This window comes from Cibotium barometz, chromosome 45 (assembly GCF_041138505.1).
Source record: "Cibotium barometz isolate CiBa-2024 chromosome 45, ASM4113850v1, whole genome shotgun sequence".
In the NCBI taxonomy this organism is placed as follows: domain Eukaryota; kingdom Viridiplantae; phylum Streptophyta; class Polypodiopsida; order Cyatheales; family Cibotiaceae; genus Cibotium; species Cibotium barometz.
Window position 1 is genome coordinate 18,165,270 of NC_141090.1, and position 288,358 is coordinate 18,453,627.

Consider the following 288,358-nt stretch of genomic DNA (forward strand, 5'->3'; position numbering starts at 1 on the left):
TTAATAAAACCATAGTATCATTGATCACCATCTTCCAATTTATCCAATTGATTCTTAATTTCCCATCATTCCTTCATCAGAGTATCTATGGCATCATTGGCAACTAGAACGCTCAGGAGCCGTTTCGATAGTTCCTAGCCCATAATACTTGGCAATATAATCACTTAACATGATGGACTCTCGTTGAAGATCAGCAAGATCAACCAACAGATCCATATAAGGAGCCATGGACTCATCCATTGAAGACCAGCAAGGTCAATCAACCAGATCCATGCTCGATTTTAGAAAGCAACTCCAACTCTGTTCCAATATCTTCCTCGACGCACGCGTGGGTATCCTAGGCAACCCAGAGCCCGAGCACCGTATGGTCAGCACCCTCTAGGATCCTTCGCAGGTAACCTAGCGCTTCACGCATAGGCCGCTTCCTTGGCCCCTCATCCACCGTACCGGAAGCTCACCATTTTAATCGCACCGAGGCTGGTCAAGACCTCGGCCGACCTTGCTACGCGAGACGTCCTTCATTGACTCCCCGTCAGCAGTTGCAACTTTACCATCACGGCTTTAATCACAAGACGGTCAAAATGCTCCCCCCAGCATTCTTGACATAAAACAATCATTTACAAACAGCATTTACAAACAGTATTTACAAACAGTTTACAACACAATTTCTATTTTAACTTTCATTTTTCCACATTATCCTTCATCAATCTACATTACTTATTCCATATTCCATTTAAATGTATACTCATCCCATCACATCATTTCTATCTCATCACTTCAGATTCCCTCACATCGCATATCGTATATTCACATCCATACATCCACATCTATATGCGTACATTCACATCTACATGCATACATCTACATCTCTATGCATACATCCACATCCACATTCACATTCACCTCCATACATCTACATCTACATGCATACATCCACATCTCCATTCACATCTATATCTATACATCTACATCTACATGCATCCATCCACCTCCACATCCACATCTACATCTATACATCTACATCTACATGCATACATCCATATCTCCATTCCCATCTACATCTATACATCTACATCTATACATCTACATCTACATGCATCCATCCACCTCCACATCCACATCTACATCTATACATCTACATCTACATGCATACATCCATATCTCCATTCCCATCTACATCTATACATCTACATCTACATGCATTCATCTACCTCCACATCCACATCTACATCTATACATCTACATCTACATGTATACATCCACCTCCACATCCACATCCGTATCTACACATCTACATCTACATGTATACATCCACATCCACATCTATACATCTACATCTACATGCATACATCCACATCTCCATTCACATCTATATCTATACATCTACATCTACATGCATCCATCCACCTCCACATCCACATCTACATCTATACATCTACATCTACATGCAAACATCCACATCTCCATGCATAATAAAATTCTTTTAATTAATCTAGGATGATAGTTCCTAGAATATGGTAGGAAGTCCTCTTTTTATGCTTTGAATGAATTTATTTTATGCGTAATTTCTATAAAAATTTTGCCATAGCTCCGCTACTATGACTGATAAATCTCAATTTTTTTCTAAGGGATAAAGCTCATTATTAAAGAAATAATTAGAATGGTCTCTAATTGGATCATCAATCCATAATGGTCTCTAATTGGATCATTAAGAAAGCAATTAGAATGGTCTCTAATTGGGTCATCAATCCATAATGGTCTCTAATTGGATCATTAAGAAAACAATTAGAATGGTCTCTAATTGGATCATCAATCCATAATGGTCTCTAATTGGATCATCAATCCATAATGGTCTCTAATTGGATCATTAAGAAAACAATTAGAATGGTCTCTAATTGGATCATCAATCCATAATGGTCTCTAATTGGATCATCAATCCATAATGGTCTCTAATTGGATCATTAAGAAAACAATTAGAATGGTCTCTAATTGGATCATCAATCCATAATGGATTGAATCATCAATGTGCATAAACTAAAAGCATAGCAAAAAGCCATTAATTTGGCCTCAAGCATAGCTTAATCTTGGATTAAGGAAAAGCTTTATGAAAAGCTTCATTTGGATTGAGAATGGTCATGAGTATGACCATTTCTTGAGTGAGAGAGAGAAATTATGAAAACCATTAGAATTTAAATATAAGTGAAAATTAACTTCTATAGCATTTATTAAATTATGTAACTCTTCACTACTATTCACCAATTAACTTCAATAGCATTTAAAAAAAACCATACCAATTAAACTTCTCAAGCTTGAGAGGGGTTGAGAAGAGAGAATGATTGAGAAATCATAGAAAAGATCAAAATTCAATATACTTACCTTATGATTTGCTTGATTCTTTATTCACGGTAGAGGCCCCCAACCAATCAATTGGTTTAGTATGTTGATGGAGCCACCAATGGGGATTGAAGAAAGAGAGAAGTATCAAAAACTAGTGAATTATTAAAGAATTCACAGTTCTTGGCTTAGGTAGAGTAGAGTAACAAGGCATAAGACACTATATATTTTAGCTTAGGTGGAGTAGAGTAACAAAGCATAAGACACTATCTAATTTGGCTTAGGTGGAGTAGAGTAACAAAGCATAAGACTCTATCTAATTTGGCTTAGGTGGAGTAGAGTAACAAGCATAAGAGACTATATATTTTGGCTTAGGTGGAGTAGAGTAACAAAGCATAAGAGACTATATTTTGGCTTAGGTGGAGTAGAGTAACAAAGCATAAGAGACTATATTTTGGCTTAGGTGGAGTAGAGTAACAATGCATAAGACATTATATTTTTTTCAACAAGGGGAGGCTTCTATTTATAGGAAAATTTGAGCTCCTAACCAAACAAACTGATTCTAGAATTTTCTAAGTCAGTTTGGTCACTTTTTGACCATTTTTAGGTCAGTTAAGCTATCTTTCTGGAACTAGACTTGAATGAGGAGAGAGGAGAGATGAAATATCTCAATTTTTATGAGTTTAAAACTCATTCAAGCATGTGAAATATGCACCTCCTTTAAAGAATTCCCCTTCCTTACATATGTGTCAAAATTGTATTGCTCATAGTTTTTTACTAATAAACCTTGTACATTTTCAACTCTTCATCTTATGTGAAATATGCACCTCCTTTAAAGAACTCCTCTTCCTTACATATGTGTCATAGTTTTTTTACTAATAAGCCTTGTACATTTTCAACTCTTCATCTTATGTGAAATATGCACCTCCTTTAAAGAACTCCTCTTCCTTACATATGTGTCATAGTTTTTTTTTTTTTTTTACTAATAAGCCTTGTACATTTTCAACTCTTCATCTTATGTGAAATATGCACCTCCTTTAAAGAACTCCCCTTCCTTACATATGTGTTTATTTACTAATAAACCTTGTACATTTTCAACTCTTCGTCTTATGTGAGCATTTACTCATTTTTGGGTATCTTCTTTTACAATTTGGATTTATCTCCTCCCTACACATGGATTGATGCTATTGGCCCATAGGAACCTTAATTGGACCATAATCCAAAGATTTATGAAAATCTAGATCCTAAGACTAAGGTTCTTTATACCTATTTCCAATTAATTCCAATTGCACATTTGGAAAATTCTTTTTAAATTTCTGTTTCAGGGGAACTCATCTTAATTATATGAGATATTTTTCTATCAAAAAATATTCAAAATTTGAATATTCTCTCTCTAGAATATTTTCTCTCTCTAGGTTAAAATAGTTAGAAACAAGATCTCTTATATTTCAGAAAAGGAATTGATTACAGGGGAATATACTAGACATCAAAAAGGGGTTGGGGGAGGAATCTTACAAGCGTCCTCTACCACGGGGGTTACCTCTACCTCTCTGAGGTGCATATCCACGACCACCTCTAGCACCATATGAAGGCTGAAAACTCTGCTGTGGTGACCTGTCCTGCCATCCATGACCATTACCACCACGACCACGTGATGTGAATCTCCCCCTACCTCTAAAGCCTCTCTGAGAATAAAAGGCCTGATTTCTGCCATTATCATCATGGCTAGTAGATGCATCCAGAAATGAATCACTGAGTTTGATTTTCTCAACCAGCAAGAGTGAAACCAACTCATCAAAGTCTGGTAAACCTGTACTCCTCACTGAGATAGATGTATCAAAAGATTTGTATTCCTTGCCAAGACCACGCAAGGTAATATCCACCAAACCATCATCAGGCATGGGGGCATTTATTGTGGCCAATGCATCTGCAAACTTCTTGATTTCTTGCACATAATCATGGATGCTCCTCTTATTCCTTTTCACATTATGTATCTGCTATCGCAACTGAGACTTGCGAGCACTCGTATCTGTATCAAACATCTTGACCAAAGTATCCCATGCATCTTTGGGACTCTCAGCATCCTGTATGTGTATGAGCATAGCATCAGAAATACATATAGACAGATAATGCAGCACTTTGAATGCTCTCTCTGACCATTGCTTTTATGAGCAATAAGCTGCTGCTGTGTAGGTTGCCGAGGTAGCTCAGGCTCTGGCTCAGCACCTGTAATGAGATTCCAAAATCCTTTTCCTTTCAAGAAACTTTTTATCCTGTACTTCCATGCCTGGAAGTTCTTCTTATCCAGCTTTTCACCAACAATCTGTACTGGATTATCCGACATGTTTGCTTAATGTGCACCTTCTGCACTCATCCAAATCTGTAACCGAGCCTTCCTCAACTCAACCACACTCCAATGAGTGTTCCAGATACTCCAAAGTAATCACAAATCTTCAAATTTGATGTAGAAAATCAACCTGTATGCATCCAAGATGAACTGACTCATGCAGTCCGAGATACCCTGTTTTGATGCGCTTCCACGGCTCCAAATCACAATTTAGTGGTGCAATCAAGTATGGACAACTTGTATTGACACCTAAACAACCTCAATGTAGAGTATCAACACCATTTGACATGTGTACATTCAATTTTTGAAAACCCCTTTCTCTGTTTGGGAAAAAACCAGAAAAACCAGAAAAACCAGTAGTAAAATGGCTCTAATTTCTTCAATATTTGTCCAAATTGAGCAACCAGGCATTCATTAGCTTAGCAATAGTGTCCATCAACTCCATGTAAGAGGAATTTGTCCAATTGTTTAAGACCAAAGATTAATTGCTCAATTAAAAATGCTTAGTTTCTCTGCAAACAACAGCCTGTTTAATCAGCTCATTCCCAGCTCAATTGATGATAATTGATCAATCCAATCACATAGCCCTCTTCTCTAGTGTGTGTAGCAACCAATTGCTAAATCAATTGTGGAATATATTAAGCACCAAGGTGAAATTTGATCCTCCACTTTGCAAAATAGTCAAGATTTGCTCTATTTCTGCTCTCCAGTCAGCGCCGCCTGCATTTGAGGGATTTGGGAGTTATTTAAGTGTTAATTGAAGATGGATATAGGTGCCCAACACACTTCGGTATGTGTGCAACCAATCAATGGTTGGATTTTGGCCAAAACCACGCTCCAAATGCATCAATTTTTGACTTGCTTTTCTTTGTTTTGTGAGAGCTCAAAAACCAGAGTTTTTCACACATCCAAATGCTTCCAAAATGCTCCAAAATCATAGTAGGGCTTGCATAGGAGTTGTCAATACATCCCTCATTGTCAGATACATGTTTGTTTTGCCAGATTTGCATGTATTTCCACCATACATCAATGCTTTCAAGCTTTAATGGAAAGCTTCCAAAAACCAGAAATTTGCTTTGCTTTGATTTGCTCTAACTTGCTTTGTTTTTGCCTGTATCACCTGCAATCCGCTCAAGGATGTTTAGAAGACCTTACCCGGTAGGCCAAGCTCTCAGATCTGATAGTAGTTGGTGTGCTCCAAGCTTCACAGCTCCAATGGCAAGCTTCACAGCTTCTTCTCCCTCTTCACTCACTCACTCATAAACCCTAATAAACAGCACAAGGCTCTGATACCATGTTGAAAGAACGGTAGAGGGGGAGGAGACACACACACAGGAGAAAACCCTAATGTATATTGCAAACCCTAACCATAGAGGGAAGCCATCTCACATCTCACACAAAGCATAATGCCATAATCCATAATACACACAACACTCTATGAGTTGTGTCCACACTCAACTAACCCTAGCTAATGTCCACACACTATGACCAGCTGGACACGCGGTCATTTATGTCTCACACATGTTCCTACCTAACATACCAGCACATAGCATAGCTAGCTCACACTGACATCGAGCTTGAATCTCAACAGACCCACGGGTTCGGTCAGAATACAAAGGTTAGTTAAGGCCCTTGACTACGTTAGAAGATTTTTCTTGGAGGAATCATCTATGCTTTCTTGGCGAGGGATTTCTTTTCTGGGTTGTTCGGTTTGGAAGAGCCGCCAGATTAGTCTCTTATCCAGACATTTGTGGGCGAGGCCCCAAGTGGGAAGCTCTGCCCTGCGCTATAATAAAAAATTTTATCTTTTATGCATACTTCTATGCATGAAAATCAATTATAATGAAAGTAATACTTTTATAATAAAACTAAATTTCTTTTATACAAATAATCAAAATGCATCTTCTATGCATGAAAATGACACTTTAGAATATAGAAATCATAAGGATTACTCTTTTAGAATAATGAAAGATAATACTTATTTCCAAATTTTTGAAAAATTTTACCATAACCTTCTTTGTATGGCTGACCATTTTTTAATTTTAAGTCTCTAAATTTAATTAGAAATGCATCAAGAGTATTTAAATAATTCTGAAGTAACATTTTTCTATTTATTTATTAATAGAAACATTATGAATAAACTTGATTTTTCATTAATCATTCACCTAGGATAGAGAATGGTTGGATTTACTAGAGAAGAGAGGGGAATGCCTTTTGCAATGAGGCATAACATTATTTGTTGCAATTTTAGAGAAGACATAAAGCATAAAAAACCATAAAAACCATAAAATAAATGGAAAAGAGAAGAATCACCAACTTACTAATGAAATTGAGAGCTTTCCTTTGGCTTGCTGGTTTGAGGGTTCAACTCTTGTTTAAGACAAGAGTGGCCACCAATCTTTTGGAAGAGGGAAGGTCAAAAACTAATGAATTATGAGTAAAATTCATTGTTTTTGGCACTTGGGAGAGGCAAGGTAACACTGCAAAAACACTATTAAGTTTCAACAAAGGGGAGGGCTTCTATTTATAGGAAAAAGTGAGCCTCTAACCAAGCAAACTGATTCTAGAATTTTCCAGATTAGTTTGGTCAATAGGACTTTCCACATGCTCCCCACCACTATTAAAGAAGCCAAAGGAAACTCCTCTTTTACTAGAGAAGGATAGTGAGAAGATCGAGGGCTCCCCCTCCACTATAAGCTCCTACTCGTCCCGACTACTCCTAACTTGACATAAGTAGCATTCTAGATGGCATATAACAATGCCCCATATTGCTATGCATAAGTCCATTTCCTAAACCCGGCACCCAAGGGTGAAATAAACATGAGGTTGAGTAAATAAGGCCACTTACCTCGACAATGTCAAGCCAACCAAGAGAAAACAACAACACAAGATTAGACAAAAAATACAACTTGTGATATTAGAACATTGTTACGACCTCCTACAATATTGCTTAGACAAGCAGGGAGGATAGTGCCCCTTTCGGATGATAGCTTCTAAGGACTTTCCACATGCTCCCCACTATTAAATCCAAAGGAGCCTCCTCTTTTTTATAGTGAGAAGATTGAGGGATCCCATCCACTATAACCACCTACTACTTGCCGCAGATAACCACTCCTAGCTTGAGATAAGCAGAATTCTAGATGGCATATAACAATGCCACGTATCTCTATGCATAAACCATAGCATATGCATAGTCTAAACCATACTCCATGCATAGCCTATGCATATCGTCTGCATAGGCCTTATGCATAGGCCGTATGCATAGGGCTTATGCATAAGCCATATGCATAGGCCATATATGCAATATGCATAGGCTGTATGCATACGGCCTATAGGCTCTTGACCTAAACCTAATCCACGGCACACCCAAGGGTGAAAAAACACAAAGAGAATAAGCATACACAAAGAGGGCTTACCTCTACTAGTCGAATCCGTATGAACCGCTGCATGGCCTATGCCCTTGGTGGTTGTTTGCTTGAATAGACCTACAAACGATTATCATAATAAATCAAAACATTAGTTCATTAGTTCATAAGGCCTATGCATAAGCCCTATGCATAGACCCTTTGAATAATAGGGCTATGCATAGGGCCTATACATAAGGGTATGCATAAGGCCTATGCATAAGGCTATGCATAAGCCCTATTCATAAGGCCTATGCTTAAGAGGGCTATGCATAGGGCTTATGCATACCCTATGAATAGCCTATGCATAGCCATATACATAGGCTATGCCTAAGCCCTATTGCATATGGCCTATGTGTAAGGCCTATGCATAAGCCCATGCATAAGCCCTATTTCATAAGGCGACCTATGCATAAGAGGGCTATCCATAGGGCTTATGCATAGCCTAGCCCTATTGCATAAGAGGTCTATGCATAGGGCTTATGCATACCCTATGCATAGCATATACATAAGGCTATGCATAAGCCCTATTGCATAAGGCCTATGAATAAGCCCTATACATAAGGCTATGCATAAGCCCTATTGCATAAGGCCTATGAATAAGCCCTATGCATAAGCCCTATGCATAAGGCTATTCATAATCCCTATTGCATAAGGCCTATGCATAACCTATTGCATAAGAGGGAAATGCATAGGGCCTATGCATAAGGCCCTATTGTATAAGAGGTCGGGCTACAAGCGTAGTTGTGCATGCACAGGATAGGGAAAGTAGATAGGTATTGACACCCGTCTAGGGTGATTTAGGCAAGAGTCAGAGTTCGTAGGTTGGTGCTAAGTAGTGAAAGTTTGTTGCTAGCTTCGCTAGTAAGCAAGAAAATTTCGTTGTTAAGCAACATAATTTTGCTACTGCGCAGCGAAAAAATGCTACTGTGGGTCACTATTTAGCAGCGAAATCTTGGGTAATTCTTAATTTGTAGTACTAGACATTGTTGTATGTTTTGTACGAACCCTAAATCAGTTTTGGTTAGGCTAAAGATGTCTGAGAGTGATCATCAACAAGGGACGGAAGTTAGATCTGAGACATGGTTGACAGAAAAACTTTGATATTGTGAGATCCTTGTCCTCTCTACGCATCGAATTCTAGAGTGCTAGCAACGGAAGTAGCTAGCACTATGCAGTATTGTAAGAGTTCTTAACAATGTTCTAATATCACTTGTTGTATTCTTTATGTAAGCTTTAATTATGGCTTGAGTTATAGCAATCGTGTTTTGTTTCCTATGCGCATATGTAGCAGCAATGTCGACCGACCCGTCACAAGATCCTGATGTGGCCAATATGCTGTCCATTATAAATGAATGATATGGATAGAAAGCTTGTTGGTCACATTTTACACAGACAGAGGGATGGTTCCATCAAACCTTTTCACATACACAAAGTTAATCTTTTATGTATTCTATAAGTCTTATATTTTAATCTTATACGCAAGCAGGAGGGCTTACAGTCGGGCTAGTCAACACCATGGGGGCAAACTACCCTACTTGGCCAGTCGATGTCGTGTGGAAAATCTACCCCACTTACTCAGTCGGGGCAGACCATGCCTTTGATAGGCATGGGGCAAAGTGTTGCAGGCCCATCACGATATGGTTATGATTAGCCTACACCACCTTCCTCTACTAGACCCACCCCTACTCCCTCACATTTGTCTTCACCCATGATGATGACGTAGTAGGGAGTTTGGAGGGGAGTAGAAATGCTAGTGGGGGGGAGCAGGCTCCTTTTGCTTTGGCAAAAGTAGCGCTAGGTCTCCTGATGCATCTCCCCAATAGGATTGCCCTCTTGTTTGGAGCTGCAAGACTAGTACAAATTCTTGCTTCTCTTGAGCCTTTCATCTTTCCTTCCATGAATTATGATCTCACCTTTGATGTGTTTATCTCTATCTTAACCTAGGAGAGAGGGAGGTGAGGAGTGTTGAAAGTGTGATAAGATAATAGCCAAGTCTAAGTGGCATGTAGGTGGAGATCCCACTTACACATGGCAGAATTCTCCTCTTCCATGTAGGCATTCTAGAAGAATCTTTCCCAATTATGCACCTACACACACTCCTCCACATGCCTTCCACACTCCCCAACTTGTAGCCTTATGGTGAATACTATATTAATAATACAATTAAAATCCATGTGAAGGCCCACTTTTATTTTCCACATCACTAGCCTATCTACCATACTAAAGTATTTATCAAGCATACTTGTGGCATTTACAATGTGTGCATCCTAAATCAAGTAAAACCATTATATTTGAAGATAGAATGCTGTTATCAGGGTAGCCGCCAAGACGCCGCATCACCACGCCATTATTCCATTGTGGGCGCCGCAATCTTTTTGGACAAGCTTCCACCTTATTACCATTGAGAAACCATTAAAATATGTACAAAATAAAAAATGAAAGATATCAATTTTTTATGTCACATCTTTCCCCCCCAGGAGATCCTCCATGCTTGTCTTGGGGGTCTGCTGGCCATGGTGCTCGAGGGTAAAATATCTTTAGTCGATACTCATTGGCACGTCCAGGAACCTCCTGGCCACTTGCATCCTCTAGAGATAGGTGTTATTTTTGAGCTTTTGCTTTATCCTGAAGGGGCCTTCCCAGTGTCGAAGAAGCTTCTTATCTAGCCGTTTCTCCACATGGCCATCATACCTCATGGACTACGCTTCTTTGCTTGAGTTCTGGCTTCTTCTTCTTCTTTGTGAGAGTGTCATGCCTTGCCTTGCGCCGTTGTTGTGCAGCCTCCAAATTTTGAAGTACTTGAAGTCGCCTCTCATCCAAGGTCTCTAGTTGTACTAGGCTTTGGGCATGTGTTTCTTCTTCATTATTCAAGCGTGCAAAAGATGTGCGAAGGCTTGTGATTTCCAATTTTATTGGCAAAATAACCTCCATTCCATAAACTAACTGAAAAGGTGTGAAACCAAGAGAGAGTTTGTGAGTTGTCCTATAGGTCCATAGGACCTCTAGCTAATGCACATCCCACTTTCTCTTCATAGTATCCACTAGCTTAGACAAAGATCCACAAAGCAGTCCATTAGTTTTTTCTACTAAACCATTACATTGGGGATAATAGGGAGTTGACATAGCATGCTTTATTTTTAATTTCTGCACCAAAGCTTCATTCAAGTCATTCGTGAAAGACCTCCCCCCATCATAAGGATTTATAATGGGCACCCAAATCGGGCACATATGTATTTCCTGAGAAAGGATGCCACAGCCACTGCTTTATTATTGACCATGGCCTTTGCTTCTGCCCACCTTGTTGCATAATCTGTGGCCACCAATATGTAATACTTCCCATGTGAGGAACGAGGAAGTGGGCCCACAAAATCTAATCCCCACCTTTCAAATGGACTATATGCTGGGATAGGATTTAAGGGTCCGTGAACCAATTGCTTATGCCCATATGCCTGGCATACTTCACAGCTTCTACACCACTCATAGACATCTTTGCTGAGTCGAGGCCAATAATAACTTGTGTTAAGGATTCTCTGAGTTGTGCTGACTGAGGCAAAGTGACCTGAACATTCATGACATAATTCCATAATCCTTTTAGATTCTTCCAGGCTCACTACCCTCCTAAGAATCTTATCCTTACCTTGCTTGTAAAGAACATCCCCTAGAATTGTGTAAGGACGAGCTTTCCTTTGTAAGCCTTTGCTTTTGTTGAGGATTCAATCTAGGAGGGAAGTATCCTGTATCTAAATAGTGTTGAAACATCTTGGAGCTCAGGCCACTCAGGCCAACTTGTATCCATTAATGCAAGAATAGCTACTTTGAAAAGAAGCCAAAGTTTTAGTAGAGCCAATTCATCAGCCTCTTGATTATCATTCCTGTTAACATGCAAAATTTTACAAAACTCAAAAGCTTCTTTTAACTCCATTGCCATTTTATACAATTCTTGGAGATTAGGACTCCTTGCCTTATATTCTCCTTTCATTTGTCGGATGACCTATTGCAAATCCCCTTTAACCTCTACCTCTTTAATTCCATCTTTTATGCAATCTTCTAATCCCCAAGTTAATGCATTGTACTCAGCCAAATTATTTGATATAGCCGTTGGAAATTTCCTACCCTTGGTCCATACCTCTTTTCCTTCTGAATCAAATAGAACTATCCCCTCAGCCCCACATTGCCTGGAAGGGCTAAAAGGCTCCATCAAAATGCATAGTGAAAGCAGTTGGTGGTGTCTCCAATTCTTCATATACTTGTTTCTTTGTTCCTGTTCCTTCTTCCTCTTCCTTCCTTGTAAGCAAATCTGCAAGAGAGACCCTAGTGGTGTTTTTAGTAATAAAAGTGAAAGAGAATTCTTGAAGCTCACAAATGCACTTTGCAATTTTCCCTCCTACAGGATTGGGTTTGTAAGAAATGTAACGAAGGTTGAGATGTGAGGAAGAAAAAAGGGCGAGGTAACAAGTATGACCTGAACTTCTTTACTGAAAAAACAAGAGACAAACCACCTTTCTCCATTTCACCATACCTCTCCTCGGCATCAGTGAGTTGTAAGCTTGCATAATACACTGGTTGCATACGCCCTTGCTCTCCCTTTTGCAAGAGTATAGCACCCACTGAATGTGATGAGACACTTGGGTTTACATAAAAATCCTCCCCCCACCTAGGAGGCTGCACAATTGGATTTTTACTCATGCATTCCTTGAGCAAACAAAAAGATTGAATTTGATCGGGCCCCCATTGGAAAGAAACATTCTTCTTTGTCAACAGATTTATAGGATACATCTTCTCGAAGAACATGTCAAAGCGTTGGTAATTAATACTTTGTTTTACCCAAAATCCTCCTTACCTCCCTTACATTGGTAGGTGGTGGGAGGGCTACAATTGCCTGCACCTTCTCAGGATCCATCTCTATGCCTTCTTCTGAGATAACATGTCCCAAGAGAACCACCTTCCTTTGTGCTAAGCGGCATTTTCTAGGATTAAGACACCCCTTTGCATCATCAATACTTTGCAAGGCCAACCTCAACTTTTCCAAGTGATCCATGCGGCTTGAATAAATGCAAAAATCATCCAAAAAGACCCTTATAAACTTTCCCAAGTAAGGTGCAAATACCTGACTCATGAAGCGTTGAAAAGTTACTGGTGCATTGGTGAAGCCAAATGGCATCACCCTATAGGCATACACTCCCCAAGGGGTGATAAATGAGGTTTTCCTCTGATCTTCTTCACAAATCCGGATTTGAAAGTATCCAGAGTATCCATCACACACTAAAATACAACTCATGACTTGCAACTTGATCCAAAATCTCATCCCCTGAAAGGGTAAAGGATAATAATCCCTCTTTGTGCATGCATGCAGAGGGTGAAAGTCCACTCACACATGCCATTTTCCATCCTTTTTGGGAGTGACTATAACTGGAAAAATCTACTCTGAATTCTCTACTGGAAAAATAAATCCAGCTTCAAGCAAATTATTTATCTCATTCTTAAGCACCTCCGCTTGCAATACTCCCAAACGCCTTAGCCGGCTGTACCACTAGCTTACTTTGGGGCTTGAGATCAATCTTGTGCTCTACTAGGGTAACTTGGCGTACTTGTGTGAGTAGTTGTTTGCAAAAAGGTTAGGAAATCTATCCAACATTTTTAAGTAATTCTCCCTTTTCAGTACCTATGGACTCATCAAGAAGAAGTTCATTCTGTTGGTGAAGATTAGTGAGGTCCACATCTCCTTTCTTGAACATGGTTGAAGAAGCTTCCCCTTCCAAGGCTCCATTCTCTTCAGCATCCCCTCGATCCCTTCCCAGGGAAAGACCAAATGCAACTCCCTCCACCCCCCTTCTGAGATGGAATCCTCGGAGCTACCACTTGTCTCCTCTTCATCGGATGACTCTGACTCCGAACTTTTGAAAGTTGGAGGTTCACCTCTTACCACTTTCTTACGAGACGACTCTTGATGTTGTAGTGGACCTTCTTATTCTCACCTTGTACAATGAGATCACCTGTCTCCCACTTTTGAATTGCCTTCACTTGGCAAAGCCATGGCCTACCCAATATCAATGGGTAAGCCCTAGCATCAAGCTTTGTAGGAATGACCTGGAAAGTTGTATAGGCACAGAAATATCACATACATCCACTCCCAAATTCCTAAGGTTTTCACCCTAGTATTATCAACAAGTTTGATGCGATAGAGAGAGTTAGTAGAAGACAACTTTAAATCGGCATCTTTCATTGTGTTTTCACTCATGACATTGATTGACGCACCTCCATCAATGTATGCATTAGAAATTGTTTGCCCCTCAATGATGACATCACACAGGCACATCATCTCCTACATCAATATCCACCTTTTGAGCCATAGGAGTCCCATTATCCCTCTTCTTCTTTTTCTTAGATTCGCTTGTGCTAGCCAGCTTACCCCATTCCTTTTTGAGCTTTGGAGAGAGTGCCAAAAGCTGCCCAAATGTGATTTGTGCCGTTTTCTTCCTAAGATCTGTTAAGAGGTCATAACTAAGAGATCCTTGTCCAAGAGGAAAGTCAGATTATCCAATTTTTCTCCTAGATGACTTCTTCTTCTCTTATTTTTCTCCTCTTCTTTAGATTTATCTTCTTGTTCTTCTTCTTCTTTGCTCTCCTAGTTTTATGACCCCTTTTTGCCATTAATGGCATCAATGTTTCCTCTTCTTCTTCTGAGCATGTTTCCTGTAAAAGTGCTAAACTTTTATCCTCTATTTTTCTCAATTTTGGACACTCAATGCGATAGTTCCCCTTCTCTTGACATTCATAGCATGTGACATTACTTCTATTCCTAGGTTTATCCTCAACTCGTGGAATTGTAGGTGGCCTTGGGTTGACTAAGTGTAACTTCAAATCAGCAAATTCTGCCATAAGTTGTGCAATGTTATGATCCAAGGATGGAGCTTGTACCTGAGATGAGGTTATCTCTACTCGTGGTGGTGTCGACACACTCCGAGAAATTGGAATGTGGACTCAATATGAAGAGTGGCCTCCTTCTTTAAAGCAATACGAAGAGCCTCTTTAAAATTAGTGGGATCTTTGCTAAGAACTTTTCCATGCAAGCGGGGATCCAAAGCCATGATAAACTTGCTCATCTTAAGGTGCTCCATTGCTCAAGAACTCTTTGAATCTCCCATATAGAAGGTGAAAAAGAAGAAGCAACAACATGTAAAGCATCTTGTTGATATTTGATGAAGAAGGATTCATACCTCACTCAAAAGGTAGAAATTGACTCTCCTTCCTTTTGGAAAATCTGATCCAATTGCAATAGTAAAGCATTTCGTGACTCCACTGTCCCAAATCTCTCCTTCATCGCTTTGGTCAACCTTTCCCAATCATTCTTGGACTCCTCTGGCAAAGCCTCATGCCAAGTTAAGGCCACACTCTCCAAGAAATCTAGAAGTATTTCTACCCTCTCCATAGACCAACCCGTCAAGAGGCATGCTCGGTTAAACTCTCGGAGATAACTCCCCGGGTCTTCTCTTTCCGATCCTTGGAAGACCGGAATGTTGAACATCTCACACCAAAAGATGAGTAGCAACAAGGAAAGTTTACTTATTTCAAAATAGCTTTTCTTTAATTATGCGGGACCTTGAGGTTAAAATAAAATAATTCTAGGTAAAACCTGCTCGTCCTCGCCTCCGCCAACAGATGTGACACAAAGTTGGGGTTTTGACTTCGGTCACTTAGTAGAATCAAAACACACTTGTATGAAACCTCATAGCCTCCTCACCTCCCTTTCTCTCCCTAGGTTAAGATAAAGATAAAGATAAACACATCACAGGTGAGATCATAATTCATGGAAGGAAAGATAAAAGGCTGAGGAGAAGCAAGAATTTCTGCCAATCTTGCAGCTCCAAACAAGAGGGCAATTCTTTGTTGGAAGAAAATCTTTCGACTCAGGATTATGTGAACCGAAACATACGAGGAATGTTGGTAAGGTTCATCATCATTCAAATTGAGCAATTTGGAGAGAACATCTTAAAGTAAAAGAGAATTTCTGCCAATCTTGCAGCTCCAAACAAGAGAGCAATTCTTTGTTGGAAGAAAATCTTTTGACTCAGGATTATATTGTGAATGGAAACATATGGGGAATGTTGGTAAGGTTCATCATCGTTTGAATTGGGTGATTTGGACCGAACATCTTAAAGTAAAAGAATATAGCAATCACTAACAAGAGGATAAGATACATGGGATTTGCTTTTTGATAAGAGATTAAGAGGAATTAATCATTATTAAGAGATTAAGAGGAATTAATCATTATTAAGAAGAAATAAGGCCAAAAGTCTATAAAAATAGAGATATATAGAAAATTACAGTTTCAAATCCATATAGACCATACAAAAGAGGATTAGAAAGTTACATAGAGATTGAAGAGAGCTTCGTGCCTATATAAAAACTTTTAAAAATGGACAACCGAGCAAAACGTTATGAGCATTTTACTATAAGACTATAAAACTGTCAAAATTCGCCTAAAAGTTAGCAACTTTGGGAGAAATTCTGATCATCAATGAAGTAAAGGATTAAGAAATTAGTTACATGAGTGGAAAGAACATATAAAGAGCTTCTTGACCATATGATCAATTTTAGAAACCAATACCCGAGTGATGAGTAATTACCAGTTGAAATTTGGGTATTAGATCACAAAAACTGCACTTCCCTCTCTTTGTAGCATGAAACCTCAATTTTCACATAGCCTCTTGCCTTTCATCTCCTTCATGATTCAAGCTAGAGGGTAAGGGTTAACATTGCTCAGCAGACAATCGTAAAGACTTACCTATGGTCCCCAAAGTCTTTCCACGTGCTCATTACCGCAAAAACCATTGGTACCTCCAAAGGAGGGCGGCAATAAGGCAAGGGCTACCTTGAGAAGTCACAGGCCCACTAAGATAATAACTCCTTATCTAGCTTATCACAAAGAGGTCCAAATTGGGTTAAGCATGAGGAGTTAATCCTAAATGAGACATTCACATGTAAAGAGAGTGTTTTAATAACGGTTTGAAGATAAGAGAATGGTAATGACACAAAATTCTCAATTGAGGAGGCTTCATTAATTTTTTTGAAAGGGAGAGTAGGGCTCCTTTTATAGGTGGAGAATCATCCTCTCTTCCATTGTTAAAAATTACAACATAAAAATCTTCAACCCTTTAATGACATAAGGGTAGATGTCACCATCAATTGTCCTCTTAGGCTAAGTCTTCTATTGATTATTAAATTGAAGACTTTTTGACTTGAAAGTGTAATGAGATAATAGCCAAGTCTAAGTGGCATGTAGGTGGAGATCCCACTTACACATGGCGGAATTCTCCTCTTCCATGTAGGCATTCTAGAAGAATCTTTCCCAATTATGCACCTACACACACTTCTCCACATGCCTTCCACACTCCTCAACTTGTAGCCTTATGGTAAATACTATATTAATAATACAATTAAAATCTGTATTTTCCTTCTCTTTTTTCTCTTTTAATTTTTTCTTTTCTTCTTTTTTCCTTCTCATTGAAGCTTAACCCTAACCATGGCTTCTATATAGAAACCGTAATGAAGAGATTTGATTGAGAGCTCTCCATCAAAGCTCTCTATTATGTTTTCTATTTAGAAGCTAGGGTTAGGGTCAAGCTTCAATGAGAAGGGAAAAAGAAAGATTCAATAAGTTACGGCAAAATCTTTCATTAAGATTTCTATTAAGATTAGGGTTTTGTATATGCTTTCTATTAGGGTTAAGATAAGGGTTACTAATACTTTTTTTCTTTATTTGGTTTGATTTTGTAGGTTATCCACACATGCAAGCCCCATAAGGTAAGAGATCTCTCCCTTTTATGTTTCTTCTCTTATGCTTTTACATGTTATAGGGTTTGTAAGTTTTAGGATTTGTTATTTTTTCTCCCCTACATAGATAGCATAGCTCCTCTCTAGAGGTGGCCATATGCCTTAGCCTCATATGTGAGACTAGTGCATAAAGCTTATGCATTAGCCTTATGCATAATCCTCATACATAAGGGTAGTGCATAAACCTCATGCATAAGAGTTATGCATTACCAAATATACAAGCCTCATGCATGAGGCTTATACATAAGGTTTATGCATGAGACTTTTGCGTAAAGCCTCATGCATAAGCCTCATATAGTAAAGCTTATGCATTAGCGATAAGCCTCTATGTAAAGCCTTATACATAAGCTTATCCATGAGACTTATGTATTAGCCGTATGCATAAGTACCATGTATAAAGCCATATCCATAAGCTATGTATAAAGCCATATGCACAAGTATTATGTATAAAGCTTATGCATATGGCTAATGCGTAAGACGGATACATAAGCTTTATGCATCAAGTTTTATGCATAACCCTCATGCATAAGCCGCATACATGAGGCTTATGTATAAGCTCATGTATAAGCCGCATACATGAGGCGTATGTATTAAGCTTATCCATATGGCTAATACATAAGCCTCATGTATGCGGCGGCTTATGCATAAGGTTTATGCATGAGGCTTATGCATAGCTTTATGCAGGCTATGAATGCATAGCCTCGTGCAAGCTATGAATGCTATGCATGAGCCTATGCATAAGGCTTATGCATTAGGCGGGTGCTACCTAGGCATGCACGTAGCTACCGGAATGCACGAGAAGCTCCTATGCATGCTGGTAGCTTCCTATGCATGCCGGTAGCTTCCTACGCATGTCGATAGCAACCAACACATGCCAGTAGCATCCAACGCATGATGCCGGTAGCAACCAACGCATGACAGTAGCTTCCTACGTATGTCGGTAGCAACCTATGCATGCCAGTTGTAGCAACTTACGCATGTTGATAGCAAAACCAATGCATGCCGGGTGCTTCCTATGCATGCCGATAGTAACCAACACATGCGGATAGCTTCCAACACATGTCGGTAGCTTCCAACACATACCGGTAGCAACCTACACATGTCGGTAGCTTCCAACTCATGCCGGTAGCAACCAATGCATGCCGATAGCATCCAAGGCATGCGGGAAGAAACCAACGCATGTCGGTAGCTTCCTATACATGTTGGTAGCAACCTATGCATGCTGGTAGAAACCTACGCATGCCGGTGTCAGGTGAAAATCTGAGAAGTGTTTTGAGTCTGTGTACATATGGGATGCATGGTTTGCGAATAAGCTTTGCCTTGAAGGCCCATGTACAGACTGAATGGCTTTGCAGTGAGCTAGTACATGTGTGTTATTTTTTTTGGGGAGCAGATGCTGGAGATTTGGAAGCTTTTTTATTGCAGCAGCAGTGTGGTGTGCGAGTGGTTGCCAAATGCAGGGCACCGACCGATTCGAAGAAGAGGCCGCCTTTGGAGCATGGGAAAATGGTCGTATTTTGGTAATTATGATGCAGTTGAAGACGTGTGGACAGATATTGCATGAGTTTTGGAAAGTGTGGGCGCAGCATGTTGAAGTAAGGAGAAGGAGGGGCCATTGTAGCATTGTGTGGCCATCTAATTGAAGTTTTGAAATAAAGAAAATAATGATATAACATGGCCAATAATTTTGGAGCCACATGGAGGCTTTGTACGCGCTGCCAGCGTGACCTCTGGAAGGCTGGCGAAGACGCGAAGAGAAGTGAAGGTTGCCGCCTTGTGGAATGGAGACCTGTGGTGTGAGCGTGGCTGGAGCGCAGAGATAGGCTGGCTGTGGAAGCGCCTGTATGAAAAGAAGGACTAGATGCGTGTCACTGCTTGAGAGGAGAGGATAGCAAGACTAGAGCAGGGGAGTAGTAGGGACAACTGGCTGGCGAGGGACTGTGAGGAAGCCGTCTCGAGTGTTGATGGCACGTAAAGCAGCTGCAGAGGTGGCTGGTAGTGCTGAAGACATGTGCGAACGACCGGTACCATAAGAGCCTACGAAGGCTGATGGCAGTGAAGCAAGGAAGAGGGGATAAGTTGGAAGTTGAGGGTTGCTGGTGGGGCGCCCTTTGAAGTGAAACAGAGACCGGGAGACAGAGGCTTGGTTGTCAGACGTAAGGGTGAATTCCCTTGGTAGTAAATCCTGGTCAGAGTCCTGGTTTTTGGTGTAATTGCTGAGTTTGTACAGTGTGTATGGTGCTGTGTGTTTTTGCTGAATGATCACTGTCTATCGTGGTTTTGAGCTATCTTTCTGGTGTGGGTGGGTGGTGAATCGTGAGAAGTGTTCCAGCCAGTGGGCTGGTGGTGCCTCCGTTTGTGTTAGTATTTCCAAAGTTTGGGAGGTGAAGGGCTATAGAGGCGTGGTCTTTTTTTTTTTTCACCTCACATTCTTCTGGCGCCCCCACAGAGGAGAGCTTAGGTATATTTCTCTTGCGTACGAGGGTGTATGCCCCAGAGTAAGAGATTGAAGGAAGGTGTTTCCAGTTTTTTTCTTTGGTTTGAAGGTGAAGCTTGGGGATAAAAATGATGTCGTATCCAGAGTTTTTTGGTGGTTCTAATGAAGATGTAGCAGATTTTCTTGAGAGGTTCGAGGTTGTGTGCATTAGCAACCTTGTTGATAATGAAGAGCAGCTGTTGAAACTTTTGAGGATCTTTTTGAAGAGTGATGCTAGAGATTGGCTCAAAGGTTTTGAAGCAAAGGAAGCTAAGGCTGTACCACTTAGTGTTTTGACATTAGACAGGTCGACAGGCTCTTTTGGAGCGGCTTTAGCAAGTTGAAGACTCGAGTGTGCTATGGCAAGAACTCAATGATTTGCGACAGGGACAAGGACAAAACGTGGATGATTTTTTGCATGTGTTCACAAGGTTTTGGGATCGATGGTGCTTTTCTTTGCGAAGTGAGGCTCCCCCGATGTTTGTGAAGAAAGGATTGTTTGTAAGTGGTTTGCTTCCTGCGTTGAAGCTCAAGGTCGAAGGGAAGAAACCCAAAACGTTTGAGGATGCTATGCAGATTGCAAGGGACAAGGAGTGGAAGATGAAGAAGATGGCAGAGCTCAGTATGCATTCAGAGGGTGTGCATGAGGATCTCTTTAATGCTGGAAAGGATGCCAAATGTTTTTTGCTAGAAAGAATGCCTTCAAGGCCAAAGCAGGTGAATAAATGTATGCTTGATAAGCCGTCAGGGTTCTTTTCATGGTTGAAAGGGTGTCCGAATGAGGATTCCATACAGGTTAAGAAGCCAAAGCAAAAGGAGTGCTTGAGAGGTCTTGAAGAGAAGCCATCGTTTTTGGAAAGCGGGGTTGTCGACAAAGACGTTATTATGCCGAATGAAGAGATGGAGGTGCCAATTTGTGTAGAGGAAGAGATGTCCTTGCAATCATATGTCGATGCTATTGTCGAAAGTGATTTGGAATGCTCTTTTGGTGATGACTTGATTGTGGTTGCGGATGTTGAACATATGTGTGATGACACACCCATGTGGGAGGATAAGCAGGTTCTTTTGGCCAACGAAAAAGATGCTTTTTATAATGATATTTGTTTTGATGATTCTTGTATACAAACCATTACCAAGGAGGATAGGGTAGAGAGCTTTTCACTTGAGGATGATGATGTGAGTGCTTATATGTGTGGACAAGATGTGGACCATGAGCTGATTGCTTTGAAGAATGAAGAGGAGCAGGTCATTGCGGACTTCTTGGATGAGCATGTTTATGATTGTAAGAATGTGATTGATGTTGTGGATGTTTCCTTGTCTGATGAGCCAAGTGATATGGATCTTATGCATGAAGATGAAACCTGGATGGGCATAGACAAGAATGTTATGGATGATTGCTTTGATATGACTTTGGACAGGAAAGATGATGCTCCCTTGTATGCTTTGGTTAGAGGATGGTGTTCACAAGTGGTCTTGAATTTGATGATGAGTGCTGCCATACAACAGGTTAGACAGATGAGTCTATGCATTGTGGGTTATCACTTATGTGATGCTTTGAAGCAGGAATCGACCAAAGTTTTGGATAAAGAGGACAGGATGTGTGATGAGGATTTTACAAAGGGGTTTTTAGCTGCTATGGGTGAGAATGGTGTGGTGATAAAGGAGAAGCTTTCAATGAAAAAGATGGATATATGGTCAAAACAGGTACTCTTGGATGTTAAAGTTGAATGGTGGTCTATGCATTTTGGACATGGTTTGCATGCAGATGTTGAGGGTGCTTATCTTCTCAAGTGGTGGCAGTGTATTGATCAGTCCTTGTTCTTTCAAGAGCCTTTATGCTAGCATGGTGAATTTAAAAGGATGCTCTTTGACCCGGGTGGGTGGATGTGGTATGCTATGATGTTAAGTTGGGTGATACAACTTTGGCCATTTGATCCAGGAATATGAATGCAAGTTCTTGTTTTCTGCTGAGCATGAATGCTCTAGCAGGCTGGGGGGTTGGCAAAGTATGTCAGGTGAAAATCTGAGATGAGTAGCAGGGACAGCTGGCTGGCGAGGGACTGTGAGGAAGCCGTCTCGAGTGTTGATGGCACATAAAGCAGCTTCAGAGGTGGCGGGTAGTGCTGAAGACAGGTGCGAACGGCCGGTACCATAAGAGCCTACGAGGGCTGATGGTAGTGAAGCAGGGAAGAGGGGATAAGTTGGAAGCTAAGGGTTGCTGGTGGGGCATCCTCTGAAGAGAGAAGTGGCTGGTTTTTGTGTGTGTTGGCTGCAGTAGAGGTGCTGATCTGTGGGCTTGAGACAGGTGGGACTCGCCTATGACACCTGGCAGGCAGCAGCTAGACAAAGAGTAGCCGGGTTGCAGAGGAAGCTGAGGGTTGCTGGTGGGGCGCCCTCTGAAGTGAAATAGAGACCCGGAGACAGAGGCTTGGTTGTTAGACACAAGGGTGAATTCCCTTGGCAGTAAATCCTGGCCAGAGTCCTGGTTTTTAGTGTAATTGCTGAGTTTGTACAGTGTGTATGGTGCTGTGTGTTTTTGTTGAATGATCAGTGTCTATCGTGGTTTTGAGCTATCTTTCTGGTGTGGGTGGGTGGTGAATCATGAGAAGTGTTCCAGCCCAGTTGGTGGCTGGTGGTGCCTCTGTTTGTGTTAGTATTTCCAAAGTTTGGGAGGTGAAGGGATATAGAGGCGTGGTCTTTTTTCTTTTTTTAGCAACCAACGCATGCCGGTAGCTTCCTATGCATAAGAGTTTTAAGTACTTATGTTTGGATAGATGGCAAATAACTTTAGGCGTGATGTTACACATGAAGGAGGAGTCCATATCCCGACAATATTTGTAAGTGTATATTAGCCTCACATTGTATCTTATCTTTTAATTAAAGAAGGTTATCTTAAATAACAACTTTCTAAAATGTTCACTTGTTTGTACAACCGTAGCTTGAAGCAGTGGACCACCCCCCTACGTAAGAGGAATATGATTTTGCATTACAATGAGGTTTGCAAGCTTTATTTGATAGGGTGCAAGATGAAGGATGGATTGTTATTACTGGAGGAGATTCTTGGCAAGCATGGCAAGTAAGTACATTCCTAAATTTAAACCTCTTTGTTTCTGCAAAACTGATTCTCACTTGTGCTAGTTTTATTGTGTTTTAGGATCATATAACTCGAAAGGGTGGTGCAAATGTAGCTACTGATAGCAATGGAAATGTGAGAAGCAAAGGGGCTGGTGCCACAAGGAACAATACCAATCGCACAACATGAGATCCAGATATCCCCTAGCTCCACCCACTCCAGGGAAGCCCAAATTCCCTTGAATCTTCGCTTCTTCCATGGGCCATAAGACTTGTTGATGAAAAGATTACTATCTATAACATTTGGAATCGAATGTCAAAAGAAGTTATTCCTCACCAAATAGCAACACAATTATGTGTGTATCTGACTCCAAGTTGAAGGTTGCGAAGGCCAAAATGTGCCAAGGGCATAAGAGTTGAGCGTCAGGTGGTGAAAGGCTAAAATGGGATGAGGCATAAATCCTAGTACCTTACATCTTCTCTTTGGTGCACTTTTGAGGTCTTGTCGCTTGTGATGGAGGGGCAAGCACAAAGGTCACGTCAAGCCAGTTAGGCAGGACACAACCTAGGCATAAGAGTCAAGTCCAAGTCAAGTCAAAGAAGGAATGGGATGGAGTGGTCCTCAACCATGCACTATTCAAAGGAGAAGCATCCACTGAGGTACATCTCTCATTGATTGGGGGACCCCGGTGAGTCACTAAAAGGGATAATCTCAAAGTGTCTTGGCCTAGTGTATGACCGAGCATAGTATCCCTTCTTGCACCGCATGATATTTAATTGCTGAATCTCATGAAATATTTTAGGGTGACAAATTACTTAACAATTGTGTTAGGCGCACTTTTATTGTTTGAACCCATGCACGTGCATGATGACACATCATGCATGCACAAAACACTTAGGATAGAGGCCTCCTCATCAAAAGCCCATAGATCCGCCCCACTGAGTGTCTTGCACAACATGACATACTTGCATTATGATGCTTGATTAGGGCACTGACATTACGAGATGCAACATTAGGCACGAGAATTTATGTAATGGAGTAGCAACTTTAATAGTTAGCTTAGGTTTATATTATTTGAAAAATAGAATCATTAAAAAGTACTATTTTATCCTCCCACCATTTAAAATGCTCAATTTGCATGGATATGGTGATAGATTGGATTCGGATCTAAGGGAAAATTATAAATCTATAACGGTTGGATTTTTGTAGATGTAATTTGCCTTGAAAGGCCAAAGTGAACAGATGCCTATAGGAATCTCGAGTAAGGGAGAAGGTAAAAAGTCGGTGGATGAGGGCCAAGGGCCATACACACTTCTGGAACTCTACGAAACTAGGGAAATCTATCGAGTGTCATAAAGCCTAAAGCTTGTAGGTGGGACTGTTGTCAAATTCTATTTCTAGGAGCCCCTCACTTTCTCAGAAAATTTGCACCCTCCTGACTCTCTACAAAAATATTTATATAAAAAAACTCGTTAACACTGAGATTTATGAAATCTTGTCTCTCTAAACAGTCATGGTTACACATAAATTGAAGTCTGCCATAGAGTTATGTTGTAACAAAGTTCTCAACTATAGCCATGAACAACATGGTGAATGTAATTTGGAGTGCTTCTGTTTCCAAGTAAAGAAGTGGAAGGGTGTGACCGGAGAAAGGAAAGGGTAGCTAGCGCCGTGGTGGAGTACATATGTGGTGTAGAAAAAGCAAGCTGTGAATTAGGCATGCTAAAAGTAACCATTTATTCATGTAGATATGTGGTGTAGAAAAAGCTGTGAATTAGGCATGCTACTAACAATAACCATTAGAAGCCCAAATTAGAGAGAGACGCAGATGCTGGTGCCCAGCTGGAGTATTCCAGAGAGAAGGGACGCTACGTAGACATCGACGGCTCCGGTGATCTCGGCGTCCACGATGACCACCAGGTTGTCGTCTGGAAAGGTCACGGGCCCGAGCTCGTGTCCGGACGCCGCATTCTTGAGCATGCACTGCTGCTGGCTCGGGGGCACCTCTACCGTCTCCCCCGCCGCAATAGTTATGGTAATGCTCACGCTCACGGACACAGGAACTATGATAATGTCTTGCCCAGAGTTGTTCGTCACCGTGCAGTCGGCGTCGGCGCCCTTCATGCAGCCGCAACTCAACAGGATTACGCCCACTAGGGCCATCATGACGAAAACCATGCATACATCCCTAAAACCATGCATACATTGGGGCCGTTCTTTTTGCAAACCCTAAAAGTTATGCCATGTGACCTCGATCAAGATTATAAAATCTATAAGTTTTTTTATCGCTCATTCTTTACATCGTTTTCACTGTTTCACTATCTGTTTCTTTGTGTTCTCTCTTGAGCTGAAGCGCAAATAGTGGGCTTTTAATCCAACATCAGTGGTGTTTTAGAGTCTCATTAGTGCTAGATAGATTAGTATTTTCTTAGTACTAGTCATTGGACCTTTCACATTGGCGACCCCATTTGTGTTTGCCTTAGGGTCTAGCATGAAGTCACGTAAGGAGGGCCGCTCTTCTATTGTGGACCTTATTGTTGTAAAGATAGACTGTGAGTAAATGGCTATCCACCATAGGAGTACTAGAGACACACCATCTACTTTACATATCATGTCAGACTTGGAGGCAATAATGTCATCCCTTCATAGCATTCACGATGTTGTTTATGTAGATGAGAGGATAGCACATCATCGTATTTCTCCAATATCACATAAATTGACATATCATCAGGTATGTGAGCTTGGACCTATTAGAGATGGAGCATGATACTTGGACCTTTTTCTTGATAGCTGTTGTGAGATGCAGCCTGGTAGTTATGCATAAACATGCATAAACACAACAAGACAAAGCACCTACAGATGAGCACACAGACGCGTTTACTCAACTAAAAAAAAAAACTTACGGGCGTGTCTATTTCCACGTCTATTAGTGCGTCTCCAGACCCGCGTCTAAAGGCGCATTTAAAAGGTAGCAAACAGACGCGCCTGTATACACGCTTATATATGCGCATATAGACACGCATATAGACGTGCAAATAGACGGTCAGGGAGAAATTTAAAAAACAAACAGACACATATATAGACGTGCTTGTATACGCGCTTATATATGCGCATATAGATGCATTTATAGACGCTCAAATAGACGTATCTTGAACAGACAAACGCATATATAGACGCATCTATAGACACGCTACAGAATATTTTTTAAATTTTGTGTGCTTTAACAGAATGCTGTGTATGTTGTATATGCTATGTAGTTATAGGAATCCCATTTCCACATTGTGTAATTCAATTCTTACAGCCAATCGCATTTTAATTAGCACTCTTGCAAGCACATCTATAGCCGACATTAATTACAATTCCAAATAAAACATTACAACTCCAAAACGTTTAGTTACAAGGCATTAATTGATAGCTCAAAAAGTGCTTGTATGTACATATAGCATGAAGCTAAGCCAGGTCCTGTGGCTTGAAGTACCAAAAATAAGAGGAGTGTATATACAAGAGGCACGAAGCCAAGCTAGTGGCTAAGTACAAAAAAGAGTAGCTAGCACTACTTCTCGCTCCCTTCTGTGCTCCCTTCTCCGCCTCCTTCTTCCTCATCTTCTTCCTCATCTTCTTGTGTAGGGTCCTATAAATAAGGGACAACATATATCAATGTTTGAAAAATCAAATCTTTATTTATAATATTGACATTATTTATTACTATCAAATACCTCGGGGGACTCTCCAGTAGCTCGGATATACTGCTCCTCAGTAATCAACCCGTCATTATAGAAGTGCCTCCATGTATCTCCTCTACGATAATGGTGGTGGTGGCAGTGTGACACGAAGTTGGGGTTTGGACTTCGGTCACTTCTTAGAATCAAAACACACTTGTATGAAACCTCACAGCCTCCTCACCTCCCTTTCTCTCCCTAGGATAAGATAAAGATATACACATCAAAGGTGAGATCATAATTCATGGAAGGAAAGATAAAAGGCTCCGGAGAAGCAAGAATTTTTGCCAGTCTTGCAGCTCCAAACAAGAGGGCAATTCTTTGTTGGAAAAAAATCTTCCGACTCAGGATTATGTGAACGAAAACATATGGGGAATATTGGTAAGGTTCATCCGTTCGAATTGGGCAATTTGGTCGAAACATATTAAAGCAAATGAATATAGCAACAATCACTTACAAGAGGATAAGACACATGGGATTGGCCTTTTGATAAGAGATTAAGAGGAATTAATCATTATTAAGAAGAAAGAATGGCCAAAATTTTATAAAAACAGAGATACACAGAGAATTACAGTTTTAAATCCATATAGACTGTGCAAAAGTGGATTACATACATGCGTAGAGCTTAAAGAGAGCTTCGCACCTATATAAAAACTTTCAAAAACGGGCAACCGAGCGAAAAGTTATGAGCATTTTACTACAAGACTATAAAACTGCCAAAATTCGCCTAAAAGTTAGCAACTTTGGGAGAAGTTCTGATCATCAATGAAGTAAGGGATTAAGAAATTAGTTACATGAGTGGAAAGAGCATATAAAGAGATTCCTAGCCATATGATCAATTTTAGAAACCAATACCCGAGTGATGATGAGTAATTATCGGTTGAAATTTGGGTATTGGACCACAAAACTACACTTCTCTCTCTTTGCATGAAACCTCAAGTCTCACATAGCCTCTTGCCTTTCATCTCCTTCATGATTCAAGCTAGAGGGTAAGGGTTAACATTGCTCAGCGGACAATCTACCTATGGTCCCCAAAGTCTTTCTGCATGCTCATTACTGCTAAAACCATTGGTACCTCCAAAAGGAGGGCGGAAATAAGGCAAGGGCTACCTTGAGAAGTCACAGGCCCACCAAGATAATAACTCCTTATCCCACTTATCATGAATCATAAAAGAGGTCCAAAATTGGGTTAAGCATAAGGATCTAATGCTGCTAAATGAGATATTCACATGTAAAGAGAGTGTTTGAATAAGGGTTTGAAAGATAAGAGAATGGCAATGACACAAAATGCTCAATTGAGGAGGCTTCATTCATTGATTTGAAAGGGAGAGGAGGGCTCCTTTTATGGGTGGAGAATCACCCTCTCTTTCATTGTTACAAATTACAACATAAAAATCTTCAACCCTTTAGTGACATAAGGGTAGATGTCACCATCAATTGTCCTCTTAGGCTAAGTCTTCTATTGATTATTAAATTGAAGACTTTTTGACTTTGAAAGTGTGATGAGATAATAGCCAAGTCTAAGTGGCATGTAGGTGGAGATCCCACTTACACATGGCGGAATTCTCCTCTTCCATGTAGGCATTCTAGAAGAATCTTTCCCAATTATGCACCTACACACACTCCTCCACATGCCTTCCACACTCCCCAACTTGTAGCCTTATGATGAATACCATATTAATAATACAATAAAAATCCATGTGAGCATGAAGGCCCACTTTTATTTTCCACATCACTAGCCTATCTACCATACCAAAGTATTTATCAAGCATACTTGTGGCATTTACAATGTGTGCATCCTAAATCAAGTAAAACCGTTATATTTGAAGATAGAATGTTGTTATCAGGGTAGCCGCCAAGCTGTCGCATCACCACGCCGTTATTCCATTGTGGGCACCGCAATCTTCTTGGACAAGCTTCCACCTTATTACCATTGAGAAACCATCAAAATATGCACAAAATTAAAAATAAAAGATATCAATTTTTCATGTCACATCTTTCCCCCCAGCAGATCCTCCATGCTTGTCTTGGGGGTCGGCTGGCCATGGTGCTCGAGGGTAGAATATCTTTAGCCGCGGTACTCATTGGCACGTCCGGGAACCTCCTGGCCACTTGCATCCTCTAGAAGATAGGTGTTATTTTTGAACTTTTGCTTTATCCTGAAGGGGCCTTCCCAGCGTCGAAGAAGCTTCTTATCTAACCGTTTCTCCACACGGCCATCATACCTCATGACTAAGCTTCCTTGCTTGAGTTCTGGCTTCTTCTTCTTCTTCGTGAGAGTGTCATGCCTTGCCTTCGCCGTTGCACAACCTTCAAATTTTGAAGTGCCTGAAGTCGCCTCTCATCCAAGATCTCGAGTTGTGCTAGGCATTGGGCATGTGTTTCTTCTTCACTATTCAAGCATGCAAAAGATGTGCGAAGGCTTGTGATTTCCAATTCTATTGGCAAAATAGCTTCCATTCCATAAACTAACTGAAAAGGTATGAAACCAAGAGAGAGTTTGTGAGTTTTCCTATAGGCCCATAGGACCTCTGGCAAATGCACATCCCACTTTCTCTTCATAGTATCCACTAGCTTAGACAAAGATCCACAAAGCAGTCCATTAGTTTTTTCTACTAAACTATTACATTGGGGATAATAGGGAGTTGACATAGCATGCTTTATTTTTAATTTCTGAACCAAAGCTCCAATCAAGTAATTCCTGAAAGACCTCCCCCCATCTGTAAGGATCTCCACCAATGGACACCCAAATCGGGCAGATACGTATTCCCTGAGAAAGGATGCCATAGCCATTGCTTTATTATTGACCATTGCCTTTGCTTCTGCCCACCTTGTTGCATAATCTGTGGCCACCAATATGTAATACTTCCCATGTGAGAAATGAGGAATTGGGCCCACAAAATCTAATCTCCACCTTTCAAATGGACCATATGTTGGGATAGGGTTTAAGGGTCTGGGAACCAATTGCTTATGCCCATATGCCTGGCATACTTCACAGCTTCTGCACCACTCATAGACATCTTTACTGAGTTGAGGCCAATAATACCCTGTGTTAAGGATCCTTCAAGTTGTGCTGGCTGAGGCAAAGTGACCTGAACATTCATGACATAATTCCATAATCCTTTTAGATTCTTCCAAGCTCACTACCCTCCTAAGAATCTTATCCTTACCTTGCTTGTAAAGAACATCCCCTAGAATTGTGTAAGGTTGAGCTTTCCTAGAAGCCTTTGCTTCTATTGAGGATTCAATCCAGGAGGGAAGTATCCTGTATCTAAATAGTGTTGAACATCTTGGAGCTCAGGCCAACCTGTATCCATTAATGCAAGAATAGCTACTTTGAAAGAAGCCAAAGTTTTAGTAGCCAATTCATCAGCCTTTTGATTATCCTTCCTGTTAACATGCACAAACTTACAAAACTCAAAAGCTTCTTTTAACTCCATTGCCCTTTTATACAATTCTTGGAGATTAGGACTCCTTGCCTTATATTCTCCTTTCATTTGACGGATGACCAATTGCGAATCCCCTTTAATCTCTACCTCTTTAATTCCATCTTTTATGCAATCTTCTAATCCCCAAGTTACTGCATTGTACTCAGCCACATTATTTGATATAGCGTTTGGAAATTCCCTACCCTTGGTCCATACCTCTTTTCCTTCTGGATCAAATAAAACTATCCCCCCAGCCCCACATTGCCTGGAAGGGCTAAAGGCTCCATCAAAATGCATAGTGAAAGCAGTTGGTGGTGTCTCCAAATCTTCATATACTTCTTCCTTTGCTCCTATTCCTTCTTCCTCTTCCTTCCTGGTAGGCAAATCTGCAAGAGAGACCCTAGTGGTGTTTTCTGTAATAAAAGGGAAAGAGAATTCTTGAAGCTCACAAATCCACTTTGCAAACTTCCCTCCTACTGGATTGGATTTGCGGACCAAGAATTGTAAAGAAGGTTGAGATGTGGGGAAGAAAAAAGGGCGAGATAACAAGTATGACCTAAACTTCTTTACTGGGAAAATAAGAGACAAACCACCTTTCTCCATTTCACCATACCTCTCCTCGGCATCAGTGAGTTGTCGGCTTGCATAATACACTGGTTGCATACGCCCTTGCTCTCCCTTTTGCAAGAGTATAGCACCCACTGAATGTGATGAGACACTTGGATTCACATAAAAGTCCTCCCCCCACCTAGGAGGCTACACAATTGGACTTTGACTCATGCATTCCTTGAGCAAACAAAAATATTGAATTTAATCGGGCCCCCATTGGAAAGAAACATTCTTCTTTGTCAACAGATTTATAGGATACATCTTCTCAGAGAACATGTCAACAAAGCGTTGGTAATACCTTGTTTTACCCAAAATCCTTCTTACCTCCCGTACATTGGTAGGTGGTGGGAGGGCCACAATCGCCTGCACCTTCTCAGGATCCATCTCTATGCCTTCTTCTGAGATAACATGTCCCAAGAGAACCACCTTCCTTCGTACCAAGCGGCATTTTCCAGGATTAAGACACCCTTTTGCATCATCAATACTTTGCAAGGCCAACCTCAACTTTTCCAAGTGATCCATGCGGCTTGAATAAATGCAAAAATCATCCAGAAAGACCCTTATAAACTTTCCCAAGTAAGGTGCAAATACCTGACTCATGAAGCGTTGTAAAGTTGCTAGTGCATTGGTCAAGCCAAATGGCATCACCCTATAGCCATACACTCCCCAAGGTGTGATAAATGAGGTTTTCCTTTGATCTTCTTCACAAATCCAGATTTTAAAGTATCCAGAGTATCCATCACACACTGAATACAACTCACGACCTGCAGCTTGATCCAAAATCTCATCCTGAAAGGGTAGAGGATAATAATCTCTCTTTATGCATGCATGCAAAGGGCGAAAGTCCACACACACACGCCATTTTCCACCCTTTTTGGGAGTGACTACAATTGGGAAAATCCACTCTGAATTCTCTACTGGAAAAATAAATCCAGCTTTAAGCAAATTAGTTACCTCCTTCTTAAGCACCTCCGCTTGCACTACTCCCAAACGCCTTAGCCGCTGTACCACTCGCTTACTTTGGGGCTTGAGAGCAATCTTGTGCTCTACTAGGGTAACTTGGCGTACTTGTGAGTAGCTGTTTGCAAAAAGGTTAGGAAATCCATCCAACATTTTTAAGTAATCCTCCCTTTCAGTACCTGCTATGGACTCATCAAGAAGAAGTTCATTTTGTTGGTGAAGACTAGTGAGATCCACATCTCCTTTCTTGCACATGGTTGAAGAAGCTTCCCCTTCCAAGGCTCCATTATCTTCAACATCCCCTCGATCTCTTCCCAAGGAAAGACCAAATGTAACTCCCTCCACCTCCCCTTCTGAGATGGAATCCTCGGAGCTACCACTTGTCTCTTCTTCATCGGATGACTCTGAATCTGAACTTTCGGAAGTTGAAGGTTCACCTCTTACCACTTTCTTGCGACGACTCTTGATGTTGTAGTGGACCTTCTTATTCTCACCTTGTAGAATAAGATCACTTGTCTCCCACTTTTGAATCGCCTTCAGTTGGCGAAGCCATGGCCTACCCAATATCAATGGGTAAGCCCTAAGATCAGGCTTTGTAGGAATGACCTGGAAAGTTGCAGGCACATAAATACCACATACATTTTCTCCCAAATTCCTGACCATTCCTAAGGTTTTCACCCTAGTATTATCAGCAAGTTTGATGCGATAGGGAGAGTTAGTAGAAGATAACTTTAAATCAGCATCTTTCATTATTTTTTCACTCATGACATTGATTGACGCACCTCCATCAATGTATGCATTAGAAATTGTCTGCCCCTCAATGATGACATCAATCAACAGGCACATCATCTCCTACATCAATATCCACCTTTTGAGCCATAGGAGTCCCATTATCCCTCTTCTTCTTTTTCTTAGATTCCCTTGTGATAGCCAGCTTACCCCATTCCTTTCTGAGCTTGGGAGAGAGTGCCAAAAGCCGACCAAATGTGATTTGTGCCGTTTTCTCCCTAAGATCTGTTAAGAGGTCATAACTAAGAGATCCTTGTCCAAGAGGAAAGTCAGATTGTCCAATTTTTCTCCTAGACGACTTCTTCTTCTTCTTCTTATTTTTCTCCTATTCTTCAGATTTATCTTCTTCTTCTTCTTATTTTTCTCCTCTTCTTCAGATTTATCTTCTTGTTCTTCCTCTTCCTGGCTTCTAGTTTTACGACCCTTTTTTGCCATTAATGGCATCAATGTTTCCTCTTCTTCTTCTGAGCATGTTTCCTAAAAGTGCTAAACTTTTATCCTCTCTTTTCCTCAATTTTGGACACTCAGTGCGATAGTGCCCCTTCTCTTGACATTCATAGCATGTGACACTACTTGTATCCCTAGGTTTATCCTCAGCTCGTGGAACCCTAGGTGGCCTTGCATTGACTAAGTGTAACTTCAAATCAGCAAATTCTGCCATAAGTTGTGCAATGTTATGATCCAAGGATGGAGCTTGTACCTGAGATGTTGAGGCTATCTCTACTCGTGATTGGGTTGGCACACTTGGAGAAGATTGAAATGTGGACTCAATATGAAGAGTGGCCTCCTTCTTCAAAGCAATACGAAGAGCCTCTTTAAAATTAGTGGGATCTTTGCTAAGAATTTTTCCATGCAAGCGGGGATCCAAAGCCCTGATAAACTTGCTCATCTTAAGGTGCTCCATTGCTAAAGAACTCTTTGAATCTTCCATAGAAGGTGAAGAAGAAGAAGCAACAACATGTAAAGCAGCTTGTTGATATTTGATGAATAAGGCTTCATACCTCACTGAAAAGGCAAAAACTGACTCTCCTTTCTTTTGGAAAATTTGATCCAATTGCAATAGTAAAGCATTTGGTGACTCCACTGTCCCAAATCTCTCCTTCATTGCTTTGGTCAACCTTTCCCAATCATTCTTGGACTCCTCTGGCAAAGCCTCATGCCAAGTTAAGGCTACACCCTCCAAGAAATCTGGAAGTATTTCTGCCCTCTCCTTCATAGACCAACCCGTCAAGCGGCATACTCGGTTAAACTCTCTGAGATAACTCCGTGGGTCTTCTCCTTCCGATCCTTGGAACACCGGAATGTTGAATATCTTGCACCAAAAGATGAGTAGCAACAAGGAAAATTTACTTTTTTCAAAATAACATTTCTTTAATCATGCGGGACCTTGAGATTAAAATAGAATAATTCTAAGTAAAACATGCCCGCCGTCTCCACCAAAAGATGTGACACGAAGTTGGGGTTTGGACTTCGGTCACTTCTTAGAATCAAAACACACTTGTATGAAACCTCACAGCCTCCTCACCTCCCTTTCTCTCCCTAGGTTAAGATAAAGATATACACATCAAAGGTGAGATCAGAATTCATGGAACCAGAGAAGCAAGAATTTCTGCCAGTCTTGCAGCTCCAAACAAGAGGGCGATTGTTTGTTGGAAAAAAATCTTGCGACTCAGGATTGTGTGAACGGAAACATACGGGGAATATTGGTAAGGTTCATCTGTTTGAATTGGACGATTTGGTCGGAACATATTAAAGCAAATGAATATAGCAATCACTTACAAGACGATAAGACACATGGGATTAGCTTTTTGATAAGAGATTAAGAGAAATTAATCATTATTAATAAGAAAGAATGGTCAAAAGTCTATAAAAATAGAGATACGCAGAGAATTGCAGTTTTAAATCCATATAGACTGTGCAAAAGAGGTATACATACATGCGTAGAGCTTGAAGAGAGCTTTGCGCCTATATAAAAACTTTTAAAAGCGGGCAACCGAGCGAAAAGTTATGAGCATTTTACTACAAGACTATAAAACTGCCAAAAGTTAGCAACTTTGGGAGAAGTTCTGATCATCAATGAAGTAAGGGATTAAGAAATTAGTTACATGAGTGGATCGAGCATATAAAGAGCTTCCTAGCCTCAATTTTAGAAACCAATACCCGAGTGATAATTACCGATTGAAATTTAGGTATTGGACCACAAAACTGCACTTCTCTCTCTTTGCATGAAACCTCAATTTTCACATAGCCTCTTGCCTTTCATCTCCTTCATGATTCAAGCTAGAGGGTAAGGGTTAATATTGCTCAACGAAAATTCATTGGTCCCCAAAGTCTTTCCGCGTGCTCATTACCGCTAAAACCATTGGTATCTCGAAAGGAGGGTGGCAATAAGGCAAGGGCTACCTTGAGAAGTCACAGGCCCACCAAGATCATTAGGAAGTGAATGGGGTCTTCTTGGGCCCTTTAATTTGCCCAAGCCTAATCAAGGTGATTAAGGAATAGCCAAATGGGGGGTTGCCATGTGGACTGAAATGTTGGGTTTTTAAGAGAGGTGTAAGAGTGGTCAAAGGGTGCATTTTTTTCCCAAAAAGGGGGGAGGGGGCAATTTTACAATTTTCGAACCTCCATAACTTCTACATACAAGCTCCGATTTGAGCGGAGATTACATATCCGTGATCTACGCATCAAGAGCTTTCCATAGATATGTTACATGATATGGTTTTATCCGCTAGATTTTAAATTCTATTTCCCCCCCAAAATTCAAATTTGAATAAAGTAGCCGTTTTGAAGTTTCTAATTAGAAAACGTTTCTTCTTAAGAGAAAAGGTTTGACTCCCTTAAACTGCCAAATAAAAGGGCCCAAGAAGCCTTCCATTGAGGTCCTAATTAATAACTCCTTATCCCACTTATTATGAATCATCAAAGAGGTCCAAAATTGGGTTAAGCATGAGGATCTAATGCTAAATGAGATATTCACATGTAAAGAGAGTGTTTGAATAAGGGTTTGAAAGATAAGAGAATGGCAATGACACAAAATGCTGAATTGAGGAGGCTTCATTCATTGATTTGAAAGGGAGAGGAGGGCTCCTTTTATAGGTGGAGAATCACCCTCTCTTCCATTGTTACAAATTACAACATAAAAATCTTCAACCCTTCAGTGACATAAGGGTAGATGTCACCATCAATTGTCCTCTTAGGCTAAGTCTTGTATTGATTATTAAATTGAAGACTTTTTGACTTTGAAAGTGTGATGAGATAATAGCCAAGTCTAAGTGGCATGTAGGTGGAGATCCCACTTACACATGGCAAAATTCTCCTCTTCCATGTAGGCATTCTAGAAGAATCTTTCCCAATTATGCACCTACACACACTCCTCCACATGCCTTCCACACTCCCCAACTTGTAGCCTTATGGTGAATACCATATTAATAATACAATAAAAATCCATGTGAGCATAAAGACCCACTTTTATTTTGCACATCACTAGCCTATCTACCATACCAAAGTATTTATCAAGCATACTTGTGGCATTTACAATGTGTGCATCCTAAATCAAGTAAAACCATTATATTTGAAGATAGAATGTTGTTATCAGGGTAGCCGCCAAGCTGCTGCATCACCACGCCGTTATTCCATTGTGGGCACTGCAATCTTCTTGGACAAGCTTCCACCTTATTACCATTGAGAAACCATCAAATATGCACAAAATTGAAAATGAAAGATATCAATTTTTCATGTCACAGTAGGCTGTCTCGACAAGAGTAGGGTACCTGCCCACGATATCAAGCTGCAAGATGACACAATTTGCAGAGGGGTTAGTACAAAGAAACAACCTCCTAATAAACTACATAAACAATATAATTTGAGATCGTTACTTACAAACTGGGCCTCCCATGATTCAACACCCCCTGCTCCAAAATGCATGCTTCCATATCGCTCCATTTGGATCCTTCGTGCCTCCACGTGCTTTAGACTGGGTTTCTCCTTCGCTGACTTCATTGCTTTCTTCCACTCACGCTTGTGAGCGGTGTGGGACGGGCTCCTTGGTGGTTGACCTCCCTGAAGCCTGGCAAGCTCCACTAGTGCATGCCTCTTAAGCGAAGATCTTTTATTGATAAGTATCCAAACAATCTTCGACTTGGCCCATTTATTTGTGAACTCAACATTGGGGGGGTTAGGATACCTAGAGCGAACAGCAGCGAGGGTCTCATCAGCTAACCTCTTTGGTTGATCTTTGTAGTGAATAAAGCAATCTCTGTAATTGTTAGCAATTACAAAGCGCATGAAGGCCATGATGTCCTTCCCCTGTGCATCCATCAAGATGCCTCCTGTCTGATGATTGATGTCATAGTAGATCGTACCATCACTCGGAGGCACGTCTTGATCATCTGAATCATTCTCGTTCCCACCACCACCCCCCAAAGCACTATGCCATGCATCCCCCACCGCTCTTCCTGCTACTACTGTGTCGTGTTGAGCTACTACGCTGGCCACCTGTAGTAGCTGCTGGTGGAGAACCAAGTCGCGACGGCTCTGCAAGGCAGAAGGGCCTCCTAATGGCATGGGGGAAGGGACATAGGACGGCATGGGGAAAGGGTCTCGGCTATGTAGCCGGCTGGGCTGTGTTGACTCCACTCTCAAAAGGTGTGGGGTTGGGGTTGTTTAGAGTCTGTAGTGCCGACTTCTGGGAGGTGTTTAGAGTACCCGTCATGTAGCCGTATAACTCCGCAGGACTGGGAGGTGTCCCAAAAGGTTATATAAGTCCCAAAAGGTTATATAAGTCCCAAAAGATGGATTCCCAAGGATCAAGTGAGCCTGAAGCGCTTCCTGGCCACATGATGAACTAGAACAAAGAAAAAAAGAAGATTACTGATGAAGTGAGAAGAGAAAAAGATAGAAAAAGAGAGAAGGAAAGAGAGTAGAAAAGGCATGCACAGTGGGGATAAAAGAAAGGAGAAAGGAGAGGAAAAGAGAGGAGAAAAAGAGGGGATAAAAGAGAGAAAAAGAGAGGAGAATAGAGGAAAAAAGAGGGGGATAAAAGAGAGAAAAAGAGAGGAGAATAGAGGAAAAGAGAGGAGAAAAAAGAGAGGAGAAAAGAAGAGGAGAATAGAGGAAAAGAGAGGAGAAAAAAAGAGAGAAAAACAGAAGAGATAAGAGAGAAAAAGAGAGACGAAAAAGAGAAGGAAAGAGAGGATAAAAGAGAGAAGGAAAAAGAGAGAAAAATATAGAGTGCAATCTATTTTTTCAATCATGCTTTCCCTTACCATCATCAGTGCAATCCCCTTCTTCAATCATGCAATCCCTTTCCATCATTCATGCAATCCCTTTCTTCATTCATGCAATCACTTATTTCCATGAAATGAGAGGAAAAGAGAGGAGAAAAAGTGGGGATAAAAGAGAGGAGAAAGGAGAGGAAAAGAGAGGAGAAAGGAGAGTAAAAGAGAGTAGAAAAAGTGGGGATAAAAGAGAGGAGAAAGGAGAGGAAAAGAAGGAAAAGAGGAGAAAAAAAGAGAATAAGAGAGGAGGGGAAAAAAAAGAGTAAAAAAACACAGCATCTATCTGCGCGTTTAACAGCGCGTCTATAGACGCGGTTACCTATTTTCAACACAGAGTAGACGCATCTATAGACGCGCTTTTAGACGCTCTCTTAGATGCGTCTATAGACGCGCTCTGACAGACATACTATTCCAAAAAGATGAAAAGGACATGCGTTGCGCCCGACGTGCCCGACACAAACTGTGAGATCCCTGTCCCCACCATGCGACGGATTCGGGGTACTAGCAGCGGAAGTAGCACATCATGCGTGGGTAGGGGTCTCACACTCGGGGCCTCGCCCACGGATATCCGGACAAGAGACTAATCCGTCGGTTTGTCCAAAACCGAAACCGGAAAAACTTCCTTTACCCGGAAAGCATGGGCGATTCCACCAGGATAACTCTTTACTCTAACGTAGTCAAGATCATTACGGATCAACTGATCTGACTGCACCTTTAACGGTACTTGGTCAAATCAAGGAAGAAACTTGCACTTGGATCATTGGGATCAACGCTTTTTTCCCCATCAAGAGGCACAGCCGTTGATTCCTATCCATAGAACAATTTCTATCTGGGATTTACTTCATCTATCGTAATAATAGAAATTAAATCTCGATTTACGGATCCATCAGTCCAGCCTAACCCCATCCGATCCCATGGGTTAGCCAACCGCCCAACCACTGTAGTGATGGGATCCAATTTGGAATTTGGTTAGGTTTTATCCCGGGTACCAAGGAAAAGAGTTCCAAGGCCCCCTAGCCGGAAGTTCATGCAAACATAAAACTAGCCACACCACTTACACACCCAATATGAAATTGCTTTTTTCTTAGCATCGGCTAACTTTAAAACAATCCTTTAATGAAACCATAGTACCACTGATCACAATCTTCCAATTTATCCGGTTGATTCATAATTTCCCATCATTCCTTCATCAGAGTATCTATGGCATCATTGGCAACTAGAACGCTCACCACCTGTCCACACAGGGGCCTTTTCAATAGTTCCTAGCCCATAATACTCGGTAATATAATTACTTATAAAAATCAAGATGGACTCTCGTTGAAGATCAGCAAGATCAACCAACAGATCCATATAAAGAGCCATGGACTCATCCATTGAAGACCAGCAAGGTCAATCAACCAGATCCATGCCCGGTTTCACAAAACAACTCTTACTCCTTGTTTCAATATCTTCCTCGACGCACGCGTGGGTATCCTGGGCGACCCAGAGCCCGAGCACCGTATGGTCAGCACCCTCTAGGATCCTTCGCAGGTGACCTAGCGCTTCACTCATAGGCCGCTTCCTTGGTCCCTCATCCACCGTACCGGAAGCTCACCATTTTAATCGAACCGAGGCTGGTCAAGACCTCGGCCGACCTTGCTACGCGAGACGTCCTCCATTGACTCTCCGTCAGCAGTTGCAACTTTATCAGTTAGGTCTCCACGACCTTAATCACAAGACGGTCAAAATGCTTTCCCAGCATTCTTGACATAAAACAGCCATTTACAAACAGTTTACAAATACAATTTCTATATTAACTCTAATTTTTCCACATTATCCCTCATATAATCCACATTACTTATTCCTCATTCCATTTATATGTGTACTCATCCAATCACATCATTTTCCATCTCTTCACTTCAGATTCCTTCACATCACATATCATATATTCACATCCACATCCACATCCACATTCACATCCATACATCCACATCTACATGTTTACCTCCATTTTCACATCCTCATTTATACATCCACATCCCATATCCACATTCATACATACACATCCATATCCACGTCCATACATCCACATCCACATGCATACATCCACTATCACGTCCTCATTCATACATCCACATCCACATGCATACATCCACTATCACGTCCTCATTCATACATCCATATCCACATACATACATACACTATCACGTCCTCATTCATACATCCATATCCACGTACATACATACATCCACATCCACATTCCCATTCACATCTATACATCCACATCTACATCCACATACATACATACATCCACATCCACATCCACATTCCACATTCACATCTATACATCCACATCTACATCCATATACATACATACATCCACATCCACATTCCACATTCACATCTATACATCCACATCTACATCCACATTCACATATATCCACATCCACATTCCCATTCACATCTATACATACACATCTACATCCACATACATACATACATCCACATCCACGTTCCACATTCACATCTATACAACCACATCTACATCCACATTCACATACATCCACATCTACATTCACATTCACATCTATATCCACATCTATATTCCCATTCACATCTATACATCCACATCTACATCCACATACATTCATACATCCATATCCACATTCCACATTCACTTCTATACAACCACGTCTACATCCACATTCACATCTATGCATATACATCTTCATGCATACATCCATTTTCACATGCATACATCCACACTACCATCTCCACATCCACACATCCACATACATACATCCATTTTCACATTCCCATTCACTTCTATACAACCACGTCTACATCCACATTCACATCTATGCATATACATCTTCATGCATACATCCATTTTCACATGCATACATCCACACTACCATCTCCACATCCACACATCCACATACATACATCCATTTTCACATTCCCATTCATATAACCCCATATGCCTTCATATCTAATCTTTTATATCACATCCATTCTCACCCTATCACAACCCATATACATCTTATCTCATCTCATACACTTCTTATCTCATCCCATACACATCTTATCACCTCTTATCACATCTTATACACCTCTTATCACATCCTATCACATCTCATATCTATTTATAGAATACAAGAGAATTCTTATATTTGATATAAGATTTCTTTACACATTTATTTATGCATAAATTCTATTTAAGGAGATTAATACTTTCGAAGTAAAAATCAATCTTTTATGTATCTTCTTATGCATAAATTCAATTTGGTAGGAATTACACTTTTAGAATAAAAGAATTTCTCTTATGCATCTAAGTTATGCATAAAATCCATTTATGATGAAAATCACACTTTTAGTATAAAAGAATATCTTTTATGCATACCTCTATGCATGAATTCTAATTATTGTAAAAGTAACACTTTTATAATAAAATATTCATCTATTATGCATACCTCTATGCATGAATTTCAATTATTGTAAAAGTAACACTTTTATAATAAAATATTCATCTCTTATGCATACCTCTATGCATGAAATTCAATTATGCTAAAAGTAACACTTTTGATATAAAAATTTATCCATTATGCATACTTCTATGCATGAAAATAAAAATGATAAAAGTAACACTTTTGATATAAAAATTTATCCATTATGCATACTTCTATGCATGTAAATAAAAATGATAAAAGTAACACTTTTGATATAAAAATTTATCCATTATGCATACTTCTATGCATGTAAATAAAAATGATAAAAGTAGCACTTTTGATATAAAAATTTATCCATTATGCATACTTCTATGCATGTAAATAAAAATGATAAAAGTAACACTTTTGATATAAAAATTTATCCATTATGCATACTTCTATGCAAGTAAATAAAAATGATAAAAGTAACACTTTTGATATAAAAACTTATTCTTTATGCATAATATAAAAATTCAATTTCTCCATGATTATAATGAAATTCTTTCAATTAGTCTAGGATGATAATTCCTAGAATATGGTAGGAAGTCTTCTTTTTATGCTTTGAATGAAATTATTTTATGCATAATTTTTATAAAAATTTTGCCATAGCTCCGCTACTATGACTGATAAATCTCAATTTTTCTAAGGGATAAAGCTTATCATTAAGGAAATAATTAAAATGATCTCTAATTGGATCATTAATCCAATGGATTGAATCATCAATATGCATAAACTAAAAGCATAGAAAAAAAAAACCATTAATTTGGCCTCAAGCATAGCTTAATCTTGGATTAAGGAAAAGCTTTATGAAAAGCTTCTTTTGGATTGAGAATGGGTCATGAGTATGACCATTTCTTGAGTGAGAGAGAGAAATTACATAAAAACCATTAGAATTTAAACATAAATGGGAATTAACTTCAATAGCATTTATTAAATTATGTAACTCTTCACTACTATTCACCAATTAACTTCAATAGCATTTAAAAAACCATACCAATTAAGCTTCTCAAGCTTGAGAGGGGTTGAGAAGAGAGAAACATTGAGAAATTATAGAAAAGAGCAATATTCACTAATTACCTTACAAATTGCTTGATTCTTTGTTCACGGTAGAGGCCCCCAACCAATCAATTGGTTAAGTATGTTGATGGAGCCACTAATGGGGATTGAAGAAAGAGGGAAGCTCCAAAAACTAGTGAATTATTAAATGAATTCATAGTTCTTGGCTTAGGTGGAGTAGAGTAACGATGCATAAACATTATCTATTTTTCAACAAGGGGGAGGCTTCTATTTATAGGAAAATTTGAGCTCCTAACCAAACAAACTGATTCTAGAATTTTCCAAATCAGTTTGGTCAATTTTTGATCATTTTTAGGTCAGTTAAGCTAATTTTTTGGAACTAGACTTGAATGAGGAGAGAGGAGAGATGAAATATCTCAATTTTTATGAGTTTAAAACTCATTCAAGCATGTGAAATATGCACCTCCTTTAAAGAACTCCCCTTCCTTACATATGTCATATTTTTAATATTGCTCATAGTTTTTTACTAATAAACCTTGTACATTTTCAACTCTTCATCTTATGTGAAATATGCACCTCCTTTAAAGAACTCCCCTTCCTTACATATGTCATACTTTTAATATTGCTCATAATTTTTTACTAATAAACCTTGTACATTTTCAACTCTTCATCTTATGTGAAATATGCACCTCCTTTAAAGAACTCCCCTTCCTTACATATGTCATACTTTTAATATTGCTCATAATTTTTTACTAATAAACCTTGTACATTTTCAACTCTTCATCTTATGTGAAATATGCACCTCCTTTAAAGAACTCCTCTTCCTTACATATGTCATACTTTTAATATTGCTCATAATTTTTTACTAATAAACCTTGTATATTTTCAACTCTTCATCTTATGTGAGCATTTACTCATTTTTGGGTATCTTCTTTTACAAATAGGATTTATCTCCTCCCTACACATGGATTGATGCTATTGGCCCATAGGAACCTTAATTGGACCATAATCCAAAAATTTCTGAAAATCTAGACCCTTAGGCTAAGGTCCTTTATACCCATTTCCAATTAATTCCAATTGCACATTGGAAAGTTCTTTTTGAATTTCTGTTTTGGGGGAACTTATTTTAATAAGATGAGTTATTTTTCTATCCAAAAATATTCATAATCTGAATATTCTCTCTCTAGAATAATTTTCTCTCTCTAGGCTAAAACAGTTAGAAACAAGGTCTTTATATTTGTGAAGAGGGATTGATTACAGGGGAAGATACTAGACATCAAAAAGGGGGTTGGGGGAGGAATCTTACATTCTACCCCACTTAAAAAACGCGAGATGTCCTCATCTCGCAACTTGTGATAATTTCGCAAGATTCACGAATATGAGACTTAGAGAAAAATTTTAATCAAGATTAACCACCAAGATAAGTCTTAAAGAGAGCAAGATTCAAAATACGAACAAGATTTAAACTTTATTCATTCTCAGAACTTATACAGTAAAGATAGAGGAACTCTTTACACTTCCATAAGCCCGTCCATCATATGGTCACAAAAGCAGTCCTCACAAGCTACACAAGTATAAGGTAACTCATCTATGGGAATGATTCTGTTGGTTATTGCTGCACCTATCTCAGTGGTATGAGGTGTTCTAACAAAAGGACCTCTGAGAGGCAAGCCAAAAACGGGGTAAAGGCATATCTTCTCATGAGGAAGAAAACACGCCAGTAAGAAGACCCGCTCAGAAAACCCAAGATGTCTTGATCTCATGACGCAGTAGTATCGAGGACCCAAACCCAAGGCTTCGATAACCATGGCCAAGCGGACATTGTTACGAAAGTGCTGCTGACCCCAGGGTGTTACCCTAGTTATGTCTTGATAGGTCCGCCATTTGGTCTGCGCTACAGAAGTTCCTAGGTGAGGAAAAAGTGAGCGCTCATACTGTTCTATAAAATCCTTCTTCACAGACTCACTTGTGTCTTGAAGGTGAGGAATCATTATGGATAAAACTAATTCTTGTTGCCAAGCCATGAAAGAGATTAAGAAAGAAAGGAGATCGATGGGAGTAAGATTACTGTGAACGACAAGTAAAAGTTACGACTTATATAAAGGAAGGAGCTAGCGTAACTTAGAAGCCAACGGTAACTTGCCACTGAAGTTTTACCGTCTTTCCATGATTTGGGTTTGGCATATTTTTCTATAGAAGGCATTTAGAACTTTGAGATGAGGAGATAAAAGAAGTTCGTAAGCTAAATCACCTACTTTCTTTGGTCCACAATATCTGGGAGATAACTTCTTATACTTCCCAAGAGATAAAGAACTTCTTTTGGGCCGTACTCGAATGAAGACCAAAACCTTGATATCCAAAACATCGATTCTCACTTCTGAACTCATTGTTCTGAATCTTAAAATAGGTGGGACTCTTGAGAAGTATTCAGGGAAAAGGTTCTTCCTTTTTTAAACAGAATCTTTCTTTTATTTTAGAGAGAGAATAATTATAAGATCAGAAAGGGAGATTCTTACTCCTGTATACCTCGAAGGCTGGGGGAGAATCTTACATTCTACCCCACTTGAAAAGTGCGAGATGTCCTCATCTCGCAAGGTAGAGGACAACTCTTTTTCTTAAGATCCAATTTATTCTGGGGTTCCTTATATTCTGGTCAACCCAACAGAATACGGGGATAATTATCCCTTATATAGAACTCATCATTAAATAACAATTCATTCAGATCATATCATTCATATCTTTAACACGATAATGGTCCATTAGACTGAAAATTTTCCTTCTGAACATTCCTCCACAGGAATTTTAGTTAAGCAAGTTCTCAATTTGTCATCCCTTAACTTAATCTACCGTCTCAAGTGTTAACAGTAGCAATCTGACAGCACAATCCACTAATCTCATAGTGATTTGCTGAAATCATTATCATCATTCCAGTTATGAATATCATCACTGGGACTCGTCCCATTCATCCTCATTGTGGTTTCGCTCAGCTTATTACATTTCAACTAAATTTCGAAAATCATCATTTTTCAATCAGAATCCAATTCAATTCATCGATTCTCAAACAGAATTAAAAATCATATCAACCACATTCGAATTCATCATCTAGATAGAATTAACGCTTATAATTTCAAGTCTTAGATTTACTCGTATATACTGTCAGTAAAGAGCTGCAGTATACTCTCGGTATATACGGGTAGTCACGGCCCTTGGAATTATAAGGTAAATACCATCATGTCTAGGCCTGAAGCAAGTCACGGATTCTATATAATTGCGGTACTTCCATCTGAAGACCCAATTACCAAATTACGAATTTCAGTTTGAATATCAAATTGTATGAATTATATCACACAATTACAACCTTTTTGATTCTTGAAAATTTTTTGATATATTTGGCTTCTCGGTTGATCCTCATTTAACCAAAAGGCTCTGATACCAACTGTGAGATCCCTGTCCCCACCATGCGACGGATTCGGGGTACTAGCAGCGGAAGTAGCACATCATGCGTGGGTAGGGGTCTCACACTCGGGGCCTCGCCCACGGATATCCGGACAAGAGACTAATCCGTCGGTTTGTCCAAAACCGAAACCGGAAAAACTTCCTTTACCCGGAAAGCATGGGCGATTCCACCAGGATAACTCTTTACTCTAACGTAGTCAAGATCATTACGGATCAACTGATCTGACTGCACCTTTAACGGTACTTGGTCAAATCAAGGAAGAAACTTGCACTTGGATCATTGGGATCAACGCTTTTTTCCCCATCAAGAGGCACAGCCGTTGATTCCTATCCATAGAACAATTTCTATCCGAGATGTACTTCATCTATCGTAATAATAGAAATTAAATCTCGATTTACGGATCCATCAGTCCAGCCTAACCCCATCCGATCCCATGGGTTAGCCAACCGCCCAACCACTGTAGTGATGGGATCCAATTTGGAATTTGGTTAGGTTTTGTCCCGGGTACCAAGGAAAAGAGTTCCAAGGCCCCCTAGCCGGAAGTTCATGCAAACATAAAACTAGCCACACCACTTACACACCCAATATGAAATTGCCTTTTTCTTAGCATCGGCTAACTTTAAAACAATCCTTTAATGAAACCATAGTACCACTGATCACAATCTTCCAATTTATCCGGTTGATTCATAATTTCCCATCATTCCTTCATCAGAGTATCTATGGCATCATTGGCAACTAGAACGCTCACCACCTGTCCACACAGGGGCCTTTTCAATAGTTCCTAGCCCATAATACTCGGTAATATAATTACTTATAAAAATCAAGATGGACTCTCGTTGAAGATCAGCAAGATCAACCAACAGATCCATATAAAGAGCCATGGACTCATCCATTGAAGACCAGCAAGGTCAATCAACCAGATCCATGCCCGGTTTCACAAAACAACTCTTACTCCTTGTTCCAATATCTTCCTCGACGCACGCGTGGGTATCCTGGGCGACCCAGAGCCCGAGCACCGTATGGTCAGCACCCTCTAGGATCCTTCGCAGGTGACCTAGCGCTTCACTCATAGGCCGCTTCCTTGGTCCCTCATCCACCATACCGGAAGCTCACCATTTTAATCGAACCGAGGCTGGTCAAGACCTCGGCCGACCTTGCTACGCGAGACGTCCTCCATTGACTCTCCGTCAGCAGTTGCAACTTTATCAGTTAGGTCTCCACGACCTTAATCACAAGACGGTCAAAATGCTTTCCCAGCATTCTTGACATAAAATAGCCATTTACAAACAGTTTACAAATACAATTTCTATATTAACTCTAATTTTTCCACATTATCCCTCATATAATCCACATTACTTATTCCTCATTCCATTTATATGTGTACTCATCCAATCACATCATTTTCCATCTCTTCACTTCAGATTCCTTCACATCACATATCATATATTGACATCCACATCCACATCCACATTCACATCCATACATCCACATCTACATGTTTACCTCCATTTTCACATCCTCATTTATACATCCACATCCCATATCCACATTCATACATACACATCCATATCCACGTCCATACATCCACATCCACATGCATACATCCACTATCACGTCCTCATTCATACATCCACATCCACATGCATACATCCACTATCACGTCCTCATTCATACATCCATATCCACATACATACATACACTATCACGTCCTCATTCATACATCCATATCCACGTACATACATACATCCACATCCACATTCCCATTCACATCTATACATCCACATACATACATACATCCACATCCACATTCCACATTCACATCTATACATCCACATCTACATCCATATACATACATACATCCACATCCACATTCCACATTCACATCTATACATCCACATTCACATATATCCACATCCACATTCCCATTCACATCTATACATACACATCTACATCCACATACATACATACATCCACATCCACGTTCCACATTCACATCTATACAACCACATCTACATCCACATTCACATACATCCACATCTACATTCACATTCACATCTATATCCACATCTATATTCCCATTCACATCTATACATCCACATCTACATCCACATACATTCATACATCCATATCCACATTCCACATTCACTTCTATACAACCACGTCTACATCCACATTCACATCTATGCATATACATCTTCATGCATACATCCATTTTCACATGCATACATCCACACTACCATCTCCACATCCACACATCCACATACATACATCCATTTTCACATTCCCATTCACTTCTATACAACCACGTCTACATCCACATTCACATCTATGCATATACATCTTCATGCATACATCCATTTTCACATGCATACATCCACACTACCATCTCCACATCCACACATCCACATACATACATCCATTTTCACATTCCCATTCATATAACCCCATATGCCTTCATATCTAATCTTTTATATCACATCCATTCTCACCCTATCACAACCCATATACATCTTATCTCATCTCATACACTTTTTATCTCATCCCATACACATCTTATCACCTCTTATCACATCTTATACACCTCTTATCACATCCTATCACATCTCATATCTATTTATAGAATACAAGAGAATTCTTATATTTGATATAAGATTTCTTTACACATTTATTTATGCATAAATTCTATTTAAGGAGATTAATACTTTCGAAGTAAAAATCAATCTTTTATGTATCTTCTTATGCATAAATTCAATTTGGTAGGAATTACACTTTTAGAATAAAAGAATTTCTCTTATGCATCTAAGTTATGCATAAAATCCATTTATGATGAAAATCACACTTTTAGTATAAAAGAATATCTTTTATGCATACCTCTATGCATGAATTTTAATTATTGTAAAAGTAACACTTTTATAATAAAATATTCATCTATTATGCATACCTCTATGCATGAATTTCAATTATTGTAAAAGTAACACTTTTATAATAAAATATTCATCTCTTATGCATACCTCTATGCATGAAATTCAATTATGCTAAAAGTAACACTTTTGATATAAAAATTTATCCATTATGCATACTTCTATGCATGAAAATAAAAATGATAAAAGTAACACTTTTGATATAAAAATTTATCCATTATGCATACTTCTATGCATGTAAATAAAAATGATAAAAGTAACACTTTTGATATAAAAATTTATCCATTATGCATACTTCTATGCATGTAAATAAAAATGATAAAAGTAGCACTTTTGATATAAAAATTTATCCATTATGCATACTTCTATGCATGTAAATAAAAATGATAAAAGTAACACTTTTGATATAAAAATTTATCCATTATGCATACTTCTATGCAAGTAAATAAAAATGATAAAAGTAACACTTTTGATATAAAAACTTATTCTTTATGCATAATATAAAAATTCAATTTCTCCATGATTATAATGAAATTCTTTCAATTAGTCTAGGATGATAATTCCTAGAATATGGTAGGAAGTCTTCTTTTTATGCTTTGAATGAAATTATTTTATGCATAATTTTTATAAAAATTTTGCCATAGCTCCGCTACTATGTGACTGATAAATCTCAATTTTTCTCAGGGATAAAGCTTATCATTAAGGAAATAATTAAAATGATCTCTAATTGGATCATTAATCCAATGGATTGAATCATCAATATGCATAAACTAAAAGCATAGAAAAAAAAAACCATTAATTTGGCCTCAAGCATAGCTTAATCTTGGATTAAGGAAAAGCTTTATGAAAAGCTTTTTTTGGATTGAGAATGGGTCATGAGTATGACCATTTCTTGAGTGAGAGAGAGAAATTACATAAAAACCATTAGAATTTAAACATAAATGGGAATTAACTTCAATAGCATTTATTAAATTATATAACTCTTCACTACTATTCACCAATTAACTTCAATAGCATTTAAAAAACCATACCAATTAAGCTTCTCAAGCTTGAGAGGAGTTGAGAAGAGAGAAACATTGAGAAATTATAGAAAAGAGCAATATTCACTAATTACCTTACAAATTGCTTGATTCTTTGTTCACGGTAGAGGCCCCCAACCAATCAATTGGTTAAGTATGTTGATGGAGCCACTAATGGGGATTGAAGAAAGAGGGAAGCTCCAAAAACTAGTGAATTATTAAATGAATTCACAGTTCTTGGCTTAGGTGGAGTAGAGTAACGATGCATAAACACTATCTATTTTTCAACAAGGGGGAGGCTTCTATTTATAGGAAAATTTAAGCTCCTAACCAAACAAACTGATTCTAGAATTTTCCAAATCAGTTTGGTCAATTTTTGATCATTTTTAGGTCAGTTAAGCTAATTTTTTGGAACTAGACTTGAATGAGGAGAGAGGAGAGATGAAATATCTCAATTTTTATGAGTTTAAAACTCATTCAAGCATGTGAAATATGCACCTCCTTTAAAGAACTCCCCTTCCTTACATATGTCATATTTTTAATATTGCTCATAGTTTTTTACTAATAAACCTTGTACATTTTCAACCCTTCATCTTATGTGAAATATGCACCTCCTTTAAAGAACTCCCCTTCCTTACATATGTCATACTTTTAATATTACTCATAATTTTTTACTAATAAACCTTGTACATTTTCAACTCTTCATCTTATGTGAAATATGCACCTCCTTTAAAGAACTCCCCTTCCTTACATATGTCATACTTTTAATATTGCTCATAATTTTTTACTAATAAACCTTGTACATTTTCAACTCTTCATCTTATGTGAAATATGCACCTCCTTTAAAGAACTCCCCTTCCTTACATATGTCATACTTTTAATATTGCTCATAATTTTTTACTAATAAACCTTGTACATTTTCAACTCTTCATCTTATGTGAGCATTTACTCATTTTTGGGTATCTTCTTTTACAAATAGGATTTATCTCCTCCCTACACATGGATTGATGCTATTGGCCCATAGGAACCTTAATTGGACCATAATCCAAAAATTTCTGAAAATCTAGACCCTTAGGCTAAGGTCCTTTATACCCATTTCCAATTAATTCCAATTGCACATTGGAAAGTTCTTTTTGAATTTCTGTTTCGGGGGAACTTATTTTAATAAGATGAGTTATTTTTCTATCCAAAAATATTCATAATCTGAATATTCTCTCTCTAGGCTAAAACAGTTAGAAACAAGGTCTTTATATTTCTGAAGAGGGATTGATTACAGGGGAAGATACTAGACATCAAAAAGGGGGTTGGGGGAGGAATCTTACACAAAAACACAGTTGTTGTACCAAAAAGAGAGCAAAGGATGAATCAAACGAGAGCAACTTTCAAAGAAGATCAACCCTAAAGAGACTTACCTTGGATAGAGGTATGGAAGCTTCTTGTCCTTCTTCAAAGCTGCTTCTCTTTCTTCTCTTCCTTGTTCACCCTTTGCTTTTCTTTCTTCTCCTCCTTATTCACCCTCTTCTCTTGTGTGCTTGGAGATGATCTTGTAAGCATGTAGATAAGTGTGGGTGCTTGAAGATAAGTGTGGATGCTAGGCTGTGGATCTGTTAATAGCAAAGCAAACCCGTTAAAAGTATGTGAAGAAAAGCAAGCACGCTAAAAGTATGTGAAGAAAAGCAAGCACGCTAAAAGTAGGTTTGAAAATGAAAATTGCATCTACAGGAGCGTCTAATATTGCGTCTAAAACCACGTTTAATTATGCATTTACAGCAATTTAGACGTGCCTATAGATGCGTACCACATAGAACAGACGCGGTTTTAGACGCGGTATTAGATGCGCCACAGAGGTTTTTAGATTAATATTTGATACAAGAGTAATTGTTTTGGGTTGTTTATTTGTAGGATGTCTTCATCTTCAACAAGTAGCTCTAGTGAGGATGAATCCCTCCGTATCCACCATCGCGAAATGTGGTTGGAGAAAAAAATCAAATGTATGTGTGATCGATGTCGAGGAAACATGTATCGTGCACATTAAAGAGTTAAGGTTGATTGAGATACCTATGGGTGTTCATATGTTTGAGTTATGATCCCGTTTTAATTTGATATAGGATGCAGTGCCACACCTGCATATGTTGCCCTATGCTCATCTCGTGAGGAGGCAAAGCATCAGCGATATGAGCTGAGATCTTCAGGAGGGACCGTTCGGATGCATGGAGTGATGGTGATAGTAGCCCTCTGCCATTACCTCATGAAGCCGTGGAGGAGGAGGTATTTGATGATATGGTGCGGGATTTATATGTCCATCAATCCGAAGGGAGGGATGATAGCATGGAGCAGGACGATCTTTTTACCGCAGCATCGACTCCACTGTTTGAGGGGTGCACATTCTCTATTCTACGTGCCTCCCTTGAGTTACTAAACTTGCAAACCATCTATGGATGGAGTAATGCAAGATTGAATGCATTACTCAAGTAAGCTTTAAAGTCTATTTTGCAAACATGGTGAATTATGCTAGTGGGTTAATTGCTCGAATGCTTTTCCTCATTTATGGTCTTCACGTGCAGGCTATTGTGTAAAATGCTTCCAAGGGAGAATAAATTACCGACCTCAAGAGATATGGCAAGGCAACATGTGACCTCTCTTGGAGGATTAGATTACAAGCGCATCCATGCATGCGTCAACGATTGCGTTTTGTTTCGTGGACTACATAAGGATGCAAGAGAGTGTCCTACTTGTGGAGAGGCAAGATATAGAGCAGATCTCAAAACTTTGGACGTGCCTCGTAAGGTTCTGCGACATTTTCCCATAATCCCTCACATCCAACATATGTTTAAGTGCAAATCCATTGCAGAGCTCATGTCATGGCATTCCTCCCATCGATCAACCGATGGCAAGTGGGAGAACTCCTGCAGACACTCTTGCGTGGAAGCATATTGAAGACACATGGCCAAGCTTCAAGAAAGAACCTAGGAGCTTGAGACTTGGATTGGGTATGGACGGTGTGAACCCATTTGGTCTCAAAAGCACCTCTTATAGTGTATGGCCAGTGATATTGGTGAATTACAATCTTCCACCCTCTATGGCGATTAAGAAAGGACATGTTATGTTATCCCTTCTAATTCCAGGGAAACATAAAGTCAAAAATCGTGATGTTTATTTGGAGCCTTTGATTGACGAGCTAGAGATACTTTGGAGAGGTATCGAGGTGCATGATGTGAGCAGGCCTCCCTCGTCTCACGAGACTTCAACTGCAAAGCAATCTTGATGTGGACGATGCATGACTTCCCAGGCTATGGCGAGTGTTCAGGTAAGCATTGCACTTCTAATTATGAGTAGGAAAAGGATGTGGCACCCTAAACCCACCTTCAACTCTTAACTGCGTCTATTGTTCAGGTCTCACCACATCGGGTTACCATGCATGTCCTGTTTGTGGTCCTTCGCTTGTTGCCTCACGGGCAGACGCATTGAATAAGGTCATCTATGGGAATCACCATCGATTTCTCCCACCTGATCATCCTAGATATGTTGCCCCTTGGAATGAAGTCCTCCCACAATCACTCACAGTGGGAGATTGGATGAGAATTTGGGACGGTTCCACGACTCCTCCACCACTTGGCATGAGCCGGTAAGGGTTTGTAACTATTGTGTGCTATATTGGCAAGAAATAAAGATTGCCCGCTAACACCAGCTTTTGTTTAGATACTCCATCTTTTATCGTTTACCATATTGGTCCCACCTCAACATCAATCACCTGCTTGATCCCATACATATCTTCAAGAATGTGGCATCTACCATTTGGGAACATTTGAATGGGACACGAGATTCCATAGGCATAAGGGAGGATCTACGTACCACAGGGAGGATGCGTGAAGCTTGGCCACAAGAGAGACCAAATGGGCATGGTTTTTTACCTCGTGCACCATGGAGGTTATCAAAGCTAGAGATGGTCATCGCGGCGGTGAAGCGTGCTATTTCTACAATTCGTACTCCCACTGGATGCATGAGGTGTTTGAAGGGAGCCTTTACAAAGAGCAAGAAAAGAGCTGTAGAGCAATTATATGGCTTGAAATCTCATGATTGGCACAAGATGCTCCAAGTAAGTATTTTATGTGCATAATATCTTTTTCCTTTCAAATTTGTGAGTGAATTAGAAGCAACTAATCAACCATTCCTCGTGTGTTTAGTTCATACTACCTACTAGCATTTCTCGTAGTGCATCGAAGGACGTGAAAGATTGTATTTACAAGATGGGCGAGCTTGTGAGGTACTTTACATGATACAAAATGTGATGCGTATCAATGCTCCATGCAAGGTGTTCATATTGCTAATATGGTGTACTTTTTCATTTCTAGGTATGTGAGCTCAAAGGAAATATATCCCACCACGCTTGAGAATGCTCGAGTTATGTCAGTGGAGGTGGTTTGTTTAGTGGAAGGGACATTTCCACGTTCTATTCTCACAAGCCAACTACATCTCATAGTGCATTTGGTGGATGAGATTGCTATATGCGGTACTATACATGCACGATGGTTGTTCTTCCTCGAGTACTTCATGAAGACCTTGAAGGGTTTCGTGAGACAAAATGCAAGACCCAAAGGTAGCATGGCCGAGGGTTGGTTGATACAAGAGTCGCTTGTATATATTTATGAGTTTCTTGTTGATGTGGATAGCTCTCTCCCACGACTATGGAGAGATGATGAAGACCTAAGGATGACCTCTATTGTGCCTCAAGGGAAAGGACGCAACAAAGTAATAGACACGGAGTTGCTTAATAATATCAACCTCTATTGCGTGCTTAATAGCGATGTGATGAAAAGATGGGTGACAAGATACGAGGATGCGAAGGCAAGAAGACAAGAAGAAAGGGCCCTCTTTCGTACACACCACGGATCTCGTGTGCCATACCCTCCGTATCTAAGAGCACTTCCAAAGGATATTCATGTGGATTGGCTACTTGACGAAATGGAGAAAGCAAAGAAAGACGAGGGGATGCATATCACAATGGAAGAATGGGAGTATGCTAGGGGATGCATGAGCAAGGTCGGTATATAGAATGTTATGCATAAGTTAGGAGCTTTCAATAATTTAGATTGCTTATTTAATTGATTTTGTCTTGGTGTAGTGCACTATGTTCAATGCTATATGGTGTCAGGGCAAGCATTTTTGAACACAACGGATTGATGATAAGAGAAACACACAAGATTGCGACATCATTGCTAGCTTTGAGGGAGCCAATGGAGCCATGGATGATTATTATGGCATAATCCAAGATATTATTAAGCTTGACTTTCGACGCTTCTTTGTGTATGTTTTGGATGTAAAGTGGTTTAAGGACATGGTGGAAAGAGGCCCAAATGCAACAATCAACAAACACCATGCAAGTGGCTTTGTAACTATTGACTCCACAAAGTTTTGGCAAAGTAAGAAGGACACACTAGTACTACCGTAACAATGTGAACAGGTACTGTACACACATATAAAAGTACTCACTTTTAAATATTTGATACCTTCGATGCAAGAAAAATAACATGATTGTATTTGTGTTTGAATTAGGTTGTCTATCAACCAATGGTGAATAATAACAGATGGTGGCATGTCATACCTATTATGCCACGTTCCAAAGTGATGTATAGTACATTTATGAATATGGAGCGTATGGAAGATGATCATGGCCATGGAGGTGATGATGACCGTGATACGAGAGAGGAGGATGATCATGAGATAGGAGATACAGATATTGAGGCCATTACCCGTGAGGACGAGCCTACCATTGGTGATGCTGATGTCGATGAGCACATGAGTAGCACAAGTAGTAGTGGATTGAATGTATTTGTAGATCTAAACACTTGTTTGGAACCTAATTTTAACCTCAGGGATTAGTCAATTACAAAGTTTTCTTTCCTTGAATTCAAGTACCTTATCAGGTTCATGTGGAACATAGAATAATTCTTGGATTTCAACGAGTTCTTGAGGAGTAATTGTGTTAGATCCTCACCTCTCAGTTTCCCTTTTAATCTATTGATATAAAAGATTGGATGAACTCTAACATGTGGAGGTAGTTTAAGTTCATACGCAACCATGCCAATCTGATGTATAAATCAAAATGGACAACCATATCTAGGAGATAAATTCGAGCATTTTCCTTTTGACAAAGTCTGAGAATCTTTAGGAACTTTTAAATAAACCAACGCTCCTGGTTCAAGACCAAGTTGAGCATCCTCTATTAGAAAAACTGTGCCCTATCTTGAGCACTCTTGATAGAATCCCGAGTTTCGGTCAGCATTTCCTGCATATCACGTAAGAAATCCCTCAATGCATCAAGCTCGATGTCCTAGACTGACATCAATAGGTGCCATGGGTTGATACCCATACATAAGTATGCACGGACTAAAAACAATAGCCGTATGTTTAAAACTGTTATAGGTAAATTCCATCATTGGAAGATATTTTTTCCAATTTGATGATTTTCCAGAGACATATACACGAAGCATATCCTCTACAATCTGATTCATACGCTCTGTTTTCCCATCAGTCTCTACGGCGGATGATCAAAGGAACTCATAATCAAAGTAGTTTCCTCAATGTAAACTATTCGGAATAAAGTAGGAAAACATGACATTATAACAGTAGGAACCAGGTATCCATCGACAGCCTGATGTACCCCACATCTGCTCATGGAATTATTGGCGTCGCGAGTTACCCATATCAACATAGAGAGTCATCAACATCTCGATGAGTCACATATGTCCATCCGTAAACCATCAGGTTGAATGTATAAATCACCTAAAGTACGAAACTAGAGAAAGAAATGCCAACAAAGGAAAAATCCAAATTTCCTTAATCAGAACACAACAAGATAAACTCGTTGAACTCTAAAGAAAGAGATTTCAACAAGTGAAAATGCTGACGAGATTACACTCATCAATACATGCAGGCTATAGATAAAAGAAGTTTATTTAGAGAATGCCCACACAACAACTTTAAATGAATTCAGAAAATGAGATTGTCTTTGAATGTTGAGGTCAACATGCTAAGTGATGTAAGCAAAGCAACAATCTTGAGCCCAAGTTATCCCATAAGATAATATATGTGAGGGATCGCTAGCATCCCATACCACCATGATACCACCCATACATACCTTACCAATTTGAAACTCCCTTGTATGCCGTCTAGAAAATATGAATAAAATCCTGTATAAAAAAAATAAAATGGCCTTATTCTAGACTTTCAAGTACTAAAACCCGTCTCTATATACCTGAGAATACATCAAGGAATAACTCTTTCCAAGTACATCATTAAAAAAGAATTTGAATTATTGGCGCCTTTCTAATGATAACTACCCAAAACACAATAAAGTTAGGGTAGAAAAATAACTCACCTAGATACATAAGTAACTAGGTATCCGAGTTGGAATATGTACAAGAGTACAAGGAACATAGTCTAAAATTACGTGCAAAAAATGAAGGCAAATGCTATCTTCAAAGCACATGAAATTATCCAAAAGATCAAATGATCCTTATAAAACCATGGATAAAAGCATAGAAGCTTCTCGAATCCATGAAAACCATAGTTGATCATAAAAATTAATGCATGACATCTAATATAGTCATTAATCATACGAGAAGAAGCATTAAAATTGGTGGCCAACTCATCAATCCGGAGTATATGAACGTAGTGTCATTCAAACAAAACTCCAAAGTAAGCAAGTGAAATACATGTGTGTAGCACTCAATAAAAAACCCCTAGACACAAGTGATCTAGGCAGAACCTGATGAGTTCATATAAAACTTGGAAAACATTCAATAAATCCACCAAAACAAACACATCAACTAACCCATGATAGAATTTGTCTTAGGCTTAGGAAATTAAGTATAGACCACACTTAAACAAGTGCAAAATAAATTATCATGAAAAAGTGTCAAAGGTGAGACACACTTTGAACGCAAATACTAGTCCATCATTGTAGAAAGTAAGGAACGTGTCCAGAAATAATGGCTAAACAATGGTAAAAAACCATGAAAATATCGTTCAAAATTAATCCAAAAAGAAATAACTACTAATACAAAATTAATCCAAACAGAAATAACTACTAATACAAGGTACAATCGTATTAATAGTATGTGAATAACCTGCATCTCTCCAATGTCAGCATGAGAAAACATACTTCAACATTAAATAACCCTTGAAAACATTAAATTCTCGAGAAAAAGAATTCTCATGATTTTTCCCTAAAAATATGATAATTTTGAATTCCACCAAACCTATCTTATGGTATTTCAAACCTATATTTTTTCAGAAAATTTTTAGCAAAAAAATTTACCAAAATACCATTGATATTTTAAAAATATCAATTTTTAGGATTTCAAAAAATAATTTCTAGAATATTCCTAATTTCTCCTAAGAATCCCATCATTCACGAAATTTCTAGTTTCGCCCAAGAGTTCTCAAATCTAATGAAAATTTATAATTTTAATGGATTTTCTAATTTTGTGGGCTTTCCGGAATACGGAAAGCCAACAGTTTCGGGAAAATGAAAAGACAAAAAAAAAAAATCAGAATGTGAAAGGTCAAAAGTTTTCAGAATCTGAAAGGTCAAAAGATTTCTCGGAATTTGGAAAGCCAAAAGGTTTCCCGGGAATGCGGAAAGCCAAGAGTTTTCAAGAAAATAATTTTTAGAAATATACAGAGAATTTTTTTTCTAAATTTTGTATTTTCTCCACTTTTTTTCAAACTTTGAAAAGCTTTTTTTTGGAATTAAAAAAACCACTTTTTTTTAATAAATAAAAGCTTTAAGTAAAAAATTTAAAACATATTTTTAAAGGGGGGGAGGGGGGGCGATTTTCGCCCGCCGCAGGCTGCAACGCCCCCCCCCCCCCCCCCCCCGCGCGCGCGATTTGAAAAACATGAGGGAGACCTCTCTCCTCACACCAATCTCCTCTCCTTGCTACTCCAAACCATTCTATCCTTCTCTCTCCACCCCCTCCTTCTCTGTTAAGAGAGGAGAATTAAGCAAAAATTAATTTGCTTAATCATAATTAAATATTAATTATGATTAATGTTCAATAAAAATGTCCTTATTAAGAGACGGTCACACGCGCATGAGAAAAATAGAAGGAAAATTCAGAATTGAGAGGAGAAGAGAAATCCACGCACATAGGAGAGCACTCCATGCATCAATTGACTATCCCACCCTGCATTTCAGCAGAAATTTGGCAAAAATTTGAAAGAATATCCAAACCCGCAAAAAATGCATTAAAAATATATTTTTAACCCATGAAAATGCTCTAAACATTTCTAAAAAATTAGGAAAAAAATCCTAAAAATTAAAGAAATTCAAGGAATTCATTCTACCAAAAATATCCGCACTAAAATATGTGGTATTTTGGTAAAAAATTCCATAAATGCTTTTTTTAAACCACAAAAAATAGAAAAAAATAGCAATAACCTCACGAAATTCGCCTGTAGAGGTAACGTCCATTCGTCCATTGAATAGAAGAAACATGCTTTCCAATTGCCATATTGACAATCCACATGCAAATCATCAACATAAATTAACAAAATAATTTTTTTTTAGTAAATATTAAAATTTACTTCAAAAAATATCAAAAATTGCAATAAGAAAGAAAAAATAACAACAATTAACTAGAGATTGCTCTGATACCATTGTTAAAACAATAAGATCTCTCTAGATAATTATTATGCATAAACATGCATAAATCAGGCATAAAGTCATCCACCCGACTAAATGGTAGCATGAGGAGATTTAGGAGGTGTGGAGATATTATGGGAAGAGGTGGAAAGAATCAAGCAAAAGAGGTGGAGTGAATCAGGGAGAAATCAATGGGATTAGATGCTTGGATGTAAACCCTATAAATTGAGGCATTGGCCTAATGAGAACTTGTTGGTTTTTTATTTAATCCATGCCTACATTAAGCTATCAGTTAATTGCTCACTAGTCACGTCTTAATTATCATCTAATCTCTTTTCTAATGATGTTGATTCTAGCATTTGATCCACCATAGCTCATCACATTGCTGCAAATTTAACATGGTATCACAGTCTAGCCTAGAATCCATCAAGTTTATGAGCCCATTATCTTGCTAATCACTTAGCTATTTAGGATTAGTAGATAACTAAGTTTTTACCTCTTTTTCAAAGAGCTCTCTGCACCCCGAGCTAGTGGAGGAGCTCTCTCTCCCTTCATACATAAAATTGGCCCAAACCACTTTAGCCACACATAGCCACAAGCCTTGTGCTTCAGCCCATTCAAACAAATCATCAAACCGCCGCTGCGGCGGCAGCCAATTTTTGCTAATTTTCCAACGCCTTTTTCTGAGGAGAATTGCAAATCTTGTCTACACCAAATGGAATGGCTCTATTTCCTCTTGGCCCTAGGGGTTTTCAAGGGTGCTCTACAAGTTAGTGAAGATAATTTTTTATTTGATCAAGTCTACAGTGAGATCCAAGCTCTTCATCAAATCTGCAGGTGACTTTGGTAAAACAGAGATTAAGCATTCAATGTTGGGTCAAATCTTGTGTTTCTTGGCTTAATTCTCTACTAGACTAATTGCTACTAATGGCCTTGAAAGGATTTGAGCTCATTTGAACTCTAAGGCCTCAGATTTGGACTCTTCGATACTCTGTTTTCTGTACACAAAATAGAGGATTAATTTTTTAATTAGTGATTAATCAGTACTAATCACTGTATTTTGGTGCAATTGAGGGTTCAAATTAATCACTGTATTTTGGTGCAATTGAGAGTTCAAATTAACCATTGGGTATCTAATACAGATCCCTATAATTTCAGAATGCTGACCTAGTAAAGCAACTACACATGGGCATGGCCATCAACCTGCACGCGGCATCGAGACAAAGCCAACATAAGATTTGGTGGTCGAGGAGTTGAAGTTTCCCCTCGACAACCTGACAGAGATCCCCCCCCCAGCCAAGCATGAGTACATGGTTTGCCATTTTGGCAACAACAACCGCTTTAGTGGAGAACATAAGCCAAGATAACCACAAGAACACCAGCACCATTTTGGCAACTGCTTTAGTGGAGAACATAAGCCAAGATAACCACAAGAACGCCACCACCATTCTCTGCTATAGGATGTTCCTAGAACCCTTTTGGGCTACAGAACCAAATGTAGCACATTTCGGCGGCCATGGGATGAATCCGGAAGGTGGATGAAGGCAAGGATATTACTTTTGGTCACCATCTCCTTTTCCAAACTGTAAAAGGAAGCCACTCGCCTCGCAGACCCATATTAAGATGGGCCAGTTGCTCACAATGCTCTTTTCGTTCCGGTGACAAGCCAGTGCAGAATTCGCCTCAGCCAGCCGAAGTGCCAAATTCTCTAGAACCACAATTGGAGGCACAAACTGTGCAAAACCTGGTCGAGGTGGCCGATTCAGAGAGAACCATCAGCCTGAACACCGAAATGGGATGCACCCAATCCACGACCATGGTGTCCCAGGTCAAGCGCAAGCTAGTGCTAGCCTCTCCCAACTCTCCAAACAAAACAACCAGCATGTCCTAGTGAAGCTACCATCTACGAAGCCGCTGACAGACCCCCAACAACCCCAGTCACCCCGACACAGTTGGTGGTGCTCTCCATCCTAGCGGGTCCCTCCACCCAATGCTCACCCATCACCATCCCCAAATGCTTTAACGGGGATGATCTGTTCACCACCCACCAATTTGAGGCCTAGACGCTCTGGCTGCAAGACACCGTCAAGTGACTCTAGAAAGAGAACAGCACCCTGAGAGAGGAGGTGGCGGGATGCATAGAGGGAGGTGACCATGGCTAGGGAACCAAAAATCTGAGTTGTCGCCTACTTCATTGGCTTCCTAGATTCGCTCAAAGACCAAGTCCTTAAGGAAAAAAACACAAATCAACTTTCTGGACACAAAGAGCAGAATGCCAAACTAACCGCCCTGGGCCTATCTAGGAACTCGATCGGAAGGACATGCAGAACCTACCAACTCGCCATGGTGCCATATGTTGGGGAGCCACATCAAGGGAAGTCTCATCCATGGCCCTCCTAAAAGACCATGTGGTGGGCCCTCCATAAGAACTATGACGAGATACAGGACAAGATGGCAACCATGAAGATGGCCTACAACCACCAACATCAGCAGAGCGGGCCATGGAGGACAAGGGGAAAATGCAAGCTCACGTTGATGATATCAAATCCAAGGTCACAAGGAAGAGGCCCGTAACTCGGCAAAAGAAGCCCAACAAAACACACGAGGAAATCCAGTTGGCCATTTCCAGCAGCTAAGAGGCCAAGAATGTGACCCTCCGCATCGAACTTGCCTCTACCCAAACATAGATCACAAAGCTGCACCCATCAGCAATCCGGCAATAGGGTAACCTCATGCAAACAATCCGGTAGGGTTGTTATTACATGCATATTCTAACTGCCATTGTGGCAGCCAACCAACCCAAACCCTGAGCGTGGAGGAGGATGGACACCTTTCTGTAGCAACAACATCCCCTGAACCATCAACCCCTCCCCAACCTCACCCCAGCTCCGAACAATCCAAACCCACCTGCTCCTCCTGACAATGATGATCAAAGACTAGATCTTTTAGACCTATGGAATCAAGAATGTGCCTAAGCCTGTCAGGGTTAGGATTGCTCAAAAGCGCAATGTTGAGAAGAGAATGCCCAAGAGGATCTGTACTCCTATGTCTCTATCAGGGATGTGCATGCCTCACTGGGTTCAAGAGTTTGGGCACTAAGGTTGTATAGTAGGATTAAATGGTATTGTTATATGTAGTCTGAAATCAGGAATGTGCCCAGGCTAAGGAGGATGCTAAGGATCATCTAACATGGTCCCTATCTCCGAGTGATTAACTCTACTGTACTAACAACATCGGGGAAGACTGAAGGTTCGAGTCATCAGATTGGAAATCTGACCCACCGAGAATGCGAGGTGTTGATCCGGACAATCTTGAGGCCGGACAACCACTGAGGTGGAATATCGTCGGAATGTCAAAGCCATGGCCCACTCTGACGCACTTAACACTATGGTCCATCTAGTTAATTGGGTGATTATTGATGTAAATGAACTATGCTTAGACACTACGACACATCGGGAGCGTAGCAACGTTTTTGGAAGGAAAATATCAAGGGTTTTACAGATGCTCAGGCGATCTTTCACTGCTAAGCAGTGCTTTTTTGCTGCTCAACAGTGCAATATTGCTGCCCAGTAATGCGCTGCTCTCAGCTACATCTATAATAGCGAAAAAATGTTGCTATACTGTAAAAATATCCTCTCTTTTTTTCGCTTCTTTTCGACTGCATAATTTTATTTTTGAATACTATAAACTTGTACGCTGAGTTTGTTTTTACAGAATTTTGCCTTGTTTTTCACTTTACCTCTCCTACCCTATCCTCCTTAAGCTCAAGCAAGGTATGTATATTGTTTTCCTTCATTTCCTAAACAAGCTTTCCATTAAAGCTTTCGTGTGAGTATATTCCTTCTCTTTCTTCTCTTTTAAGTTTTTCTTTTCTTCTTTTTTCCTTCTCATTGAAGCTTAACCCTAACCCTAGCTTCTACATAGAAACCCTAATAAAGAGATTTGATCTAGAGCTCCATCAAAGCTCTCTATTATGTTTTCTATTTAGAAGCTAGGGTTAGGGTCAAGCTTCGATGAGAAGGGAAAAAGAAAGATTCAGTAAATTAGGGTAAAATCTTTCATTAAGATTTCTATTAAGATTAGGGTTTTGTATATGCTTTCTATTAGGGTTAAGATTAGGGTTACTAATACTTTTTTTCTTTATTTGGTTTGATTTTGTAGGTTATCCACACATACAAGCCCCATAAGGTAAGAGATTTCTCCCTTTTATGTTTCCTCTCTTATACTTTTACATGTTATAGGGTTTGTAAGTTTTAGGATTTATTATTGTTTCTCCCCTACATGGATAGCATAGCTCCTCTCTAGAGGTGGCCATATGCCTTAGCCTCATATATGAGGCTAATGCATAAAGCGTATCCATTAGCCTTATGCATAAGTTCATACATAAGGGTAGTGCATAAACCTCATGCATGACTTATGCATTACCAAATGTATAAGCCTCATGCATGAGGCTTATACATAAGGTTCATGCATGAGACTTTTGCATAAAGCGTCATGAATAAGTCTCATATAGTAAGCTTATGCATTAGCGATAAGCCTTTATGTATAGCCTTATACATAAGCTTATCCATGAGGCTTATGTATTAGCCGTATGCATAAGTACCATGTATAAAGCCATATACATAAGCCATATGCACAAGTCTTATATATAAAGCTTATGTATATGGCTAATGTATAAGATGGATACATAAGCTTTATCCACAAGTCTTATGTATAAAGCTTATGTATATATGGCTGATGTATAAGATGGATACATCAAGTTTTATGCATAAGCCTCACACATAAGCCGCATACACGAGGCTTATGTATAAGCTGCATACATGAGGTGTATGTATTAAGCTTATCCATATGGCTAATACATAAGCCTCATGTATGCGACAACTTATGCATAAGGTTTATGCATGAGGCTTATACAGCTTTATGCAAGGGCTATGAATGCATAGCCTCATGCAATCTAGGAATGCTATGCATGAGCCTTATGCATAAGGATTGTGTAGTAGGTGAGTGCTACCTAGGCATGCATGTAGCTATCGGAATGCACCAGAAGCTCCCATTACATGTAGGGTACGCTACCTATGCACGCCGGTAGCTACCTAAGCATTGCTAGTAGCTTCTTATGCATGCTGGTAGCTTCCTATGCATGTCGGTAGCAAGCAACACTAGCAACCAATGCATATCGGTAGCAAAACCAACGCATGCTAGTAGCTTCCAGCGCATGCCGGTAGCAACCTATGCATGCCGTAGGCAACCTACGCATGACGGTAGCAACCGATGCATGCCGGGTGCTACCGATGCATGTTGGGTTCTTCATACGCATGCCGGTAGCAACCAACGCATGCTGGTAGCTTCCAATGCATGTTGGTAGCAACCAACCCATGCTAGGAGCTTCCAACGTATGTCGATAGCCTCCTATGCATGCTGGTAGCAACAACCAACACATGCCGGTAGCTTCCTACACATGTTGGTAGCAACCAACGTATGCTGGTAGTAACCAACGCATGCCAACCAACACATGCCGGTAGCAGCCTATGCATGCCGGTAGCAACCTATGCATGCGAGTAGCTTCCTATGCATGCCGATAGCAACCAAGGCATGCCGGGAGCTTCCTATGCATAAGAGTTTTAAGTATTTATGCTTTTTCTTGGATAGATGACAAATAACTTGAGGCATGATGTTACACGTGAAGGAAGAGTCCATATCCCGACAATATTTGTAAGTGTATATTAGCCTCACATTGTATCTTATCTTTTAGTTAAAGAAGGTTATCTTAAATAACAACTTTCTAAAATGTTCACGTGTTTGTACAACTGTAGCTTAAAGCAGTGGACCGCCCCCCTACGCAAGAGAAATATGATTTTGCATTACAAAGAGGTTTGCAAGCTCTATTTGATAGGGTGCAAGATGAACGATGGATTGTTATTACTAGAGGAGATGCTTGGTAAGCATGGCAAGTAAGTTCATTCCTAAACCCTAAACCTCTTTGTTTCTGTAAAACTAATTATCACTTGTGTTAGTTTTATTGTGTTTTAAGATCATATAACTTGAAACCGTGGTGCAAACATAGCTATAGATAGCAATGGAAATGTGAGAAGTGAAGGGGCTAGAGCCACAAGGAACAATACCAATCGCACAGAGCATAAGATCAAGATATCCCCTACCTCCATAGGTTTTTATTATGCTTTATCTTGTATATGAGTTTTTTGGAAACATACACTTATGTAATTCGCTAAGTATTATAATTGAATTTTGACATTCCTAAAACCATGGTTTGTAAATTTCTTTTCTTTTTGGTATTTGTAAGTTTTACATTACACTTGTCCATGATGATGTGAAGTTATGTTAGTTATATTGTGTCTACATTAGGAAAAAAAGAGCTGGGGCAGACTAGGGAGTCCTATGCGCAAACTCCCCAGTCTGCCCCAACTTTTTTTAATTATGCAATATGTTTGCTGCTTAGCATCAAACTAGCAGCGCAATATCGCTGTCGAGTAGTGAAAAAGTGCTGCTAGTTTCGATGCTTAGTAGTAGCGAACCCATTATATAATGAAAATAGCAACGTGTTTAACAACGATATAGGCCTGACATCTCTGCACCCTTCTAAATATGAAAGCGCTGTAATTTTTGCTGATAAACCCTCATTTTGTTGTAGTAAGAGTAGGAGGGAATCTTTATACCACTCTATAATTGTGCATTGAACAGTATAAAGATGTAATCAAATTCTATACATAGGCTACTTTTAGCCGGGGTGGTGCTAATCAATTTTTGCTGCTAAACCCTCATTCTGTTGTAGTGAGAGCAGGAGGGAATCTTTATACCACTCTATAACTGTGCATTAAACAATATAAAGATGTAATCAAATTCTATACACAGGCTACTTTTAGCCGGGGTGGTGCTAATCAAATTGGGATCATTTTGAACTATTTTCATATATCCTTCTCGTCTACCATTCTCTAAATCCGTCTTTAAAGTCTTCTTTGTTTATGTTGGCAGATAATTTACACAAGTCATTCTGTCTTGTATCATTTCTTTTGCGCAATCTCTTCTAAAATGATACGTTGTTTTTTGTGTTTTCCTATGCATGTTTGTGTATGCAATTGGTGTATTGTTGTGTGCATAACTAGAGACACTTAGTAGGTTGATCGGGTAGCAGTCACCCGCCACCAACACACATGCACACACACACAATCTCTTGTAAATCGGTACGCTATTTTTTGTGTATGTTTGTGTATCCAACTACTGTATTGATGTGTGCATAACTAGAGACACTTTTAGGTTGATAGGGTAGCAGTCACCCACCAACACAGATACACACACACACACACACACACACACACATGTACACACACACACACACACACACACAAACACATGTATGTGTGTGTGCTAATCAAACTAGGATCGTTTTGAATCATTTCTTTATATCCTTCTCATCTACCATTCTCTAAATCCGCCTTTAAAGTCTTCTTTGTTTATGTTGGCAATCATATAATATACACAAGTCGATCTATCTTGTATAACCGTTTCTTTTGCGGAATCTCTTGTAAATTGATATGTTGTTTTCTATGTTTTCCTATGCATGTTTACGTATCCAACTGGTGCATTGTTGTGTGCATAACTAGCGACACTTAGTAGGTTCATCGGGTAGCAGTCACACATGCACACACACACAATCTCTTGTAAATCGATATGCTATTTTTTGTGTATGTTTGTGTATCCAACTGGTGTATTGATGTGTGCATAACCCAGAGACACTTTTAGGTTGATCGAGTAGCAGTCACCCACCAACACAAATGCACACACACACATGCACACACACACACACACAAACGCGTGCGCGCTGTCGTGACGTGGACGATGTCGCTGGGAAAGTACGAGACTTCTAGCTATGAGAGTAGCTTCTGATTCCCACAAGGAAACTCAAACACATAACTCTTCATGGATCACAAGGCACCTCCATTTTTGATATCATAAACATGTACAAATTCACCTCAATACATCCATGAATTCAACCTGATGATTGCACATAATTTGTGTATCAAGTGACTATCCCTCTCCAAGCGTAGATTTACTGGCTCCTTTTTCCAAATCCCTCAAACCAATCACATGTAGGCATAACATAACCTTCAAATATTTCCCACATACATGTGACCATTTACATTCCATACATCCAGTCTCATCAATTCCATCATTTCAAGATGTTCTTTATCACCTGAAAACCTGCTTTAAATTCTAACATCTCACAAACAAAAGATCGCATACGGCATAACCATAACATGCTCATGAGATTTAGAAAATTCCATAACTTGAATTCCAAAATCCGATCGAGTAGGAAGTAAAACCAACTTTCAGGAGCCTTAATGTATTTTTGATGCTTTATTTCCACAATTCTCCAAGTCCCAAGAACTTCCCATTCTCCAAAACCTTTAAAGGTTTATAAAACATACGATTTTCTAAATCGTTGATTATAGTATTCAAAATAAAAAAAAACCCACTTAACTGTAAGTAGAGCAAGGTGAGATTTTCATTGATTTTTCTCTATTCCTTCTATGGCGGCTTCGCTGCAGACTGTGCATGGATGAATACATGTGTAAAATGAAAATCGTATCATTAGATAGCACTCAAATTGCTCTCCAATTCTAACTCCAACAAGCCATGAACAGTAGCAGCCCCATTGTTTTAAAATTCTCTGGTAAATTCACTCTCCTGGTTCTCCTTTTCTACACGCGCTGAACTCTGATATCCCCTCCCCTTCGTTTTCTCTGGTTTTTCCTCTTTTTCCTGCAAGGAAATCGGGCGCCCCACCACCTTTTGCCGCAATATTTTCGTATTTCCCCGTTTGAAAAACAAGAGCGCCCTCTTTTTTTTTCATTATTTTCGGATATGCCTTTTTTCGTTGCTGCCACGCAAGCTCCCCTTCTCGTATATCTTAAAAAAAATCAACTCCAGTTTTGCAGCATTTATCCACCACTATGACATTTCTTGGATCATAGAGTCCTTGCATCCAAATATGTAAATTGATTGCCATGCATTGCATTTGCTTATAACCAAGCTCTTGTTCCTAACTTGATTCTTTACAACCCGCCCATGCTACTCTTCTATTTTTGTCATGGCCACGCAAGCTGCCGTCTTTACTACATTCTATACACATGATATATCTACTCATATGTATATGCTTGCACTCCCATAAGAGGTAATCATTGACTCGGCTCTTCGATACCATTGAGAAGCTACTACACATCATGCACATGGGTAGCCATTCACATTATTTTCATATCCCTTTGATGAGCCACTCATACCATCATTTACATAGCCACGCAGACCATGTATATAACTGAGTGTTTCCAACTTACCCATGAGGTCTGAGTGTGAACAGAATCACCACCACCATACTCACAAGAGTCATTTTGAAATAGCTCTCACTAGCATAGCTGCCACTAGGTTCACCATCCATGGGCATAAGGATATTATTGAAGGGATCATTCTGCCTATGAGGATACACAAGAACTTTGAATGTGTGCAGTATCTTAATAAAGTTCTTCTTGTTTTGCTCATTCCACGATACCTCCAAAGGGTATTCTTTAAAACCATTCCTCATATCATACATGCTCTCACATCTCCATACATCTTGAGAAGGGTGTTCCCTACTGCAAGGCTTACCATAAGCATAAGGCTCCATATTTCACACCACACTCATATACAAAAGCTCCGAGACCTGACTCAGCCTCAGCTCGTCTTATTGAACCTCATTTACAATATGAACATATGTACATGGCATCATATAATGACTCGTCGTAGCACTTAATCCCATGCATCTAGATTTGCATTTGATAGTCTCATATGCATGGTTTCACACCATAGACGTGCCATGGCACGACATCCACCCCCTCTAAACCTGCACATCCTCTGGTATGTGCCGAATCATCATCAAGATCCACATATAACTGGATGTCGTCTTCATCTTCTACATTGTTAGGAAAATCATCCTCTTCCTCTTCGGCCATGTCCATGTTTTCACTATCAAGCCTCTCATCCTGAGTTCCCTGTGAATCAAAAGGATTTCTGTCAAGCCTTCTTTTAAACATCTTGATCCTTTTGCCTGCTACAAGATTCTTTATCTCTGTTCCATCAAGCTCACACAGGGTATACGTGGCATTTCCATGCACATGCTTGACAATGTAAGGGCCAAACCATCTTTTTGCAAATTTTCTTTGAACAGTGAACTGGTTGTCAAGGCTACTATCATACATTAGGACCCAATCACCTTCTTCAATAGGTTTTGGCCGGAGTCTGTGTCTTCTATCAAAACTTTCTTTATTTTTCAACCTTGCATCTTTCAAGCGAGCTTTAGCAAGCTCTACATCTTCAGGCCTCCTCTCCAACTGCCTTATTCGCAATGCAAGGAGGTCTTCCCTGCTCAATCCTTCCACCCAGGGCAATACATTCCAAGTTAGAACTACTTCTTCAACTGGCATCACTGGCTTCTGACCATACATTAATTCTGCAGGCATGTATCCTGTCACTGAGCTATGAGTTGTACGGTCAGCCCACAAAGCATATGGTAGCAGCCTTGGCCACTCTCGCATTCTTTCTCTGCATGCCTTAGCTAAAGCTTTAATGATTGTCCTCGCTCACTTTTACCATTGCCCTCAGGATTGTAAGCACATGTTAGGGACAGTTTAATGCCAATTCTAGAGAAGAATTCCCTTGCTTCTTCAACATCTAGCTCACCCCTATCAGCTGTTATTTTCCCAACACAACCATACCGACAAATCACATCTTCCAAGAGAAATTTGCATACTGTTTCCGTACTCTTTGTTCTAAGAGCACGCCCCTCTACCTGATTTGTCAAATCTTCTCTTGCAAGTGCTATGTACCGCATCTGCCAAATTCCCAAAGGCATTGTAACTAGATCCACTACCCATTTGTAGTGCATGGCAGGTGGGTAGGTTGGTTGCAAGCCATCACGATGTCGCACATTTGAGTACATTTGACATACTATGCATGTTTCCACATATTGGGAAATATCCTTGTACATTCCTTTCCACCAATATTTTTCCTTTATTTTGGTAAAGGTGGCCCACACACTTCGATGTCCAGCCCAGAGACTCTCATGGAATTCTTTTACAAGCTTCCCTTGAGTCTCTTTATCACATATGACTCTCTGTGGCATAGCATTTCTCTGCTTAGGATGCTTCCAGAGGTACCCAACCTTTAGAAAATAACCATATGCTTTTCTGGGGATCCTCTTAAATTCTGAGTCAAACCAATTTTCCTGTCTTGTCAGAGTACTGACCAATAAGCAACCAATCTCCTTCATACATTTCCTCAGTAAAAGACTCAAGTGCATTTGATAGGCAAGTATGGTCCCCCTTTGCATATGCAGTAGTGTAGAACTTTGTACCCACATCATCAATGTCACTAATCATCTCTTTTTCATCTTCATACCTGGCTCTTGATAGCATATCTACAACTGGATTATCTTTTCCTGCAATATGCTCAAACTCAAGATTTAGTGACTTGATATAGGCAATCCACCTAAGCATAGCAATATCTGGAGTGGTACAGCTTGCTATCATCCCAAGAAGTGGCAAGCAATCAGTTTTGACAAGTACAGATGTTCCAATAAGATATTCTTTTTCACATTTTAGAGCAGTGACTATTCTCCATAACTCTCTCTTGATCTGTGGATATTTTCGTTGTCGAATGCTTAATACCTTTGCTCCAAATCTGATTACATACGTGTGATCATCCTCATCATCTTGCCCTACTGCCCATCCTATCCCAGTAGGACTAGTGTCAACTGTAACAATCACAAGCCTGCCACACTCATAATCTGCCTTCCTCAGAGTAGGTGATGATTGGAGCAAACATTTCAGCTTTCGCATAGCTTTAATATGTACTGCACTCCACAGAAATTTTTGATTTTTCCTCAAAAGTTGATAAAGAGGATTTGCTACATGTGCATAATGTGGGATCCAAATAACATAAAAGACACATGCGCCAAGAAATCTCCTCAGCTCTGTAACATTAATGCATATCTCTTTCATTCTTTGTATTGCATCTATCTTGGCTGGACAAGGTCGGCGTCCACTAGTACTACAAAGATGTCCCACTATTAGCACTTCACCAACCCCAAACACTGATTTCAGTCGAGACAAAGTAAGATTCACTTCTTCAAGTTTGGATAGAATCATATCACAATCCTTTATATGATTTGCCACAAACTTGCGGCACCCCTTTGAATCCAAATCCCCATCTTTGTCTTTCTCATCACAGCCTTTTATTGGCACATCATCTAGAAATGGCATAGTTATTTGTGGTATGAAGTCTCGTAAGACTTTATTCATTCCATTCATCATATGTGCCACTGAGTTGGTGGCTCCCTGTGGTAAGGTACACATCCTTACTAATCCCAAAGGAGTTCTCATTGTGGTCAAGTCCCTGCTTTGTATATCCAGCTGGAACTGATCATATCCCGAATACAGATCACCCATAGAGTATATAGCTTTCCCTGCAAATGCTTCTGCAAACTCATCCACAATCGGACCTGCTCCCACATTCCTGATTGTGACTTTGTTTACAGGTTGCATGTCTTGAATGAAGCGCAATGTTCCATTTTTCTTTGGCACAGTAAACCATCTGTTGGAATATGGAGCGCATGATGGCTCCAAAATTCCCATCCTGATCTTTTCTTTTAGTAATTCCATCAGCTTTAGCAAGAGAGCCTTTGGAACTGGAATCGGCCGCAGGTTCCAGGGCACATGTGGTACAGTGAAGATCACCATTGGCGCTGTTACACTTGGATCAACACAGCCTATCTCATGCGGCTGAAAGGCAAAGGCTTTCCCATGTTTTACAAGCATCTCCTCAAAGCATTCCCTTTCAACTGGCAACAGAAAATCCCTTTCACCAATCTTCAGCTCTTTTAGGGTTTCCTGTGTAAACTTATGCCCAATTTTCTTCGGATCTCTGAGATTTGGTTGCATAGAGGCTTCATCTATCTTCTCCTTGCTTCCTGGTGGCAAAGGCAAGGCAACTGGTTTCACCTTCTTTGCAACTGTTTTGTACTTTGTATCAACATGAGCATCCATCTCGCAATTCATGTTTTTACATTCCACCCCTTCAAATTCCCGGATTATATCATACATCTCCACAGATGACACCTCTATCATTTCATTTCCACCCTGTAAGCATGCACTTGCCATATCAAAAAGCACATCCATAGTATCCACAAATGACACCTCATCAAGCACCCCTGAAATAAACTCATTCCTCTCCAAAAGACCACACTGCTCAAGACTTTTTTGTTCATTTTGTACATGTCTACGCATGCCACACTTCAAATCCTTTCTTTTTACAAAGACCAGTGACCCATAGCTAGAAAGTCCCTGAAAATTTGCTGAAAAGTTATTTACATTGATTGAGTCCTGCGAGAACTCATTCTCCTTTGTACCATTGGAATCCCGCTTTACAATGGCACCTGGCCAAAATCCCTCATCTCCCTGTAGTTCATGAATTCTCTATTTATCTTTGGGAGTGACTGTGCTCGAAGAGATTCACGGTTCCTTTCATGGTTAATGCAAACTGTCAAGAACTGAACAGCTTTCTTCCATCTTTACTGCTTATTCTTGCATATGCCGAGCCATCATCCAAAACTTTTGTTTCCATCCTCACAGCTGTAATGTAGGGTTGCCCAAGGATGAGGGGATACGATGACATCTCTTGAACAAAGAAGTTCTGATCATCTTTCACATCCCCTATACTTACCCTTACATTTGGACATGCTGCATAGAGCTCTCCAGATGAGTTATTAGCTGCTTTAATCATCCACCCATGATCTACATCCATTGGCCACTTACATTTGTTGTAGAGATTTTTAGCCATAAGATTTATTTCAGACCCATGGTCGATTAGAGCGACATACGGCTCTTCCAAGTCACCTATCTTGACAAGGGTTTCAATGGTGGCCCTTGCCCAATGGCTCCTGGAGTAATGACTCTTTGTAAGAACTTCTTTTTCATCATCCTCTTCCACAAAGCGCACTTGTCGTGTCCCATCAGCAGAGTGATTACATTCCACCACATTTTCTCTCTCTTCCTTTGGTGTACCTGTACTCCATGAGTCTTGGAAGTGCTTGCATCCCCTTGTGATGGAATAGATTCAATTATGGACTGCCTTTTCCTTCGTATAATATCAATTATCTCATCATGGAATTCTTTCTTTGCAATCCCCAAGACTTCCCCTAGTGTAAATTCCACCCTGCTGTTTAGAATCCTCTCTTCAAGCACCTTTTTGAGATCTGTTGCGGCTTCAATATCAGATTGAAGCTTATAGAGTGGACTTTTCCCTTTACCCTTCTCCTTCTCATGCTTCATTTTTGCTGGCACTTCTTCCATTGATACTTCCTATGGAGGTCTGCTATGCTGTGGAGGCATATGTGATGGCCCAGGATCCTTCTTTTCACTACCACGAGTGACCCTTTTTGATGGCCCTCCTTCCTCATTTTCCCTTTTACACTTCTCCTCTACCTGTGCCTCATTATTCTGGCATTTAGCAATGTAGGCATGAACAGATAAAGAATCCATAGGCTCCTCCCAGCCAGTCTCAAGACGTATACACTCACCTGCCTCATGCAAAGCTTGCTTAGACACCTTCTTTGATGCAATCAATTCCATTGTTGATGGCCAAAAATCTTTATTCTCATAATCTTCATCATTCTCAGATCCCTGCTTTGATTGACCAGCCTTTAACCCATAGGTTGCTGCTTCAACCATAGAGATGGCATGACTAGCAGCCATATCCTCAACCAACTTTTTCATCCCTCCTTTCCCAAAGTTTGTGCTTAATGGAAGACCAGTCTCTGTAAGGTGGATTTTCCCATCTTTGAAAAACACAAGTTGATTTCTGAGGGCTTCTTTATAGCTAGCACAGTCTTTCTTTGCATGTTCTGGGTCATCACACCATATACATCTGTATGTAAACCCTTCTTTGCTTTGAGGCCTTTGCATAGAAGCCTGCCCTAATGGTAGCCCTTTTTCCTCAATCCTGGACATCTTCAATTTTAGGTCTCGCATACCCTTAATAAGCTCATCCATCGGCCCTTCTACCTTTGGGATTGTAGCAGCTGGTTTTGGTAGATTCTCAGGGGTAACAGCAGTTATAGGAGTTGCCGATCTCATCACCATTTTATCCCTCCGTTGCCGCTTTGCTAACATGGTGACTGCATCCTCAACATCATTCCAATCACTCTTTAGTCCCTGCTCTGTATCCTTATCCTCGAGGAGAATTTCCAGTTTTTCTTGGAGATATTTTCCAGCTGCTTGTAAGAAGAGTTCTGTTTTTTCTCTGTCCAAAGTTGTGCGCTCTATCCTTGAAAGCTGGGCATAGCGCTTCTCAAACTCTCTTAGCAACTCTGTTGGCAGAAATTCCCATTTTAGGTTTTGTGACCCATTCCAAAAAAGTTCGTTTGGTCACTCGCTCGGAATCCTCCATGAAATATTCATCCTTTAAAGCAAGCTTGAACTCCTCCCAATTTCTACCACCATGTGCTGTCTGCAATCCTCTTATGCGCTCTCTTATTTCAGGAACACATACCAGCTCAAAGCTTCGAAGCATATCCTCCTCAGTCACCCTGTTTAGCTCCATTTCCTTTGTGTAATTGCGTAGGTACTTTGTGATATCCTTACCATCAAATTGATCCACCTTTTTCACAATTGATTGCAGTGCTTTGGTCGTGGAAATTTGTCCCCTCTCAGCAGCTTACTGCTGTTGCATATACATAGTAAACATCTGAAACATTTGCATAACTCCGGGGTCAAAATGAACCCCCTCTGACCCTAAGAATTCTCAGCCATAGCTTCCCTGTATGTTTCACCACACTCTCATCCCAGCAATTTCACGTCGGGTTCACCAAAGATGTCGTGACGTGGGCGGTGTCGCTGGGAAAGTTCGAGACTTCTAGCTGTGAGAGTAACCCCTAAGAGCATCAATGAAGCAACTGCAAAACTGTTGATACATATGTTTATTGGGTAGCATCATACTTGATTAACAACTTTAATCCATCAATGCATCATAGATCCTACTCATTAAGTCCCACAAGTAGTATCCTCAAGGAGTGTCCATCTTCCCCTTTATACATTGATATTATAGGTTATGTACATTCGAAGATAGAACAAATTTACTTTGTATTTGTATTGATGGATAAGGACGGTATCCCAGCTAGCATGCATCAGCGTTCACCATATCCATAGCACCTGCACTTCTAAAGTAAATCTCCAAACCAGTCTAGAATTTTCTGATGTGCCTCTCCCGCCTTTTTAACTGCCTTCTCATCATTCACATCATAACGAGTAGTCCATTCATAGACTGCACTTGGATATATTCACAAAATTCTTTACCTCTTTTTTGCACTCTAGATTCTTTGAAATGTTTTCCCCAAGCAGGCGAAATTCTTTGTCTATTTCTGCCACCTGAATTGCTAAAGGAATCTATGCCTCTTTGATATCATTAACAGTGACAAAAGAAGGATGGCGAAAAACTGCAACTTACAGACAATCACCCTTTTTTAACTCCACGACCATTTTAGCTCCTCAAGTTGATGCAATCGATTCCTCAGCTTCAGTCGACGCCAGCAGCAGCTTATTATCATAAGCGGCAACCTCAGCTTCTACACAATTACCCAAGCATCTCTCCAAGGCTTCAGCCAGTCGTCCTTGCATGAATTCGGCAGCACATCACCTTCATTTTTTGAAAGTTTCAAAAAGCATATCATTCAATGCAGCTTAATTTCCTCCGTAATTTGAAATCCTACATGGCATGAACAGAAGAAATTCTCAGCCTTTTTGAATCTTTGGTTCCTCTACTCTCTGGTTTTTTATTTTTCTCCAACACTCCTCTCCGTTTTCTGCATATACACCCTTTGACGATAAGTGCCGCTTTCTGGTTATTTCTCCTTTTTCCCGCAAGAGAGTCGGAGCTCCCTCACCTTTTGCAGCCCAAAAATCGCCATTTTCCAATTTGAAATACTGCGCCTGCTTATTTTCTGCATAATATCCGAAAATTTCCAAAAAAAATATTCTTTCGCATACCACGCAAGCCGCCACCCACCACCTTGCGTATACGTTTCCAGCTGGCGCTTTTACTGAAAACTTTACTTTGACTAGTCTGTTGACACCACAGTTGGTATGCGTAATCTCTAGTTTCTGAGGGAGGTGAGGATGATTGCTTTTGTCATTCGGCATCGCTGAGCGAGGGCACCCGGTTCAGCTGTGAGTAAATAAGCTTGTTAAGAGGAATGCTTGATCTGCATGCTTGTAGCCCAAACATACGAAAGGCTGAGCAGCACCAAACTGAAAAATGCAATAGAATGTCGTGACTGCTCTCCATTCTCCAGTGAAAGCAAGCATCGACAAAATGATTGCGCATGTTTAAAATGTGATTTCCTGGGAGAGATGCTAGGTCGAAGTCATGGCCACAAGTACTCCTGCTGGATCTTGGCCAAAAAGTGGTGCTCCTTTCCTTCCTTCCCCTTTTTTGCGACGGAAAACGCGGCTTGAATGAAGCAAGGCATGAAGTTCCAGCTTTTCCAATAAACCCGCAATGTCCTTATTAATAAAACATGACGATTTGTACCAGCTCGCTAATGAAGCACCTTCATAGAATTTAGAAGAGACCATGGACATGACATAATGCCTACACTCAAAAAGGACAAGAGACCTCAATAATTGTAAGACTTCTTTGGCCCCTGATCCGTTTCTGGATACTTCAAATTCCTCAAGCAGAGCAGCAGATGCAGCAACTAGTAGAGGTACTAAGTTTGAACTCCCTCCTAACTTAAAGTCTTCTGGCATCAAACCTTCCAGTAGCATCAGTTGAAAAAAATCCAAAGTATTCTGATTATATCGATTCTGAGCAAGCACAAAAGTCATGGCATTCCAAGACACGATATCTCAAAAGGGCATTCTTTCAAAACCAATCCTCACATCATACATACTTTCGCATTTCCATACATGTTAAGAAGGGTGTTCCCTACTACAAGGTCTACCATATGCATAAAACTCCATAATTCACACCACACTCATGTACAGAGGCTTCGAGACCTGGCTCAGCCTCAGCTCGTCTTATTGAACCTCATTTACAATATGAACATATGTACTCAGGCATCATATAATGACTCATCATGGCACTTAACCCCATGCATCTGGATTTGCATTTGATGGCCTCACATGCATGGTCTCACACCATAGACGTGCCATGGCACGACAACGTACACATATGCACGCACACACACACACACAAACACATGTATGTGTGTTTGCATGTGTGTGTGTGTGTGCATGTGTGTGTGTGTGTGTACATAGAGAGAGAGAGAGAGAGAGAGAGAGGGAGGGAGGGAGGGAGAGAGTTTAAGAGGATTTAAAATGTTATGATATTATAGAAGAAAATGTATGTGCATTAATTGAAGCCTAGGAAGAACTAAAGTAACATCAAAAAACCACATTAGGCTTGCAAAAATTTAGAACAATGTAGACAAGAGTCTACTTTCATGCTCGTATAGAAGGGGCGACCAAACATCATAGAGATATAATTCTAAGAGTTGAAAAACATGAAACATTAATTGGATATGTAGACCCCAAGTCATGAATAAGATAAGATATATTAAGTCTTTTTACTTGACAAGAGAGAGTGTGAGAGTTATGAAGAAACAGAGAAATAGATTTTTAAGTGAAGAGGAAAAACTAATGACTACTAAAGAGTCATGAAATTAAAACTTCTTATATAGCTCTCTACTTGACTTAGTTTATATGACTTTAATGTTATTATATATTATTTTATTATTTGATTAGCATGGGAGTGTAGTGTAAAAACATGAATATGAGACACTGGCTTTAATTATTTAGTGTGATATTGAGTTATGATGTTATTGGAAGTTGTTGTAGCTTCTTCTCGAAAGGAAATAAGTTTTCTATGTAGAATATTAGAGAGTATAATTAGCAAGGTATATGGCATGTATAGAAATTCATGTAAGTAAACCATATATTATAAAGATATCTTATAGTTGGAATGGAAGGATAGCCCAAAATCTTCTTATATTTCCTACCCCTCTCACTTCCACTTTGCCTATCCCTCTCCCTTCCACTTTTCCTACTCCTCATCATTTGGCTCCTACCACAACATGGCCTACTCCTAGGGGGGAGACGATGGAGAGGGCTATGCATATGAGTATTGGAGTGAGGCAAGGGAGGGTCGGTTGCGCAATCCAAAATAAGTGCTCATGCTAAAGCTTGCTCACTCTCCACCTCCACTCTACGTGTTTCTCCATCACAATCATGACCAACTTACTTGGGGTTCTATTGAAATGGCTTGTAAAGTACATTGGGTTCTACCCTAAAGGACTCCCCAATAGGAAACATCATAGTCTCTATTTTGATGGGATATATTTGAAGTGCACTAGCCTAAACATAATCCAAAATTTATGTAATATTTCTCTTTCAATTGAGCCATTCACATATAAAATTAAAGTATTTGACAAATAATTCACATACATGAATACATCCATATGTCAAGAGTATTATTCTTAACATGCATATAGTTGATTTTAAATCCTTCTATTAGCCAACTTGCAACATCTACATTCCCTTTTGAACCCAACTATAACAAATGAACAAGGCACAAGCTCCCCCTTGCTAGAGATATGTTACGACATTTAGCACATTGATTTGCAACACTCCCCCCCTCAATTTGATGAGAGTCTATCACCTAACACTCTACATTAACCTACACTCCTTAGGATGTGCTAGAGTGATGAGTCTTAACTTGCCCTGCACTCCTTGTCATGTCCCAAGTCCACAATAGAATCCAAAGGATGGATTGATGTGGATTCTAAAATAGGGAAGGAGAAGAAGCTCAAGAAATGGTCAAACCCCACAAGGATAGAAAACTATAGAAAACTCACAAATAGCCCAAAGATACTACTGAGAACAAAGCCGAAATTGAGTACCCAAAAGCAAGCAATCCAAAAGGTGCCGTCTTTTGTTTAGGAGAAAAGAGTGGTTTCAAAAATCATCATCATGCTCAAAGAATATCCACTAACATGCCACACCAAATCTGATATGGGTACCTAGAAAGATCGACAAAGGCAATTCCAAGGTAGAAGAGCCATGTATTAAGGAGGACAAGGAACATTTTAAAACGAAATCCAAGAACTCCCATCGACTTCAAGTTTACCATACCTATAGTTAGAAAACATCCTAAAGGTTCCTACTCCCATGCGGAAAGACGCAAAAAATATAGTTGGCAAGGAAGCCCCACTCCAAGGAAGCCCAAAGTCCCTTAAATCTTCACTTCTTACATGGGCCATAAGCCTTGTTGATGAAAAGATTACTATCTATAACATTTGGAAACAAATGTCAAAAGAAGTCGTTGTTCATCAAATAGCAACACAATTATGTGTGTATCGGACTCCAAGTTGAAGGTTCCAAAGGCCAAAATGTGCCAAGGGCATAAGAGCTGAGCCTTAGGTGGTGAAAGGCTAAAATGGGCCATAGCGTAAATCCTAAGCACCTTACATCTTCTCTTTGGTGCACTTTCAAGGTCTTGTCGCTTGTGATGGGGGGGCAAGAATAAAGATCACGTCAAGACACTTAGGTAGGACACAATCTACATAAGAGTCAACAAGTCAAAGAAGGTATGGGGTGGAGTGGTCCTCAATCATGCACTATACAAAAAAGGAGAAGCATCCACTGAGGTACATCTCATTGATTGGGGGACCCCAGCGAGTCACTAAAAGGGAGAACCTCAAAGTGTCTTGGCCTAGTGTATGACCCATCATAGTATCCATTCTTGCACCGCATGCTATTTAATTGCTTAATCTCATGAAACATTTTAGAGTAACAAACTACTTAACAATTGTATTAGGCACATTTTAACCCATGCACGTGCATGATGAAACATCATGCATGCACAAAACACTTAGGATAGAGGCCTCCTCATCAAAAGCCCATAGACCCCCCCCCACCGAGTGTCTTGCACAACATGACATACTTGCATTATGATGCATGATTAGGGCACTAACATTACCAGATGCAACAGTAGGCACGAGAATTTATGTAATGGAGTAGCAGCTTTAGTAGTAAGCTTAGGTTTACATTATTTAAAAAATAGAATCATTAAAAAAGTACTATTTTATTATTCCACCATTTAAAATGTGCAATTTGCATGGATATGGTGATGATTGGATTCAGATCTAAGAGAAAATTATAAATCTATAACGGTTGGATTTTTGTAGATGTAATTTGCCTTGAAAGGCCAAAATGAAAAGATGCCTGTAGAAACCTTGAGTAAGGGAAAAGGAAAAAAGTCGGTGGATGAGGGCCAAGGGCCATATACACTTCTGCAACTCTACGAAACTAGGGAAATCTATCGAGTGTCATAAAGCCTAAAGAATTCTATTTCTAAGAGCCCCTCACTTTCTCAAAAAATATGCACCCCAAATCCTCGAACATGACTAATGTGGATACCAAAGGCTAGAGACGGAGCCCTAGTAGCTATACCGATCTCGTTTCTTAAGACCACAAAACTTAAAAGAGGTCTAGATTATTAAGGCCAATATCCCAAGTCCACAACAGAATCCAAATGATAAATTCATGTGGATTCTAAAATAGGGAAGGAGAAGAAGCTCAAGAAATGGTCCAACCCCACAAGGATGGATAACTATAGAAAGCTCACAAATAGCCCAAGGATACTACCGAGAACAAAGCCATAATTGAGTACCAAAAAGTAAGCAATCCAAAAGGTGTCGTCTTTTGTTTAGGAGAAAAGAGTGGTTTCAAAAATCATCATCATGATCAAAGAATATCCACTAACATGCCACACCAAAGCTGATATGGATACCTAAAAAAGATCTACAAAGGCAAGTCCAACGTAGAAGAGCCATGTATTAAGGAGGACAAGGAACAATTCAAAAAGCAATCTAAGAACTCCCATCAACTTCAAGTCTACAATAGACATAGTTAGAAAACATCCCAAAGGTTCCTACTCCCATACCCAAAGACGCGGAAAAGATAGTTGGCAAGGAAGCCCCACTCCAGGGAAGCCCAAATTCCCTTGAATCTTTGCTTCTTCCATGGGCCATAAGCCTTGTTGATGAAAAGATTACTATGTATAACATTTGGAATCGAATGTCAAAAGAAGTTATTCCTCACCAAATAGCAACACAATTATGTGTGTATCTGACTCCAAGTTGAAGGTTGCGAAGGCCAAAATGTGCCAAGGGCATAAGAGTTGAGCGTCAGGTGGTGAAAGGCTAAAATGGGACGAGGCATAAATCCTAAGTACCTTACATCTTCTCTTTGGTGCACTTTCAAGGTCTTGTCGCTTGTGATGGAGGGGCAAGCACAAAGGTCATGTCAAGCCAGTTAGGAAGGACACAACCTAGGCATAAGAGTCAAGTCCAAGTCAAGTCAAAGAAGGAATGGGGCGGAGTGGTCCTCAACCATGCACTATTCAAAGGAGAAGCATCCACTGAGGTACATCTCTCATTGATTGGGGGACCCCGGTGAGTCACTAAAAGGGATAATCTCAAAGTGTCTTGGCCTAGTGTATGACCGAGCATAGTATCCCTTCTTGCACCGCATGATATTTAATTGCTGAATCTCATGAAATATTTTAGGGTGACAAATTACTTAACAATTGTGTTAGGCGCACTTTTATTGTTTGAACCCATGCACATGCATGATGACACATCATGCATGCACTTTTATTGTTTGAACCCATACACGTGCATGATGACACATCATGCATGCACAAAACACTTAGGATAGAGGCCTCCTCATCAAAAGCCCATAGATCCGCCCCACTGAGTGTCTTGCACAACATGACATACTTGCATTATGATGCTTGATTAGGGCACTGACATTACGAGATGCAACATTAGGCACGAGAATTTATGTAATGGAGTAGCAACTTTAATAGTTAGCTTAGGTTTATATTATTTGAAAAATAGAATCGTTAAAAAAGTACTATTTTATCCTCCCACCATTTAAAATGCTCAATTTGCATGGATATGGTGATGATTGGATTGGGATCTAAGGGAAAATTATAAATCTATAACGGTTGGATTTTTGTAGATATAATTTGCCTTGAAAGGCCAAAGTGAAAAGATGCCTGTAGGAATCTCGAGTAAGGGAGAAGGTAAAAAGTCGGTGGATGAGGGCCAAGGGCCATACACACTTCTGGAACTCTACGAAACTAGGGAAATCTATCGAGTGTCATAAAGCCTAAAGTTTGTAGGTGGGACTGTCGTCAAATTCTATTTCTAGGAGCCCCTCACTTTCTCAGAAAATCTGCACCCTCCTGACTCTCTACAAAAATATTTATATAAAAAAACTCGTTAACACTGAGATTTATGAAATCTTGTCTCTCTAAACAGTCATGGTTACACATAAATTGAAGTATGCCATAGAGTTATGTTGTAACAAAGTTCTCAACTGTAGCCATGAACAACATGGTGAATGTAATTTGGAGTGCTTCTGTTTCCAAGTAAAGAAGTGGAAGGGTGTGACCGGAGAAAGGAAAGGCCTTGGTGGAGTACATATGTGGTGTAGAAAAAGCTGTGAATTAGGCATGCTACTAACAGTAACCATTAGAAGCCCAAATTAGAGAGAGACGCAGATGCTGGCGCCCAGCTGGAGTATTCCGGAGAGAAGGGACGCTACGTAGACATCGACGGCTCCGGTGATCTCGGCGTCCACGATGACCACCAGGTTGTCGTCTGGAAGGGTCACGGGCCCGAGCTCGTGTCCGGACGCCGCATTCTTGAGCATGCACTGCTGCTGGCTCGGGGGCACCTCTACCGTCTCCCCCGCCGCAACAGTTATGGTAATGCTCACGCTCACGGACACAGGAACTATGATAATGTCTTGCCCAGAGTTGTTCGTCACCGTGCAGTCGGCGTCAGCGCCCTTCATGCAGCCGCAACTCAACAGGATTACGCCCACTAGGGCCATCATGATGAAGGGCTTCTTCATATTGCTACCGAGACCCATGGTATTATTTACTAAGGCTGTGATTTTGGTAAGAAGTGAGGTATGCACGCTTACTGGAATCGGTGCTCTTTATATAATCACACATTTAAGTCAAATTCACCCTTTCGGCGACGTGATCAATAACAACTCTTTGCATTCTAGTTTCCTACCTTTTCTAAAACTCGAATATTAATACTATAGATAATATAGTATGCATGCACCTCCAAACAAACAGACCCAACATGTATTTTCCTTTTCTCTCTCTCTCTCTCTCTCTCTCTCTCTCATTCACACATTTAGAAGGGCCCATTTGTCTGCTACCTTGATTGACAAAATATTCCAAAAGTATAATTGGACTACTACTCAATAACATGGATCACAAATGTGACTATACACCTACGCTAAAGTTCCCATCTCAAGTTGAGCGTGTAGAATGTTTGGTACATAACTATTTTATTGTAATTTAGGCATAAAGCCGCAACAATCTCTTCAACTCAAATTTGAGCCACAGATCTATTCAAACTCGAAATCGAACAATCATTGATTTAGGACTTTTATTTAAGGATTTTTAGTTGTGTGAAGAAAATATATTTGACATAAAGCTAAAGGATGATTCTCTCACCTCTTCTAAATATTTATGACTTCAACATAAGTAGTTGCCTTGTACCTTTTCAATTGTTTATGGGGCTAGTCTCACATAAACTTGCCTAGTGCTTTCAATGGTAAATATTTAGAAAGGGCTAAATACATTTTATAGCCTAGTAGCATAGAGGATTTGAGTTTATACACCCAATCCAACCTCTCCATATCAAGTTGAGATTCGTAGATTGTTTGCTACATAAATGCTCTATCGTTTAGGGACAAAATATGCCATAAACTCAAAGTTGAGCAATTAGTATTTTAGATATTTTAAAGCCTTTTTTAACGAGGAGCTTATACTGGCAATGCTAACAAAAGAGAAAGATGTAAGAACAAAAGAACAGACAAGGCAACAAAAAGATATAAAACTTGTGGTGCAACAAAACCATGCCACCAGTGTAACTTCTAAATGATAATTATAAGCACATGTGTGCAAGCACGTGCACTAAGAGATGCAAGAATATTCTCCAATTCATATATTTTTTCTCTCACCTTCTGAATATTTATGACTCCCATAGCTTGCATAGTACCTTTTCAATCATTTTTTATAGGGCTAGTCTCACATAAATTGTCTAATGCTTTCCACTGTAAGATTCCTCCCCCAACCCCTTTTTGATGTCTAGTATATTCCCCTGTAATCAATTCCTTTTCTGAAATATAAGAGATCTTGTTTGTGGCTGTTTTAACCTAGAGAGAGAAAATATGCTAGAGAGAGAATATTCAGATTATGAATATTTTTGGATAGAAAATTAACTCATCTTATTAAAATAAGTTCCCCTGAAATAGAAATTCAAAAAGAATTTTCCAATGTGCAATTGGAATTAAATGGAAATAAGTATAAAGAACCTTAGTCTAAGGGTCTAGATTTTCAGAAATTTTTAGATTATGGTCCAATTAAGGTTCCTATGGGCCAATAGCATCAATCCATGTGTAGGGAGATAAATCCAATTTGTAAAAGAAGATACCCAAAAATGAGTAAATGCTCACATAAGATGAAGAGTTGAAAATGTACAAGGTTTATTAGTAAATAAACACATATGTAAGGAAGGGGAGTTCTTTAAAGGAGGTGCATATTTCACATAAGATGAAGAGTTGAAAATGTACAAGGTTTATTAGTAAATAAACACATATGTAAGGAAGGGGAGTTCTTTAAAGGAGGTGCATATTTCACATAAGATGAAGAGTTGAAAATGTACAAGGCTTATTAGTAAAAAAACTATGACACATATGTAAGGAAGAGGAGTTCTTTAAAGGAGGTGCATATTTCACATAAGATGAAGAGTTGAAAATGTACAAGGTTTATTAGTAAAAAACTATGAGCAATAAAATTTTGACACATATGTAAGGAAGGGGAATTCTTTAAAGGAGGTGCATATTTCACATGCTTGAATGAGTTTTAAACTCAAAAATAATGTGATATTTTTATCTCTCATCTCTCTTGAACCAAACCAAATCAAAATGGAACCAAACCGAATCAAAAAGTAACCAAACTAGGTCCAAATCTAGTCCAAATTCAACCAAACTGACTTGGAAAATTCTAGAATCAGTTTGTTTGGTTAGGAGCTCAAATTTTCCTATAAATAGAAGCCTCCCCTTGTTGAAAAAAATATAGTGTCTTATACTTTGTTACTCTACTCCACCTAAGCCAAAAAACATAGTCTCTTATGCTTTGTTACTCTACTCCACCTAAGCCAAAAATAGATAGTCTCTTATGCTTTGTTACTCTACTCTACCTAAGCCAAGAGTTGTGAATTCTTTAATAATTCACTAGTTTTGATACTTCTCTCTTTCTTCAATCCCCATTGGTGGCTCCATCAACATACTAAACCAATTGATTGGTTGGGGGCCTCTACCGTGAATAAAGAATCAAGCAAATTATAAGGTAAGTATATTGAATTTTGATCTTTCTATAATTTCTCAATGATTCTCTCTTCTCAACCCCTCTCAAGCTTGAGAAGTTTAATTGGTATGGTTTTTTAAATGCTATTGAAGTTAATTGGTGAATAGTAGTGAAGAGTTACATAACTTAATAAATGCTATAGAAGTTAAATTCCATTTATGTTTAAATTCTGTAAGATTCCTCCCCCAACCCCTTTTTGATGTCTAGTATCTTCCCCTGTAATCAACCCTCTTCATAAATATAAAGATCCTGTTGCTAACTATTTTAGCCTAGAGAGAGAAAAATTATTCTAGAAAGAGAATATTCAGATTTTGAATATTTTTGGATAGAAAAATATCTCTTATAATTCAGATGAGTTTCCCTGAAACAGAAATTCAAAAAGAATTTTCCAATGTGCAATTGGAATTAATTGGAAATAGGTATAAAGAACCTTAGTCTAAGGGTTTAGATTTTCAGAAATCTTTAGACTATGGTCCAATTAAGGTTCCTATGGGCCAATAGCATCAATCCATGTGTAGGGAAGAGATAAATCCAAATTTGTAAAAAGAAGATACCCAAAAATGAGTAAATGCTCACATAAGGTGAAGAGTTGAAAATGTACAAGGTTTATTAGTAAAAAACTATGAGCAATATTAAAAATATGAGATATTTTGGGTATCCAAAAATGAGTAAATGCTCACATAAGATGAAGAGTTGAAAATGTACAAGGTTTATTAGTAAAAAACTATGAGCAATATTAAAATGATTCCATTATGACACATATGTAAGGAAGGGGAATTCTTTAAAGGAGGTGCATATTTCACATAAGATGAAGAGTTGAAAATGTACAAGGTTTATTAGTAAAAAAAACTATGAGCAATATTAAAATGATTCCATTATGACACATATGTAAGGAAGGGGAGTTCTTTAAAGGAGGTGCATATTTCACATGCTTGAATGAGTTTTAAACTCATAAAAATTGAGATATTTCATCTCTCCTCTCTCCTCATTCAAGTCTAGTTCCAAAAAGTTAGCTTAACTGACCTAAAAATGGTCAAATATTGACCAAACTGATTTAGAAAATTCTAGAATCAGTTTGTTTGGTTAGGAGCTCAATTTTTCCTATAAATAGAAGCCTCCCCCTTGTTGAAAAATAGATAGTGTTTATGCATCGTTACTCTACTCCACCTAAGCCAAGAACTGTGAATTCATTTAATAATTCACTAGTTTTTGGAGCTTCCCTCTTTCTTCAATCCCCATTAGTGGCTCCATCAACATACTTAACCAATTGATTGGTTGGGGGCCTCTACCGTGAACAAAGAATCAAGCAATTTGTAAGGTAATTAGTGAATATTGATCTTTCTATAATTTCTCAATGTTTCTCTCTTCTCAACCCCTCTCAAGCTTGAGAAGTTTAATTGGTATGGTTTTTTTTGTAAATGCTAATGAAGTTTGAATAGTAGTGAAGAGTTACATAATGCTATTGAAGTTAATTTTCATTTATGTTTAAATTCTAATGATTTTTATGTAAATTCCCTCTCTCACTCAAGAAATGGTCATACTCATGACCCATTCTCAATCCAAATCAAGCTTTTCATAAAGCTTTTCCTTAACCCAAGATTAAGCTATGCTTGAGGCCAAATTATTGGCTTTTTTCTATGCTTTTAGTTTATGTATATTAATGATTCAATCCATTATGGATTAATAATCCAATTAGAGATTATTTTAATTATTCCTTAATGATAAGCATTATCCCTTAGAAAATTTGAGATTTATCAGTCATAGCAGCGGAGCTATGGCAAAATTTTTATAAAAATTATGCATAAAATAATCTCATTCAAAGCATAAAAAGAGGACTTCCTACCATATTCTAGGAATTATCATCCTAGATTAATTGAAAGAATTTCATTACAATCATGGAGAAATTGAATTTTAATATCATGCATAAAGGATAAGTTTTTATATCAAAAGTGTTATTTTTACCATTTTTATTTCATGCATAGAAGTATGCATAATGGATAAATTTTTATATCAAAAGTGTTATTTTTATCATTTTTAATTTTCATACATAGAAGTATGCATAATGGATAAATTTTTATATCAAAAGTGTTATTTTTATCATTTTTAATTTTCATGCATAGAAGTATGCATAAAGGAAAAATTTTTATGTCAAAAGTGTTACTTTTATCATTTTTAATTTTCATGCATAGAAGTATGCATAAAGGAAAAAATTTTATATCAAAAGTGTTACTTTTATCATTTTTAATTTTCATGCATAGAAGTATGCATAAAGGAAAATTTTTTTTATATCAAAAGTGTTACTTTTATCATTTTTAATTTTCATGCATAGAAGTATGCATAAAGGAAAAATTTTTATATCAAAAGTGTTACTTTTATCATATTGGATTTCATGCATATAGGTATGCATAAAAGATATTCTTTTTATACTAAAAGTGTGATTTTCCTCATAAATGGATTTTATGCTTAACTTAGTTGCATAAGAGAAATTCTTTTATTCTAAAAGTGTAATTTCCTACCAAACTGAATTTATGCATAAGAAGATGCATAAAAGATTGATTTTAATTTCGAAAGTGTTAGTCTCCTTAAATGGAATTTTTGTATAAATAAATGTGTAGAGAAATCTTATATTAAATATAAGAATTCTCTTTTACAAAAAAAAGATATGAAATGTGATAAGATGTGATAAGAGGTGTATGAGATGTGATAAGAATTGATAAGATGCGTATGGAAAGTGATAGGATGTGATAAGATGTGTATGGGATGAGGTAAGAAGTGTATGTGATAGAATAGGATGTATATGGTTGTGATAGGGTGAGAATGGATGTGATGTAAAAGATTAGATGTGAAGACATATGGGGTTACATGAATGGGAATGTGGAAATGGATGTATGTATGTGGATGTGTGGATGTGGAGATGGGAGTATGGATGTATGAATGTGAAAGTGGATGTATGAATGTGAAAATGGATGTATGCATGAAGATGTATATGCATAGATGTGAATGTGGATGTAGATGTGGATGTATAAATGTGAATGGGAATGTGGATGTGGATGTATGTATGTGGATGTGTGGATGTGGAGATGGGAGTATGGATGTATGAATGTGAAAGTGGATGTATGAATGTGAAAATGGATGTATGCATGAAGATGTATATGCATAGATGTGAATGTGGATGTAGATGTGGATGTATAGATGTGAATGGGAATGTGGATGTGGATGTATGTATGTGGATGTGTGGATGTGGAGATAGGAGTATGGATGTATGAATGTGGATGTAGATGTGGATGTATAGATGTGAATGGGAATGTGGATGTGGATGTATGTATGTATGTGGATGTAGATGTGGATGTATAGATGTGAATGGGAATGTGGATGTGGATGTATGTATGTATGTGGATGTGGATGTATGTATGTATGTGGATGTGGATGTATGAATGAGGACGTGATAATGGATGTATGCATGTAGATGTGGATATATGGATGTGAATATGAATGTGGATGTGGATGTGGATGTATGGATGTGGATATGGATGTGTATGTATGAATGTAGATAAGGGATGTGGATGTATAAATGAGGATGTGAAAATGGAGGTATGCATGTAGATGTGGATGTATGGATGTGAATATGGATGTGGATGTGGATGTATAAATGAGGATGTGAAAATGGATGTATCCATGTAAATGTGGATGTATGAATGTGAATGTGAATTAATGTGTCGTCGATATGAGGAAATGGATGAGAATGAGTACACATTGAATGGAATGTGGAATAAGTAATGTGAACTAAGGAGGGATAATGTGGAAAGACGAGAGTTTGATTTAGAAACTGTATTTTGTGACTGTTTGTAAATGACTGTTTTATGTCAAGAATGCTGGGGAAGCATTTTGACCATCTTGTGGATTAAGGTCATGAAGACCTAACTGTTAAAGTTGCAACTGCTGACGGAGAGTCAATGGAGGACGTCTCGCGTAGCAAGGTCGACCGAGGTCTTGACCAGCCTCGGTTCGATTTAAATGGTGAGCTTCCGGTACGGTGGATGAGGGACCAAGGAAGCGGCCTATGAGTGAAGCGCTAGGTCACCTGCGAAGGATCCTAGAGGGTGCTGACCATACGGTGCTCGGGCTCTGGGTCGCCCAGGATACCCACGCGTGCGTCGAGGAAGATATTGGAACAAGGAGTAAGAGTTGTTTTGTGAAACCGGGCATGGATCTGGTTGATTGACCTTGCTGGTCTTCAATGGATGAGTCCATGGCTCTTTATATGGATCTGTTGGTTGATCTTGCTGATCTTCAACGAGAGTCCATCTTGATTTTTATAAGTGATTATATTGCCGAGTATTATGGGTTAGGAACTATTGAAAAGGCCCCCTGTGTGGACAGGTGGTGAGCGTTCTAGTTGCCAATGATGCCATAGATACTCTGATGAAGGAATGATGGGAAATTATGAATCAACCGGATAAATTGGAAGATTATGATCAGTAGTACTATGGTTTCATTAAAGGATTGTTTTAAAGTTAGTTGATGCTAAGAAAAAGGCAATTTCATATTGGGTGTGTAAGTGGTGTGGCTAGTTCTATGTTTGCATGAACTTCCGGCTAGGGGGCCTTGGAACTCTTTTCCTTGGTACCCGGGACAAAACCTAACCAAATTCCAAAATTGGATCCCATCACTATAGTGGTTGGGCGGTTGGCTAACCCATGGGATCGGATGGGGTTAGGCTGGACTGATGGATCCGTAAATCGAGATTTAATTTCTATTATTACGATAGATGAAGTAAATCCCGGATAGAAATTGTTCTATGGATAGGAATCAACGGCTGTGCCTCTTGATGGGGAAAAAAGCGTTGATCCCAATGATCCAAGTGCAAGTTCTTCCTTGATTTGACCAAGTACCGTTAAAGGTGCAGTCAGATCAGTTTGATCAGTAATGATCTTGACTACGTTAGAGTAAAGAGTTATCCTGGTGGAATCGCCCGTGCTTTCCGGGTAAAGGAAGTTTTTCCGGTTTCGGTTTTGGACAAACCGACGGATTAGTCTCTTGTCCGGATATCCGTGGGCGAGGCCCCGAGTGTTGGACCCCTGTCCCGCGCGAGAAGTGCTACTTCCGCTGCTAGTACCCCGAATCCGTTGCTCGGTGGGAATAGGGATCTTACAGTTGGTATCAGAGCGAAATTGAAAGCTAATAAAGATAATTAAATTCTTATCTGAAATTGGTAAAAAGAATTCAGAAATAGCATTTTCATAATGTATTTTCATTCCGTAAGCTTCTTTAATGAAGAAATTTTAATCAAAAAGAAAATTTGTTTTTATAGATGGAAGTTCCCCATTTATCTGGTATTCCCGACCTCACCCAGTCTCAAGATATGATTGCGTTTGCCTTCGAGCATCTCATCTCTTCCGCTTCAACTCAATCAAGCCGAGCAAGACTCGCACGCCATTTCGCAGATTTATGTTTTCCTACCCCAGCGGAGAGAATACAACATAAGTGGTTTGCAGGGCAATATGTCCACGCCCATTGCAACCGCCATACAATGCTGTGGCAGAATCTTTCATTGACTATGATCCTGTTAAAGCTAAAAATGGTGCGTGGTGTCATTCTATATCATTCGACACCTCGAAATTTCAGACTTTCATGTCGAATTTATAGACTCCTTAGTCGATTTATCCCTAAGGAGAAAATAATAACTCCCTTCGCAGTTAGAGAACTTATGTAACAGGGCATGACTATGGCCCAGTACCGTCGTCTTATGCGTCTCTCGAAGAGATTTTGAATTTTGGAGCCGAGCCACTCTATGTAATTATTGCAACTTGTATATAAATATACAAATGTTTTTTTTCGGACGATCGGATAAAGAAAAATCTATTTATCAAACTTAAGTCATAGATCTCCAATAAGATCAACTGAGGAGCCAATTATGTCAAAAATTTATCAAGACGCACAAAAAGGTTGTAATTGTTTGATATAATTCATACAAATTGTTAATTCAAATTGAAATTCGTAAATTAGTAATTGGGTCTTCAATTGGAAGTACCGCAATTGTATGGAACCCTGACTTGCTTGAGACCTAGACATGATGGTATTTACCTTATAGTTTCGAGTATCATGACTATCCGTATATACCGAGGGTATAACTGCAGCTCTTTACCGACAGTATATACGAGTAAATCTAAGACTTGAAATTATAAGCGTTAATGCTATCCAGATGATGATTTTGAATGTGGTTGATATGATTTTTAATTCTGTTTGGGAACTGATGAATTGATTTGGATTCTGATTGAAAAATGATGATCCTTGAAAATGGGTTGAAATGTAATAAGCTGAGCGAAACCACAATGTGGATGATTGGGACGAGTCCCTGTAATGATAAATGATGAAAATGATTCAGCAAATCACTATGAGATTAGTGGATTATGTTGTCAAATTGCTACTGTTAATACTTGAGACGGTAGATCAAGTTAAGGGATGACAAATTGAGAACTTGCTTAACTTAAATTCCGTGGAGGAATGTTCAGAAGGAAATTTTTGGTCTAATGGACCATTATCGTGTTAAAGATATGAATGATATGATCTGAATGAATTGTTATTTAATGATGAATTCTATATAAGGGATATTTATCACCATATTCTGTTGGGTTGACCGGAATATAAGGAACCCCAGAATAAATTGGATATTAAGCAAAAAAGTTGTCATCTACTTGCGAGATGAGGACATCTTGCACCTTTTAAGTGGGGTAGAATGTAAGATTCCTCCCCCAGCCTTAGAGGTATACAGGAGTAAGAATCTCCCTTTCTGATCTCATAATTATTCTCTCTCTAAAATAAAAGAAAGATTCTGTTTAAAAAAGGAAGAACCTTTTCTTGAATACTTCTCAAGAGTCCCACTTGTTTTAAGGATTCAGAACAACGAGTTCAGAAGTGAGAATCGATGTTTTGGATATCAAGGTTTTGGTCTCGAGTACGGCCCAAAAGAAGTTCTTTATCTCTTGGAGAGTATAAGAAGTTATCTCCTAGATATTGTGGACCAAAGAAAGTAGGTGATTTAGCTTACGAACTTCTTTTATCTCCTCATCTCAAAGTTCTGAATGCCTTCTATAGAAAAATGTGCCAAACCCAAATCATAGAAAGACGGTAAAACTTCAGTGGCAAGTTACCGTTGGCTTCTAAGTTACGCTAGCTCCTTCCTTTATATAAATCGTAACTTTTACTTGTCGTTCACAGTAATCTTACTTCCATTGATCTTCTTTCTTTCTTAATCTCCTTCATGGCTTGGCAACAAGAATTAGTTTTATCCATAATGATTCCTCACCTTCAAGACGCAAGTGAGTCTGTGAAAAAGGATTTTATAGAACAGTATGAGCGCTCACTTTTCCCTCACTTGGGAACTTCTGTAGCGCAAACAAAATGGCGGACCTATCAAGACATAACTAGGGTAACACCCTGGGGACAGCAGCACTTTCGTAACAATGTCCGCTTGGCCATGGTTATTGAAGCTTTGGGTTTGGGTCCCCGATACTACTGCGTCATGAGATCAAGGCATCCTGGGTTTTCTGAGCGGGTCTTCTTACTGGCGTGTTTTCTTCCTCATGAGAAGATATGCCTTTACCCCGTTTTTGGCTTACCTCTCAGAGGTCCTTTTGTTAGAACACCTCATACCACTGAGATAGGCGCAGCAATAACCCACAGAATCATTCCCATAGATGAGTTACCTTATACTTGTGCAGCTTGTGAGGACTGCTTTTGTGACCATATGATGGACGGGCTTATGGAAGTGTAAAGAGTTCCTCTATCTTTACTGTATAAGTTCCGAGAATGAATAAAGTTTAAATCTTGTTCGTATTTTGAATCTTGCTCTCTTTAAGACTTATCTTGGTGGTTAATCTTGATTAAAATTTTTCTATAAGTCTTATATTCGTGAATCTTGCGAAATTATTACAAGTTGCGAGATGAGGACATCTCGCGTTTTTTAAGTGGGGTAGAATGTAAGATTCCTCCCCCAACCCCTTTTTGATGTCTAGTATCTTCCCCTGTAATCAACCCTCTTCATAAATATAAAGATCCTGTTGCTAACTATTTTAGCCTAGAGAGAGAAAAATTATTCTAGAAAGAGAATATTCAGATTTTGAATATTTTTGGATAGAAAAATATCTCTTATAATTCAGATGAGTTTCCCTGAAACAGAAATTCAAAAAGAATTTTCCAATGTGCAATTGGAATTAATTGGAAATAGGTATAAAGAACCTTAGTCTAAGGGTTTAGATTTTCAGAAATCTTTAGACTATGGTCCAATTAAGGTTCCTATGGGCCAATAGCATCAATCCATGTGTAGGGAAGAGATAAATCCAAATTTGTAAAAAGAAGATACCCAAAAATGAGTAAATGCTCACATAAGGTGAAGAGTTGAAAATGTACAAGGTTTATTAGTAAAAAACTATGAGCAATATTAAAAATATGAGATATTTTGGGTATCCAAAAATGAGTAAATGCTCACATAAGATGAAGAGTTGAAAATGTACAAGGTTTATTAGTAAAAAACTATGAGCAATATTAAAATGATTCCATTATGACACATATGTAAGGAAGGGGAATTCTTTAAAGGAGGTGCATATTTCACATAAGATGAAGAGTTGAAAATGTACAAGGTTTATTAGTAAAAAAAACTATGAGCAATATTAAAATGATTCCATTATGACACATATGTAAGGAAGGGGAGTTCTTTAAAGGAGGTGCATATTTCACATGCTTGAATGAGTTTTAAACTCATAAAAATTGAGATATTTCATCTCTCCTCTCTCCTCATTCAAGTCTAGTTCCAAAAAGTTAGCTTAACTGACCTAAAAATGGTCAAATATTGACCAAACTGATTTAGAAAATTCTAGAATCAGTTTGTTTGGTTAGGAGCTCAATTTTTCCTATAAATAGAAGCCTCCCCCTTGTTGAAAAATAGATAGTGTTTATGCATCGTTACTCTACTCCACCTAAGCCAAGAACTGTGAATTCATTTAATAATTCACTAGTTTTTGGAGCTTCCCTCTTTCTTCAATCCCCATTAGTGGCTCCATCAACATACTTAACCAATTGATTGGTTGGGGGCCTCTACCGTGAACAAAGAATCAAGCAATTTGTAAGGTAATTAGTGAATATTGATCTTTCTATAATTTCTCAATGTTTCTCTCTTCTCAACCCCTCTCAAGCTTGAGAAGTTTAATTGGTATGGTTTTTTTTTAAATGCTAATGAAGTTTGAATAGTAGTGAAGAGTTACATAATGCTATTGAAGTTAATTTTCATTTATGTTTAAATTCTAATGATTTTTATGTAAATTCCCTCTCTCACTCAAGAAATGGTCATACTCATGACCCATTCTCAATCCAAATCAAGCTTTTCATAAAGCTTTTCCTTAACCCAAGATTAAGCTATGCTTGAGGCCAAATTATTGGCTTTTTTCTATGCTTTTAGTTTATGTATATTAATGATTCAATCCATTATGGATTAATAATCCAATTAGAGATTATTTTAATTATTCCTTAATGATAAGCATTATCCCTTAGAAAAATTGAGATTTATCAGTCATAGCAGCGGAGCTATGGCAAAATTTTTATAAAAATTATGCATAAAATAATCTCATTCAAAGCATAAAAAGAGGACTTCCTACCATATTCTAGGAATTATCATCCTAGATTAATTGAAAGAATTTCATTACAATCATGGAGAAATTGAATTTTAATATCATGCATAAAGGATAAGTTTTTATATCAAAAGTGTTATTTTTACCATTTTTATTTCATGCATAGAAGTATGCATAATGGATAAATTTTTATATCAAAAGTGTTATTTTTATCATTTTTAATTTTCATACATAGAAGTATGCATAATGGATAAATTTTTATATCAAAAGTGTTATTTTTATCATTTTTAATTTTCATGCATAGAAGTATGCATAAAGGAAAAATTTTTATGTCAAAAGTGTTACTTTTATCATTTTTAATTTTCATGCATAGAAGTATGCATAAAGGAAAAAATTTTATATCAAAAGTGTTACTTTTATCATTTTTAATTTTCATGCATAGAAGTATGCATAAAGGAAAATTTTTTTTATATCAAAAGTGTTACTTTTATCATTTTTAATTTTCATGCATAGAAGTATGCATAAAGGAAAAATTTTTATATCAAAAGTGTTACTTTTATCATATTGGATTTCATGCATATAGGTATGCATAAAAGATATTCTTTTTATACTAAAAGTGTGATTTTCCTCATAAATGGATTTTATGCTTAACTTAGTTGCATAAGAGAAATTCTTTTATTCTAAAAGTGTAATTTCCTACCAAACTGAATTTATGCATAAGAAGATGCATAAAAGATTGATTTTAATTTCGAAAGTGTTAGTCTCCTTAAATGGAATTTTTGTATAAATAAATGTGTAGAGAAATCTTATATTAAATATAAGAATTCTCTTTTACAAAAAAAAGATATGAAATGTGATAAGATGTGATAAGAGGTGTATGAGATGTGATAAGAATTGATAAGATGCGTATGGAAAGTGATAGGATGTGATAAGATGTGTATGGGATGAGGTAAGAAGTGTATGTGATAGAATAGGATGTATATGGTTGTGATAGGGTGAGAATGGATGTGATGTAAAAGATTAGATGTGAAGACATATGGGGTTACATGAATGGGAATGTGGAAATGGATGTATGTATGTGGATGTGTGGATGTGGAGATGGGAGTATGGATGTATGAATGTGAAAGTGGATGTATGAATGTGAAAATGGATGTATGCATGAAGATGTATATGCATAGATGTGAATGTGGATGTAGATGTGGATGTATAAATGTGAATGGGAATGTGGATGTGGATGTATGTATGTGGATGTGTGGATGTGGAGATGGGAGTATGGATGTATGAATGTGAAAGTGGATGTATGAATGTGAAAATGGATGTATGCATGAAGATGTATATGCATAGATGTGAATGTGGATGTAGATGTGGATGTATAGATGTGAATGGGAATGTGGATGTGGATGTATGTATGTGGATGTGTGGATGTGGAGATAGGAGTATGGATGTATGAATGTGGATGTAGATGTGGATGTATAGATGTGAATGGGAATGTGGATGTGGATGTATGTATGTATGTGGATGTAGATGTGGATGTATAGATGTGAATGGGAATGTGGATGTGGATGTATGTATGTATGTGGATGTGGATGTATGTATGTATGTGGATGTGGATGTATGAATGAGGACGTGATAATGGATGTATGCATGTAGATGTGGATATATGGATGTGAATATGAATGTGGATGTGGATGTGGATGTATGGATGTGGATATGGATGTGTATGTATGAATGTAGATAAGGGATGTGGATGTATAAATGAGGATGTGAAAATGGAGGTATGCATGTAGATGTGGATGTATGGATGTGAATATGGATGTGGATGTGGATGTATAAATGAGGATGTGAAAATGGATGTATCCATGTAAATGTGGATGTATGAATGTGAATGTGAATTAATGTGTCGTCGATATGAGGAAATGGATGAGAATGAGTACACATTGAATGGAATGTGGAATAAGTAATGTGAACTAAGGAGGGATAATGTGGAAAGACGAGAGTTTGATTTAGAAACTGTATTTTGTGACTGTTTGTAAATGACTGTTTTATGTCAAGAATGCTGGGGAAGCATTTTGACCATCTTGTGGATTAAGGTCATGAAGACCTAACTGTTAAAGTTGCAACTGCTGACGGAGAGTCAATGGAGGACGTCTCGCGTAGCAAGGTCGACCGAGGTCTTGACCAGCCTCGGTTCGATTTAAATGGTGAGCTTCTGGTACGGTGGATGAGGGACCAAGGAAGCGGCCTATGAGTGAAGCGCTAGGTCACCTGCGAAGGATCCTAGAGGGTGCTGACCATACGGTGCTCGGGCTCTGGGTTGCCCAGGATACCCACGTGTGCGTCGAGGAAGATATTGGAACAAGGAGTAAGAGTTGTTTTGTGAAACCGGGCATGGATCTGGTTGATTGACCTTGCTGGTCTTCAATGGATGAGTCCATGGCTCTTTATATGGATCTGTTGGTTGATCTTGCTGATCTTCAACGAGAGTCCATCTTGATTTTTATAAGTGATTATATTGCCGAGTATTATGGGTTAGGAACTATTGAAAAGGCCCCCTGTGTGGACAGGTGGTGAGCGTTCTAGTTGCCAATGATGCCATAGATACTCTGATGAAGGAATGATGGGAAATTATGAATCAACCGGATAAATTGGAAGATTATGATCAGTAGTACTATGGTTTCATTAAAGGATTGTTTTAAAGTTAGTTGATGCTAAGAAAAAGGCAATTTCATATTGGGTGTGTAAGTGGTGTGGCTAGTTCTATGTTTGCATGAACTTCCGGCTAGGGGGCCTTGGAACTCTTTTCCTTGGTACCCGGGACAAAACCTAACCAAATTCCAAAATTGGATCCCATCACTATAGTGGTTGGGCGGTTGGCTAACCCATGGGATCGGATGGGGTTAGGCTGGACTGATGGATCCGTAAATCGAGATTTAATTTCTATTATTACGATAGATGAAGTAAATCCCGGATAGAAATTGTTCTATGGATAGGAATCAACGGCTGTGCCTCTTGATGGGGAAAAAAGCGTTGATCCCAATGATCCAAGTGCAAGTTCTTCCTTGATTTGACCAAGTACCGTTAAAGGTGCAGTCAGATCAGTTTGAGCAGTAATGATCTTGACTACGTTAGAGTAAAGAGTTATCCTGGTGGAATCGCCCGTGCTTTCCGGGTAAAGGAAGTTTTTCCGGTTTCGGTTTTGGACAAACCGACGGATTAGTCTCTTGTCCGGATATCCGTGGGCGAGGCCCCGAGTGTTGGACCCCTGTCCCGCGCGAGAAGTGCTACTTCCGCTGCTAGTACCCCGAATCCGTTGCTCGGTGGGAATAGGGATCTTACAAATTCTAATGGTTTTTATGTAGTTTCTCTCTCTCACTCAAGAAATGGTCATACTCATGAACCATTCTCAATCCAAATGAAGCTTTTCATAAAGCCTTTCCTTAATCCAAGATTAAGCTATGCTTGAGGCCAAATTAATGGCTTTTTGCTATGCTTTTAGTTTATGCACATTGATGATTCAATCCATTATGGATTGATGACCCAATTAGAGACCATTCTAATTGTTTTCTTAATGATCCAATTAGAGACCATTATGGATTGATGATCCAATTAGAGACCATTATGGATTGATGATCCAATTAGAGACCATTCTAATTATTTCTTTAATAATGAGCTTTATCCCTTAGAAAAAAATTGAGATTTATCAGTCATAGTAGCGGAGCTATGGCAAAATTTTTATAGAAATTACGCATAAAATAAATTCATTCAAAGTATAAAAAGAGGAATTCCTACCATATTCTAGGAACTATCATCCTAGATTAATTAAAAGAATTTTATTATGCATGGAGATGTAGATGTTGCATGTATGGATGTGAGTGTGAATGTGGAGGTGGATGTATGCATGGGACGTGGATGTATGCATGTAGAAATAGATGTGTAGATGAGGATGTAAATGGAGATGTGGATGGATGCATGTAGATGTAGAGGTATAGATGTAGATGTGAATGGAGATGTGGATGTATACATGTAGATGTAGATGTATAGATGTAGATGTGGATGTGGAGGTGGATGGATGCATGTAGATGTAGATGTATAGATGTAGATGGGAATGGAGATATGGATGTATGCATGTAGATGTAGTTGTGAATGGAGATGTATATGTATACATGTAGATGTAGATGTATAGATGTAGATGTGGATGTGGATGGGGATGTATGCATGTAGATGTAGGTGTATAGACGTAGATGTGGATGTAGAGGTGGATGTATGCATGTAGATGTAGATGTATAGAGGTGAATGTGAATGTGGATGTGGATGTATGCATAGGGATGTAGATGTATGCATGTAGATGTGAATGTACGCATATAGTTGTGGATGTATGGATGTGAATATACGATTGTGATGTGAGGGAATCTGAAGTGATGAGATGGAAATGATGTGATGGGATGAGTATACATATAAATGGAATATGGAATAAGTAATGTAGATTGAGGAGGGATAATGTGGAAAAATGAAAGTTAAAATAGAAATTGTATTGTAAACTGTTTGTAAATGCTGTTTGTAAATGCTGTCTGTAAATGATTGTTTTATGTCAAGAATGCTGGGGGGAGCATTTTGACCGTCTTGTGATTAAGGTCGTGATGAGAAAGTTGCAACTGCTGACGGGGAGTCAATGAAGGACGTCTCGCGTAGCAAGGTCGGCCGAGGTCTTGACCAGCCTCGGTGCGATTAAAATGGTGAGCTTCCGGTACGGTGGATGAGGGGCCAAGGAAGCGGCCTATGCGTGAAGCGCTAGGTTACCTGCGAAGGATCCTAGAGGGTGCTGACCATACGGTGCTCGGGCTCTGGGTCGCCTAGGATACCCACGCGTGCGTCGAGGAAGATATTGGAACAGAGTTGGAGTTGTTTTCTGAAATCGAGCATGGATCTGGTTGATTGACCTTGCTGGTCTTCAATGGATGAGTCCATGGCTCCTTATATGGATCTGTTGGTTGATCTTGCTGATCTTCAACGAGAGTCCATCATGTTAAGTGATTATATTGCCAAGTATTATGGGCTAGGAACTATCGAAACGGCTCCTGAGCGTTCTAGTTGCCAATGATGCCATAGATACTCTGATGAAGGAATGATGGGAAATTAAGAATCAATTGGATAAATTGGAAGATGGTGATCAATGATACTATGGTTTTATTAAAGGATTGTTTTAAACTGGTTGAATCTGGTTGAAAATGGCAATTTCATATTGGGTGTGTGAGTGGTGTGACTAGTTTTATTTTGCATGAACATCCGGCTAGGGGGCCTTGGAACTCTTTTCCTTGGTACCCGGGACAAAACCTAACCAAATTTTTAATTGGATCCCATCACTACAGTGGTTGGGCGGTTGGCTAACCCATGGGATTGGATGGGGTTAGGCTGGACTGATGGATCCGTAAATCGAGACTCAAACTTTTGTTTTTACGATAAAAAAAAATAAAAAATCCCGGACAGTAACTGTTCTATGGATAGGAATCAACGGCTGTGCCTCTTGAATGGGGAAAAAAGCGTTGATCCCAATGATTCAAGTGCAAGTTTCTTCCTTGAACTGACTAAGTATCTTATAGATGTAATTGGATCATCTCGATCAGAAATGATCTTGACTACGTTAGAGTAAAAAGTTATCCTGGTGGAATCGCCCGTGCTTCCGGTTAAGAAAGTTTTTCCGGGTTCGGTTTTGGAACAACCGACGGATTAGTCTCTTATCCGGATATCCGTGGGCGAGGCCCCGAGTGTGGGACCCCTGTCCCGCGCGAGAAGCGCTACTTCCGCTGCCAGTACCCCGAATCCGTTGCTCGGTGGGAACAGGGATCTTACAGTTGGTATCAGAGCATTTGGTTAATAAAGATCAACTGAGAAGACAAATATATCAAAAATTTATCAAGAGACACAAAAAGATTATAATTGTGTGAGATAATTCATACAATTTGATATTCAAACTGAAACTCGTAATTTGGTAATTGGGTCTTCAGATGGAAGTACCACAATTATATAGAATCCCTGACTTGCTTGAGGCCTAGACATGATAGTATTTACCTTATAATTCCAAGGGCCGTGATTACCCGTATATACCGAGAGTATACTGCAGCTCTTTACTGACAGTATATACGAGTAAATCTAAGACTTGAAATTATAAGCGTTAATGCTATCTAGGTGATGATTTCGAATGTGATTGATATGATTTTTAATTCTGTTTGAGAATGGATGAATTGATTTGGATTCTGAATGAAAATGCTGATTGAAAAATGTTGATTTTTAAAAAATTAGTTGAAATATAATGAAACCACAATGAGGGGGAATGGGACGAGTCCCTGTGATGATATTCATAACTAGAATGATGATAACGAATTCAGCAAATCACTATGAGATTAGTGGATTGTGCTGTCAGATTGCTACTGTTAATACTTGACCGGTAGATCGAGTTAAGGGATGTCAAATTGAGAACTTACTTGACTGAAATTTCCGTGGAGGAATGTTCCGAAGGAAACTTTTCGGTCTAATGGACCATTATCATGTTAAAGATATGAATGATATAATCTGAATGAATTGTTATTTAATGATGAGTTCTATATAAGGGATATTTATCCCAGTGTTCTGTTGGGTTGACTAGAATATAAGGAACCCCAGAATAAAATTGGATCTTAAGAAAAAGAGCTGTCCTCTACCTTGCGAGATGAGGATATCTCGCACTTTTTAAGTGGGGTAGAATGTAAGATTCCTCCCCAACATTCGAAGCATACAGGGGTAAGAATCTTCCTTTCTGATCTTATAATTATTCCCTCTCTAAAATAAAAGAAAGTTTCTGTTTAAAAAAGGAATACCCTTTTCCTAAAATACTTCTCAGGAGTCACGCCTATTTTAAGGATTTAAAACAATGAGTTTAGAAGTGAGAATCGGTGTTTTGGATACCAAGGTTTTGGTTTTCATTCGAGTATGGCCCAAAAGGAAGTTCTTTATCTCTTGGGGAGTATAAGAAGTTATCCCCCAGATATTGTGATCATTATATCTGAATTCAATGAAAGTAGGTGACTTAGCCTACAAGTTTCTTTTATCTCCTCATCTCAAAATTCTTAATGCCTTCTATAGAAAAATGTGTCAAACACAAATCATGGAAAGACGGTAAAACTTCAGTGGCAAGTTACCGATGGCTTCTAGGTTACGCTAGCTCCTTCCTCTATATAAGTCGTAACTTTTACTTGTCGCTCACAGTAATCTTACTCCCATCAATCTCCTTTCTTTCTTAATCTCCTTCATGGCTTGGCAACAAGAACTAGTTTTATCCATGATGATTTCTCACCTTCAAGACGCAAGAGAGTCTGTGAAGAAAGACTTTATAGAACAGTATGAGCGCTCACTTTTTCCTCACCTAGGAACTTCTGTAGCGCAGACCAAATGGCGGACCTATCAAAACATAACTAGGGTAACACCCTGGGGTCAGCAGCACTTTCGTAACAATGTCCGCTTGGCCATGGTTATCGAAGCCTTGGGTTTGGGTCCCCGATACTACTGCGTCATGAGATCAAGGCATCTTGGGTTTTCTGAGCGGGTCTTCTTACTGGCGTGTTTTCTTCCTCATGAGAAGATATGCCTTTACCCCGTTTTTGGCTTGCCTCTCAGAGGTCCTTTTGTTAGATCACCTCATACCACTGAGATAGGTGCGGCAATAACCAGCAGAATCATTCCCATAGATGAGTTACCCTATACTTGTGCAGCTTGTGAGGACTGCTTTTGTGACCATATGATGGACGGGCTTATGGAAGTGTAAAGAGTTTCTCTATCTTTACTGTATAAGTTCCGAGAATGAATAAAGTTTAAATCTTGTTCTTATTTTGAATCTTGCTCTCTTTAAGACTTTTCTTGGTGGTTAATCGTGATTAAAATTTTTCTCTAAGTCTCAGATTCCTGCACCTTGCGAAATTATCCCAAGTTGCGAGATGAGGACATCTCGCGTTTTTTAAGTGGGGTAGAATGTAAGATTCCTCCCCCAACCCCTTTTTGATATCTAGTATATTCCCCTGTAATCAATTCCTTTTCTGAAATATAAGAGATCTTGTTTGTGGCTGTTTTAACCTAGAGAGAGAAAATATGCTAGAGAGAGAATATTCAGATTATGAATATTTTTGGATAGAAAATTAACTCATCTTATTAAAATAAGTTCCCCTGAAATAGAAATTCAAAAAGAATTTTCCAATGTGCAATTGGAATTAAATGGAAATAAGTATAAAGAACCTTAGTCTAAGGGTCTAGATTTTCAGAAATTTTTAGATTATGGTCCAATTAAGGTTCCTATGGGCCAATAGCATCAATCCATGTGTAGGGAGATAAATCCAATTTGTAAAAGAAGATACCCAAAAATGAGTAAATGCTCACATAAGATGAAGAGTTGAAAATGTACAAGGTTTATTAGTAAATAAACACATATGTAAGGAAGGGGAGTTCTTTAAAGGAGGTGCATATTTCACATAAGATGAAGAGTTGAAAATGTACAAGGTTTATTAGTAAATAAACACATATGTAAGGAAGGGGAGTTCTTTAAAGGAGGTGCATATTTCACATAAGATGAAGAGTTGAAAATGTACAAGGCTTATTAGTAAAAAAACTATGACACATATGTAAGGAAGAGGAGTTCTTTAAAGGAGGTGCATATTTCACATAAGATGAAGAGTTGAAAATGTACAAGGTTTATTAGTAAAAAACTATGAGCAATAAAATTTTGACACATATGTAAGGAAGGGGAATTCTTTAAAGGAGGTGCATATTTCACATGCTTGAATGAGTTTTAAACTCAAAAATAATGTGATATTTTTATCTCTCATCTCTCTTGAACCAAACCAAATCAAAATGGAACCAAACCGAATCAAAAAGTAACCAAACTAGGTCCAAATCTAGTCCAAATTCAACCAAACTGACTTGGAAAATTCTAGAATCAGTTTGTTTGGTTAGGAGCTCAAATTTTCCTATAAATAGAAGCCTCCCCTTGTTGAAAAAAATATAGTGTCTTATACTTTGTTACTCTACTCCACCTAAGCCAAAAAACATAGTCTCTTATGCTTTGTTACTCTACTCCACCTAAGCCAAAAATAGATAGTCTCTTATGCTTTGTTACTCTACTCTACCTAAGCCAAGAGTTGTGAATTCTTTAATAATTCACTAGTTTTGATACTTCTCTCTTTCTTCAATCCCCATTGGTGGCTCCATCAACATACTAAACCAATTGATTGGTTGGGGGCCTCTACCGTGAATAAAGAATCAAGCAAATTATAAGGTAAGTATATTGAATTTTGATCTTTCTATAATTTCTCAATGATTCTCTCTTCTCAACCCCTCTCAAGCTTGAGAAGTTTAATTGGTATGGTTTTTTAAATGCTATTGAAGTTAATTGGTGAATAGTAGTGAAGAGTTACATAACTTAATAAATGCTATAGAAGTTAAATTCCATTTATGTTTAAATTCTAATGGTTTTTATGTAGTTTCTCTCTCTCACTCAAGAAATGGTCATACTCATGAACCATTCTCAATCCAAATGAAGCTTTTCATAAAGCCTTTCCTTAATCCAAGATTAAGCTATGCTTGAGGCCAAATTAATGGCTTTTTGCTATGCTTTTAGTTTATGCACATTGATGATTCAATCCATTATGGATTGATGACCCAATTAGAGACCATTCTAATTGTTTTCTTAATGATCCAATTAGAGACCATTATGGATTGATGATCCAATTAGAGACCATTATGGATTGATGATCCAATTAGAGACCATTCTAATTATTTCTTTAATAATGAGCTTTATCCCTTAGAAAAAAATTGAGATTTATCAGTCATAGTAGCGGAGCTATGGCAAAATTTTTATAGAAATTACGCATAAAATAAATTCATTCAAAGTATAAAAAGAGGAATTCCTACCATATTCTAGGAACTATCATCCTAGATTAATTAAAAGAATTTTATTATGCATGGAGATGTAGATGTTGCATGTATGGATGTGAGTGTGAATGTGGAGGTGGATGTATGCATGGGACGTGGATGTATGCATGTAGAAATAGATGTGTAGATGAGGATGTAAATGGAGATGTGGATGGATGCATGTAGATGTAGAGGTATAGATGTAGATGTGAATGGAGATGTGGATGTATACATGTAGATGTAGATGTATAGATGTAGATGTGGATGTGGAGGTGGATGGATGCATGTAGATGTAGATGTATAGATGTAGATGGGAATGGAGATATGGATGTATGCATGTAGATGTAGTTGTGAATGGAGATGTATATGTATACATGTAGATGTAGATGTATAGATGTAGATGTGGATGTGGATGGGGATGTATGCATGTAGATGTAGGTGTATAGACGTAGATGTGGATGTAGAGGTGGATGTATGCATGTAGATGTAGATGTATAGAGGTGAATGTGAATGTGGATGTGGATGTATGCATAGGGATGTAGATGTATGCATGTAGATGTGAATGTACGCATATAGTTGTGGATGTATAGATGTGAATATACGATTGTGATGTGAGGGAATCTGAAGTGATGAGATGGAAATGATGTGATGGGATGAGTATACATATAAATGGAATATGGAATAAGTAATGTAGATTGAGGAGGGATAATGTGGAAAAATGAAAGTTAAAATAGAAATTGTATTGTAAACTGTTTGTAAATGCTGTTTGTAAATGCTGTCTGTAAATGATTGTTTTATGTCAAGAATGCTGGGGGGAGCATTTTGACCGTCTTGTGATTAAGGTCGTGATGAGAAAGTTGCAACTGCTGACGGGGAGTCAATGAAGGACGTCTCGCGTAGCAAGGTCGGCCGAGGTCTTGACCAGCCTCAGTGCGATTAAAATGGTGAGCTTCCGGTACGGTGGATGAGGGGCCAAGGAAGCGGTCTATGCGTGAAGCGCTAGGTTACCTGCGAAGGATCCTAGAGGGTGCTGACCATACGGTGCTCGGGCTCTGGGTCGCCTAGGATACCCACGCGTGCGTCGAGGAAGATATTGGAACAGAGTTGGAGTTGTTTTCTGAAATCGAGCATGGATCTGGTTGATTGACCTTGCTAGTCTTCAATGGATGAGTCCATGGCTCCTTATATGGATCTGTTGGTTGATCTTGCTGATCTTCAACGAGAGTCCATCATGTTAAGTGATTATATTGCCAAGTATTATGGGCTAGGAACTATCGAAACGGCTCCTGAGCGTTCTAGTTGCCAATGATGCCATAGATACTCTGATGAAGGAATGATGGGAAATTAAGAATCAATTGGATAAATTGGAAGATGGTGATCAATGATACTATGGTTTTATTAAAGGATTGTTTTAAACTGGTTGAATCTGGTTGAAAATGGCAATTTCATATTGGGTGTGTGAGTGGTGTGACTAGTTTTATTTTGCATGAACATCCGGCTAGGGGGCCTTGGAACTCTTTTCCTTGGTACCCGGGACAAAACCTAACCAAATTTTTAATTGGATCCCATCACTACAGTGGTTGGGCGGTTGGCTAACCCATGGGATTGGATGGGGTTAGGCTGGACTGATGGATCCGTAAATCGAGACTCAAACTTTTGTTTTTACGATAAAAAAAAATAAAAAATCCCGGACAGTAACTGTTCTATGGATAGGAATCAACGGCTGTGCCTCTTGAATGGGGAAAAAAGCGTTGATCCCAATGATTCAAGTGCAAGTTTCTTCCTTGAACTGACTAAGTATCTTATAGATGTAATTGGATCATCTCGATCAGAAATGATCTTGACTACGTTAGAGTAAAAAGTTATCCTGGTGGAATCGCCCGTGCTTCCGGTTAAGAAAGTTTTTCCGGGTTCGGTTTTGGAACAACCGACGGATTAGTCTCTTATCCGGATATCCGTGGGCGAGGCCCCGAGTGTGGGACCCCTGTCCCGCGCGAGAAGCGCTACTTCCGCTGCCAGTACCCCGAATCCGTTGCTCGGTGGGAACAGGGATCTTACAGTTGGTATCAGAGCATTTGGTTAATAAAGATCAACTGAGAAGACAAATATATCAAAAATTTATCAAGAGACACAAAAAGATTATAATTGTGTGAGATAATTCATACAATTTGATATTCAAACTGAAACTCGTAATTTGGTAATTGGGTCTTCAGATGGAAGTACCACAATTATATAGAATCCCTGACTTGCTTGAGGCCTAGACATGATAGTATTTACCTTATAATTCCAAGGGCCGTGATTACCCGTATATACCGAGAGTATACTGCAGCTCTTTACTGACAGTATATACGAGTAAATCTAAGACTTGAAATTATAAGCGTTAATGCTATCTAGGTGATGATTTCGAATGTGATTGATATGATTTTTAATTCTGTTTGAGAATGGATGAATTGATTTGGATTCTGAATGAAAATGCTGATTGAAAAATGTTGATTTTTAAAAAATTAGTTGAAATATAATGAAACCACAATGAGGGGGAATGGGACGAGTCCCTGTGATGATATTCATAACTAGAATGATGATAACGAATTCAGCAAATCACTATGAGATTAGTGGATTGTGCTGTCAGATTGCTACTGTTAATACTTGACCGGTAGATCGAGTTAAGGGATGTCAAATTGAGAACTTACTTGACTGAAATTTCCGTGGAGGAATGTTCCGAAGGAAACTTTTCGGTCTAATGGACCATTATCATGTTAAAGATATGAATGATATAATCTGAATGAATTGTTATTTAATGATGAGTTCTATATAAGGGATATTTATCCCAGTGTTCTGTTGGGTTGACTAGAATATAAGGAACCCCAGAATAAAATTGGATCTTAAGAAAAAGAGCTGTCCTCTACCTTGCGAGATGAGGACATCTCGCACTTTTTAAGTGGGGTAGAATGTAAGATTCCTCCCCAACATTCGAAGCATACAGGGGTAAGAATCTTCCTTTCTGATCTTATAATTATTCCCTCTCTAAAATAAAAGAAAGTTTCTGTTTAAAAAAGGAATACCCTTTTCCTAAAATACTTCTCAGGAGTCACGCCTATTTTAAGGATTTAAAACAATGAGTTTAGAAGTGAGAATCGGTGTTTTGGATACCAAGGTTTTGGTTTTCATTCGAGTATGGCCCAAAAGGAAGTTCTTTATCTCTTGGGGAGTATAAGAAGTTATCCCCCAGATATTGTGATCATTATATCTGAATTCAATGAAAGTAGGTGACTTAGCCTACAAGTTTCTTTTATCTCCTCATCTCAAAATTCTTAATGCCTTCTATAGAAAAATGTGTCAAACACAAATCATGGAAAGACGGTAAAACTTCAGTGGCAAGTTACCGATGGCTTCTAGGTTACGCTAGCTCCTTCCTCTATATAAGTCGTAACTTTTACTTGTCGCTCACAGTAATCTTACTCCCATCAATCTCCTTTCTTTCTTAATCTCCTTCATGGCTTGGCAACAAGAACTAGTTTTATCCATGATGATTTCTCACCTTCAAGACGCAAGAGAGTCTGTGAAGAAAGACTTTATAGAACAGTATGAGCGCTCACTTTTTCCTCACCTAGGAACTTCTATAGCGCAGACCAAATGGCGGACCTATCAAAACATAACTAGGGTAACACCCTGGGGTCAGCAGCACTTTCGTAACAATGTCCGCTTGGCCATGGTTATCGAAGCCTTGGGTTTGGGTCCCCGATACTACTGCGTCATGAGATCAAGGCATCTTGGGTTTTCTGAGCGGGTCTTCTTACTGGCGTGTTTTCTTCCTCATGAGAAGATATGCCTTTACCCCGTTTTTGGCTTGCCTCTCAGAGGTCCTTTTGTTAGATCACCTCATACCACTGAGATAGGTGCGGCAATAACCAGCAGAATCATTCCCATAGATGAGTTACCCTATACTTGTGCAGCTTGTGAGGACTGCTTTTGTGACCATATGATGGACGGGCTTATGGAAGTGTAAAGAGTTTCTCTATCTTTACTGTATAAGTTCCGAGAATGAATAAAGTTTAAATCTTGTTCTTATTTTGAATCTTGCTCTCTTTAAGACTTTTCTTGGTGGTTAATCGTGATTAAAATTTTTCTCTAAGTCTCATATTCGTGCACCTTGCGAAATTATCCCAAGTTGCGAGATGAGGACATCTCGCGTTTTTTAAGTGGGGTAGAATGTAAGATTCCTCCCCCAACCCCTTTTTGATATCTAGTATATTCCCCTGTAATCAATTCCTTTTCTGAAATATAAGAGATCTTGTTTGTGGCTGTTTTAACCTAGAGAGAGAAAATATGCTAGAGAGAGAATATTCAGATTATGAATATTTTTGGATAGAAAATTAACTCATCTTATTAAAATAAGTTCCCCTGAAATAGAAATTCAAAAAGAATTTTCCAATGTGCAATTGGAATTAAATGGAAATAAGTATAAAGAACCTTAGTCTAAGGGTCTAGATTTTCAGAAATTTTTAGATTATGGTCCAATTAAGGTTCCTATGGGCCAATAGCATCAATCCATGTGTAGGGAGATAAATCCAATTTGTAAAAGAAGATACCCAAAAATGAGTAAATGCTCACATAAGATGAAGAGTTGAAAATGTACAAGGTTTATTAGTAAATAAACACATATGTAAGGAAGGGGAGTTCTTTAAAGGAGGTGCATATTTCACATAAGATGAAGAGTTGAAAATGTACAAGGTTTATTAGTAAATAAACACATATGTAAGGAAGGGGAGTTCTTTAAAGGAGGTGCATATTTCACATAAGATGAAGAGTTGAAAATGTACAAGGCTTATTAGTAAAAAAACTATGACACATATGTAAGGAAGAGGAGTTCTTTAAAGGAGGTGCATATTTCACATAAGATGAAGAGTTGAAAATGTACAAGGTTTATTAGTAAAAAACTATGAGCAATAAAATTTTGACACATATGTAAGGAAGGGGAATTCTTTAAAGGAGGTGCATATTTCACATGCTTGAATGAGTTTTAAACTCAAAAATAATGTGATATTTTTATCTCTCATCTCTCTTGAACCAAACCAAATCAAAATGGAACCAAACCGAATCAAAAAGTAACCAAACTAGGTCCAAATCTAGTCCAAATTCAACCAAACTGACTTGGAAAATTCTAGAATCAGTTTGTTTGGTTAGGAGCTCAAATTTTCCTATAAATAGAAGCCTCCCCTTGTTGAAAAAAATATAGTGTCTTATACTTTGTTACTCTACTCCACCTAAGCCAAAAAACATAGTCTCTTATGCTTTGTTACTCTACTCCACCTAAGCCAAAAATAGATAGTCTCTTATGCTTTGTTACTCTACTCTACCTAAGCCAAGAGTTGTGAATTCTTTAATAATTCACTAGTTTTGATACTTCTCTCTTTCTTCAATCCCCATTGGTGGCTCCATCAACATACTAAACCAATTGATTGGTTGGGGGCCTCTACCGTGAATAAAGAATCAAGCAAATTATAAGGTAAGTATATTGAATTTTGATCTTTCTATAATTTCTCAATGATTCTCTCTTCTCAACCCCTCTCAAGCTTGAGAAGTTTAATTGGTATGGGAACAGGGATCTTACATCCACGGTAAATATTTAGAAACGACTAAATACATTTTATAGCCTAATAACATAGAGGATATCACTATACACCTAATCCAACCTCTCCATCACAAGTTGAGATTGGTAGCATGTCGGCTACAAAACTCCTTGATTGTTTAGGGACAAAAGATGTCATAAAAATTCAAACTAGAAATTGAGAAATTATTATTTTGGATATTTTAAAGCTTTTTTTGTGTGTGAAGGAGACACATTTTTTATGTAAAGAGATATTTTATCTACCTTGTTGCACCACATATGGAGAACAAAGCAATCCATGCCTAGAACACATTCAGATTAAGCAGTATTGTACACTCATTCTTTATAATTCTACATACAATGGCCAAAATGTAGTCTAGTGATAAGTTTTCTCACATCACAAAACAATCCAAAATTATCCAAGATACAACATTCAAGTTGTCCAAACAGGAGTTACCGGGTGATTGCAAGGCAAGGGTAGTCATTTTCCTTCATTCTCAAGGAAAAAAGGGCAACAATATGCAAGAAGCAAAACTCACTAGCACGATATCTTGATTGAGATATGAACATCACAAATAGCTTGACAATAGCCCAACATCTCGATGGAGATACCAAGAACCACCATGCCAACAACCTCAAAAGAGCTCTCATATCTCGATCACAGTCCATGTCACTAAAACACATCCCTGCCACCTAGATATCTCGATCAAATTACTAAGGCCACTTGTTATGGGAATATATTTTAAGCCCTCTTAAAAATATTATTCTACCCTCTTAGATAATTTCGGGATGCTTGGATTATCTTTGCGTCAAGACAAATTTTGTTAATATCATGGGTGATACCATTATAAATATTAATACGTTTGGTGGATATTGGCTTATGTTTAGGGCCTCCAATGTTTGTTTCAGTTGGTTTGTGTGTGAAGGGGTGATTGTTTGGTTACTTACACCTGGCAAACATGTGTGGTTTGTTTCAGTTGGTTTGTGTGTGAAGGGGTGATTCTTTGGTTACTTACGCCTGGCAAACATGTGTGGTTTGTTTCAGTTGGTTTGTGTGTGAAGGGGTGATTCTTTGGTTACTTACGCCTGGCAAACATGTGTGTGGTTATGGTTTGTATACTTATGGAATATTTGTTTCACCAATTTATTGTTGGGTGATTTTAAAGGTGAAGAGGATTCCAAAGATTGAGGAGGAATTGCACAAATTTATTACTTGGCACACCATTTTTGTAAACAAGCTTTGTATATACATGTACTAGCTTGTGCACATTTTGATTTATTTGGAAAGCCTTAATTTATTAAGCATAGACTTGATCTTTAATAATATTTTGTAAAGTGTGATATGCTTTAAACCCTAGCCTCAATTTATGGACACTCTATTTTGAGCATAAGAGAGTGTCATACAAGAAAAACACCTTTTTGTATTTTTGGAGGCTATGGCCTAATTTGGAATAAAGTATCTCATAAATACTCATGTGTGGGGAATAGGCCACATACATGAGGGGGGATGATTGTACCCAATCTTGGAGTCATGCTTTGTGAGCTAAGTATTTTTATATTCTTTCTCTCAATTATTGAATATATTGAGCATGTGGTATTTGATGAGTTATTTGAATTAAATCAGTTCTTGCAAAGTTTCTTTAAGACTCTATCTTCCTAGAAAATTAGATCCATGCCACAAAACGTATAAGTACTAATACGTTTGGTGGATATTGACATATGTTTGGGACCTCCAATGTTTGTTTTAGTTGGTTTTTGTGGAGGGGTGATTTCCGGGTTACTTATGCCTAGCAAACATCTGTGTGGTTATGGTTTGTATACTTATGGAATATTTGTTTCACCAATTTATTGTTGGTTATTTTATAGGTGGAGGATTCCGAAGATTGAAGAAGAATTACACAAATTTCTTACTTGGCACACTATTTTTGTAAACATGCTTTGTATATACATGTACGAGCTTGAGCACATGTTGATTTATTTGCAAAGCCTTAGTCTATAAAGCATAGACTTGATCTTTAATAATATTTTGTAAAGCATGATATGCTTTAAACCCTAGCCTCAATTTATGGGCACTCTATTTTGAGCATAAGAGAGTCCTACAAAAAAATACCTTTTAATATTTTTGGAGGCTATGGCCTAATTTGGAATAAAGTATCTCGTAAATACTCATGTGTGGGGAATAGACCACATACATGAGGGGGGATGATTGCACCCAATCTTGGAGTCGTGCTTTTTGAGCTAAGTATTTTTATTTGCTTTCTCTCAATTATTGAATATGTTGAGCATGTGGTATTTGAATTAAATCAATGCTTGAAAGTTTCTTTAAGACTCTCTCTTCCTAGAAAATTAGATCCGTGACACCATTAGGATCCGTATTGATGCCACAAGGAATCTTAATTGACATATGCATAGTACCTGCCTACTCGGATATATAATCAGCATGCACAATGATGCCATCTCGACTATCCATGTATCTCGAACGAGATATGAAAATGTGATCTCGACCGTTGACATATCTCAATTGAGATACTGAGATGTGATCTCAGACATTCATGTATCTCGATCGAGATACTGATAAGTTATCTTAGTCATAAATTTATGTAGATCTCGAGATACTTGGTTCTAATCAGAGCCGTCCATGTACCTTGATCGCGAGATACTCTCAACAAGTCAAAGCCGTTCATTTTACCATCCCTAAAACCATGCATACATTGGGCCGTTCATTTTGCAAACCCTAAAAGTTATGCCATGTGACCTCGATCAAGATTATAAAATCTATAAGTTTTTTTATCGCTCATTCTTTACATCGTTTTCACTGTTTTACTGTTTGTTTCTTTGTGTTCTCTCTTGATCTGAAGCGCAAATAGTGGGCTTTTAATCCAACATCAGTGGTGTTTTAGAGCCTCATTAGTGCTAGATAGATTAGTATTTTCTTAGTACTAGTCATTGGACCTTTCGCATTGGCCACCCCATTTGCGTTTGCCTTAGGGTCTAGCATGAAGTCATGTAAGGAGGGCCGCTCTTCTATTGTGGACCTTATTGTTGTAAAGATAGACTGTGAGTAAATGGCTATCCACCATAGGAGTACTAGAGACACACCATCTACTTTACATATCATGTCAGACTTGGAGGCAATAATGTCATCCCTTCATAGCATTCACGATGTTGTTTATGTAGATGAGAGGATAGCACATCATCGTATTTCTCCAATATCACATAAATTGACATATCATCAAGTATGTGAGCTTGGACCTATTAGAGATGGAGCATGATACTTGGACCTTTTTCTTGATAGCTGTTGTGAGATGCAGCCTGGTAGATAATTGTTATGCATAAACATGCATAAACATAACAAGACAAAAGCACCTACAGACGAGCACACAGACGCGTTTACTCAACTAAAAAAAAACCTTACGGGCACGTCTATTAGTGCGTCTCCAGACCCGCGTCTAAAGGCGCGTTTAAAAGGTAGCAAACAGGCGCGCCTATATACGCGCTTATATATGCGCATATAGACACGCATATAGACGTGCAAATAGACGGTGGGAGAGAAATTTAAAAAACAAACAGACACATATATAGACGTGCCTGTATACGCGCTTATATATGCGCATATAGACGCGTTTATAGACGCTTGAATAGACGTATCTTGAACAGACAAACGCGTATATAGACGCGTTTATAGACGCGCTACAGAATATTTTTTAAATTTTGTGTGCTTTAACAGAATGCTGTGTATGTTGTGTATGCTATGTAGTTACAGGAATCCCATTTTCACATTGTGTAATTCAATTCTTACAGCCAATCGCATTTTAATTAGCACTCTTGCAAGCACATCTATAGCCGACATTAATTACAATTCCAAATAAAACATTACAACTCCGAAACGTTTAGTTACAAGGCATTAATTGATAGCTCAAAAAGTGCTTGTATGTACATATAGCACGAAGCTAAGCCACGTCCTATGGCTTGAAGTACCAAAAATAAGAGGAGTGTATATACAAGAGGCACGAAGCCAAGCTAGTGGCTAAGTACAAAAAAGAGTAGCTAGCACTACTCCTCGCTCCCTTCTGTGCTCCCTTCTCCGCCTCCTTCTTCCTCGTCTTCTTCCTCATCTTCTTGTGCAGGGTCCTATAAACAAGGAACAACACATATCAATGTATGAAAAATCAAATCTTTATTTATAATATTGACATTATTTAATTACTATCCTCGGGGGACTCTCTAGTAGCCTGGATATACTGCTCCTCATTAATCAACCCGTCATTATAGAAGTGCCTCCATGTATCTCCTCTGCGATGATGGTGGCGGTGGCAGTGTGACACGAAGTTGGGGTTTGGACTTTGGTCACTTCTTAGAATCAAAACACACTTGTATGAAACCTCACAGCCTCCTCACCTCCCTTTCTCTCCCTAGGATAAGATAAAGATATACACATCAAAGGTGAGATCATAATTCATGGAAGGAAAAAAGGCTCCGGAGAAGCAAGAATTTCTGCTAGTCTTGCAGCTCCAAACAAGAGGGCAATTCTTTGTTGGAAAAAAATCTTCCGACTCAGGATTATGTGAACGAAAACATATGGGGAATATTGGTAAGCCACTAGTGTAACTTCTAAATGATAATTATAAGCACATGTGTGCAGGCACGTGCACTAAGAGATGCAAGAATATTCTCCAATTCATATATTTTTTCTCTCACCTTCTGAATATTTATGACTCCCATAGCTTTGCATAGTACCTTTTCAATCGTTTTTTATAGGGCTAGTCTCACATAAATTGTCTAATGCTTTCAATGGTAAAAATTTAGAAACGTTTAAATACATTTTATAGCCTAATAACATAAAGGATATCACTATACACCTAATCCAACCTCTCCATCACAAGTTGAGATTAATAGCATGTCGGCTACAAAACTCGTTGATCATTTAGGGACAAAAGATGTAATAAAAATTCAAACTGGAAATTGAGAAATTACTATTTTGGATATTTTAAAGCTTTTTTGTGTGTGAAGGAGACATATTTTTGATGTAAAGAGATATATCTACCTTGTTGCACCACATATGGAGAACAAAGCAGTATTGTACACTCATTCTTTATAATTCTACATACAATGGCCAAAATGTAGTCTACATACAATGGCAAATTCTGTTAATATCATGGGTGATACCATTATAAGTATTAATACATTTGGAGGATATTGATGTATATTTAGGGCCTCCAATGTTTGTTTTAGTTGGTTTGTGTGGAGGGGTGATTCTCGAGCTACTTACGCCTGGCAAACATCTGTCGGGTTATGTTTTGTATACTTCTCGAATATTTGTTTCACCAATTTATTGTTGGGTGATTTTAAAGGTGAAGAGGATTTTGAAGATTCAGCAGGAATTGCACAAATTTATTACTTGGCACACCATTTTTGTAAACAAGCTTTGTATATACATATACTAGCTTGTGCACATTTTGATTTATTTGGAAAGCCTTAATTTATCAAGCATAGACTTGATCTTTAATAATATTTTGTAAAGCGTGATATGCTTTAAACCCTAGCCTCAATTTATGGGCACTCTATTTTGAGCATAAGAGAGTGTCATGCAAGAAAAACACCTTTTTGTATTTTTGGAGGCTATGGCCTAATTTGTAATAAAGTATCTCGTGAATACTCATGTATGGGGAATAAGCCACATACATGAGGGGGAATGATTGCACCCAATCTTGGAGTGGTGCTTTTTGTAAGCTAGGTATTTTTATTTGCTTTCTCTCAATTACTGAATATGTTGAGCATGTGGTATTTGATGAGTTATTTGAATTAAATCAATTCTTGCAAAGTTTCTTTAAGACTCTATCTTCCTAGAAAATTAGATCCATGCCACCAAACATATAAATATTAATATGTTTAGTGGATATTGACGTACGTTTGGGGCTTGCAATGTTTGTTTTAGTTGGTTTTTGTGGAGGGGTGATTCCCGAGTTACTTATGCCTAGCAAACATCTATGTGGTTATGGTTTGTATACTTATGGAATATTTGTTTCACCAATTTATTATTTGTTATTTTATAGGTGAAGAGGATTCCGAAGATTGAGGAGGAATTGCACAAATTTATTACTTGGCATACCATTTTTGTAAACAAGCTTTGTATATACATGTACTAGCTTGTGCACATGTTGATTTATTTGGAAAGCCTTAGTTTATAAAGCATAGACTTGATCTCTCAAAGTTTTCAATCCCTTTTTTTGTTCCCGTATGTGAAGAATGAGAGGCATTAATGATTTGGTCATTTTTTATAGGTCCTATCTTAAAATCTCTTGAAAAATGAACTAAGTACATTTCAAAAGTAGTTCGACTTGCACGTTTTTACATTTTGTTGTTTTGGCACCTTTCCATTTTTTGCTACTTAGCTTGATATAGAGGAAGCTTCCTTTCCATTTTGTGCTACTAGGAGGTCTAGAGCAAGGAGGTGCACCAAAGAAGCTTAAGACGATGGAAGAGGATTAGGAGCAAGAAGGTTCACAAAGAATATAAAGAGCAAGGAGGAGAAGAGAGAGGTGAGAGGTGGGGAACTTACCACCTATACATCAAGCTCGAATGTTAATATGAACCCCTCAGTAAGAGAAATAAACCTAATACACTATCTATTGCTTCTTCCAAAGATATGTTAAGGATGCAAAGGCATAAAAATTTAGACTTATGAAATGATGTGAAGCTTGATCCCAAAGACCCATTTACAAACTCCACATCTCTGCTTAACTTTCTTGGAGATAACTCTTGGAGATAAGTCTTGGGTTATGCACATCATTTAGAAACATAAAACAATGTTTGAAAGCTAGAAAGAGATTTGTTTGAGAGGGAGAACATTCAATTGAGGCAGCAGACCATGGAGCAACGTGTGCAAAAGTTACTAAGCAATAAAAAAACCATTTTAAGGCTTGACAATCAAATATTTGAGTGGATAATGAAGAAGACCTCCTTAGGTCTCTGCAGGCCACAAAAAAAACTTAGAGATATTCAGGAGATGAAGCTAAGACGTGGTGGCATAAAAAACATAATACATACAATCAAGTAAGCTCTCATGTATATATTGATTGATAGTTGTTATACTGTAATAATTTATGAACTTTAATTAGTATTACAAATTATCATATATATCAATTATTACATTTCAATTAGATGTCACATCACTATTGCACCCTAACAAAGAATCAAAGATAGAACCTTTTGGCACACATTTAAGTCTTCTTTGAGATCGCGAATGTGTAGAAGCAATGATGAAGTAGAAGAAGTATAAGAAGATCTCACAAAGGCAAATAGAAGATTTAATCAAAGAGAATCAACTCAATCTAGAGGACATCTAAGCAATGTTTGATGACGCAAATAGGTTCTCACATTCGTGATCCTTTCTCACAAGTCAATACAACGCTACTAGGTTTTTTTTAATTATGGATGGTGCAGCCTCCTTGCATTAGCCTCCTTGCATTGTAATGATTGATACCTTAACGGTATACACATAAATCAATACAACGTGTGAGGGTGCTATGATTCCTTTCTCACAAGTTAATACAACGTGAATAGGTTCTCATGTTTTTGATGGTGTAGCCTCCTCACGTTGTAATGATTGATACCTTAATAGTATACACATAAATCAATACAATGTGATGAGGGTGCTATGATTCCATTGGATTGGTCTCCTCACATTGTACAGATTCATACCTTAACGATATACACACCAATCGGTACAACACGATGAGGGTGCTTTGATTCCATTAGAGTTGGCTCCTCACGTTGTTGTAATTCATGTCGTAATGGTAAAGGCACAAATTAATACAACGCAATGACGGTGCTATGATTCCATTGGACTTGTCTCCTCGCATTGTACACCTTAATGGTGTACGCACCAATCAATACATCCTGATGGGGGTGCTTTGATTCCATTGGAATTGGCTCCTCGTGTTGTTGTAATTCATGCCTTAATGGTAAAGGCACAAATTAATACAACACGAGAATTTATCTTTATCCTTATGCCTTAATATTAGTTAAAGACTTAGCATCTTGTTGTCATGTTATTTTATCATATGGCACGTACAAAGAAGAGCACAAGGAGATCAACTTCGAATGATCCTCAAATTGTTAAGAAGGTGGCCGAAAAAAGCATGTGGAGATTACAGATAATAAGAACTCAAAGGTACCAGCAGCATTGATGCATCTTCCAAGAGCTCGAAAGGGTGCATAGTGCAATTCCAAAGCTACCATTACAGCATGTACTAAGATTGATATGTGACAGGTATAACATCAGTATGTGGTAGCCTCTGCCCTCGAGTGTTTATAGGAGGCTTTAGAAGATTTTATGACTGAGTTTTTCAAGATAGTTATATTCTTGTTGCGCATGCCCACAGAGTCTCATTGATGCAGAGGGACGTGAACTTCCTTTGGTTGTTCAGGCTCAGATATGATAAGACACATGAGCCACCAGTGCAGCTTACCAACACAAGAATGCAGGGTATACTTGAAGTGCAGAGGGACGTGAACTTCCTTTGGTTGTTCAGGTTCAGATATGATAAGACACATGAGCCAGTGCAGCTTACCAACACAAGAATGCAGGGTATACTTGAAGTGCTTGCTTCGAAGGGAAAGGTCAAGATAACAGATGTCACAGAGGTCTCACATTCTCATGATACACACCTCAACACCCAAAGGATGCAAAATGAGGATTTGCATTTAGTCATTCAAGAAAGGCTAGTTCTTGAAGGTGTTTGCAAGCAAAATTCAAGATTCCAATGTTAGGGTGCTTAGGTATTTGTCGCCCAGATTTGATGTCCATATTACTGTTCATGATAGTCTACAATACTTCCCTTTCATGGGAGAAGGAGATTCAAAATTTTTCCAATGAGCTCAAGGAGGTCAATAATAGAGTTATTATAACAGTTCTCGAGTTTGCTACATCCTTTTTATCATCTTGATTGTAAGGTGTTTTTCTTTCCCAACTAAGTAATTTAATGTTATCTCGTCTATTGCAACCTGATATTATCAAATCTCCCATGGGACATGCAAAATCATGTATATCTACTGAACTCCCTCGCCTCCTTGGTTCTTATTTTAGAGGAGACTTCTCTCATGGATGTATGTCCATGGTTTTCACATGTAGATTTAGACCTAGTGGAGGTCATTATAATGGCATACCATCAAAAGTAAGTGTCATGCATTTTTCTCTATACTTCAGGATTGTGTTATAATTTGATTGATTGTCTTCTTCAACATTTCACTCTCTTAACTAACTATTTTAGTTCACACTGGAGTTTGATATCTCACGATATAGAAAGAAGGCAATGTTACTTGGCCAATTCAAGCCCAGGCTTTCATGACACCATCAAGACAGTAAGTCTACATAGTAGAGAGAGAGAGAGAGTGAGTGAGAGAGAAAGAGAGAGAGAGAGAGAGAGGACTTGCAATATTGATAACCTTATTGTGATTTGTAGGTCAGTAAGGAAGTTAATAACTAGTCTTGAGGCCATCAACCAAGAAGACTTGTCTGTTGACAGATGCATTTTGAGATGCAAAGTCCCAAAACAATAAGATGGTCATAGTTGTGGTTGGAGAGTTTCCTACAACACAAGGTTGTTGTTGCTAGAGACTATTTTTGAATTATCATCAAGAAATCTAAGAATGCAATTTTTAAAATGATATGTTCGTTTCCTTTTTCATGTTCTCATGTCACAAATCTAACTATTCACTTTTGTACAGGATACTAGATTAGCAGAGTACAGTGATTTGGATCTACGACTGTTTAGATTTGAGAGAATTGAGCATCTACTTAACAATGTTCACAATCAGCCTATTGACATGCCACTTTCATTTGTGCCCATGACCACCACCAGAGCCAATGCCTCGTTAGTACCCCAAACACCCCAACAATCCTCATGAGTGTGGGTCAAAATCGATGAAGATGGGCAACCTACATCTCCCCAAGAGGACGCTTCAACAACCCAACCTACATCTATGCAATGCCCTAAGAAAATGCTTCAGCAGCCCAACCTGCATCTACCCCCTCCCCCCCATGAGGAACCTACATCCCCCCAAGCGGACGGTTCAACAGCCATATAGATTTCTCTTTTAATGTAAGTCAATGTAAAAAGATAAAATTTTGAATAATGTATAAAATCTTGATGTCTTCAATATGGCTGGTACATTATGTTGCAATGCTTCCTATTACATAGTCGATTACACTATGTTCCAATGCTTCGTATTACATAGTCGATTACACTATGTTCCAATGCTTTGTATTACATAGTCCCGCTGCACCAAGAAGACTTGCTTGTTGGTGAAATGGTCCTTTCTTTTCTCCTTGGAACCTACTTACAAAAATCACAATAATGTAACAATTATGATTAGGGCATAGCGATGAAATACTTTTGCATGTATTAATAATGTGTTAATATTTTGGCATGGCTAGTGTGATTGACATACTTTATAGTCATTTCACTTAAACACATGATTATCAGGAGCTTGTAGGTCATCCTCATTTTTGCCAAGTCGGTTCTCACTTGACGTAGGGAAATGTTTGACCTTATATTAAGTACTGTCAGAAGCTCGTGCTCAAACGATACCTCTAATATAATCAATAGATTTTCAATGTCATTCTCCAAGTCTTAATGAATGACTATAAGCTTACCATTCACGTAATGCCATCTCATGTAATGAAAGGTTAAAATAAAATTATGAGAGCCAATCATATATTTTCAGATAATAGGCTTTTGCTAGATTTTACAGGTAACCCCATTTTGATCTTTCACATCCCAATTTTGATCCAAGAAATCCAAACATTTCTATGATTTACACATAAACATTGACACTGTTTTTCTAACCTCCTCATTATAAAAGAAGTCAGCAAACACATGCAAGGGCATAAACACATTTATTTTCTTGCCACATTTGGTCGCATACATCTTTGCATGTCTTGATATATCTTTAACCTAGAGCACTCGCTTGTTTTTGCAGTTGGTATCAGCCATTTTGGACTGTCAAATGAAGGAAGAGTTGATGCTTTTAGAGATCCATAATATGCAACACTATGAGGTGCCATATAACACATGTCATGAAAGAAAACTCCTCTATCTACTACAGAACACTGCTCACCAATAGAAGCATGAAACACATCGATGGTTCCCACTATACCATCTATTGGTTGCCAATCTATCAGGTTTGAAGGATATACATCTATACACACAAATACAAGACAACTGATAATACAGAAAAGAAACTCTTTGCATAGACATTATATAAAATCATTTCAAAAAACACCCACTTACAATTTGGTCTATAGATTGGGATGCCATTAGATAAACGTTGAAATGCAACTTTGAGTGCACGTAAGAATTTGTATAAGGACTTCTTTGATGGTGCTATATGTGTCAGAGAACTTGAAATCTTTAACTATGCCTTTGTATGTGCTAATGAACTCATTTGTTATCCTTTTTCTCTTCCTTGTCTGCCAACTGCCAATAGAGATGGTGGTAGGAATCCACCTTTGATTATCCACATCAAAACTTGTTGAAATGAGTGATGCTAGAGTGCCAAGTCACCTAGCCAAGATTATCCCACATGAGCTATCATAGCTTTATTGTATTTTCCTCATATAAAAGGAGGATATTTAAAGCATTGAAATACAAGCACAACATCTCAAGTCTTTCTATGAGTACAAGTTTCCATCTTATAACCTAACTGAGCTTGAGTCCAAACTTAATTAGCTCACACTCATCACCATGAGTATTGTTCATTTTTATCCACCTTAGATTAGTGTTGTCATTAGTGTAGGATTAGAATAGGATTAGGATCTAATTAGGCTTGATTAGGTAGATGTTTTGCTAGTAAGAGAGCTTGATCCATGGATTTCAACATGGTATCAGAGCCATCACTCTCTCCTTGAACTTCTCATTAGCTAATTTCTTCATAATTAGTACTAATCTCATCATTAAGTTCACTAAGCATCATCTTATCTTCACTACTTTCTTGTGGCCAAAAATTCATTTTCTTGATTCTCCTTGTACTCACAAACATTGGAGAAATCCTCCTAGCCACACACTATCCACCTCTATAGGAAGCCACAGTTCAAAGAATTCTTAGTACATCGCATGATGCTACACCTGGAATTTGGCGCCTTTTCGCTGACTGGTTTTTCGCTTCATTCTCCTTGATCACTACAAATTGATCCAAGATCTCTTAGGGGCTTGTTAGTCATCATGTAAGGCGCCTACAGTTTAAATCTTGTGTGATTTGGTGCAACAAGTGAGGCACACGAACCGACGTTTTGTAGCAGATTTGCGCGAGTTGGTGGGTATTTGAGCTGAATCTTCCACATAGGACTTTGATCCTAATCAAGGGATATACGATTTGGTAAAAAGGCCCTTCAATGGTAGCTTCCACAAGCTCAATTGAAGTCTCCAAAAATTTGGCCTGCTAATCACCCAGATTAAGCATTAATCAGTAGCATTAGCGTAGCATTAGCAGAAATTGGGCCAACCAAAATTCAAAATTGAAAAGTAGAGTGTTATTCCATTGTGTAAAACTCTCTTTTTAGACACTGCCTGAGCACTAAAATCAAGGCTCGAGGTAAGACCCCCTTCCAAATCATGGAGCATGTAGAAGTCCTCTCAAGATTTTATGGCGATGGTTTCTTCACATGGCAAAGCAAGACCATGTACTTGCTTATGCGTAAGGGTCTTTGGCACCTTATTGAGGATGAAGAAGTGGAGGTTGAGCCACTTCAAAACAACAAAGCATTGGGCCTCATCGCTCAAAATCTTGGTGATGATATGATTAGTCACATTGCTGGCATCAAGGCTGCCAAGTTGGCATGTACCCAATCTAGCATCTAGGGGGGGTGTTGAAATGAGTGATGCTAGAGTGCCAAGTCACCTAGCCAAGATTATCCCACATGAGCTATCATAGATTTGTTGTACTTTCCTCATATAAAAGAGATAAACTTTACTTTTTCTTAAAAATTTACTTTTGAATTTTTCTCAAAAAGCCTTCTTATTGAGTGGTCCCAAAAGCTTCGATACCACTTTCAAGATCTTAATGACACTTGGAGAAGACGTTGAGGATAAAAATTAGCTTATAGCATACTAGACTTGCACAAATTGAAAATATAAGGGTTTTTTAAATACCCTTTGCACACACATGATGATACATAGGGTTTCTTAGTAGTCCACCCCCTGAGGGAAGCCCAAAGGCCACAAAAGTAGGCACCCCATTCTAGAGGTGGTTCAGGAATCACTTAGGCCTATATAACCATGTGATTAGTGTCCATTTTGGATATGGTTGGGTGGAGAATCAAAGTTCTAGTCTTACAAGTCTAGTTTTGCAAGGTAGCTTTACATGAAGGATGTAGAGTGCATCTTGTGTTTCATGTTAGTAGACTGAAATGCAAGATGGGAACAATGACAACATAACAGGAAAAGAAGTAATAGTTGATTTTATGGAACCACCTATTCTTCCACATGATCCTGAAAAGAAATCTATGTTTAAAGAATGTTTCGTAAAGTGGAAAGATAGACTAAAAGAAAGATCAACTTGGAAAAGAGAGGTTACACTCAAGAAAAGGTTTCCTGAGTTTGTTTTCGAGGACGAAAACTTTTCTTTCAAGGGGGAGGAAATGTTATGAGACTAATAGGAAACACTATAAGGTAAGACTAGAAAAGATTATTTGTATGCAAGAGGTTTGCATATAAATAAGGTTTAGGGGATTTCAAAGTGGAAATACCTAAATCAATGGTTAATAGGAATTAAGGTTAAAGTAAAAGTATTTTGACAGTGGTGCTACAAAGCACATTACCTTGTAGAGACAGGTGTGAGCTCACGGGATGTATTTGATACGTTGTTGCCTCTATTTGCAGGTGGGAATTCAAATGTAAGTCCTAATGAGGTAAATATTCAGCCTATGCAAATTTCAAATGAAATCATAGATCAGCCTATTTCTGATGCAGATTTACAGGATGTAATTTATGAGGATAGGGCTGAAAATGAGCAGGCTAGAGGTATGCCTAAATGGCTGGTGCAAACATTGCGTGATAGTAAAATTGATGCACCTATGTCTAGTCATACTCGTTCAGGTTTTCAGCATGCCTCTTATGCATCAGATTGTTATGCTTTGGCTGTGTCTAGTGTGAAGAGAAAGAACCTCTTTCATTTGATGAGGCACAAAAATCAGAAAATTGGTTGGATGCAATGCAAAGTGAATATCTATAATCAGGGATTTCACTGACGTAAACGAGAACATGTGAACATGTTAATAACATATGTTAATAACACAAAAAATATTGTGATCACATGTCATATTCACAAAGCTTTCACAAGGGCCTAAAAGAATTATCTTTGTCGGGCATAAAAAATCTTCTTAGGTGGCCACTGACCTGCTATTATGTGAAGATGGTAACATGAGAAAATGTGAATAGCTTATTCCCATGTGTAGCCAAGCTTTTAAGGGGTTCCCAAATGGCAAGTGACCTCTGATTTTGTGAACGGTAACATGAGAACATGTGAATAACTTGTTCACATGTGTTATTATCACAAAAAATCTTGTGATCATGTGAATATTAAATCCCTGGCTATAATGAAGAATGGTACATGGACTTTGTGTGATTTGCCTATTGGTAAAAAGGTCATTGGATGTAAATGGGTTTTTAAGTTGAAACGAAAGCCAGATGGCAGTGTTGATCGCTATAAGGCTAGACTTGTTGCAAAGGGTTATGCTCAAGAAAAGGGCATTGATTTTGATGAGACCTTTACTCCCACTTGTCGTATGACTACCAGTCATAGCATTTGTGTATTGACAGCTCATAATGGTTAGAATGTACATTAGTTGGACATAAAGACTACGTTCTTGAATAGAGATTTGCATGAGGAGGTGTATGTATCGCAGCCTCGTGGTTTTGTTCAAAGAGGGCAGTAAAACAAAGTGTGCAGGTTGAAAAAGGCTTTATATGGTTTAAAGCAAGCTCCACGAGCTTGGTATGAAAAGATACATGCATATTTGACTGCACATGGTTGTCAAAATAGTCCAACAGAACGCACTTTGTATGTTAAACGTGTGGATGATGTACATCTAATCATTGCTCTCTACGTCGATGACATGCAGCTCACAGGACCAAATGAGAGTCATATTGCTGATTTTAAGGCTGATTTGAATGCCTCTTTTGAGATGTCAAATTTGGGGCATTTGCATCATTATCTGGGGATTCAATTTAAGCAGTGTGATGGAGGTACTGCTTTGTGTCAGACAAAGTATATTGAGACATTATTGCGGAGATTTGATCTTGAAGACTGCAAGCCTATTGCTACTCCAATGGAGACAAGTTTGAAGTTGAGTCTTCATGATGCTGGAGATCATTTTGATGTCACACTCTATCAGACAATTGTTGGTTGCCTCATTTATGTATGCATTACGAGGCCAGACATTCAGTTTGCAGTCTCACAGGTGAGCAGGTTTATGCATAGCCCAGGGTCTCAGCATTGGAAGGTAGCTAAACGCATCTTTCGCTACTTGAGTGGCATCATACATCTTGGGTTATTTTATCCCAAGGGGGGGATCATTTTGCCGCCAGATTTACATGCTTTTTCGGACTCAGATTGGGCTGGTTGCTATGACACAAGAGTGTCCACAAGTGGTTTTTGTTTCATGCTTGGTAGCTCATGCATATCTTGGTTGAGCAAGAAGCAACCTACTGTGGCCACTTCTAGTTGTGAAGCTGAGTACAGGGCAGCTTTCATAGCTACGGTTGAGTGTGTGTGGCTCAGACGGCTGACTTGGGTGTTGGCTGCCACCTCTATCTACGCTGATAGTCAGAGCGCATTAGCAGTTGTGAGAAACCCAGTTTTTCATGCTCGCACAAAGCACATTGAGGTGCATTATCATTATGTCAAGGAGAGACTCTCAGCAGGAGAGATCAACAAGGCCTATGTGCCAACACAGGACAACCTCGCCAATCTTTTCACAAAGCCGCTTCCTCGTGAGAAGTTTGAAGCTTTCTGCAAAGTTTAGGCTTGCTCCCCTTTGTGGACTGATCTACTTTGGGCATGGCACTTCCCCATGAGTGCCAGCTCTCATTCACACCATCACTCCTAGGGGGGATTTGTTGCCATATATATAGGCAGTGATGTGCGTGAACACACTTAGGACCTCGGGGGTACTTTTTCCCTCTATAGGAGGTTTTTTCCCCCGGCTTGTATATACGCCCATTATTCTAGGGCTAACTTATCTTTGTACATTGGCACAATCTAATACACTTTGTGTTGTGTGCATTCTTGCTTCTTCTTCTCCAAGCTTTGTGTGCTTTCCTGCAACCCTAATTCCAACAAATGGTGCACAAGAGAATCCCAAAGGCTAGAGAAGTTGGCACCCCCTTCTAAGGGTAGTTGAGGAGGCTTTTGAGAGTGAAAAGGCCATGCCTAGCCAATAAAAGGCCAAGGGACTGAAGTTGGAAGGTCATGCATCACTTAGGCCTATATAACCATGTGTTCAGGGTCCATTTGGAATATGGTTTGGTGGAAAATCAAAGTTCTAGTCTTACAAGTTCTCAAGCTTATTATGCAAGAAGCACTACAATCAGACCTCATTCATAGTTCCATGTTGGATGCAATAAGATGTATTCATTTTTGGATGGCTTCCATGACTACAATTAGGTCCAAATGGCACCAAAATATTTCAAAAAGATGGCCTTCATCAGTGAATGGTGTGCCTTTGTATTCAATGTAATGACCTTGGGGCTCAAGAATTCTCCCCACCAGTAACATTTCAATGAATGGTTCAAGAATTATTTTCTCAGCATTTGACAAGCTGAAATTACTGCACCACCCATACGGAAGTGATCGATCGACATGATCTACTTAAATGACAAGTTTCACCACTATCTACTATGCAACAAGTTCACATTCCATGTGGATCATTTTGCCTTAATTTATCTTGGCAAGCAAGATGGCACGATGGATGCTAATCATTTAGGAGTTCGAGTTTAGCATCATGCACGCCCCAAGAACTAGCCACTATCTACTTAAATGACAAGTTTCACCACTATCTACTATGCAACAAGTTTCACCACTATCTACTATGCAACAAGTTCACATTCCATGTGGATCATTTTGCCTTAATTTATCTTGGCAAGCAAGATGGCACGATGGATGCTAATCATTTAGGAGTTCGAGTTTAGCATCATGCACGCCCCAAGAACTAGCCATACAATGGCAAACTACCTACCTCGACCGGAGTCTGGTGAAACCCCGATGGAAGTAGCGAATGCTCTACCCGATGCGGAGCTATTTACAGCAAAAGTAGTCACGCTAATACCTTATACCTGGTATGATAAAATGTTGGCATTTGTGACCACCAGTCTAATGGAGGATAATTCCAAAATCAAAAGTATAAGAGATTTTGAGTTTTTGAGCGTAAAAAATCTTACCAAAATATAGCAAGCTACAAATATAAAGTCTTGGGCCTACCAAAAGTATAAAATACTAATTGGTATGTATAAAGATTTGAGGCCTTAATCTTACAAAAAATACTAATACCAAAATATGAAACCATAATATGTGTTCACATGTCTTCCAAAGTATCTCATAGTGGTCCAACAAATGTTCCACCCGAATTAACACATAATCACCTACATCCAAACTGGTAGGAACCAGTGTGGTTTTCAGTGGTTATGAACACTAGGTTGACCCTAAAGTCTACTTGATTGAATTTCATGAAGAAAATTTTTAACGATTCCCTTTCAAACCACCATTCTATTATCTATCATTCTTATGTTGAATTGAACACTAGGTTGACCCTAAAGTCTACTTGCTTGACTTTCATGAAGGAACCTCTTCTTAAGTATAGAAATGGTTGTCTTGGTATCTTGATAGCCACTCCGTGGATCTGTCTTTGAAGGTGTTCATGAAAGCATCTCTGTGGATTTCACTCAACTCTGGCTTTTCCACATCCCTAGGTCTAGCTACTTTCCAGTATTTCTCAAAGATCCTTACATGCAAATCTACATCTTCCCCTTTCTCTCCTAAGAACACCGCAAAATTCTTGGCTAATGATGCCATGGCTCCCTTGAACCTTTTTTGGGTGTTTTGTTGTTGTGGTTGTTCTTTCAGATTTTGTTGCTCCACCCTTCTTAGGCTTCCTGGACTCAGACTTTGCACAACTTCTAGCTCTTGGCACTCCTTTTCTTGGTCCAAATTATTCTTGAACCCTAGTACTCCGTCTTGCTCGTGTGGTGTTGTGGAAGTTTTTGCACTATCTTCTTGGTTAGAACAGTGCGAGACACTCCAACCTGCGAGCTTCCTAGAGGGTTTCTTGGAAGGCATTACTTTTTCTCCATTCTTAGGTTCACCATCATGCAGAAGCATGCGTGAATCGATTCTTGCTGGTTGGGTAGTGTGGTGAAAGTTTCTCCGTGTAGTACTGACCTTCCCATAAAAATCCCTCCATGTTATGGCTTTGCCATAGGCTTGATATAGAGTTAGTTGTGCAAAACCAGAGTTCTCCTTTTTTAGAGTTACCTTTTCTTGAAGGTGCAAAATGCAACTTAGCGGAGATTTTTTTTGCTTCATCAAGGTATCCCACAAGGAAGAGTAAAGATCTTTCAACATGAAGTTTCCAAGTGGTTTTGTGGTAGTAAATCCCCAGCAAGATTGACAAGTGTTTCTCATTGTTTCCCTATGGCAAGGTAGCAGTCCAGTGTAATGGACCAGTCAGACAATGCCGTGGGAGACGTGTAGCCACCCACCAGAGCTTTTGGATTCAAACACAACCACTAGTATGGTCATGGTGGGGACAGTGAGAACACCGCTCGGTTTTGTAACTTTGCACACTCACGCTCTGCTCTCACAGTACCACATAACTCTCTCACTCTCTCTCTCAAGTATAGAACATGTTTCTTAACACTAGTTCTTTAATTGGACACTACAGTGTCCTCAGGACACTTTAGTGTCCTGTTTCTCACCAGAACTTTGGAATTTTTTGGGGAACCTAGAAACAATATTTCTACACCTTGTTTCAACCATAGCTTGGTTAAAAGTCAAAAAATAAAGGGGATTTTTCATGATGTCAAAACACAAGCTATATTAGAAATTTGACAAAAAAAACTCTAACTTGAAATTTTAATTGAAATTTGAAGCTGTTTTGTCAAAATTCCCATAAAATGCCTATAACTTCTTGAATAAATCATGTTTTTCATGTTTGTAAAAGTCAATTCGTAGAACTTGGGGTTTCAAAACAACACAATCTCCTTTAGGTCCTAGTTCCTAAGCTACTTGTGAACTATAACAAAAATCTCATAATTACCAAGATGCTAAAAAAGAGAAAAATTTTGGCCTTCCAAAGGTACTTCCATAAAACTAGGGTTATGTTAGTGCAAATTGGCAATCAAAAATGATTATATGGTTCAAAACCAAGTTAATACATATTTTTTGGGGTTCCAAGCTCAAGTAAATCTTGCTACTTGAGTGCTATCTTAGTTTTTCAATCGTGCTACATTTTTCAAATTTTCTAAATTCTCTCTCAACAACCCTGAAACAAAGGTTTTAGGTGCCCAAATTATGTTTGTACAATGTACCTTAGCAAAATTATTCTATACAGACAAAACGTTGCAAGTTTACTAAGGAATGTAATGCGTATGACTCAAGAATCTAAATCCAAAATTTTTGTTGTGTGCAGTTTTGACATTTTGAAACAATTAATATTTGTAGCTTACACAGGGGCTTTTACATAAAACTTTAAGATCTCAATGGATAGAGTACGCATTGTATCACCTTAAAAAGCTTGCAAACACATTAAAACCATGTATTGGTTTGGATACAAATGAATGCTAAAAAGTGGTGTATCAAACACACACAACTTCCTACTATTTTAGACACTCTCAATTGAATTTTATTTCATGTGAAACTTGGCAAAATATTTGACACAAATATGAAATAATTACTTGGAATTTTTCACGGGGCTTAGTGATTTTTTTCTCTAAGCTTATAAGGTGGTTTTCTCAAACCTGAGTTGCAGTCTCATGCAAGTCCTATTTATGGGTGTAATTTCTTATCGTGCCAGCATCCAAATTGCAAGGTTACATTTTTTAAAGACACACTAGGTCACATATTCAAACTCCTCGAGGGATTTTGAATATGTCTTTCCTAGCGCAAGTAGCATTTTATTTGCATCGTCCGAAAAAGGACACTTAAGTGTCCTTTTTTGGTACCAAACTAGTGTTAAGATAGAGTTATAGCATTCGTATATCCAACACATTGCAGATATTTACATAGAGATGAAGGGAAAAGCAACATTTCTCTTGTATTTTTTCTAGAACCAGTACAAGTTTACAACTGAGAAACTACTCGACACAAGACTAAAAACATGCTCTTCTACAATCTTCAGCTGACACTCTCTCCTCTCTCGTGCGATGCTTGCCTTGTGCCATCCTTTTAAGCTTAGTCTGCTTGATCTTAGCACGGCTACTTTGATGGCTACATTTTGCCATTTTCACATGTACAGTACTGAGGTGGTGCTTATGACATGGAAGGTAGTCAGACTGCTCAGACTACTGAGCACTCTACTGCCACTAAGCTATTGGGCACAACAAGGACATAAAATGTGCCTACGCGATATGTTACTAGGAAGACCATGGTTGACAAAGGCATGGATTATGTAGGATTGGGATGCGAATATAATAATCATCCAGAGAGGAAAGAACAAAATCAAGCTTTTCAATGTGCCAGTCGTCGTCGTAGAAAAGTGGAGAATCCTTCTCGGCCGAAAGTAGCTGAAGGAGTAAACATGATGGAATGATTGGACTCGGATAGAGAGAAAAAAAATGTCTCTAACAAAATGCAAATATGATCAATGTGTTTGAGGTTGATGTGATCCATATCATAGAGAGATATCGACCAGCCCGTCATCACGAGAATGAAGCTTGCAGGGATTAGCAAGATCCTGAGTAAAGGGAAATTTCTTGATGAGGCTAAAGAGTTTTATGAAGTCTTAGCCAATGGCAGGAGTGTATGGAGTCTCTAGAAAATCATTACGGTAGAGAAAGCCTTTAAAGGGGACCTGAAGCAATCCAAACGGGTTAGGAACGATGGACTGATCAAGATGAATTTGAGTATAGTTGCCGATCCAAAGTTTATCTGAATCAGTGCTAAATTGGATGCTCTGCAATCTAGGAAATGATCTAGGTATTGCTCACGTCCTTCAAGGATGTTTTTCCATGGAGCTATACTAAGGTAAAAGGGATTGACCCCTGATTCTACTAGCCTTAGATCAATTTGAGGGAGGATGGAGTCCCCATCTGGCGACAAAGAGAAAGAATAACATCACCAAGACAAGATTGGGTGCAATCTCCCCCCCGACATGTGTGGCTCCACTCCCACATGCAGTATTTAAATCATATTAATAAATTTAGCCCTTGGAGCCATAAATAGTATAGTTTTTCCAAAATTGGGCTTTTATTTTAGAAAATTAAACCTTAGTCCAATGCTCTTAAAGCATTTCATCAAAAATAAACCTTGCCCAATATATAATTGCTAGTGGGCCTTGTTACATAAATGACTATGTGCACATTTACACCTATGCATTAATCTTGTGCCCATTTACATATTCCATTAAACTAAATCCTGCACAAATTAAACTAAACATACTTTTGTAAGATTATTAATTCATCAAAAATATGATAAAATATATACCTATAACAGTCCTCCCATTTGAGGAAGCAATTGTTGTCAATTGCGTAAAAGAAAATGCTACAACAACAACAAACAACAAATCTCGTGCGACAGTACCTAAATTGGTGATGCTCGCACTATCATCAAATCACAAATAATAAAGAATAATATGATATAGACAAGACCCCTTATGTGTGAAACACACACACACATTACTCTTCACCACAAACACAACATATATTCACCACTTGTTTCACTATGATGAGAGTATCGCTATGTACACATCATCTAGCATGGTGTGAATTGCCACTTGTTACACTCCAATGAGCGTGGCACATTAATTGCATAAACCACTTGTCAACCATGTGCGATTATAAAGTATAGTCCACTTGTTTCACTTGACCACAATACAATTGTCAAGCATGGCACTACTTGTTAAACTTTAACAACATACACCCCTCGAGCATGGTCTCAAGCTATGCCAATACCACTAGGTAATCAGTATTTAATGTGGAGTCACCCCGATACCAATTCACTAGCATGGCACACTAGTGTCCGGGCGTCCCCGTACAACTAAAAGATGGAAACTATGTAACATCCCTCCTGCTTGGATAAGCAACTGACCTCAAATGCTTGTTTGCTTATGCAAGCAAAGGAGATCAATTGTCATACACTATATAAATTCAAGTATGTTCCCTAACAAAATACATTATATCAAGGACTTCTGTGTAATAAATTCTAGTGTCCCATACCACCAAAAATTATCCCACATAGATGTAGAGATAAGTATGCATCAGAATCCTTCACACAGGATTAATCCCGTGTCCCATAGATAAGTATGCATCAGAATCCTTCACACAGGATTAATCCCGTGTCCCATACCACAAGATTAATACATAGTAAAAAACTCATAAAGTATAATTCAAGATGGAAGGGCCAGTTCCTTCAAGAAGTTCTACTTTTGATGCATAAAAACTCTCCTTGAGTTCACCAAAAAGTGTTAAATAATTAACTGCAAAAAATATGTTACCTCAAGAGTCTTGAAGTTTTATCAATGAATATTTAAGCATGATCACTTTTGTTTTAATAGGGATGAGAAACCTACTTGTAAATGTCGAACAAACTTGCTACAAAATACATCATTAAAAGGTCACAAATATTGCAAGTATATATATGTTTTAATTATGGAAAATAGAGTGACTTACTTGGGAGTGATGGAATCATTCTAAAAAAGAAATGCTATATGGTACCAAACAATTTAAATGTAGTTCCAAGATAGGGAAGCAGAAGAAGCTCAAGAAATGGTCCAATCCCACAAGGATGGATAACTATAGAAAGCTCACAAATAGCCCAAGGATACTACCGAGAACAAAGCAATAATTGAGTACCAAAAAGTAAGCAATCCAAAAGGTGTCATATTTTGTTTTTGGAGAAAAGAGTGGTTTCAAAAATCATCATCATGCTCAAAGAATATCCACTAACATGCCACACCAACGCTAATATGGGTACCTAGAAAGATCGACAAAGGCAAGTCCAAGATAGAAGATACATGTATTAAGGAGGACAAGGAACATTTAAAAAGCAATCCAAGAACTTCCATCGACTTCAAGTCTACCATACCTATAGTTAGAAAACTACCTAAAGGTTCCTACTCCCACACCCAAAGAAGCAAAAAAGATAGTTTGGCAAGGAAGATACACTCCACAAAAGCCCATATTCCCTTAATTCTTCACTTCTTCCATGGGCCATAAGCCTTGTTGATGAAAAGATTACTATCTATAACATTTGGCATCAACTGTTAAAAGAAGGCATTGCTCGCCAAATAGCAACACAATTATGTGTGTATGTGACTCCAAGTTGACAGTGCCAAAGCCAAAAGGGTGCCAAGGGCATAAGAGTTGAGCGTCAAGTGATGAAAGGCTAAAATGGGCCCAGGCGTAAATCCAAAGCACCTTACATCTTCTCTTATGTGATTTTTCAAGGTCTTATCGCTTGTGATGGAGGGGCAAGCATAAAGGTCACGTCAAGCCACTTAGGCAAGACACAATCCAGGCATAAGAGTCAAATCCAACTCCAAGTCAAAGAAGGAATGGGGTGAAGTGGTCCACAACCATGCACTATTCCCAAAAGGAGAAGCATCCACTTAGGTACATCTCTCATTGATTGGGGGACCTCGGCAAGTCACTAAAAGGAAGAATCTCAAAGTGTCTTGGCCTAGTGTATGACCGAGCATAGTATCCTTTCTTGCACCGCATGATATTTAATTGTTGAATCTCATGAAACATTTTAGGGTGACAAATTACTTAACAGTTGTGTTAGGCACCCTTTTATTGTTTGAACCCGTGCATGTGCATGATGACACATCATGCATGCATAAAACACTTAGGATAGAGGCCTCCTCATCAAAAGCCCATAGATCCCCCCGTGTCTTTCACAACATGACCTACTTGCATTATGATGCTTGATTAGGGCACTGACATTACCAGATGCAACATTAGGCACGAGAATTTATGTAATGGAGTAGCAACTTTAATAGTTAGCTTAGGTTTATATTATTTGAAAAATAAAATCATTAATAAAGTACTGTTTTATCCTCCCACCATTTAAAATGCTCAATTTGCATGGATATGGTGATGATTGGATTGGGATCTAAGGAAAAATTATAAATCTATAACGGTTGGATTTCTGTAGACGTAATTTGCCTTGAAAGGCCAAAGTGAAAAGATGCCTGTACGAACCTCGAGTAAAGAAGAAGGTAAAAAGTCGGTGGATGAGGGCCAAGGGCCATATACTTCTAGAACTCTACGAAACTACAGAAATATTCAAGTCTACCATACCTATAGTTAGAAAACATCCTAAAGATTTCTACTCCCACACCCAAAGACGTGAAAAAGATAGTTTGCAAGGAAGACCCACTCGAGGGAAGCCCATATTCCCTTAAATCTTCACTTCTTCCATGGGCCATAAGCCTTGTTGATGAAAAGATTACTATCTATAACATTTGGAATCAAATGTTATAGATTACTATCTATAACATTTGGAATCAAATGTCAAAAGAAGTCGTTGCTCACCAAATAGCAACACAATTATGTGTGTATGTGACTCCAAGTTGAAGGTGCCCAAGGCAAAAATGTGCCAAGGGCATAAGAGTTGAGCGTCAGGTGGTGAAAGGCTAAAATTGGCCCAGGTGTAAATCCTAAACACCTTACATATTCTCTTTGGTGCACTTTCTAGGTCTTATCGCTTGTGATGGAGGGGCAAGCATAAAGGTCACATCAAGCCACTTAGGCAGGACACAATCTAGGCATCAAAGTAAAGTCCAAGTCCAAGTCAAAGAAGGAATGGGGTGGAGTGGTCCTCAACCATGAACTATTCGCAAAAGGAGAAGCATCCACTTAGGTACATCTCTCATTGATTGGGGGACCCCGGCGAGTCACTAAAAGGGAGAATCTCAAAGTGTCTTGGCCTAGTGTATGACTGAGCATAGCATCCCTTCTTGCACCGCATGTTTAATTGCTAAATCTCATGAAACATTTTAGGGGGGGTGACAAATTACTTAACAATTGTGTTAGGCACACTTTTATTGTTTGAACCCGTGCACGTGCATGATGACACATCATGCATGCACAAAACACTCAGGATAGAGTCCTAACCCCCCACTGAGTGTCTTGCACAAAATGACATACTTGCGTTATGATGCTTGATTAGGGCACTGACATTACCAAATGCAACATTAGGCACGAGAATTTATGTAATGGAGTAGCAACTTTAATAGTTAGCTTAGGTTTATATTATTTGAAAAATAAATTCGTTAAAAAAGTACTATTTTATCGTCCCACCATTTAAAATGCTCAATTTGCATGGATATTATTGGATTGGGAATGTTACTTGTATGCATGTAAATGTGGATGTATGGATGTGAATGTGAATGTGGATGTGGATGTATGCATGGAGATGTGGATGTATGCATGTAGATGTAGATGTATGAATGTGGATGTGAATGTATGCATGTAGATGTGAATGCACGCATATAGATGTGGATGTATGGATGTGAATGTGCGTGTAGATGTGGATGTGAAAATAGATGCATGGATGTAGATGTGGATGTATGGATGTGAATGTGGATGTGGATGTGGATGTGGATGTGGATATATGTATGGATGTGAATATATGATATGTGATGTGAAGGAATCTGAAGTGATGAGATGGAAAATGATGTGATGGGATGAGTACACATATAAATGGAATGTGGAATAAGTAATGTGGATTGATGAGGGATAATGTGGAAAAATGAGAGTTAATATAGAAACTGTATTTGTAAACTGTTTGTAAATGCTGTTTGTAAATGCTGTTTGTAAATGGCTGTTTTATGTCAAGAATGCTGGGGAAGCATTTTGACCGTCTTGTGATTAAGGTCCTGGAGACCTAAAACTGATAAAGTTGCAACTGCTGATGGAGAGTCAATGGAGGACGTCTCGCGTAGCAAAGTCGGCCGAGGTCTTGACCAGCCTCGGTTCGATTTAAATGGTGAGCTTCCGGTACAGTGAATGAGGGACCAAGGAAGCGGCCTATGAGTGAAGCGCTAGGTCACCTGTGAAGGATCCTAGAGGGTGCTGACCATACGGTGCTCGGGCTCTGGGTCGCCTAGGATACCCACGCGTGCGTCGAGGAAGATATTGGAACAAAGAGTAAGGGTTGTTTTGTGAAACCGGGCATGGATCTGGTTGATTGACCTTGCTGGTCTTCAATGGATGAGTCCATGGCTCTTTATATGAATGTGTTGGTTGATCTTGCTGATCTTCAACGAGAGTCCATCTTGATTTTTATAAGTGATTATATTGCCAAGTATTATGGGCTAGGAACCATTGAAAAGACCCCTGAGTGGACAGGTGGTGAGCGTTCTGGTTGCCAAATGATGCCATAGATACTCTGATGAAAGAATGATGGGAAATTTTAAAGAATCAACCGGATAAATTGGAAGATTGTGATGAGTGATACTATGGTTTCATTAAAGGATTGTTTTAAAACTGGTTGAATCTGTTTAAAAAAGGCAATTTCATATTGGGTGTGTAAGTGGTGTGACTAGTTTTATTTTTGCATGAACATCCGGCTAGGGAGCCTGGGAACTCTTTTCCCTGGTACCCGGGATAAAAAAAATTGTGAGATCGTTGTTCCCACCGTGCAACGGATTCGGGGTGCTAGCAGCGGAAGTAACACATCTTGCGCAGGTCAGGGTCTCACACTCAGGGCCTCGCCCACGGATATCGGGACAAGAGACTAATCTGTCGGTTTTTCCAAAACCGAACCCGGAAAAACTTCCCTTATCCGGAAAGCACAGGCGATTCCACCAGGATAACTCTTTACTCTAACGTAGTCAAGATCATTATTGATCAAACTGATCCGACTGCACCTCTAACGGTACTTGGTCAGATCAAGGAAGAAACTTGCACTTGGATCATTGGGATCAATGCTTTTTTCCCCATCAAGAGGCACAGCCGTTGATTCCTATCCATAGAAAAATTACTATCCGGGATTTACTTCATCTATCGTAGTAATAGAAATTAAATCTCGATTTACGGATCCATCAGTCCAGCCTAACCCCATCCAGTCCCATGGGGTAGCCAACCTCCCAACCACTGTAGTGATGGGATCCAATTAGGAATTTGATTAGGTTTTGTCCCGGGGGTACCAGGGAAAAGAGTTCCTAGGCCCCCTAGCCAGAAGTTCATGCAAACATAAAACTAGTCACACGACTTACACACCCAATATGAAATTGCCTTTTTCTCAGTATCAACTATTGATAGCCATTTTTTCGGCTATCCACATTACCACAAGGAGCTACCTCGGCCAAGGAAAATCACATAAACTCTTTGTCATAAATACCTTTTCACTGTAAATAGGCATGCGTGCGTTAGGGACTTTACCCATATCTTCTATATATTTTTTTTGCTAGCTACTCATCAAAAATAAATAAAATTATTACGGCCCATTTTGTGTAAATATTTCATTTCATATAAGGGCCTAAATATGGGGGTCTCTATTTTCTCAAATATGTAAATACTTCATTAGGTGTGTGTATTACGAAACCTAAGTATATTTTATTTATTATTATTATTATTATTATTTCTTCATAATACTTTTGGACCATCATTGTACATATGCTTCAACTTCACCATGCATAAGTAACTCCTATGCTCTCATATTTCCACCCACACCATGTAGAAAGCCTACTGCCCAAATCACTTTTTCCCTTAGACTATTTCATCTTTTATTCTCTCATCTACCCTAAAATAATGAGGGTCTCCCTCCCTTTTGACTTCCATAGTTTAGTATTTTTGTATATATTTTTTACTATTAAATATTTTATATATTTTTATCAAATACTTTTTTATATATCAATTATTTTTGTATATTTTATTCACAAATAGATCTCTTCGTTTATTTTATTTTCCTATCATAATAACCATATTGTCATATATATTGACTAGTTAAATACTAGCTTGTTTTTTCTTATTATGTAAATCCTTTATAAAATAGAAAAAATCTCCTCCATGCAAGTGTCCACATACACTTGAGTCTCTAAGGTCAGGGTATGATGTATTGGGGGGCTCACTCTTAGAGCTATCAAGAAATTCCACTAATGGGGACCCACACAAAGATTTTTAAAATTCAGAAAATACATGATTCTGCTGAATTTTTTACGCCCACCTCCACTCCGAATTTGGACTGGTCATTAAAAAACAAAAGTTAGCTCGGGAGCTCAAGAATATGCTCAATTTTTTTGAGAATTTTTGGAGCTAATGGCGGTGAGATATGAATTTTTTATTGGACCCCAGTCTTCCCACTTTTTGGCAAGGTACACCTAGTCTCTTCTCATCTCCCTTACACATTCATCACGTACATACTTACTCATTCCTTTCTCACTCCATCAAACCTGCAAACTTCATGTCCTCTCTCACCCTCTCCACCTTTTCCCTCTCCTTCCATCTCCATTTGCTCTCATATCTACTCTACACCCATACCTCATCTCCATTTCTCTCCCTACTACTCCCATATTACTAACTTATTTTCCCAATCTCAAAAAATACATAAAAATTCAGCATGAATGTATCATATTAACCTCTACAAATATGGGGTTTCCATCCACAAAAACCCCCATGTTCTTCACCTCAATCAACTTTTGTGGCGTCAAATGCAAGAAGGAGATCGGCGGTTAACTTAAAGATCTACACATGGGAGAATCCAAGCTTCTTCGAGCTTTCAACCACACAAAGGATCTTTCCAAATGTTTACTCCTCTTACTCAACCTCTCAGCCCTTCTCACCCATTTTGTACATTGTATTACTAACCTTTTATAGTGATTACTAACTACTAACCACTAACATTTGTAAATAAGCACCCACTCTACTACTTTTGGAGTAGGCATTACTACAAGTTATTTGCTCAAACCTCTACATCATACTCTCCTCTCATCTTCAATAATTCTCTCACCTTGAGCCCACATCCATGTGACTCAAGGGATAAGAAGAGGCCCACTCTCATTTCAAAATAAAAAATCCATAATCTATGATTTTCCATAATAAGATTGATTAGGTTTAATCCTAATTGGGGCTTCTCAAACCTATAAATAGAGCCCCCTCCATTCCTTGTAGAGAAGGAGATTACACACATTGTACACCACTCCTAACTCTAGTGTGTAAGGAGATAGTGAAGCTTGAAGCTTGAAGCTAGCTATGTCATTGTGAGGACTTGAGTGATGCCATACTCCCTATCATAATTGTATCTTGCCTTTGTGCATCAATAAGATTAGTAGTTTGGGTGCAATGGTGTACAAAATCTTGGACTCCTACATCTCCAAAGTTTATTTATGCGAAGCGGTCCGATTTTTTATTTAAGGTAAAATTGATCCTTGTATTTTGTGGTGTAATTTATGCTTGGAGGCTTGAGGGCTTGTTTTTGATTTGTTGCCTTTCAATTCATGGTAAGAGGGTTGTATGGTGAGAGTGCTCCCGTAACCTTAAGACCAAGTGCATAGCGACAACAAAATCAAGCTTATATTGTCTCTCTAAGTTCTTCTCCAAGTTTGGTGTGCATCTATTTGTGTTATGCTAGTCTCCTCCACACATAATACCATATTTTATGAGTGTTTGTTGAGTGTGTGTGTGTCTTTTGATTGATGTATATGGTTAGCATGTATTGATTGGCTACAAGGAAAGATCTTTGGTGTCCTAGTTCACACACATAACTAGGTGGTGCCCCTTTTCTTGTTGGGTGTGTGGTTTTGGGGTTCTTATGTTTGTGTTGCGTTGTGCCCCAAGCCCATTGAGCAACACGAGAGCCTTGAGGAGTGCTTAGAGGCCGCTCTTCTTGTTGCCCGCCCCGGACTGCCTCAATTTTGGTGCCCCTTTTCTTGTTGGGTGTGTGGTTTTGGGGTTCTTATGTTTGTGTTGCGTTGTGCCCCAAGCCCATTGAGCAACACGGGAGCCTTGAGGAGTGCTTAGAGGCCGCTCTTCTTGTTGCCCGCCTCGGACTGCCTCAATTTTGGTGTCCCCACTGAGGAATGAGCAGTTTTTTAATGGGTATTTAAGGTAGATCGATCTCTTTAACACATAAATTTCCTTGTTTGCTTATTGGGTATCATATTTTAAGAAGGAAAGTGGTACTTTTGTGTGATCTTTCATGAACAATCCACCTCCTCCTAATCCTCTTGGGATTCAATTCAACCAGTTTCATTGGGTGCACTCCATTAGAGTGAATGTTTACATTGATAGAAAGATTTTCTACCAACAACGCATGGTTCTTCTTTTTGGTCCAGAAAGACTAAGTGAGATTTTAGCATCACCTAATCCTGTCATACTTCCCATTGTAGATTACACCATTTCCTTTGATGTGCATATTTTCATCTTGTTTTAACTTAGTTTTATGAATCAAGAAGACTTATACCGTAGGCCAATCTCTTATGCTAGGCAAGAAATACACATAGTTGTTGGTAGTAAGTTACAATTTCAGCGTGTCATTCGTCGTATGTTTGGACCTAGGCAAGTAGCAGCCATTAATGCCTCAGTTAATCCATTTATTTTGCCTTTGATTCGTTATGACATAAGCTTTGACGTCTACATTTTCATTCTACTTTGAAAAAGAAAAAAAGAAAAAAAAAAGAAAAAAGAAAAAAAGGAGTGAGAGAGAAAGAGAGTGAAGGAAGACCTTTGTGCAATCATATTTGTGCTTCCTTCTTCTCAACCATGGATACCACTAGGCAAATGAGTGGCTACCCCTTATTCTTTGGAGAGCCCGGTGAGGATGCCGAGTTGTTCTTATCAAACTTTAGAATGGCACTCCACATAAAGAGAGTGGTAGGAGACCAAGAATGCTTAGACATGTTTGAGTTGGTCCTACGAAGAGATGCTTCCACTTGGTTTCAATCTCTACCTGCACCCGCACGAGTAGATTACAAGGGGGTCATGCAACTTTTTAGAGACAATTACTTCACTCCTTTGAACACACAAAAGCTATGGCAAGAAATAGTTGCTCATAAGCAAAAGGATCTAGAGGACTACTTGAGTTATAAGCAAGAATTCTTACGTCTTTGGACTCTTTGGTTGCGTAGTCTTCCTAACCCTGGAGATGGTGCAGAATTCTTGAAGAAGGAGAGATTTATTGCAGGGATGTACCCATCACTAAAATTGCAAGTAGAGTCAGGAGAGCCCACAACATTTGATGCTGCTGAGGCTAGGGCTACCAAGAAACTCCGAAAGATGAGGTGTATGCTTGGGGGGGGGCTTTATCTTTGATGACTCAAAGCCTAGGGAAGAGGTACAGTCTTGCACTCGTAGAGAATTACCTGAGGTCACAGTCGAGGTGATAGAAAAGTTAAATGAGTCTTTAAATAACTTGTCTATCCACTTTGCACAAGCTGTGGAACAGAAGGGCCAAGCTAAAAGGGTTGAAGAACGAGAGCAACGACCTAGGCGACTCTTGCAATGTTGGAATTGCGGAGAGTCAGGGCATGGGATGTATAATTGTCCTTGGCCTCGTGGGGAGCCAGGGAAGCCTAACATGAATTATCCAATGATGAATGCAAGTGAAGGCACTAGTCAACAACAACCGTTGATTTTGCAGAGGCCCAATGCAACAAGACCACCTCCACGAGGAGTGGAAGGAATGCCACCTTTGCCGGACCCAAATGTACATGTGGTAGAGGTAACAAAGGCCAAGGAGGTAGACATTGAAGCAAATGGTGTCAAACGAGGGCGTGGAAAAGAGAAGGAAAAGGAGGGTGTGGCATCACAAAGTGACCATGGACGAGGAAAGAAAGTGAAGGAAAACAAGGAAGTCAAGAGGAGACGACGTCGTATAAACCTCCAAGATTTCCCCCTTGGACATGGTATGGCTCCATACAACCTTTTGGAAGACATGAGAGGTAAGGGTCCTGATATCTCGTGGCCTCAATTTCTAGCCTTATGTCCACAAGTTAGGAGGGAATTAACAAAGGCCGTGAGCACTAGGAGAAAAACAAAAGAGAATGTGCCTGTTGTAAAAATTTCACAAGCCGAGATGGATGAGGACATTACACCTATATTAGATTGCTACATCAAGGGAAGGCTAGTTAAGAAGGGTCTAGTAGATGGGTTGCACAAATTTGCATCATGACAGAGGACCTTATGCAAAAACTAGGCATGCATATTCATGAAACACGTGAAATTAAGGTGAAAATGGCAAGCAATAGCAAAGCAAAGTGTCTTGGGATTTGTAAGAATGTTTCTGTGGAAGTTTTTGGCATTAAGAAGGTTGTTGATTTTTATGTTATGTCTACCAAGGGAAGTGGTTATCCATTTATCCTAGGTAGACCATGGCTAATGAGAATGCGAGCTTTGCAGGATTGGGAAAATGGAAAGTTAATTTGCAGGAATGAAAATCGTAAGAAGATTATCTTTGACATGAAGGAGCAACGACAAGAGGAGATAAATGAAGAATCTTCTCAAGGCGAAACAGAGGAGGATTGGACCGATGATGCCTCAGAGGAAGAAAGCAGCAGTAGCACTATGGACGAGGAGTCTTCCATTGAAGTCATGGGGGTAAGATTCAGAGCAAAAGACAAAGAGACACCCTATCAAGGTTTGGAGGAGGTAGGCTCTCAAGAAGACCAAATTGTGCATGATGAAGAAATGTTTGATGCTATGCTCTCAAAAACGCTTACATCGGAGGAAGGAGAGGAGTTTAAATGTGTACTAAGGAAATTTCCTAGGTTTTTTGCTAAAGATTACACAGATGTGCGTGGCGTAGAGGCCATTCAACACAAGATCGAGCTAAAGCCAGAAGCCAAACCTAAGGCACAAAAGCTACAAAGACTAGGAGTCATCAAGGAGCAAGCACTACTCAAAGAGGTGAGGAAGCTTCTAGCAGCGCTGTAGAAAATTCAGAGTGGGTATCTCCCGTCGTGGTCACTCCCAAGAAGAACGGCAAGTGGAGGGTGTGTGTGGACTATCGTCCACTCAACGAGGCGACAAAAAGGGACCACTTTCCTCTTCCATTTCAAGATGAGATCCTAAATGAGGTAGCAGGTCATGAGAAGTATACAATATGTGATGGCTACTCGGGTTACTTTCAAATTGGGATTGCATTGGAGGATCAATTGAAAACAACCTTCATCACTCCTTGGGGTTGTTATGCTTTCAGAGTCATGCCGTTTGGTTTAACCAATGCTCCAGCGACATTTCAACGTTTCATGAACATGGTGTTTCAAGCATTCTTTGGGAAATCCATTAGAGTGTTCATAGATGATTTTTGCATCTATAGCTCTAAGTCATTGCATGTGCAGAGGGTCGAAGAAGGCTTGAAGAAACTCTACGACATGGGGGGCCAACTCAATCCCGACAAATGTCATATTGGTGAGGATGAAGTAATCTTGCTGGGTCATAAGGTTTCTTCCAAAGGCATTGAGGTGGATCCTACAAAGGCAAAGGCTCTTATCGACCTACCATCTCCAAAGAGTCTCAAGGAGGCCATCTCATTCATTCAAAAGGTGAAGTATATGTCACGCTTCATTCACTTAGCCTCAGAGTTACTTCACCCCTTGCAAAAAATTGACTCAACAAGTAGAGTTTGCATGGTTTGATGAGCTTGAGGAGTACTTTTGTAACATTAAAGTCATTTTGTCAGAGCTACCAACACTCATGCCTCCTTGTTGGGAGTACACTTTCTTTGTTAGCTCTAGTGTTGGAAAGGAAACAGTGGGTGCAGTTTTGTTACAGCAAGATCTCCACAGTACTAGGATGCGGCCCATCTACTTTGTTAGTAGGGTCATGAATGTCTTGGAGAAAGGCTACACGGAAGCGGAACTCATGATGCTTGCTCTCATCTTTGCGGTGAGAAAATTTAGATCCTACTTGTTACCAAAACCTTTTGTAATTCTCACTACAGAAAATTTGTTTCCTTGGGTATCTTCTCAAATGACTATCAGTGCTAGAATCACAAAGTGGGTTATGGAATTGCAAGAATTTCAATACTCTTTCAAGGTAGAAGATAGTGTGCGTGCACAATTGGCAGGGATTCTCACTTATAGAGTGCATGAAAAGGAGATTAAGGTGCCTGAAGTAAAGACCCTACCATTGCCACCACCCAAAACTATACCTAATGCATTCAACTTGTTCTTTGATGGAGCTTTTAGAAAAGCCACAGGTAAAGCAGGGGGAGGGCTGGTGCTGCTCAACCCAAGTGGAGAGGTGGTTATGAAGGAGAAGGTCAACTTGCCAAGTTCTACTAGCAACAATGAAGCAGAGTACGACATACTACTTCATGGTTTGAAGGTGTGCATCAATCAAGGGATACAACGTCTCTTGGTAAAAGGGGATGCACTTCTTATTGTAAGGCAAATTTTAGGCATTTGGGCATGCAAGAATGAAAGATTAAGGCAAAAGGTTCATGCTATCCGTAGGCTGTTTAATCAATTTGAGGAGGTGCAATTGTATCATATTCCTAGGAAACAAAATGAGGATGCTGATCTACTTGCACAACAAGCTGTTGCATGTGTTAAGAAGGAAATGCAAGTAGTAGTCTTGGCTGCAGCAGCTATTAAGCAACCACGGTACCAAGGAATGGAGGCACTGGCTCCCATAGTGAGCTACATCTTGGAAGGTGAATTCCCACAAGACTTCACAAGGGCACAAAAAAGGAGGCTCATGAAGAGGGCAAGTTCTTTCTTGTTCTTAGAAGGTGCACTCTACCAAAAAGGAAAAGATCAAGTGTGCAGAAGAGTACCAACAACCAAGGAGATTCCAGCCATTTTAGAGGGTTTGCATGAAGAAGCATGTGGTGGCCATTTTGCTCAAGAACTAACCGTGAAAAAGATTTTGCTTGCTGGGTATGTTTGGCCAAGCTTACATGTGGATGTCCAACATTGGTGCAGGAGCTGTCATAATTGCCAAGTCAATGGTAATAAGAGGTTGCTACATGGTCCACGCCAATTAGTCATTGCAAGTGGTCCATTTGAAAAATGGGGCATTGATGCTATGGGTCCACTACCTAGAACTAAAAATGGAAAATTGTACGTCTTAGTGGCCATAGACTACATGACTAGGTGGGTGGAGGCTCAAAGTGTGGAAAGGGTGAATGGAAAGACTGTAAGCAAGTTTGTTTACACTCATATATGTTGCAGATTTGGCACCCCCTTGGAGATTGTTTTTGATAATGGTCCAGGTTTTAGAAAAGGTTTGCTCACCAAAGTTTGTGAAGAGCTTCATATTTCACATTGTCATAGCACACCCTACTATCCCCAATCAAATGGGTTAGTAGAGAAGGCTAATGGTGTCATTGCAGGAATCATAAGGAAGATGGTGGAGAACAAGACGAAGCTTTGGGATGAGTTCCTTGATGGAGCACTATGGGCATACCGGACTTCCTACCGAGAAGCAACGGGGTTTACACCCTTTCACTTGGTTTATGGTCAAGAAGCATTGCAGCCTATTGAGCTCAACATTCCAACAATGCGGCTACATGGAAAAGGTGGACTAGGAGATCAAGATGCATGGGTAGATCAACTTCTCACTTTAGTTGAGCTAGAGTGGAAAAGAGAAGCTGCATACGAGTGTTATAGAAGAAAAGCCATGCAAGCAGCAGAGAAGTTCAATGCAACTTTGAAAGACAAGGGCATCAAAGAAGGAGATCTTGTGCTAAGGTATGACAATCGACTTGATAATCGGTTTGATGCCAAGTTTGAAACTAGATGGCAGGGACCATACATTGTCAAGAAGGTTTTCAACTCTAGCTATTATCAGCTCATGGATTTGGATGGCAAAGAACATTCTAAGAGGGTTAATGGCTACAGACTCAAGTCATACTTGAGTCGCATTCTACCGACAGACTTACAGAAGCAAACACAAAAAGGAGATAAAAGGGCATGTAAGTTATGTGGTTTGAGTGATGGATGTGGTGCAAAACACAAGGAACGGAAGAAAGATGGGCAAGAGAACCACATTACACCATTTGCTTTAGAAGGCCTACATTATGATGGTACATGAATATACCATCATCTAGGGGGAGGGCTAAATGATAGCCATTTTTTCGGCTATCCACATTACCACAAGGAGCTACCTCGGCCAAGGAAAATCACATAAACTCTTTGTCATAAATACCTTTTCACTGTAAATAGGCGTGCGTGCGTTAGGGACTTTACCCATATCTTCTATATATTTTTTTTGCTAGCTACTCATCAAAAATAAATAAAATTATTACGGCCCATTTTGTGTAAATATTTCATTTCATATAAGGGCCTAAATATGGGGGTCTCTATTTTCTCAAATATGTAAATACTTCATTAGGTGTGTGTATTACGAAACCTAAGTATATTTTATTTATTATTATTATTATTATTATTTCTTCATAATACTTTTGGACCATCATTGTACATATGCTTCAACTTCACCATGCATAAGTAACTCCTATGCTCTCACATTTCCACCCACACCATGTAGAAAGCCTACTATCCAAATCACTTTTTCCCTTAGACTATTTCATCTTTTATTCTCTCATCTACCCTAAAATAATGAGGGTCTCCCTCCCTTTTGACTTCCATAGTTTAGTATTTTTGTATATATTTTTTACTATTAAATATTTTATATATTTTTATCAAATACTTTTTCATATATCAATTATTTTTGTATATTTTATTCACAAATAGATCTCTTTGTTTATTTTATTTTCCTATCATAATAACCATATTGTCATATATATTGACTAGTTAAATACTAGCTTGTTTTTTCTTATTATGTAAATCCTTTATAAAATAGAAAAAATCTCCTCCATGCAAGTGTCCACATACACTTGAGTCTCTAAGGTCAGGGTATGATGTATTGGGGGGCTCACTCTTGGAGCTATCAAGAAATTCCACTAATGGGGACCCACACAAAGATTTTTAAAATTTAGAAAATACATGATTCTGCTGAATTTTTTGCGCCCGCCTCCACTCCGAATTTGGACTGGTCATTAATAGACAAAAGTAAACTCGGGAGCTCAAGAATATGCTCAATTTTTTTGAGAATTTTTGGAGCTAATGGCGGTGAGATATGAATTTTTTATTGGACCCCAGTCTGCCCACTTTTTGGCAAGGTACACCTAGTCTCTTCTCATCTCCCTTACACATTCATCACGTACATACTTACTCATTCCTTTCTCACTCCATCAAACCTGCAAACTTCATGTCCTCTCTCACCCTCTCCACCTTTTCCCTCTCCTTCCATCTCCATTTGCTCTCATATCTACTCTACACCTATACCTCATCTCCATTTCTCTCCCTACTACTCCCATATTACTAACGTATTTTCCCAATCTCAAAAAATACATAAAAATTCAGCATGAATGTATCATATTAACCTCTACAAATATGGGGTTTCCATCCACAAAAACCCCCTTGTTCTTCACCTCAATCAACTTTTATGGCGTCAAATGCAAGAAGGAGATCGGCGGTTAACTTAAAGATCTACACATGGGAGAATCCAAGCTTCTTCGAGCTTTCAACCACACAAAGGATCTTTCCAAATGTTTACTCCTCTTACTCAACCTCTCAACCCTTCTCACCCATTTTGTACATTGTATTACTAACCTTTTATAGTGATTACTAACTACTAACCACTAACATTTGTAAATAAGCACCCACTCTACTACTTTTGGAGTAGGCATTACTACAAGTTATTTGCTCAAACCTCTACATCACACTCTCCTCTCATCTTCAATAATTCTCTCACCTTGAGCCCACATCCATGTGACTCAAGGGATAAGAAGAGGCCCACTCTCATTTCAAAATAAAAAATCCATAATCTATGATTTTCCATAATAAGATTGATTAGGCTTAATCCTAATTGGGGTTCTCAAACCTATAAATAGAGCCCCCTCCATTCCTTGTAGAGAAGGAGATTACACACATTGTACACCACTCCTAGCTCTAGTGTGTAAGGAGATAGTGAAGCTTGAATCTTGAAGCTAGCTATGTCATTGTGAGGACTTGAGTGATGCCATACTCCCTATCATAATTGTATCTTGCCTTTGTGCATCAATAAGATTAGTAGTTTGGGTGCAATGGTGTACAAAATCTTGGACTCCTACATCTCCAAAGTTTATTTATGCGAAGCGGTCCGATTTTTTATTTAAGGTAAAATTGATCCTTGTATTTTGTGGTGTGATTTATGCTTGGAGGCTTGAGGGCTTGTTTTTGATTTGTTGCCTTTCAATTCATGGTAAGAGGGTTGTATGGTGAGAGTGCTCCCGTAACCTTAAGACCAAGTGCATACCGACAACAAAATCAAGCTTATATTGTCTCTCTAAGTTCTTCTCCAAGTTTTGTGTGCATCTATTTGTGTTATGCTAGTCCCCTCCACACATAATACCATATTTTATGAGTGTTTGTTGAGTGTGTGTGTGTCTTTTGATTGATGTATATGGTTAGCATGTATTGATTGGCTACAAGGAAAGATCTTTGGTGTCCTAGTTCACACACATAACTAGGTGGTGCTCCTTTTCTTGTTGGGTGTGTGGTTTTGGGGTTCTTATGTTTGTGTTGCGTTGTGCCCCAAGCCCATTGAGCAACACGGGAGCCTTGAGGAGTGCTTAGAGGCCGCTCTTCTTATTGCCCGCCCCGGACTGCCTCAATTTTGGTGCCCCTTTTCTTGTTGGGTGTGTGGTTTTGGGGTTCTTATGTTTGTGTTGCGTTGTGCCCCAAGCCCATTGAGCAACACGGGAGCCTTGAGGAGTGCTTAGAGGCCGCTCTTCTTGTTGCCCACCCCGGACTGCCTCACTATCTTTCAAACAATCCTTTAATGAAACCATTATGTCGCTCTGATGACAATCCTCAAAGTCTCTGGTTGAATCCTTATTTCCCGTCATTCATTCATCGGTGTACTTATGGCATCATTGGCAACAAAAACGCTCACCACCTGTTCACTCAGGGGCCTTTTCCATAGTTCCTAGCTCATAGTAACCGGCAATATATTCATATAACAGAATGGAATCTCCGTGGAAGATCAGCAAGATCAACCCATAGATCCATATAAAAGAGCCATGGACTCATCCGTTGAGGACCAGCAAGGTCAATCAACCAGATCCATGCCCGGTTTCAGAAAACAACTCTTATTCTTTGCTCCAATATCTTCCACAATGCACGTGTGGGTATCTTCGGCGACCCAGAGCCCGAGCACCGTACGGTCAACACCCTCTAGGATCCTTCGCTCGCAGGTGACCTAGCCCTTCACTCATAGGCCGCTTCCTTGGTCCCTCATCCACCGTACCGGAAGCTCACCATTTAAATCGAACCGAGGCTGGTCAAGACCTCGGCCGACCTTGCTACGCGAGACGTCCTCCATTGACTCTCCGTCAGCAGTTGCAACTTTAACAGTTAGGTCTCCATGACCTTAATCCACAAGATGGTCAAAATGCTTCCCCAACATTCTTGACATAAAACAGTCATTTACAAATAGGTCACAAAATACAGTTTCTATATCGACTCTCGTCTTTCCACATTATCCCTCCTCAGTCCACATTACTTATTCCATTTTCCATTCATATGTGTACTCATTCTCATCCATTCACTCATATCGACAACACAATATTTCACAATACTCATTCACATTTAGTATTCTACATACATCTCCATGTTCGTACATCCACATCATACCTCCAATCCCACATCCACATACATACATCCACATCCGTATTCACACATCTACATCTACATGCATACATCCATATCTCCATGCATACATCCACATCCCCCTTCACATTCACATCCATGCATTCACATCCACATCCACATCTCATCCATACATTCACATCTCCATGCATACATCCACATCCACATTCACATTCATATCCATACATCTACATCTACATGCATACATCCACATCTCCATGTATACATCCATATTCACGTTCTCATTCACATTCTCATTCACATCCATACATCTACATCTACATGCATACATCCACATTTCCATGTATACATCCACATCTACATTCTCATTCACATCCATACATCTACATCTACATGCATACATCCACATCTCCATGTATACATCCATATCCACATTCACATTCACATCCATACATCTACATCTACATACATACATCCACATTTCCATGTATACATCCACATCTACATTCTCATTCACATCCATACCTCTACATCTACATGCATACATCTATTTTCACATTCATACATCCACATCCACATACATACATCCATTTCCACATTCCCATTCATATAACCTCATATGCCTTCACATCTAATCTTTTACATCGCTTCCATTCTTGCCCTATCACAACCCATATACATCTTATCCTATCACATACACTTCTTACCTCATCTCATACACATCTTATCACGTCTTAATTCATCTTATCACCTGCTAACTTATTTCATAAGCATCTTATCACCTCTTATCACATCTTATACACCTCTTATCACATCTCATATCTATTTATAGAATACAAGAGATTCTTATATTTGATATAAGATTTCTTTACACATTTATTTATGCATAAATTTCATTTGAGATTAATACTTTCAAAGTAAAAATCAATCTTTTATGCATTTTCCTTTGCATAAATTCATTTTAAATGAAAATGACACTTTTAAATTAAAATTCAATCTTTTATGCATCTTCCTATGCATAAATTCAATTTAGATGAGAATGACACTTTTGAATCAATCTTTTATGCATCTTCCTATGCATAAATTCAATTTGGTAAGAATTAAACTTTTAGAATAAAGGAATTTCTCTTATGCATCTAAGTTATGCATAAAATCCATTTATGATGAAAATCACACTTTTAGTATTAAAAAAATATCTTTTATGCATACTTCTATGCATGAAATCCAAATATGATAAAAGTAACACTTTTATAATAAAATAATCAACTCATGCATACTTCTACGCATGAAATTCAATTGTGATAAAAGTAACACTTTTATAATAAAATAATCAACTTTTATGCATACCTCTATGCATGAAATCCAAATATGATAAAAGTAACACTTTTATAATAAAAAAATAACTATTATGCATACTTCTATGCATGAAATTCAATTGTGATAAAAGTAACACTTTTATAAAAAAAAATCAACTTTTATGCATACCTCTATGCATGAAATCCAAATATGATAAAAGTAACACTTTTATAATAAAATAATCAACTCTTATGCATACTTCTATGCATGAAATTCAATTGTGATAAAAGTAACGCTTTTATAATAAAATAATCATCTTTTATGCATACTTCTATGCATGAAATTCAATTGTGATAAAAGTAACACTTTTATAATAAAATAATCAACGTTTATGCATACTTCTATGCATGAAATTTAAATATGATAAAAGTAACACTTTTACATTAAAATAATAATCTTTTATGCATACCTCTGCATGAAATCTAATTATGATAAAAGTAATACTTTTATATTAAAATAATAATCTTTTATGCATACCTCTATGCATGAAAATCAATTATGCATAATATAAAAATCAATTTCTCTATGATTACAATGAATATCTTCAATTAATCTAGGATGATAATTCCTAGAATATGGGAGGAAGTCCTCTTTTCATGCTTTGAATGAAATTATTTTATGCGTAATTTTTATAAAAATTTTGCCATAGCTCCGCTGCTATGACTGATAAATCTCAATTTTTCTAAGGGATAAAGCTTATCATTAAGGAAATAATTAGAATGATCCCTAATTGGATGAATAATCCATAATGAATTGAATCATCAATATTCATGAAATACATAAACTAAAAGCATAGAAAAAAGCCATTAGTTTGGCCTCAAGTATAGATTAATCTTGGATTAAGGAAAAGCTTTATGAAAAGCTTCATTTGGATTGAGAATGGGTCATGAGTATGACCATTTCTTGAGTGAGAGAGAGAAATTACATAAAAACCATTAGAATTAAGCATAAATGGAAATTTATGTAATTCTTTACTATCATTAATCAATTAACTTCAATAGCATTCATCAAATTATGTAATTCTTCACTACCATTCATCAATTAACTTCAATAGCATTCAAAAACCATTCCAATTAAGCTTCTCAATCTTGAGAGGGGCTGAGAAGAGAGAAGCATTGAGAAATTATAGAAAAGATCAAAATTCACCATTTACCTTACAATTTGCTTGATTCTTTGTTCACGGTAGAGGCCCCCAACCAATCAATTGGTTAAGTATGTTGATGGAGCCATCAATGGGGATTGAAGAAAGAGGGAAGCTCCAATTTCTTCAATTTGGAGAGAATTTTAGAGAATAGTAGAAACTAGCATTATTTCAGCATAACTCTAGTATAGTAAAATTCTTCTATTTTTTTCAAAGGACTCATGTTCTATTTATAGGAGAGGGAAGCTCTAACCAAAGCTAACTGAATTCTAGAATTTTTCAGATTTAGTTTGGTTGAATTTGGACTAGATTTGGATCTAGTTTGGTTCCTTTTTGATTCGGTTTGGTTCCATTTTGATTTGGTTTGATTCAAGAGAGAGGAGAGATAAAAATATCACATTATTTTTGAGTTTAAAACTCATTCAAGCATGTGAAATATGCACCTCCTTTAATGGACTCCCCTTCCTTACATATGTGTCAAAATAGAATTATTATACCCAAAATATCTCATATTTTTAATATTGCTCATAGTTTTTTACTAATAAACCTTGTACATTTTCAACTCTTCATCTTATGTGAGCATTTACTCATTTTTGGATATCAAAAATATCTCATATTTTTGATATTACTCATAGTTTCTTACTAATAAACCTTGTATATAGTCAACTCTTCATCTTATGTGAGCATTTACTCATTTTTGGGTATCTTTTTTTACAAATTGGATTTATCTCCTCCCTACACATGGATTGATGCTATTGGCCCATAGGAACCTTAATTGGACCATAATCCAAAAATTTCTAAAACTAGACCCTTAGGCTAAGGTCCTTTATACCCATTTCCAATAAATTCCAATTGCACATTGGAAAGTTCTTTTTGAATTTCTGTTTCACGGGAACTTATTTTAATAAGATGAGTTATTTTTCTATCCAAAAATATTCATAATCTGAATATTCTCTCTCTAGAATATTTTCTCGCTCTATGTCAAAACAGGTAGAGACAAGATCTCTTATATTTCAGAAAAGGGGTTGATTACAGGGGAATATGCTGGACATTTTGAGAGGCTGGGGAGGAATCTTACATTCACTCCCACTTGAAAAACGCGAGATGTCCTCATCTCCCAAACTTGGGATAATTTTGCAAGATGCACGAATATGAGACTTGGAGAAAATTTAATTAAGATTAACCACAAAAAAAAGTCTCAAAGAGAGTAAGATTCAAGAAAGAACAAAATTTAAACTTTATTCATTCTTGAAACATATACAGTAAAGATAGAAGAACTCTTTACACTTCCATAAGCCCGTCCATCAAATGATCACAAAAGCAGCACTCACAAGCTGCGCACGTATAAGGTAACTCATCTATGGGAATAATTCTGTTGGTTATTGCCGCACCTATCTCAGTGGTATGAGGTGATCTAACAAAAGGACCTCTGAGAGGCAAGCCAAAAACGGGGTAAAGGTATATCTTCTAATGAGGAAGAAAACATTCCAGTAAGAAGACTCGCTCAAAAAACCCAAGATGTCTTGATCTCATGACGCAGTAGTATCGGGGACCCAAACCCAAAGCTTCAATAACCATGGCCGAGGGGACATTGTTACGAAAGTGCTGCTGACCCCAGGGTGTTACCCTAGTTATATCTTGATAAGTCCGCCATTTAGCCTGAGCTACAGAAGTTCCTAAGTGAGGAAAAAGTGAGCGCTCATACTCTTCTATAAAATCCTTCTTCACAGATTCGCTTGCGTCTTGAAGGTGAGAAATCATCATGGATAAAACTAATTCCTGTTGCCAAGCCATGAAGGAGATTAAGAAAGAAAGGAGATCGATGGAAGCAAGATTACTGTGAGCGACAAGTAAAAGTTACGACTTATATAAAGGAAGGAGTTAGCGTAACTTAGAAGCCAACGGTATCTTGCCACTGAAGTTTTACCGTCTTTCCCTGATTTGGGTTTGGCACATTTTTCTATAGAAGGCATTAAGAACTTTGAGATGAAGAGATAAAAGAAGTTCATAGGCTAAGTCACCTACTTTCTTTTGTCCGCAATATCTGGGGGATAACAACTTATACTCCCTTAGAGATAAAGAAATTCTTTTGGTCCGTATTCAAATGAAGACTACTGCTTCTTTGAATTCTCTGATTGTCCTCTTCTTATCTGTATATTGTCTCTGTCGATCCTGGGCAGCATTTATATCTTTATGAATTGCCTGCATCTGTTGCTCTATGTCGCCAAGCATTTGACTGGTCATCTCGACCCTAATCAATGGGTCGGAACTAGTTAATGGAGTTAAGCAATCTTGTCCGAGACGGACCCTGATTAGATTGGTATGAAGGAATTGGTCTCTGAATTTGGATTCTAGACTTCCCCTGTGCCCTTTTCATGGTAGGAGTCGGGCAGTCTTTTAACTGATGACCAAAACCTTGGCATCCAAAACACCGGCTCTCACTTCTGAACTCATCGTTCTGAATCCTTAAAATAGGTGGGCTCCTAAGAAGTATTCTGGGGAAAGTGTCTTCCCTTTTTAAACAAAATCTTTCTTTTATTTTAGAGAGGGAAGGGAGATTCTTACTCTTGCATACCTCGAAGGCTGGGGGAGGAATCTTACATTCTACCCCACTTAAAAAGTGCAAGATGTCCTTATCTCGCAAAGTAGAGGACAACTCTTTTTCTGAAGATCCAATTTATTCTGGGGTTCCTTATATTCTGGTCAACCCAACAGAATACGGGGATAATTATCCCTTAAATAGAACTCATCATTAACTAACAATTCATTCAAATCATATCATTCATATCTTTAACACGATAATGGTCCATTAGACCGAAAAAATTTCCTTCTGAACATTCCTCCACGGGAAATTTTTGTTAAGCAAGTTCTCAATTTGTCATCCCTTAACTTGATCTACCGTCTCAAGTATTAATAGTAGCAATTTGACAGCACAATCCACTAGTCTCATAGTGATTTGCTGAAGTCATTATCATTATTATTACAGGGACTCGTCCCAATCATCCACTTTGTGGTTTCGCTCAGGTTATTATATTTCAACTAAATTTTAGAAATCATCATTTTTCAATCAGAATCCAAATCAATTCATCAATTCTCAACAGAATTAAAAATCATATCAACCACATTCGAATTCATCATCTGGATAGCATTAACGCTTATAATTTCAAGTCTTAGATTTACTCGTATATACTATTAGTAAAGAGCTACAGTTATACTCTCGGTATATACGGGTAGTCATGGTACTTGGGACTATAAGGTAAATACCATCATGCCTAGGCCTCAAGCAAGTCAGGGTTCCATACAATTGCGGCACTCCCATCCGAAGACCCAATTACTAATTTACGAATTATCAGCTTGAATATCAAATTGTATGAATCATATCACACAATTACAACCTTTTTGTGCTTCTTGATAAATTTTTGACATAATTGGCTTCTTAGTTGATCTTTATTAGCTAAATGCTCTGATACCAACTGTGAGATCCCTGTTCCCACCGCGCAACGGATTCAGGGTGCTAGCAGAGCGGAAGTAACACATCTTGCGCGGGTCAGGGTCTCACACTCGGGGCCTCGCCCAAACCACGGATATCCGGACAAGAGACTAATCCGTCGGTTTTTCCAAAACCGAACTCGGAAAAACTTCCCTTATCCCATCATTACAGTGGTTGGGCGGTTGGCTAACCCATGGGATCAGATGGGGTTAGGCTGGACTGATGGATCCGTAAATCGAGACTCAATTTTTGTTATTACGATAGATAAAGTAAATCCCGGATAGTAATTGTTCTATGGATAGGAATCAACGGCTGTGCCTCTTGATGGGAAAAAAAGCGTCCCACGCTAGATGTGCTACTTCCGCTGCTAGTACCCCGAATCCATTGCGCGGTGGGAACAGGGATCTCACATTGATTAAGATTTTGGTTAAGGTTTTGATAAAATCCTAGTTAAAATTTGATTAATATATATATAATCCCATATTTTTTTCTTTTAAGCGCATCCCTACGGCCAGATTTTAGGAGAGAAACACCATAGTTTCTCTTAAAGCCAATTTCTACAATTAAACTTGCTAATAGGCTTTAAAATTTTACAAAGCCTATCCTCATTATTTATTTTTTTAAAAACATTAATTCAGATTTTAGTTAAACTTTAATTTTCTTCAATCTCTATTATTTTCTTCAATCTCTATTATTTTCATAAAGCTTTTTGTTTTCTTTTAAAAGTGCATATTTTATTTTTAACAATCCCCTTGAAGATGTTTTTTAAATGGCCAGTTCATTGGAGAAATGACGGGAAACATTGCTTCATCACCATCGAGACTCGGCATGAGCTAAGTCTTCATTACAATTACTCTTTACTAGTTGTAATTAAATTATTGCATGCATATTTTGTGTTGTCCAATCAACTATTTTGCAACCAACTGTCATGATATCTAAGGTAAGTATTTACTATACTCTCTCTATTTATATTTTTATTTCAAATATTCAAGCATTTTGAGAGTGTTTACAGTTAAACTGTAAATTATTCTTCCTCAATCCTTTTTAAATTTGTTTAAAATGTTCAAACAATATCCTTTTTAAATCCAAATAAATTTCATAAGTCATTGTTAAGATTATGACTTTTTTTACGGATGATTACTTCATTTTCATGTGTAAAATTAATTATTTCAACTTTTATTTCCTAGTTTTTAATTAAAAAGTATCTGAAAAATATAGTTAGCATGCTAGAAAAATCCATAAAAAGGAAACAAAAGCTTTGTTGAAAGCTTTAACTTTTGGGAGTAAGACCTTATCTCAAGGCTTGGAAGAGACCCTAAATCCTTTGTTCCAGTCTAATTAATTTTATAAATGCAGAGATTACAATATTTTTAGGATAGCCACAACAATGTGCGAAAGTTCAAGAGTTTTCATATTTTGTGATATTTGAACACCACTTTTATTGTTTATTGTAAACTCATCACACCTTGAGGTAATTTGTCTTATCTATGATTATTAATTGCATCACATATATATATATATTTGTTTATCTAACATTTTACCATGTAGATGTGCTTCCCCAACATCATGTGAGTATGTATTCAACCCATCCATTAGTTGCTTTGTGTGTTTAAAATTGACACTAATTAATTCGAGATGTATGAATCAGAATATTGAATCAATATATTTATAAATAATCCAGAGCTTAAGTGCATAGTTATCATTTGATCATTTGTTTGTATATTTATAAATGATCTAGAGCTTAAGTTCATATATATAAATGATTAAGAGCTTAACTGCATATTTACTAATATGAAGTGCATATATATAAACAATCTAGAGCTTAAGTGCATATCATTTGTCTATATATTTATAACGATGTAGAGTTCAAGTGCATATGTATAAAAAATATAGAGCTTAAGTGCAGAGTCATCATTTTTTAGTTTTCATTTAGATCAGTGGGTCCTTTCCCCCACTCCCTTACCTAGTCCCATATGGGGATTTCACTTAGCTACACACACACCCCTAGTGAGACACCTCATTCAGTACCCTCACACTAGTGCTAACCTTACACACACTTGAGTACTACAATGGGGTACTATCCTTCTAAACATTGGCTACTTTTAAGGTAATCCACATGAATTTGTCATTTGGATTCTGTTGTGGCTTGGGATATTGGCCTTAATAATCTAGACCTCTTTTGTTGAAGTTTGGTGGTCTTAAGAGATGAGATCGGTATAGCTCTACTAGGGCTCCAGCTGTAGCCTTTTGTATCCACATTAGTCGTGTTTGAGGATTTGGGGTATATAATTTTTGAGAAAGTGAGGGGTTCCTAGAAATAGAATTTGACAACAGTCCCACCCACAAACTTTAGGCTTTATGACACTCGATAGATTTCCCTAGTTTCGTAGAGCTTCAGAAGTGTATATGGCCTACATCCAGCAGCATTTTACCTTCTCGCTTACTCGAGGTTCCTACAGGCATCTTTTCGCTTTGGCCTTTCAAGGCAAATTACATCTACAAAAATCCAACCGTTATAGATTTATAATTTTCCCTTAGATCCCAATCCAATAATCACCATATCCATGCAAATTGAGCATTTTAAATGGTGGGAGGATAAAACAGTACTTTTTTAACGATTCTATTTTTCAAATAATATAAACCTAAGCTAACTATTAAGGTTGCTACTCCATTACATAAATTCTTGTGCCTAATGTTGCATTTGGTAATGTCAGTGCCCTAATCAAGCATCATAACGCAAGTATGTCATTTTGTGCAAGACACTTAGTGAGGGGGATCTATGGGCTTTTGATGAGGAGGCCTCTATCCTAAGTGTTTTTTGCATGCATGATGTGTCATCATGCACGTGCACGGGTTCAAACAATAAAAGTGTGCCTAACACAATTGTTAAGTAATTTGTCACCCCCCTAAAATGTTTCATGAGATTTAGCAACATGCGGTGCAAGAAGGGATGCTATGCTCGTTTATACACTAGGCTAAGACACTTTGAGATTCTCCCTTTTAGTGACTCCCCGGGGTGTCCCCCAATCAATGAGAGATGTACCTCAGTGGATGCTTCTCCTTTTGCGAATAGTGCATGGTTGAGGACCACTCCGCCCCATTCCTTCTTTGACTTGACTTGGTTTTGACTCTTATGCCTAGGTTGTGTCTTGTCTAACTGGCTTGACGTGACCTTTGTGCTTGCCCCTCCATCACAAGCGACAAGACCTCGAAAAGGACAAGCTACTAAAACATCGGATTCATATATCCAATCGATTGGACGATGTGGTTGTCCCAGATCATGATCGTCCCCAATAAAAATTCAAAGCTCAGGATCTATGTGGACTATAGGAAGCTAAATGTTGCTACAATCTTAGTGTTATATGAGATTGACAGGAAACATTATAAGGTCAGACTAGAAAAGATTATTTATATGTAAAAGTTTTGCACAATAAGGTTTAGGGGATTTTAAATTGGAAATACCTAAAGTAATGGTTAATAGGCATTAAGATTAAAGTAAAAGGAATGTAGATGGTGCACAAGGGAAGCCCCTCGGGGGGTTCACCTAGGAATATGTAAGCCCACCACATGAGTTTAAATGAAGAGGTTTTTTAATTAAAAAAAGTTAAGGTAAATTTACATAAATACATTTATAAAAGGAAATTTTTAAATCAATTTTGAAAAAAATCCCGTAATTCCATAAAGAAAAAGGGATCATTTTGTTAATTAAAATTCAGAGCTAATGGGGTTTTTTAAATACCACTTGAATGCACATGATACATAGGATTTCTTAGTACTGCAGCCCTTGAGGGAAGCCCAAAGGCCACAGAAGTAGGCACCACATTCTAGAGATAGTTCAAGAGGCATTGGAGAGTGAAAAGACCATGCCTAGCAAATGAAAGGTCAAGGTACTTAAGTTGGAAGGTCATGCATCACTTAGGCTTATATAACCATGTGTTTAGTGTCCATTTGGGATATGGTTGGGTGGAGAATCAAAGTTCTAGTCTTATAACTCTAGTCTTACAAGAGGTAGCTTTACCTAAAGGATCTAGAGTAGTGCATCGTGTGTTTCATGTTAGTAGACTGAAATGCAAGATAGGAAACAATGACAATATAACTCGAAAAGAAGCAATAGTTGATTTCATACAACCACCTATTCTTCCACATGATCTTGAAAAGATTTTCAAATATCAAGAAAAGAAATTTGTGTTTAAAGAATGTTTGGTAAAGTGTAAAGATAGAGTGGCTACACTGACGAAAAGGTTTCCCTGAATTTGTTTTCGAGGACGAAAACTTTTCTTTCAAGGGGGGGAGGAAATGTTATGAAACTAGTAAGAAACACTATAAGGTAAGACTAGAAAAGATTATTTGTATGTACAAGGTTTGCATATAAATAAGGTTTAGGGGATTTCAAAGTGGAAATACCTCAAGCAATAGTTAATAGGAATTAAGGTTAAAGTAAAAGGGATGTAGATGGTGCACAAGGAAATCCCAAAGGCCAGAGAAGTAGGCGCCCCCTTCTAGGGGTAGTTGAGGTGACATTGGAGACTGAAAAGACCATGCCTAGCCAATGAAAGGTCAAGGGGCTGAAGTTGGAAGGTAGTGCATAACTTAGGCCATGTGTTTAGGGTCCATTTGGGATATGGTTTGGTGGACAATCAAAGTTCTAGTCTTACAAGTCTTCAAGCTTATAATGCAAGAAGCATTACAATCAGACCTCGTTCACAGACTCCATGCTGTGGATGTAATCGCTGGCCATAAGACGTATTCATTTTTGGATGGCTTCCATGACTACAATTAAGTCCAAATGGCACCAAAAGATTTTAAAAAGATGGCCTTTCATCACCGAATGGAGTTCCTTTGTATTCAATGTATTGACCTTGGGGCTCACGAATTCTCGAGTAGCATTTCAGACTGGTTCAAGAAAGTTTTACCAAACATTTGACAAGCTTCATGCGAGTATTCATTGAGGACTTCAGTGTCTTTGGAAAATCATGCCAACACCTGATGCACCTAGACATGTTGCTAGTCAAAATGATGAGGTTCCAAAGTGAGCTTAAATCCCAAAAAATGTACATTTGTTAACCAAAGTGGTATGCTCCTTGGCCACATAGTGTCTCTAGAATGCATTGCAATCAACCCAACCAAAGTTCAGGTGATTTGGAAAGCTTCGATTCCAACTCGTGTGAAGGAGCTAAAAAGATTCTTGGGGCAAGTCAGATGGCATAGGCATATACTCCAATATCTAGGTGCACGTAGCATTCCCACTGAACCATCAAATGGCACAAACCAAATGTTGCAGGTATATATTTTATCATTATTTTTTATGAATTAATGATCTTACAAAAATATGTTTAATTTAATTTGTGCAGCATTCAATTAAATGGGATATGCAAATGGGCACAAGATTAATATATAGGTGTAAATGTGCACATAGTCATTAATGTAACAAGGCCCACTAGCAATTATATATTGTGCAAGGTTTATTTTTAATGAAATGCTTTAAAAGCATTGGACTAAGGTTCAATTTTGTAAAAAAAAGCCCAATTTTGGAAAAACTATGCTATTTATGGCTCCAAGGGCTTGTTGCCATATATATATATGCAGTGATGTGTGTGAACACACTTAGGACCGCCGGGGCACTTTTTCCCTCTTTAGGAGATTTTTTCCCCCGGCTTGTATATACGCCCATCCTTCTAGGGCTAACTTATCTTTTGTACATTGACACAATCTAATACACTTTGTGTTGTGTGCATTCTTGCTTCTTCTTCTCCAAGCTTTGTGTGCTTTCTTGCAACCCTAATTCCAACAATTGGTATCAGAGCAGGCATCAGCTTCCAGGGCTACATCGCCAGCATCCTCCGACTCACGTTCTCTGATTGAGGTGAGCTTTCACGATTGCTTGTAGGTCCCTATCCTCTCAGAAATCGCATCTGAGGTCGTTTCAGGCTCCGTTTTTGCATTGCAAGTTCTGCACAGGTATTTTTGTCATTTTCTGTAAAAATTTTGACAGTGCAGTTTTCTGCAAAACAGGCATACGTATTCTATTGTGGACCGTGCTACATAGCACGAGTTGTTTTCTATTCAGTCTTTGCTTCATTACAAGCAGCTTTTGCATCAGTTTCAGTTAGTGGCCATGGCTGATAACAGCAATGATGTATTTCGCATGTTGTCTGCTGAAGACAAACTCGATTGGAGACAACAACTATCCACTTTGGGCATACATGATGCAGCATGTTTTGGTTGCAAAAGGAGTGTGGAACATTGTGCAGGGTATGGATGTATGTCCAGGTTCTGTGGATGTAGGATCTGTTGAGGATGTTGCAGGTTCTAGTAGCTCTACTGTTGCTATTATTTTACCCACTGCTGAACAAGCTCATTGGGATGGTAAAGATGCGCAGGCTCATGCCTTGATTGCACTTTCTGTCAAATGTAACATCACCCCACATATTCGTTTCAGCTAAAACAGCAAAACAAGCTTGGGATATTCTAGCTGGTTTGTATGCAGGTCGTAAAACGAGGCAAAAATCTCTTACCTGCGTAAAGAGCTAGAATTGAAGATTATGCAGAAAGATGATGACATGAATGTTTTTCTTGCTGAGATTAAAGATCTCAAAGAACAGTTGATTTCTGCAGGTGAGATTATTCCTGATCATTCTCTTATGCAGACTGTTCTTGATGCTTTACCTGAGACATATCAGACTTTTACTTCCACGTGGAGACTTCTTACTGAGGACAGACCTGATGCTGTCAAGTATGATACTTTAGTCAACAAGCTCTTGCAAGAAGCGCAGTCCAGGCAAAATAGGGCCATGCAGCGTGCAGTTGATCAAGCATTTATTGCTACCTAACAGTAGAGAAGAAGTGGCAACGCAGCCCCTTCCACTGTTTCTTCTCCTATTAGTAGGTCTGCAACTTCTTCTCCTCCCACAGGTAGCAACAATAAGTTTGAGAAGGCTCTTGATAAAGGCAAGAAAAAGACTAGATGCAACTATTGTAAGGCAAATGATCATGTCATTAAGAATTGCCCTAAGCTAAAGGCTAAAGAGGCAAAGAAGAAAGAGTCAAATGCAGCCACAATAGCGGATGCTTCTACAAATGCAGATTCTGCAAATGTTGTGCAGGATACAGAATGGGCGTTTAGCGTGTATTGCCAGTATGATCCATCTGTACATGATGCATGTTTGGCCAGTTTCTGCTGACTCCCATGTTTGGTATTTTGACAGTGGTGCTACAAAGCACATTACCTCGCATCGTGATATGTTCACTTCTCTTGAGGCTATCCCTAATGGGAATACTGTCACATGTGCCAATAATGCTTCTTACCCAGTGAAGGGCATTGGTAAAATTATGCTTACTGCTGCAAATGGCAGCGCTTTCACACTTTCAGATGCTTTGTATGTGCCAGGGATAAAGAAGAATCTATTGTCTGTCTCTGCGCTTGCTAGACTTGGACTTGTCAAATTTATGGATGACAGATGTACTGTTCATGATTTGACTTCTGGTGATACGATTATTGTATCTGGCACCTTGTTTCATGGGCTGTATAGGCTCAATTCTTATGACAAGTGTGTGGAAGATTCAGCAAATGCATTTCTGATGAAAAGGCAGTTTCAGATGCAAAACTATGGCATGCTCGTTTTGGTCATCTGAACTTTGCTGGTTTGCTGCGTTTACAGAAATTTGATATGGTTGCTTCATTGCCCCCTCTTGAGGCATCATTGAAACATGTTTGTGAAGGCTGTATTTTGGGCAAAATGCAGCGTTCTGCGTTTCCAAAGGATCGTTCTGTGCGGGCCAATCGCAAATTGCAACTTGTACATAGTGATGTATGTGGGCTATGCAAACTCCGTCATTTGGTAAACACTTGTACTTCGTGACTTTCATTGATGATTACTCAAGACATGCATGGGTATATCCACCGAAGGCAAAGTGCAAAGTGTTTTTGTGCTTCAAACACTTTTTGCTTATGGTTGAAAATGTATCCAATTGTAATGTGGGCACCCTCCATTCTGATCGAGGGGGGGAGTACATGTCTAAAGAGTTTGATGCATTTCTGGCTAGTCGTGGGATAAAACACCAATGTACAGTGCCATATACCCCTCAGCAAAATGGTGTTGCTGAGAGGAAAAACAGGTCACTTATGGAGATGGCACGATGTATGGTCAAGAGCCAAGCTTTGGCACATGCATTTTGGCTTGAGGCTGTCATGTGTGCTGCATATGTACTCAACAGGTGTCCCACTAAGGCCTTGCAGTCTATTACTCCATACGAAGCTTGGCATGGTAGGAAGCCTTCTATTGGTCACTTTTGTGTCTTTGGTTGCTTAGCCTATGCTTTAGTGCTTGTGCAACAACGCAGAAAATTGGATGATAAGGCTGTCAAATGCATTTTTGTTGGTTACAGTGCTGAGAGCAAGGGTTATAGATTGTATCATCCGCAGTCAAAGCGTATCTTGATTAGTCGAGATGTTGTTTTTGTGGAAGATGCTGTGCAGCCTTTGTTATCATGTACCAAAGAGACACGTGTCAGCTCACGGGATGTATTTGATACATTGTTGCCTCTATTTACAGGTGGGAATTCAAATATAAGTCCTAATGAGGCAAATATTCAGCCTATGCAGATTTCAAACAACATCATAGATCAGTCTATTTCTGATGCAGATTTACAGGATATAATTCATGAGGATAGGGCTATAAATGAGCAGGCTAGAGGTATGCCTAAATGGCTGGTACAAACCTTGCGTGATAGTAAAATTGATGCACCTATGTCTAGTCGTACTCGTTCAGGTTTTCAGCATGCCTCTTATGCATCAGATTGTTATGCTTTGGTTGTGTCTAGTATGTGTGAAGAGGAAGAACCTCTTTCATTTGATGAGGCACAAAAATCAGAAAATTGGTTGGCTGCAATGCAAAGTGAATATGATGCTATAATGAAGAATGGTACATGGTCTTTGTGTGATTTGCCTATTGGTAAAAAGACCATTGGATGTAAGTGGGTGTATAAGTTGAAACGAAAGCCAGATGGCAGTGTTGATCGCTATAAAGCTAGACTTGTTGCAAAGGGTTATGCTCAAGAAAAGGGCATTGATTTTGATGAGACCTTTGCTCCCACTTGTCGTATGACTACCATTCGTAGCATTTGTGCATTGGCAGCTCATAATGGTTGGAATGTACATCAGCTAGACATAAAGACTACGTTCTTGAATGGAGATTTGCATGAGGAGGTGTATGTATCGCAGCCTCGTGGTTTTGTTCAAAGAGGGCACGAAAACAAAGTGTGCAGGTTGAAAAAGGCTTTATATGGTTTAAAGCAAGCTCCACGAGCTTGGTATAAAAAGATACATGCATATTTGACTGCACATGGTTTTCAAAATAGTCCAACAGAAAGCACTTTGTATGTTAAACGTGTGGATGATGTACATCTAATCATTGCTCTCTATGTCGATGACATGCTGCTCACAGGACCAAATGAGAGTCATATTGCTGATTTTAAGGTTGATTTGAATGCCTCTTTTGAAATGTCAGATTTGGGGCATTTGCATCATTATTTGGGGATACAATTTAAGCAGTGTGATGGAGGTATTGCTTTGTGTCAAACAAAGTATATTGAGACATTGTTGCGGAGATTTGGCCTTGAAGACTGCAAGCCTATTGCTACTCCAATGGAGACAAGTTTGAAGTTGAGTCTTCATGATGCTGGAGATCACTTTGATGTCACATTCTATCATACAGCTGTTGGTTGCCTCATTTATGTATGCATTACGAGGCCGGACATTCAGTTTGCAGTCTCACGAGTGAGCAGGTTTATGCATAGCCCAGGGTCTCAGCATTGGAAGGCAGTTAAATGCATCTTTCGCTACTTGAGCGGCACCATACATCTTGGGTTGTTTTATCCCAAGGGGGATCGTTGCCGCGAGATTTACATGCTTTTTCGGGACTCAGATTGGGCTAGTTGCTATGACACAAGAGTGTCCACAAGTGGTTTTTGTTTCATGCTCGGTAGCTCATGCATATCTTGGTTGAGCAAGAAGCAACCTACTGTGGCCACTTCTAGTTGTGAAGCTGAGTACACGGCAGCTTTCACAGCTAGGGTTGAGTGTGTGTGGCTCAGACGGCTTATGGTGGCTGACTTGGGTGCTGGACAGGAGTCTGCCACCTCTATCTTCACTGACAGTCAGAGCGCATTGGCAGTTGCGAGAAACCCAGTTTTTCATGCTCGCACAAAGCACATTGAGGTGCATTATCACTATGTCAGGGAGAGACTCTCAGCAGGAGAGATCAGCTTGGCCTATGTGCCAACACAGGACAACCTCGCCGATCTTTTCACAAAGGCGCTTCCTCGTGAGAAGTTCGAAGCTTTCCGCAAGGCTTTGGGCTTGCTCCCCTTTGTGGACTGATCTACTTCGGGCATGGCACTCCCCTATACATGAGTGCCAGCTCTCGTTCACACCATCACTCCCAGGGGGGATTTGTTGCCATATATATATAGGCAGTGATGTGTGTGAACACACTTAGGACCGCTGGGGCACTTTTTCCCCCTTTAGGAGGTTTTTTCCCCCGACTTGTATATACGCCCATCCTTCTAGGACTAACTTATCTTTTGTACATTGACACAATCTAATACACTTTGTGTTGTGTGCATTCTTGCTTCTTCTTCTCCAAGCTTTGTGTGCTTTCCTGCAACCCTAATTCCAACAGGGCTAAAATTATTAATATGATTTAAATACATGTGGTAGTGGAGCCACACACGTCACGGGGGAGATTGCACCCAATCTTATCTTGATGGTGATGTTATTCTTTCTTTCTTGCCTTATGTTATGTTATGTGAATTGATTTCAATAGGATTCAAGTCTTTGTTTTAAATTTTTGATATATTTTATGAGTTTTGAATTATTTCTTCAAGAAGATTAAAGGGTCGCGTGTGACAGTTGTATTAGAGCTTTGCTTTAATTTAATCTTCTTGAAGGTGGTCAAAAACTTGTGGACAAAGAGGTGAAAGAAACAAAAACAGAGGTGATTTTGGTAAATTTTTTTGAATTTAAATTGAAGAAGAACACATTTATGGATTTATATTTATGCATGGTTGAAAGAAGGCTTGTTTTTAACCATTGGGTAATCAATCTTCATCAATCTATTGCCCAAAGGGGAAAACTAGGTGGAAAACCATTAGTGGGTTTTCCAAAACCACCTTCCTCAACTCTCATCCTCTTCAAAATCTGTCCGTACGGATTGAATCAGCAAAGAGAGGAGCATGGAGAGCCATAGCAAGATTACTAAGATAGTGGAAATGTAGAAAATCTAATATGGAAGGTCTTCAATCTCCCACCATTAGATATATTGAGAAAACTATTTGCAAGTTTTTAATTTTCTTTTTGTTTTGAATTAAAAGCTTCAAGTTAAAAATTTATCTTCTCTTTTCTTCTTCATGGCATTTTCTCTATGTGTTCTCTTTCAAATTGAAATAGGCAATTCAGTGAGGCGATGGACACTGCGCTAAACTTTTCTCCCTTCTTCCCCTTGCACACTACGTGTTGTTGGGATTATTAGAGGGAAGAGGTTTGATAACTTAAGCTTATAAAAGCTTTGATAAAGCTTTAATAAGCTTTATAAAACAAGCCTAAAACTTATGTTATATATATATATATATATATATAATTCTTTCCTCCCCTTTCTCCTTTGATGGCTAATCGATAGTGCAGACTGAAAGTTTTTTTTAACTCTCTCTCTCCAAAAACGTGCCTTGTGCGTTGTGGGGCCTATTTGTAGTGCACCTGGTTGGAGACTTTGATAAACGTATGGTTAATTGCAAAAAAAAAGCTACATTGGTTAAAAGCTTTGTTAAGCTTTAATAATAAATCTTTGATAAGCCTTATATAACAAGCTTTAAATATATATATATATATAGAAGAAGCTTGATTGTAAGATTCTTCCCCAGCTTCTCAGGATATACAGCATCTTCCCCCTGTAATCAATTCCCTCTTCAGAAATATAAGAGATCTCGTCTCTGCCTGTTTTGACATAGAGAGAGAAAATATTCTAGAGAGAGAATATTAAAAAATTAAATATTTTTAGATAGAAAAATATCTCATCTTATTAAAATGAATTCCCTTGAAACAGAAATTCAAAAAGAATTTTCCAATGTGCAATTGGAAATATCTCATATTTTTGATATTACTCATAGTTTCTTACTAATAAACCTTGTACATTTTCAACTCTTCATCTTATGTGAGCATTTACTCATTTTTGGATACCCAAAATATCTCATATTTTTAATATTGCTCATAGTTTTTTACTAATAAACCTTGTACATTTTCAACTCTTCATCTTATGTGAGCATTTACTCATTTTTGGATACCCAAAATATCTCATATTTTTTATATTACTCATAGTTTCTTACTAATAAACCTTGTACATAGTCAACTCTTCATCTTATGTGAGCATTTACTCATTTTTGGGTATCATCTTTTACAAAATTGGATTTATCTCTTCCCCACACATGGATTGATCTTATTAGTCCATAGGAACCTTAATTGGACCATAATCCAAAAACTTCTAAAAATCTAGACCCTTAGGCTAAGGTCCTTTATACCTATTTCCAATTAATTATTTTGGGTATCCAAAAATGAGTAAATGCTCACATAAGATGAAGAGTTGAAAATGTACAAGGTTTATTAGTAAAAAACTATGAGCAATATTAAAAATATAAGATATTTTGGGTATCCAAAAATGAGTAAATGCTCACATAAGATGAAGAGTTGAAAATGTACAAGGTTTATTAGTAAAAAAACTATAGGCAATATTAAAAATATGAGATATTTTGGATATAATGATTCCATTTTAACACATATGTAAGGAAGGGGAGTCCATTAAAGGAGGTGCATATTTCACATGCTTGAACGAGTTTTAAACTCATAAATAATGTGATATTTTATCTCTCCTCTCTCCTAATTCAAGTCTAGTTGCAAAAAGGTAGCTCAACTGACCTAAAAATGGTCAAAAATTGACCAAACTGAGTGGAAAAATTCTAGAATCAGTTTGTTTGGTTAGGAGCCCACTTTTTCCTATAAATAGAGGCCTTCCCCTTTGTTGAAACTCAACAATGTTTAATGCATTGTTACTCTACTCCACCCAAGCCAAGAACTATGAATTTGTTAATAATTCATTAGTTTTTGACATTTTCCTCTTCCAAAGATTGGTGGCCACTCTTGTCCAAATAAGAGTTGAACCCTCTAACCATCAAGCCAAAGGAAAGCTATCAAGTCAAAAGTAAGTTGGTGATTCTTCTTCCTTTCAATTATTTTATGGATTTTTATGGTTTTAAATGGTTTTTATGCTTTATGTCTTCTCTATAATGTTAGGCCTCATTACAAAAGGCATTCCCCTCTCTTCTCTAACAAAACCAACCATTCTCTATCCTAGGTGAATGGTTAAGTGATTAATGTCAAACTTTTTATAATATTTATCTCAATTAAGTGGAAAAAAAATATTTACTTTAGGATAATTTCAATATTGGTGTACTTTTAATTAGTTTTAAAGACGTAGAAAATTAAAAAATGGTCAGCCATACAAAGAAGGTTATGGCGAAATTTTTAGAATTTAGTAAAAGAAAATTCATCTTTTATTTTATTATAGAAGTGTTACTTTTAGCATAATTGAATTTCATGCATAGAGGTATACATAAAAGATGAATATTTTATTATAAAAGAGTTACTTTTAGCATAATTGAATTTCATGCATAGAGGTCTGCATAAAAGATGAATATTTTATTTTAAAAGTGTTACTTTTAGCATAATTGAATTTCATGCATAGAGGTAAGCATAAAAGATGAATATTTTATTATAAAAGAGTTACTTTTAGCATAATTGAATTTTATGCATAGAGGTATGCATAAAAGATGAATATTTTATTATAAAAGAGTTACTTTTAGCATAATTGAATTTCAGGCATAGAGGTATGCATAAGAGATGAATATTTTATCTTAAAAGTGTTACTTTTAGCATAATTGAATTTCATGCATAGAGGTATGCATAAAAGATGAATATTTTATCTTAAAAGTGTTACTTTTAGCATAATTGAATTTCATGCATAGAGGTAAGCATAAAAGATGAATATTTTACTATAAAAGAGTTACTTTTAGCATAATTGAATTTCATGCATAGAGGTATGCATAAAAGACGAATATTTTATTATAAAAGAGTTACTTTTAGCATAATTGAATTTCATGCATAGAGGTATGTATAAGAGATGAATATTTTATTATAAAAGTGTTACTTTTAGCATAATTGAATTTCATGCATAGAGGTATGTATAAAAGATAAATATTTTATTTTAAAAGTGTTACTTTTAGCATAATTGAATTTCATGCATAGAGGTAAGCATAAAAGATGAATATTTTATTATAAAAGAGTTACTTTTAGCATAATGGAATTTCATGCATAGAGGTATGCATAAAAGATGAATATTTTATTATAAAAGAGTTACTTTTAGCATAATTGAATTTCATGCATAGAGGTATGCATAAGAGATGAATATTTTATTATAAAAGTGTTACTTTTAGCATAATTGAATTTCATGCATAGAGGTATACATAAAAGATGAATATTTTATTTTAAAAGTGTTACTTTTAGCATAATTGAATTTCATGCATAGAGGTAAGCATAAAAGATGAATATTTTATTATAAAAGAGTTACTTTTAGCATAATTGAATTTCATGCATAGAGGTATGCATAAGAGATGAATATTTTATTATAAAAGTGTTACTTTTATCATAATTGAATTTTATGCATAGAGGTATGCATAAAAGATGAATATTTTATTTTAAAAGTGTTACTTGTATGCATGTAGATGTAGATGTATGGATGTGAATGTGAATGTGGATGTGGATGTATGCATGGAGATGTGGATGTATGCATGTAGATTTAGATGTATGAATGTGGATGTGACTGTATGCATGTAGATGTGAATGTACGCATATAGATGTGGACGTATGGATGTGAATGTGCATGTAGATGTGGATGTATGGATGAGGATGCATGAATATGCATGTAGATGTGGATGTGAAAATAGATGCATGGATGTAGATGTGGATGTATGGATGTGAATGTGGATGTGGATGTGGATGTGGATATATGTATGGATGTGGATGTGGATATATGTATGGATGTGAATATATGATATGTGATGTGAAGGAATCTGAAGTGATGAGATGGAAAATGATGTGATGGGATGAGTACACATATAAATGGAATGTGGAATAAGTAATGTGGATTGATAAGGGATAATGTGGAAAAATGAGAGTTAATATAGAAACTATATTTGTAAACTGTTTGTAAATGCTGTTTGTAAAAATGACTGTTTTATGTCAAGAATGCTGGGGAAGCATTTTGACCGTCTTGTGATTAAGGTCGTGGAGACCTAAAACTGATAAAGTTGCAACTGCTTACGGAGAGTCAATGGAGGACGTCTCGCGTAGCAAAGTCGACCGAGGTCTTGACCAGTCTCGGTTCGATTAAAATGGTGAGCTTCCGGTATGGTGGATGAGGGACCAAGGAAGCGGCCTATGAGTGAAGCGCTAGGTCACCTGCGAAGGATCCTAGAGGGTGCTGACCATACGGTGCTCGGGCTCTGGGTCACCTAGGATACCCACGCGTGCGTCAAGGAAGATATTGGAACAAAGAGTAAGAGTTGTTTTGTGAAACCGGGCATGGATCTGGTTGATTGACCTTGCTGGTCTTCAATGGATGAGTCCATGGCTCTTTATATGGATCTGTTGGTTGATTTTAACGAGAGTCCATCTTGATTTTTATAAGTGATTATATTGCCGAGTATTATGGGCTAGGAACCATTGAAAAGACCCCTGAGTGGACAGGTGGTGAGCGTTCTGGTTGCCAATGATGCCGTAGATACTCTGATGAAGGAATGATGGAAAATTAAGAATCAACCGGATAAATTAGAAGATTGTGATCAGTGATACTATGGTTTCATTAAAGGATTGTTTTAAAACTGGTTGAATCTGTTTAAAAAAGGCAATTTCGTATTGGGTGTGTAAGTGGTGTGACTAGTTTTATTTTTGCATGAACATCCGGCTAGGGGGCCTGGGAACTCTTTTCCCTGGTACCCGGGACAAAAAAAATCAAATTCTAAATTGGATCCCATCATTACAGTGGTTGGGCGGTTGGCTAACCCATGGGATCGGATGGGGTTAGGCTAGACTGATGGATCCGTAAATCGAGACTCAATTTTTGTTATTACGATAGATAAAGTAAATCCCGGATAGTAATTGTTCTATGGATAGGAATCAACGGTTGTACCTCTTGATTGGAAAAAAAGTGTTGATCCCAATGATCCAAGTGCAAGTTTCTTCCTTGATCCGAACGAGTATCTTTATAGGTGTAGTCGGATCAACGTGATCAGTAATTATCTTGACTACGTTAGAGTAAAAAGTTATCCTGGTGGAATCGCCTGTGCTTTCCGGGTAATGGGAGTTTTTTCGGGTTCGGTTTTGGAAAAACCGACGGATTAGTCTCTTGTCCGGATATCCGTGGTGGACGAGGCCCCGAGTGTGGGACCCTGTCCGCACCGCTAGATGTGCTACTTCCGCTGCTAGTACCCCGAATCCGTTGCACGGTGGGAACAAGGATCTCACAGTTGGTATCAGAGCGAATTGGCTAATAAAGATCAACTGAGAAGACAAATATGTCAAAATTTTATCAAGAAACACAAAAAGATTGTAATTGTGTGATATAAGTCATACAATTTGATATTCAAACTGAAATTCGTAATTTGGTAATTGGGTCTTCAGATGGAAGTACCGCAATTATATAGAATCCGTGATGTGCTTGAGGCCTAGACATGATGGTATTTACTTTATAATTCCAAGGGCCATGACTACCCGTATATACCGAGAGTATAACTGCAGCTCTTTACTGACAGTATATACGAGTAAATCTAAGACTTGAAATTATAAGCGTTAATGCTATCCAGATGATGATTTCGAATGTGGTTGATATGATTTTTAATTTTGTTTGAGAATTGATGAATTGAATTGGATGCTGATTGAAAAATGATAATTTTTGAAATTTAGTTGAAATATAATAACCTGAACGAAACCACAGTGAGGATGAATGGGAGTCCCTGTTATGATATTCATAACTGGAATAATGATAATGAATTCATCAAATCACTATGAGATTAGTGGATTGTGCTGTCAGATTGCTACTGTTAACACTTGACCGGTAGATCAAGTTAAGGGATGACAAATTGAGAACTTACTTGACTGAAATTTCCGTGGAGGAATGTTCAAAAAGAAATTTTCGGTCTAATGGACCATTATCGCGTTAAAAATATGAATGTTATGATCTGAATGAATTATATTTAATGATGAGTTCTATATAAGGGATATTTATCCCAGTATTCTGTTGGGTTGACCAGAATATAAGAAACCCAAGAATAAATTGGATCTTAAGAAAAAGAGTTGTCCTCTACTTTGCGAGATGAGGACATCTCGCATTTTTAAGTGGGGTAGAATGTAAGATTCTCCTCCAGCCTTCGAGGTATAGAGGAGTAAGAATATCCCTTTTTGATCTTATAATTATTCCCTCTCTAAAATAAAAGAAAGATTTTGTTTAAAAAAGGAAGACCCTTTCCCTAGAATACTTCTCAGGAGTCCCGCCTGTTTTAAGGATTCAGAACAATGAGTTTAGAAGTGAAAATCGGTGTTTTGGATACCAAGGTTTTGGTCTTCATTCGAGTACGGCCCAAAAGAAGTTCTTTATCTCTTGGGGAGTATAAGAAGTTATCCCCTAGATATTGTGAGCCTTATCTGAATTCAAAGAAAGTAAGTGACTTAGCCTACGAGCTTCTTTTACCTCCTCATCTCAAAGTTCATAATGTATTTCATGTAAGCCTTCTATAGAAATATGTGCCAAACCCAAATCATGGAAAGACGGTAAAACTTCAGTGGCAAGATACCGTTGGCTTCTAGGTTACGCTAGCTCCTTCCTTTATATAGGTCATAACTTTTTGTTGTCGCTCACAGTAATCTTACTTCCATCGATCCCCTTTCTTTCTTAATCTCCTTCATGGCTTGGCAGTAGGAATTTGTTTTATCCATGATGATTTCTCACCTTCAAGACGCAAGCGAGTCTGTGAAGAAGGATTTTATAGAACTGTATGAGCGCTCACTTTTTCGTCACTTGGGAACTTCTGTAGCTCAGACCAAATGGCAGACCTATCGAGATATAACTAGGGTAACACCGTGGGGGCGACAGCACTTCCGTAACAATGTCCGCTTGGCTATGGTTATTGAAGCCTTGGGTTTGGGTCCCCGATACTACTGTGTGATGAGATCAATGCATGGTGGATTTTCTGAGCGGGTCTTCTTACTAGCGTGCTTTCTTCCTCACCCGAAGATATGCCTTTATCTCGTTTTCGGCTTGCCTCTTAGAGGTCCTTTTGTTAGATCACCTCATACCACTGAGGTAGGTGCTGCAATATCCAGCCGAATTATTCCCATAGATGAGTTACCTTATACGTGTGCAGCTTGTGAGTGCTGCTTTTGTGACCTTATGATGGACGGGCTTATGGAAGTGTAAAAAGTTCTTCTATCTTTACTGTATATGTTTCCAAGAATGAATAAAGTTGAAATCTTGTTCTTGTCTTGAGTCTTGCTCTCTTTGAGACTTTTCTTGGTGGTTAATCTTAATTAAATTTTCTCTCAATCTCTTATTCATGCATCTTGCGAAATTACCCCCTAGTTTGCGAGATGAGGACATCTCGCGTTTTTCAAGTGGGAGAGAATGTAAGATTCCTCCCCAGCCTCTCAAGATATACAGCATCTTCTCCCTGTAATCAATTCCCTCTTCAGAAATATAAGTGATCTCGTCTCTGCCTGTTTTGACATAGAGAGAGAAAATATTCTAGAGAGAGAATATTCAAAAATTAAATATTTTTAGATAGAAAAATATCTCATCTTATTAAAATGAATTTCCCTGAAACAGAAATTCAAAAAAAAATTTCCAATGTGCAATTGGAATTAATTGGAAATAGGTATAAAGGACCTTAGCCTAAGGGTCTAGATTTTCAGAAGTTTTTGGATTATGGTCCAATTAAGGTTCCTATGGACCAATAAGATCAATCCATGTGTGGGGAGGAGATAAATCCAATTTTGTAAAAGATGATACCCAAAAATGAGTAAATGCTCACATAAGATGAAGAGTTGACTATGTACAAGGTTTATTAGTAAGAAACTATGAGTAATATCAAAAATATGAGATATTTTGGGTATCCAAAAATGAGTAAATGCTCACATAAGATGAAGAGTTGAAAATGTACAAGGTTTATTAGTAAAAAACTATGAGCAATATTAAAAATATGAGATATTTTGGGTATCCAAAAATGAGTAAATGCTCACATAAGATGAAGAGTTGAAAATGTACAAGGTTTATTAGTAAGAAACTATGAGTAATATAAAAAATATGAGATATTTTGGGTATCCAAAAATGAGTAAATGCTCACATAAGATGAAGAGTTGAAAATGTACAAGGTTTATTAGTAAAAAACTATGAGCAATATTAAAAATATGAGATATTTTGGGTATCCAAAAATGAGTAAATGCTCACATAAGATGAAGAGTTGAAAATGTACAAGGTTTATTAGTAAAAAAACTATGAGCAATATTAAAAATATGAGATATTTTGGGTATAATGATTCCATTTTGACACATATGTAAGGAAGGGGAGTCCATTAAAGGAGGTGCATATTTCACATGCTTGAATGAGTTTTAAACTCATAAATAATGTGATATTTTATCTCTCCTCTCTCCTAATTCAAGTCTAGTTGCAAAAACTGACCTAAAAATGGTCAAAAATTGACCAAACTGAGTGGGAAAATTCTAGAATCAGTTTGTTTGGTTAGGAGCTCACTTTTTCCTATAAATAGAGTCCTTCCCCTTTGTTGAAACTCAACAATGTTTAATGCATTGTTACTCTACTCCACCCAAGCCAAGAACTATGAATTTGTTAATAATTCATTAGTTTTTGACATTTTCCTCTTCCAAAGATTGGTGGCCACTCTTGTCCAAATAAGAGTTGAACCCTCAAACCATCAAGCCAAAGGAAAGCTATCAAGTAATTAGTAAGTTGGTGATTCTTCTTCCTTTCAATTATTTTATGGATTTTTATGGTTTTAAATGGTTTTTATGCTTTATGTCTTCTCTATAATGTTAGGCCTCATTACAAAAGGCATTCCCCTCTCTTCTCTAACAAAACCAACCATTCTCTATCCTAGGTGAATGGTTAAGTGATTAATGTCAAAATTTTTATAATATTTATCTCAATTAAGTGGAGAAAAAAATATTTACTTTAGGATAATTTCAATATTGGTGTACTTTTAATTAGTTTTAAAGACGTAGAAATTTGAAAAATGGTCAGCCATACAAAGAAGGTTATGGCAAAATTTTTAGAATTTAGTAAAAGAAAATTCATCTTTTATTTTATTATAAAAGTGTTACTTTTAGCATAATTGAATTTCATGCATAGAGATATGCATAAAAGATGAATATTTTACTATAAAAGTGTTACTTTTAGCATAATTGAATTTCATGCATAGAGGTATGCATAAAAGATGAATATTTTATTTTAAAAGTGTTACTTTTAGCATAATTGAATTTCCTGCATAGAGGTAAGCATAAAAGATGAATATTTTTTTTTAAAAGTGTTACTTTTAGCATAATTGAATTTCATGCATAGAGGTATGCATAAAAGATGAATATTTTATTATAAAAGTGTTACTTTTAGCATAATTGAATTTCATGCATAGAGGTATGCATAAAAGACGAATATTTTATTTTAAAAGTGTTACTTTTAGCATAATTGAATTTCATGCATAGAGGTATGCATAAAAGACGAATATTTTATTATAAAAGAGTTACTTTTAGCATAATTGAATTTCATGCATAGAGGTAAGCATAAAAGATGAATATTTTATTATAAAAGAGTTACTTTTAGCATAATTGAATTTCATGCATAGAGGTATGCATAAGAGACGAATATTTTATTATAAAAGAGTTACTTTTAGCATAATTGAATTTCATGCATAGAGGTAAGCATAAAAGATGAATATTTTATTATAAAAGTGTTACTTTTAGCATAATTGAATTTCATGCATAGAGGTAAGCATAAAAGATGAATATTTTATTTTAAAAGAGTTACTTTTAGCATAATTGAATTTCATGTATAGAGGTATGCATAAAAGATGAATATTTTATTATAAAAGAGTTACTTTTAGCATAATTGAATTTCATGCATAGAGGTATGCATAAGAGATGAATATTTTATTGTAAAAGTGTTACTTTTAGCATAATTGAATTTCATGCATAGAGGTATGCATAAAAGATGAATATAATTATAAATCTATAATGCTTGGATTTTTGTAGATGTAATTTGCCTTGAAAGGCCAAAGTGAAAAGATGCCTGTAGGAACCTCGAGTAAGCGAGAAGGTAAAATGTCGGTGGATGTAGCCCAAGGGCCATATACACTCTACGAAACTAGGGAAATCTATCGAGTGTCATAAAGCCTAAAGTTTATGGGTGGGACTGTCTTCAAATTCTATTTCTAGGAGCCCCTCACTTTCTCAAAAAATATATAGGACATAGGCCTCCTCATCAAAAGTCCATAGATCCCTGTCTTGCACAATATGACATACTTGCATTATGATGCTTTATTAGGGCACTGACATTACCAAATGCAACATTAGGCACGAGAATTTATGTAATGGACTAGCAACTTTAATAGTTAGCTAGGTTTATATTATTTGAAAAATAGAACTGTTAAAAAAGTACTGTTTTTCCTCCCACCATTTAAAATGCTCAATTCGCATGGATATGGTGATGATTAGATTGGGATCTAAGGGAAAATTATAAATCTATAACGGTTGCATTTTTGTAGATGTAATTTACCTTAAAAAGCCAAAGTGAAAAGATACGTGTAGGAACCTCGAGTAAGGGAGAAGGTAAAAAGTTGGTGGATGAGGGCCAAGGGCCATATACACTTCTGGAACACTACGAAACTACAGAAACATATCGAGAGTGATGAAGCCTAAAGTCTGTGGGTGGGATTGTCGTCAAATTCTATTTCTCGGAGCCCCTCACTTCCTCAAGAAATATACACCCCAAATCCTCGAACATGACTAATGTGGATACAAAAGGCTACAGCTGGAGCCCTAGTAGCTATACCGATCTCGTCTCTTAAGACCACCAAACTTCAACAAAAGAGGTCTAGATTATTAAGGCCAATATTCCAAGCCACAACAAAATCCAAATGACAAATTCATGTGGATTCTAAATTAGGGAAGGAGAAGAAGCTCAAGAAATGGTCCAATCCCACAAGGATGGATAACTATAGAAAGATCACAAATAGCCCAAGGATGCTACCAAGAACAAAGCCATAATTGAGTACCAAAAAGTAAGCAATCAAAAAGGTGTCTTCTTTTGTTTAGGAGAAAAGAGTGGTTTCAAAAATCATCATCATGCTCAAAGAATATCCACTAACATGCCACACCAAAGTTGATATGGGTACCTAGAAAGATCGACAAAGGCAAGTCCAAGGTAGAAGAGCCATGTATTAAGGAGGACAAGGAACATTTTTAAAAAAATCCAAGAACTCCCATTGACTTCAGGTCTACCATACCTATAGTTAGAAAACATCCTAAAGGTTCCTACTCTCACACCCAAAGACGCGAAAAAGATAGTTGGCAAGGAAGATCCACTCCAAGGAAGCCCATATTCCCTTAAAACTTCACTTCTTCCATGGGCCATAAGCCTTGTTGATGATGAAAAGATTACTATCTATAACATTTGGAATCAAATGTCAAAAGAAGTCGTTGCTCACCAAATAGCAACACAATTATGTGTGTATGTGACTCCAAGTTGAAAGTGCCCAAGGCCAAAATGTGCCAAGGGCATAAGAGTTGAGCGTCACATGGTGAAAGACTAAAATGGGCCCACGCGTTGTCGTGACGTGGGCGGTGTCGCTGGGAAAGCGCGGGACTTCTCGGTGTGAGAGTGGCTTCCAAAATCCAAGCAAGGAAACATAATATATATCTCTTCAATGAGAACCACCAGCAGAAGCTGGAACCATCAAAGATCAAGTATCCAACTATACATGTGCATCCTCAAAGCCAATATTGGACACATGATACATATAAAAAACTGACATTAACATGGCTTGTCTCATCTCATATGGCTTTGCACTCCAGAAAATCACCTCATGGTATTCACATGAAAGATACACATGGCCATCATGGAGCATCAGAGGCTCAACATCCAACAAAACTATAAAATCAAACCCAACGTAGACATGAAAGTGAACATCCACAAGTGGATTCAAGAAAATAGAACCTCAAACTTGCATCCTCATCATATCAGATACAATCTTCATTGAACCTGGGCCTCATCTCTTGAGCTAAGCAAGTCCTCTTTGTTCAAAGCTCCAATCCTCATTCGCCTGCACCTAGGAGCAACTCTTTGACCCAAAACATATGCAATTAACACAAACATATTAGGTAGCTGAGCGACTGAATCACTTTGGTCTGATTTGCACTCCCCTAATTGGCGTAATCCACAAGCCACCTTTATTGTTGTTTTTCCATATGCGATCCACGTAGCTCTTTACACGGCGGCGCCCTTGCCTTCACGTTCTCGAAGCCTTTTACATCACACTGTGGCCATCCTAACGTGAGCTCCCTTTTTAGTCTTTGGGCAATAAAGACCTTGTCACCAAAGTATGCAATGAATCGCCTTCGCATGAATTCAACAGTAGTCACCTTTATTTGTCGGAAATTACAAGAGGCGTATCACTAGGTGTAGCCTGAATTCCTCTGTATTTTGAAATCCTACATGACATGAACAGAAGATGTTTTCAATTTTTTTGAATCTCTAGTTCGTCTCCTTCTCTGGTCCTGACTCCTCCCCGTTTTCTGCATATTCCCTCAAGATATGCGTCGCTTCTGGTTATTTCCCCTTTCCCGCAAGGAAATCGGCGCATCCACCTTTTGCAGCTATCTTCAGGTATTTCCCCAGTTCAAAAAAACTCATGCGCCACCTTTTTTTTTACATTGTTTTTGGATATTTCTTCTTTTGCTGCCTTGCAAGCTGTCCTCATAAGCTTCAATACATATGATTCTTTTGCTGCCACGCATCATAAAATGACCATACTCAGGATTATAATTATAGGGTCGCCAACACATGATAGGTGGAACCTTCGGATTATCAATCCATGCTTTCTTGATTTCTACAACCAAATGATTGAATTGAAAAAGATACCTTGCATTTTTCATAGCAGCCACGCAGACCATGTATATAACTGAGTGTTTCCAACTTACCCATGAGGTCTGAGAACAGCAGAACCATCACCACCACACTCACAAGAGTCATTTTGAAATAGCTCTCACTAGCATAGCTGCCACTAGGTTCACCATCCATGGGCATGAAGATATTATTGAAGGGATCATTCTGCCTATGAGGATACACAAGAACTTTGAATGTGTGCAGTATCTTATTAAAGTTCTTCTTGTTTTGCTCATTCCATGATATCTCCAAAGGGTATTCTTCAAAACCAATCCTCATATCATACATGCTCTCACATTTCCATACATGTTGAGAGGGGTGTTCCCTACTGCAAGATCTACCATAAGCATAAGGCTCCATATTTCACACCACACTCATATTCAAAAGCTTCGAGACCTGACTCAGCAACCTCATTTACAATATGAACATATGTACATGGGCATCATATAATGACTCGTCATAGCACTTAATCCTATGCATCTAGATTTGCATTTGATAGTCTCATATGCATGGTTTCACACCATAGACGTGCCATGGCACGACATCCACCCCCTCTAAACCTGCACATCCTCTGGTATGTGCCAAATCATCATCAAGATCCACATATAACTGGATGTCATCTTCTTCTTCTACATTACCAGGAAGATCATCCTCTTCCTCTTCAACCGTACCCATACTATCGCTGTCAAGCCTCTCATCCTGAGTTCCCTGTGAATCAAAAGGATCATTATCATGCCTTCTTTTAAACATCTTGATCCTTTTGCCTGCTATACAAGATTCTTTATCTCTGTTCCATCAAGCTCACACAGGGTATACGTGGCATTTCCATGCACATGCTTGACAATGTAAGGGCCAAACCATCTTTTTGCAAACTTCCTTTGAACAGTGAATTGGTTGTCAAGGCTACTATCATACATTAGGACCCAATCACCTTCTTCAATAGGTTTTGGCCGGAGTCTGTGTCTTCTATCAAATCTTTCTTTATTTTTCAACCTTGCATCTTTCAAGCGAGCTTTAGCAAGCGCTACATCTTCAGGCCTCCTCTCCAACTGCCTTATTCGCAATGCAAGGAGGTCTTCCCTGCTCAATCCTTCCACCCAGGGCAATACATTCCAAGTTGGAACTACTTCTTCAACTGGCATTACTGGCTTCTGACCATACATTAAATCTGCAGGCATGTATCCTATCACTGAGCTATGAGTTGTACGGTCAGCCCACAAAGCATATGGTAGCAGCCTTGGCCACTCTCGCATTCTTTCTCTGCATGCCTTAGCCAAATCTTTAATGATTGGAGGATGTCCTCGCTCGCTTTTACCGTTGCCCTCAGGATTGTAAGCACATGTTAGGGACAGTTTGATGCCAATTCTAGAAAAGAATTCCCTTGTTTCTTCAACATCTAGCTCACCCCTATCAGCTGTTATTTTCCCAACACAACCATACCGACAAATCACATCTTCCAAGAGAAATTTGCATACTGTTTCCGTACTCTTTGTTCTAAGAGCACGCCCCTCTACCTGATTTGTCAAATCTTCTCTTGCAAGTGCTATGTACCGCATCTGCCAAATTCCCAAAGGCATTGTAACTAGATCCACTACCCATTTGTAGTGCATGGCAGGCGGGTAGGTTGGTTGCAAGCCATCACGATGTCGCACATTTGAGTACATTTGACATTCCATGCATGTTTCCACATATTGGGAAATATCCTTGTACATTCCTTTCCACCAATATTTTTCCTTTATTTTGGTAAAGGTGGCCCACACACTTCGATGTCCAGCCCAGAGACTCTCATGGAATTCTTTCACAAGCTTCCCTTGAGTCTCTTTATCACATATGACTCTCTGTGGCATAGCATTCCTCTGCTTAGGATGCTTCCAGAGGTACCCATCCTTTAGAAAATAACCATATGCTTTTCTGCGGATCCTCTTAAATTCTGAGTCAGACCAATTTTCCTATCTTGTTAGAGTACTCAAGTATTGACCAATAAGCAACCAATCTCCTTCATACATTCCCTCAGTAAAAGACTCAAGTGCATTTGATAGGCAAGTATGGTCCCCTTTTGCATATGCAGTAGTGTAGAACTTTGTACCTACATCATCAATGTCACTAATCATCTCTTTTTCATCTTCATACCTGGCTCTTGATAGCATATCTGGAACTGAATTATCTTTTCCTGCAATATGCTCAAACTCAGGATTTAGTGACTTGATATAGGCAATCCACCTAAGCATAGCAATATCTGGAGTGGTACAGCTTGCTATCATCCCAAGAAGTGGCAAGCAATCAGTTTCCACAAGTACAGATGCCCCAATAAGATATTCTTTTTCACATTTTAGAGCAGTGACTATTCCCCATAACTCTCTCTTGATCTGTGGATATTTTCGTTGTCGAATGCTTAATACCTTTGCTCCAAATCTGATTACATACCTGTGATCATCCTCATCATCTTGCCCTACTGCCCATCCTATCCCAGTAGGACTAGTATCAACTGTAACAATCACAGGCCTGCCACACTCATAATCTGCCTTCCTTAGAGTAGGTGATGATTGAAGCAGATATTTCAGCTTCCGCATAGCTTTAGTATGTGCTGCATTCCACAAAAATTTTTGATTTTTCTTCAAGAGTTGATAAAGAGGATCTGCTACATGCGCATAATGTGGGATCCAAATAACATAAAAGACACATGCACCAAGAAATCTCCTCAACTCTGTAACATTAATGCATATCTCTTTCATTCTTTGTATTGCATCTATCTTGGCTGGACAAGGTCGGAGTCTACTAGTACTACAAAGATGTCCCACTATTAGCACTTCACCAACCCCAAACACTGATTTCAGTCCAGACAAAGTAAGATTCACTTCTTCAAGCCTGGATAGAATCATATCACAATCCTTTATATGATTTGCCACAAACTTGCGGCACCCCTTTGAATCCAAATCCCCATCTTTGTCTTTCTCATCATCACAGCCTTTTATTGGCACATCATCCAGAAATGGCATAGTTATTTGTGGTATGAAGTCTCGTAAGACTTTATTCATTCCATTCATCATATGTGCCACTGAGTTGGTGGCTCCCTGTGGGGTACACATCCTTACTAATCCCAAAGGAGTTCTCATTGTGGTCAAGTCCCTGCTTTGTATATCCAGCTGGAACTGATCATATCCCGAATACAGATCACCCATAGAGTATATAGCTTTCCCTGCAAATGCTTCTGCAAACTCATCCACAATCGGATCTGCTCCCACATTCCTGATTGTGACTTTGTTTACAGGTTGCATGTCTTGAATGAAGCGCAATGTTCCATTTTTCTTTGGCATAGTAAACCATCTGTTGGAATATGGAGCGCATGATGGCTCCAAAATTCCCATCCTGATCTTTTCTTTTAGTAATTCCATCAGCTTTGGCAAGAGAGCCTTTAGTACTGGAATCGGCCGCTGCAGGTTCCAGGGCACATGTGGTACAGTGAAGATCACCATTGGCGCTGTTACACTTGGATCAACATAGCCTATCTCATGCGGCTAAAAGGCAAAGGCTTTCCCATGTTTTACAAGCATCTCCTCAAAGCATTCCCTTTCAACTGGCAACAGAAAATCCCTTTCACCAATCTTCAGCTCTTTTAGGGTTTCCTGTGTAAACTTATGCCCAATTTTCTTCGGATCTCTGAGATTTGGTTGCATAGAGGCTTCATCTATCTTCTCCTTGCTTCCTGGTGGCAAAGGCAAGGCAACTGGTTTCACCTTCTTTGCAACTGTTTTGTACTTTGTATCAACATGAGCATCCATCTCGCAATTCATGTTTTTACATTCCACCCCCTCAAATTCCCGGATTATATCATACATCTCCACAGATGACACCTCTATCATTTCATTTCCACCTTGTAAGCATGCAGTTGCCATATCAAAAAGCACATCCATAGTATCCACAAATGACACCTCATCAAGCACCCCTGAAATAAACTCATTCTTCTCCAAAAGACCACACTGCTCAAGACTTTTTTGTTCATTTTGTACATGTCTACGCATGCCACGCTTCAAATCCTTGCTTTTTACAAAGACCAGTGACCCATAGCTAGAAAGTCCCTGAAAATTTGCTGAAAAGTTATTTACATTGATTGAGTCCTGCGAGAACTCATTTTCCCTTGTACCATTGGAATCCCGCTTTACAATGGCACCTGGCCAAAATCCCTCATCTCCTTGTAGTTCATGAATTCTCTATTTATCTTTGGGAGTGATTGTGCTCGAAGAGATTCACGATTCCTTTCATGGTTAATGCAAACTGTCAAGAACTGAATAGCTTTCTTGCCATCTTTACTCCTTATTATTCTTGCATATGCCGAGCCATCATCCAAAACTTTTGTTTCCATCCTCACAGCTGTAATGTAGGGTTGCCCAAGGATGAGGGGATACGATGACATCTCCTGAACAAAGAAGTTCTGATCATCTTTCACATCCCCTATAGTTACCCTTACATTTGGACATGCTGCATAGAGCTCTCCAGATGAGTTATTAGCTGCTTTAATCATCCACCCATGATCTACATCCATTGGCCACTTACATTTGTTGTAGAGATTTTTAGCCATAAGATTTATTTCAGACCCATGGTCGATTAGAGCGACATACGGCTCTTCCAAGTCACCTATCTTGACAAGGGTTTCAGTGGTGGCCCTTGCCCAATGGCTCCTGGAGTAATGACTCTTTGTAAGAACTTCTTTTTCATCATCCTCTTCCACAAAGCGCACTTGTCGTGCCCCATCAGCAGAGTGATTACATTCCACCACATTTTCTCTCTCTTCCTTTTGCTGTACGTGTACTCCATGAGTCTTGGAAGTGCTTGCATCCCCTCGTGATGGAATAGATTCAATTATGGACTGCCTTTTCCTTCGTATAATATCAATTATCTCATCATGGAATTCTTTCTTTGCAATCCCCAAGACTTCCCCTCTAGTGTAAATTCCACCCTGCTGTTTAGAATCCTCTCTTCAAGCACCTTTTTGAGATCTGTTTGCGGCTTCAATATCAGATTGAAGCTTATAGAGTGGACTTTTCCCTTTACCCTTCTCCTTCTCATGCTTCATTTTTGCTGGCACTTCTTCCATTGATACTTCCTGTGGAGGTCTGCTATGCGGTGAAGGCATATGTGATGGCCCAGGATCCTTCTTTTTCCTACCACGAGTGACCCTTTTTGATGGCCCTCCTTCCTCATTTTCCCTTTTACGCTTCTCCTCTACATGTGCCTCATTATTTTGGCATTTAGCAATGTAGGCATGAACAGATAAAGAATCCACAGGCTCCTCCCAGCCAGTCTCAAGACGTATACAGTCACCTGCCTCATGCAAAGCTTGCTTAGACACCTTCTTTGACGCAATTAATTCCATTGTTGATGGCCAAAAATCTTCATTCTCACAATCTTCATCATTCTCAGATCCCTGCTTTGATTGACCAGCCTTTAACCCATAGGTTGCTGCCTCAACCATAGAGATGGCACGACTAGCAACCATATCCTCAACCAGCTTTTTCATCCCTTCTTTCCCAAAGTTTGTACTTAATGGAAGACCAGTCTCTGTAAGGTGGATTTTCCCATCTTTGAAAAACACAAGTTGATTTTTAAGGGCTTCTTTATAGCTAGCACAATCTTTCTTTGCATGTTTTGGGTCATCACACCATATGCATCTGTATGTAAACCCTTCTTTGCTTTGAGGCCTTTGTATAGAAGCCTGCCCTAATGGTAGCCCCTTTTCTTCAATCCTAGACATCTTCAATTTTAGGTCCCACATGCCCTTAATAAGTTCTTCCATCGACCCTTCTACCTTTGGGATTGCAGCAGCTGGTTTTGGTAGATTCTCAGGGGTAATAGTAGTTATAGGAGTTCCCGAGCTCATCACCATTTTATCCCTCCTTTGTTGCCGCTTTGCTAGCATGGTGACCGCATCCTCAACATCATTCCAATCACTCTTTAGTCCCTGCTCTGTATCCTTATCCTCGAGGAGAATTTCCAGTTTTTCTTGGAGATCTTTCCCAGCTGCTTGTAAGAAGAGCTCTGTTTTTTCTCTGTCCAAAGTTGTGCGCTCTATCCTTGACAGCTGGGCATAGCGCTTCTCAAACTCTCTTAGCAGCTCTGTGGGGAAGAAATTCCCATTTTGGGTTTTGTGACCCATTCCAAGAAAGTTCGTTTGGTCACTCGCTCAGAATCCTCCATGAAATATTCATCCTTTAAAGCAAGCTTGAACTCCTCCCAATTTCTTCCACCATGTGCTGTCTGCAATCCTCTTATACGCTCTCTTATTTCAGGAACACATACTAGCTCAAAGCTTCGAACCATATCCTCCTCAGTCACCCTGTTTAGCTCCATTTCCTTTATGTAATTGCGCAGGTACTTTGTGATATCCTTTCCATCAAATTGATCCACCTTTTTCACAATTGATTGCAGTGCTTTGGTCGTGGAAATTTGTCCCCTCTCAGCAGCTTGCTGCTGTTGCATATACATAGTAAACATCTGAAACATCTGCATAACTCCGGGGTCAAAATGAACCCCCTGACCCTCAGAATTCTCAGCCATAGCTTCCCTGTATATTTCACCACACTCTCACTCCAGCAGTTTCAAGTCGGGTTCACCAGAAAATGTCATGATGTGGGCGGTGTCGCTGGGAAAGCGCGGGACTTCTGGCTGTGAGAGTGGCTTCCAAAATCCCAGCAAGGAAACAAAATATATATCTCTTCAACGAGAACCACCAGCAGAAGCTGGAACCATCAAAGATCAAGTATCCAACTATACATGTGCATCCTCAAAGCCAATATTGGACACATGATACATATAAAAAACTGACATTAACATAGCTTGTCTCATCTCATATGGCTTTGCACTCCAGAAAATCACCTCATGGTATTCACATGAAAGATACACATGGCCATCATGGAGCATCAAAGGCTCAACATCCAACAAAACTATAAAATCAAACCCAACGTAGACATGAAAGTGAACATCCACAAGTGGATTCAAGAAAATAGAACCTCAAACTTGCATCCTCATCATATCAGATACAATCTTCATTGAACCTGGGCCTCATCTCTTGAGCTAAGCAAGTCCTCTTTGTTCAAAGCTCCAATCCTCATTCGCCTGCACCTAGGAGCAACTCTCAGACCCAAAACATATGCAATTAACACAAACATATTAGGTAGCTGAGCGACTGAATCACTTTGGTCTGATTTGCACTCCCCTAATTGGCGTAATCCACAAGCCACCTTTATTGTTGTTTTTCCATATGCGATCCATGTAGCTGCTCTTTACACGGTGGCGCCCTTGCCTTCACGTTCTCGAAGCCTTTTACATCACACTGTGGCCATCCTATGCTCTTTACACGGCGGCGCCCTTGCCTTCACGTTCTCGAAGCCTTTTACATCACACTGTGGCCATCCTAACGTGAGCTCCCTTTTTAGTCTTTGGGCAATAAAGACCTTGTCACCAAAGTATGCAATGAATCGCCTTCGCATGAATTCAACAGCAGTCACCTTTATTTGTCGGAAATTACAAGAGGCGTATCACTAGGTGCAGCCTAAATTCCTCTGTATTTTGAAATCCTACATGACATGAACAGAAGATGTTTTCAATTTTTTTGAATCTCTGGTTCGTCTCCTTCTCTGGTCCTGACTCCTCCCCATTTTCTGCATATTCCCCTCAAGATATGCGTCGCTTCTGGTTATTTCCCCTTTCCCACAAGGAAATCGACGCATCCGCCTTTTGCAGCTATCTTCACGTATTTCCCCAGTTCAAAAAAACTCATGCGCCACCTTTCTTTTTACATTGTTTTTGGATATTTCTTCTTTTGCTGCCACGCAAGCTGTCCTCATAAGCTTCAATACATATGATTCTTTTGCTGCCACGCATCATAAAATGACCATACTCAGGATTATAATTGTAGGGTCGCCAACACATGATAGGTGGAACCTTCGGATTATTAATCCATGCTTTCTTGATTTCTACAACCAAATGATTGAATTGAAAAAGATACCTTGCATTTTTCATAGCAGCCACGCAGACCATGTATATAACTGAGTGTTTCCAACTTACCCATGAGGTCTGAGTAACAGCAGAACCATCACCACCACACTCACAAGAGTCATTTTGAAATAGCTCTCACTAGCATAGCTGCCACTAGGTTCACCATCCATGGGCATGAAGATATTATTGAAGGGATCATTCTGCCTATGAGGATACACAAGAACTTTGAATGTGTGCAGTATCTTATTAAAGTTCTTCTTGTTTTGCTCATTCCATGATATCTCCAAAGGGTATTCTTCAAAACCAATCCTCATATCATACATGCTCTCACATTTCCATACATGTTGAGAGGGGTGTTCCCTACTACAAGATCTACCATAACCATAAGGCTCCATATTTCACACCACACTCATATTCAAAAGCTTCAAGACCTGACTCAGCCTCAGCTCATCTTATTGAACCTCATTTACAATATGAACATATGTACATGGGCATCATATAATGACTCGTCATAGCACTTAATCCTATGCATCTAGATTTGCATTTGATAGTCTCATATGCATGGTTTCACACCATAGACGTGCCATGGCACGACAGCGTAAATCCTAAGCACCTTACATCTTCTCTATGGTGCACTTTACAGGTCTTATCGCTTGTGATGGACGGGCAAGCATAAAGGTCACGTCAAGCCACTTAGGCAGGACACAATCTAGGCATATGAGTCAAGTCAAGTCCAAGCAAAGAAGGAATGGGGCGGAGTGGTCCTCAACGATGCACTATTCGCAAAAGGAGAAGCATCCACCGAGGTACATCTCTCATTGATTGGGGGACCCCGGCGAGTCACTAAAAGGGAGGATCTCATATGTCTTGGCCTAGTGTATGACCAAGCATAGTATCCCTTCTTGCACCGCATGATATTTAATTGCTCAATCTCATGAAACATTTTAGGTTGACAAATTACTTAAGAATTGTGTTAGGCACACTTTTATTGTTTGAACCCATGCACGTGCATGATGACACATCATGCATGCACAAAACACTTAGGACAGAATCCAAATGACAATTTCATGTGGATTCTAAATTAGGGAAGGAGAAGAAGCTCAAGAAATGGTCCAACCCCACAAGGATGGATAACTAGAGAAAGCTCACAAATAGCCCAAGGATACTACCGAGAACAAAGCCATAATTGAGTACCAAAAAGTAGGCAATCCAAAAGGTGTCGTCTTTTGTTTAGGAGAAAAGAGTGGTTTCAAAAATCATTATCATGCTCAAATAATATCCACTAACATGCCACACAAAAGCTGATATGGATACCTAAAAAGATCGACAAAGGCAAGTCCAAGGTAGAAGAGCCATGTATTAAGGAGGGCAAGGAACAGTTCAAAAAGCAATCTAAGAACTCCCATTGACTTTAAGTCTACAATAGACATAGTTAGAAAACATCCTAAAGGTTCCTACTCCCACACCCAAAGACGCGGAAAAGATAGTTGGCAAGGAAGCCCCACTCCTCCAGGGAATCCCAAATTTCCTTAAATCTTCACTTCTTACATGGGCCATAAGCCTTGTTGATGAAAAGATTACTATCTATAACATTTCGAATCAAATGTCAAAAGAAGTCGTTGCTCACCACCCAAATAGCAACACAGTTATGTGTGTATCTGACTCCTTGATCGTTTAGGGACAAAAGATGTTATAAAGCTTCAAACTAGAAATTGGGAAATTATTATTTTGGATATTTTAAAGCTTTTTTGTGTGTGAAGGAGACATATTTTTTATGTAAAGAGATATTGTATCTACCTTGTTGCACTGCATATGGAGAACAAAGCAATCCATGCCTAGAACACATTCAGATTAAGCAGTATTGTACACTCATTCTTTATAATTCTACATACAATGTCCAAAATGTAGTCTAGTGATAAGTTTTCTCACATCACAAAACAATCCAAAATTATCCAAGATACAACATTCAAGTTGTCCAAACAGGAGTTAGTGGGTGATTACAAGGCAAGGGTAGTCATTTTCCTTCACTCTGAAGGAAAATAGGACATCAATATGCAAGAAGAAAAACTCATTAGCTTGACACATGTCCCCCGAGCCAATAGCCTAACATCTCGATTGAGATACCAAGAACCGCCATGCCAACATCCTCAAAGGGCTCTCATATCTCGATCATGGTCCATTTCACTAAAACACATCTCCGCCACCTAGATATCTCGATCGAGATACTAAGGCCACTTGTTATGGGAATATATTTCAAGCCCTCTTAAAAATACTATTCTACCCTCAGATAATTTGGGGACGCTTGGATTATCTTTGCATCAAGATAAATTATGTTAATATCATGGGTGATACCATTATAAATATTAATACGTTTGGTGGATATTGACATATGTTTAGGGTCTCCAATGTTTGTTTCAGTTGGTTTGTGTGGAGGGATGATTCTCGGGTTACTTATGCCTAGCAAACATGTGTGTGGTTATGGTTTGTGTACTTTTGGAATATTTGTTTCACCAATTTATTGTTGGTTATTTTAAAGGTGAAGAGAATTCCAAAGATGGAGGAGTAATTGCCACATCAAAGGTGAGATCATAATTCATGGAAGGAAAGATAAAAGGCTACGGAGAAGCAAGAATTTTTGCCAGTCTTGCAGTTCCAAACAAGAGGGCGATTCTTTGTTGGAAAAAAATCTTCCGACTCAGGATTATGTGAACAGAAACATACGGGGAATATTGGTAAGGTTCATCCGTTCGAATTGGGCGATTTGGTCAAAACATATTAAAGCAAATAAATATAGAAATCACTTACAAGAGGATAAGACACATGGGATTAGCCTTTTGATAAGAGATTAAGAGGAATTAATCATTATTAAGAAGAAAGAATGGCCAAAAGTTTATAAAAACAGAGATACACAGAGAATTGCAGTTCTAATTCTATATAGACTGTGCAAAATAGGATTACATAGGTGTGTAGAGCTTGAAGAGAGCTTTGCACCTATATAAAAACTTTCAAAAACGGGCAACCGAGCGAAAAGTTATGAGCATTTTACTACAAGACTATAAAACTGCCAAAATTCGCCTAAAAGTTAGCAAATTTGGAAGAAATTCTGATCATCAATGAAGTAAGGGATTAAGAAATTAGTTACATGAGTGGAAAGAGCATATAAAGAGCTTCCTAGCTATATAATCAATTTTAGAAACCAATACCCGAGTGATGAGTAATTACCGGTTGAAATTTGGGTATTGGACCACAAAACTGCACTTCTCTCTCTTTGCGTGAAACCTCAATTTTCACATAGCCTCTTGCCTTTCATCTCCTTCATGATTCAAGATAGAGGGTAAGGGTTAACATTGCTCAGCGGCGGCGGACAATTGTAAAGATTTACCTATGGTCCCCAAAGTCTTTTCGCATGCTCATTACCGCTAAAACCATTGGTACCTCCAAAGGAGGGCGGCAATAAGCCAAGGGCTACCTTGAGAAGTCACAGGCCCACCAAGATAATAACTCCTTATCCCACTTATCATGAATCATCAAAGAGGTCCAAAATTGGGTTAAGCATGAGGAGCTAATGCTAAATGAGATATTCACATGTAAAGAGAGTGTTTGAATAAGGGTTTGAAAGATAAGAGAATGGCAATGACACAAAATGCTCAATTGAGGAGGCTTCATTCATTATTTGAAAGGGAGAGGAGGGATCCTTTTATAGGTGGATAATCACCCTCTCTTCCATTGTTACAAATTACAACATAAAAATCTTCAACCCTTTCTCAATGACATAAGGGTAGATATCACCATCAATTGTCCTCTTAGGCTAAGTCTTCTATTGATTATTAAATTGAAGACTTTTTGACTTTGAAAGTGTGATGAGATAATAGCCAAGGCTAAGTGGCATGTAGGTGGAGATCCCACTTACACATGGCGGAATTCTCCTCTTCCATGTGTAGGCATTCTAGAAGAATCTTTCCCAATTATGCACCTACACACACTCCTCCACATGCCTTCCACACTCCCCAACTTGTAGCCTTATGGTGAATACCATATTAATAATACAATAAAAATCCATGTGAGCATGAAGGCCCACTTTTATTTTCCACATCACTAGCCTATCTACCATACCAAAATATTTATCAAGCATACTTGTGGCATTTACAATGTGTGCACCCTAAATCAAGTAAAACCATTATATTTGAAGATAGAATGCTGTTATCGGGGTAGCCGCCAAGCTGGCATATCACCACGGCGTTAATCCATTGTGGGAACCGTAATCTTCTTTGACAAGCTTCCACCTTATTACCATTGAGAAACCATCAAAATATGCACAAAATTGAAAATGAAAGATATCAATTTTTCATGTCACATCTTTCCCCCCCAGCAGATCCATGCTTGCCTTGGGGATCTGCTGGCCATGGTGCTTGAGGGTAAAATATCTTTAGCCGGTACTCATTGGCATGTCTGGGAACCTCCTGGCCACTTGCATCCTCTAGAACATAGGTGTTATGTTTAAACCTTTGCTTTATCCTGAAGAGGCCTTCCCAGCGTCGAAGAAGCTTCTTATCTAGCCGTTTCTCCACACGACCATCATACCTCTTTTCCTCCTAGATCAAATAAAACTACCCCCCCATCCCCACATTTCCTAGAAGGGCTAAAGGCTCCATCAAAATGCATAGTGAAAGCAGTTGGTGGTGTCTCCAAATCTTCATATACTTCTTCCTTTGCTCCTATTCCTTCTTCCTCTTCCTTCCTTGTAAGCAAATCTGCAAGAGAGGCCCTACTGGTGTTTTCTGTCATAAAAGTGAAAGAGAATTCTTGAAGCTCACAAATCCACTTTGCAAACTTCCCTCCTGCAGGATTGGGTTTGCGGACCAAGAATTGTAAAGAAGGTTGAGATGTGAGGAAGAAAAAAGGGCGAGGTAACAAGTATGACCTGAACTTCTTTACCAAAAACAAGAGACAAACCACCTTTCTCCATTTCACCATACCTCTCCTCAGCATCAGTCAGTTGACGGCTTGCATAATACACTGGTTGCATATGCCCTTGCTCTCCCTTTTGCAAGAGTATAGCACCCACTAAATGTGATGAGACACTTGGGTTCACATAAAAGTCCTCCCTCCACCTAGGAGGCTGCATAATTGGACTTTGACTCATGCATTCCTTGAGCAAACAAAAAGATTGAATTTGATCGGGTCCCCATTGGAAAGAAACATTCTTCTTTGTTAACAGATTTATAGGATACATCTTCTCAGAGAACATGTCAACAAAGCGTTGTTTTACCCAAAATCCTCCTTACCTCCCTTACATTGGTAGGTGGTGGGAGGGCCACAATTGCCTGCACCTTCTCAGGATCCATCTCTATGCCTTCTTCTGAGATAACATGTCCCAAGAGAACCACCTTCCTTCGTGCCAAGAGGCATTTCCAGGATTAAGACACCCTTTTACATCATCAATACTTTGCAAGGCCAACCTCAGTAGAGGATAATAATCCCTTTTTGTGCATGCATTCAGAGGGCAAAAGTCCACACACACATGCCATTTTCCACCATGGGTACCTAGAAATATCGACAAAGGCAAGTCCGAGTTAGAAGAGCCATGTATTAAGGAGGACAAGGAACATTTTAAAAAAAATCCAAGAACTCCCATCGACTTCAAGTCTACCATACCTATAGCTAGAAAACATCCTAAATGTTCCTACTCTCACACCCAAAGACGCAAAAAAGATAGTTGGCAAGGAAGATCCACTCCAAGGAAGCCCATATTCCCTTAAAACTTCACTTCTTCCATGGGCCATAAGCCTTGTTGATGAAAAGATTACTATCTATAACATTTGGAATCAAATGTTATAGATTACTATCTATAACATTTGGAATCAAATGTCAAAAGAAGTCATTGCTCACCAAATAGCAACACAATTATGTGTATTTGTGACTCCAAGTTGAAGGTGCCCAAGGCCAAAATGTGCCAAGGGTATAAGAGGAGCGTCAGGTAGTCAAAGACTAAAATGGGCCCAGGCGTAAATCCTAAGCACCTTACATCTTCTCTATGGTGCACTTTAGAGGTCTTATCCCTTGTGATGGACGCGCAAGCATAAAGGTCATGTCAAGCCACTTAGGCAGGACACAATCTAGGCATAAGAGTCAAGTCAAGTCCAAGTCAAAGAAGGAATGGGGCGGAGTGGTCCCCAACCATGCACTATTTGCAAAAGGAGAAGCATCCACTGAGGTATATCTCTCATTGATTGGGGGACCCTCACGAGTCACTAAAAGGGAGAATCTCATATGTCCGCCCAGTGTATGACCGAGCATAGTATCCCTTCTTGCACTACATGATATTTAATTGCTCAATCTCATGAAACATTTTAGGTTGATAAATTACTTAAGAATTGTAATAGGCACACTTTTATTGTTTGAACCCATGCACGTGCATGATGACACATCATGCATGCACAAAACACTTAGGATAGAGGCCTCCTCATCAAAAGCCCATAGATCCCCCCCACTGAGTGTCTTGCACGACATGACATACTTGCATTATGATGCTTCATTAGGGCACTGACATCACCATATGCAACATTAGGCATGAGAATTTATGTAAAGGAGTAGCAACTTTAATAGTTAGCTTAGGTTTATATTATTTGAAAAATAGAATCGTTAAAAAAGTATTGTTTTATCCTCCCACCATTTAAAATGCTCAATTTGCATGGATATGGTGATTATTGGATTGGGATCTAAGGGAAAATTATAAATCTATAACGGTTGGATTTTTGTAGATGTAATTTGTCTTGAAAGGCCAAAGTGAAAAGATGCCTGTAGGAACCTCGAGTAAGGGAGAAGGTAAAAAGTCGATGGATGAGGGCCAAGGGCCATATACACTTCTGGAACTCTACGAAACTAGGGAGATCTATCGAGTGTCATAAAGCCTAAAGTCTCTGGGTTGGACTGTCGTCAAATTCTATTTCTAAGAGCCCCTCACTTTTTTAAAAAATATACACCCCAAATCCTCGAACATGACGAATGTGGATACGAAAGGCTACGGCGGGAGCTCTAGTAGCTATATCAATCTCGTCTCTTAAGACCACCAAACTTCAACAAAAGAGGTCTAGATTATTAAGGCCAATATCCCAAGCCACAATAGAATCCCAATGAGAAATTCATGTGGATTCTAAAATAAGGAAGGAGAAGAAGCTCAAGAAATGGTCCAACCCCACAAGGATGGATAACAATAGAAAGCTCACAAATAGCCCAAGGATACTACCGAGAACAAAGCCATAATTGAGTAAAAAAAAGTAAGCAATCCAAAAGGTGTCGTCTTTTTTAGGAGAAAAGAGTGGTTTCAAAAATCATCATCATGCTCAAAGAATATCCACTAACATGCCATGTTGAGATATGGAGCTCTAGTGAGGCGGTGGACACTGATGACCCGCCTGGGGGATAGGCCCCACACTTACACCACTGGCATGGTTGGTGAGATCATAGGAGATATGCGGCCAGTGGGATGACAGGCTGTGTGACAGCCACTCTAGAGACTGGCATAGTTATAGCGCCAGCTCATTTAGTCGGGTTCACACTATAGAGAACCCGTGTATGTATTTGGTTGAGTATCTTTCATATTGTGTGTACTCTTATTCTTGTATATGGTGTGTTGAGTGTTGAGTAGAGAAGAAGAAGATTTTCAGCCTCTCACCTTGTGTGTTCTCTATTAGGGTTTTGTGAGTGTGTGTGTGTGCTTGCAAGAGCTCAAGCTCTCTTCCCCCCTGCATCTTTTCATGGTATCAGAGCCTGGTTCGTGCTAAGGGCTGAGCTGCAAGCAAGAGAACCACAGGAAGCAGTACGAGGGTAAGAGCTTCAACTACTCTTCCCTATTGTGTTGGTGACTACACCCTTGTCGGGAGCTCTACGGGAGGCACCGGCAAACGATCTCCGATTGAGGAGCTTTCTTCGCGGGAGTGAAGCTATAGGGCAACTATACAATCCTTCGGACTACAATTTTCGGGCCGAAACCGCGTTTCGGGCGCGTCTGGACCTCCGTTTTTCAGAAAGCAGGCGATTTCGAGCACTGCGGGTAAGTCATCGATTTTCTGCAGAACTCTGTTTTAAGAACTGCAGGAAGACAGATTGACTGTGCAGACACTGTGGGTGCTGCAAAGAGGTCTACAGTTGCCATTGGGTGTATGTATGCACATTGAAGTCACTGGTTGTGACATTTGAGAGTACTGCAGTTCCGCTGTGCAGAAAATACAGCATTTGTGCAGAAAAACCAGAGTGCAGGTTCTGGTAAAATTGTGTGTTTGGCAAGATGTCTAATGATGGCATAACACAGATTGTGGCTGAGAAGCTTGACAAGAATAACTTCCATGCTTGGAGGTTCAGGTTGACGAATTTCCTGATGGGAAAAGGCTATTGGGACTACATAGAAGGTGAGCATGAAGAGGCACCGGAGATACCGGATATAAATCCGACTGCTGCAGATGTGAAAGAGTTTAAAGACTGGAACCAAGGAGCCAGGAAGGTTATGTATTGGCTTTCCATTAGTATACAGGACACCATGATTGGGCACATTCAGGATGCCAAGTCCCCCAAGGAGGCGTTGTCGTGAAGTGTGCGGTACAGCTAGGAAAGTACGAAACTTCTAGCTGTGAGAGTGAATGTCAAATCCAACAAGGAATCTCACGTACAAAATTTCCTAAGGAGTATTGAACATCACTATTCCCAATGACAAATACATGTGTCAACTTGCCTCAATACATCCTTGAATTCATTCCGATGATTGCATAAATTTGCATGAAATCCTTTGAACCATTCACATGTGGGCATAACAGAGCCTTCCCATCTTTCCAATATACATGTGGCCAGTTACATCCATTACATCCAGTGCCCTCAAAACCATTATTTTGAGATGTACTTTATCACCTGAAAACCTGCCTTAATATACTAACATCTCACAAGTAAAATATAGCATTTGGCATAGCTTTAACATGCTCATGAGATTTAGAAAATTCCATGGCTTGAATTCCAAAAATCCGATCGAGTAGGAAGTAAAACCAACCTTTCGGAACCTTAATGTGCTTTTTATACTTTATTTCCACAATACTCCAAGTCACAAGATCTTCCCATTCCCCAAATCCTTTAAAGGTATGCTAAACATGCGATTTTTCCCATTCGTTGATTTATATATTCAAAGTAAAAAAAAACCCACTTAACTGTGAGTAGAGATAGGTGAATTTTTCATCGATTTTCTTCTCTATTCCTCTGACGGCGGCTCGCTGCAGACCACGGAAGGCAAAATACAAGCATATGATGGAAACTTTATCATTGGATAGCTCTCATTTTCCTCTACAATTCTAACTCCTACACGCCATAAACAGAAGCACTCTCTTTGAAATTTTAGACTCTGGTTGGATGGACGCTGTTCCTCCTTCTCAGAATTTTCTTTTTCCAACTCTGCACTCGCCGTCTCTCTCCGGCCCTTTTTTTCCTTTTCCCCCGCGGCGAACTCGGCGCCTTACCACCTTTTTTCACTACTGATGCGGGAGTTTCCTATTCCAAAAGCTGCGCTCCAGAATTTTCCAAATAAAAGAAATATTCTTCTCTCTTCCACGTGCGCTGCCATTCATTATATGTTTCTTCTAACCTTAGCATTAAGGTTATGCCACTCATTATATGTTTCTTCTAACCTTAGCATTAAGGTTAGAAGTCTCATTGTAAGACATAACCTTATATTCCCTTCTTTTTAACGGTCACAACAATTCCCTCAAGCACTTCAACATGGATCTTTGTATTTTGGTTGCTTCCAGAGAGTATATAAAAAAATTTCTTGTCTGGCCTCCACATGACATACATTCACCCATAAGGCATTTTAGCCAATGATACTTTGAATTCTCTGCTTTGGCACAAACACAAGATTCCCAAGGCATTCTCACACCTATGAAGACACAAGCCCCATGTTTTTTATCTCCATATTTTCCCCACATTCAATGAACTCCTCGGCACTGTGATACTCATTAAATCTCCATTTCTCTTGATACCTTCATAGTTTATAAATCATCATGTCGGCCCATATGATTTATAGAATCCCCAATTGCTCATTCAAGTATTTCTCCATGCCTTCATAAATGCATTCCTTTGTGCATTGGTATGCCCTCATGCCATCATATATAACTGGATGCTTCTAATCTGCCCATGAGCTCTGAGTAACAGCAAAAACATCATCCTCCATACTCATATACAAAAAACTCCTAAATCTGACTCAGCCTCAGCTTGTCTTATTGAACCTCATATACAATATGAACATATGTACATGGCATCATAATGACTCGTCATGGCACTTAACCCATGCATCTGGATGTGTATTTGATGAACTCACATGCACGGTTTCACATCATAGACGTGCCATGGCACGACATCCACCCCCTCTAAACCTGCACATCCTCTGGTATGTGCCAAATCATCATCAAGGTCCACATATAGCTGAATGTCGTCTTCATCTTCAGCAGTTCCAGGAAGATTATCTTCTTCCTCTTCAATCATATCCATACTACCACTGTCAAACCTCTCATCCTGAATCTCTTGTGAATCAAAAGGATCACTATCATGCCTTCTTTTAAATATCTTGATTCTTTTGCCAGCCACAAGATTCTTTACTTCTGTTCCATCAAGTTCACACAGAGTATACGTAGCATTCCCATGCACATGCTTAACAATGTAAGGGCCAAACTATCTTTTTGCAAATTTTCTTTGAACAGTGAATTGGTTGTCAAGGCTACTATCATACATTAGAACCCAATCACCTTCTTCAATAGGTTTTGGCCGGAGTCTGTGTCTACTATCAAATCTTTCTTTATTTTTCAGCCTTGCATCTTTCAAGCGAGCTTTAGCAAGCTCTACATCTTCAGGCCTCCTCTCTAACTGTCTTATTCGCAATGCAAGGAGGTCATCTCTGCTCAATCCTTCCACCCAGGGCAATACATTCCAAGTTAGAATTACTTCTTCAACTGGCATCACTGGCTTCTGACCATACATTAATTCTGCAGGCATGTATCCTGTCACTGAGCTATGAGTTGTACGGTCAGCCCACAAGGCATATGGTAGCAGCTTTGGCCACTCTCTCATCCTTTCTCTGCATGCCTTAGCCAAAGCTTTAATGATTGGAGGATGTCCTCGCTCACTTTTCCCATTGCCCTCAGGATTGTAAGCACATGTTAGAGACAGTTTGATACCAATTCTAGAGAAGAATTCCCTTGCTTCTTCAACATCTAGCTCTCCCCTATCAGCTGTTATTTTCCCAACACAACCATATCGGCAGATCACATCTTCCAAGAGAAATTTGCATACTGTTTCCGTACTCTTTGTTCTAAGAGCACGCCCTTCTACCTGATTTGTCAAATCTTCTCTTGCAAGTGCTATATACCGCATCTGCCAAATTCCCAAAGGCATTGTAACTAGATCCACTACCCATTTGTAGTGCATGGCAGGTGGGTAGGTTGGTTGCAAGCCATCACGATGCCTCACATTCGAGTACATTTGGCATACTATGCATGTTTCCACATATTGGGAAATATCCTTGTACATTCCTCTCCACCAATATTTTTCCTTTATTTTGGTAAAGGTGGCCCACACACTTCTATGCCCAGCCCAGAGACTCTCATGGAATTCTTTCACAAGCTTTCCTTGAGTCTCTTTATCACATATGACTCTCTGTGGCATAGCATTCCTCTGTTTAGGATGCTTCCAGAGATACCCATCCTTTAGAAAGTAACCATATGCTTTTCTGCGGATCCTCTTAAATTCTGAGTCAGACCAATTTTGTTGCCTTGTTAGAGTGCTCAAATATTGACCAATAAGCAACCAGTCTCCTTCATATATTTCCTCAATAAAAGACTCGAGTGCATTTGATAGGCAAATATGATCCCCTTTTGCATATGCTGTAGTATAGAACTTTGTACCCACATCATCAATGTCACTAATCATCTTTTCCTCATCTTCATACCTGGCTCGTGATAGCATATCTGCAACTGGATTATCTTTTCCCGCAATATGCTCAAACTCAGGATTTAGTGACTTGATATAAGCAATCCACCTAAGCATAGCAATATCTGGAGTGGTACAACTTGCTATCATCCCAAGAAGTGGCAAGCAATCAGTCTCCACAAGTACAGATGCCCCAATAAGATATTCTTTTTCACATTTTAGAGCAGTGACTATCCCCCATAATTCTCTCTTGATCTGTGGATACTTTCGCTGCCGAAAGCTTAATACCTTTGCTCCAAATCTAATTACATACCTATGATCATCCTCATCATCTTGCCCTACTGCCCATCCTATCCCAGTAGGACTAGTATCAACTGTAACAATCACAGGCCTGCCACACTCATAATCTGCCTTTCTCAAAATGGGTGATGATTGGAGCAAATATTTCAGCTTCCGCATAGCTTTAATATGTACTGCACTCCACAAAAATTTTTGATTTTTCCTCAAAAGCTGATAAAGAGGATCTGCTACATGTGCATAATGTGGGATCCAAATAACATAAAAGACGCATGCTCCAAGAAATCTCCTCAGCTCTGTAACATTAATGCATGTCTCTTTCATTCTTTGTATTGCATCTATTTTGGCTGGACAAGGACGGCGTCCACTAGTACTACAAAGATGTCCCACTATTAGCACTTCACCAACCCCAAACACTGATTTCTGCCCAGATAAAGTAAGATTCACTTCTTCAAGCCTGGATAGAATCATGTCACAATCCTTTATATGATTTGCCACAAACTTGCGGCACCCCTTTGAATCCAAATCCCCATCTTTGTCTTTCTCATCACAGCCCTTTATTGGCACATCATCCAAAAATGGCATAGTTTTCTGTGGTATGAAGTCTCGTAAGACTTTATTCATTCCATTCATCATATGTGCCACTGAGTTAGTGGCTCCCTGTGGTAAGGTACACATCCTTACTAATCCCAAAGGAGTTCTCATTGTGGTCAAGTCCCTGCTTTGTATATCCAGCTGGAACTGATCATATCCCGAATACAGATCACCCATAGAGTATATAGCTTTCCCTGCAAATGCTTCTGCAAACTCATCCACAATTGGACCTGCTCCCACATTCCTGATTGTGACTTTGTTTACAGGTTGCATGTCTTGAATAAAGCGCAATGTCCCATTTTTCTTTGGTACAGTAAACCATCTGTTGGAATATGGGGCACATGAAGGCTCCAAGATTCCCATCCTGATCTTTTCCTTTAGTAATTCCATCAACTTTGGCAAGAGAGCCTTTGGTACTGGAATTGGCCGCAGGTTCCAGGGCACATGTGGAACAGTAAAGATCACCATTGGTGCTGTTACACATGGATCAACACAGCCTATCTCATGCGGCTGAAAGGCAAAAGCTTTCCCATGTTTTACAAGCATCTCCTCAAAGCATTCCCTTTCAACTGGCAACAGAAAATCCCTCTCACCAATCTTCAGCTCTTTCAGAGTTTCTTGAGTAAATTTATGCCCAATTTTCTTCGGATCTCTAAGATTTGGCTGCATAGAAGCTTCATCTATCTTCTCCTTGCTTCCTGGTGGCAAGGGCAAGGCAACTGGTTTCACCTTCTTTGCAACCGTTTTGTACTTTGTATCAACATGAGCATTCGTCTCACAATTCATGTTTTTACATTCCACCCCCTCAAATTCCTGGATTATATCATACATCTCCACAGATGACACCTTTATCATTTCATTTCCACCCTGTAAGCATGCTCTCCCCATATCAAAAAGCACATCCATAGTATCTATAAATGACACCTCATCAAGCACCCCTGAAATAAACTCATTCTTCTCCAAAAGACCACACTGCTCAAAACTTTTTTGTTCATTTTGTATATGTTTTTGCATGCCACGCTTTAAATCCTTGCTTTTTACAAAAACCAGTGACCCATAGCTGGAGAATCCCTGAAAATTTGCTGAAAAACTATTTACATTGATTGAGTCCTGCGAGAACTCATTCCCCCTTGTACCATTGGAATCCCGCTTTACAATGGCACCTGGCCAAAATCCCTCATCTCCCTGTAATTCATGAACTCTCTGTTTATCTTTGGGAGTGACTGTGCCCGAAGAGATTCACGATTCCTTTCATGATTAATGCAAACTGTCAAAAACTGAATAGCTTTTTTGCCATCTTTACTCCTTATTCTTGCATAAGCTGAACCATCATCCAAAACCTTTGTTTCCATCCTTACAGCTGTAATGTAGGGTTGCCCAAGAATGAGGGGATACGATGACATCTCCTGAACAAAGAAATTCTGATCATCCTTCACATCCCCTATAGTTACCCTTACATTTGGACATGCTGCATAAAGCTCTCCAGATGAATTATTAGCTGCTTTAATCATCCACCCATGATCCACATCCATTGGCCACTTACATTTGTTGTAGAGATTTTTAGCCATAAGATTTATTTCAGACCCATGATCAATTAGAGCGACATACGGCTCTTCCAAATCACCTATCTTGACAAGGGTTTCAGTGGTTGCTCTTGCCCAATGACTCCTGGAGTAATGACTCTTTGTAAGAACTTCTTTTTCATCATCCTCTTCCACAAAACGCACTTGTCGTGCCCCATCAGCAGAGTGATTACATTCCACCACATTTTCTCTCTCTTCCTTTTTCTGTACCTGTACACCATGAGTCTTGGAAGTGCTTGCTTCCCCTTGTGATGGAATAGATTCAATTATGGACTGCCTTTTTCTTCGTATAATATCAATTATCTCATCATGAAATTCTTTCTTTGCAATCCCCAAGACTTCCCCTAGTGTGAATTCCACCCTGCTGTTTAGAATTCTCTCTTCAAGCACCTTTTTGAGATCTGTTGCAACTTCAATATCAGATTGAAGCTTGTAGAGTGGACTTTTCCCTTTACCCTTCTCCTTCATTTTTGCTGGCACTTCTTCCATTGAAACATCATGTGGAGGTCTGCTATGCTGTGGAGGCATATGTGATGGCCCAGGATCCTTCTTTTCACTTCCACGTGTAACTCTTTTTGATGGCCCTCCTTCCTCATTTTCCCTTTTTCGCTTCTCCTCTACCTGTGCCTCATTATTTTGGCATTTGGCAATATAGGCATGAATGGATAAAGAATCCACAGGCTCCTCCCAGCCAGTCTCAAGACGTATACAATCACCTGCCTCATGCAAAGCTTGCTTTGACACTTTCTTTGATGCAATTAATTCCATTGTTGATGGCCAAAAATTCTCATTCTCATAATCCTCATCATTCTCAAATCCCTGCTTTAGTTGACCAACCTTTAATCCATAGGTTGCTGCCTCAACCATAGAAATGGCATGACTAGCAGCCATATCCTCTACTAGCTTTTTCATCCCTCCTTTCCCAAAGTTTGTACTCAATGGAAGACCAGTCTCTGTAAGATGGATTTTCCCATCTTTGAAGAACACAAGTTGATTTTTAAGAGCTTCTTTATAGCTGGTACAATCCTTCTTTGCATGCTCTGGGTCATCACACCATATGCATCTATATGTAAACCCTTCTTTGATTTGAGGCCTTTGCATAGAAGCCTGCCCCAATGGTAGACCTTTTTCTTCAATCCTGGACATCTTCAATTTTAAATCACGCATACCCTTGATAAGCTCATCCATCGGCCCATCTATCTTAGGAATTGTGGCAGCTGGCTTGGATAAATTCTCAGGGGTAACAGCAGCTATGGGGGTTGCAGAGCCCATCACCATTTTATCCCTCCTCCGCTGCCGTTTTGCTAACATAGTGACTGCATCCTCAACATCATTCCAATCACTCTTTAATCCTTGCTCTGTATTCTTATCCTCAAGGAGGATTTCCAATTTCTCCTGGAGATCTTTCCCAGCTGCTTGCAAGAAGAGCTCTGTCTTTTCTCTGTCCAAAGTTGCACGCTCTATTCTTGACAACTGGGCATAACGCTTCTCAAACTCCCTTAGCAATTCTGTGGCAGAAATTCCCATTTTAGGTTTTGTGACCCATTCTAAGAAAGTTTGTTTGGTCACTCGCTCAGAATCCTCCATGAAGTATTCATCCTTTAAGGCAAGCTTGAACTCTTCCCAATTTCTGCCACCCTGTGCTGTCTGCAATCCCTTTATGCGCTCTCTTATTTCAGGAACGCATACCAGCTCGAAACTTCGAACCATATCCTCCTCAGTCACCCTGTTTAGCTCCATCTCCTTTATATAATTGCGCAGATACTTTGTAATGTCCTTCCCATCAAATTGATCCACCTTTTTCACAATTGATTGTAAGGCTTTGGTCGTGGAAATCTGTCCCCTCTCAGCAGCTTGTTGCTGTTGCATGTACATGGTAAACATTTGAAACATCTGCATAACTCCAGGGTCAAAATGAACCCCCTGACCCTCAGAATTCTCAGCCATAGCTTCCCTGTATATTTCACCACACTCTCACCCCAGCAGTTTCACGTCGGGTTCACCAAAAACTGTCGTGAAGTGTGCGGTATAGCCAGGAAAGTACGAAACTTCTAGCTGTGAGAGTGAATGTCAAATCCAACAAGGAATCTCACGTACAAAATTTCCTAAGGAGTATTGAACATCACTATTCCCAATGACAAATACATGTGTCAACTTGCCTCAATACATCCTTGAATTCATTCCGATGATTGCATAAATTTGCATGAAATCCTTTGAACCATTCACATGTGGGCATAACAGAGCCTTCCCATCTTTCCAATATACATGTGGCCAGTTACATCCATTACATCCAGTGCCCTCAAAACCATTATTTTGAGATGTACTTTATCACCTGAAAACCTGCCTTAATATACTAACATCTCACAAGTAAAATATAGCATTTGGCATAGCTTTAACATGCTCATGAGATTTAGAAAATTCCATGGCTTGAATTCCAAAAATCCGATCGAGTAGGAAGTAAAACCAACCTTTCGGAACCTTAATGTGCTTTTTATACTTTATTTCCACAATACTCCAAGTCACAAGATCTTCCCATTCCCCAAATCCTTTAAAGGTATGCTAAACATGCGATTTTTCCCATTCGTTGATTTATATATTCAAAGTAAAAAAAAACCCACTTAACTGTGAGTAGAGATAGGTGAATTTTTCATCGATTTTCTTCTCTATTCCTCTGACGGCGGCTCGCTGCAGACCACGGAAGGCAAAATACAAGCATATGATGGAAACTTTATCATTGGATAGCTCTCATTTTCCTCTACAATTCTAACTCCTACACGCCATAAACAGAAGCACTCTCTTTGAAATTTTAGACTCTGGTTGGATGGACGCTGTTCCTCCTTCTCAGAATTTTCTTTTTCCAACTCTGCACTCGCCGTCTCTCTCCGGCCCTTTTTTTCCTTTTCCCCCGCGGCGAACTCGGCGCCTTACCACCTTTTTTCACTACTGATGCGGGAGTTTCCTATTCCAAAAGCTGCGCTCCAGAATTTTCCAAATAAAAGAAATATTCTTCTCTCTTCCACGTGCGCTGCCATTCATTATATGTTTCTTCTAACCTTAGCATTAAGGTTATGCCACTCATTATATGTTTCTTCTAACCTTAGCATTAAGGTTAGAAGTCTCATTGTAAGACATAACCTTATATTCCCTTCTTTTTAACGGTCACAACAATTCCCTCAAGCACTTCAACATGGATCTTTGTATTTTGGTTGCTTCCAGAGAGTATATAAAAAAATTTCTTGTCTGGCCTCCACATGACATACATTCACCCATAAGGCATTTTAGCCAATGATACTTTGAATTCTCTGCTTTGGCACAAACACAAGATTCCCAAGGCATTCTCACACCTATGAAGACACAAGCCCCATGTTTTTTATCTCCATATTTTTCCCACATTCAATGAACTCCTCGGCACTGTGATACTCATTAAATCTCCATTTCTCTTGATACCTTCATAGTTTATAAATCATCATGTCGGCCCATATGATTTATAGAATCCCCAATTGCTCATTCAAGTATTTCTCCATGCCTTCATAAATGCATTCCTTTGTGCATTGGTATGCCCTCATGCCATCATATATAACTGGATGCTTCTAATCTGCCCATGAGCTCTGAGTAACAGCAAAAACATCATCCTCCATACTCATATACAAAAAAACTCCTAAATCTGACTCAGCCTCAGCTTGTCTTATTGAACCTCATATACAATATGAACATATGTACATGGCATCATATAATGACTCGTCATGGCACTTAACCCATGCATCTGGATGTGTATTTGATGAACTCACATGCACGGTTTCACATCATAGACGTGCCATGGCACGACAGCGTGGGACACCTTGGTAAAGCTTTATGAAACAAACACCAAGGCACGTAAGATACAGTTGAAGAATGAACTTCATACTGTGGAGAAAAAGAGCATGTCTGTGAATGACTATGCGCTGAAGATAAAGGGTATTGTGGAATCCCTTGCATCTATTGGTGTGTCAGTTGATGATGATGACAAGGTGGAAGTCTGTCTACGTGGTCTCGGGCCACAATACAAGGCGTTCAAGACGTCCATTCAGACTCGGGAAAACATTCCCAACTTTACAGATTTGGTGTCTATGCTGATTATCGAAGAGAAGAGCTTGGTGAAGACCAACAGTCTTCACAAAGTAAAAACAGTTCAGAGCAACAGGCTTTCTACACGAGTTCAGGAAGAGGACGAGGTAGAGGAGGCCATGGACGCGGTCAAGGAGGTGGCCGAACAGGTAATCAGAATTATGGCCAGCAGCAGCAGCAACAACAACAGTCCCAGAATCAACAACAACAACAACACGCAGGTGGAAGAGGCAAATTTAGAGGCAGGGGGAGTCAAAGAGGCCGTGGAAATTGGCAAAGGCAATATAATGATACACGTGAATGCTATTATTGTGGTAAGCCTGGACATGTGCAGTCATAATGTTATAAGAAGCAGACTGACATGCAAAATGGGAAAGTGCAGCAAAACAACTATGCATCCTCAAGCAGAAATAATGAGGATAATGAAAGGTTGTTTGTTATGCAGCATGTTGTGAATGCCATGTCTGAAAATGTTGATGCAGCACAAAAAGATAATGTATGGTATGTGGATTCAGGCGCTTCGAACCACATGACGAGTCATGGGGAGTGGTTCAAGGAGATGAAAAACCCGGAAAGACCAGGTTTTGTGGAAACAGGGGATGACACTGCTCATCCAATTGCCCACATTGGAGATGTGCCATTGTCTATGCAGGATGGCAAAGTGAAGTACCTTGCAGATGTACTTCATGTACCGAACATAACAAAGAATCTGGTTTCAGTTGGCCAGATGATTGAGCAGGGTTTGCAGGTTCGGTTTAACCCTGATGGGTGTTATGTTGAAGATTTTAAAGACAAGTGCAGGTTGGTTGCAAAAGGCAACAGAGTGGGCAGAATGTTTACGTTGAATGTAGACATGCCTGAAATGAGTGCTGCAATGTTTGCAAATGGTTCAGGAGTTGTTGCAGACACAGACATATGGCATAAAAGAATTGGACATGTAAATGTTCAGAGATTGAAGTCTATGCAGACAAAAGGAATCGTGATAGGGCTGCCAAAATTTAAGGTAGAAGGTATGCAGAAAATATGTGAAGCATGCCAATTTGGGAAGCAAACAAAGCATGTGTTTCCATGTAACAGATATGTGAGCAGAAATGCACTAGATCTTGTGCATTCAGATGTATGGGGTCCTACGAAGACCGTATCTATGGGAGGCTGTAGGTATTATGTGACTTTCATTGATGACCACACAAGGAAAGTGTGGGTATATTTCATGAAAGAGAAGAGTGAGGTGTTCACTCACTTTCAGAATTTCAGAGTTTTGGTTGAAAAGCAAACAGGGAAATATGTAAAGTGCCTAAGGTCAGATGGAGGGGGAGAATACTTCTCCAATGAGTTCTCTGAATTTTTGAAGAAGAATGGTATTCAGAGACAATTCACATGCAGATACACTCCGCAGCAAAATGGAGTTGCTGAGCGGAAAAACAGGCACATTGCTGAGATTGCGCGAGCATTGATGGAAGAGAAGAATATGCCGCATTGCTATTGGGCTGAGGCTGTTTCTACAGCAGTATACATCATGAACAGGACTCCAACTGCAGCCATACATGATGTAACTCCAGAGGAGAGGTTTACTGGCAGAAAACCAGATTTGTCTCATCTGAAAGTTTTTGGATGCATTGCATATGTGCATGTGCCAGATGAGCTGAGAACTAAGCTGGACCCGAAAGCTGAAAAATGTGTGTTTATTAGATATTCCCTTGAGCAAAAGGGATACAGGTGTTATAACCCTACTACACGTGAGTTGAGGGTAAGCAGGGATGTTGTCTTTGATGAGATGAGCAGCTGGTATGCTGCTGAAAAAGAAGCTGTTGGGGCTGATGTGAGTGGAAGTGTGGTTGCACAGAATGCAGGTCAGCAATCACAGTCTTTGAGTGGACCAGGAGAGTCCTCATCTAGTGGGTCTATTGATAGACCATGGAGTGGCAGGCTGCGTCATAATACCAGCCCTGCAAATGTGATTAGTACATCACGTAAAGGAAAAGAGAAAGTGGTTGAGCCCCTTGGTATGCCTGACATTTCTGCAGGGCATTCTCATGTTGATGGAGAGTCTAGTGGCTCAGATATGAGCCTTGATGAGGAGCTTGGGATCCCAGCTATGAGAACACCTGGTGTAAAGAAGGCTATGGAAGCCATGAATGAGAAGCTGCGAAGATCTGGGAGAGTGAGAAATCCTGTGCAGAGATTTACCTATGATGGTTATGTGGCACATCACTATGCATATATGGCAAAGGTTGTGTAGGTTGTTGAGCCCACATGCATTGATGAGGCTATTGGAAATGTGTGTTGGGAGAAAGCTATGGATGAGGAGATGGATGCACTATATGGAAATGAAACTTGGGATTTAGTGAAATTGCCTGAAGGCAAGAAAGCCATTGGATGCAAGTGGGTGTACAAAGTTAAACATAACAGTGATGGAAGCATAAACAGGTACAAGGCTAGGTTGGTAGCCAAAGGATATGCGCAGACATATGGGATTGATTATGAGGAAACTTTCAGCCCAGTTGCCAAGATGGCAACAGTGAGAGTTGTGATAGCAGTGGCTGCGTCAAAGCAATGGTCTTTACATCAGATGGATGTAAAGAATGCATTCTTGCATGGGGATTTGCAAGAAGAGGTGTATATGCTGCAGCCACCTGGTTATGAGGATGTGGGTCACCCCGAGTATGTTTGCAGGTTGAGAAAGCCTTGTATGGCTTAAAGCAAGCACCAAGAGCATGGTCTGACAAGATTTCTGAATATCTTGTCACTATTGGCTTTCATGTAGCCAATGCAGATTTCTCGCTGTATGTGAGACATGGTGATAGAGGAGTTGTGCTTGTTGTCATCTATGTAGATGACTTGATCATTACGGGGGACCATGATGCAGAGATCTTTGATGTAAAGATCCTGCTTAGACAGAAGTTCGAGATGAAGGATCTGGGGGAGCTCAGATATTTCTTGGGCATTGAGGTGATTAGTTCACCACATGGTATTGGATTACTGCAGAGACAGTATGGCTTGGACATGTTGTCCAAGTATGGTATGACCGGCTGTAAGCCTATTTTTGTGCCATTGGATCAGAATGGCAAGTTGAGTGCAGATTCAGGAGAGATCTTGGAGGATCCTACTATGTACAGACGCATAGTAGGAAGTTTGATCTACATGAAGATCACCAGACCAGATTTGAGCTATGCTGTTGGGTTGGTGAGTCAGTTTATGCAGGTTCCACGGAAACCCCATTTGGATGCAGTGAGACGCATACTGAGGTATGTGAAGTCTACTTTGCATTGTGGACTATTCTATCAGACTGGGACAGAGATATGTGTACATGGGTACACAGATGCTGATTGGGCTGGTAGTATCTCAGACAGAAGATCTACCAATGGATTCATGTTTTCTTTGGGGAGTGCTGCTGTGACTTGGAGCAGCAAGAAGCAGCCTACGGTTGCTCTATCGAGTACAGAGGAGCTGCTATGGCAGCATGTGAGGTAGCCTGGTTGAGAAAGCTACTTGCAGATTTGGGTCTATCAGTGGATAGACAAGTTGTCATTTTCTGTGACAACATTAGCAGTATACAGTTGGCCAGGAACCCAGTCTTTCATGCTCGTACGAAGCACATAGAGGTCCACTACCACTTCGTCAGAGAGAAGGTCTTGGCAGGAGACCTTGACCTTGTTTATGTCAGCACAGAGGATCAGGTAGCTGACATCTTCACCAAAGCATTGGGTACAGAGAAGCTCCGCAGATTCAGGGCTTCGCTTGGTGTACATGAGATGGAGTTGAGCTCGAGGGGGAGTGTTGAGATATCGAGCTCTAGTGAGGCGGTGGACACTGATGACCCGCCTGGGGGATAGGCCCCACACTTACACCACTGGCATTGTTGGTGAGATCATAGGAGATATGCGGCCAGTGGGATGACAGGCTGTGTGACAGCCACTCTAGAGACTGGCATAGTTATAGCGCCAGCTCATTTAGTCGGGTTCACACTATAGAGAACCCGTGTATGTATTTGGTTGAGTACCTTTCATATTGTGTGTACTCTTATTCTTGTATATGGTGTGTTGAGTGTTGAGTAGAGAAGAAGAAGATTTTCAGCCTCTCACATTGTGTGTTCTCTATTAGGGTTTTGTGAGTGTGTGTGTGTGCTTGCAAGAGCTCAAGCTCTCTTCCCCCCTGCATCTTTTCATGCCACACCAAAGCTGATATGGATACCTAGAAAGATATACAAAGGCAAGTCGAACATAGAAGAGCCATGTATTAAGGAGGACAAGGAACATTTTAAAAAGCAGTCTAAGAACTCCCATCAACTTCAAGTCTACAATAGACATAGTTAGAAAACATCCCAAAGGTTCCTACTCCCACACCCAAAGACGCGAAAAAGATAGTTGGCAAGGAAGCCCCACTCCAAGGAAGCCCAAATTCCCTTCAATCTTCACTTCTTCTATGGGCCATAAGCCTTGTTGATGAAAAGATTACTATTTATAACATTTGGAATTAAATGTCAAAAGAAGTCATTGCTCATCAAATAGTAACACATGTATATGTGTATCTGACTCCAAGTTGAAGGTTGCAAAGGCCAAAATGTGCCAAGGGCATAAGAGTTGAGCGTCAGGTGGTGAAAGGTTAAAATGGGCCCAGGCGTAAATCCTAAGCACCTTACATCTTCTCTTTGGTGCACTTTCGAGGTCTTGTTGCTTGTGATGGAGGGGCAAGCACAAAGTTCACGTCAAGCCAGTTAGGCAGGACACAACCAAGGCATAAGAGTCAAGTCCAAGCCAAGTCAAAGAAGGAATGGGGCGGAGTGGTCCTCAACCATGCACTATTCGCAAAAGGAGAAGCATCCACCGAGGTACATCTCTCATTGATTTGGGGACCCCGAGCTCCCCGACGAGTCACTAAAAAGGGAGAATCTCAAAGTGTCTTGGCCTAGTGTATGACCGAGCATAGCATCCCTTCTTGCACTGCATAATATTTAATTGCTGAATCTCATGAAACATTTTAGGCACACTTTTATTGTTTGAACCCGTGCGCGTGCATGATGACTCATCATGCATGCACAAAAACACTTAGGATAGAGGCCTCCTCATCAAAAGCCCATAGATCCCCCCCACTGAGTATCTTGCACAACATGACATACTTGCATTATGATGCTTGATTAGGGCACTCACATTACCAGATGCAACATTAGGCACAAGAACTTATGTAATGGAGTAGCAACTTGAATGGTTAGCTTAGGTTTATAGTATTTGAAATATAGAATCATTAAAAAAGTAATGTTTTATCCTCCCTCCATTTAGAATGCTCGATTTGCATGGATATGGTGATGATTGGATTGGGATCTAAGGGAGAATTATAAATCTTTAACAGTTGGATTTTTGTAGATGTAAAGGCCAAAGTGAAAAGATGCATGTGAGAACCTTGAGTAAGGGAGAAGGTAAAAAGTCGGTGGATGAGGGTCAAGGTCCGTATACACTTCCAGAACTCTACGAAACTAGGGAAATCTATCGAGTGTCATAAAGCCTAAAGTTTGTGGGTGGGACTGTCGTCAAATTCTATTTCTAGGAGCCCCTCACTTTCACAAAAAATATACACCCCAAATCCTCGAACATGACTAATGTGGATATGAAAGGCTACAATCGAAGCCTAGTAGCTATACCGATCTCCTCTCTTAAGACCATTAAACCTCAACAAAAGAGGTGTAGATTATTAAGGCCAATATCCCAATCCACAACAGAATCCAAATGACAAATTCATGTGGATTCTAAAATAGGGAAGGAGAAGAAGCTCAAGAAATGGTTCAATCCCACAAGGATGGATAACTATAGAAAGCTCACAAATAGCCCAAGGATACTACTAAGAACAAAGCCATAATTGCGTACCAAAAAGTAAGCAATCCAAAAGGTGTCGTCTTTTGTTTAGGAGAAAAGAGTGGTTTTAAAAATCATCATCATGCTCAAAGAATATCGACTAACATGCCACACCAAAGTTGATATGGGTACCTAGAAAGATCGACAAAGGCAAGTCTAAGATAGAAGAGCCATGTATTAAGGAGGACAAGGAACATTTCAAAAAGCAATCCAAGAACTCCCATTGACTTCAATTCTACCATACCTATAGTTAGAAAACATCCTAAAGGTTCCTACTTCCACACCCAAAGATGCGAAAAAGATAGTTGGCAAGGAAAACCCACTCCAGGGAAGCCCATATTCCCTTAAATATTCACTTCTTCCATGGGCCATAAGCCTTGTTGATGAAAAGATTACTATCTATAACATTTGGAATCAAATGTCAAAAGTAGTTGTTACTCACCAAATAGCAACACAATTATGTGTGTATGTGACTCCAAGTTGAAGGTGCCCAAGGCCAAAATGTTCCAAGGGCATAAGAGTTGAGCGTCAGGTGGTGAAAGGCTAAAATTGGCCTAGATGTAAATCCTAAGCACCTTACATCTTCTCTTTGGTGCACTTTTCAGGTCTTATCGCTTGTGATGGAGGGGCAAGCACAAAGGTCATGTCAAGCCACTTAGGGAGGACACAATCTAGGCATAAGAGTCAAGTCCAATTCAAAGAAGGAATGGGGCGGAGTGGTCCTCAACCATCCACTATTCACAAAAGGAGAAGCATTCACTTAGGTACATCTCTCATTGATTGGGGGACCCTGGCGAGTCACTAAAAGGGAGAATCTCAAAGTCTCTTGGCCTAGTGTATGACCGAGCATAGTATCCCTTCTTGCATCGCATGATATTTAATTGCTGAATCTCATGAAACATATTAGAGTGACAAATTACTTAACAATTGTCTTAGGCACACTTTTATTTTTTGAACCCATGCACGTGCATGATGACACATCATTCATGCAAAAAACACTTAGGATAGAGGCCTCCTAATCAAAAGCCCATAGATCCCCCCCCCGCTGAGTGTCTTGCACAACATGACATACTTGCAGTATTATGCTTGATTATGTCACTGACATTACCAGATGCAACATTAGGCACGAGAATTTATGTAATGGAGTAGCATTTTTAATAGTTAGCTTAGGTTTATATTATTTGAACAATAGAATCATTAAAAAAGTACTGTTTTATCCTCCCACCATTTAAAATGCTCAATTTGCATCGATATGGTGATGATTAGATTAGGATCTAAGGGAAAATTATAAATCTATAACCAGGGATTTCATTAACGTCTTCACAATTTCGTGATCACATTAACAAAACCTATTGTTAACATATTAAAACTTGTGATCACATTGTATATTCACATGATCTGAGCAATGACTTACCAGAACCCACTAGTCCCGTAACACCTCCGGGCTTTTGGTTTTCCCGGTGGGCCCGTCAGGATAACTGCTTATCCCAGCACGCCCGCCGGGAAAGCCAAAGAACACCGGCGGGGTTCTATTCTGTTTATAAACACTGCCTGACACCCATCGTGGAACTTTTGGGGAGATAGTCCTTGTTTTGGGGGCGTGATATCTCTCCTCAAAGTACTTGTAGAGCTCTCGAGTTGCTAGAAGTGTCCTCTTGGGAAGAACGTCCTTATCTTAGGGGCTGTCGTCTTTCCTTGTAGGCACTCCTAAGGCTATTGATCCACTCGTCCTTAGTTCTTTGAATCGGGGGCAGGGTGTGGTTCGTAGCTAATACTTGCGGAGATTTAGGGACAAATTTGGAGTCATTCACCTTTGCATTTGAGCTACATAGGTAATCTACCTCATTCTGCTTTATGAATGGTTTGATGGAGCCAAGAGTCTTGCTTAGGGGCTTGTATTGGTTCTTGATACTTGATATAGTTTAGAGTAGACAAGGGTCTATTGTCCTATACTAGAGTATTGGGCAAGTATAGATCTTTGATTTTCTTTGTGAATGTTAGAGAGGATCTATTGTCGGGTGGTTGCAAGATGAGGTTATCTAGTTTCATGTAGTGGGCGCCCTTGGCTTTAGCTGGAAAACAGGCATTTTTTCAAGAAGAATAGCCAATCTCTCATAGTTAGCCAAGGAGTTTCACTTCAAGGTCTTCTAATGAAACATCATATGCAAAGTTGGACACCTAAAACTATAATCTGATCGAATATCCAATAATTGCAAATCCCCTTTTCTTTGGGAACCAAGTTTGTATACAGGCCCTGGCGTAGGTTTAGACAGGTACAGTGAATGTGAGTAATTTGCCTATAACTTTTACATTATTACTCATATGATGTTCCCACTTTGCATATCACAAATACAAATAACATAGAGCTTAACTTGATTTATCGAGTAATTTTTTATGTGTTCTACTATTTTCTATATTATTTAAAATATATTAGAATTGTTAAAAAATATACTATTTTGTCCTCCCACCACATCTACCATTTAAAATGCTCAAATTGTATGGATCTAGTGATGATTAGATTGGGAAAGATTAGTATAATGTGGGTATAAGGTAAAATTACAAATCTAAAGGTTGGATTTTTGTAGATTTACTTTGGAAAATTTATTATGACTGTTAGAGGCCCATTAAATCAATAGTAATTTAATTCTAGAAAATTAAATATTGAATGTTGCAATCTAAAAACTCAAGGGATCAATACTCTTGTTGCCATGAATTTATTAAAAAAAATTTGGCTTGATTTGAGTATGGGAAGGTCCATTTTCAATCCTCCCAAGTGAAAATTCCCATATTGTGTCTACTCTCCCCTTTTCAAGTCTAAAACCAATCCTAGTTAGGTTTGGAAATCTAGGCTTGGTAAACTTCATAGCTTAGGTTTCATTCCATGTGTGAGGCTTCGGTAGGCACAAATCTTATATATGCATGCCACTTTATGTCCACATGAGCATCGAGAGGATCCACATAAGCAGCTTGCCACCTCAGCTTGCCACCTCCACCCTCCATGTCAACATGGTCAACCTAGTTGACTCCCCACCTCATCATCCTAGTCATCATTAATGCCACATCATCTTGCCACCTTTGTATGCCACCTCGCACTTGGTGACATGGCATGCCACATCATGGAATTGCCACATCAACCATAATAGTGCCACATGTCAAGAGAATGCCACGTGTCATGTACGCATGTGACACATGGCACCTCCTTCCCACCTCCCCTCTTTTTTCAAGAACATATTTTTGAAAAAGTTAATTTAGTAATTTAGAGAAATAGAATATAAAAATTGAAATAATAAAATATATATAACTTATTAAATAAAAGAATTTAAAATCACTAATTTTAAAGGATTATATTTTGGAATTAGATCAATAATAATATTATTAAAGATCATATTATTAATTTAAAAATAATAAATTTTTTAATTTAATATTTCTTTAAAAAAAATTATGTAGAATAAACCTTTGAATAAAATTTGAAAAAATACTTTATTAAAAAAATCAATTACATAATTATAAAATAAAAGATATCTTTAAAGATATATTTATATATCTAGTAATGATAAATATTTAGACTTGTTAATAAATATTATTAATAATATTAATTTTTAAGTGGATAATAGTTTATCTTTAATTATCTTTATGTTTATCTTAGTTATCCAATCAATCTTAGATAGGAAATCCAATGAGATTTGAAGTGGATAACCTATTTTTCCTATATAATCACACATCTCTAGTACTATCCCACACTTATCTCTAGTACTATCCCATCATTGAGCCTTTATAATATTTTCTCTCCTAGCTTCCTTGAGAATGGGTTCTCAAAGTCGTAGGAGTCGGAAACGTGATAGGACTAGACTCCCCCCCATCCACCAAGTTCAAGAGGAGGAGAGGAGAAGGGTAGCTCGTGAGAGAAAGAGAGAGTGGAGAGCACGTCAACGAGCAACACCTTATGTTGGCGATGATCCAAGCCTTGCTCCTCCTCTTCCACTTCCTCTCCCTTCGCCCTCCTCCCCCCCACTATCCCTTAGTTTAGATAATCCACATGAGCCCGCCCTTCTTGAGTCCTCTCTTCTACAAGAAGCCACCCCCTCCTTTGGGCTCCCTTCGTGTGGATAGGAAAGAACTATCAAAGTCAGGGGCACATCGTTGTGCCCATGCAATCTTCCATTCCTATTTCAAAGACCTCATGCCTTCATCACAGGCATGTGTGCTTGATGCTTTGATTGATCTGCCCAACATGGCCAACTGCAGGGCGCTTTCCGACATTGGAGGTCGAAGAGAGAGGAGAGCTGGCATGGCGGTGCTACAAAGTGTTCGTCATTCCTATATAGTTAACAAGAAGAGGAACTCTGCGGATGCTTTGGCTGCTCGACGGGCTATTGTGGCAGCCATAAGTAGCTCCCAAATGAAGGGTAAGGTTAGTGCCACATCTCGCATCCTTTCCATAGCACCACACGCACTTAGAGTTGGGTCTATTAGATGACAAAGTTTAGATGCCAATGAGGTTGGTGCTTTGTGGGCGAGTAGTGGTCGTGTAGCTAGGCATGATCGCCTACTAGATGAAACCACTAGAACCTTGATAGAAAGTTTTTGGGAGGAGAATTGTCGTGCCTCGCCAGTTTTCAAGAAAGCTTTGCGTAAGAGAGTGACAAGAGGAGTGTTCATTGAGCACGGTGCTTGCTTTCTTGAAATGACCCAAACTGAGTTGTATTCTCACTTTGTGGCTTCGTATCTAGAGCTTAAAATTGGGCAAAGGTCATTTGAGGGGTGTAAGCCTTGGTTTGTGAGGTACTCACATCAGCGTGACACATGTTGTTGTCGCTACCACGTTGAGTTCAAACTTTTTAATGATGTGTTCCGTTCTCTTAGTGGGCATAGAGAGTTGCCTCGTAGTCCACGTGATTTCATCCACTCTCTTTTGTGTGCACGCACGGAGGATGCCCAATTCCATAGGATGCCTTGTGTGGAGAGCAATTGCACATCATGTGGTTCACTTGCACATCTACAGATGGTAGATCTTAATGCAAGTGACCAAGAGATAGTGGCATGGCAACGTTATATGTGACACACTAGCTCCAGAGTGGTGGACACTCCAGGAAGTTGCAGCTTGTGGACAAACATACACCACGTTGTCACTTCACAGCCACATTTAGGGAGCAGATCTACCCCTACATACGGCACAGTCATTGTGCCAAGTGGCAGGATCGTCAGTTCCGGGTATGCCTAGCAGAGTTTCCTATTGGTGTGGTCGTCTCTGTGATTGATTTTGCAGAGAACTACACTTTCACACCTTTTCAGGAGATACAATCTAAGTATTACTTCTCAGAGCAGGTAATGGTTATATTTTGTAATATTTGTTTTATGTTTGAGCTACATTACTTGTTTGATTTTTTGTGTCCTAAACGTATGTATTGCTTACCTCACTAGGTTGCTATTATGGTCCACATTAGCTATCGACATGCAGAGGCTCATGTAGATGGGATAGCGAGTACCCCCGAGACCCGTGTCATTATTCGAGAGTATCATTTCTATATCAGTGATGATCGTTCACATGATGCACATTTTGTGCAACACTGTTTTCGTCTCCATGACGATTTTTTAGGAGATGGTGGGATCAGACATGTCCAGTGATGGGTTTGGTCGGATGGTTGTGGCGCACAGTTCAAGTCATCACGTCAATTCTATTGGCTCTACAGATAGTACTTATGGTTTTCTTACATTTACAATTAAACTAAATTCACTAGAACATCTTAAAGAAAACAATAACTAAGACTATATTTTTATGGATTTATAGGTGGCATGTGCAGTCTAGTATCCCAGTGATTTGGTCATTCTTTGAGACTGGTCACGGGAAGGGAGAGCATGATGGTGCGTGCGCGTGTGTGAAACGTGCCTTGAGGCGTCATCAGCTGCGCGGCAGGATGCTCAGCGGTTCAGAGATGCGGGCCACGTAGTCGAGTGGTGCTCCCAACATTTGTGTGGGAGTGCAGCATCATCGTACCCCAAACGTGATGCTCGGATTGTCAGGAGATTTTTTGGCATGTGGATGGTGGCATGATTGACCATAGAGCCTCCCATGATTGTGACACAATACCTGGCACCTTGGGCTTACATTCCATCAGGAGCACGTGCATGGCAGCCCCCACGATTTACACACGACGGTTTGCATGCTTCTGTGGAGCATGTATGGATGGCGATTGGTCACATTGTGCCTCGAGAGGATGGGCAGATGCATGGATACAGACATTCCTCTCCCCCGAGCATCCTTCACATCCAGTGCTATCTGATGAGCACACAGGTCCTGCGTTCATGGTCAGTTATGAGATGACCTCACAGATTTGCTACAGGAGGGTGATGTATTTGCTGTTATTGCCAATGAGGGAAATAGCGAGGGAGTAGACTACTATCTGATGAGTTGCACTAGGCCAAAGTGCATCCTTGACCAGGATACAGTGGATGATCATGGGTTTTCTTATGACGCCCATAGCATGATTGTGGCAGGCCAGTTCTACCAGCAGATTCGACTTCATCGGTCTTGAGTTCCAGCAGTGGAAGTGGGAGCTAGAGGCATTTCAGTTCTCTCATCTCTAGTGGTTGCTACCAGGCTCACTCTTGTTCGAGTACAGAGCCGAAAACACAGTTCTCACCCTCGTTTTTGGCTTCGAGTGGATGACCATGAGAGCATTCTAGAGCTAGAGAGGGTGCTGTTTACTAGATCTCTATCTTAATAGTGACTAAACTCAGACTAGCTGGGTTAGCTCACTTACATTGTACTTAGATTTTTGGGCAGTGAGACTAACCTCAGACTAGCTGGGGTAGCTCATTTTCATTCTGATGTACTTATTTGATGTTTATATCATTATGAGTTCTCTCATTATTGAGTATCATTACATTTTAGTTGATGTTCTTGATTTTATTATATTTTTTAACACTTTGGCTATCATATTGTTTGTTGAAAATCTCCATGCTCCGATGGGGACCAAACTTTGCAAGCATGTGGGTGTGGGTCCCTATCGGAGGAGTAATTACCAATCCAAACATGCTCCGATGGGGACCAAACTTTGCAAGCATGTGGGAGGGACACACCCCCACATGCATGCAAAGTTTGGTCCCCATCGGAGCATGTTTGGGTACGATGGTATGGGGAAGGCCCGAATTTTCCTTGGCCTCTTAAGCACCAAGAGACTTCAAAAATCTGGACTGGGCGCTAATTACCAATCCAAACATGCTCCGATGGGGACCAAACTTTGCAAGCATGTGGGGGGGACCCATCCCCATATGCTTCCAAAGTTTGGTCCCCATCGGAGCACGTTTGGGTACGATGGTATGGAGAAGGCCCGGATTTTCCTTGGCCTCTTAAGCACCAAGAGACTTCAAAAACCCACACTGGGCGCTAATTACCAATCCAAACATGCTTTGATTGTGACCAAACTTTGCAAGCATGTGGGGGTGGGTCCCCCCCCATTCTTGCAAAGTTTGGTCCCCATCGGAGCATGTTTGGGTATGATGGTATGGGGAAGACCCAGAATTTCCTTGGCCTCTTAAGCACCAAGAGACTTCAAAAACCCGCACTGGGCGCTAATTTCCAATCCAAACATGCTCTGATTGTGACCAAACTTTGCAAGTATGTGGGGGTGGGTCCCCCCCATGCTTGCAAAGTTTGGTCTCCATCGGAGCATGTTTGGGTACGATCGTTTGGGAAAGGCCCGGATTTTCCTTGGCCTCTTAAGCACCAAGAGACTTCAAAAACCCACACTGGCCGCTAATTACCAATCCAAACATGCTCTGATTTTGTGACCAAACTTTGCAAGCATGTGGGGGTGGGTCCCCCTCCATGCTTGCAAAGTTTGGTCCCCATCAGAGCATGTTTAGGTACGATGGTATGGGGAAGGCCCGAATTTTCCATGGCCTCTTAAGCACCAAGAGACTTCAAAAATCCGGACTGGGCGCTAATTTTCAATCCAAACATGCTCTGATGGGGACCAAACTTTGCAAGCATGTGGGGGTGGGTCCCCCCCCCATGCTTGCAAAGTTTGGTCCCCATCGGAGCATGTTTGGGTACGATGGTATGGGGAAGGCCCGGATTTTCCTTGGCCTCTTAAGCACCAAGAGACTTCAAAAACCCACATTGGGCGCTAATTACCAATCCAAACATGCTCTGATTGTGACCAAACTCTGCAAGAATGTGGGGGTGGGTCCCCCCCCATTCTTGCAAAGTTTGGTCCCCATCGGAGCATGTTTGGGTACGATGGTATGGGGAAGGCCCGAATTTTCCATGGCCTCTTAAGCACCAAGAGACTTCAAAAATCCAGACTGGGTGCTAATTTCCAATCCAAACATGCTCCGATGGGGACCAAACTTTGCAAGCATGTGGGGGTGGGTCCCCCCCCTATGCTTGCAAAGTTTGGTCCCCATCGGAGCATGTTTGGGTACGATGGTATGGGGAAGGCCCGGATTTTCCTTGGCCTTTTAAGCACCAAGAGACTTCAAAAACCCACACTGGGCGCTAATTACCAATCCAAACATGCTTTGATTGTGACCAAACTTTGTAAGCATGTGGGGGTGGGTCCCCCCCCATGCTTGCAAAGTTTGGTCCCCATCGGAGCATGTTTGAGTACGATGGTATGGGGAAGGCCCGAATTTTCCATGGCGTCTTAAGCACCAAGAGACTTCAAAAACCCGCACTGGATGCTAATTTCCAATCCAAACATGCTCTGATTGTGACCAAACTTTGCAAGCATGTGGGGGTGGGTCCCTCCCCCATGCTTGTATAGTTTGTTCCCAATCGGAGCATGTTTGGGTACGATGGTATGGGGAAGGCCCGAATTTTCCATGGCCTCTTAAGCACCAAGAGACTTCAAAAATCCGGACTGGGCGCTAATTTCCAATCCAAACATGCTCCGATGGGGACCAAACTTTGCAAGCATGTGGGGGTGGGTCCCCCCCATGCTTGCAAAGTTTGGTCCCCATCGGAGCATATTTGGGTACGATCGTATGGGAAAGGCCCGGATTTTCCTTGGCCTCTTAAGCACCAAGAGACTTTAAAAACCCACACTGGGCGCTAATTACCAATCCAAACATGCTCTGATTGTGACCAAACTTTGCAAGCATGTGGAGGTGGGTCTCCCCCCCATGCTTGCAAAGTTTGGTCCCCATCGGAGCATGTTTGGGTACGATGGCATGGAGATTTTCAACAAACAATATGATAGCCAAAGTGTTAAAAAATATAATAAAATCAAGAACATAAACTAAAATGTAATGATACTCAATAATGAAAAAACTCATAATGGTATAACCAGCTAGTCTGAGGTTAGTCACTGCCCAAAAATCTAAGTACAATGTAAGTGAGCTAACCCAGCTAGTCTGAGTTTAGTCACTATCAACGGTAACCCAATCAAAATCGTCATCTCTAACTGCCAGTCGATGTGCGCGTCGAGGCTGCTGTGCACGTCGAGGAGGCTGTGCCGGCTGCGGGGGTCGTTGAATGTCTGCAGGGAGGTCTGCCTCAAAGGCAGGATCGTGAGCTGGTGTCGGTGTACTCGGGAGCTCACGAGTCCCAAAAGCTGCTATAGCCCTCTCTCTCTCTCTACGTCGTGCTAATGCAAGACGTCTCTGTCTGTAAACCCAAAATCTATAATCTGCAAGAGTACGTGTCTGCCACTCTGCTCGTGTAAGCTCCTCTGCGGTAAGGACACGCTGCTCATGAGAAGCAGCACTGCTGCTAGCACCATCACCCGAGGTGCCACTAGGACCAGCACCACCCACGTGCTCATATGCTATGATCTGGCTCTCATGTAGGACTCTCTGGTATGCATCAAACTCATGTGAGCTCCACTCAACCTCTGGAGGCACCTCAGGCTCCTGATCTCTATCATTGAAGGCGTCGAATCCCAAGTCAATAGCTGATGTAAAATCAATAGGCCTGCCTGTCCTCCTAGCATCTACTCGAACGAGGCCTGGGTGAAGATCATCGATGCCCAGAACTCTGTATGTCGCTAGGTCAATGCGTGCACGGCAGGAGGGGCATGCTGAGAAACGTACTAGCTCCTGGGTGATGCAAGACAAATGGAAAAAATGTCCACATCCCAGGGCATATCCGCCAGTACTATCAATGTCCTTGATACATAAAGCGCAGCATGCATCACGTAGGAAGGGTGGTGCATCCTACGGGAGAGGTCGTCGAAAAACCTCTGTGACAAGCCGTGGATATAAAGGTAGGTAAGGCACTGTCACGTCCGAGGATCTGCGAAACTCTCGAACATGCAGCATCAACTGCTCTGCCCTATGCTGGGCAATCCGCTCCATAATCTGATGATGCTGTGCCTCAGCTCTAGAGCTCTCTACCTCGGTCCGAGCTTACGCAAAAAAGTAAAGCATTAAAATAATTCATTAGTCTCTCATTAGTTATTACTTAAAGAAATTTATAACTTAGGACCTTAACTATAACTCTTTTACGTGCAAGAGAAACCTACCTACTAGATGTCGGACTCTCTCAGATGCTGTGCCTCTGCAGTAGCTGTCTCTGCCGTCTGTAATGCAGCTCTGAGGCGGTCAATCTCCGCTCTCGCCTCTACCAACTCCTGAGTGAGTCTCTCAGTGGTAGGTGTGGGACCCTACGTGACACAATCAACCATGCCGCTCATGTAAAAATATAGAAAAGTACATATAAACATGTAAATAAATGACTAAAAAAACTTAAGAAGTAATATATATGTAAATACATCGACATCTGTCGTCGTCGGTATAGATCGTGAGAACAGGCGCACCACGTGCTGGATGCTCTCCGTGGTACTCTGTACGTCGATGCCGACCTGGGTGCCAAGAGCCTCTACTGTCGACAATGGCACAAATGAAGGATCTGTAGTAGGTGCTACACGAAGGGCGGGTGGAGGCCGCCTACCCTGGTCCTGGAGACGGCCTCGGCCAGCACCACCACCCGGCCGATAATCCACCTCCTCCCCTAAGACAAACTCCGCATATAATTTCTTTGCGAAGTATATGGGAATCTAGCGGTTGTTCGGCATCCTCCCATATGCGGCAACATATCGACTATAGATATGTGCCGCCATACGAGGATGCGAACACCGCGAAATAGTGAGGGGCTTGCCCGCCCCAGGCCTCATCCCATGACTATCGAGGAAAAGATCTAAGTACGCTCCATCCCTAATCGGAGCAAGATCATAGACCTGACGATATGTCAGGCCATGTGACACAGGAGCAGTGCGATGGTGCGCTATCCACTCATCTACATAAACAATATCGTGAAGGCTACATATGTAATGTAGACGGTGTGTCCCTAGCACTCCTACGGATAGCCGCTAACTCGTGGTCTATCTCCGTGATGAGGTCCACAATAGATGAGCGGCCCTCCTCGTGGCCCTCCATGCTAAAACCTAAGCCAAATACAAGGGTCCAATGTGAAGGGTCTAATGCTTAGTGCTAAGTAGCACTAATGAAGCTATAAAACAATGCTAATGGGCTCACTAATGCTAATCCAAATCAAGAGAGCAAGGAGAGTGAAAACGACTTGTGACAATGAGGCGAAAAAAAAAGTTTTCCGGTTTTATAACCTCGATCGAGGTTCGGTAGCATCATGCAATTTAGGGTTTGCAAGATTAACGCTCTGGATATTAGGGTTAGTGCAACGTACGGCCAAGATACACACTTAATTTTAGGGTTGGTGAAGGATCGACGGCTGAGATTTGGTATTACTATCTCATTTGAGGTACATGGACGGCTACGATTTAAAGTTATTACCACGACCAAGGTATGTCGACGGTCAAGATTCATTATATACCTCGATCGAGATATTTAAACGGCTAAGATCACATCTTCCAACGTACCTGAATGGACGGTAGAGATTGCATTTACGTATCTCGAACGAGATATTTGGATGGTGGATATTACATCTACATATCTCGAACGAGATATTTGGACGGTGGAGATTGTATCTCTGTATCTCGAACGAGCTATTTGGACGGTGGAGATTTGATCTCAGTATCTCGTTCGAGATACGGGGACGGTGGAGATTGTATCCCATTACCTCGAACAATGAATGGTCGCGATTTGATGTTGATTTCTCGTTCGAGATACGTGGACAATGGAGATGTGCTAGTCAAATACGCCTAGGGGGATACAACGTGGCCCTGATGTGGATCCGAGTGGCATAGATATCTCGATCGAGATAATGTGGTGGTGGTGACATGTAATGGTGACATGGATGACGCCTGTAATGGTGACATGGATGACACCTGGAAACCCGGACCTGCTAGCGTGGCATTAGTTGGCATCTCGATCGAGATATGTCGATTTAGGCTCGGGAGGCAAGTGTCGTGTTTTAATTCACGTCACTATCACAATCGAGGTACTGCGCTCGAGATGCATGGATGTCCCAATTTTAGAGAGAGTGAACGAAAGTGAGTACCCTCATCTTGCAACCTCCCTGTCCTATACTAGAGTATTGGGCAAGCATAGATCTTTGATTGTGTAAAGTATCCTTAATTGGGTACAAAAGGCATCCTTCATTGGGGGTGCAATGTGCATGATAGTTTCGAAGTAGTTTTGTAGTCAGACCTTGCAAGATAGTTTCGAAGTAGTTTTGTGTTATGTGATGATCTTTTGTATTTGTCAAGATAGTTTCAAAGTACTTTGTCTGCTAATGTATGTTTTGTAATACGTGAGTGGCTTTGTTGTTTTTTCATTTGTGTATTCATTGTTATATGCTTGGTTGAATAGGTTATTTGTTGAGATGGAGGACAAGGTTGGATCCAGTGATACCTCCAATAGAGTCCAAATTTCCAATAGCAGGAAAAAAAAGACACCTGGGATAGAGTGGCAATATGCAATTAACGTTGGTGATCAATTCATAGATTGGGAGTGTAAGCTATGCCATGCAGTAAAATCAGGTGGGGCGCCTCGACTAAGAGAACACTTTTTAGGCGGACCGAAGAAAAAGTCATGTACCCACCCCTCTGCACCTGTAGTGGCCAAACGCATAAGAGAAGAAATTCAAAAGAAAGATTCAAGAAAACATGACACTCCTACTGTTAATGTATCAAGGCAGCAAGAACACTATTGTTCTAATCATCAAACTCCCGCTACAACGCTTGCTTGTACCCCGAACGTCAATGTGCAACTAGAAAGTAATCTACCCAGTGCATCTTCCTGCAAGCGAAACTTTGACGTAGGAAATATACCCATATGTCAAACTTCATTGCAAGAAAGCCTATGTCAAGGTCGGCTCGATGATGCACAACTCGCCCTTGCTGAATCGATTTACTTTTCTGGGAGTGCTATGATGATGGTGGACAGTGAGCATTGGAAGAGAGCATGGAAGAAAATTGGTGAGTTTGGACCAAGGTTTTCACCGCCTACGTACCATGCTATGTGAAATGATCTATTAGAGAAATGTTATGTGCAAGTAAAAGAACGTGTACAAAGAATAATTCTTAGCAATATAGAGCTTTCTGGATGTAGTATAGTAAGTGATGGATGTTCTAATGTACAAAGAAAACCATTAATTAATATAATGGTTATTTCACCTAGAGGTGAGACTTTCATCCGTGCCGTGGATTCAGCTGGTTCAATCAAAACTGGGGCTTACATTGCTCAAGTCATTGGCTCTGTGATAGAGGAAGTGGGTGCCAAAAATGTAGTCCAAGTCGTCATGGACAATGTAAAGAATTGCAAAAATGCATCCAAAATCCTACAGCGACAATATCCACATGTTTTTTCGGTAGGCTGTAATACTCATAGTTTGAATCTTGTATTAAAAGATTGGTATAAAAGTGATGATACCAAATGGTTTACTCAATCGTCGACACTACTCGCCAGCTTGTGAGATTCATGCTCAAGAGACAGAGAGTGTTAGATATTTTTCGACCTCGCATGTCAGTTATGTTAAAGCTTCCAGCGGAGACTAGGTTTTGCACTCACTTTTACACTTTTGAGTCTCTTCTTCGAAATAAAGATGCAGTTTGCGAAACATTTACATGCATGGCATTTCATGACTGGGAGAGCACTCAACTTGAAAAAGTGAAAGAGAAAATCAAAGTCTTGAAGGCAGCGCTTACGACGAGAAGAAGTTGGTGGAACAGTGTGATGGATGCATACCATGTAATGATGCCTGTTATGTATGCCGTACGAAGTCTTGATCAAAGAGCGCCTAATCTCGAAAAAGCATGGATGCAATGGTGGACTGTCCAGCGGAGTTTGGAGTGTCCTGAGAAATTAGAGCATTCAGTGGTGGAAAAGCAATGGCGTGTACCATTCTCCAGTAGACAAAGAAAAGTCCTATTGAAGTACTTTCATGCTAGATGGATTGGAGCGCATTCACCACTACACAGTGCTGCTTACCTGTTAGATCCTAAATATTGGAATATGGATTTAATGTCCAACGTTGAGGTGGTGCAAGATTTTTATAAAGTGGTAAACACTTTCTATAATAATGTTGATGATCATGTAAAGTGCATAAAGGAGATGACCTCATTTCGATTGAAAAAGGGTTTATTTTCCAGCTCCCTTATTCAACAAATGGCTAAAGAGCAACCTGCATGGAAGTGGTGGATGATGAATGGTGGTGAGCATTATGCTTTATTGCGCAACCTTGCGATGAAGGTTCTAAGTCAGTGCTCTTCAAACTCATGCTCAGAAAGAAACTGGAGCATGTACAAATGTATTCACAGTACTATTCGCAATCGACTTCTTGCAGATCCAGCAGATAAACTTGTTTACATGTATTGCAATGAAAAGATCTTGCGAGACATTGAAAGCGAAGAGTATGGAGAAGATATGCCCAGATGGATGTACAATTGTGATGATGTAGTAGACGAGAACTTTGATGTTGGATGCACGTCGTGCACCACCCTTGAGATAGAAGACAATTTAGACATTGACTTAGATGAGCTTAATTTAGCAGACGAGAGGGTAAACAATGAAAGAATTTTGGAGCAAGATACTGACATAGAGGAAGAAGTCATTTCATTAATTTCATAAAAAGTACTTGTACAAATGATCGTATTTGGAGAAATTATCAATAAAAAAAGTAGGATTTATGTCTTTCTTAGCTTTCATCTTGAAATAAATTGCGAATTGCACTAGGAGTTGCATCTAAAGGTCGTGGTGGTTTATATTCGCTAGCCATGCCGAACACTATATAAATACCTTGATTTATTGGGACACTGCACAATGCACATGTGGAAATATTTTGCATTTGCCTCACTGAACATATTAAGTGGTAGTAGTGTCCACAGGGTAGTATATACTGGCCGCTCCACCCATCGAATACTTTGAACATACAGGACATTGGGGGGTGGAGGAACTAGTAGCCTTAGCAGAAACTCCCACAAGATCAGGATGTATCAAAAAATGAGAGATGTGGTTTCCTTGGCGCACAGGAGCAATACGTGAAGAGATGGTCTGTACATCTTGGCTGATCTTTGTGAGCTGCTCTTGAATCCCTCTATTGGCCGGGGGAGGAGTTGATGCTTGAGATAATCGCTCAGCTTCTTTCTCCTTCTCTGCTAGCTGTGCCCCTAAGCTTTCTTTGACCTTGTTTAACTCCAATCTAGCACCCTCCACCATGAGAGCAAGTTCCTCCCTTGTGAATATCACTGTCTCTTCACGTATGTCGTGGGTGTTGACAGTGGCCTCTCTGGAGGCGAAGTCCACTGGAGTTTCTAGGATAAATTGTGCATATAGCATCTTAGCAAAATAGAGTGGAGCATCAGCGTTATGGAGAGGACGACCGTACACCTCCAAGAAAATACGCTCGGCATTAATTTTGATATCATTGTGAGTGCAACGTGAAATCTTCCATCTTCCCTTCTTAATCTTGCCATCTGGACATGGCCATATTTCCTTTATCATCTCTGTGGTTACGCGTTTGTTTATGTCTTTCCATTGGGCATAAGTAGGATTTGTCCATTTCGACAACCTGCATGCTGTTCTTGTAGCTTCGCGGGCTGTCAGGCCATGTGTAAGGGCCTTCATTCGCTCATATGCCTTCTTGGCTAACTCTTGATGCTCGTTTTCTTGCGCCTCTGCCATATCTACATGAACGTAAATGACTTTAGGATTTTAATGAACTGTAAAGATCAACGTAAGATAAATTGACCATTACCCTCAAAAACTTAAAGTTTAACACCACAAGAGGAGATATGTATTGCAAAGACTCAATGAGAAATATCCACTTGACTCCAAAAATACTTCAAACAATGCGCGTACATCAAATTTTGAAGAGAAAACATAAACTTAAACACCACAAGAGGAGAGAGATATTGCAAAGACTCAATGAGATAATATTTCAAACAATGGACACATCAAATTTTGAAGAGAAACAAAGTGCCATTCCTGAAACTTAATCTCCTGATACTGTATCATTACAAAATTGGGGTGAATGACACCGATAGCTCTACAAGAGGATGTTGTGCCCTCGTTGGGTCAGTATTTAGTGATCTAAAAAATTTCACTACTTGCAAAATTGATTTTCGCTCATCGCGATTAGGCAGGCACATCCAATTTTTGACTCTATAAATAATAGTATCCATGGTAACTTTGTATAGTTTTGTGAGTTCCTAAAGAGAGGAAAATAATGTTTTGTATTCCTAAAGCACTCCTCATCTACACACCTATCGTGATAGAGAGAGAGTTGTGAAGTGTATCATGAGAGAGAGAGAGAGAGAGAGAGAGAGAATTGTGAAGTGTATCATGAGAGAGAGAGAGAGAGAGAGAGGAGAGGAGAGGAGAGGAAGAGAGAGTTGTGACAGATAGAGAGAAGAAACATTAGATGACATTTTCAATATTTTTTTGAGTTCCTAAAGAGGAAAATATACACACCTATCGTGATAGAGAGAGAGAATTGTGAAGTGTATCATGAGAGAGAGAGAGAGAGAGAGAGAGAGAGAGGAGAGGAAGAGAGAGTTGTGACAGATAGAGAGAAGAAACATTAGATGACATTTTCAATATTTTTGTGAGTTCCTAAAGAGGAAAATAATGTACTATTTTAATTTTTAAGTAAATAGAGGGAGAAAAAAGAAATTATTAGGAATTATGTATATTTTAAGAGAAAAAAAAGAAATCCTTATCTACACATCTATCGTGTTGTGAAGTGTATCATGAGAGAGAGAGAGAGAGAAAGAGTTGTGAAGTGTATCATGAGAGAGAGAGAGAGGGGGACAGGAAGAGAGAGAGAGATATTCATTTTTTCGAGTTACGAATCACGATATTATAAAATAAAACGTTAAGACAATATGATGTAAACTTTGATCCATGAAATACTCATGCCGCGTCAGCAACCAAGTATCGCATGGATCAAACACAATAAAAACAATACAAGTCAAATCAAACAAATTTACGACATTTTTTCGACCGCGTTAATGATCATATGCCGTAATATGCAAGCAAATTTACGACATTTTTTCGATCGCATTAACGATCAAATGCCGCAATATGCAAAAAACAATATATGCACTAGCGGACGACACCAACTTGCCGCGTTAACGACAAAATGCCGCCCGATTCTATGGGAATACGAATAGGATACGAATAGGATACGAACATACACTGGCTGCGTTACTGACCATATGCCTGCATTTGACAAAGGGAAGGGAAGGGAAGGTGACATCGCCATAACAATACTATGCTTGCCGCGTTACCAACTAGTACTGCTACGGCGTGCCATACTCACCATAGGACACAGACTAGCCGCGTTACCGACTAGTACTGCTACGGCGTGCCATACTCACCATAGGACACAGACTAGCCGCGTTACCGACTAAGTGCCCCAGGGTAAGCACCATTCCGAAGAATGGCCTTACACACACACCCCTCATGTGGCGGACCACCCACATCCTGCCGCGCATTGCGACAATGGGCGCCTACCCGCACGAACACACACCCACACACACACCCCTCGTGTGGCGGACCACCCACATTCTACCGCGCATTGCGACAATGGGCGGCTGCCTGCACGAACACACATCCACACACACACACACACACAAACACAAGTCTCATTACCTGTGTATAATGTCAGCAACAATGAACTCCCAAAGGGCTCCCGGGCCCATATATATAGAAAATTCTACCCCGCCGGGCTAGATGACGACCCCGCCGGGACCCGCCGGGACCCGCCGGGGTTTTCTTTTTCTCGGCGGGATCGCCGGGCATTGCAAAACCCCAGTGGGATTTTATCCGGTTATCAGGGAGCTTCCCACCGGCTTTTTTGGGAACATGTTAACATGTTAACACATGTTATTAACAAAAAACAAAATGTGATCACGTGAATATAAAATCATTGTCTATAACGGTTGGTTTTTTGTAGATGTAATTTGCCTTGAAAGGCCAAAGTGAAAAGATGCATGTAGGAACCTCAAGTAAGGGAGAAGGTAAAAAGTCGGTGGATGAGGGTCAACGGCCATATACACTTTTGGAACTCTACGAAACTAGGGAAATCTATCGAGTGTCATAAAGTCTAAAGTTTGTGGGTGGGACTGTCGGTCAAATTCTATTTCTAGGAGCCCCTCACTTTCTCAAAAAATATACACCCCAAATCCTCGAACATGACTAATGTGGATACGAAAGGCTACAGCCGAAGCCTTAGTAGCTTTACCGATCTCGTCTCTTAAGACCACCAAACTTCAACAAAAGAGGTCTAGATTATTAAGGCCAATATCCCAAGCCACAACAGAATCCAAATGACAAATTCATGTGGACTCTAAAATAGGGAAGGAGAAGAAGCTCAAGAAATGGTCCAACCCCACAAGGATGGATAACTATAGAAAGATCACAAATAGCCCAAGGATACTACCGAGAACAAAGCCATAATTGAGTACTAGAAAGTAAGCAATCCAAAAGGTGTCGTCTTTTGTTTAGGAGAAAAGAGTGGTTTCAAAAATCATCATCATGCTCAAAGAATATCCACTAACATGCCACAACAAAGCTTATATGGGTACCTAGAAAGATCAACAAAGGCAAGTACAAGTTAGAAGAGACATGTATTAAGGAGGACAAGGAACATTTTGAAAACCAATCCAAGAACTCCCATCCACTTCAAGTCTACCATACCTATAGTTAGAAAACATCCTAAAGGTTTCTACTCCCACACCCAAAGATGCAAAAAAGATACTTGGGAAGGAAGACCCACTCGAGGGAAGCCCATATTTCCTTAAATCTTCACTTCTTCCATGGGCCATAAGCCTTGTTGATGAAAAGATTACTATCTATAACATTTGGAATCAAATGTCAAAAGAAGTCATTGCTCACCAAATAGCAACACAATTATGTGTGTATGTGACTCCAAGTTGAAGGTGCCCAAGGCCAAAATGTGCCAAGGACATAAGAGTTGAGCGTCAGGTGGTGAAAGGCTAAAATTGGCCTAGGTGTAAATCCTAAGCACCTTACATCTTCTCTTTGGTGCACTTTCTAGATCTTATCGCTTGTGATGGAGGGGCAAGCATAAAGGTCACGTCAAGCCACTTAGGCAGGACACAATCTAGGCATAAGAGTCAAGTCAACAAGTCCAAGTCAAAGAAGGAATTGGGCGGAGTGGTCCTCAACCATGCACTATTCGCAAAAGGAGAAGCATCCACTGAGGTACATCTCTCATTGATTGGGGGACCCCGGTGAGTCACTAAAAGGGATAATCTCAAAGTGTCTTGGCCCAGTGTATGACCAAGCATAGTATCCCTTCTTGCACCGCATGATATTTAATTGCTCAATCTCATGAAACATTTTAGGTTGACAAATTACTTAAGAATTGTGTTAGGCACACTTTTATTGTTTGAACCCGTGCACGTGCATGATGACACATCATTCATGCACAAAACACTTAGGATAGAGGCCTCCTCATCAAGAGCCCATAGATCCCCCCACTGAGTGTCTTGCACGACATGACATACTTGCATTATGATGCTTCATTAGGCAGTGACATTACCAGATGCAACAATAGGCACGAAAATTTATGTAATGGAGTAGCAACTTCAATAGTTAGCTTAGGTTTATATTATTTGAAAAACAGAATCGTTAAAAAAGTATTGTTTTATCCTCCCACCATTTAAAATGCTCAATTTGCATGGATATGGTGATTATTGGATTGGGATCTAAGGGACAATTATAAATCTATAATGGTTGAATTTTTGTAGATGTAATTTGCCTTGAAAGGCCAAAGTGAAAAGCTGCATGTAGGAACCTCGAGTAAGGGAGAAGGTAAAAAGTCGGTGGATGAGGGCCAAGGGCCATATACACTTCTGGCACTCTACGAAACCATGGAAATATATCGAGAGTGATGAAGCCCAAAGTTTGTGGGTGAGATTGTCGTCAAATTCTACTTCTAGGAGCCCCTCACTTTCTCAAAAAATATACACCCCAAATCCTCAAACATGACTAATGTGGATATGAAAGGCTACAGCCGGAGCCCTAGTAGCTATCTTGATCTCGTCTCTTAAGACCACCAAACTTCAACAAAAGAGGTCTAGATTATTAAGGCCAATATCCTAAGCCACAACAGAATCCAAATGACAAAATATTGACAAAGGCAAGTCCAAGGTAGAAGAGCCATGTATTAACGAGGACAAGGAACATTAAAAAAAAAATCCAAGAACTCCCATTGACTTCAAGTCTACCATACCTATAGTTAGAAAACATCCTAAATGTTCCTACTCTCACACCTAAAGATGCGAAAGTTGGCAAGGAAGATCCACTCCAAGGAAGCCCATATTCCCTTAAATCTTCACTTCTTCCATGGGCCATAAGCCTTGTTGATGAAAAGATTACTATCTATAACATTTGGAATCAAATGTCAAAAGAAGTCATTGCTCACCAAATAGCAACACAATTATCTGTGTATGTGACTCCAAGTTGAAGGTGCCCAAGGCCAAAATTGAAGAGATGCAGGGGAAAAGAGAGCTTGAGCTCTTGCAAGCACACACACACACTCACAAAACCCTAATAGAGAACACACAAGGTGAGAGGCTGAAAATATTCTTCTTCTTCACTCAACACTCAACACACCATATACAAGATAAGAGTACACAATAATATGAAAGGTACTCAACTAATACATACACAGGTTCTCTATAGTGTGAACCCAACTAAATGAGCTGGCGCTATAACTATGCCAGTCTCTAGAATGGCTGTCACACAGCCTGTCATCCCACTGGCCGCATATCATCCATGATCTCACCAACCATGCCAGTGGTGTAAGTGTGGGGCCTATCCCCCAGGCGGGTCATGAGTGTCCACCGCCTCACTGGATGAGCTTGATATCTCAACAGTCCCCCTCGAGCTCAACTCCATCTCATGTACACCAAGCAAAGCCCTAAATCTGTGGAGCTTCTCTGTACCCAATGCTTTGGTGAAGATATCAGCTACCTGATCCTCTGTGCTGACATAAACAAGGTCAAGATCTCCTGCCAAGACCTTCTCTCTGACGAAGTGGTAGTGAACCTCTATATGCTTTGTGCGAGCATGAAAGACTGGGTTCCTGGGCCAACTGTATACTGCTAATGTTGTCACAGAAAATGACAACTTGTCTATCCATCTGTAAGTAGCTTTCTCAACCAAGCTACCTCACATGCTGCCATAGCAGCTCCTCTGTACTGGATAGAGCAATCGTAGGCTGCTTCTTGCTGCTCCACGTCACAGCAGCACTCCCCAAAGAAAACATGAAGCCACTAGTAGATCTCCTATCTGCGATACTACCAGCCCAATCAGCATCTGTGTACCCATGTACACATATCTCTGTCCCAGTCTCATAGAATAGTCCACAATGCAAAGTAGACCTCACATACCTCAGTATGCGTCTCACTGCATCCAAGTGCAGTTTTCGTGGAACCTGCATAAACTGACTCACCAACCCAACAGCATAGCTCAAATCTGGACTGGTGATCGTCGTGTATATCAAGCTTCCTACTATGCGCCTATACATAGTAGGATCCTCCAAGATCTTTCCTGAATCTGCACTCAACTTGCCATTCTGATCCAATGGCATAGAAATAGGCTTACAGCCTGTCATACCATACTTGGACAACATGTCCAAGCCATACTGTCTCTGAAGTAATCCAATACCATGTGGTGACCTAATCACCTCAATGCCCAAGAAATATCTAAGCTCCCCCAGATCCTTCATCTTGAACTTCTGTCTAAGCAAGAACTTTACATCAAAGATCTCTGCATCATGGTCCCCTGTAATGATCAAGTCATCTACATAGATGACAACAAGCACAACCCCTCTATCAGCATGTCTCACATACAGCGAGAGATCTGCATTGGCTACATGAAAGCCAATAGTGACAAGATATTCAAAAATCTTGTTAGACCATGCTCTTGGTGCTTGCTTTAAGCCATACAAGGCTTTCTTCAACCTGCAAACATGCTCGGGGTGACTCACATCCTCATAACTAGGTGGCTGCAACATATACACCTCTTCTTGCAAATCCCCATGCAAGAATGCATTATTTACATCCATTTGATGTAAAGACCATTGCTTTGACGCAGCCACTGCTATCACAACTCTCACTCTCACTGTTGCCATCTTGGCAACTGGGCTGAAAGTTTCCTCATAATCAATGCCATATGTCTACGCATATCCTTTGGCTACCAATCTAGCCTTGTACCTGTTTATGCTTCCATCACTATTATGATTTACTTTGTACACCTACTTGCATCCAATGGCTTTCTTGCCTTCAGGCAATTTCACTAAATCCCAAGTCTCATTTCCATATAGTGCATCCATCTCCTCATCCATAGCTTTCTCCCAACACACATTTCCAACAGCCTCATCAATGCATGTGGGCTCAACAACCTGCACAACCTTTGCCATATATGCATAGTGATGTGCACATAACCATCATAGGTAAATCTCTGCACAGGATTTTTCACTCTCCTAGATCTTCGTAGCTTCTCATTCATGGCTTCCATAGCCTTCTTTACACCAAGTGTTCTCATAGCTGGGATCCCAAGCTCCTCATCAAGGCTCATATCTGAGCCACTAGACTCTCCATCAACATGAGAATGCCCTGCAGAAATGGCAGGCATACCAAGGGGCTCAACCACTTTCTCTTTTCCTTTACGTGATGTAGTAATCACATTTGCAGGGCTAGTATTATGATGCAGCCTACCACTCCATGGTCTATCAACAGACCCACTAGATGAGGACTCTCTTGGTCCACTCAAAGACTGCAATTGCTGACCTGCATTCCGTGCAACCACACTTCCACTCACATCAGCCCAAACAGCTTCTTTTTTAGCAGCATACCAGCTACTCATCTCATCAAAAACAACATCCCTGCTTACCCTCAACTCACGTGTAGCACAGTTATAACACGTGTATCCCTTTTGCTCAAGGGAATATCCAATAAACACACATTTTTCTGCTTTTGGATCCAGCTTAGTTCTCAGCTCATCTGGCACATGCACATATGCAATGCATCAAAAGACTTTCAGATGAGACAAATCACGTTTTCTGCCAGTAAACCTCTCCTCTGGAGTTACATCATGTATGGCTGCAGTTGGAGTCCTGTTCATGATGTATACTGCTGTAGAAACAGCCTCAGCCCAATAGCTATACGGCATATTCTTCTCTTCCATCAATGCTCGTGCAATCTTAGCAATGTCCCTGTTTTTTCGCTTACCAACTCCATTTTGCTACGGAGTGTATCTGCATGTAAATTGTCACCGAATACCATTCTGCTTCAAAAATTCAGAGAACTCATTGGAGAAGTACTCTCCCCCTCCATCTGACCTTAGGCACTTTACATATTTCCCTGTTTGCTTTTCAACAACCAAAACTCTGAAATTCTAAAAGTGAGTGAACACCTCACTCTTCTCCTTCATGAAATATACCCACACTTTCCTTGTGTGGTTTCATCGATGAATGTCACATAGTATCTGCAGCCTCCCATAGACATGGTCTTCATAGGACCCCATATATCTGAATGCACAACATCTAGTGCATTTCTGCTCACATATCTGTTACGTGGAAACACATGATTTGTTTGCTTCCCAAATTGGCATGCTTCACATACTCTCTGCATACCTTCCACTTTAAATTTTGGCAGCCCTGTCACAATTCCTTTAGTCTGCATAGACTTCATTCTCTGCACATTCACATGTCCAATTCTTTTATGCCAAATGTCTGTGTCTGCAACAATCCTTGAACCATTTGCAAACATCGCAGCACTCATTTCAGGCATGTCTACATTCAACGTAAACATTCTGCCCACTCTGTTGCCTTTTGCAACCAACCTGCACTTGTCTTTAAAGTCTTCAACATAACAACCATGAAGATTAAACTGAACCTACAAATCCTGCTCAATCATCTGGCCAACTAAAACCAGATTCTTTGTTATGTTCGGTACATGAAGTACATCTGCAAGGTACTTCACTTTGCCATCCTCCATAGACAATGGCACGTCTCCAACATAGGCAATTGGATGAGTAGTGTCATCCCCTGTTTCCACAAAACCTGGTCTTTCCGGGTTTTTCATCTCCTTGAACCACTCCCCATGACTTGTCATGTGGTTCGAAGCACCTGAATCCACATACCATACATCATCTTTTTGTGCTGCATCAACATTTTCAGACATGGCATTCACGATATGCTGCATAACAACCTTTCATTATCCTCATTATTTCTGCTTGAGGATGCATAGTTGTTTTGCTGCACTTTCCCATTTTGCATGTCAGCCTGCTTCTTATAGCATTCTGCATGCACATGTCTAGGCTTACCACAATAATAGCATTCACGTGCATCATTATATTACCTTTGCCAATTTCCACGGCCTCTTTGACTCCCCCTGCCTCTGAATTTGCCTCTTCCACCTGCGTGTTGTTGTTGTTGTTGTTGATTTTGGGACTGTTGTTGCTGCTGCTGCCTGGCCATAATTTTGATTACCTGTTCGGCCACCTCCTTGACCGCATCCACGGCCTCCTCTACCTCGTCCTCTTTCTGAACTCGTGTAGAAGGCCTGTTGCTCTGAACTGTTTTTGCTTTGTGAAGACTGTTGGTCTTCACCCAAGCTCTTCTCTTCGTCGATAATCAGCATAGACACCAAATTTGTAAAGTTGGGAATGTTTTCCCGAGTCTGAATAGACGTCTTGAACGCCTTGTATTGTGGCCCGAGACCACGTAGACAAACCTCCACCTTATCATCATCATCTACTGACACACCAATATATGCAAGGGATTCCACAATACCCTTTATCTTCAACGCATAGTCATTCATAGACATGCTCTTTTTCTCCATAGTATGAAGTTCATTCTTCAACTGTATCTTGCGTGCCTTGGTATTTGTTTCATAAAGCTTTACCAAGGTGTCCCACACCTCCTTGGGGGACTTGGCATCCTGAATGTGCCCAATCATGGTGTCCTGTATACTAATGGATAGCCAATACATAACCTTCCTGGCTCCTTGGTTCCAGTCTTTAAACTCTTTCACATCTGCAGCAGTCGGATTTATATCTGGTATCTCCGGTGCCTCTTCATGCTCACCTTCTATGTAGTCCCAATAGCCCTTTCGTCAACCTGAACCTCCAAGCATGGAAGTTGTTCTTATTAAGCTTCTCAGCCACAATCTAGGTTATCCCATCATTTGACATTTTGCCAAACACACAATTTTACCAAAAACAGCACTCTAGTTTGTCTTGCACAAACTGCTGTATTTTCTGCAGCGGTACTGTAGTACTCTCAAATTTCACAACCAGTTACCTCAATGTGCATACATACACCCAATGGCAACTGTAGACCTCTTTGCAGCACCCACAGTGTCTGCACAGTCAGTCTGTCTTCCTGCAGTTCTTAAAACAGAGTTTTGCAGAGAATCGATGACTTACCCGCAGTGCTCAAAATCGTCTGCTTTCTGAAAAACGGAGGTTCAGACGCGCCCGAAACGCGTTTTTGGTCCACAAAATTCTGTCTGCCGATAGTTTCCCTATAGCTGCCCTATAGTTTCCCTATAGATTTACTCCCGCAAAGAAAGCTCCTCAATCAGAGATCGTTGCCGGTGCCTCCCATAGAGCTCCTGACAAGGGTGTAGTCACTAAGACAAATAGGGATTAGTAGTTGAAGCTCTTACCCTCGTACCGCTTCCTGATGTTCTCTTGCTTGCAGCTCAGCCCTTAGCATGAACCAGGCTCTGATACCATGAAAAGATGCAGGGGGAAGAGAGCTTGAGCTCTTGCAAGCACACACACACACTCACAAAACCCTAATAGAGAACACACAAGGTGAGAGGCTGAAAATATTCTTCTTCTTCACTCAACACTCAACACACCATATACAAGATAAGAGTACACAATAATATGAAAGGTACTCAACCAATACATACACGGGTTCTCTATAGTGTGAACCCAACTAAATGAGCTGGCGCTATAACTATGCCAGTCTCTAGAATGGCTGTCACACAGCCTGTCATCCCATTGGCCACATATCACCCATGATCTCACCAACCATCAGGGATTTCATTAACGTCTTCACAATTTCGTGATCACGTTAACAAAACCTGTTGTTAACATAAAAATTCTTGTGATCACAATGTATATTCACGGGCATTTTTTATGACCTGCAAAAACCTTCTCTGCCAGTAATCCCGCCGGGAAAATGTTCATTTCCCGGCGGGCCTGCCGGGAAAACCCATTTTCCCGACAGACAAATTAAAAAAAATATAAAAATAAAAAAAAATAAAAAAATCATGTTCACAGTCATTCTTACCATTTTTGGGCCTTCTGGACTCATTTATGATGTCAAAAGTTCAAAATTCTTGGCACAAAAAAAGTTTTGTATAATTTGCTGGCCTTAAGTTCAATTGACACACCAATTAAATCTAACTATACTTACATCAATTGACTCAATTATCCATGACATCATTGCACTCAATTGAGCCCAATTGGACTCAATTACACTTGATTTACACTCAATTGATATTAATTGGGTGTCAATTGATGTCAATTGTGCCTAATTCGACGCAATTGAGCCCAATTTACACCCAATTTGCATAAATTGGGTGTAAACTAAGTATCAATTGAGTCGAATTGGACTCAATTGATAATAATTGGATGTTAATTGATATTAATTAAGCCCAATTGACTTCAATTGGGTGTTAATTTATTACAATTAATGTCAATTAAGCTCAATTGAGCTCAGTTGACATCAATTGGGTGTCAATTGATATCAATTAAGCTCAATTGAGCTCAGTTGACATCAATTGGGTGTCAATTGATATCAATTAAGCTCAATTGAGCTCAGTTGACATCAATTGGGTGTCAATTGATATCAATTGGGCTCAATTGGGCTCAATTGCACTCAATTGACACTCAATTGGGTGTTAATTGTATCCTATTGTGCTCAATTGAGCCCAATAGGATGCAATTAACATCAATCGGGTGTCAATTGATCACAATTGATATCAATTGGGCTCAATTGCACTCAATTGTGTGATCGATTGTGTGTCAATTGATGTCAATTGAGCTTAATATGATACAATTAAGCTCAATTCACGTCCAATTGGATGTAAATTGAGTGTCAATTGAGTCGAATTAGACTCAATTGATAGCAATTGGGTGTTAATTGATATCAATTAATATTCAATTAACATAATTGAAGTCAATTAAGTCTAATTGACTTCAATTGGATAGTTTGGGTGTCAATTGAGCTCAATTGGACGTAAATGACATCAATTGGGGGTCAATTAACATCAATTGAACCTTATTGACATCAATTGGGTGCCAATTAACATCAATTGGACTCAATTGACATCAGTTGGGTTTCAATTGAGCCAAATTGGATGCAACTGACATCAATTGGGTGTCAATTGATTACAACTGAGCTGAATTGGGCTCAATTACACTCAATTGATATTAATTGGGTGTCAGTTAAACGTAATTCCATGCAATTGAGCTCAATTGACATCAATTCACATCAATTGCTCTCAATTGATATTAATTGGGTGTCAATTGATGTCAATTGAGCCTAATTCGATGCAATTGAGCTCAATTCACATTAGTTCACATCAATTGGGTGTCAATTGATGTCAATTGAGTAAAATTGAGTCTAATTGGGTGTCAATTGATGTCAATTGAGTAAAATTGAGTCTAATTGGGTGTCAATTGAGTCAAATTGAGTATAATTGGGTGTCAATTGATATCAATTGAGCCAAATTGAGTCTAATTGAGTCTAATTAGACTTAATTAAACCAAATTGAGTCTAATTGGGTGTCAATTGATGTCAATTGAGCCAAATTGAGTCTAATTGGGTGTCAATGGAGCCTAATTGACATCAATTGGGTGTCAATTGATGTCAATTGAGCCCAATTGAAGCTAATTGTGTATCAATTGACACACAATTGATGTCAATTGGGCTCAATTGACATCAATTGGATTCAATTGACACACAATTGATGTCACATGGGCTCAATTGACATCAATTAACACCTAATTGATGTCAATTAATATCAATTGGGTGTCAATTGATTATAATTGATGCTAAATTGAATGAATTGAGTCTAATTGACATCAATTAAGTCTAATTGGGTATTAATTGATCAATTGGACTCAATTGATATCAATTGACACCCAATTGGACTCAATTGACATCAATTGGACTCAAAAGGGTGTTAACTGATGTTAATTGAGCCCAATTGACATCAATTGGGTGTTAATTGAGCTCAATTGGACATAATTAACAATAATTGGGTATGAATTGAACTCAATTGACATCAATTAGGTGTCAATTGAGCCTAATTGCATCCAATTGAACTCAATTGACATCAATTGGACAAATTGCATCCAATTTAATTCAATTGACATCAATTAAGCCTAATTGCATCCAATTGAATCCAATTGGACTCAATTGACATCAGTTAGGTGTCAATTGAGCCTAATTGTATCTATTTGGACTTAATTGACATCAATTGGGTGTCAATTAAACCCAATTGGAGTCAATTGATATCAATTGGGTGTTTATTGATATTAATTGAGTTTAATTGACATCAATTGGGTGTTTATTGATGTCAATCGAGTCCAATTAGATGCAATTGGACTCAATTAGGTGTGAATTAGACTCAATTAATATCAATTGGGCTCAATTGATATCAATTAGGTGTGAATTGATGTCAATTGAGCCCAATTCGATGCAATTGATATCACTTGGGTGTCAATTAGACTCAATTGGCACCCAATTGATGTCAATTGAGTCCAAGTGGATGTCAATTGATATCAATTGAGCCCAATTGATCAATTGACACCCAATTAGACTTAATTGATATCAATTTGACTCAATTAGGTGTTAATTGATATCAATTAAACTCAATTGGGTGCTAATTGATGTTAATTGAGCTCAATTAGACTCAATTGATATCAATTAGGTGTTAATTGAGTGTAATTGATGTCCATTAAGCCCAATTTAGCTTAATTGACATCAATTGGATATCAATTGACTACAATTGATGTCAATTGAGCTCAATTGACATCAATTGGGTGTTAAGTAATGTCAATCGAGTCCAATTAATATCAATTAGGTATCAATTAAGCCAAATTGATATCAATTGAGTGTCAATTGAGCCCAATTCACATCAATTGGGTATAAATTGAACCTAATTGGACTCAATTAACATCAATTAGGTGTGAATTGATGTCAATTGACCCCACTTGGATACAATTGATATCAATTTGGTGTCAATTGGACTCAATTGGCACCCAATTGATGTCAATTGAGTCCACTTGGATGTCAATTGATATCAATTGAGCCCAATTGATCAATTGACACCCAATTAGACTTAATTGATATCAATTTGACTCAATTGGGTATTAATTGATGTCAATTGAACTCAATTGGATGTTAATTGATGTTAATTGAGTCTCAATTGACATCAATTGGGTGCCAATTGAGTGCAATTGATGTCAATTAAGCCTAATTTGACTCAATTAACATCAATTAGGTGTCAATTAACTACGATTGATGTCAATTGAGCTAAATTGACATCAATTGGGTGTTAATTGATGTTAATTGAGTTTAATTGACATCAATTGGGTGTTAATTGATGTCACTTGAGTCCAATTAGATGTAATTAGACTCAATTGGGTTTGAATGAGACTCAATTGATATCAATTGGACTTAGTTAATTGGGTGTCAATTGAGCCCAATTGACATCAATTGGGTGTGAATTGAACGTGATTGGACTCAATTGACATTAATTAGGTGTGAATTGATGTCAATTGAGCCCAATTGGATGCAATGGATATCAATTGGGTGTCACTTGGACTCAATTGGCACCCAATTGATGTCAATTGAGTTCAATTGGATGTCAATTGGTACCAATTGAGCCCAATTGATCAATTGACATCCAATTAGACTTAATTGATATCAATTTGACTCAATTAGGTATTAATTGATATCAATTAAACTTAATTGGATATTAATTGATATTAATTGAGTCTAATCGGACTCAATTGATATCAATTGGGTGCCAATTGAGTGTAATTAATATTAATTAAGCTCAATTCGACTCAATTGGCATCAATTGGGTGTCAATTGACTACGATTGATGTCAATTGAGCTCAATTGACATCAATTGGGTGTTAATTGATGTCAATTGAGTCCAATTAACATCAATTGGATGTCAATTGAGCCCAATTGACATCAATTGGGTGTGAATTGAATCGGATTGGACTCAATTGACATCAATTAGGTGTGAATTGATGTCAATTAAGCCCAATTGGATGCAATTGATATCAATTGGGTGTCACTTGGACTCAATTGGCACCCAATTGATGTCAATTGAGTCCAATTGAATGTCAATTGATATTAGTTGAGTCGAATTGATTAATTGACACCCAATTATACTTAATTGATATCAATTTGACTCAATTGGGTATTAGTTGATGTCAATTGGACTCAATTGGGTGTTAATTGATGTTAATTGAGGACTCAATTGACATCAATTGGGTACCAATTGAGTGCAATTGGTGTCAATTCGGCTCAATTGGCATCAATTGGATATCAATTGACTAGGATTGATGTCAATTGAGCTCAATTGACATCAATTGGGTGTTAATCGATGTCAATTGAGTCCAATTAAGCCCAGTTGTGTCCAATTGGGTGCCAATTGATTGAATCCAATTAAGTCCAATTAAGCCCAATTGAGGCCAATGGGGTGTCAATTGATGTCAATTGAGCCCAATCGATCAATTGACACCCAATTAGACTTAATTGATACCAATTGGACTCAATTGGATATTAATTGATGTCAATTAGATTCAATTGGAAGTATAATAAGATCTAATTGATGGTAATCGAGCTTAAGGTGATAAATTTAGAGATAACTTTTTTTTTACAAAGAATTTTAAACTTTTGACATCATAAATAAGTCCAGAAGGCCCAAAAATGGTAGGAATGACTGTGAACATGAATATATTTTGACCATTTTTTTAAACTTTTTTTTCCACCGAGAAAATGGATTTTCCCGGCGGGCCCGCCGGGAAAACAAAAAGCCCGGCGGGCTTCGGCAGGTTACCAGGTCACTGGTAACCTGCTATTTTGAGAACATGAAAACATGTGAACATGTGAATAACATGTTCACAAGTGTTATTAACAAAAAAAATCTTGTGATCACGTGAATATAAAATCCTTGCCAACCATGCCAGTGGCGTAAGTGTGGGGCCTATCCCCCAGGCGGGTCATCAGTGTCCCATCGCCTCACTGGATGAGCTCGATATCTCAACAAAAATGTGCCAAGGGCATAAGAGTTGAGCGTCGGGTGGTGAAAGGCTAAAATGGGCCCAGGCGTAAATCCTAAGCACCTTACATCTTCTCTATTGTGCACTTTACAGGTCTTATCGCTTGTGATGGAGGGGAAAGCATAAAGGTCACGTCAAGCCACCTAGGCAGGACACAATCTAGGCATAAGAGTCAAGTCAAGTCCAAGTCAATGAAGGAATGGGGCGGAGTGGTCCGCAACCATGCACTATTTGCAAAAGGAGAAGCATCCATTGAGGTACATCTCTCATTGATTGGGGGACCTCGGCGAGTCACTAAAGGGATAATCTCAAAGTCTCTTGGCCCAGTGTATAACCGAGCATAGTATCCCTTCTTGCACCGCATGATATTTAATTGCTCAGTCTCATGAAACATTTTAGATTGACAAATTACTTAAGAACTGTGTTAGGTACACTTTTATTGTTTGGACCCGTGCACGTGCATGATGACACATCATGCATGCACAAAACACTTAGGATAGAGGCCTCCTCATCAAGAGCCCATAGATCCCCCCCACTGAGTGTCTTGCACGACATGACATACTTGCATTACTGACATTACTAGATGCAACATTAGGCACGAGAATTTATGTAATGGAGTAGCAACTTTAATAGTTAGCTTAGGTTTATATTATTTGAAAAACAGAATCGTTAAAAAAGTACTGTTTTATCCTCCCACCATTTAAAATGCTCAATTTGCATGGATATGGTGATTATTGGATTGGGATCTAAGGGAGAATTATAAATCTATAACGGTTGAATTTTTGTAGATGTAATTTGCCTTGAAAGGCCAAAGTGAAAAGATGCATGTAGGAACCTCGAATAAGGGAGAAGGTAAAAAGTCGGTGGATGAGAGCCAAGGGCCATATACACTTCTGGAACTCTACGAAACTATGGAAATATATCGAGACTGATGAAGCCCAAAGTTTGTGGGTGAGATTGTCGTCAAATTCTATTTCTAGGAGCCCCTCACTTTCTCAAAAAATATACACCCCAAATCCTCAAACATGACTAATGTGGATATGAAAGGCTACAGCCGGAGCCATAGTAGCTATACCGATCTCGTCTCTTAATACCACCAAACTTCAACAAAAGAGGTCTAGATTATTAAGGCCAATATCCCAAGCCACAACAGAATCCAAATGACAAATTCATGTGGATTCTAAAATAGGGAAGGAAAAGAAGCTCAAGAAATGGTCCAATCCCACAAGGATGGATAACTATAGAAAGATCACAAATAGCCCAAGGATGCTACCAAGAACAAAGCCATAATTGAGTACCAAAAATTAAGCAATCCAAAAGGTGTCGTCTTTTGTTTAGGAGAAAAGAGTGGTTTCAAAAATCATCATCATGCTCAAAGAATATCCATTAACATGCCACACCAAAGCTGATATGGGTACCTAGAAAGATCGACAAAGGCAAGTCCAAGGTAGAAGAGCCATGTATTAACGAGGACAAGGAACATTAAAAAAAAAATCCAAGAACTCCCATCGACTTCAAGTCTACCATACCTATAGTTAGAAAACATCCTAAATGTTCCTACTCTCACACCCAAAGATGCGAAAGAGATAGTTGGCAAGGAAGATCCACTCAAAGGAAGCCCATATTCCCTTAAAACGTCACTTCTTCCATGGGCCATAAGCCTTATTGATGAAAAGATTACTATTTATAACATTTGGAATCAAATGTCAAAACAAGTCGTTGCTCACCAAATAGCAACACAATCTTGTGTGTGTGTGACTCCAAGTTGAAGGTGCCCAAGGCCAAAATGTACCAAGGGCATAAGAGTTGAGCATCAGGTAGTGAAAGACTAAAATGGGCCCAGGCGTAAATCCTAAGCACCTTACATCTTCTCTATGGTGCACTTTACAGGTCTTATGATGGATGGGCAAGCATAAAGGTCACGTCAAGCCACTTAGGCAGGACACAACCTAGGCATAAGAGTCAAGTCAAGTCCAAGTCAAAGAAGGAATGGGGTGGAGTGGTCCTCAACCATGCACTATTCGCAAAAGGAGAAGCATCCAATGAGGTACATCTCATTGATTGGGGGACCCCGGCGAGTCACTAAAAGCAGAATCTCAAAGTCTTGGCCCAGTGTATGACCGAGCATAGTATCCCTTCTTGCACCGCATGATATTTAATTGCTCAATCTCAAGAAACATTTTAGGTTGAAAAATTACTTAAGAATTGTGTTAGGCACACTTTTATTGTTTGAACCTGTACACGTGCATGATGACACATCATGCATGCACAAAACATTGAGGATAGAGGCCTCCTCATCAAAATCCCATAGATCCCCCCATTGAGTTTCTTGCACGACATGACATACTTGCATTATGATGCTTGATTAGGGCACTAACATTACTAGATGCAACATTAGGCACGATAATTTATGTAATGCAATAGCAACTTTAATAGTTAGCTTAGGTTTATATTATTTGAAAAATAGAATGGTTAAAAAAGTATTGTTTTATCCTCCCACCATTTAAAATGCTCAATTTGCATGGATATGGTGATGATTGGATTGGGATCTAAGGGAAAATTATAAATCTATAAAGGTTGGATTTTTGTAGATGTAATTTTCCTTGAAAGGCCAAAGTGAAAAGATGCCTGTAGGAACCTCGAGTAAGGGAGAAGGTAAAAAGTCGATGGATGAGGTCCAAGGGCCATATACACTTCTGGAACTCTACGAAACTAGGGAGATCTATCGAGCGTCATAAATCCTAAAGTTTGTGGGTGGGACTGTCGCCAAATTCTATTTCTAGGAGCCCCTCACTTTCTCAAAAAATATACACCCCAAATCCTCGAACATGACTCATGTGGATACGAAAGGCTACAGCCGGAGCTCTAGTGGCTATACCGATCTCGTCTCTTAAGACCACCAAACTTGAACAAAAGAGGTCTAGATTATTAAGGCCAATATCCCAAGCCACAACAAAATCCAAATGACAAATTCATGTGGATTCTAAAATAGGGAAGGAGAAGAAGCTCAAGAAATGGTCCAACCCCACAAGGATGGATAACTATAGAAAGCTCACAAATAGCCCAAGGATACTAGCGAGAACAAAGCCATAATTAAGTACCAAAAAAGTAAGCAATCCAAAAGGTGTCGTCTTTTTTTCAAGAGAAAAGAGTGGTTTCAAAAATCATCATCATGCTCAAAGAATATCCACTAACATGCCACACCAAAGCTGATATGGATACCTAGAAAGATCTACAAAGGCAAGTCGAACATAGAAGAGCCATGTATTAAGGAGGACAAGGAACATTTCAAAAAGCAATCTAAGAACTCCCATCGACTTCAAGTCTACAATAGACATAGCTAGAAAACATCCCAAAGGTTCCTACTCCCACACCCAAAGACACGAAAAAGATAGTTGGAAAGGAAGCCCCACTCCAGGGAAGCCTAAATTCCATTCAATATTCACTTCTTCCATGGGCCATAAGCCTTGTTGATGAAAAGATTACTATCTATAACATTTGGAATAAAATGTCAAAAGAAGTCATTGCTCATCAAATAGCAACACAATTATGTGTGTATCTGACTCCAAGTTGAAGGTTGCGAAGGCCAAAATGTGCCAAGGGAATAAGAGTTAAGCGTCAGGTGGTGAAAGGCTAAAATGGGCCCAGGTGTAAATCCTAAGCACCTTACATCTTCTCTTTAGTGCCCTTTCGAGGTCTTGTCACTTGTGATGGAGGGGGAAGCACAAAGGTCACGTCAAGCCAATTAGGCACGACACAACCTAGGCATAGGAGTCAAAAGTCCAAGTCAAGTCAAAGAAGGAATGGGGCGAAGTAGTCCTCAACCGTGCACTATTCGCAAAAGGAGAAGCATCCACCGAGGTACATCTCTCATTGATTGGGGGACCCCGACGAGTCACTAAAAGGGAGAATCTCAAAGTGTCTTGGCCTAGTGTATGACCGAGCATAGCATCCCTTCCTGCACCGAATGATATTTAATTGCTGAATCTCATGAAACATTTTAGGGTGACAACTTACTTAACAATTGTATTAGGCACACTTTTATTGTTTGAACCCATGCACGTGCATGATGACACATCATGCATGCAAAAAACACTTAGGATAGAGGCCTCCTCATCAAAAGCCCATAGATCCCCCCCACTGAGTGTCTTGCAAAACATGACATACTTGCATTATGATGCTTGATTAGGGCACTCACATTACTAGATGCAACATTAGGCACGAGAACTTATGTAATGGAGTAGCAACTTTAATAGTTAGCTTAGGTTTATATTATTTAAAATATAGAATTGTTAAAAAAGTATTGTTTTTTCTTCCCACCATTTAAAATGCTCAATTTGCATGGATATGGTGATGATTGGATTGGGATCTAAGGGAAAATTATAAATCTTTAACGGTTGGATTTTTGTAGATCTAATTTGCCTTGAAAGGCCAAAGTGAAAAGATGCTTGTAGTAGGAACCTTGAGTAATGGAGAAGGTAAAAAGTCGGTGGATGAGGGCCAAGGGCCGTATACACTTCTAGAACTCTACGAAACTAGGGAAATCTATCGAGTGTCATAAAGCCTAAAGTTTGTGGGTGGGACTGTCGTCAAATTCTATTTCTAGGAGCCCCTCACTTTCTCAAAAAATATACACCCCAAATCCTTGAACATGAGTAATGTGGATACGAAAGGCTACAGCCGGAGCTCTAGTAGCTATACCGATCTTGTCTCTTAAGACCACCAAAATTGAACAAAAGAGGTCTAGATTATTAAGGCCAATATCCCAAGCCACAACAAAATCCAAATGACAAATTCATGTGGATTCTAAAATAGGGAAGGAGAAGAAGCTCAAGAAATGGTCCAACCCCACAAGGATGGATAACTATAGAAAGCTCACAAATATCCCAAGGATACTACCGAGAACAAAGCCATAATTGAGTACCAAAAAGTAAGCAATCCAGAAGGTATCGTCTTTTGTTTAGGAGAAAAGAGTGGTTTCAAAAATCATTATCATGCTCAAATAATATCCACTAACATGCCACACAAAAGCTGATATGGATACCTAGAAAGATCGACAAAGGCAAGTCCAAGGTAGAAGAGCCATATATTAAGGAGGACAAGGAGCAGTTCAAAAAGCAATCTAAGAACTCCCATTGACTTTAAGTCTACAATAGACATAGTTAGAAAACATCCTAAAGGTTCCTACTCCCACACCCAGACACGAAAAAGATAGTTGGCATTCTTCACTTCTTACATGGGCCATAAGCCTTGTTGATGAAAAGATTACTATCTATAACATTTCGAATCAAATGTCAAAAGAAGTTGTTGCTCACCAAATAGCAACACAGTTATGTGTGTATCTGACTCCTTGATCGTTTAGGGACAAAAGATGTTAGAAAACTTCAAACTAGAAATTGATAAATTATTATTTTGGATATTTTAAAGCTTTTTTGTGTGTGAAGGAGAAATATTTTTTATGTAAAGAGATATTGTATCTACCTTGTTGCACTACATATGGAGAACAAAGAAATCCATGCCTAGAACACATTCAGATTAAGCAGTATTGTACACTCATTCTTTATAATTCTACATACAATGGCCAAAATGTAGTCTAGTGATAATTTTTCTCACATCACAAAACAATTCAAAATTATCCAAGATACAACATTCAAGTTGTCCAAATAGGAGTTAGTGGGTGATTACAAGGCAAGGGTAGTCATTTTCCTTCACTCTCAAGGAAAATAGGACATCAATATGCAAGAAGCAAAACTCACTAGCTTGACACATGTCCCCCGAGCCAATAGCCTAACATCTCGATTGAGATACCAAGAACCGCCATGCCAACATCCTCAAAAGGGCTCTCATATATTGATCATAGTCCATTTAACTAAAACACATCTCCGCCACCTAGATATCTCGATCGAGATACTAAGGCCACTTGTTGTTATGGGAATATATTTCAAGCCCTCTTAAAAATACTATTCTACCCTCTTAGATAATTTGGGGACGCTTGGATTATCTTTGCATCAAGACAAATTATGTTAATATCATGGGTGATACCATTATAAATATTAATACGTCTGGTGGATATTGACGTATGTTTAGGGTCTCCAATGTTTGTTTCAGTTGGTTTGTGTTGAGGGGTGATTCTCGGGTTCGTAACGGCTGGCAAACATGTGTGTGGTTATGGTTTGTATACTTATGGAATATTTGTTTCACCAATTTATTGTTGGTTATTTTAAAGGTGAAGAGAATTCCGAAGATTGAGGAGCAATTGTACAAATTTATTACTTGGCATACCATTTTTGTAAATAAGCTTTGTATATACATGCACTAGCTTGTGCACATTTTGATTTATTTGGAAAGCCTTAATTGTCAAGCATAGACTTGATCTTTAATAATATTTTGTAACGCGTGATATGCTTTAAACCTTAGCCTCAATTTATGGGCACTCTATTTTGAGCATAAGAGAGTGTCGTGCAAGAAAAAAACCTTTTTGTATTTTTGTGTGAGTTCCCTATCCCCACCGTGCAACAAATTTAGGAGTGCTAGCAGCGAAAGTAGCACTTTTTGCATGGGGCTAGGTCCCACCATTCAGTCCCATGGGTTAGCCAACCACCCAACCACTGTAGAGATGGGATCCAATTAAGAATTTGGTTAGGTTTTGTCCCGAGTACCAGGGAAAAGAGTTCCCAGGCCCCCTAGCCGGATATTCATGCAAACTTAAAACTAGTCACACCACTTACACACCCAATATGAAATTGCCTTTTTCTCAGCATCATCTATCTTTAAAAACAATCATTTAATAAAACCATTGTCTCACTGATCATAATCCTCAAATTCTCTGGTTGAATCCTTATTTCCAACCATTCCTTCATCGGTGTATCTATGGCATCATTGGCAACCAGAACGCTCACCACCTGACCACTCATCAGGGGCCTTCTCAGACAAATCCTAGCTCATAGTAACCGGCAATATATTGACATATCAAAATGGAAACTCCATTGAGAATCATCAAGATCAACCAACGGATCCATATAAAAGGGCCATGGACTCATCCGTTGAGGACCAGCAAGGTCAATCAACCACATCCATGCCCGAATTCAGAAAACAACTCTTACTCCTCCTTGTTCTAATATCTTCCACGACGCACGACCCAAAGCCCGAGCACCGTATGGTCAGCACCCTCTAGGATCCTTCGCAGAAGCTGACTTAGCGCTTCACTCATAGGCTGCTTTCTTGGTCCCTCATCCACCATACCAGAAGCTCACCATTTTAATCAAACAGAGGCTGGCTACGCGAGACGTCCTCCGTTGACTCTCTGTCAACTATTGCAACTTTATTAGCTAGGTCTCCACGACCTTAATCCCAAGATGGTCAAAATGCTTTCCCAGCATTCTTGACATAAAACAGTTATTTAAAAACAGGCCATAAATATAGTTTCTATAATAACGAACTCTCGTATTTCCACAATAATCAGCATTACTTAATCCACATTCATTTCATATAAATTCCCGTTCTCATTCAATTGCATCATTTTCCATCTCATCACTACTTTCCTCAAATATCCTCATCAAATCTCATCCACTCGCATTTACCCATATCCACATCTTATCACATCATATTCATTCACATCTCATCCATCATATTCATTCACATCTCATCCACATCTTATCACATCATATTCATTCACATCTCATCCATTCATATTTACCCGATTCGCATCACATCACATCACATTCATCACATCTCAATTCACATGACATCACATCCATTCTCATCCTATATCATTAATTCACATCTCGATTCACATGACATCTCATCCATTCACATCCCAATTCACATGATATCACATCCATTCACATCTCATATCATTCATTCACATCCTGATTCACATGACATCACTTCCATTCACATCTCATATCATTCATTCACATCCGATTCACATGACATCACCTCCATCCATTCACATCCATCACATCACATTCAATTCATATCCATCACATTCATATCCACATATATTCTTTCATATACACATCTATATCCGTTCTTTCACATACATCCAAATCCATTCTTTCACATACTCATTCACATCCATTCTTCACATACACATACACATTCACATCCATTCTTCACATACACATCCTTATCCATTCTTTCACATACTCACTTGATCTTCCTTTGTATTATTGCTTACTAATAGAAGCATGAAACACATCGACGGCTTCAACTATACTATCTATTGGTTGCCAATCTACTAGGTTTGAAGGATATACATCTATACACACAAATACAAGATAACTCATAATACAAAAAAGAAACTCATTACATAGACATTATGTAAAATCATTTCAAAAAACACCCACTTACAGTTTGGTCTATAGATTGGGATACCATTAGATAAATGTTGCAAATGCAACTTTGAGTGCACATAAGCATGTTGTATAAGGACTTCTTTGATGGTGCTATCTGTGTCGGAGAACTTGAAATGTTTAACTATCCCTTTATATGTGCTGGATGAACTTATTTGTTATCCTTTCTTCCTCGTCCACAACATAACCCAAATACCAATAGAGATGGTGGTAGGGATCCACCTTTGATTATCCATATCAAACCTATTGTATATTGTAATAGCTCTAATAGACAAGCTCGGATGCCTAGGTAGTGTGGGTGCCATGGAAAAAGAGACTGGATAAGAGAATGCAAGAGGAGAGCTAATCTGATATGAAAAAAGGACAGGGAAGAAGATAACCTCCAAAACGTGCAAAAGTAACTGAGCTGATAGTAACATAGCTTTCATACAGATTAGGAAACTCACAATATACAATTTAGTCTAAGTATTTTATTAGGAAATTCATATTTCTTTATTAATAATAAATCCTTGTAAATAATATATGAAATATATTCTTTATAAATAATAAATCCTTATAAAGAATATATGAAATATATCTAAATAGCAAAAGTTCTATTACGGGTGCTTTCTTTCTTTTGGTCCAAAACCTTTCTCTCTCTAGAGAATAAAGGCCCAAAATTAAGTCCAAAATAAGCCCAATCAATGACTGTTAAAATACCAATTTGCTAAATCTTGAAGCTCCTGCAAATCTTAGATTAGAACTATGGTGCTCAAACCCTATTGATCACATCCATAAGCCTTGATCTTGAAGAGGCTGAGAGAGATGAAAGATGGTTTTGGAAACTTGAGTGGTTTTGGAAAATGGTTTTGGGAAAGGTGGTGAATATGATGCTTTGTCCAATGGGTAAAACTCTTTTGCCCAATGGTCCCAAAAAACATGTAAATCAACCTTTCCACTTCACACAATCAATTTTTGACAGTGCCTCAGTACTAGAGAATTCTTGAGCCCCACAAGGTCATTACATTGAATACAAAGGCACCAGATTTGGTGATGAAGGCCATCTTTTTGCAATCTTTCGATTCCATTTGGACCTAATTATGGTCATGAAAGCCATCCTAAAATGAATTCATCTTATGGCGAGCTACTGCATCTCCAGTATGAAACTCTGAGAACGAGGTCTGATTGTAATGCTTCTTGCATTATAATCTTGAGGACTACTTTGATTGTCCACCAAACCATATCCCAAATGCACCCTAAACACATGGTTATATAGGCCTAAGCGATGCATGACCTTCCAACTTCAGCCCCTTGACCCTACTTTACTAAACATTCTTTAAACACATATTTCTTTTCTTCATATTCAGAAATCTTTTCAGGATCATGTAGAAGAATAGGTGGTTCTATGAAATCAAGTATTTCTTCTTTTCCACTTATGTTGTCATTGTTTCCCATCTTGCATTTCAGTCTACTAACATGAAACACAATATGCAGTCTAGATCCTTCAAGTAAAGCTATCTTCTAAAACTAGAACTTTGATTCTCCACCCAACCATATCCCAAATGGACACTAAACACAGGGTTATATAGGCCTAAGTGATGCATGACCTTCCAACTTCAGTCCCTTGACCTTTCATTCGGTAGGCGTGATCTTTTCACTCTCGAATGCCTCCTGAACTACCTCTAGAATGGGGTGCCTACTTCTGTAGCCTTTGGTGGGCTTCCCTCAGGGGCTGCACTACTAAGAAACCCTATGTATCACATGCATTCAAAGGGTATTTAAAAAACCCTTATATTTGTAATTTATGCAAGTCTAGTATGCTATGCACTAATTTTTATCCTTAACTTCTTCTCCAAGTGTCATTAAGATCCTTAAAGTGGTATCGGAGCTTTTGGGACCACTCAATGAGAAGGCTTTTTGAGAAAAATTCAAAAGAAAATTTTTGAGCAAAGAAGGCTAAGGATTTGATTTTCACCAAATATTAAAGCTTTAAACAAGGAAGGAATATTTGCACGGGAAGGCAAAAGCATTTCTGTAAGATCCCTATTCCCACCGAGCAACGGATTCGGGGTACTGGCAGCGGAAGTAGCGATTCTCGCGTGGGACAGGGGTCCCACAATCGGGGCCTCGCCCACGGATATCCGGATAAGAGACTAGTCCGTCGGTTGTTCCAAAACCGAACCCGGAAAAAGTTTCTTAACCGGAAGCACGGGCGATTCCACCAGGATAACTTTTTACTTTAACGTAGTCAAGATCATTTCTGATCGAGATGATCCAATTACATTTATAAGATACTTAGTCAGTTCAAGGAAGAAACTTGCACTTGGATCATTGGGATCAACGCTTTTTTCCCCATTCAAGAGGCACAGCCGTTGATTCCTATCCATAGAACAGTTACTGTCCGGGATTTTTTTTTCTATCGTAAAAACAAAAGTTTGAGTCTCGATTTACGGATCCATCAGTCCAGCCTAACCCCATCCAATCCCATGGGTTAGCCAACCGCCCAACCACTGTAGTGATGGGATCCAATTAAAAATTTGGTTAGGTTTTGTCCCGGGTACCAAGGAAAAGAGTTCCAAGGCCCCCTAGCCGGATGTTCATGCAAAATAAAGCTAGTCACACCACTCACACACCCAATATGAAATTGCCTTTTCACAGATTCAACCAGTTTAAAACAATCCTTTAATAAAACCATGGTATCACTGATCACCATCTTCCAATTTATCCAGTTGATTCTTAATTTTTCCATCCTTCCTTCATCAGAGTATCTATGGCATCATTGGCAACTAGGACGCTCACCACCTGTCCACTCAGGGGCCGTTTCTTAGTTCCTAGCCCTTAATACTCGGCAATATAATCACTTATCAAGATGGACTCTCGTTGAAGATCAGCAAGATCAACCAACGGATCCATATAAGGAGCCATTCCACATCTATATGCGTACATTCACATCTACATGCACATTCACATCCATACATCCACATCTATATGCGTACATTCACATCTACATGCATACATCCACATCTCTATGCATACATCCACATCCACATTCTCCTCCATACATCTACATCTACATGCATACATCCACCTCCACATTCACATCCACATCTATACATCTACATCTACATGCATACATCTACATCTCTATTTACATCCTCATCTATACATCTACTTCTACATGCATACATCCACATCACCATTCACATCTACATCTATACATCTACATCTACATGCATACATCCACATGCATACATCCACATCCACATCTATACCTCTACATCTACATGCATACATCTATATCTCCATTCACATCCACATCTATACATCTACATGCATCCATCCACATCTACATGCATCCATCCACATCTCTATTACATCCTCATCTACACATCTACTTCTACATGCATACATCCACATCTCCATGCATACATCCACCTCCACAATCACACTCACATCCATACATCTACATCTACATGCAAACATCCACATCTCCATGCATAATAAAATTCTTTTAATTAATCTAGGATGATAGTTCCTAGAATATGGTAGGAAGTCCTCTTTTTATGCTTTGAATGAAATTATTTTATGCGTAATTTCTATAAAAATTTTGCCATAGCTCCGCTACTATGACTAATAAATCTCAATTTTTTCTAAGGGATAAAGCTTATCATTAAGGAAATAATTAGAATGGTCTCTAATTGGGTCATCAATCCATAATGGATTGAATCATCAATGTGCGTAAACTAAAAGCATAGCAAAAAACCATTAATTTGGCCTCAAGCATAGCTTAATCTTGGATTAAGAAAAAGCTTTATGAAAAGCTTCATTTGGATTGAGAATGGGTCATGAGTATGACCATTTCTTGAGTGAGAGAGAGAAATTACATAAAAACCATTAGAATTTAAACATAAATGGAAATTAACTTCAATAGCATTTATTAAATTATGTAACTCTTCACTACTATTCACCAATTAACTTCAATAGCATTTAAAAAACCATACCAATTAAACTTCTCAAGCTTGAGAGGGGTTGAGAAGAGAGAATCATTGAGTAATTATAGAAAAGATCAAAATTCAATATACTTACCTTATAATTTGCTTGATTCTTTATTCACGGTAGAGGCCCCCAACCAATCAATTGGTTTAGTATGTTGATGGAGCCACCAATGGGGATTGAAGAAAGAGAGAAGTGTTAAAAACTAGTGAATTATTAAAGAATTCACAGTTCTTGGCTTAGGTGGAGTAACAAAGCATAAGACACTATATATTTTGGCTTAGGTGGAGTAGAGTAACAAAGCATAAGACACTATATATTTTAGCTTAGGTGGAGTAGAGTAACAAAGCATAAGACACTATATATTTTGGCTTAGGTGGAGTAGAGTAACAAGGCATAAGACTCTATATATTTTGGCTTAGGTGGAGTAGAGTAACAAGGCATAAGACTCTATATATTTTGGCTTAGGTGGAGTAGAGTAACAAGGCATAAGACTCTATATCTTTTTCAACAAGGGAAGGCTTCTATTTATAGGAAAATTTGAGCTCCTAACCAAACAAACTGATTCTAGAATTTTCCAAGTCAGTTTGGTCACTTTTTGACCATTTTTAGGTCAGTTAAGCTAACTTTTTGGAACTAGACTTGAATGAGGAGAGAGGAGAGATAAAATATCTCAATTTTTATGAGTTTAAAATTTATTCAAGCATGTGAAATATGCACCTCATTTAAAGAATTCCCCTTCCTTACATATGTGTCATAATGGAATCATTTTAATATTGCTCATAGTTTTTTACTAATAAGCCTTGTACATTTTCAACTCTTCATCTTATGTGAGCATTTAAGGGACTCCCCTTCCTTACATATGTGTCATAATAAAATCATTATTCCCAAAATATCTCATATTTTTAATATTGCTCATAGTTTTTTATTAATAAACCTTGTACATTTTCAACTCTTCATCTTATGTGAAATATGCACCTCCTTTAAAGAACTCTCCTTCCTTACATATGTGTCATAATGGAATCATTTTAATATTGCTCATAGTTTTTTACTAATAAACCTTGTACATTTTCAACTCTTCATCTTATGTGAGCATTTAAGGGACTCCCCTTCCTTACATATGTGTCATAATAAAATCATTATTCCCAAAATATCTCATATTTTTAATATAGTTTTTTACTAATAAACCTTGTACATTTTCAACTCTTCACCTCATGTGAGCATTTACTCATTTTTGGGTATTTTCTTTTTTTACAATCTGGATTTATCTCCTCCCTACACATGGATTGATGCTATTGGCCCATAGGAACCTTAATTGGACCATAGTCTAAAGATTTATGAAAATCTAGACCCTTAGGCTAAGGTTCTTTATATCTATTTCCAATTAATTCCAATTGCACATTGGAAAATTCTTTTTAAATTTCTGTTTCAGGGAAACTCATCTGAATTATAAGAGATATTTTTCTATCCAGAAATATTCAAAATCTGAATATTCTCTCTCTAGAATATTTTCTCTCTCTAGGTTAAAACAGTCACAAACAAGATCTCTTATATTTCAGAAAAGGAATTGATTACAGAGGAATATACTAGACATAAAAAAGGGGTTGGGGGAGGAATCTTACATTCTACCCCACTTAAAAAACGCGAGATGTCCTCATCTCGCAACTTGGAATAATTTCGCAAGATGCACGAATATGAGACTTAGAGAAAAATTTTAATCACGATTAACCACCAAGAAAAGTCTTAAAGAGAGCAAGATTCAAAATAAGAACAAGATTTAAACTTTATTCATTCTCGGAACTTATACAGTAAAGATAGAGAAACTCTTTACACTTCCATAAGCCCGTCCATCATATGGTCACAAAAGCAGTCCTCACAAGCTGCACAAGTATAGGGTAACTCATCTATGGGAATGATTCTGCTGGTTATTGCCGCACCCATCTCAGTGGTATGAGGTGATCTAACAAAAGGACCTCTGAGAGGCAAGCCAAAAATAGGGTAAAGGCATATCTTCTCATGAGGAAGAAAACATGCCAGTAAGAAGACCCGCTCAGAAAACCCAAGATGCCTTGATCTCATGACACAGTAGTATCGGGGACCCAAACCCAAAGCTTCAATAACCATGGCCAAGCGGACATTGTTACGAAAGTGTTGCTGACCCCAGGGTGTTACCCTAGTTATGTTTTGATAGGTCCGCCATTTGGTTTGCGCTACAGAAGTTCCTAGGTGAGGAAAAAGTGAGCGCTCATACTGTTCTATAAAGTCTTTCTTCACAGACTCTCTTGCGTCTTGAAGGTGAGAAATCATCAGGGATAAAACTAATTCCTGTTGCCAAGCCATGAAGGAGATTAAGAAAGAAAGGAGATTGATGGGAGTAAGATTACTGTGAGCAACAAGTAAAAGTTACGACTTATATAAAGGAAGGAGCTAGCGTAACCTAGAAGCCAACGGTAACTTGCCACTGAAGCTTTACCGTCTTTCCATGATTTGTGTTTGACACATTTTTCTATAGAAGGCATTAAGAATTTTGAGATGAGGAGATAAAAGAAACTTGTAGGCTAAGTCACCTACTTTCATTGAATTCAGATATAAGGATCACAATATCTGGGGGATAACTTCTTATACTCCCCAAGAGATAAAGAACTTCTTTTGGGCCGTACTCGAATGAAAACCAAAACCTTGGTATCCAAAACACCGATTCTCACTTCTAAACTCATTGTTCTAAATCCTTAAAACAGGCGTGACTCCTGAGAAGTATCCTAAGAAAAGGGTCTTCCTTTTTTAAACAGAAATTTTCTTTTATTTTAGAGAGGGAATAATTATAAGATCAGAAAGGAAGATTCTTACTCCAGTATACCTCGAAGGTTGGGGAGGAATCTTACATTCTACCCCACTTAAAAAGTGTGAGATGTCCTCATCTCGCAAGGTAGAGGACAGCTCTTTTTCTTAAGATCCAATTTTATTCTGGGTTCCTTATATTCTGGTCAACCCAACAGAACACTGGGATAAATATCCCTTATATAGAACTCATCATTAAATAACAATTCATTCAGATCATATCATTCATATCTTTAACATGATAAAGGTCCATTAGACCGAAAAGTTTCCTTCGGAACATTCCTTCCCACGGGAATTTCAGTCAAGCAAGTTCTCAATTTGACATCCCTTAACTTGATCTACCGGTCAAGTATTAACAGTAGCAATCTGACAGCACAATCCACTAATCTCATAGTGATTTGCTGAATTCGTTATCATCATTCTAGTTATGAATATCATCACAGGGACTCGTCCCATTCCCCCTCATTGTGGTTTCATTATATTTCAACTAATTTTTAAAAATCAACATTTTTTTTTCAATCAGCATTTTCAATCAGCATTTTCAATCAGAATCCAAATCAATTCATCAATTCTCAAACAGAATTAAAAATCATATCAATCACATTCGAAATCATCATCTGGATAGCATTAACGCTTATAATTTCAAGTCTTAGATTTACTCGTATATACTGTCAGTAAAGAGCTGCAGTATACTCTCGGTATATACGTGTAGTCACGGCCCTTGGAATTATAAGGTAAATACTATCATGTCTAGGCCTCAAGCAAGTCAAGGATTCTATATAATTGCGGTACTTCCATCTGAAGAACCGATTACCAAATTATGAATTTCAGTTTGAATATCAAATTGTATGAATTATATCACACAATTATAACCTTTTGGTGTTTCTTGATAATTTTTTTGACATATTTGTCTTCTCAGTTGATCTTTATTAACCAAATGCTCTGATACCAACTGTAAGATCCCTATTCCCACCGAGCAACGGATTCGGGATACTGGCAGCGGAAGTAGCGCTTCTCGCGCGGGACAGGGGTCCCACAATCGGGGCCTCGCCCACGGATATCCGGATAAGAGACTAGTCCGTCGGTTGTTCCAAAACCGAACCCGAAAAAAGTTTCTTAACCGGAAGCACGGGCAATTCCACCAGGATAACTTTTTACTTTAACGTAGTCAAGATCATTTCTGATCGAGATGATCCAATTACATTTATAAGATACTTAGTCAGTTCAAGGAAGAAACTTGCACTTGGATCATTGGGATCAACGCTTTTTTCCCCATTCAAGAGGCACAGCTGTTGATTCCTATCCATAGAACAGTTACTGTCCGGGATTTTTTTTTCTATCGTAAAAACAAAAGTTTGAGTCTCGATTTACGGATCCATCAGTCCAGCCTAACCCCATCCAATCCCATGGGTTAGCCAACCGCCCAACCACTGTAGTGATGGGATCCAATTAAAAATTTGGTTAGGTTTTGTCCCGCGTACCAAGGAAAAGAGTTCCAAGGCCCCCTAGCCGGATGTTCATGCAAAATAAAGCTAGTCACACCACTCACACACCCAATATGAAATTGCCTTTTCACAGATTCAACCAGTTTAAAACAATCCTTTAATAAAACCATGGTATCACTGATCACCATCTTCCAATTTATCCAGTTGATTCTTAATTTTTCCATCCTTTCTTCATCAGAGTATCTATGGCATCATTGGCAACTAGGACGCTCACCACCTGTCCACTCAGGGGCCGTTTCTTAGTTCCTAGCCCTTAATACTCGGCAATATAATCACTTATCAAGATGGACTCTCGTTGAAGATCAGCAAGATCAACCAACGGATCCATATAAGGAGCCATGGACTCATCCATTGAAGACCAGCAAGGTCAATCAACCAGATCCATGCTCGATTTCAGAAAACAACTCCAACTCTGTTCCAATATCTTCCTCGACGCACGCGTGGGTATCCTAGGCGACCCAGAGCCCGAGCACCGTATGGTCAGCACCCTCTAGGATCCTTCGCAGGTGACCTAGCGCTTCACTCATAGGCCGCTTCCTTGGCCCCTCATCCACCGTACCGGAAGCTCACCATTTTAATCGCACCGAGGCTGGTCAAGACCTCGGCCGACCTTGCTACGCGAGACGTCCTTCATTGACTCTCCGTCAGCAGTTGCAACATTATCAGTTAGGTCTCACGACCTTAATCACAAGATAGTCACAATGCTCCCCCAGCAATCTTGACATAAAACAGTCATTTACAAACAGCATTTACAAACAGTTTACAATACAGTTTCTATTTTTACTTTTATTTTTCCACATTATCCCTCATCAATCCACATTACTTATTCCATATTCCATTTATATGTATACTCATCCCATCACATCATTTTCCATCTCATCACTTCAGATTCCTTCACATCACATATCGTATATTCACATCCATTCATATATCCACATCCACATCTACATTCACATCCATACATCCACATCTACATCCATACATCTATTTTCACATCCACATCTACATGCACATTCATGCATCCACATCCATACATCCACATCTACATGCACATTCACATCCATACATCCACATCTATATGCGTACATTCACATCTACATGCACATTCACATCCATACATCCACATCTATATGCGTACATTCACATCTACATGCATACATCCACATCTCTATGCATACATCCACATCCACATTCTCCTCCATACATCTACATCTATATGCATACATCCACCTCCACATTCACATCCACATCTATACATCTACATCTACATGCATACATCTACATCTCTATTTACATCCTCATCTATACATCTACTTCTACATGCATACATCCACATCACCATTCACATCTACATCTATACATCTACATCTACATGCATACATCCACATGCATGCATCCACATCCACATCTATACCTCTACATCTACATGCATACATCTATATCTCCATTCACATCCACATCTATACATCTACATGCATCCATCCACATCTACATGCATCCATCCACATCTCTATTACATCCTCATCTACACATCTACTTCTACATGCATACATCCACATCTCCATGCATACATCCACCTCCACAATCACACTCACATCCATACATCTACATCTACATGCAAACATCCACATCTCCATGCATAATAAAATTCTTTTAATTAATCTAGGATGATAGTTCCTAGAATATGGTAGGAAGTCCTCTTTTTATGCTTTGAATGAAATTATTTTATGCGTAATTTCTATAAAAATTTTGCCATAGCTCCGCTACTATGACTAATAAATCTCAATTTTTTCTAAGGGATAAAGCTTATCATTAAGGAAATAATTAGAATGGTCTCTAATTGGGTCATCAATCCATAATGGATTGAATCATCAATGTGCGTAAACTAAAAGCATAGCAAAAAACCATTAATTTGGCCTCAAGCATAGCTTAATCTTGGATTAAGGAAAAGCTTTATGAAAAGCTTCATTTGGATTGAGAATGGGTCATGAGTATGACCATTTCTTGAGTGAGAGAGAGAAATTACATAAAAACCATTAGAATTTAAACATAAATGGAAATTAACTTCAATAGCATTTATTAAATTATGTAACTCTTCACTACTATTCACCAATTAACTTCAATAGCATTTAAAAAACCATACCAATTAAACTTCTCAAGCTTGAGAGGGGTTGAGAAGAGAGAATCATTGAGTAATTATAGAAAAGATCAAAATTCAATATACTTACCTTATAATTTGCTTGATTCTTTATTCACGGTAGAGGCCCCCAACCAATCAATTGGTTTAGTATGTTGATGGAGCCACCAATGGGGATTGAAGAAAGAGAGAAGTGTCAAAAACTAGTGAATTATTAAAGAATTCACAGTTCTTGGCTTAGGTGGAGTAACAAAGCATAAGACACTATATATTTTGGCTTAGGTGGAGTAGAGTAACAAAGCATAAGACACTATATATTTTAGCTTAGGTGGAGTAGAGTAACAAAGCATAAGACACTATATATTTTGGCTTAGGTGGAGTAGAGTAACAAGGCATAAGACTCTATATATTTTGGCTTAGGTGGAGTAGAGTAACAAGGCATAAGACTCTATATATTTTGGCTTAGGTGGAGTAGAGTAACAAGGCATAAGACTCTATATCTTTTTCAACAAGGGAAGGCTTCTATTTATAGGAAAATTTGAGCTCCTAACCAAACAAACTGATTCTAGAATTTTTCAAGTCAGTTTGGTCACTTTTTGACCATTTTTAGGTCAGTTAAGCTAACTTTTTGGAACTAGACTTGAATGAGGAGAGAGGAGAGATAAAATATCTCAATTTTTATGAGTTTAAAATTTATTCAAGCATGTGAAATATGCACCTCATTTAAAGAATTCCCCTTCCTTACATATGTGTCATAATGGAATCATTTTAATATTGCTCATAGTTTTTTACTAATAAGCCTTGTACATTTTCAACTCTTCATCTTATGTGAGCATTTAAGGGACTCCCCTTCCTTACATATGTGTCATAATAAAATCATTATTCCCAAAATATCTCATATTTTTAATATTGCTCATAGTTTTTTATTAATAAACCTTGTACATTTTCAACTCTTCATCTTATGTGAAATATGCACCTCCTTTAAAGAACTCTCCTTCCTTACATATGTGTCATAATGGAATCATTTTAATATTGCTCATAGTTTTTTACTAATAAACCTTGTACATTTTCAACTCTTCATCTTATGTGAGCATTTAAGGGACTCCCCTTCCTTACATATGTGTCATAATAAAATCATTATTCCCAAAATATCTCATATTTTTAATATAGTTTTTTACTAATAAACCTTGTACATTTTCAACTCTTCACCTCATGTGAGCATTTACTCATTTTTGGATATTTTCTTTTTTTACAATCTGGATTTATCTCCTCCCTACACATGGATTGATGCTATTGGCCCATAGGAACCTTAATTGGACCATAGTCTAAAGATTTATGAAAATCTAGACCCTTAGGCTAAGGTTCTTTATACCTATTTCCAATTAATTCCAATTGCACATTGGAAAATTCTTTTTAAATTTCTGTTTCAGGGAAACTCATCTGAATTATAAGAGATATTTTTCTATCCAGAAATATTCAAAATCTGAATATTCTCTCTCTAGAATATTTTCTCTCTCTAGGTTAAAACAGTCACAAACAAGATCTCTTATATTTCAGAAAAGGAATTGATTACAGAGGAATATACTAGACATCAAAAAGGGGTTGGGGGAGGAATCTTACAATTTCAGTGAATGGTTCAAGAAATTTTTGCCCAGCATTTGACAAGCTTCATACGGGTATTCATTGATGACTTCAGTGTCTTTGGGAAATCATGCCAACACTTGATGCACCTAGACATGTGCTGGTCAAAATGATGAGGTTCCACACTGAGCCTAAATTGTGAAAAATGTGCATTTGTTAACCAAAGTGGTATGCTCCTTGGCCACATAGTGTCTATAGAATGCATTGTAGTCGACCGAACCAAGGTGGAGGTGATTCGAAAAGCTTCGATTCCAGCTAGTGTGAAGAATCTGAGAAGATTCTTAGGGCAAGTCAGCTGGCATAGACGAATACTCCGATATCTAGGTGCACGTAGCATTCCCACCACTGAACTAGCAAATGGCACAAACCAAAATGCTACTACACCAGCAGTTCAAGTAGGCCAATCTCCAGTGGAGGGAGGAATGTGACATTACATTCAGGTGACTCAAGCTGATGTTATTCAAAGCTCCTATAGTCCAAGCACCCAATTGGGAATTTCCATTCCATGCCTTCGTGGATGCATCAGATGTGGCAATGGTAGTGTGCAAATACAAGAAGATGAAAAGAAGTGGTTCCAACATGTCTACTACGCAACCTAGAGATTATTAGATTTTGAGCAAAATTACGCCACCACCCATAGGGAGGTGATCGATTGGCATGATCTACTTAGTTGGCAAGTTTCATCACTATATACTGGGCAACAATTTCACATTCCATGTGGATCATTTTGCCTTGCCTTGTCTTGGCAAGCAAGATGCCACGATAGATGCTAATCGTTTAGGAGTTTGAGTTTAGCATCGTGCACACCCCATACATTGGTGGGCGAACTACCTGTCTTAACTGGAGTCTGGTGAAGCCCCGGTCGGAGTAGCAAATGATCTACCTGATGCGGAGTTATTTACAGCAGAAGTAGTCATGCTAATACCTTAGACCTAGTATGATGAAATGTTGGCATTTGTGGCCACCAGTCTAATGGAGGATAATTCCAAAATTAAAATTATAAGAGATTTTAAGTTTTTTAGGGGAAAAAATCTTACCAAAATATAGCAAGCTACAAATATAAAGTCTTGGACCTACCAAAAGTAAAAAATACTAATTGGTATGTACAAAGATTCGAGGCCTTAGTCTTACAAAAAATACCAATACCAAAATCACAAACCATAATAGGTGTTCACATGTCTTCTAAAGTATCTCATAGTGGTCTAACAAATGTTCTAAAGTATCTCATAGTGGTCTAACAAATGTTCCACCTGATTTAACACATAATCACCTCCATCCAAACTAGTAGGACCCAGTGTGATTTTCAGTGGTTTTATGACCACTAGGTTGACCTTAAAGTTTATGTGCTTGACTTTCATGAGGACATTTTTGACAATTTCCTTACGAAACACCATTCTATTATTTATCATTCTTATGTTGAATGGAATGGGTTCCCAGTTGACACTTAATCCTACTGCAATTTCCTCTGTAATGACATTTACTCCGCATCCACCATCCAATATGGCATCATTGATGAGTACATTGTTGAGTTAAATTGTGACTTTGGCCACTTCATCATCTCTGGAAAATGGAGGTTCTCAGCTTACATTTTGTTGCATTCAGAGCTTCTTCTTCTTCAAAGTTTTTCAGTTCTTTAATCATTCCTTCTATGCCTGCACTCAAGATTTTAGCCTTGAATTTTGGACATAAATCCAGCACTTGTCTCAATAGGCCCTGTTTGTCTAGCAACATTGACATCACATGGGTTTGCAACTAATAAACATCCTTCTTGATTTCTTCCAAGTTTCTTTCATTATTAAGATCTACTCGCATCTTGTGAAGATTTTCTCTTGCCTTTGGTAGATCTACGATGACTTCACATCAGCTATCCTCCTTCTGCTTGCCTTTCCTTCTTTATATTTCCTTTGTGGCTTGAGTCCTCACTTTTTCTCTTGATGAGCCCAGTCCACATGTAACAAGACCGCTTCAAACACAATACAGAATATTGATAGACAACAAAGTAGAGATCCAATAGAGGGAGAGAGAGACTTTATTGTATTGCAAAAGAGATTACAATGGAAAAAGTACTTCTATGAAGAAGCTCAACCACCCGACCACCCCCGAGCGTTTGTATGCATAGGCTGCCTTAATCACACTCACACTCGCAATCACACTCTCAATCGCAATCACGCTCTCAATCACATTCACAATCGCAATCACAAGAGGTCTCGCGATATATGTCACACACACACTCGCGGTATGCCGAATATAGAGAGACGGGTTCGCCCAAAATAGCCGAAAGTGAGATGGTGCTCCAAAAATGCGCGGCCCTTTCCAGCAAATTTGGCGCCCAGTCGATGCTACAAAAACGTGGTAAAAAAGCAAAAGAAAACTTTTCGAAAAGATTAGCAAAGTTGAGTTCAAGCTTCCGTATCTCCAAAACTGATGAGAATTTACCTGCGCTCATGAGATAGTGTTTTGTTCTCCTCGACGAGCTCTACAAGCGCCGTGAGACACTCTCTCTCCAGACTTACCTCTGAATTCTCAAAAAACAGACTTTAATATTGAATTTTCTAGAGAGAATGAAAAACAGGCATGTTCTTACTTTTTCTCTAATCCAAGGCATCAAACGAGACTGAAAACGACTAAAGTATGAAACCTTCACTCTGGCAAAGTTGTTCTATGTGATAAGGATTACATTTTATACATACAAAACTTTTTCTAATTCAATCCATAACATGCTCAAAAATCAATCCCAATGTATGCACTCGTGGTGGGATGTCACTGTCAGAACATGCCCATATGAGACTTTGCACAAACATCCAAAATCACCTAAAAATCACTTTTAAACTTTACCTACATGCATGATACAAAAAAGTTTATTATGGCCTACAAGGGTCTATTATGGCCTACAAGGGTCTATTACACCATATCAGCTTTGGTGTGGCATGTTAGTGGATATTCTTTGAGCATGATGATGATTTTTGAAACCACTCTTTTCTCAAAAAACAAAAGACGACACCTTTTTGATTGCTTACTTTTTGGTACTCAATTATGGCTTTGTTCTTGGTAGTATCCTTGGGCTATTTGTGAGCTTTCTATAGTTATCCATCCTTGTGGGGTTGGACCATTTCTTGAGCTTCTTCTCCTTCCCTATTTTAGAATCCACATGAATTTGTCATTTGGATTCTGTTGTGGCTTGGGATATTGGCCTTAATAATCTAGACCTCTTTTGTTGAAGTTTGGTGGTCTTAAGAGATGAGATCGGTATAGCTACTAGGGCTCCGACTGTAGCCTTTTGTATCCACATTAGTCATGTTCGAGGATTTGGGGTGTATATTTTTTTGAGAAAGTGAGGGGCTCCTAGAAATAGAATTTGACGATAGTCCCACCGACTGTAACGCGCCTCATGAAAACTCTAATACCATTTGTGACGTCCCTAAAATACACTCATCAAAGAAACATAGTCCGAATATAAATGATACCAACAAAATCATAAACCAACTCAAAATATAGTTTATGATATTACACATGATATACCATCTATACAATATTCACACTACATGACTATTCTCAAGGTACCATAAAGACGTAATCCAACATGCCAATAATAATCAACAATCTACTCTAAATTATAATCACCGTGATGGCATATAAATTATAAACAAAAAAGAACAAAGGAAGAAGTCCCTTATCTTGAATAAATGATAATCCAAGATTGGGAGTCATTCAATCACTCATAGTTCATTCATAATCACAAGAGGGTATTCTCTTGGCCCGAACCACCCGACCACCCCCGAGCTATTTCAATCTCAATCCCATCACTATGGAAACTTCATGTTTTGTTATGAAGGTTCTCATGATGTAAGAATAAGGAAAACAAGAACCCATAACCTGTCTAATGAAAGATGTCTCTTGTCTGTTATCCTGTATGCTGCCCTACCATAGGCTGCAACTTGATTTGATAAAAAAATCTTCATTCAAAATCTGTTTGGGATCATCGAGGTACTCAAAACGAGGGGAAGCTATGTGGTCGACAAGCCATCACAGGCAGAATGTCCAAATTCTCCTTATTTTGGTCAAAAATTGTGTTTTTAGTAAACGCGCTCCAAAAAGCACTTTGCTTACTTTCCAGCAACTTTTTAACTCTTTTTAGGTTCTCCCATCACGTTTTTTCTGAAAAACTACCAAATTTTTTTTTAGAAAATTCTTATATTCACCTATTTAATACTTTAAAAACAATACTGTACTCTCATAACTGCCCAAAAATCTATAAACTATTCATATAATTCTCAGTTTTAATCCTCTTTTAATTATAATTTCTAATAGAAATAGTTTTACTCAAAACAATGTCAGAAACTATGCAAACATTCTAAATCCTATATATTATTTTAATTTACAAACTAGGAAATATGTTTCAAATATTTCAATGATAGAGTAAAGGTCATTACATTCTCCCCGTCTTAAAAAAAAACTCTGTCCTCAGAGTTGGAAAAAAAATAATCCATATATTGACATAAATGAAATAAATATATATATATATAGCATAACGAATCTTTTAGTAATAAAAATCCAACTATAATACAACAGTAAGGTATGCTACACACAATACCATTTAAAAGTTTTGTACTCAAAGCATGAATATATATATGCATAATGATATCAACATAAATATATTCATATCAAATACAGATTGACTTCAATCATGATCTTATCATAAATATTATACATCAATATTGAAAGAGATGACATTTTCAAAGTATGACAAGAATAAAAAAGAGAACTTATCTTTCTAAATCTTGAGAGTGACTTCCACTTGTATACGAAGGTCAATGTGGATCTTCTCATAAACTTTTTATCTTGTCCAAAAAATTATCTTCTTGTCTTCATACTTCAATATGTGATTTCAATTGCACACTCGCTCGTAATCTTCTTGTCTCCATAAAGTAACAGCAACATGTAAAAAGAACACGATCTCATGTCTTCAAGTTGACTAGCTCTTTATTTAGGATCATCTCATTTGCATTCACATCCCCCATCTCAATCACATTCGTATTTCCAATCTCAATCACATTCTCACTCTCAATCGCATCTAACCATGTCCGGCTAGATTCTTTCAACCTCAAGAGATATTCAATTGCATCCAATTGAATTGTCAAGAGGATTTAGATAATAGGATCCCATGGGTATCTCGCTCTCACTTGCACTCGCACTCTCACTCTCACTCTCGTGATCTCCCCTCTGCATAGGTTTAATCATCATCTAGATCTCCCCTTCATAGAGGTTCCAAGATCTCCCCTCCATAGAGGTTCAGTCAGAATCAATATCTCTTCTCTATGAAGAGATTCAATCCATAACTTTTGTTGTATATATAGAAGAGTAACCCATCATCAACTTCTTGCTCCAAATAAAAGAAATTCGTCGTGAGAGTAAATTTAAAAAAATAGCTTGAGTCAGCTTGAAGAATTGTAGAAAATATATCATGTCCCCAATGTATGATAAGAATCATGCCGTTAATTAAGAATAAATAAAGTTGCTTTAAAGAAACCTACCACTCAAATCAATAGTTAGTTTCCTAACTCCCTCACTCATTCCCCCCCAAAAATTATGTTCACAATAGAAATGATTTTTCTTCATAACACAAACTACAATCTCACCGAAGGGATTTTGCAGATCTCATTTCTAGCTTGGGATACATAGGACCAAAGTTGACAGCTAGAGAAGGATGTGGACAGCACATGTTTCATATATCTAGTTGCACAAAACAATGAGTTTTGCCTACAATCTCGACATGGAGTTTAAAGAGAAGTTATTTCCCACTTCTTAACAAGTACACGTATCTTCAATAATAAATGGATAGAACTATCTTCACTTCTAGATAAAACAATATCTCATTCATCTACACAAGATAGAGAAACAATGAGAAAATAGTGATCAATGGCTAATAGGAGACCTAATATTAGCTTCGAGTTTGGGAATCAATCCATACTAACTCTCTATATTCAATCTCATTCGAAATCTATATGTACTAGCATTAATCGATGAATTAAGCCTAAGATATTTCTTGTATCAGTCTTTATAAATGTGTGTGTTGTCTAGGTGGGATCAATTTGTATTTAAAAACATTATCCCATCTCCCAACCGCCAAGTCTTCTCTCAATGCTTCACATTATTTGAAATTCAACCATAAGGTTATTGAAGTGATTCAAAATATCTCTCCTCAAAACATTCTAACGAATGCATTTTTCACTATATTTATTTTTCCCTCTCACTTTTTTTTTTGGTATGCAAGTTTATCGTCATATCCCTAAATAATATATATCTATATATATATTCCAATCAAATGTCTAATAAAATCGACTCACGAAGGCATGGATTAAGCAGGATTGGGATGCAGATAGAATAACCATCTGGAGAGGAAAGAAGAAAATCAGGGTTTTCAGTGTGCCAGTCACATAGAAAAGTGGAGAATCCTTCTCGGGCAGCGAAAGTAGCTGGAGTAAACATGATGGAAGGATTGGACCCGGATGAAGAGGAGAAATATCTATAGCAAAATGCAAATATGATAAGTGTGTTTGAGGTTGATGTGTTATGTATCATAGAGAGATATCGACCAGCTCGTTATCACAAGAATGAAGCTAGCAGGGATTAGCAAGATCCGCTGAGCAAAGGAAAATTCCCAGATGAGGCTAAAGAGTTTTGTGAAGTCTTAGCCAATGATGGCAATGTATCGCGTCTTTAGAAAATCATTACGGTAGAGAAAGCCTTTGAAAGGAACTTGAAGCAATCCAAACTGGTCAGGGAAGAGGAACTGTTCAAGATGAATTTGGGTACAGATGTTGACCCAAAGTTTATATGAATCAGTGCCAACTTGGATGCTGCAATCTAGGAAATGATTTGGGTATTGCTCACGTCCTTCAATGATGTTTTTTCATGGAGCTATACCGAGGTAAAAGGGATTGACCCCTGCTTCTACCAGCATTAGATTATTCTGAGGGAGGATGGAGTCCCCATCCGGGCAACAAAGATACCGGATGAATCCTAACTATGTAAAATGGGTCAAGGTGTAACTAGACAAACTATTCCATGTCTGATTCATATATCTGATCGATTGGACAATGTGGTTGTCCCCGATCATGTGAGCGTCCCCAAGAACTAAAAGCTCAGGATCTATGTTGACTATAGGAACCTAAATGTTACTACAATCTTAGTGTTATAAGGCTGACTGGAAACACTATAAGGTAAGACTAGAAAAGATTATTTATATGTAAAAGGTTTGCATATAAATAAGGTTTAGGGAATTTCAAATTGGAATTACATAAAGCAATGAACATTAAGGTTAAAGTAAAAGGAATGTAGATGGTGCACAAGGGAAGCCCCTGGGGGGGTTCACCAAAAAATATGTAAGCATACCACGTGAGTTTAAATGAAGGGGTTTTTTTATTAAAAATTTTTTAAGGTAAATTTACATAAATAAATTTACAATAGGTGTTTTTTTAAATTGATTTTGAAAAAAGGGGTCATTCTATTCATTAAAATTCACATCTAAGGGGTTTTTTAAATACCCCTTGAGAACGCATGTGATACATGGGGTTTCTTAGTAGTGCAAGGAAGCCCAAAGACTATAGAAGTAGGCGCCCCATTCTAGAGGTGGTTCATGAGGCATTGGAGAGTGAAAAGACCATGCCTAGTGGATGAAAGGTCAAGGGACTGAAGTTGGAAGGTCATGCATCACTTAGGTCTATATAACCATGTGTGTCCATTTAGGATATGGTTGGGTGGAGAATCCTGTGTTTCATGTTAGTAGACTGATATGCAAGATGGGAAACAATGACAATATAACTTGAAAATAAGCAATACTTGATTTCATAGAATCACCTATTCTTCCACATGATCCTGAAAAGATTTTTGAATATCAAGAAAAGAAATCTATGTTTAAAGAATGTTTAGTAGTAAAGTGGAAAGATAGACTAGAAGAAGAATCAACTTGGGAAAGAGTGGCTACACTGAAGAAAAGGTTTCCTAAGTTTGGTTTCGAGGATAAAAACTTTTCTTTCAAGGGGGAGGAAATGTTATGAGACTAACAGGAAACACTATAAGGTAAGACTAGAAAAGATTATTTTTATGTAAAAGGTTTGCATCTAAATAAGGTTCAAGGGATTTCAAAGTGGAAATACCTAAAGCAATAGTTAATAGGAATTAAGGTTGAATTACAAAGGATGTAGATGGTGCACAAGGGAATCCCAAAGGCCAGAGAAGTAGGTGCCCCCTTCTAGGGGTAGTTGAGGAGGCATTGGAGAGTGAAAAGGCCATGCCTAGCCAATGAAAGGTTAAGGGGCTGAAGTTGGAAGGTCATGCATCACTTAGGCCTATATAACCATCTGTTTAGGATCCATTTGGGATAGGTTTGGTGGAAAATCAAAGTTCTAGTCTTACAAGTCCTCAAGCTTATAATGCAAGAAGGATTACAATTAGACCTCATTCACAGACTCCATGCTGGATGCAGTAGCTGGCCATAAGATGTATTCATTTTAGGATGGCTTCCATGATTACAATTAGGTCCAAATGGCACCGAAAGATTGCAAAACGATGGCCTTCATCACCGAATGGTTTGCCTTTGTATTCAATGTAATGACCTTGGGCCTCAAGAATTCTCCAGCAACATTTCAGCAAATGGTTCAAGAAATGTTTGCCGAGCATTTGACAAGCTTCATGCGGGTATTCATTGATGACTTTAGTGTCTTTGGGAAATCATTCCAACACCTGACGCACGTGGATATGTGCTGGTCAAAATGATGAGGTTCCAAACTGAGCCTCAATCTCGAAAAATGTGCATTTGTTAACCAAAGTGGTATGCTCCTTGGCCACATAGTGTCTGTGGAATGCATTGCAATCGACCCAACCAAGGTGGAGGTGATTCGGAAAGCTTCGATTCCAACTAGTGTGAAGGAGCTGAGAAGATTCTTGGGGCAAGTCAGATGGCATAATCGAATACTCTCATTTCTAGGTGCACATAGCATTCCCACTGAAACAACAAATGGCACAAATCAAATGTTACAGGTATATATTTTATCATATTTTTGATGAATTAATAATCTTACAAAAATATAATTATTTTAATTTGTGCAGGATTCAATTTAATGGAATAGGCAAATGGGCATAGGATTAATATATAGGTGTATATGTGCACATAGTCATTTATGTAACAAGGCCCACTATCAATTATATATTGGGCAAGGTTTATTTTTGATGAAATGCTTTAAAAGAATTGGACTAAGGTTCAATTTTATTTAAAAAAAGCCCAATTTTGGGAAAAGCTATTCTATTTATGGCTCCAAGGGCTAAATTTATTAATATGATTTAAATAGCGCATGTGAGAGTGGAGCCACACACGTCCGAGGGGGTGGGATTGCACCCAATCTTGTCTCGTGATGGTGATGTTATTCTTTCTATGTTGCCTTATGTTATGCTATGTGAATTGATTTTAATTTAATTCAGGGCTTTGTTTTAAATTTTTGATATATTTCATGAGTTTTAATTATTTCTTGAAGGGGGTCAAAAACTTGTAAAGTTGTGGACAAAGAGGTGAAAGAGACAAAAACATAGGTGATTTTGGTTTTGTTTTTTTTTTTGAATTTAGATCGAAGAAAAAGATTTATATTTATGCATGGTTGAAAGAAGGCTTGTTTTTAACCATTGGTCCATCAATCTATTGCCCAAAAGGGTAGAACTAGGTGAAAAACCATTAGTGGGTTTCCCAAAACCACAAAACCATCTTCCTTAACACTGATCCTCTTCATAATCTGTTCGTACAGATTGAATCAGCAAAGAGAGGAGCATGGAGAGCCATAGCAAGATTGCTAAGCTAGTGAAAGTGTAGAAAATCTATAGTGGATGGTCTTCAATCTCCCACAATCAGATAATTGAGAAAACTATTTGCAGGTTTTTAATTCTCTTTTTGTTTTGAATTAAAAGCTTCAAAAAGAAAATTTCCCTTCTCTTTTCTTCTTCACTCACGGCGATTCAATGAGGCAATGGTCAATGGGCTGAATTTTCCTCCCTTCTTCCCCTTACACATTGCGCGCTGCCGGGATTATTAGAGGGAAGAGGTGTGATAACTTAAGCTTATAAAATCTTTGATAAAGCTTTAATAAGATTTATAAAACAAGCCTAAAACTTACGTAATATATATATATATATATATATTAAATTCTTTCCTCCCCTTTCTCCTTTGACAGCTAACCGGCACAACATAGACTGAAAGTTTTTTTTAAACACTCTCTCTCTCCAAAATCGTGCCATGTGCACCACGGGGCCTGTCTGTAGTGCACTTGGTTGGAGACTTTGATAAAAGTATGGTTAATTGCAAAAAAAACTGCATTGGTTAAAATCTTTATTAAGCTTTAAAAATAAAGCTTTGATAGGCCTTATATGAAAAGCTTTAAATAAATATATCTATATATATATATATATATATATAGAAGAAGCTTGATTAAGATTTTGGTTAAGGTTTTGATAAAAGCCTAGTTAAAGTTTGGTTAATATATATATAATCCCATATTTTTCTCCTTTAAGCGCATCCCTGTGGCCAAATTGTAGAAGAGAAACTCCATAGTTTCTCTTAATAACATTTTTTGCAATTAAACTTGCTAATAGGCTTTAAAAATTTACAAAGCCTATCCTCATTATTTATTAAAAAAACCACTAATTCATATTTTAGTTAAACTCTAATTTTCTTCAATCTCTATTATTTTCATAAAGCTTTTTGTTTTCTTTTAAAAGTGCATATTTTGTTTTTAAAAATCCCCTTGAATATTTTTTTTAGATGGCCAGTTCATTGGAGCAATGACGGGTAACGTTGCTTCATCACATCGAGACTCGGTGTATGAGCTAAGTCTTCATTACAATTACTCTTTACCAGTTGTAATTTAATTATTTCATAAATATTTTGTGTTGTCCAATCAACTATTTTGCAGCCAATCGACATGATATCTAAGCTAAGTATTTACTAAACTCTCTCTATTTATATTTTTATTTCAAATATTCAAGCATTTTGAGAGTATACTGTTTACAATTAAACCTTAAATTATTGCTCCTCAATCCTTTAAATTTATTTAAAATGGTCAAGCAATATCCTTTTTAAATCCAAATAATTTTCATAAGTCATTGTTCGGATTATCACATTTTTTTAAAGGATGAATATTTCATTTTCATGTGTAAAATTAATTATTTTAACTTTTATTTCCTAGTTTTTAATTAAAAATTATCTGAAAAATATAGTTTGCATGCTAAAGAAATCCATAAAAAGGAAAAGAAAGCTTTGTTGAAAACCTCAAAAAGCTTTAGCTTTTGGGAGTAAGACCTTATTTCAAGGCTTGGAAGAGACCCTAAATCCTTTGTTCCAGTCTAATTATTTTTGTGATGCAGAGATTATAATATTTTCAGGATAGCCACAACAATGTGCGAAAGTTCAAGAGTTTTCATATTTTTATGATATTTGAACACCACTTTTATTGTTTATTATCAACTCATCACACCTTGAGGTAATTTTTCTTATCTATGAATATTAATTGTATCATATATATCTATATTTGTTTACCTAACATTCTACCATGTAGATGTGCTTCCCCAACATCATGTGAGTACGTATTCAACCCATTCATTAATTGCTTTGCGTGTTTAAAATTGACACTAATTAATTTGAGATGTATGAATCTTGGAACTACATTTAAATTGTTTGGTGCCATATAGCATTTCTTTTTTAAAATGATTCCATCACTCCCAAGTAAGTCACTCTATTTTCCATAGTTAAAACATATATATACTTGCAATATTTGCGACCTTTTAATGATGTATTTTGTAGCAAGGTTGTTCGACATTTACAAGTAAGTTTCTCATCCCTATTCTTACAATAGTGATCAAGCTTAAATATTCATTGATAAAACTTCAAGACTCTTGAGGTAACATATTTATTGCAGTTAATTATTTAACACTTTTTGGTGAACTCAAGCAGAGCTTTTATGCATCAAAAGTAGAACCTCTTGAAGGAAGTGGCGCTTCCATCTTGAATTATACTTTATGAGTTTTTCACTATGTATTAATCTTGTGGTATGGGACACGAGATTAATTCTGTGTGAAGGATTCTGATGCATACTTATCTCTATATCTATGTGGGATAATTTCTGGTGGTATGGGACACTAGAACTTATTACACATAGAAGTCCTTGATATAATGTATTTTGTTAGGGAACATCCTTGAATTTATGTATTTTGTTAGGGAACATCCTTGATATAATGTATTTTGTTAGGGAACATCCTTGAATTTATATAGTATATGACAATTGATCTCCTTTGCTCGCATAAGCAAACAAGCATTTGAGGTCAGTTTCTTATCCAAGTAGGAGGGATGTTACATAATTTCCATCCTTTAGTTGTACGGGGACGCCCACACACTAGTGTGCCATGCTAGTAGGGATTTCATTAACGTCTTCACAATTTCGTGATCACGTTAACAAAACCTATTGTTAACATATTAAAACTTGTGATCACATTGTATATTCACATGACCTGAGCAATGACCTGCCAGAACCCACTAGTCCCGTAACACCTCCGAGCTTTTATCTTTCCCGGCGGGCCCGCCAGGAAAACTATATATCCCAGCGGGCCCGCCGGGAAAGATAAAAGCCCGGCGGGCCCGCCGAGAAAAACAAGAAACACCGGCGGGGTACAATTCTGTATATAAACACTGCCCGACACCCATCGTACAACTTTTGGGGAGATGGTCCTTGTTTTGGGGGCGTGATATCTCTCCTCAAAGTACTTGTAGAGCTCTCGAGTTGCTAGAAGTGTCCTCTTGGGAAGAACGTCCTTATTTTAGGGGCTGTCGTCTCTCCTTGTAGGCACTCCTAAGGCTATTGAGCCACTCGTCCTTAGTTCTTTGAACTGGGGGCAGGGTGTGGTTCGTAGCTAATACTTGCGGAGATTTAGGGACAAATTTGGAGTCATTCAGCTTTGCATTTGAGCCACGTACGTAATCTACCTCATTCTGCTTTATGAATGGTTTGATGGAGCCAAGAGTCCTGCTTAGGGGCTTGTATTGGTTCTTGATACTTGATATAGTTTAGAGTAGACAAGGGTCTATTGTCCTATACTAGAGTATTGGGCAAGCATAGATCTTTGATTTTTTTTGTGAATGTTAGAGAAGGTCTATTGTCCTATACTAGAGTATTGGGCAAGCATAGATCTTTGATTGTGTAAAGTATCCTTAATTGGGTACAAAAGGCATCCTTCATTGGGGGTGCAATGTGCATGATAGTTTCGAAGTAGTTTTGTAGTAAGACCTTGCAAGATAGTTTGAAGTAGTTTTGTGTTATGTGATGATCTTTTGTATTTGTCAAGATAGTTTCGAAGTACTTTGTCTGCTAATGTATGTTTTGTTATACGTGAGTGATTTGTTGTTTTTTCATTTGTGTATTCATTGTTATATGCTTGGTTGAATAGGTTATTTGTTGAGATGGACGACAATGTTGGATCCAGTGATATCTCCAATAGAGTCCAAATTTCAAATAGCAGGAAAAAAAAGGCACCTGGGATAGAGTGGCAATATGCAATTAACGTTGGTGATCGATTCATAGATTGGGAGTGTAAGCTATGCCATGCAGTAAAATCAGGTGGGGCGCCTCGACTAAGAGAACACTTTTTAGGCGGACCGAAGAAAAAGTCATGTACCCACCCCTCTGCATCTATAGTGGCCAAACGCATAAGAGAAGAAACTCAAAAGAAAGATTCAAGAAAACATGACACTCCTACCGTTAATGTATCAAGGCAGCAAGAACACTGTTGTTCTAATCATCAAACTCCCGCTACATTGCCTACTTGTACCCCGAACGGCAATGTGCAACCAGAAAGTAATCTACCCAGTGCATCTTCTTGCAAGCAAAACTTTGACGTAGGAAATATACCCATGCGTCAAACTTCATTGCAAGAAAGCCTACGTCAAGGTCGACTCGATGATGCACAACTCGTCCTTGATGAAGCGATTTACTTTTCTGGGAGTGCTATGATGATGGTGGACAGTGAGCATTGGAAGAGAGCATGGAAGAAAATTAGTGAGTTTGGACCAGGGTTTTCACCGCCTACGTACCATGCTATGCGAAATGATCTATTAGAGAAATGTTATGCGCAAGTAAAAGAACGTGTACAAAGAATAATTCTTAGCAATATAGAGCTTTCTGGATGTAGTATAGTAAGTGATGGATGGTCTAATGTGCAAAGAAAACCATTAATTAATATAATGGTTATTTCACCTAGAGGTGAGACTTTCATCCGTGCCGTGGATTCAGCTGGTTCAATCAAAACTGGGGCTTACATTGCTCAAGTCATTAGCTCTGTGATAGAGGAAGTAAGTGCCAAAAATGTAGTCCAAGTCGTCATGGACAATGCAAAAAATTGTAAAAATGCATCCAAAATCCTACAGCGACAATATCCACATATTTTTCCGGTAGCCTGTAATACTCATAGTTTGAATCTCGTATTAAAAGATTGGTATAAATCTGATGATACCAAATGGTTTGCCTCAATCGTCAACACTGCTCGCCATCTTGTGAAATTCATGCTCAAGAGACAGAGAGTTTTAGATATGTTTCGACCTCGCATGTCAGTTATGTTAAAGCTTCCAGCGGAGACTAGGTTTTGCACTCACTTTTACACTTTTGAGTCTCTTCTTAGAAATAAAGATGCAGTTTGCGAAACATTTACATGCATGGCATTTCATGACTGGGAGAACACTCAACTTGAAAAAGTGAAAGAGAAAATCAAAGTCTTGAAGGCAGCGCTTACGAGAAGAAGTTGGTGGAACAGTGTGATGGATGCATACCATGTAATGATGCCTGTTATGTATGCTGTACGAAGTCTTGATCAAAGAGCGCCTAATCTCGGAAAAGCATGGATGCAATGGTGGACTGTCCAGCGGAGTTTGGAGTGTCCTGAGAAATTAGAGCATTCAGTGGTGGAAAAGCAATGGCGTGTACCATTCTCCAGTAGACAAAGAAAAGTTCTGTTGAAGTACTTTCATGCTAGATGGATTGGAGCGCATTCACCACTGCACAGTGCTGCTTACATGTTAGATCCTGAATATTGGAATATGGATTTGATGTCCAACGTTGAGGTGGTGCAAGATTTTTATAAAGTGGTAAACACTTTCTATAATAATGATGATGATCGTGTACAGTGCATAAAGGAGATGACCTCATTTCGGTTGAAAGAGGGTTTATTTTCCAACTCCCTTGTTCAACAAATGGCTAAAGAGCAACCTGCATGGAAGTGGTGGATGATGAATGGTGGTGAGCATTATGCTTTATTGCGCAACCTTGCGATGAAGGTTCTAAGTCAGTGCTCTTCAAACTCAGGCTCAGAAAGAAACTGGAGCATGTACAAATATATTCACAGTACTATTCGCAATTGACTTCTTGCAGATCGAGCAGATAAACTTGTTTACATGTACTGCAATGAAAAGATCTTGCGAGACATTGAAAGCGAAGAGTATGAAGAAGATATGCCCAGATGGATGTACAATTGTGATGATGTAGTAGACGAGAACTTTGATGTTGGACGCACGTTGTGCACCACCCTTGAGATAGAAGACAATTTAGACATTGACTTAGATGAGCTTAATTTAGCAGACGAGAGAGTAAACGGTGAAAGAATTTTAGAGCAAGATACTCACATAGAGGAAGAAGTCACTTCATTAATTTAATAAAAAGTACTTGTACAAATGATCATATTTGGAGAAATTATCAATACAAAAGTAGGATTTGTTTTTCTTAGCTCTCATTTTGAAATAAATTACGAATCACACTAGGAGTTGCATCTAAAGGTCCTGGTGGTTTATATTCTCTAGCCATGCTGAACACTGTATAAATACCTTGATTTATTGGGACATTGCAAAATGCACATGTGGAAGTATTTTGCATTTGCCTCACTAAACATATTAAGTGGTAGTAGTGTCCACATGGTAGTATATACTGGCCGCTCCACCCATCGAATACTTTGTAACATACAGGACATTGGGGGGTGGAGGAACTTGTAGCCTCAGTAGAAACTCCCACAAGATCAGGATGTATCAAAAAATGAGAGATGTGGTTTCCTTGGCGCACAGGAGCAATACGTGAAGAGATGCTCTGCACATCTTGGCTGATCTTTGTTAGCTGCTCTTGAATTCCTCTATTGGCCAGGGGAGGAGTTGACGCTTGAGTTAATCGGTCAGCTTCTTTCTCCTTCTCTGCTAGCTGTGCCCCTAAGCTTTCTTTGACCTGGTTTAACTCCAATCCAGCACCCTCCACCATGAGAGCAAGTTCTTCCCTTGTGAATGTCACTGTCTCTTCACGTATGTCGTGGAGGCGAAGTCCACTGGAGTTTCTAAGATAAAATGAGCATATAGCATCTTGGCAAAATAGAGTGGAGCGTCAGCGTTGTGGAGAGGACGACCGTACATCTCCAAGAAAATGCGCTCGGCATTAGTTTTGATATCATTGTGAGTGCAACGTGAAATCTTCCATCTTCCCTTCTTGATCTCGCCATCTGGACATGGCCATATTTCCTTTATCATCTCTGTGGTTACGCGTTTGTTTATGTCTTTCCATTGGGCATAAGTTGGATTTGTCCATTTCGACAACCTGCACGCTGTTCTTGTAGCTTCGCGAGCTGTCAGGCCATGTGCAAGGGCCTTCATTCGCTCGTATGCCTTCTTGGCTAACTCCTGATCCTCGTTCGTTTGCGCCTCTGCCATATCTGCATGAACGTAAATGACTTTAGGATTTTAATGAACTGTAAAGATCAACGTAATATAAATTGACCATTACTCTCAAAATCTTAAAGTTAAACACCACGAGAGGAGATATATATTGCAAAGACTCGATGAGAAATATCCACTTGACTCCAAAAACACTTCAAACAATGCGTGCACATCAAATTATGAAGAGAAAACATAAACTTAAACACCATAAGAGGAGAGAGATATTGCAAAGACTCAGTGAGATAATTTTTGAAACATTGGACACATCAAATTTTGAAGAGAGAAACAAAATGCCACTCCTGAAACTTAATCTCTTGATACTGTATCATTACAAAGTTGGGGTGAATGACACCGATAGCTCTACAAGAGGACGTTGTGCCCTCGTTGGGTCAGTATTAGTTATCTAAAAAATTCAACTACTTGCAAAATTGATTTTCGCTCATCGCGATTAGGCAGAAACATTCAATTTTTGACTCTATGAATAATAGTATCCATGGTAACTTTGTCATGGGAACTATTATCCATCCATAACTCTTGCACTTTCTGCCAAAAGTCATATAAAGTTTGTAATAAATATCCCAAGGTAAAAACATCAGATGCAGGAGTGTATGCATCTGCCAAAAATGGATCATAAAGCTCTGGGGCTATCCACGGCCGTTTATTTCGCTCTCTGTCTGCGTAGGAGACTGCCTGTGCCACCTTCTCAGGGTTCTTGTCTGCTTCAAATACAAAATTGAGAGACACCCGTTTTTTGGGCGCTCTCTCAGCAGTAACCCCCAATCGATAATACCTATGCGTGGCTTTAGCTCTTTTGTAAAATCCAACACTACATTGAATGGATGTAGGTCAGTATGTACAATTCCTGCCATATGTGCTGCCGCTAGGCCTTCCACCAGGGCATGCATAATATGTGGCATGCTTATTACTATTTGTTTTATTTTCGAAAGTTCTAGATGACTTAAAGGGATATTATCAGGCGAGGGTTGTCTCCATCCTCGATCCAAACGGAAAATTGCTCTGGTGAACTCACTGAATCTGAAGGGAACCTTCAGAAGAGTATCACCAAGAGCGCCGCCATTATAGTACGGGAAAATAGTGATCCAAGGAACCTTTTTTGTAAAGGCAATGCACCGGACAATCGATGGATGTAGCACTTGCATACCCTGCTCTGCCTGGAAGCTCTCGAACTTGGACCTGCCTTCTCCTTTGTAGTGCTTTCCGCAAAAAGTAATGTGCTCCGGTAAAAATGATATACCTTTAACTGTATACTCTTTTACTGTGCCAAAAACTCCGGAGCCTATTGTTCGCCCTTCGAACAGAGCCTCGTGCGAGATGCCAATGAGATGTGTGCACATAGAATTGTAGATGGTACGATTAATGACACCTGTACCACTTGCATCTGCCTGGCTGGACGTTGCAGCGACGTCCTGGGCAATGCACACTCTTTTGGGGAGGGACTCTGCATCCAACTCCTTCATGCGCTTGCTCTTGGCTCTTTGCTCGCTCCATACAACGTCCCATAACTGTAGACGTTGCATATTGGCTTCAGGCGGGGCAGCATCTCTAAGATCACTGCATGCTACACGCATGCTCCCCAAAATGGTTCGTGTTATGTGTTGATGGTTGAAATCTGCTATCTTCTGTCTATCAAGCAACTCAGCATTGCCTCCGCCGACGCTGTGCATTTTCCCATATTTGGTCTATTAGATCTCGCATGAGTATCTCAGACTCATTGATCTTTTTGACGACATCATCAGCACATTGTGACACTGTGATGACCGCTTCAATGCGAATTGCTCGCAGAACGATTTTACGCTCTTCGGGGAAAAGCATGTTGATCGTCTTCGTAAATCTAGCAAATATCACTAAACACAAAAAAATAGAATATCAAACATTACTGAAATCAACATCAAGCAAATGTGAGAGAACAGCAACAAGTATATCAATATCGTCAATGTTCAAACAAAAACGGAATATCAAATAATTTTAATGAACTCAACATCATGCAATACATTATCGAACGTGAGACAACCGCAACAAGTGCATTATTACTTACGAAGTGTATACATTATCGAATGAGAGAGAGAGAGAGAGGGGGAGGAAGAGAGAGAGGTGTGACAGATAGAGAGTGGAAAAATTAAATGACATTTTTTATAGTTTTGTGAGTTCCTAAAGAGAGAAAAATAATGTTTTGTAATCCTAAAGCACTCCTCATCTACACACCTATCGTGATAGAGAGAGAGATGTGAAGTGTATCATGAGAGAGAGAGAGAGAGAGTTGTGAAGTGTATCATTGCGAGAGAGAGAGAGAGAATTGTGAAGTGTATCATGAGAGAGAGAGAGAGAGAGGAGAGGAAGAGAGAGTTGTGACAGATAGAGAGAAGAAACATTAGATGACATTTTTAATGTTTTTGTGAGTTCCTAAAGAGGAAAATAATGTACTGTTTTAATTTTTAAGTAAATAGAGGGAGAAAAAAGAAATTATTAAGAATTATGTATATTTTAAGAGAAATTAAAAAAAAATCATTATCTACACATCTATTGTGTTGTGAAGTGAATCATGAGAGAGATAGAGAAAGAGTTGTGAAGTGTATCATGAGAGAGAGAGAGAGGGGGGTAAGAAGAGAGAGATATTCATATTTTTCGAGTTACGAATCACGATATTATAAAATAAAACGTTTAGACAATATGATGTAAACTTTGATCCATGAAATACTCATGCCGCGTTAGCAACCAAGTATCGCATGGATCAAACACAATAAAAACAATACAAGTCAAATCAAACAAATTTACGACATTTATTCGACCGCGTTAACGATCATATGCCGTAATATGCAAGCAAATTTACGACACTTTTTCGACCACGTTAACGATCAAATGCCGCAATATGCAAAAAATAATTTATGCACTAGCGGACGACACCAACTTGCCGCGTTAACGACAAAATGCCGCCCGATTCTATGGGAATACAAATAGGATACGAACATACACTGGCCGCGTTACCGACCATATGTCCGCATTTGACAAAGGGAAGGGAAGGGAAGGTGACATCTCCATAATGATACTATGCTTGCCGCGTTACTGACTAGTACCACTACGGCGTGCCATACTTACCATAGGACACAGACTAGCCGCGTTACCGACTAAGTGTCCCAGGGTAAGCACCATTCCGAAGAATGGCCTTACACACACACCGGTCGTGTGGCAGGCCACCCACATCGTGCCGCGCATTGCGACAATGGGCGGCTGCCCGCACGAACTCACCCACACACACATCCCTCGTGTGGCGGACCACCCACATCCTGCCGCGCATTGCGACAGTGGGTGGCTGCCTGCACGAACACACCCACATACACACACACACAAGTTTCATTACCTGTGTATGCTGTCAGCAATGAACTCCCAAAGGGCCCCCCGGGCCCATATATATAGCCTATAGGAAATTGTACCCCGCCGGGCTACATGACGACCCCGCAGGGACCCGCTGGGTTTTGCTTTATCCCGGCGGGCCCGCCGGGTATATCAAAAGCTCGGCGGGATTTTATCCGGTTACCAGGTCTCTTGCCACCGGCTTTTTTGAGAACATGTTAACATGTGAACATGTTAATAACATGTTAACACATGTTATTAACAAAAAAAAATTTGTGATCACGTGAATATAAAATCAGAGCATGCTAGTGAATTGGTATCGTGGGTGACTCCACATTAAATACTGATTACCTAGTGGTATTGGCATAGCTTGAGACCATGCTTGATGAGTGTATGTTGTTAAAGTGTAATAAGTAGTACCATGCTTGATAATTATATTGTGGTCAAGTGAAACAAGTAGTACCATGCTTGATAACTGTATTGTGGTCAAGTGAAATAAGTGAACTATGCTTTACAACTACACATGATTGAAGTGAAACAAGTGGTTTATGCAACTGATGTGCCATGCTTATTGGAGTGTAAGAAGTGGTAACTCACACCATGCTAGATGATGTGTACATAGCGATACTCTCATCATAGTGAGACAAGTGGTGAATATATGCTCTGTTTGTAGTGAAGAGCAGTGTGTGTGTGTCACACATAAGGGATCTTGTCTATATCATATTAATTTTTACTATTTGTGATTTAATGATGGTGCGAGAATCACCAATTTAGGTGTCGCACGAAATTTGTTGTTTGTTGTTGTTGTAGCATTTGCTTTTACGCAATTGAGGACATTTGCTTCCTCAAACGGGAGGACTCTTACATGTATATATTTTATCATATTTTTTATGAATTAATAATCTTAAAAAAATATATTTAATTCAATTTATGCAGGATTCAGTTTAATGGAATACGCAAATGGGCACAAGATTAATGTATAGGTGTAAATGTGCACATAGTCATTTATGTAACAAGGCCCACTAGCAATTATATATTGGACAAGGTTTATTTTTGATGAAATGCTTTAAAAGCATTGGACTAAGGTTCAATTTTGTTTAAAAAAAGCCCAATTTTGGAAAATCTATGCTATTTATGGCTCCAAGGGCTAAATTTATTAATATGATTTAAAAATCGTGTGTGGGAGTGGAGCCACACACGTCGGGGGGGCAGATTACACCCAATCTTGTCTTGATGGTGATGTTATTCTTTCTCTCTTGCCTTATGTTATGCTATGTGAATTGATTTCAATTTAATTAAAGTTTTTGTTTTAATTTTTTGATATATTTTTCGAGTTTTGAATCATTTCTTCAAGAAGATTAAAGGGTCCCGTGACACCAAAATGCCACTACACCAGTAGATCAAGTGGGCCAATCTACAGTGGAAGGAGGAATGTGACATTACATTCAGGTGACTCAAGCTGATGCTATTTGAAGGTCCTATAGTCCAAGCACCCAATTGGGTACTTTCATTCCATGTCTTCGTGGATGCATCAGATGTGGCAAGTGGTAGTGTGCTAATACAAGAAGTTGAAAAGAAGTGGTTCCAGCCTGTCTACTATGCAACCTAGAGATTATTAGATTATGAGCAAAATTACTCCACCACCCATAGGGAGGCGATCGATTGGCATGATCTACTTAGTTTCACCACTATCTACTTGGCAACAAGTTCACATTCCATGTGGATGATTTTACCTTGCTTTATCTTGGAAAGCAAGATGGCACGGTGGATGCTAATAGTTTAGGAGTTCGAGTTTAGCAACGTGCACACCCCAGGAGCCAACCATAGAGTGGCGAACTACCTGTCTCGACTAGAGTCTAGTGAAGCTTCGATCGGAGTAGCGAATGATCTACCCGATGCGGATCTATTTACACCAGAAGTAGTCACGTTGATATCTTATACGTGGAATGATTAAATGTTGGCATTTGTGGCCACCAGTCTAATGGAGGATAATTCCAAAATAAAAAATATAAGAGATTTTGAATTTTTGAGCGTAAAAAATCTTAC